At 38.4% G+C, this 288358-nt stretch overlaps 1 protein-coding gene and 1 pseudogene across 1 annotated transcript; both read left to right on the plus strand.

Moving 5' to 3' along the window:
* The first annotated feature begins 126291 nt into the window (after nucleotides 1-126291).
* CSNKA2IP (casein kinase 2 subunit alpha' interacting protein) lies at nucleotides 126292-235270 on the plus strand. Its single transcript, XM_012930192.3, has 2 exons — nucleotides 126292-126542; nucleotides 232808-235270. Exon 2 carries the CDS (start codon nucleotides 233160-233162, stop codon nucleotides 235236-235238), a length of 2079 nt encoding a protein of 692 aa, XP_012785646.2. The 5' UTR covers nucleotides 126292-126542; nucleotides 232808-233159; the 3' UTR covers nucleotides 235239-235270.
* Nucleotides 161111-161597, plus strand: LOC131479912 (large ribosomal subunit protein eL21-like; annotated as a pseudogene).
* Nucleotides 235271-288358: the final 53088 nt, after the last annotated feature.

Here is a 288358-nt window from a genome sequence, read left to right on the forward strand (position 1 = left end):
TTTGTCCTATCCCAGAGGAATGAAACAATAATTTCAAACACATGTTTGGGTAGCTGGAAAGTTAAGACAATATGAGGAATGCCATATTAGCTTGTTTAAGAAAAAAAACTCCTTTTTGAGATCCTACTCAGATAATAAAAGTCATACTGTCCTGTGAGGTGAAGTATTCGTCCATTAGCTCTTGAGACACATCTATCAGACTGCCCAGCAACACTGTGAGTGCATCAAAGAGCCTCAGAAGACAAAATTTGATTTTGCCTGATTCCTTGGAGTTGGGCTCTGGTCAGCCCTTTGGTTCTACCTTTAGTCCAGAGGTGGAAGGTTTCCTTCTTTCTCAAAGCTTTTGTGGGGAAGATCCTGGTGGTTTTGACATTCAAACCATACAACTGCTTTGGTAGAAAACAGCACAGCTTGTCACACTAATTGCAGGAAGATTAAAGGAAAATCCTCATCAATTCCAGCCCCTATCCTTCAAAATATCTTAATGATTTAGATGTAGAACAATACCAGTTGAAGATTTCAGATTCTTTCCTTTGTACAAAAAGACCTCTTTATTGGACTACAGGACAGAGAAGAGACTGTAAGCTTGAAGGCCGACTTAGAGAGTCAGTGTGGGAATCCAACTCTAACCCTTGGTTCTGTGTGCTTTCTTGGAGAATAGTTTAATGGCACTAATGGCATTATTAGCACATTGGCCTGATGGAATATGGACTGAGGAGAAAAGTAATAGGAGAATTTTTGTTTGTTTATTGAATGATATAATAGGGAACTCCTTAGTGTTTACAGCAAACTCATGTAATGATTGTGAGTATAAGTGGATGAATTACCTCAACTCTTATTGTAAGATTGGCATGAAGAGAAGGGAATATTTGTCCTTAGGGACCAGACAGGACTGACAGGGTTCCCAGTCCTGTCAGTTGGATCAGGAGGGGCAGCCATAAGGTGCCTTCTTTCTCCTGTGCTTCACCCCTTTCCATCCAGCTCACCCCTCTCTAACTTGCTGTGGCATTGCTGGATCACATTATGAGGAAAGGAATTTCCTCTTCCCTTCTCTACAGGGACTGCCTGGAAGTGAGATCTAGGGCTTGGCCCTCAATCCAATGGTCAGGTCCAAAGTTGGGCACCTTGGAGAGGCAGGGCTCTGAAAACTTCAGTTGAGCTCTGCTGAGATCCTCCACCTCCACTATACCCTTGTCTGTCTTCAAGGGGACAGTAGGCTGTGGAGGCATAGTTAGAGTAGGATCCTTCGCTAGTGGAGCTGAGAGCCCTCTCCAGTAGGTCCACTCAGGCCATCTAGGCCATCTTTGTTGGTCACTGTAGCACTGGACCTTCCAGTTGCCCTTCACTGTTCAGTCAATCTAGTCACAGAAGCCCTGGTTCACCTTTAGCTTGTTTATCTCTGCAAAAACAACAGAGACAAATTGGGAAGTGTGAGTCAACTTACTTAGGTGGGAAATCTTTATTATTATTATTTTTTTTCTAAAAATTCTTTTTTGCATTTTTAATTTTTATTTTCCATGAAACAGGTTTGTGGGTATAGGGATTGCCCCCTTTCCTCCCCTTCATCTCTAAAAAGCATTTACAAGAGACAAGGAGGGGCCCGGCGGCGTGGCCTAGCAGCTAAAGTCCTCACCTTGAAAGCCCCGGGATCCCATATGGGCGCCGGTTCTTATCCCGGCAGCTCCACTTCCCATCCCAGCTCCCTGCTTGTGGCCTGGGAAAGCAGTAAAGGATGGCCAAAACCCTTGGGATCCTGCACCTGCGTGGGAGACCCGGAAGAGGTTCCTGGTTCCCAGCTTCGGATCGGCACAGCACCGGCCGTTGCGGCTCACTTGGGGAGTGAATCATCGGATGGAAGATCTTCCTCTCTGTCTCTCCTCCTCTGTGTATATCCGGCTTTCCAATAATAATAAAAAATCTAAAAAAAAAAAAAAAAAAAGAGAGACGAGGAGTTATTTTCAGTGACCACTGAATTGTCTGAACTTCTCAGACATTTCTTTCTTTCATCTTGCAAATAAATATGGTGGTATCTCAGAAAGTTTAAGTTAAGTTTATTTTGGTGCCAAAATTTAAAAACCCATATAGTTGTTTTTTAATAATCATTTTCCATGAATCTTTGAAGGATGCTCTGTAAATTTCACATTGTGGCAGTTCTTTTTCCTACTGATTCAGCTGTCACAGTCTGTCACTTCCTCTAATCTCTCCTTCTTTGCTTCTCACACCTTTATTCTCATATACCTGCTCACCCAGGTAACCTCAGGTACACCCACCCAGAACAAAGGCTTTATGTGGGGTTGTGGAAGTCTTGGCTCAATGTTTCTTTAGTTGGGGGTGGGGGCAGGAACAATTCTAAGAACGTTTGTGTGCAAATTTTACATAGTCCACTGCTACATTAAGGTGTCCAAAATAAATTTTAGCAGATAAGGAGCTGCTGTATTGAATGACCCCTACCGATATTTTGCTTCCTGGTCACAGGAGCCAGAATACGTAATGAGATCCACCTCTGTTGAGGCAGAACAGATTTGTATCTAGTTCTGATACATCAGTTACTCAGGAGAGAAGTGCATTTATTTTTATGATTAAAATCAGGATGAGTAATGGGGGAGAGAGTTATTCCTGCTTATGATTGCTTAAAATTAAGTTCTATAATAATGTATAAATTGACAACTTTGAAAATTGTACTTTACTGAGAATCTGCCAGCCATCTTCACCTTAATTTTTCTTGTGCCCTTCCTGACACCTTTTCATCTGTCTGGTACTTTGAGGGAGGTCGGCAACTGCCTCAGACTTTGGATTTGCTCTTTTGAATGGACAAGTAACCACTTTTTTTCCCCCATGAAAGTTGCTTGATTGTGCTGTCTCAGAGAAAATACAACCTTAAAGTTTGCTACTTATATAAACAAAGAGAACATATTAAAGAAACTGTCACATCAGAGTGACTCTAACCTGTAAATCTGATAAGAGATGTAGGGGTGAATAAAAAATAGGAAGTTATAATTGAGTCTTGTTGCTTAGGAGACTGCCATTGGGGAAAAAGGACTTCTTAAACTCAAATGTAAAAACATTTGGGTTCAGTGTATCAGTTAGTAAACATACACTAAATATTTAATAAGCTACCATGTTAGTTTCCAGAATAGACAATTTATTAGCTCAGATGCCTGCAAGATCAGTTAGTGAACATGCTAGTGAAATTGACCAGGTATTATGCAAAAGAACATAGTGAGAATTTGGCCAGATTAAAAGCACATGTCCCATTAATCAGGCAGTCACTTTAATTGCCATTAAGTCTAGCATTTTCCAGGTCTTCTGGTATTTGAAAAGAATACGGAATTTGAAAATTCATATTGTGTGAAATTCCTTGATTTAAGATATTATCTCATTTGTGTCAGCATTAAGGTGGGATATCAGTGAGGACAAGAGAGCAAGAAAGAGAAATGAAAGCCATCTGGACTACACAAAAGGAAGTTAGGTTATGTGTGTATGGGTTGATCTCTTTGCATAGAAAATCCTAAAGAATCCACAGAAAATAAAGTGATTAGTACTGACAGATGAGTCCAGCCAAACTGCAGAATGCTTGGTCAGTCAACAAATATTAATTGCATTTGCATGTTTTTGTAATGACCAATCTGGAGTTGGAATTAATAAAATTCTGCTTCTAATAGTATCAAGAATATTAAATATTTAACAACTTAGAAATATATTTAGTAAAATGTCTTCTGTGAATTGAAACATATTTAAAATACATTGAAGAATAGTTAGGAAAGATGCCATATGTCGATGTGTTGGGACACTTGCTATTCTAAAGATGACAATAGTATACTAACAAACTCACAGATTCAACAAAGTTTCTTATTAAAACTCCATCCAACATTTTTTAAATTGACAAACTAATGCTAGAATTGTTATTTTTGGAAGACACCCAGACTGGCCTAAATAATCTTGATAAAGAAAAATGCATTTTAATACTCACATTTTTAATTTCAGAACTTGCAATTGAAGTACTATGGCTAGAATAATATTGTCATCAGAATCAATCTACAAATCAGTGGAATAGAACTTACACTGCAGAAATGAATCCACACATATTAGCAAATTGATTTTTGACAAGGCTGCCGTATTTCAATAGGGAAAGAGTTTCTTTAAACAAATGGTTGTAGAACAGAACTGATTTTTTAAATGACTTCTATCTCAAGTCACACATAAACATTTGCTAGAAAAAGATCATTGACCTAAATGAAGCAGTTAAAACTTAAAAGTTGTGAAAGCATCAAATGGATGATCATTGAGCCCTTGAGTTATGCAATGCTTTCTTATATATGAAAACAGCAGTATACAAGGCAAAAGAAAATTAGAAAGGTACAAGTTGTGTTACTTCAAAAAAGAGAAAGAAAATCCATAAAATGGGATAATTTGTTTGCAAATGTTTTATGTTATAATGGACTTGTATGTAGTATACACAAAGAACTGTTACAACTTAGTATTAAAAGAATCCAGTTAAGAATTGGACAAAAGACTATAAAAACTTAATGCTAAATGCATGGAGCCATCAACAGAAGAACCCTTATGATAGAATTCTAAATCTAGTTAGTATTTCAGATATAAAGTGATAGAAAATTGATTAGTGGTTACCTAGGAATGAAAAAGGGGTAGGCAATTTCTATTAATGGGTATGGGTTTCTTTTGGATGATGAAATTGCTCCAAAATTAGATTGTGGTGGTGGCTGTGTGATTCTGTAGGTATACTGCAAGAATCTCACTCCCACTAGCACATTTTGCTAACTAAACAAAATGTATTTTCAGACAGAATTTATTGTGCAGTTCAGTTTTATGATTCCTGTTAGTGATGGGTAAAAGACAGAAATAAATATCTTTTGTATAAAATAACCTTTAGATTAATAGGGACAGTGAGAACTATACATAAATATCACAGAAGAGAATTCTTTTCTTTAAAAAAAGATTTACTGGGCCCAGCACGGTAGCCTCGTGGCTAAAGTCCTCGCCTTGCACACTCTGGGATCCTATCTGGGTGCCAGTTCTAATCCCGGCAGCCCCACTTCCCATCCAGCTCCCTATACGTGGCCTGGGAAAGCAGTCAAGGATGGTTCAAAGCCTTGGGACCTTGCACCCGCATGGCAGATCTAGAAGAAGCTCCTGGCTTCTGGCTTTGGATTGGCACAGCACCGGTTGTTGTGTTCACTTGGGAAGTGAATCATCAGAACGAAGATCTTCCTCTCTGTCTCTCCTCCTCTCTGTATATCTGACTTTCCAATTAAAGTAAATAAATCTAAAAAATATCTAGAAGATATCTAGAAGAAGAAAAAAGAGAAGGAGGATAAAAAGGAAGAAAAGAGAGAAATTTTATCCATTGATTGAACACCTTAAGGGACACAGTGGAATAGGCCAAAGCCAGAAGTCTGGACTTCTCCAGGTCTCCTGCATAGGTGCCGGTCATCTCCTGCTACCTTCTCAGGTGTTTTTAGCAAGGGGCTGGCCTGTGGAAGCGGAGCAGCCAGCATTTCATCTGATGCTTGTAGCACCTTACGTGGTGGTTTAGCTTGCTGCACCACAACACTGGCCCCGGAAGGGGCAATTCTGAAATTTGAAAGCCCTGATGTTATGATCACAGGGAAAGTATTGCGAGTGTTGCGGCCTTGAAGAATGATTTTGTTTTGGGAATTAAAGGAATAGGACATTTATACCCACATGGGGCACTAAGAAAATATAGTTGGCTTACATTGATATGATTTTAGAGATGTTGCTTAAAATAACAGTCATAACAGTGATGTTTTCTCAACTCTAGTGTCAAATCCAAATAGTACCATATTAGAATGAATTCACAAAATAGAAGAAGTACTATAAAATCTTATTTTAAAATTACTTAAATTTGGGGAGAGTCAAATTTCAAAAGTTTGAGGTGGAATAATTGCTCCTACCTCTCACCTATTAAGAAAGTGCCTCATTGTCACTCTGGAGACATATTCCAAGTGTTCAAACTATGTTCACTTTCATCTGCATATTTAGCAATATCATTAATCTTTATATCCAACAGAATATAATTCAAGAAAATGACTTTCAATTACATACTTTATAAAATGAACTCAAGGAAAATATTTAAAAGCTTTTATCTTCATTATGGTAATCAATTATATTAGTTTTTGTTCAATTTTTAACCCTATAGACTCAATCTCCTTAAAGCACTTTTTCGAAATTTTTTTGAAGTTTGATTAGTTAGAGCATAATGTCATGTTTCCTGTTTGGAAGTTCACTTTTCTTAAATACATTTGCCTTTTCTTTATTATTGTTTTAAAATTTTTGTTTGTTTGAGAAAGAGTTCCCATTCTCTAGTTTTATTCCACAAATATGTGGGCTGGACCAGGCCAGGAGCAAAGCACTCAATCAGCTCTCTCCTGGAGCTAGCAGGGATTCAAATCCTGCAGGCATCACCAACACCTCCCTGGGTCTCACCAGCTAAGCAACCAGAGGCAGGGATTAAACCTAAAAACTTGGATTTCGGTAGTGGGCATCCCAATCAGGTTCCCAACAGCTAGGCCAAGAGCAGCCCCTCTTGTTTTGTTTATAGTTGAATTCTTAATTCTGTTTAGCTTACAAATCATCTATTATGAAGTTGTTTTATTAGGATGCCTCAATTTTCTTCTTCATGAGATGGTGATGTGGCAAAACTGACATTCTGATTTTAATTTATTTTCACAAACCATGAAAATTCCCGAGGAGAATCTTTTTCTTGCAAGTTCTAAGGCTTTGATGAGGTTATGTAACTGATAATTAAATATGATTTGTGAAGATTATTTGCTGTCTCATTTTAATTGCTTTTATAACAAACAGTTGTTTTTTGAATAGAGTTGTATGAGTGTGGCTTTTTAACTTGGCATCAAGATATCTTTCCTAACGCTGAGCACATTGCTTTTCAGAATCCCCTGTGCTGCTAAGTTCTGTTTAGACTTTCCTACTGAAACTAAGTTGCGTGATATTTGAGAAGCAATAGTGCATTGAAGGATGTGTTCTTAAGAATCCATGGTGGTCAGAGAAGGAGGTTCTGTGATGAAATTTGTTTCTCACTGTTGATTCTCTGCCTTCAGTGCTCCAGAGTGAAGTCATGAGTTAAACGTTTCCCAACCTCTGGCCTTTGTCCTTCTAGGCCTTTCCTCCTCAGCTCTGACTATAACCATGCAAGGCTCATCATGCTCTATTTCTTTTTTTATCCTAAGTCTTCTTTTAAGTGGTCTATGCTTTTTAAAAATTTACTCATATTCATTCATTTATTTGAAAGGCAGAGTAACAAAAAGGGTAGGGGGGAGAAAGAAGAGAGAGAGAAGAGGGAGAGATAGATCTTATAACATATGGTTCACTTCCCTAATTGACCTCAACAGCCAGTCTGGACAAAGCTCAGGACTAGGAACTCCATCCTGGTCTCCTACGTGCAGCGATTCAGGCACTTAGGTTGTCTTCTGCTGCTCTTCCAGGAGCAGTAGCAGGACACTGCATTGAAAGTAGAGTAGTTGGGACATGAAATGGCACTTGAATGTGGAGTTCTGGTGTTTCAAATGGCAGCTTAAGGTGCTGCACCACAATGACACTCTATAAATTTATAAAAATTCTAATTTAAAAAATTTATAATTTTAAAAATGCTTTTTGTATTTCATTTTATTTGAAATGCAGAGAGACAAATCAGATAGAGAGCTTCCATGTACTGGCTCACATCGGCAGCTGAATTTCAATGGTTAGGGCTGGACTGAGTCAAGCCCGAGCCAGGAGTCCAGAATTCAATCCAGGACTCACAAGTGAATGGAAGGGAGACAAGTATTTGAGTCATTACCTGCTGCCAAGCAAGGATCTGGAATTGGAAGCAAAATCTGGACTCGCGTGCAGGCACTGCATTATCAGATGCTGGCATCGTAACCTCTACATCAAATTCCTGCTCCCACAGGTCTTACAGTCTTTTCTTTTCATGACTTAAGTACAAGTGAGATAGATTTAATCTATTTGTAAGCTTCGCACTATTTATGCTTTATGGTATTTCTTTTTTTTAAGGGGATTTATTTATTTGAAAGTTAAAGTCATAGAGAAGGAGAGAGAGAGAGGGAGAGAGAGATCTTCCATCTGCTAGTTCACTACCCAGTAGATTGCAGTGTCCACTGCTCAGCCTGCATGAAGCCAGGAGCCAGGAGCCAAGAGGCATGAGCTTCTTAAAAGTCTGAAATGTAGTTGACTGAACCAAAGCACTAAGCCCATTTTTCATTGCTTTCCTGGCTATTAGTGGGGAGCTGGCTCAGAGTTGGGGAGCTAGCACATAGTTGGAGCAACTGGGTAGGAATCTGCACCCATATGGGATTCTGGCATTAGGGTTTAAGTGTTACTGCCTATGTTGGCCTCTATGTTACGTCCATTCCTTAGGTTCAAAATAATACGATTTTCCTGTAGTTATATAATTAATAGATTTTTCCAGATATTAACTTACCTAATTTACAATATATTTTCTTCTTAAGCACTGGCGAATTTCTTTACATCTTTTGACAAATTTGCCAGCTTTCACAAGCATTTTTTTTTCATGTAGTGAATATACTAATAGTAATGTTGGATTATATTTCTACTTCATGGGAAAATGTTAGCATACAAAGCCGAAGATATTTCTGCTCCAATTACATCTAGAATGATTTACCTACAGCTAAATATAAGCTTTTTGAGCTTATTAATAAATCTGAATGACACACCTTTTTATATTACATTGTTACACAGATTAGATATATTGGTGACTTACCAAACACTTTTCAGGATTATGCATAGCCTCAGAGCTGCTAACACTCCTTTAGTTATATGATGCTGCAAATTCAAAGCTGAGGCTCAAATCGAAAGAAAGATTTTGGCAGAATTCTGGTTAGAAACAATGCAATGCATCAAGGCTGTTCTTCATGATAATGTAAGTATAAACAATATAGACAATACCTACAGTGGGATGATACACTGAAATAGAATAATAGCCTTGTGATTGTCACTGAAGGACTATACTATTGTAATAAAATAGGCAAAAACAGTAGGATGGCAGGGAGAATGGGGAGGGTAGAAGGGAAAATCCCTGAGCCTATGAAACTGTATTATGAAAAATAAAAATAAAGAAATTAAAAGAATAAAACAACTATTATAAGGAAACTTCTTTTTCTTCTTCTACTACTACTACTACTAAAAAGCTGGCTCTTCGCAGAGAACTCAACAACTATGCATTCTCCAACTTACTGAGGACATAAAAAATGGATTACAGAAATAGGTGAAAACTTCAAGATCTAGAACATGTAAGAGCAAGTATAAAGGTTAAAAAGATGGCATGCATCTTTAACCCTGATCTGGTTTAGAGAAAAAAGTGTTTTATTTGGCCTCTGAAGTTCATTCAAAAGGGACAGCAAACTGGCCCAATTGGTTCTGCATTCTGTACTACATAAAATACTTAGGCATTTATTTTATGTAGAAAAGAAGAACATTTAGAAAAGCAAATGTCATCTCACAGTTTGAAAAGCTACTTTGCATTAATCAAACATATTTTCATTTATAAGATGCCAGAAGTGATTTATGCTTATTTCCAGTATCTGAGTCATTTCTATGAAACTATGATTCTATGTAACTATGCTATTTCTATGTAATTAAGATTGCAGTACTATCTTCTGGCAATGTAACTGTTGTCCTGAACTCCTTTGTCACTTTATAGAAAAGCCTGAGAATTGGTAAATTTGTCTGAATTAGAAGCATTCTACCATGCCTATATTAATATCTGAAAATTATAAAGGGCTTTACCATGGCCAAGAAAAAATCAGTCTGTTGTTTTCCAGGATGTATTGAAGATACCGAAAGTATTCTTTGACTTTAGTGTGCTGCTAATGGGCCTGCTGGATGACAACTGATGTGCTCCACAATAGAACAGAAAGTCAACACTTATGGAAATGTTCATCGTTTCCCTTTCCTGTCATTCTGGGCCAGCAGAGCCCCCTGCCAAGATTATTTTCTTGAACAACTTACATACTAATAAAAATTGGTGTAGACACATTAATCAAAAAGAAAAGTTTTAAGGACTTTGCTTTTGAAGCTTATTGTCACTGTTTTTAGCAAATTGATATTCTTAATTGGATATATTTGGAATTGATCCAAATTCTTATTTGGGAATTGAATTGTTTTAGTGATTAAGCAAAGTAACTGAGGTCATCACCCTATTCAATAAGGTATTTTTTTTGGCATGTAATTAATTATAATCTCAGTGTAAATCCTTTTGACTTAAAGACAAATGCTGATTATTTTTATTATGCTTTTTTAAAATTAAAATTAAGCAAGCAACAGAACATCATAGTACTTCTTCAAGATGCTGATATTTGTTTTAAAAGCCAATTTTTTTTTTTTTGGTTAAAAACAGTGAATTGGGCAAAACAATATTACACTGTTTCTTTGTGTATGGAAGATGCATAAAGATCACACATCCTTTCATTTGTAATTGTAATAATTTACTTTTTTAAAAAATTTTATTTATTTTTATTGGAAAGTCAGACATACAGAGAGGAGGAGAAACAGAGAGAAAGGTATTCCATCTGATGATTCACTCCCCAAGTGAATACAACAACCGGAGCTGTGCCGATCCAAAGCCAGGAGCCAGGAGCTCTTCCGGGTCTCCCAAGTGGGAGCAGGGTTCCAAGGCTTTGGGCTGTCCTCGACTGCTTACCCAGGCCATGTGCAGGGAGTTGGATGGGAAGTGGGTCTGCCAGGACTAGAACCAGCACCCATATGGGACCCCAACGCATTCAAGACGAGAAATTTAGCTGGTAGGCCACTGCGCCAGGCCCAATCATTTACTTTTTTTTTTAATTTTAATTTTAATTTTTATTACAAAGTCAGATATACAGAGAGGAGGAGAGACAGAGAGGAAGATCTTTCGTCCAATGATTCACTCCCCAAGTGACCACAATGGCCATTGCTGTGACGATCCGAAGCCGGGAACCTCTTCCAGGTCTCCCACGCAGGTGCAGGGTCCCAAAGCTTTGGGCCGTCCTCGACTGCTTTCCGAGGTCACAAGAAGGGAGCTGGATGGGAAGTGGAGCTTTCAGGATTAGAACCGGCATCCATATGGGATCCCAGCGCGTTCAAGGCGAGGACTTTAGCCACTAGGCCACTGTGCCGGGCCCAATCATTTACTTTTTAAAACAAAGTGAATTCCTTTGGATTTTTCTTCAATCACTTGTGATTCTTTTTTTCTTTGTCATGCTTTTTTTTTTACACACAATCATGCACATTCAAACACATACAATTGAAAGTGTCTATTTTAACAAGAATGATTGAGTTCATCATTACTTTGGCTCAGGTGAAGTGGTCATGACAAGCTTGCTCACGGTATTTTAAAACATGTGAAATGAATGACATTCTCATTTTCTCACTCAGAGTTACTATTGTATTTAGCAATTTATAATGCTTATTCTGTATAACTTTTGCCCCAAATATCATGAAAGATAAAGTTAGACAATGCAGTTATACATTCATAGTAAATTATTTTTTATATATGGGTATTATAAATTTTACTGTTTTATGTATTTGTTAAATATATAGAAATTTTATAAGTGAGACATACTACTAATTTGGCACTTTTATGTAATGAATGAATAAAATGTGGCCTTTAGGAACATCATCCATGAAAAAAATTATTTGCTTATTTGAAAGGCAGATTTACAGACAGGAGAGAGAGAGAGATCTTCTATCTGCTGGTTCACTTCCTACATTTCTGCACTGTTGGAGCTGAACCAATCTGAAGCAGGAGCCAGGAATAAGGAGCCAGGAGCTTTTTTTCCAGGTGTCCCACATAGGCACAGGAGCCCAAAGACTTGAGCCATCCTCCTTTGCCTTCCCAGACTGCAAGCAGGGAGCTGGATGGGAAGTGGAGCAGCTGGGACTAGAACCAGAACCTCTTTGCGATGCCAGCATTGCAAGGTAGAAGGTTAGCCTGTTAGGCCTCTGTGCTGGCTCTGAGAATTATCTATTCTTAGAAATAGAAGTCATATTTTAAAATGCAAATATATCTAGTTTTCTAAAGACTCTATAACATAATAATTAAGCCTAATAGTAATAATTTTGAAGATATTTTGATATAAGATAGCCAACCATAAGATTAGTTCCTTGGCTTGTCTCCTACAGAATAGATAGTTAACAAATAACATCGCTGATGATTTTCAAGCCATGAGTAGTTGATGGATCTTAAAAATCACTTGCCCTTTGCCATTTAAAATGGGTTGATTGATTTCCACTAATAAAGATTGAAGAGGAAGACTCTGAAATCAATGCCAGAGACAAAGTTAAACAAAGACACTGATGGGGAAGAAGTTCCAAGCCCTTGGCTAGGAAAAGTCATACTTGGAAATCATTGGAACATCGGAGTGAATAGCACTAACATTGAATTTTAGGCTGAGCCATGATCAGAATGGTAGAAATTGGAAACTCAGAAAGCAAGAGGAACTTCTAATCTCCACCATCCTGTTCTCAGCCAATACTGCCCCTGCCCTGAAGGCCAAAGCTAAAGTGAGAAAATTTCCTTTGCTTCCACCCCAAGGGAGAGCTCTGTGAGGTTTTCTGTTTCTCATAGGGATTCTAGCCACAAACTTAAAAAGTTAAACCATGCTAATGATATGGTAACCATATATTTTGATAGGTGAATCATGAAAATAAGTCTCAAGTATGAATGGATTTTCATTTTTGGAAGGCAGAATAATTGCAAGAGTTTTATAAGCTAGTTAGTTAACTCCCTTTCAGTATGAGGCCTGAGGATCTTTGGAAAATGTTACCCCTCCTCTGTAGTTTGTTTACCTTCAAGTTGTTGGGATTCTTTTTTTTTTTTTTGAAGATTTATTCAGTTTATTACAAAGTCAGATATACAGAGAGGAGGAGAGACAGGAAGATCTTCCATCCGATGATTCACTCCCCAAGTGAGCCGCAACGGCCGGTGCTGTGCTGATCCGAAGCCGGGAACCAGGAACCTCTTCCGGGTCTCCCACGCAGGTGCAGGGTCCCAATGCATTGGGCCGTCCTCTCCTGCTTTCCCAGGCCACAAGCAGGGAGCTGGATGGGAAGTGGAGCTGCCGGAATTAGAACCGGCGCCCATATGGGATCCTGGCGCGTTCAAGGCGAGGACTTTAGCTGCTAGGCCATGCTGCCGGGCCCAAGTTGTTGGGATTCTGACATTTCTATAAATGTGGATAATGAGAAACAAATGCATATTCTTTTTTTAAAGAATATGAACATATGTCAAGTTTTATTTGAGTCATCAGTTAATGCAAAACCTTCCACACGTTGACAGGCACAAAGACCATTTTAGAACACAGAGGCATTGATACAGGTAAACAATTCTATTCAAATGAGATACATGAGGGCCAAGTATGGTAGCCTATTGACTAAAGTCTTTACCTTCCATGCACTGGGATCCCAAATGGGTGCTGTTTCGTGTCCCAACTGTTCCACTTTCCTTCCTACTCCCTGCTTATGGCCTGGGAAAGCAGTGAAGAATGTCCCAAAACCTTGGGACCCTGCACCCACATAGGAGACTGGGAAGAAGCTCCTGGCTCCTGGCTTTGGATTGGTTTAGCTCTAGCTGTTGTGACCACTTGGGGATTGAATCGATCTTTGTCTCTCCTCTCTCTGTAAATCTGACTTTCTAAAAAAAAAAAAAAATAAAGAGTGAGTTACATGAGATTTCTAGGTATATAAAAACAACAGGTTGTTGTGTTAGAGTGGTGTAAATTGTAACCTTTGGGTTTATTCATCCCCCTGGACACAAGGCTCCAAGTTGGCTTCTGCCTTTGCAGTTGTAAAGTCATTCAGTCAATAGAAAAGCAAGCCGAGGACCATACTGAGCAAGTACCCAGTGCCAGAGGCTGAAGCTTAGTGGCTTCCCAGATTTCGCCTGTTGGAGACTAATACCCACTCTTTTTAAAAAATATACTTCTTTTTAAAATTATTACTATCATTTAATGATACAGTTCCATAGGCCCTGGGATTTCCCTTATTCATGCCCCAAGTCCCACCCCCATTGAGTTCTCCTAGACTATTTTTATAGTATAGTTCTTCATATAAAGTGTCATATGTCCATCACTGTGGGCATGGACAAAGGCAGAAGTCCAGCAGTCTATTGTCAAGATATAGTTAACCATTTCATTGGGTGTGAGAGCTGCAAAATAGTCTGTAAACAAAGTGTAAAAACCCATATTGACATCACAATGGCTATTCCTTCTGCCCTTACATGGAAAAAATTTTCAAAGCAGTGTCTATATCATAACTAGATTGCAAACATATGCATCATGTCAAAGAATAATACTATCCTTATAATTCATTTCCTCAGTCTTAATTCTTCTGTCTCTGTAATAAATCAGAAATAAAGTTAGGGGGCAAAAAGATTTACAAAATGAAAGGATTGTAATTTCAAAAGTATATGATTCCTCTAGAAAGTAAACATGCTTGTAATCAAAAGTGGTATTAAAAGAAATATTTACTATCTGTTTCACACTGGGCTAATTTCCTTAGCTGCCACTCTCCAGGCAAGATACTGAAAGATTAAGTAACATATTAAAACTAATAGCTTGTCACTTAAACCAATTATTTCCTTCTCTAATGCTGTGCCCTCTTCATTACACATGAGGGTTACCACAATGTTCTTGAGAGTCTGTTTTAATGGGAACTTAAAAAGAAAAGAGTGTCACGCTCACCACAAAGATGCTTTCTCTGGTTACCACAGTTCTGCGATGGTAATTGGGGTCCTGAATGTGGTCCAAAGAAATATGTTTTGCCAATTATCTAGTTATCTAACTAAAGTCTGGTCCCCTAATGAAAACTGAATGGCCTATTGCTACGCTGCAGTTTCATGACAATTGAAACCAACCAGAACACATCACTAATTTCCCATGAACACAGTCTTTTGATTTCCACAAATGCAGGATATTTTCAGCAAGCAATACTCAGCATGGAAATAATAAAATGGACCACTGGGTTTTCTAAGATATGGTTCATGCCTTTTGCTTAGTCAGACATTTGACTGATGATCAATTTGATTGATAACCAATCAATGAAGTATGATGTAAGTGCGATCAGAAACCCTGACCTCAGATAATGTTAAACTACATAAGCAGCTTATTTGCAACATCAAATCTAAATTGACTTGTGTCTAAATTTACTTATGGTAAACATATTTTAAAATAATTTCCTATTGATAGGGATTTCATTTAATTATAAATACAAAAATGGTTTAGCCACTGTTTTCTTCATCCTTCAGATTTTGGAAAGCAGTTTTTATAACCAAGTTGGAAATAATTACATAGTAGTAATAGTTATATATATATAGTAGTAATAATAACTTCATCATTTATCCATCCACACACTTACATATTTGAATAATTTAAAATTTCTTAGCTTATAGTGTTGCATACTCTGCATAAGGTTTGAGAATACAATATTAAGACAAGTACCTGATCTCGATATGTTTACCATCTGTCTTTAGACTCCTCTTTAAGATGTTTGGCGGAGCTGATGTTAAACTAAGCATTACACCCCATCTCTCTGGTTTAGTTGTAAGCAGGGACTCCAGTCAGTGTCATCAGTGTATATTCACAGAATTTTGCTAGGAATTAAATTTATCTTGTTATTGTTCCTATTATAATCCTGTACAAAAATATCATAATATGTAGAAAGAGGTGACACAGGTGACATTTAGATAAGAAATGGAACAGATGTCTTAATGTAGATGGTCAGAATATGTGGAAATCAACAATCTAATAAAATGCACATTAGATGATAAGGAATGTTATTTATTTTGTTAAAGCAAAGAATGTGGGGAGAATCATGATGGCAGAATAGGGTAACAACACAATTAAACAGATGGAGAATCATTAGCCAGGGTAAAGCAGGGAGGGCACATTCCAGGAAACAGGAGAGGACAGGCCAACAGCAGAGGGGCACCTGGAGACTGACAGTCATGCGAAAGCAACAGAGAATGGTGTGGTGTTACAGTGACCAGAACTCCAGTAGCAATCAGCAAACAGCAATCTGAACTCTACCAGTGGCCAGAGTTCCACCAGTAACCAAGTAGGTAGGAGAGTTTACTGGGAGCTCAGCAGGTAAATCCAGGCAAAAAACTGCCCACCAGGCAGATGGGTTTCATTAACAAAGAGCAGAGACAGAACAGCAGATCCCAAACAGACAGTGCGGACACAGGGTGGATTTCACAGCCCAGATCCCCAATAGAACTGCATCAAGCGCCATTTTGTGTAGGGAGACAAAGGTTGTGGAACAGGACTGCACATGCATTAAGATGGCAGTAAACTCATTTCTGGCTCAGTGCATTCCACTGACACAGGAAACTACAGATTCCACCCAAAGCAGGTGCAGGTAGTCTACAGACCTAACGGCCAGCAGATCAAGAACTCCACAAGTGGACATCAGGTGCCATTTTGTACAGTGTGGCAAAGGCTGAGATTGGAGGTACAACAGGAAAGCTTTGATGGGTACGTTATTTTGGGCCAATCATATTTTTGCTTTTAGAATCTGGAATATGTTCCTACATTCTCTTCTGGTCTGTAGAGTTTCCTGTGAGAGGACAGTTGTGAGTCTGATTGTCATTCTTCCACAGATTATTTGATTTTTTTTCTGCTACATATTTAAGAATTTTTTCCCTTTTGTTTGATTGAAGAGAGTTTGATTATCATGTGTCTTGGTGAAGATCGCTTTTGGTCAACCCTTTTGGGAGTCTTGTGTCCCTCTTTGATGTTGTTTCTCAATTCTTTCTCCCAATTGGGGAAGTTTTCCTGTATTATTTCATGAAATACAGTTTTAAACCCAGCTTCTCTCTGTGCTTTCTGGAACTCCCATAATGCTTATATTTGGCCTTTTAATAGTGTCTCTTGAATACTTATTTTAGCTTGACTCAACTCTGTTTCCATCTTTTTTATTGTTTCCCCAATTCTGAGATTCATTTTTCTGCTTCATTCGTTCTATTCTCGAGACTCCACACTGTACTTTTAATTTGCTCTACTGCATCCTTGGATTCCAATAGCTTGGCTTGATTTTGTTGCAGTGTTGCTATTTCCTGTGTGACATATTCCTTAAACTCCTGTATTATGTGCTTCTTGTTGTTTATAAGAAGCCTTATAACAAATTTCTGAAGTCTGTATCCCTCATTTTCTCAATGTATTCTTCATTTAACTCTGAAGTTTCAAAGGTTTTTGCTTCTTTGCAGGGGAGTCTTCAGAATATTCATTGTGGCTTTGTCTCTTTTTTGCTCTTGGTCATTGTACTTCTGGTTAGCAGATTCTTCTCCTTAGGGCAGGTTTCTAAGCTGTGTCTTCCACAGGCCTACAGTTTGATTTTACTTGTTGTGATTAGTACATGGCTCTTTGTTTGCAGTCACTTGTGCCACTCCCTCCAGCGAGTTTCAGGTTGGGTTCTTAGTATAGACTTCCACCTTGGTCTCTGTAGCCATAGCTCCTGGCTCACCACTCTCTATCTCCTGTGATACTGTGCTGAGCCTGCAGCATTGTCTGTACCTTTTTCTATTTCTGGTTTGAGCAGTTCCCAGGATTAGGGAGACACCAGATGTCCTATATGACTACGTTGTTCATGGTGGTGATCTTGCTGGAACCTGATGCCCATTACGTCTGAAGGCCCCATAGACCTATTTTGAACTGTTCAATGTCAAAATTGCTATTATTTTCCCTGAGGAATCAATGCAATGCCCTGGGCTGGAAGTGAGTTTGCTCCCAGCTTAGAACATGTGCAGTTCACTGTTGTGCCTCAGTCTTAAAGCTTTTGTTTGCCACACTGTACAAAATGGCACCTGATGTGCCAATACTAGAGTTCTTGATTGCTGGCTGTCAGATCTGCGGTCTACCCAATCTTATCTTGGGTGGAACCTCTAGGTTGCATTGTTGTTGCAGTAAACTGAGCCAGAAATGAATTCACTCCCAGCTCAGTGAATGCGCAATCCTGTTCCATAGCCTTTGCCTCCCTACACAAAATGGCACCCAATTCAGCTCTAGAGGGCAGACTGGGCTGTGTCCACACTGCCCGTTTGGGACTTTGCTCCTCTGTCTCTGCTTCTGGCCAAATCAATCAGACTAGCAGGATGGGCGGTTCTTTGTCTGACTTCACCTGCGGAGTTCCTGGTGAATTCCCCTTCCCACTTGGTAGTTGGTGGATTCCTGGCTGTTGATGCAATTCAGATACTGCTCACTGAATGCCGCTGGCATATTGGTCACTGTAACAGCACATTGTTGTTTTCCCTGCTTTGCCATGTCTGGCAGTCTCTAGGTACCCCTCTGCTGTTGTTCTGTCCTCTCCTATTTCCCAGAATGTGCCCTTTCTGCTTCACACTTGCTAATGCTTATCAATCTGTTTAATTGTGTCCTTACCCTATTCTGCCACCTTGATTTTAAGGATAGAAATTCTTAACATTAAGTATTTCCAGAGAGTTTGAATCAGATAGATAATTCACTTTAATTCAATTAAAACGCTTAACCACTTGGGAAGAAAGCCAGAGATAATAGAAGTAGAGCAACAAAAGCTCAAGAAGTGTTAGAATAGGTAGTTGAATGGAGAATTGAGTGGTATAATAAAACAAAAAGCCTTACAATAAGTAAGTACTACAATAAAACAATCATTTTGAATTAAAATCTTTTAACTGACTTTTTCCTTTAAAGATTACTAATCCTGCTATTTTTGTTGATGATTTTTGCTTTTCAGGGCTAGCATTATAACCTCATTTTAGTAAACTGTCCCTATTACTATAACATAAGACTTGAAATATAATATCATTCTTCTTGATTGAAACAGCCAATTTCCCACATGTTTGATAGAGCTTTACTGTGAGAGTAGTGGACAGCCCGGGCAGGACTGATCTCCAATGCTACGGTGTGCACATGAGACCAGCATTAGATTCTAATGCATTTGGACCGTATCTGCGGTAGACATGGCCATATGGGATGCCACTCACCTACTGATAATTGAATAAATTTACTGAACCAGACTCTGTTTGGTGTCTTGGCAGAATTAAAAATTATGTTCAAAGAAAGCTTTTTAAAACAACCGATGGGAATAGGGCAGGTCTTTGCTTTTTAAAAATTAGGTTCATATGTCTATTTTATTGCTTACTTATACTGTGTAAAATACGCTACAAAAGAATTACTAGAAGATTAAAATGCAAATCCTCATGTTAAAATTAGAGTGGATAACCTCACATATTTTGCCAAATTTCCACAGGAATTCTAGCAGAAGCCAGTACTAATTATGGGCTGGTAAATTTTGAAAAGAACTGGGGAAGAGATGATTTTGTCCTGTTTAAGTGTAAGTTAAATGTTTTTATTAACAACATGAAATTGTCCCAAGAAGTGCCACTATCTTGAGACAGCCTCAGATAAATTTATTTTGCACTCCTGTTTAAGGGAACTGAAACAATACCTGCTTGAAGAGACATTAATCCAATAACCTTTGGCAGACAACTACCTTAGGGAAGAATATCTCTGCTTTAAATTTACCACACGAGAAGATGATAATTTCACTTTTTGGCTTTTGAAATAAGCTAAGGAATGAATATTGCTATAAAAACAATCCAAGATAGCATTGATAGAAAACATAAATAATGCTAAAAACTATTGAAAAGAACTGGTGCTTGTTTGTAGGTCCAGTTAACATATTTTTGTCCCCAAGAAGTTTGTGTTTTGGGAGCTGGGTATTCAACATGACAGAATTAAGATAAGGTGGCATTTTTAGGAGATGGACCTAGGAAGAGATAATTGTGGCCTTGTGGGCTCTACCCTCAGAAGGGATTAACACATGTTTCAAGGAACAGGTAAGGCATTTGTTGTTTTTTGTTGTTGTTGCTTCTTTCTTATTTGTTTATTTGTTTTAGAATTTCAGAGAGAGAGGGACAGAGAGATCTTCCATTTGTTGGTTCCCTTCCCAAATGGCCACAATGGCCAGAACTGGGCTAGTATGAAGCCATGGATGCAATGGCTAAAGGGCTTGAAAATTATTCCACAGCTTTCCCAGCCACCATAGCTTATAAAACAAAGCCGTGACCCCTGAATCCCTCTGGCTTTTGATCTCCTCTCACACAGGCTCCCACCCTGATACCAATTATAATGCTATAGTACAACCAAGGGGAACCTCACTCCAAATTGGCAGGACCACTTGATCTCGAGCTTTTAACCTCTAACATAGTGAACTAAATAAATCTCTCTTTTTTAGAATTATTCAGTTTTAGCTATTTCCACAGAAACATAGTTGACAAAGTTTTAAAACTTTTTGCTAATAAATAAAATGGGGTCTTAGGGTACTCTCTGGCGTAAAAGTTAACATTTTAGTTGGGACATCTGTATTTGGTATCAAGGAACTGGGTTCAACTCCTGGCTCTGATTCTCATTCTAGCTTCTTGTTGACATGCATACTGAAAGGCAGCAGATGATCACTCAAATGCATCCCTGTGGAAGTGGAGGACCCCTCAGGAATTTAAAACAGAAATGCAAGATCTGGTTATACTTTTTATTTTTTGAATTTTTCAAAAAATTGCCTTGCTTATTATAGTATGCAAAATGAATTGGGGGAAAGGAGGGAGTGAATAACTGTTAGAGGTAAGAGGACCAAGTAGGTGTTGCTGAAATACTGGCAGATGATAACACATATTTGTACAAGACAGTAACATGAGATTGGAGTGAATAAATTTAGATTCTTTAAGTAGTGCAATGAGTACTTCCTGGTGAATGACTGAGTGGAATGGTTAGCAGTTTGTGAAATCCAGAGCACTTTGCAGTGTTCTTTCTTGGTCATGCATACATGATAGTGCCTTTCAGAGATGGGAACACAGGGAAAAGGAAAAGGAGTTGGTGAGGAGAAAAGGGATTGAGTTTGAGGTTATTGTGGATCCTGGAACTGATTATGCAAGATTGGCAAGGGGATGCTTCTTTTGACTTTTTGGGCATAGTAACTAGGAAAATCATAATTATATAAACAGTTTCTAATCAAACTCGCTCGAAGCATTTAGTCTATACAATTACAAAGATTCAAAACAGATTCAATGTTTTCCTGCAAAACTTCTGCATGTAATAAAGATGCTTCAAAATCAGAAGAAGTGGGAGACTGGCTGGAATACTGGTGTCAGGCTCCTCTGATGTCTGAAATGTAGAAGAAAGAAGCAAATCTATTAAATCTGTCCAACTTGTAGCTTTCTCTAGTTTCAATGTTGTAACTAAAGAATACATACAGTTAATATTTAATTATGAACTTTGTGAATTTCACTAATTTTAAATTTGCACTCTGCTCTTCACTTTGTGTAAAGTGAGCATTTCTAAATGCATAAGGAGAGTGAATATGAGGAAGCGGGGAAGGAATCTGTTCTGACATCTGAAGAAGTTAGTATCATCTGAAGTAAAATAAGGTAAAGGGAAAATTTTAGACTGAGCCTGAATTGACAAGTATTGGTTCAAGATTCTGATTATTTTAGCCTGGATTAAAATTCAAACATGGACACCAAACATTTTCAGTCATTATCACATGTTATAATCTGTGAATATCAAGATGAAAAAGGCATTTTGGGTTAGCTGTCGGTGGAGGCTGGCCTATTGTTGTTATATGGAAATATGATGAATGTGACCAGAGCAGTCAGTAATGAGATGTGGGAAGAGAGTCCAATTCTCTTAATGCAGGAAATGAGTTTGGAAATATTTTCTAGTCTAACCAGAAACAAAAAGTTAACACTGAGGACCATGTTTTGTTCTATAAAAACAATTAGGAAAGTATAGAGTAGACCGAGTACTAAATCTGCAGTGATATGTGACTTATTAATGAAGTCGTGTGATGATACGTTTTATGTGCCTACTTGATTAGTCCTCAAATATTTAGTCCAATATTATTCTGGATATGCCTTCGAGGGTGAAATAATGTTTTTATGCGTGGGCTGAGTAAAGCGGATGGCCCTTGTTAACGTAGTTAGATTTCAACGAACCAGTTGAAGGACAAAACAGAATAAAAAGACCAAAATCTTATTTCACCCCCAAGTAAGGCAAAAATTTTCCTGTTGGAGGATTTCCAAGTTGGCACATCAGGATTTTTCTTGCCTTCAGTCTTGAACTAAACATCTGCTCTTCTTGAGTGTTGAGTTCCCCAGCCTTTGCATTGGAACCACATCATTGACCTTCCTGGTTTTCAGGTTCTTGGACCCAAACTGGAATTGAACTCAGTTCTGAGTTTCCAGCTTTTTGACTCATGCTGCAGTTCTCAGAACTTGTCAGCCTCCAAAAATGTGTGAGCCGTTCCTTAAAACAAGTCTTCCCTCTCTGTGTCCCTCTTTCCACTCATGCAGGCATGCACATCCACTAACATCTAGGTTCTCTAAAAAATGCAAATACAGCTCAGTCAATGAAAATATTAGGTTTAGTCATAAAAAAATTGTGTTTAGGGGAAAAAATAAAAGACAAATTTGCAAATGAGACTCTGGAAAACGCATCTGGATTAAATAGGAGTTGACAATGTTTGAAATTTGAGATCAGTTTACCACTCTGAAAACAAATAGTTCTATTTCATTTGAACAAATGTAATGATTATTAAAGTTTATGTGATGCTATCATTGATATTTTTGGTGCTGTTGAAGCTAGCATAATTTTTTTTCATTTTTTATTATATTTTTCACAATCTTTATATAGTTAAATAGGGTAAAAAGGTTCAAGGGCTACAGGAAAGTGGGTAAGACTATTATTTCCATATTGTTTCCTTCATGTATCTGAGGTAAAGGGGGATATTGAGGGAGTAGTCCCACCCAGTTTTCCACCCACCCCAGGTCCCAGATGTAGGGCATGCTCTGAGATTTTTGTTCAAGTGGTTTTGATAGTTCACCACTTATGAATCACTGCCAATCTCTCCACTCCAAGCACAATGAGGTTTTTGAAGAATCCACTGATTGACATAGTCCATCATAGAGTTTCCACACGCCCAGTATTTCACTGCCAACATATAGCTGAGGTGATTGATTGACTTGTTCTGTCTTCTGTCTTATCTTGGTTAGGGTTCTGAGTCTGGCATTTCAATTGGGGAGATCCCCAAAGAAACTTTGAGGTATTTTCAGACCAGATTCTTGTATGTAGTAGCAAGTACAGGGTCCGGTACAATCCATTGCCCCGATCAGCTGGTGGTTGCAATTGCTGGGTTGGTTCTGTTTTCAGCCCTGACTTCCACTGGAAGCAGCGGGTGTTGCAGTCCATCCTGGTTCTGCCCAGCACATACTTGGCCCTCACATAAACCAGGGGTAGCTGCAGCCTAGTCAGAGCGACCCACAATAACCCCCATCAGGCCCTCCCCCTACCCTGGGTTGCCAGTATGTGTAGCAGTAGTCTAATCTGTCCCACATCCCATTTGGCTCTCATTCATGTCAATGGGTATTAAAGCTTAGTTCCATCTAACCAGCTCAGCTATCCAGCCCTCACGGATGTTGTTGAGAGCCTGTCTGTCTAGCCACCCCAGCCTCTGTCCTAGTTTTCATGTCCTCCCGTGGTAGTGGTAACCCAAGAGGGAGGAGCCCACTATTTCCCTCCCAGGTCTCTCTCACTCCCAGATTATGCACTCTCCAGGTGGTTCTGTGGTTTGACTTGACAGAATTGAAGCTAGCATAATTTTTCTGTTATTGCTAAAGTTTCACTATTTAAGAAAAAAATAGAGAGCCCAGTGATATGACTCAATGGCTAATCCTTTACTTTGCAAGCTCTGGAATCCTATATGGGTGCCAGTTTGTGTCCTGGCTGAACCACTTCCAATCCCACTCCCTGCTTGTAGCCTGGGAAAGCAGTAGAGGATGGCCTGAAGCCTTGGGACTTGCACCCACATTAGAGACCCAGAAGACGCTCCTGACTCCTGACTTTGGATTGGCTTAGCTCCAGCCATTGCGGTCATTTCAGGATCTTTTTTTCTGACTCTCCTTCTCTCTGTAAATCTGATTGGGCTTTCAAATAAAAATAAATCTTTTTACAAAAGATATTGAGCCATGTGAAAAATATAAATAAGCAATATTTCAATGGAAATACTTGTGGGCTGTAATCCTCATGCTTGTGCCCTAACTTCATAAATACTTCACCTGGCTTTGGGGTCCATAAGCAGATTTACATATGGAGAAAGGCAAAGAGGTGATTGGGTTATTTCATCTTGATGAGCAAAAGTCAAACTAGTCCATTATTTTTAGAAATAAAAATTTGTATCTACTTTCTGAACAATCTGAGTAAATCTGCCCAGTATTTGTGCAATGCTGCTAGTTAATATAAGAATAAATGGAAATCATTAGCTAGCTATAAAATGATTCACATTAATTCATGATGAATTAATAATGTGGACATTATGCCACCATTAAAAATGATGCTGCTCAGCTCTATGACATGTATCTCAGGATGCAATTAACAAGTAATCAGTTACACGATATTTCCTGTTTGAAAAGAAACTGCTCTTCAGTAAACACTAAGGCAGAATGTGAGAACCTTCTGGCATGACTTCAGAGAACTGGAAAATTAGGGTGATTCTTTCTACTTTATGACAACCTGAGAAAAGAGAAATGTGATGAGGTGGAGAAAGCGGAAAATCCAGTAGAAAGTCCAGTAGAATTTGTGAGAAATTCATTGCTTTACTTTCAGAGCTGGTGCTGTGGAGGCCTTACCAAAGGATTGCTGGGGAACTTGCAAGTGTGAAGTTGGATTTAAATGCTAGTGTTGCTGGAATACAAGTTTCTTTTCCTGTAATGCCACCAAATCTTTAGTAAGTTCCACTCTACTTCCACATGAATTGTGCCAAGTGAACCTTTTGACAGAAACTACAGAGGCTGAATTAGAGACCAAATGTGGAGGAAATGTTTAAAGCCTCCAGTGTGGTGACAGTAGAGCTCAGGAGAAAACTGGGAATCTGGTGTTGCATCTACAAGATGTGGATTTGGGATTAAGGTAATGGTGTTAACATCTAATGAGACAAAGAGACACAAACTGAAAATACCAGACCTATATGGGTTTTCTCAAGTTTGGGGCTACATTTAAGCATAGTCAGATTTACATGTATACATGTAAACTGTATTTGCTTCTGGGAAGTTGAATTTAATATTCTTTTCTACATTGTTCTGTGTCCCATGAATTTATTTTTATGGGAAGTACACTTGCTTTTTAAATCAGAGAACAAGAGTGTTTATCTTTTGAAAAATAAAGAATTCAACTTGTCTGTAGAAAAATTGTAATCATGCAGAGACTGAGTGTTGAGGACTTTTCCAAGAATGAAGGGATATCATGGAGCCAACTTCTGAGTTCTTTGTAATCTTTTTATGTTATTTGATACATTTTAGAAATGACATATACATTTTATGTTGCTTTTTTTTCCTCTTGCTACTCTGTTGTAGGTAAATTATAGTTTAGGAAGGTTTGGGGAAGTAGATTTGTTTCATATTCTCAAGCTTTGCTTTTACTCAGAGTTTCTGTGCCCTTTATTGGTTGTCTTTTTCTCCTTCCTCATCCTTTGAAAGACTCTTTGAATGTTATCTTCTTCACGCTAAAGTGATGTTCTGTTCCAGCAACTCTCAGTTGCTTTGTCTTTGGCATCAATGTGCTTCCCAGATGCCTGAAACTAGGTCCTGGTAGCCACGTTGTATGTGCTTGTAAGAATTCTGCATTTATTCCTATCTCAGACTGCTTTCTCTACAAGAAAATGGATTCCACAAATTTACATTTCATAATTTGCAAAAAGACTATTGATGTGGCCAAGATTTTTGCAAATTCTTGAGTTCATGTCTGGCCCCAATTTCCTGCCCATGGAAAATGTGATGCGAGATCAGCTTGTCCCCTTCCCTGCACTCTTCTGAATTACACAGGACATGGAGCCTTCGGTTGATTGTTTGGTTGCATGGATAATAAGCGCCAGAGTCAAGTGCACAGAATATGGAGCTTCCTCTTACATAATTTAGGAATAGCTCTAAGGCTTTTCCATTGCATGAATTCACAGACAGGTTTAGAATAAATTTTGAATATAAGCAGCATAAACACACCAACAAGAAATTTTAACCATAGATACATTATTGATCCTCCAAAAATTTTATCTTTATTAAGAATGAGTATGCAGTCATAATAACACAAGTGTTAGCACAAAAGTGTTCTCTCCCTAGTGTGAAATTTATTTTGCAATGCATTTAGTATTGTCCCATCTGTAGTAAGTTTAACTTCAAAAATAGTTGGGATCTGTTCTGTATCCAGCTCCAGGAGAAAGCTGCTCTGTCCTTCCACTATCATCTATTATTATTATGTTTTCTGTCTTGTGTTATTCCATGTGTAACTAATATTTTAGAATTACAGAGAAGCATCTGCTTCTGTTTTAATGTCTTGATAAAAGTGTTGTAAATAATGTAGCTGTATAAGATTCCTTTCTTAAAGGCACTGTTTCATTTCATGTGAAGACATTCTTAATTCTCGATTCCTTCACCCAGATGGTGAATCAAGTGAAATGCATGACTTTTAACCAAACTTTAAAATTGGCAATGGAATAGACTATGCATTTGAATATTTTCAAAAATTGATATTAAAATTCTATAAGTAAAGTCAATGATATGATTCCTATGCCTGCACCATGCAATTAACCATTTTGTCCATAGTCTTCATATGAACTTAATTACAGTGAAGAAAGTATACTTGAACTGCAGGAATAAGCTAGGGGCAGTAGAGGGTACTGCTGACATGGCTATGTGACTTTATTCTCAAGTCCATCTCCTGGAGAGCCACTAGCTGTGTGATTGTCTCTCGATGCCCTTTTTACTCAAGGATAATCATTTAAACATGATTAGAGGAGAAGATGGAAGCTTACCCTTTTCTGCCTTAAGACCTGTATCCCAGTGGGAACAGATAACAGTTAGGCATGTAATAATAAACTCAAATTGGGTTATATTTAGTTTGTGGCTTTCAGGTCAGGAGTGAAGAGCAGAGGTTAATTTCCTGTGCTCTTACCCTGCCCCTTGAAAACCTTGATTTTACATAATGTTAGAGGTGAATATGGATCTAGATATTATCTAGCTCATAATCGAGTTTAAGGGTAAACAAAATTACATAAATGTTAAACGTGTAACCTCAGGCCATTTAGTGTTAAGTTCTATATAAGATCATTGCAATCTTCCATTTAATTCTCTAGGCCGACCATGACTATGCTCAACATTTTTGTAATTGACCAACTTCATTTCTAGCCCCAAATTCCTGCTCATGTTGAATTAGATGAATGGTCACTTTGCCATCTTGTGTGCTGTTAAATCATACCTTATTCCACTACTTTACAAACTTCCCACAATAATATGCTTGCTCATAACTTTGGTCATGCAGTTCCCTTTGTCCCATATTTTGTATTTGGTTTTAAAACAGTATTTTTTCTTGTTGTGCTTGTATTCCTTCTCACATGACTTATTTTTTTGTATGAACAAAGTTTCCTGCTACACCAGGGTGTCAGCTGTATCTACCTGTCCATCTCTCCATCATCCACCTGTAACAGCTATCAATATGAACTGATGAGAGCCAATAAAAGACATAAATGAAAATGTAAGTTGTTTTGAGCAAATGTTTATTGCTAAGTCAATCCGAACACATGTAAAACTATCCCTTCTCATTTTGTTGGGGGACTTGTGTTATACATGAGGTATTTATTTCTCTCTCCAGAGGTGGTACTTATTTCAGGAAACTCAAGCTCTGCTTGTGTCACATTCTGCCCGTCTGCACTCATAACTGAATGGCAGAGTGTGGGTGGAGGATAACCACATTCACAAGTGAACTGTCATCAATTCGTGACCATGTGAACTCTTGGAGCAAAGCTTCATTTTCCCAGCATTTATTGTACCAGAGATGTGGCTGGTTCAGATTTTTCCCAATATTTTCTCTCCTTTTCTCCTCTCAAGGTGATAGTTGTGCCTCCTGTTTGCTAAGAAACTAGAGATAAGAATTTCCTCCCTCTGCACCTGCACCCAATGAACCAATGTGTACTGCTCCACAAATGCTGTCATTGCACTATGCTTACAGACAAGACTGGTGCTACTACTGTATACCATTGTGTTTTAGCATTTAGGGACATTATAGGACATTAAAGGGACACAGGACTCACATATGACTAACAAAACCACCTGTGTCTCTGTTGACATCTTTGTAGCCTCGGGGACCACCAAGTGTACAAATGGCTAAGTGCTGAGTGTGGCTTCTGCAACCTCTGTTTCAGTGCCTTGAGGCTTCTGTGCTTCATGTCTGGATTTAAGTGGAATGGGGCAACCACCATGTACCTGAATGTACTTCAGTTCTAACAGGAATCCAAGTGACATACTAGGCAAAACAGATAAAACAGGCAACAAAAGAGTAGCTTGTTGTTAAAAAATTGTGCATTCTGGTGAGGTGGAATACAATTTAAAAAATAAAATTAAATAAATATAGAAGAATGGTTTCCCACTCCACTTTTTGATTTCCTTTTCTTACAACTTATGTATTTGATATAATGAGCATTTTTTCCCCAATGTCTTTATTACCTGTATTCCAACTACTGTGGCTGCTTCCCCACTGTACTTTATGCTTTGAAGTGTAATTAAGCTGCCCATTATCTTGTAATTAAAAAGGTTAGAGAATTGATTATAATCATCACTCTCTGAGGGAAAGCAGCAGGGATAAAATTATGGATGATACGTTCCTTTAAACTAAACATGCTTAATATATGTTTATTTCAAGCTGATTTCAGGACTTAGGAAACAGAACATATTACTCATATCTCGGTTTTTGGGCACAGCACCAAATTGTTTCTGTAGTTTGTTAAACAGCCCTAAAAGACAGAAATCTGTTTCCTCTGTTTGGTTTCACTTTTATAAATTGACATCTTTTATCAATCTTACCTGGCTATTTTCTGTTCACATTTAAATTCAAATCTTCATAAAATGTAAGTTTACCATTAATTGTGTCATCTGTGTTTCTGTGTTTAGATGACTTGCTTTCTTGGGAACGTACCTGTCAGGGCTTTGTCCTACAGCATCATTTTTCTCTTCACTTTATTTTTGACATAATTATGAAATAGTAAAAATATTATACTCTATATACTACAACACAAAAGTCTCATTTGAGTCTGATACAGAAAGTTTTTTTTTTTTTGACAATCTTTACACAGGGTAAAAAGGTCAAGGGCTACAGGAAAGTGGGTAAGACTATTATTTCCATATTGTTTCCTTCATGTTTAAAGGGGGACATTAAGGGAGAAGTCCCACCCAGTTTTCCATCCACCCCAGGTCCCAGATGTAGGGCATGCTCTGAGGTTTTTGCTCAAGTGGTTTTGATAGTTCACCACTTATGAATCACTGCCAATCTCTCCACGCCAAGCACAATGAGGTCGTTGAAGAATCCACTGATTGACATAGTCCATCATAGAGTCTCCACACGCCCAGTATTTCACTGCCAACATATAGCTGAGGTGGTTGATTGACGTGTTCTGTCTTCTGTCTTTTCTTGGTTAGGGTTCTGGGTCTGGCATTTCAACTGCGGAGTCCCCAAAGAAACTTTGTCTGAGGTATTCCCAGACCAGATTCTTGTATGTACTAGCAAACACAGGACCAGGCACAGTCCATCGCCCCAATCAGCTGGTGGTTGCAATTGCTGGGTTAGTTCTGTTTTCAGCCCCGACTTCCACTGGAAGCAGCGGGTGTTGCAGTCCATCCTGGTTCTGCCCAGCACATACTTGGCCCTCACATAAACCAGGGGTAGCTGCAGCCTAGTCAGAGCGACCCACAATAACCCCCATCAGGCCCTCCCCCTACTCTGGGTTGCCAGTATGTGTAGCAGTAGTCCAATCTGTCCCACATCCCATTTGGCTCTCGTACATATAGATGGGTATTGAAGCTTAGTTCCATCTAACCAGATCCACTATCCAGCCCACACAGATGCTGTTGGGTCTGTCTAGCCACCCCAGCCCCTGTCCTTGTTTTCATGCCCTCCCATGGTAGTGGTAACCCAAGAGGGAGGAGCCCACTATTTCCCTCCCAGGTCTCTCTCATTCCCAGATTATGCACTCTCCAGGTGGTTCTGTGGTTTGACTTGACAGAATTAGCCCCCAGTGCCAGCTTTTGCCAGCTGATGTTGCGGCTAAGCCCAAACAACCCTCACCCACTCTAATTTTGTTTGTACCGGTAGGAATAATCAGCCCAGCCTGGATTTTCCCTGATCTAGTCCACATGAGGCCCACAGGTGTTGTAACACTGCTTAGTCTGGTCTGGCCACATCCCAGCTCACACTTTCCAGTGGGAGTAGCTGTCCAGCAAGGGAACCACCCCATATTCCCCTGCCGGCTCTGCCCCCTCCCTTTCTGGTTCTCACACGTGCTGTATGGGCACTGCAGTCATATCCTGTACAGGCAACCTCACCTTGACATTCTGTAATGTGCACTGGTTTTTGTTGCGACCGAACCTGGCTTGACCCACACTCTGTTCTGGTGCTCAGATTTGCCAGTGGATGGCATGAACTAATTCAGCTTGGTCTGCCCCTGACCCATGCCAAATGTATGCCAGTAGGTAACTTTCCATGGCCTGTTCTGGGCTGTTTCTTTTCATGTTTCTTGCACTTACCTGCCAGGGACTGTGTCCTGCCAGAGGAGTTGCCCAGGCTCCTCCATCGGAAACTCTCCCAATGCCAGATTTTGTGCATGCCAGTAGGTCCATGAGCCAGCCCTACTCAGTTCACCTCCTGTCCTAGCAGGAACAGTGGCTTTTCCTGACTGGCTTTCAACCCAAACTGGTCCTTGCTGTTGGAAGTTTCAGCCCAGCCATGGCTCGTCCATACCCACATACGGCTCATGCATGGCTCAGTAGGGGTTGAGACCTTGCCTAGTCCATCCCACATCTACCCTGGTCTTCTAGGACACCAGACGGTGTTGCAGTTTGGCCCGGCTTGGTGCATCCTGTCCCAGTCCACACTTATGCCAAGGGAGACTACAACTGTTTCCTGATCAGAATGCAGCCCCCATTCCAGCCCACGTGCTCCTTGGTGGGAAACTCAACCCGGCTAGGGTGTCCCCTTAGCTCCCCAACCAGGCCTGTTCCCAGCCATAAATCGAGCGCATGCCAGTGGTTCCTCTGACTCAGCTTGGCATAGCCCCTCACCTGTCCCGACCTCTGTCTTAGACACTGTGGCTTATTGTTCCTGGTTCACACAGACCAATAGGTGCAAGAGCCTAGCTCAGCATGACCTGTGCTCCATCCTGGTCTCTAGTTTCGCTTGTGGGCTAAGGTTTGCCCAGTCCTGCCCAGTCCATCCTGTTCCATTACCAATTGACACATTAGCCAGCTGTTGGAGCTACTTTGCCCAGTTTGTCCGACCCCCAGGTCTGGACAACATGGTCACCAGCGGGAGCTATGACTCACCAGGGGAGTTTCCCAAGTTCCTCCACTTAATCCACTCCCAGACCCAGTTCTGATACATGCCAGTGGGTTTTAGGCCAGGTTCCGGTGAAGTCTGGCCTTCCATCTGGCCTTGTATGAGCTGGTGAATGTTGCAGCCCGGCCCACCCCACATCCTATTTAGGATGCACATTTGGGTGCTGCTGCCTTGACCAATCCAGACTATTGCGGGTTCCTTTACCTGTGAGTGATGGCAGGCTCCTTGGTCACACCTAGCTTAGTTCATCACCACCGCAACTCTTGAGCTAACCAGTGGAGCTAGAATTTCCACAGGGTTTGGCCCACACATCACCCACAGAATCTACCCCCGGATTTGGTTCTCGGGTGCTAGTTAATGTAATGGCCCTGCATAATGTGACCCTTCTCCTGATCCATCATCATGTCAGGTAACAAGATATGATTCTGCTGGACAAGCCCTGAGCCATAGCTTCTACAAGGACTTGTGTTTGGTGGTCAGCATTGTTCAGTGATTACACGTTCTTTAAAGGAAGAGTTACTGTCATTGGGAATCTTTAGGATTGATTCACGTCCCAGAAGCACAGTGGGTTCAACCTGGAGCTACCTAAGCAGCGATTCAAAGAACCAAAACCCCAGATGTTCCGTCCGGGTGACCAGCAGGGGATAGCTCACCACGTGCACGTGGTGGCTGGCTTCTGGGATCCAGGCATGAGATGCACCATCCTGAGACCCACCAGCAGCCGGGAGGCTGCTGGAAGTTTAAACCTCCAGGCCCAAGGTCGCACCTCTCCCCAATCCCATTCACTGCCCAATGAGGGCAGTGGCTGGGCCCCGGACCTGCTCAGCCACGGAGACCTCGCCCCTTGGTATACTCACCCTGAAGGGAGCAGCCCCTGGAGCCCAGGCAGGCCTGGGGACAGCTCACCACGTGCATGTGGTGGCTGGCTTCTGGGATCCAGGCATGAGACTCGCCATCCTGAAACCCACCAAGTCTGATACAGAATGTAAATGGATCCTTCCATTTACTTAAATGACCTGTTGTAATGAATAGGACATTGTACCTATATTAAAATTCTTATAATTTTGTCAGAAAAATACATTAAAATATTTGTGTAATGAACAGAATTGTGCTTAATGATTTTCCTTTTAGAAGCTTCAATATTTGTGCTGATTATGTGTGATAGTGAAGGAGAAAAGATTGATTTGAGTTGGCGTATGTGGGACATTGATCTTGCCACCTGTATAAGTTTCTATCAGGAAGAGGGACTAGAATTTTCCTGGGAATAACAGAGGAAGAGAGTATGGCGAAAAAACACTCCCGGATGGCAATTAGGGGTTCTGACTTAAGTAAGCCCCAGGAACAGTTGAGGGATAAACCTGTGGAATTTTGGCTAATAGTGTCTGGGAATGGCCAGAATTGTTCTAAGGAAAAGATATGTTTAGATGATTTATGAAATATGTGATTTTTGTATTGGAAAAAAAGACTGGCTTTGCAGGAAACAAAAAACACTTGACGTATTCTTATACTTGCTTTGTTCTCTAGGGATTCTTTCTACCAATTTTCTACATCATGCCCTATAAAGATGAATCCTCTGGATTCAAAAATAATTATAACAAAAATAGTAGCAGGGACTGGCATGGGGCAGTGGCTCAAACCACTGAGATGTCAACAGCCTGTGTGAGCACTGTTTCAGGCCCTGTAAACTTTGCTTCTAATGCAGTTGCTGGTTAATGAGCCTGGGAAAGCAGCAGAAGATGGCTCACATACTTAGATCCCTGCCATCCATGTGGAAGGGCAAAATGGATGTCCAGGCTCCTGGCTTTGAGCTGACCCAACTCTCGCCATTCTAGCTATTTGTGGAGTGAACCAAGGGATAGGGAAGATCCTTCTCTCTGTATCTCTGTCTCTAATTCTGTTCATCTGCCTCTTAAATCTTAAAAACACAGTAGCAGCTACGGCTGGCATTGTGGAGTAGGAAGTACAGCTTGTGTCTGACATGTTGTCTTCCCATATGGGTGCTGGTTCTGGTCCTAGCTGCTCCACGTCCTGACCAGCTCCCTGCTGGCGTGCCTGAGAGGAGATTGACCCAAGTGCTTAGACCCTTGTGCCCCACATGGGTGACTCAGAGGAAGCGCTAGGATCCTGGCTTCAGTTTGGCCAGGACATGGCCATTGTGACCATTTGGGGACTGTCCTATCCTCCTCTGTCTCTCCTTTCCCTGAAACTCTGTCTTTAAAGTAAATGCGACATAAATCTTTTTATGAAAGTAAAAACTTACCATTTGTGAAGACCTTCTTAAATGCTTTATAGACTCTTCCTGCCAGTGGGCACTCTGAAAGTTAGTAGGTGATGGCTCAAGTGATTGGGCTCCTGTGGGACACCGGATTGCCTTTCTAGTTTTGCAGTCTGCTCTAATCCCAGTAGTTGCTGTGTTTGAGGGGTGAGTAACCAGATGGGAGCTCTATTTGGCAGTCTGATTTTTTTCCTCTGTGTCTTAAATGAAATACATAATTTTAAAAAAATGTGCATCAATTTATTTCAATAGATGGGGAACTATTGAAGGGTAAAGTCATATCTGATATTTGCATAGCTGTGGATTATGAGGCACTTAATAGATGTTCAGAAAAAGAGCCTAGATCATGAAGTTCAGAGCAGAGAGTCTGAATGAGAATTAACAGCATGGGTCCTGTACCAGATATTGACTTGCCAATTATGATTCTATTACAGTGAACCAATCTCTTACAGATCTTTGTCTTACTTGTCTCATGTGTAAAATGGGGATAAGAGAGGGAGCAATTGTTCTTCATTTTTTTTATATTTCTTTATTTTTATTGGAAAGTCAGAATTACAAAGAGAAGGACAGACAAAGAGAAAGACCTGCCTGCTGGTTCACTCCCCAAGTGGCCTCAACGACCAGAGCTGAGCTGATCCAAAGCCAGGAACCAGGAGCTTCCTTTAGCTCTCTCATGCACGTGCAGGGTCCCAAGACTTTGTGCTGTCCTGGGCTGTTTTCCCAGGCCACAAGCAGGCAGAGAGCAGAATGGGAAGTGGAGCAGCTGGGATATGAATTGGTGTCCATATGGGATCCTGGCACATGCAAGGTGAGGATTTATAGCCACTAGGCTACTATGCCAGGCCCAAGAGCAATTTTTTTAAAAGGTTTATTTATTTTTATTGCAAAGCAGATATACAGAGAGGAGAGACAGAGAGGAAGACCTTCCATCCGAAGATTCACTCCCCAGGTGGCTACAGTGGCTGGAGCTGAGCCAGTCCAAAGCCAGGAACCAGGAACTTTCTCAAGGTCTCCCACGCGGGTGCAGGGTCCCAAGGCTTTGGGCCGTCTTGGACTGCTTTCCTAGGCCACAAGCAGGGAGCTGGATGGGAAGTAGGACCACTGGGATTAGAACTGGTGCCCATATGGGATCCTGGTACATGCAAGTTGAGGACTTTAGCCGCTAGGCTACCACGCCAGGCCCCAAGAGCAATTCTTAATTGTGAAGTTCTTCCAGGAGATTTAATAAGTGAATTCTGTGAAACACTTAGATTATTTACTAGAAATGGCAAATAACTCTGGCTTAGATTCTATGATAGTCAGAGGAAAATATATGAAAATATAGCTTTTTAGACAGAATACAGATAGATACAAAGAAAGTAGCCACAGATAAACAACATAATGATTTAGTCAAATATTTCTCTGAAAATACTAACCTATTCCCCCAGCACTCCTAAAACTCAGAAGACATATGATTTTGGAGAAAGCATCTAAGCATTTCTTTTCCTATGAGTGATTCTGCATTTGCAGAACCTGAACTCTCCCTCTAATTTGGGATATGGACATTTTTGCTGGTGGCTTAATCACTAGGCCACATTTCCATGCCCTCATAAATTTTAGCCATCAGGAAGAGAGGTGGTTCATGACACTGGGAGGGATCCTTAAAGTATGCAGTGAAAGAAGGCAGATGATTCTTTTGAGATAGAAGATAACATTTAGATGGGCCAATGGGAGTGAGTAACCTGAGTTAGTGTGGTCCTCACTTAAGGCTTCTGTAATGAAATATCAAGTATAAAACACTACACTCGGTGGCTGAAAACAGGAGTATGCTCTCAGCTGTGAAGGCTCGAAGTCTATAATTGATGTATGCTCTTTCCAAGACCTCTGGGGAGGAATCCTTGCTTGCCTCTCCTGCCTTTTTGGTGGCCACAGTAGTCCACGATGGTCCATGGCTTGTGTTTGCATCACTCCAATCCCTCTCTCCGTCTTCCGGTGGCCTTCCTTCTTGTGCCTTTGTGTTCCCCCTTCTTCCAAGGACACTGGCCATTGGATCTGGAAGTTACCCTACTCAGGAGGTTTAACTAATTTCATTTGATATTTGTACCAAGGAGGAAAGACCTTGTTTCCAACCAGTGGACATGGATTTGGCCTCATCACAATTTAACTGATTACATGTCTTATAAGTAACAAATAAAGAAAACTCTGTTTCCAAGTCAGGTCACTCTCTGAGACAGTCATGGATTTGCGGGATGGGCACTATTCTACGCGTAACAAGCCTAAGAAATGCAGGGTTTGTGGGATGGGACAGGCACCATGCTCTGGGAAAAGGCAGTGAGTGTTTGGAAGAATGTGATCTGTGCTTTAAATTGCAGGAGTTTGAAATGGTATTTCAGTGACAATAGGAAACAGCTTTGTTTCTTTGGAAGTGTCATCCAGTTTCCAGCGACCTTAAGGCACATGTGATTGCTATACAAAAAATCAGATTGTTCATCTGCCGAATGTTTTTTTTCTTCTCATTCACACCCTGGAGCTGTTCTCTGTGCCATTCTGCATCTGCCTCCTCGTTCTTGGGGTTAGCTTTGTGATAGCACAGTGCAAACTTACCGAGTGCCTGCCCTATCATCGGCATTGTTCTGAGTCTCTACATTTCATGTCTCCACAAACTTGATGAACACTGACCTGAAGCCCTTCCATAGGTGAGAATGCTGAAGTAGTTTTCACTTCAACACATCTGAAGACAATTCAGTTCATAATCACTAATGCAACTTTTAGTTAAATTGTAAATATAATTACATGTGGCGTTATCAAGACAACAAGCAGACACACAGGTACCTCGTACATTGGACAAATCCTCAAATGCTCAGGAAATATTTACCTGGAAAAGAAAAACTTTCTTTGAAATGATCCCAAGACAAAATTCAATGTCGGAAAATGCTAGAGCTTAAAAAACATAGACTGTGTCAAGGCAATCTGAGTGACCTTGTTTTCCAGCTCATACATTTCTTTCCTGCTTACTGTTACACAAATACATTCAGAAAGTGTTGTTTTTCTTTCTTTTTTCCTGATGACTATGGAGTTTATTTATTTTTTCCATTAATTAATTATTTTTGATGATTTTTACCTTGTTGATTAGGTTGATAAGAGTCAAAGGCTGCAGGAAAGTGAGACCATTGTTTCCACATTCTTTTTTTTCCTTCCTGTATCTGGGGGAAGGGGCAAGACAAAGAGAGAAGCCACACCCAGCCTCCCAAACACCTCTGCACCCTGGGATGGAGGACAGCTACCTGACACCACCCCAGGGTCCCTGATGTGGGGTATACTCCCATGGTCCTACTTAAGAGGTTTTGATAGTTCAAGTTCTGAATTACAGTGGATCTTGCCACTCCAACCACAATGAAATCTCTCCAGAATCCACTGTCTGACACAGTCCACCTTAGAGTCTCCATTTGCCCAATATTCACCGACAATACTTGGTTGGGGTAGTTGTTCAATTTGTTTTGTCCTCCATGTTCTGGTGTGGTACCAGGTGTTTTCTGCAGAGTCCAGTATGCGGCCATGTGTTCCATGTACACCTGGATATGCTGTCCACTATTCCACCCTAGCCACCGAGGAGGTCCAGCTCTGACACGTGCATTCCATGATCAGACCATGGAATCTGCAATTCTCTGCATGGTTGGGGTTCTGATTCCAGCAGTTCAGTTGGTGGATTCCCATAGAAACTTCATCTGCTTCTTGTGTTTGCCTGCCAATACAGGGTCCAGCACAGTCCGTCGCCCCAATCAGCTTATGCACATAATAGTGGTTGCAGTTGCTGGGTCAGTTCTGCGTCCAGCCCTGTCTTGTGCACAAATCAATGTGTGTTGCAGCCCAGCCTGATCCTGTCCAATGCATACTTGTCCTTCATGTATGTCAGTGACAGTGGCCGCCTAATCAGAGTGACCTGCAATAACCCCCACCAGGACTGCCACCTGCCCTGGTTCCCAAAGTGTTGCTTTTCACACAGCCATTTAAAATTTCCGTTTGTCAAACTGTTATGTGAAGACTTCAGCAATCATGATTGAGACCACGAGCACTTCACATCCCTCCTTTGCTTGCTTCATAAATGTGGGAAAGTTGCCCACACTTTTAAATGTTCATAAGTGATGTTTATTTTTAATTTTAAGGTAGTAATGTAAGGTTCCATATAGGTAATGGAGTTGCTCCGAGTCCCCCTAGTTATGTGTCATTTTAGTACATAGTTTCACATTCATGAATCACACCTAGACTTCCCTGTTCTTTAAATCCATACTCCTCTTATTTTCTTCCACTCCTCTCAACCTCCAGCAGTGAACTCTCTGGGTACAGATTTTGGTGATTACAAAGTTTAGCTGCCACATTTGAGGGAGAACATACGCTATTTTCCTTTCTGTGTCTGGCTTATTTCATTCAACATCATATTTTTGCACAAATGGTATAATTTCATTCCTTTTATATCTGAGAAATATTCTATTACATATAGAATATAATATACATTTTGGAATATTATTTTCTTCGTTTGATGATGGATGACTGCATTGACTCCACATATTAGCTATTGTGAACAGTGCTGCTGTAACAGTGTAGCAGGGCCCGATGTTGGAATGCATTGGGTTAAGCTGTTGCTTGTGGCTCAGACATCCCATTATCAGAGTGCATGTTTGTACCTTGGCTGCTTGCTTTGAATTCAGATCCCTGCTAATGTGCCTGGGAAGGCAGCAGAAGATGGTCTAGATACTGGTGTCAATGACACCCATATGGGAGACAGTTCTGACAGAGTTCTGGTTGGCTTCAGTTTTTTGAAGCTCCAGGTCATGGAAGTACTTGAGGAGTGAAATACTGGATACATCTTGCTCTCTCTCCTTTTCTGTTATTCTTTCAAATAAATAAATAAATCTCTAAAATAAGGGATGAAGCAGGCCTCTTGAGTTTTTTGGATGTATATATCTGGTGGTGGGATTGCTTAATCACACAGCAGTTCCATTTTTACTTTCTAAAGAAATCTATACTGTTTGCTTAGTGACTGCATTAATCTAAACTCCCACCAAAAGTATGTGGGAGTCCTCTTTCCCACACCCTTACTCGCATTTCTTCTCTTTCTTTTTTTGTTATTTTTTAAAAAGATTTATTAACTGATTTCAAACTCAATATTGCACACAAAAGCAGAGAGAGAGAGAGAGAGAGAGAGATTTTAATTTGAGGATTCCCTCTCCATATGTTCAAAACAGTCAGGGCTGGACCAGTCAAATCCTGGATCCTGTAGAGAACCAAACATTTAAGCCATCTTCCACCACTTAAAAACATTTTTTAAAAATATTTATTTTTATTGGAAATTCAGATTTACAGAGAGAAGGAGAGGCAGAGAGAAAGATCTTCCATCTGCTGGTTCACTTCCTGAACTGCTGCAATAGCTGGAGCTGAGCCAATCTGAAACCAGGAGCCATGAGCTTACTCAAGGTCTCCCGTGTGGGTGCAGGGACCCAAGACATTGGGCCATCTCTGCTACTTTCCTAGGCCACAAGCAGGGAGCTGGATGGGAAGTAGAGCTGCTGGGATGTGAACTGGCATCCATATGGGATCCTAAAGCAGGCAAAGCAAAGATTTAAGCACTGAACCATTGTGCTGGGCCCTCCAACCACTTTTCTCATGAAAGGAACAAAATTCCCCAATGCCAGCTGCATTTGCCTATATTTATAAAAAAGTTTGCTTTGATACTAGCCATTCTGACATGGTGAGGTAATATTTGGTCTTGGTTTTGATTTGCATATTACTGATAGCTAGTGACAGTATTTTTTAAATGTTACTGTGGGCAGTTTGTAAAAATCTTGTGACTAATTAAGAAGAACAAGGCTGACTCTGTCTAGAATTTTGAATTCACTGATTAATGGTATAGGAGACTAAGGTAAAACTTTGTTGGGCAACAGTCCCGCCCCTGGGTATGGTTCAAGGGCACAGAACTGTGTGCATTAAGAATATCCTTGAGACAGTCAGTACAGTACTGACTTCTGTACTTGGGTCATGCTGTTGTTTCCTGATCATCCAGCATTGGGTAGTTAACATCAATATGGGACTATTTGTTGCTTAATACAGTATCGACAGTAGAAAATGTTCCATGTGTTTGTGAGAGGCAGTCATATTCAGTAGCTGTTGGGTGAAAAGTTTTGTAATTCTTTGTTATGTCCACTTTCTCAATATTGTGGCTCAAGTCTGATATATCTTTGTTATTTTCTGTCCAGATGATTGGTTTATTGATAACAATGGAATGTTGAAGTTCTGAATTCCTATTGTATTTTGATACAATAATATTTGCTTTACACATATGGATGTCCTTGTGTTGTAGACATACATATTTATGATCACTATATCGTGCTGAATTGATACTTTAGTAGTATATATTGCCATTTGTCTCTTTTCAAAGTTTTTTATTTTAAAAGTATAGCTACTCCCATTTATTTATGGTTTCTATCTCCATCCTGAGCCCTTCACTTTACTTGTGCAACTATACCTATGAAGTGAATTTTATGGGCATCATATAGTTGGGTCTTAGTATTTTTTATAAGCAGTTCAGTCAGTCTATATATTTTGATTGTGGAATTTAATTCATTTAAGAACTACCCCCTGGCATTTTGTTGGTTGTATCTGTTAGCATCTCCTGTGGTGGTCAATTTTGTATTGTGGTGTGTTTTCATGACTCTTATCTATAATGTGGGACTCTTCAGCATTTATTACAAGGTTGCTTTGGTGGTGATGCATTCTCTGTTTTCACATGTCTGGGAAATATTGTATTTTTCTTTACTACTAAAGGATAATTTGCTTGAGATAATGTTTTTGTTTGGCCCTTAGGTTTTCTGCTAAGGCTGCTGTTAGTATAATTGGTTTTCCTTTAAGATGGAACTTGATATTTTTCTCTTACTGCCCTGTTTTTCTCTTACTCTTCTTGAACTTAAGCTATGACAATTTGATTATAATATCCTTCTTAGAAGGTCTTTTTGAGTCTTTTGGGGGATCCATTGAGCTTTCCCTATCTGGGTGTCTATATCTATTTCAAGACTTGATAAATTTTCAGCAATCTCGGGGCAATGGACTGTACCAGACCCTGTGCTTGCTACTACATACAAGAAACTGGTCTGGGAATACCTCAGACAAAGTTTCTTTGGAGATCTCCCCAATCGAAATGCCAGACTCAGAACCCTAACCAAGAAAAGACAGAAGACAGAACAAGTCAATCAACCACCTCAGCTATTTCTTGGCAGCGAAATGCTGGGCAAACGGACTCTATGAGGGACTGTGTCAATCAGTGGATTCTTCAACTACCTCATTGTGCTTGGAGTGGAGAGATTGGCAGCAATTCACAAGTGGTGAACTATCAAAACCACTTGAGCAAGTATCTCAGAGCATGTCCTACATCCGGGACTTGGGGTGGGTGGGAAACTGGGTGGGGATTCTCACTCAATATCCCCCTTTACCTCAGATACATGAAGGAACCAATATGGAAATAATAGTCTTACCCACTTTCCTATAGCCCTTGAACCTTTTTACCCCAAATTAACTATGTAAAGCTTGTCAAAAATATAATTTAAAAAAAATAAAAATTTTTTTCAGCAATCATTTCATTCAATCAACTCTAATTGCCTTTTCCTCCTTTCCTTTTTAACTAACCATGTAGGATAATTTTTTTTCTTAACGTAATAGTATTTTTTTTCTTATGTATGTTTACTTCATTATTTTTAATGTGTGTGTGTGTGTGTGTGTGTGTGTGTGTGTGTGTGTGTGTGACTGGGTTATTTCAAAAGTCTTGTCCCAAATTCCCCAAGATCAGTTTTTTTCCTTCTTCTTCTGTGTCTAGCATTGTAGCAACTTAGATAGTCTTCTGTAGTGCAGGCATCCAATATGATGTCAGTTCAAGTCCTGGATGCTCTACTTCTAACAACTTCCTGCTAAGAAAGCAACGGAGGATGACTCATGTGCTTGAGCCCCTGCAACTCACATGGGAAACTCAGATGGAGTTTCAGGTTTCTGGATTTGACCAACTGAGAAGTGAGCCAGTGAATGGAAGATCTTTCTTTCTGTATCTCCTTCTGTCTCTGAAACTCTGCTCTTCAAATAAATAAATAAATAAATAAATAAATCTTAAAAAAAGGAATTATTTCTTCCACATGGTCTATTTTATCACTGAATTTCTCAGTTGTATTTTCTATTTCATTTATTATTTCCAGCTCTGAATTTTCTATTTGTCTTTTTTTAATGTGTTACATCTCTTTATTGAATTTCTCATTCACGTCATCTGGTATTTTCTTAATTTATTTGAGCTGCCTGATTGTATACTGTTGTATCTTATTGTGTTTCATTATTTTGAATTCTGTGTCTGACATTTTGAATTTCCTGCAGGTCAGGACCCATTTCTGCACAACCACTGTGTGCTGTTAGACGTGCCATGCCTCCTGCTTGCTTGATGTTCCCCAGGTCTCTACACTGACATATATTCTGGTGTCATAGTTCCTTTTTAATTGAGTCAGTTTCATTGCAAAATACTTTTTATTTCAGTGGAATATGGGATGTCACTGGGATTATTGATTTGGCTTCGTTATAGGTGAACTGAGAAATGTAATCATGGCTGATTTCTTCAGTGATAATCAGTGTCAACAGCTTCCACAAGTTCTACAGTTCTTTAGTTTCAGCAGTTTGCAGAGGCAGTAGTGTGCTATGAGCTAGATGTAAATTTCTAAGGGTATAAGTCTTTAAGGAGAGTAGGATGTCAATCACAGTGGGATTGTTGATGGCTTTTGTCCTGTTTCCATTGATGTGGGAAATAGAGAGGACTGTCTTCTTCTCACAGTAGGCAAGCCCGAGTGATGCTAGGACTTACAGCGCTTCAACTGTTTATGTGGCTAAAAACTTTCTCAGTTCCTGCTGCATGAATGTAACTAATACTTGAACTTCTCAAAAATCCAAGTCCCAATTCTCGAAGATGTTAAGAGGATCTTGCCCCACTTCCAGAAAGTGTCTATGGACTATGCCAAGGATTATGAAGTGGTAGGTGTGACCTGGAGCGTTTGAATGCAGTATGATTGATTCTCTTTTAGGTTCCAGAGGGTTAAGTTCTGGTGACCTGAGGAATGCAGTACTAATAGTCACAGTTTTGGAGCTTCAGTGTACAGTGGTCCATAATGAGTGCTCACAGAGTGAATACCAGTTATTAGGGACTGTGGACTGACTGTTGCCAGTTGAGAGCAGAGGAATGTAGACAGGCTGTCTGGATTGCACAGGTGAGAGCAAACTACTCCAGGGGTTATGACATCAACAGTTAACAGTCCTAGAATTGTAGAGAAGCAAGGGAATTGCTTCCAGTATCCACATAGGATGCATGGGTGATGCTGGAAGTCCAGCTGTAGTTCTGGTCCTCCATCACCCTGTGATAAAGTATGTAGAAGAGGTTATCTCAGGTCCTGTCCCTGGAGTTTTGTATGGGCTCATGCTGCAGTTGTAGCTCCAAGAAGCCAAGGGGAATATTGCTAAATTGCACAGAGAACGTTATTGTAGTCCCAGAACTTGTATCCAGAACTCTGAGGCCTGTGAGGTTCATGGGAGCTAGCTATATGCCCTAATACATGCCCTTGGCACCTCTGCTGCCTTCTGTCAGTGAATGGCTGTTTACTTCTTCCCAAGACAGTTTAGCAGCTTCTTGGCAGCAGCTCAGGTATGACACTTTGGCGCTGAGAGAGGCAGCGTGATTTCCTTCTTGGGAGTAAAATAACTTACCAGATCCAGTCAACCCTCCAGACTTTATTTAAATCAGTGAGGATTACAGAAGCTGGTCGCTTCTCTGTGACAGGTCCAGGGGTAATCGCTTACTTCTTCCCAGCAAGATGGCATCCCTTTGGTAGAATTGAGGCAGTGGAGGACAGTGGTGATGGGTGGCTGTGGTAATGGGTGGCATGTTTTGTTCCTCTCTCCTAGTCTTTAATAACTTCTGTGCTGTTTGCACATCTGTGTCACTTCCTCACTGATGCTTTTCCTTCAATTTTCTTAGTTTTAGTATTATATATATATATATATAGGTATGATTCTTTTCCCAGGAAGATGACATCCCTCAGTCGGGGAGTTGGTGTAGGAGCAGAGGCAGCGGCTGAGTGCTTTGGTTCTCTGCTGGTGTGCCGAGTTTCTGAGCTATTGGCAATTTTCATCATTTTAAACTTGAATTTTCACTTCAGACAATCCTCTGCAGATGAGGGTCTTCCCTCATTGTTGTGAAATCTTTTCCTGGCTGAGATAGATGCAGATCACATTTTTTCAGTTATGTTGATCCTCTCTTAGTTGTCTAAAGTTTCTAAAGCTGAATATCTTCATCTGTGAATGAAGATAAGAGCAACAGACATCTGGAACTGCTTTATGTGTTTAGTAAAGTCATATGTATTTGCTGGTAACCAAGTAAGTGTTAAAATTATTGGCTAAAATCTGGTAACTGAAAAGGAATACACACTTACTTCATTATTTATGAAATTATCATGTAATGGCTCTCTTAAGCCTTCATTTGTGGTTTCAATTTTGTTAGTTGGTAGACTCGTTTTAATTTATTTCAAATTATGAAATTAAATGTGAACCTCACGTTTCAAATGTAGTCACTTTAATGCAAGGAAACGTTAAGGATTTGACTCTTATGGTTGTTAAATTGCTTGAACTATATGAACACTTGTTCTAATGGTTAGCTAGCTAGGCTTTCAAAAAAGATAAGACATAATTTGGTGAAGGCGAATGATTGTGCTTCTCTAAAATTCTTTGAAAATTTGTCAATGTTGTTAGACTACTGGAATGCACTGTGTTTTAGATTATTCTTCAGACTTTTGCTAACCTATTAGCTGCTGATGATCCTGTGTGTTCCTAAATCCAGTTACATTTTGTCTTTTAGTATGTGTAATGTTTCTTCATAATTAAAAACAAGTTCAGCTATTTTTTAAAGTTATTATTGTATGTAATTAATGTTATCTGTTGCAGAATAGCAAATTTATTATATGTTCATGTATTTTTATACTTCGTTCCTCTCCAAATTTTCCTTCTGTTTACCACAGACACAAATATTAAAAAAAATTCTTACATCTTGTGTGTGTTTGTAGAGTGTAATTGTTTCTCCATTGGATGCCTACAGCTATTACAAAGAAGATGAGTTATTCCCCAGTTTAGCTTAGATAACTTAGTTCTCAGGATATTGGAAATCAGAGGAATAAAATTATGACATATTCCAGATTAAAAAGGGCAAGGCATTTACAGACAGAAGGTAGAAATCAATAGGGATAAGTGTTTGAATATTAATTTAGCTAATGATTGATAAATTCCTTCAGGGTTTGGACTTAAAGACATAATTATAGATGATCTTCTATGTGATAAAAGTAATAAACTTGATTTATTTTAGGAAGATGTGTCACATAGTTTTGATTTGGGGATGTTTTTGTATCTCCAACTACATATGTTATACGATGTTATTTAAATTTGAGACTTAGACCTAAAAAGACTCACAAAGTTGTTTTGTGAATCTTTCTACAAAAAAACACTTGCTTTATTCTACTTTTTATTTTTAAAATCTTTCATATTATATTCATTATAATTTATTCTTGTTTGTTTAAGTTTGTTATTAATTGATGAAAGATGAATTACATTTAAACCAATATGTACTATAAATGAATACAATCTCAATCTATTTAATATTTGATCTGCCTAAAACAGTAAAATTTAACTTTTAAGAATAAGTGAGCCTGTCAGGTTCTGCTTTCTTAAGGTCAATATTTTAAGTCATATTAATGAAGTATAAAAGTCACTGTCCTTTCTCTTTGTGACTATAAATGGTCATAGGATAAGGGAGTGAGCAAAATGCATTGATTAATATGCCTTTGGATATGTAGAAGGCATATCCTCTGAATTGGATCCAGAGGCTGGCAATATTACATTGCTCTTTATAAGAAGATAACTAAATTTTTCCTCTTCTGAAAGGATAAGCAGAGAGAGAGAGGAACAGATAGGGGAAGAGAAAAGCTGTAGATAGCAGAATGGAAGGCTAAGCCACATGATAGGACACATGAAGGATTCGTAGGAATAGACATCCAACATGGACTTTTAAAATGTTTTGTGGTTAAAAGGATAGCTTTCCCCTCTCCCCAGGGTTCCATAAAAGTTTGCAGCGTAAGTGTCCTGTGTGTGTGTTGTGTGTGTATATGTATAAATCAAGTAAAAGGCTAGAGGTGAGGTCATAGTGATTATTTGAATTTACCATTAGCTCCCTCATTCTCTGTGTCATTTCTCGTGACACAAGGGTCATTAAAAAATCTCCAAGGAATGTATGGCAACATTCATATTGTCATAGTTGGTCATGTGCATGGTTGTGTGTGTCAAAGCTCAGAGTGGTGTTAACAGCTTTGAGTGCACATTTACACAATGCCATAATGATGGCTAAGTATGATCCATTGGCAACTGGCAAATTCAGTTTATGTCACCCAGAAGTGATGTATAGTGACTGATTTATGGATTGCTTTATTATCCTCTGTGACAGAATATAGAAGGAAGGCATCCACTTGCATCAAGTGGCTGTGCATCCATTTGACATCCCATCAAGCACTTGAAAAGCAGGATTTCAAGTGATATTAATGGTATTAGTGATGATGCCAGGTTGTACTAACCATTCTTTTATTTGGTTTTTAATGTATTAGCTAACGATTGTAATATCTCTTGAAACTGGGGCTTAGTTGTTGTGAGGTCAATGTGAGTCCTTCATATAATATGCCATAGAGTTGATCTCGATTGCTACAGTGTAGTGAAGTAATAATGGGATTTCTATTGCTCATGCAGAATCCCTGGATTTCTATTCCGTTCAAAAGGCAAATCTCAGGAGATTTATATTGAAGACTATGCTATTGATCTAATTTCTGTGATGGTTTAAATTCATTCAGGTTTTTGTTCACAGAATTTTATGCTTGTAAGCTCACACTGCAATGTGCCCTGTTGTCATGACACTTCGGTCAGTCCCTCTAGATGACCTAGTGGGATGTTTGAATAATTAGGGAGTTTCTTAGGTGAAGGCCTGCACACATATCTAGAATTGAATAAGCATGAATGCCAAATTTAATTTATCGCTACTATTAAGCAAAATGTGTCATGCTATATCATGGTTTAAGATAATGGAGAATGTAAGATTTTTGTTTGTTAAAAACTAAGTATTTCAGAATTAAATGGGTACAATTATCATGACGTTGAGTATTATATAATTATAGAGTAGGATCCAAAATATATATAATAGAAATTATTGGATAATTCATTCTCAAATTTTGGTAATTAAATTCTATGACTGTGATGTTAAAGCTATATATTACTCATTATTTCTTCAGCTAAGGGTATGTTTTCCTTTCCATTTCTGTTTCCAAACTTTTTCTTACGCTTTCACTAGAAATTAGGAACTTCATTTTCCCAGACTCTCTCTAGAATACTGTGAGACATAGTTTGTAGGTGCATGTATGCTGGAAGATATTTCATAGGTGCTGGACCTCTCCATTTTTGTTTTTGATGTTGATGAAATGTTGAGTTGTTTGGTATCTGTTTTGTGAACTTGTTGCCAACATAATGGAAAAGCATAGAAGAAAACTTGGAATCCCATCCCATCTGCTACTTCCCATTGGCTGTGTGCTTCAATAAGGTAGTCTTTTCAGTACTTCTGGCAAATGATCCCTTGACAGGCAGCTTCTCTGAATTGAGATATGCTGTAAGAATAAAATACAAAAATTTTAAGTTATCATATAAAAAGGTAGTAAATTGCTTCATTAACATTTTTAATATGAATTTCAAGTTGTAATGCTATGTTGCAAATGTAAAGCTAAATAAGTTTATAATTATAGTTGAATCTTCCTGTTCCATTTTGTTTTTTAATGTGGCCATTAGAATATTTTCTATTACAGTTAAGGGCTATGCTTGTTTTCTCCTAAAATGTTTCTACTGGGCATCACTTTTGTAGATTTATTTTTGTGTGAAGAAGGGTATGTTTAGGTCAATAATAATTTGACTGATAGTTGTATATGGCTGAAAACTTTCCTAGTTAATGCCAAATGATGAATAAGAAGAACATGGAAAATATTGTTTGAGTCTTTCCTATAAAAACATGAATTTAGTTGAGTTCAAACTCCAGGACAGGCTTTAGCACTTCTGTGCTCACCCAATACACCTTCTACTTATTACTTTTAATTGAAACAGTATAATTAGACAAATCTAGGTACACATTATCTTCATCTCCTTATTACTTAGTGGCATTAGGCAAGATTTAACCTCTTTAAGCCAGTTTTAAAACAATTAACATTTTCCTTGCAAGATAGTTAACGATTAAGTAATAGAATTTTTATGAAATATTTAACACAATGCCTAAAAAAATGGTTGCTCCTTAACTAATAGTAATTCTTTTTTAAAATATTTATTTATTTTTAAAGATTTATTTATTTTTATTACAAAGTCAGATATACAGAGAGGATGAGAGACAGAGAGGAAGATCTTCCATCTGATGATTCACTCCCCAAGTGAGCACAATGGATGATGCTGTGCCGATCTGGAGCCAGGAACCAGGAGCCAGGAGCCAGGAGCTCTTCTGGATTTCCCATGTGGGTGCAGGGTCCCAAGGCCTTGGGCCGTCCTCGACTGCCTTCCCAAGCCACAAGCAGAGAGTTGGATGGGAAGCGGAGCTGCCAGGATCAGAACTGGCGTCCATATGGGATCCTGGTGTGTTCAAGGCGAGGACTTTAGCCATTAGGCCACCATGCCGGGCCCTATTTATTTATTTATCGGTATGTTAGAGTTCTGGGGTGGGAGAGAGAGAAAAATGATCTCCCATTTACTGGTTTACTCTCCAAGTAATGGTAATGGTTAGAACTGGGCCAGGCTAAAGCCTGGCTAAAACCAGAATTTCACCTGATCTCCCAAGGGGGTGTAAAAACTTGGGCCATTTTCTGTTAATCTCACAGGCACATTAGCAGGGAGTTGGGTCAGAAGTGGAGCAGCCAAGACTCAAACTGGCAAGCATATGGAATGCTGGCACTGCAGACAGTGGCATAACCTATAGTGTCACAGCACTGACCACAAGGGTAACTCCTATACTCATGAACAAGAGTCATTTTCAGGGAGTCTAGCAGCATTTGAGTTCATAAAGGAGAAGATAGAATGACAGTGTAGGTAAGAAAATGGGTGAGTTGAGTTAAACCCTAGTGTGAAGGCTCAGAAAAGCACTTTGGGCAGGGTTGATGGATCCTCCTAGAAACATTCTATCCACCTCATCTGTTACCTTTCATTATCTTTTTCTAGGACCAAGAAACTCTGGGACCAACGTCGAATAAAATTTAAGAACACTGGAAAGTTCTAGCTAGGAAGGGAAAAGCAGTGTGATTATGAGGTTACAGAAAGTAAGCTTCTTTGACTTAGGAAATCTGCAGTTTGCTTGTTTGTTTTTTCCATGGGAGAGTCATTAAATACCCTGAGTGTGTACCTGCAACTGAGAGTAGTATTGAACTCTATGTTCTATGTTTTTATCATACATCTGTAGCTATGATTAGGTCTAATTTATAAATTATGCAAAGTAATAGATTAGCAGAGTAACTAATAATAACAAAGCATAATAAAATAGTATACTATAGTAATATTTCCACATCATTACTGCTATGATTTGAGACCATGATTAAGTAGGAGTTGCTTGAACACAAGCCTATGATTGATACGATAACCAGATGAGTGCCTTGGGCAGGTAGCTTTTCCAGCATGAATACAGGGACAAAGGGATAATTCTCACTTCTGGTGGACACCTTGGGATGGTCTGAGATTTCACACACTACTCAGAATGGTGAGCACATGGGGCTGGAGTACTGGTATAGCAGATTTAACTGCTGCCCGTGATTAGTATCCCTGATGAGCATCGGATTGAGGCAAAGCTTCTTGATTTTTGATCTGGCTCCCGGGCAATGCACCCGGGAAGGCACTGGAGGTTGGCCTATGGGCTTAGGCACCTGTCACACTAAAGGACCCAGATGAAGTTCCTGGTTCCTGGCTTAGGCCTGGCCCAGCCCTGGACTCCTGTGGACACTGGGGATTGAACTAGCAGATGGAAGATCTCCCTCTCTCTGATTATACAACCCTCTTCACCACTCTGCCTTTCCAATAAAATTAAAATTATGAATATAATTTATAAACTATAAAAATTTATTTATGAAATTTCCTACTTAATATTTTTGAAACAACAGTTGGCTGTGAGTAAGTAAAACCAAGAAAAGTGATGGGGATCATTTTGTCTTAGCTATTTTGGAAGGAATAGGGAAAGGCAGGAGAAGTCGGAGTCCAGGGGTAGGTAGTGTGAATGTAGATTTGGGAGGGGAGGCCTATGTCTGGTGTCTTAGAAGCAAGGAGAAATTCACAGCAATGTGCCCATAATCAAAGAAATGCATTCTCCCCACCCCACTGCATGTTTTACATGTGGCCCCAAAATACCCTAATGGGTAGCAGTAACATCACTAAGATGCATGATTTAATAAGTGAGCCAGTGTTATTGCAGTCAATATTTCAAATGCAACATTCTAAAGAAAGCACAATAGGGAGAGAGAAAAGCTTAAAACAGATTAAAATTTAAACAATTCCCAATCAAATGGAAATGTTCTGGGAGTAATGCCAGAGAGTATTGTTGAATTGGTTTTAATATAAGCATTCTAAATTTAACCAGCTGGATTTATCTGTAATTTTTCTGAAATTATATATGTGGATATGTCGTATGGATATTTAAAATACAATACTTATTCTTTTAAAGAAATCAAACCCTGCTCTTGGTGCCTGAGGCATTAGAGTATATTCATTATGTTTAGAATATAAGATCAGTAAATTTTAAGGTGGGATGGCTTCTTAGAAGTCAGTGAGCACCCCTCTCTCTGCCAGGAATATGAGTTTGGGGAAACCGAGGAGTTGATACATTCAGAGCTCAGTTCTGCTCACACCAAGGAGGGTCCTTTTTCCCACATCTAGTTTGCTTCCTATCAACACTGGGACAGGCTGCCTGAGCTTGTTCTTTGCAAAGACAAAATCGTCTGTGAACCTCACTGTGTAACCAGTGTGTCTTCAGAATACTGCTAGTCCAGGGTGACAGAGAGGTGCAGACAGACAGAAATCTTCCATCTATTGGCTCACTCTCCAAATCAGCTGGTGGAAATGGGCAAAGGCAAAGCTAGACACCTGCAACTCAATCTGGGTCTAAGGCGTGGATGGTAATGACTCAGGTATTTAGGCCATAGCTAAGTAGTGCTCGCTCCCAGGGTGTGAAACCTGGATTGGGAAGTAGAATTGGAACTCGATTCTAAGTATTGCAGTATAGGATGCTCACATCGCAAGTGATGTCTTGACTGCTGTGTCAAATGTGTAAACTGAGATCTCCTTGTAATGAGGATCTGGGTGCCAAAAGCTTAATTTAAAGTAGTAACAAATGAGAAACACCCAAAGCACTGTGATAGGCTTGAGAGGATGCCTGGCATTGTCTATAACGTTGGGGCTTTCTCTGTGGAGACAGACTGAATGCTCCATCAAGTCCTCCGTGTCATGTGGTGGTGATAAACATCACATGTCCACTGCCCGGCACCGAGAGAGTTGTCTTCTCCTGTGCCTGCATTACTATCACGATCATGGCAGCGACAAGGCACTACCCTTTTGTTTAAAAAAGTGTTGGATCCTAAAATAAGAGACACAGCACAGCAAGAACATGATCTACAGATACATGAGCCCTAGGAGAAGCCTCCTTTCACAGTGACACCTCAGTGCTTCTTTCAGCCCATTTCGCTGACGCCTAGCATCAAATTCAGCTGTCTGCTGGGATCTTGGGGATTCCCTTCCTCTATTAAAGATGTGGATGGCTATGGGCACTGAGTTACTCTCACAGTCTTGAGTGGGATGGCAGAGGGAGGTTTGATGACAGTTCCTAGAGCAGGCCACAGGTGAGTCTGGGTGCCTCTGGTCGCTGGCAGAGAAAACAATGGGGAATAATTGTGAACTCTTTGAGGACAGTAAAGACACAGGGTATGAAACACATTTTCTCAGTTCAAAGAAAAATTATTTAAAGTTCAGTAAAATACAGAGGGAAATGGACACCAGGAGCCTAACTTATAGACAATTTTTTGTCTTAGGTGGCCAGAGCACTCTGGAAAATAAGAAATTAACCCTTCCGCCTTGATTAGTGAAATGAATTGTTTACTAGAGCTCGAGTTGTGTGTGTGGGTTTGAATGTGTACAAATATATGTGTAAATGCAACAGTATGTGTACATGTGTACAAGTGTGCACGAGCGTGTAGGGAGCCTGGTGCGACGGCTCAATTGGCTAATTCTCTTCCTTCAGGTGTTGGGATCCCATGTGAGCACTGATTCGGGTCCTAATTGCCTGTTTCTCATTCAGCGCCCTGCCTGTGTCCTGGGAAAGTAGTATAGGAAAGTTAGATGTTAGTTATCTCTGTAGATCTAACTTTCCAAAAATAAGTAAATAAATATTTAAAAAGAACATGTGTAGATATGAATGTGTGCATGTGAGTATATATGTGTACAAGTTTGTGTGCATGTGTTTGCGGTGTGAGAATGTGTGTATATGTTTTTGTGAACTCATGTCTATGGGTGTGGGTGTGTGAGTGATGTGTACATATTTGTGTGTTAACTTGAGTGTACAAGTAAATGTGTGTGCCAGTGAAGAGAATTCAGAAGAAAAAAGGATCTGTGTTTTTTGCCCAGTGCATGAGCTGACATGTCCCAAAGTGGTTCAGTCTAAAAATAGGAATTGTGATAAGAAAAAAAGGTTACTGGACATCTCCTGCGACTGCAATTGAAAACAATGAGATTTACACTTGCTTGTACTCTTGTAATTATTGCTATGACCATTATTTTCAGCTTGTGAGGATAGGCATGGTCTTCTGTTTGCTTTTGTATCTAATGGAAATAGCACAATGCCTCATGGTATAAACAATTGCTGAAATCATAAAATGCTCCTTTTCCACACTGTGCTCTCAGATCCCACAAATATAGAGCTAAACATCCCTTTGAAGGCCTTTTGTTTCACACATTGCTTGTATCTCTTAGGTCTGGTAAAAAATTTTAATCTGTGTTTTGAATTTGATTTTTTCTAAATTTTTGTGCACTTCTTTTGAAGCTCATTTTATCTCTCATATTGAGATTCTATTATTCCTACGTTTCCCACTTCTTTTTTTTCTTTTTAAGACAAGAAAAATTAAAAGATGGAGAAAACTAACATGTTCCTGGAGAGTTCTAAGAGAACTGAAAATTCACCTGCTGCAGGACCCCAGCTCTCCCAGTTCTGGAATATATCCAAAGGGAATGAAACTGTATTTGAGAAAGTGACCTGTAATCCTATATTTACAGCAGTACAATGTACAATAGCAAAGAAAGGGAGCAGCTCAAATGTCTGTACAAATGGAGTGGAGGAAGAGGCTGTGGTGCTTCTTCTCCATGGAATACTACTCAGCCATTAAAAAGAATGAAATGCTACCATTTACAACAAAATGCTCCTGTCTAGAGACCATTGTGCTCAATGAAACTAAGGACAAATATCATATGTTCTCTCTGCTATAAGGCAACCTTCATGCAATCTACGATATCAATAGCTCTTTCAATACTATTTTGGCTATATCTTTGGAGGTTTGATATTTTTGTTTTAATTTTCATTTATGCAAAAACATTTCTGTTTTTCTTATTAATTTCCTCGCTGACTCATAGGTCACACAATAGCATTATTTGCTTCAGGAAGGTCTTTGATTTTTTTTTTTCGTTCCTTCAATGACACATTGGTCATTCAGTAGCATGTTATTTAACTTCATGTTTTTGTAAATTTTGTATTTTTTCTCTCTGTTGTTGGTTTGGTTTATGGCTTTTCATTTAAGGGGATGTAGAGTAATTATGTAGTTTAGACTATCACATACAGGTGTGAAGATACAATGCAGTATGCATGTCTACTTCCAAATTAAAGATGGACTCCAATGTAATTGTTGAATCAATGTTGACATAGAGTGCTGGACTCTTTGCCATTGTCCATGCCTACAATGTCAGGATACACTTAAATAGCAGAATGATGAACTTATGACTAATTGTGAAGGACTATATTATTGTTATGATATGGGAAAATTAGTGTGTGGGAATTTGGTGAGGGGAAGGGAAATCTTGGAATAATAAAAATATGTAAATAATTCTTTTAAAAATATTTATTTATTTGAAAGGTAGAATTAGAGAGAGATAGAGATAGACATATATAGAGACATAGAAGAGAGAGATGAGAGAGAGAGCGAGAGAGAGTGTCTTTCTTGTGCTATTTTTTCTGCAAATGACCACAATGGCTAGGTTGAAGCTAGAAGCTTGGACCTTAATTTGTCTCCAATGTGGGTGGTAGGGTCTCAAGTAAGTAGGCATATTCTACTGCCTTCCCAGGAACATTAGCTGGGACTGGATCAGAAGCAGAGCAACTGAGTTTGAATCATTGTCCAGATAGGATACTGACATTGCAAGCTGTGGGTTAAATTTCTGAATCTCTATTCCTGTATTTCAATCATTTATTTTTTATCCACATATCTTCTTAGAAATTTTTTAAACTTTATGAATAGTTTTGTGTATCTCACCCTACTTTTCCATTGTGGAAGCTATAAAAGTTTTGCTTTTATTTAATTTTTAATTTTCCCTTGAGTTACAATTTTTTAATTTATTTTTTAAAAGATTTTATTATTATTGGAAAGCCGGATACACAGAGAGGAGGAGAGACAGAGAGGAAGATCTTCCATCTGATGTTTCACTCCCCAAGTGAGCCGCAACGGCCGGTGCTGCACCGATCTGAAGCCAGGAACCAGGAACCTCTTCCAGGTCTCCCACGCGGGTGCAGGGTCCCAAAGCTTTGGGCCGTCCTTGACTGCTTTCCCAGGCCACAAGCAGGGAGCTGGGTGGGAAGTGGAGCTGCCGGGATTAGAACCGGCGCCCATATGGGATCCCGGGGCGCTAGGCCACGCCGCCGGGCCCGAGTTACAATTTTTTAAAAAAATCTCAGGGATGTCTATTCTATGAGAAAATTAAGCATCATTTAGGTTTTTTTTTTTTTTCTTTCTGTTTTACCTCGATTGTCCTTTTATTTAATCTGTTAGAGACTTTTCTTTAATGTCAGGTTACTTTTGCGTATCTTCTCATATTTGAGAGTTAGGTAGTAAAAATCTAATTAGAAGTCAGTAATTGTGTGTGTGTGTTGTATGATGATAATTTATTGAATAATGACTTTCACTGTAGTGTGCTCAGCCTGAGCTGTTGCATTGAACTGCTTCATTATCAGTTTTTTTTTTTCTGGCAGTGTTTACTTTTTGTAATAATTTCCTCAGGGAGGAATCCTTCAATGTTCTCTCTGAGAGTCTGGTTTTTAGAGCTCTTCATACAAAGTGGAAGGGGGTGTGGGGCGTACCTTGCATTTGCAGATTCTCCCTTCAGCACCTGGTGGTTCTTCTGGTTGATCCCTTCCTCATCTCGGCCAGAGTGCCAGCATTTCTGCTTCCGCTTCTTCAGTAGAAACAGCTCTTGGCATTTGTGGAGGAAGATCGGGCATGGAACTGCCTCTCAAGGAAGAAGGAAGTCTGAGGGTTACAGTCCATCCTTCTCTGAGCTATCCTTAGTGTGTCCAAGCCTTAGGGTTCCCTGTGGTTTTGTAGAGTCAGTCAGCAAGCATTTAAGGCTATCTGTACTTGCACAATCTGATTTCTCCTTTTCTTTTTTAGGTGTGCTAAATCATTTGTCTCTACTCACAGATTTCAAAAAATTTACAGTATTCTTTTCACTAATTCATTTCGTTTTGGTGTTATCAGTACCCTGCCACACTGGTAAATTTTCATAAATGCTATCTTAGTAAAGTGTGATTAAGGAAAAAGTATGTAGGTCTTCAAAATATAAAGGCTAGGTCAAATGCAAGAATACATTGAAAACTGATGATTTATGTTGGCATTTTGAGTGTTCCAATATAGTTAACAACATTCTTCATTTATTAGTATTTGTTGAAGATGAACTCAGTGATGATTTTACACAGAAGTCAATTTATTTTTCACTTTAATTGAAAGAGAGAAATCTGTCCATTCATTGGTTTATCCTTCCTCCCTGTCTCTTTTATCTTTTTTTTTTTATTGGAGAGTCAGATTCACAGAGAGGAGGAGAGACAGAGAGGAAGACCTTCCATCCATTGATTCACTCCCCAAGTGACTGCATCGGCCAGAGCTTTGCCAATCTGAAGCCAGGTGCCAGGAGCCTCTTCCAGGTCTCCCATGTGGGTGCAGGGTCCGGAGGCTTATGGGTCGTCCTCGACTGCTTTCCTAGGCCACAAGTAGGGAACTGAATGGGAAGCGGGGCAGCTGGTATTAGAACCTGCACCCATATGGGATCCTGGCGCATGCAAGGAGTGGACTTTAACCACTAGGCTACCGTGCAGGGCTCACTGCCCCGTTTATCTTTTTTTGTAAATTATTAATTACGTTGCATTATGTGACACAGTTTCATAGGCTCTAGGATTCCGCCAACCTCTCCCCATGCCCTCCCCCCATGGTTGATTCCTCCACCTTGTTGCAGTATTACAGTTCAAATTAAGTCAAGATTCTTTTGTTGCAAACATATACCAAGCATAGAGTCTGGCATCTTATTGTCCAGATAAATTCAACAGTTTCTTGGGGAGACCATCTCTGGTCTGAAAGTATAGCTGGCAGAATATCATCCCGATCAATTAGAAAAAGGCCTTGTTAGATTTATATGCCCCCTTTATCTTAAAGAGCTGGAAGAAGTCCAGGCCAAACTGGGAGCTTGGAACTCAATTTGGGACTGCCACCTAGTGGAAAGGAGCAATCTATGAATCATCACTGGCTGCCTCCCAAGGGGTTTAACAGGAAGCTAGAATCAGAAACAAAGGTGCTTTAAACATCCTTCAAGTTTCTGCTGCTGTTCCTTAAGGCACAGTCCTTCTGCTGAAACAAAACTTTGTCCCCTGTCTCCTCTCCTGACCCTTAGGGCTGTTGTTTCTTTTTTTCTTCATTTCTTTACACATTCACTCGTTTTTGACAGCTTACTCTTCCTCTTCTTTTCCTTGCAACGGTGGCTCCTTGAGACACAGCTTTTTGTCAATAAATGCCACAAAACCAATCTTGGGTGTCCCATGTACCCTTGCCAAATGAACGTTTGTCACTCTCCATCATTTTACTAATTTTTAAGTGAAGATTTATTGCAAATCTCTCTCTTTCTGTGTCATTTAAAATATGTGGATAATTTGAAAGGTAAAGTTACACAGAGAGAGATAGAGAAAAAGAGAGGGGGAGACAGAGAGGGAGACGGAGAGGAGACACACAGAGATCTCCTGTCTGCTGGTTCTTTCTCCAAATAGCTGTAATGACTAGGACCGGACCAGGCGAAAATCAGGAGCTAGGCGCTCCTTCCATGTATCCTACATGGTGACGGGGCATCAAAGCTTTGGGTACTCTCTGCTCTTTGATTCAGACCACAAGCAGGGAGCTAGATAACAGATGGGGCAGCTGGGTACTTGAACTGGTGTCCTCAAGGGATGCTGGCACTGTACAGAGTGGCTTTGTAGGCTGTGGCATAACACAGGCCCCAGCATACTATCTTGACTTTGTCCCCTGCTTTACGTTTTCCAGGACTTAGACTGGAAACACCTCATTTTACTCTCAGAATAAGTTATAAGAGGCAGTTACTAGATATATTTTCAATGGGACAATGGGTCAGCAAATATTTGCTGCCACACTTTGTGCTACAACCAGAGATGTGGTAGTCACAAAACAATGTACTCTCTGCCAAGAAATGTATTTATTTATTTTAGTAAGATGTATTAAAAATGAGATGCGGAGACAGTGGCTTACTGAAGACCACACAGTTGTACAAGACAAACTCTAATTCTCTTACCCTCAGTGTCATGGTCTCTTTCTTATGCCACAGTATTTGAGAACATTAAATGTAAACATATAAAGACGTTACTAAAACTTAAGTACAGTATTAAAACAGGGTCATGTATATAACCCTCACTAAAAGCCACAGAACAGTGTTTACTCAGCTGATCTGAAGTTAGCCGACTCCATAGGTTCAATGAAAAGAAGTGATGCAGTACAGTGTAAATCTATCTGAGTGGGAGGAGAATTGCCCCATCAAAATGCATTCATTTGGGGAAATGAATGGTTATCAATTTCTCCATTTTAAAAAATGTTCTTCCTTAGATATCAAAAATTTAAATTTTAAATATTATTGGAAGATCTTCCTCTCTGTCTCTCCTCCTCTCTGTATATCTGACTTTGTAATAAAATAAATAAATCTTAAAAAAAAAAGAAAATGACTTGCCTTTAAAAAATAATAAATATTATTGGGAAATCTCTATGATGCTCCAGTGGGGTTTAAAAATATCAGACACAATATTTTTTACTAAAAACGTATTTATTGAGGCCAGAAACACTTGAGTGAAATTCTGTTAAATGCCAATGTGAGTGATATCCATGGTGACTCTGTGGAGCTACAGGGAGAGTCTGGTCTCCTCAGGCAGCATCTGAGGTTGCTGTCATTACTGGGGGTTGTTTGAGTTGATCACTACTGGGTAGGAGCCAGGAATGTTGCTAACCATCCTGCAATGACGGACCCGCAAATGAGCTGACCTACAATGTCTGTTGAGGCTGACAGACCCTGCTCTGAATATGTAAAGGGAAAAAAGCACTTGTGGGAATGAAAGGTTAGGAAAGTTTCACTGAGAAGCCGTGTTTTTGCATGAACATGGTTACATCTTGTGAACCACAGTATAAATAAGATTAGGGAGAAAGGAATCATCATGTTTATGTGGGGGAACAATGAGAAGTCCAGCGCAGCTAGAGTGGAGGGCTCACATGTCAGCTAGAGAGTTTGATTGTTTTGCCTTGTGGAGAACCTCAAATACCAGGATGCAGATTGATTACTTCATTAATTAGACAATGGGGAACCATTCAATGTGTGTACATTAGAGTAAAGGGTATTTAGTTGGATTAGTTGGGCAGTGGTCTGAGGATCCATTGTAGTGGGAGGCTGGAAGACAGTCAAGAGGGTGTAACAATCCACTTTTGAGTTATCAAGCATTAATTCAAGCAGAACTTCTCTTAACCATGATCCTGTATCAAATATCCTCTTTTAACTGCAATTACAGAGCAGAGCAAAACCATCCAGCAGCAGTAGCATCAAATCATGTCTTCACACAGTGTGTAAACAATGAGTTCTAGCTTATAAGTGACATGGGTTACTTAAGCCAGGCAATTTTGCTCATGTGTTTGCATCAAGTATATTTGATGCTTTCAAAAATTGTGACTATTATTTCACTATCTGATGTAATTAGAAGTCTTCCTTTGTAGACACCAGAGAAATTAAGAATCAAGATTTAACTTGCTTTACAAATTTCCTGCCATGTTTGTTTCTACCTGCTTAAGCAGAATAAACAACTACCAAACACTACCCTTTAGACTCTTTGTGGGAGGTAAGACAAAAATATTGGGAGTTTGCTTGGTTATACTGTCAACATTGGCTCTGTCTCAGTAAGGTTGGGCAAGCAACATTTTTTTTCTCCTTTTTCCAAAACTCCCATTTTCATCGCTGATTGAACAGCTAACACTAGTCGTATCAGTATAGTCAGTGTATTCAAAATTTTTTGGACCAGGAAATTGATCATTTGAGGTTTGGAAGAAACAGTCTTATGATCAACAGTACAAAAGTACATTGTTGGAGTCAGCATTGTGATATAATAGGCCAAAGCTTCTGCCTGTAGTGCTGGCATCCCATGTGGATGCTTGTTTGTGTCCTGGCTGCTCCACTTCCGATCTGTTTCCCTGTTTATGGCTTGTGAAAGCAGCAGGGGATGGGCCAAGTCTTTGGGACCCTGCACCAACATAGCAGACGCAGAGGAAGTTCCTGGCCCGTGATTTTAGATTGGCTCAGCTCTGGCCATTGCAGGCATTTGTGGGATGAATTAGCAGATAGAATATTCTCTCTCTCTCATCTTTTCAAATAAAAATAAGATAAATCTTTAAAAAGAGTGAATTTGTTTTACCCAGCCTTTTTTTTTTTTTTAAGATTTATTCATTTTATTACAGTCAGATATACAGAGAGGAGGAGAGACAGAGAGGAAGATCCCCCATCCAATGATTCACTCCCCAAGTGAGCCACAAACGGGCCGGTGCGCGTTCCGATCCGAAGCCAGGAACCAGGAACCTCCTCCGGATCTCCCACGCGGGTGCAGGGTCCCAATGCATTGGGCCGTCCTCTCCTGCTTTCCCAGGCCACAAGCAGGGAGCTGGATGGGAAGTGGAGCTGCCGGGATTAGAACCGGCGCCCATATGGGATCCCGGGGCTTTCAAGGCGAGGACTTCAGCCGCTAGGCCATGCCGCCGGTCCCTACCCAGCCTTTTTAATTGCTGTTTTATGCTCTGATTTGGAAAGTCATCAATAAATATCCAATGTGACCAGTGCTCATGTGGGATGCACCGCAGGGCAGAGATATAGTGTACTGTACCACCATGCTTGCCCTAGAACCACATTTCTCTCCCTCGTAGTGTTTCCTTTGACTTTTTTTGGCTTGAAATCCTTTTTTTTTTCCTTTTTTAAAAAGTTCAACCCTCTTTCTCTGGTCCAAGGTACATGAGAAGCGGATTGTTCTTGCTGGTACTTACAGCTCCACCATAAGAAAAAGTGGAGCGGAGGGGAGGACGGCAGGCTTTCTGTCAAATCCATGCGAGTCCCATTGCAGTCAGGTCGTAGTCCTGGTTGACTTGCTTTACAGCAAAACACAGGCAATGATAGCTAGCTCAAGGACATGTGGGGGAATTAAATGAGATGATGTGTGTAATGTATCTCTGGCACTGCGCTTATTTGCCCAGAGGAACCAAATAAAAGGCAGCCAATCACCAAAAAATAAATAAGTAAATAAATAAATAAATAAGTAAATAAATATCCAATGTGTGAATGAACAAATTTATGTATGAGAGATATATCCAACATATCATGATAAGGATGGTGGATTGGTTTCTGGATTTGTTAACCATTACCTTTTAGAAAAAGTAGATTTTTCATGAACATTTTTATTAATACAAAAGAACAGATTTAATGCATTTCACCAGCAAAAATTCTGTGATAACCACCCTTTTCTCCCTCAAATCCCCTGCTTCTTTCCTTTGTTTTTTATTTATGCAAAAATATAATTTCAGTCCTTTCTATTATCATAAGTTTAATACACCACTAGCTGTAACATTCAATAAGTAAGAAGTAGCAAGACTCTAATTCCACAGGAATATAAACAAGAGTTAAAAGCGACAATCAAATTATAAGTTGTCTGTTTCATTCCTATTGATTTTTAAAATTCTATTTCAATTATTACATAAAAGAAAAAAATACGATATTTGAAATTTTAGGACTGGCTTATTCCACTTAGCCTAGTGATTTCTAGGAGCATCCATTTTGTTGCCTCAAACAAGATCTTATTTCTTTTTATAGCTATTCTCTGATTTACTCCCCAAATGGCCACAGTGGCCAGAGCTGAGCTTATCACAAGGCAGGAGGCAGGAGGCAGGATCCCCTTCCAAGTATCCCACATGGATGCAGGGGCAAAAGGATGTAACCAATTATTCGCTGCTTTCCCAGGTCATACTGAAGCAGGGAGCTAGATCAGAAGTGGAGCAGGTGAGATACCAATCATTGCCCTTATGGCATGTAAATGTTGCAGGAGGAGAATAAACTGGTTAGGCAATCAGGCTATACATTACTGGTTAGGCCCTCATACATAAGTACCCTCCATCTGTTTTTCACACATAGCTTTTTATGTTACGCACTTTCCATGAAAATTTTTAAGTTCATTTCTATGTGTGAACTTCAAAACTTTTTGCATCAAAATAAAATTTTTTTCAATTCCATTTTCCATGAACTTTTTGAAACATGCTTGTATATTCACTGCAACATAATCAGTAAAGATAGCTGGTTTGATCATGCTCAAAATAGTCCCGTATAATTCTTTCATAGAAAGCTCCAAATTACTTTAGAGTATGACGATAAAATAGGTAAACTGAATGGGTAAATAATTTCCTTAGCAAAAATATAATGAAGGTGGAAACACTCAGGATGTGTAGGGGTTTGGCATTTGGATGTAGTGGATAAGCCATACTTTAGATGCCAACATCCCACATAGACCCAGGTTTAACTGCTGGCTGCTCCACTTCTGATCCAACTCCCTACTGAAGCACCTGGGAAAACAGCAGATGATGGCTGAGGCTCTCAGGACTCTGGATGCAGGTGGGAAACTCAAATACAGCTTCTGTCTCCTGGCTATTCCAGCCACTTGGGGAGAGAAGGAGCAGATGGAGGATCTCTCTCTCTGTTTCTAGAATTCTGTTTTTCAAATAACTAAAATTAATCTTTTTGTAAAAAATGCACTGGTCTGGGCCCGGCGGCGTGGCCTGGCGGCTAATGTCCTCGCCTTGAATACCCTGGGATCCCATATGGGCGCCGGTTCTAGTCCCGGCAGCTCCACTTCCCATCCAGCTCCCTGCTGTGGCCTGGGAGGGCGGTCGAGAACTGCCCAAGGCTTGGGGACCCTGCACCCGCGTGGGAGACCTGGAGGAGGTTCCTGGTTCCCAGCTTCGGATCGGCACAGCGCCGGCCTTTGCAGCTCGCTTGGGGAGTGAATCATTGGATGGGGGATCTTCCTCTCTGTCTCTCCTCCTCTCTGTATATCTGGCTTTCCAATAAAAATGAACAAATCTTTAAAAAAAATGCACTGGTCTGTGATCCCTTTGATCCCTTATGACAGCATTGAAGTTGTCTTGGATTTGGGTACCTGTAGCTGAGGCAAAGATTTCCTTACATTATTGCTTCAGATAACTAGGAGGTCTGGGCACTTTGGTCTGGTGGTGCTCTCTCCTTTGATCACATATTGTATTATTAAGAGCCATTTCTTTGTATAGATTTTTTTGCCTTTCATTCAGCAAAGTTCCTCCTGTCAATAGTGTACTTGTACTGCCTGGAGCAGTTTTTGGTGTTCATCTCTGCCACCGTACTCTTCAGTTTGCCATGATGTTACCTCATTTTAAAAGTTATTTTAAGGGTTTCAGATAAGCTATGTCAAAATGTATCAGGCAGCGGAAAGTTTTAGTTCAAGATATATATATTTTTAAGTTATCCAAGACATCTGTCTTATAGAATAGTCCTGATGATTGAAGACCTGAGTTTGCGGCACATTTGTTATTAAACCACAGTGGATACCAGTTAGGTTGGCTAGACTGTTGTTGGGCTAGAATACAAGCTTTAAAAGAAAGTATTTTCAGGTCCGGTGTGATAGCATAGTAGTTAAAGTCCTTGCCTTGCATGCCCGGCATCCCATGTAATCCCAGCAGCCCCACTTCCCACCCAGCTGCCTGCTTGTGGCCTAGGAAAGCAGTTGAGGACGGCCCAAAGTCTTGGGACCCTGCACCCACATTAGAGACCCAGAAGAATCTCCTGGCTCCTGGCTTTGGATTGGCTCAGCTCCAGCCATTGTGGCCGCTTGGGGAGTGAATCATCGGACTGAAGATCTTTTTCTCTGTCTCTCCTCCTCTCTGTATATCTGAATTTCCAATAAAAGTAAATAAATCTTAAAAAAAGAAAGTATTTTCACTTGTAAATAACCCTAGAATAATTTTGTTTCTTCTATACACACAGAAGCTCAAAGCTTTCACATTGCAAGAAAATAGTTATTATCATACAGAGAAAGGGGTGCTGAATCACAGAAATATGATGATTAATTTGGGGGACTTAGGGCTTTTTTGTTGAAGAAGTTTCATTAAGGGATTGGCATCGTGCTACCTGTGATGCCTGCATCCAATACCAGAGTCAGTTTGAATCCATGTTGCTCCACTTCAGATCCAGCCTCCCAGATGAGATTGGGATCAAGTTCTAAGCTTCTTCCTGGCCAGGAAGCAATGACTCTTACTGACTAGAAGAGTTGAGAACATTTGCACATATTAAGCATAAACCTAAGAAAATGATACAAGAAAATTAGAGAAGATGAGTTACAGGGCCCCAAACACAAACCCACTTGCATATTTTCTTTTATCCTCCTAAATAGTTTGTATGTGTTAAGCCAGGTATACCTTGAGGAGGAAATATAGTAGAAAAAAAGCAACAAATAAGCAGCCTCTATTTTGAGGAGAAAGGGATGCTGGGTAAGAGCAGGTGAGCCTGTGTGTGTACTCGGTCCCCACCGAAGCGTTTGTGTGTACAACTCAGGCTTTTATTTAGCATCATCTGGCAAAACTGCATTTTCTCATTCAAGGCGTGGGGCATTTCTCAATCTAACTTTACTGTGCCTTAGGGACATCTGTGAGTGGAATAGATCTAGGCCAACATGATGCGCTTGACATTCTTCTGAAAACAAAGGTGAAGAGACGATCAAGCAGGAATCCAGAGGGAGAGTCCATCCATGAGGGAGTGTGGACGCGCATCTGAGCCGATGGCCAGCTAAGCAGCATTAGTAGTGCAATGAGTCTCAGTCTGCCACCTGAAGCACATCAATCTGTCAAAGATAAAAGTCATTCTGGAAAGAAAGCCAAAGAAGAGCACTGGGAAAGATCTGGAAAATGTAACCTTTTGGACTTTTGTTATATTATCTGTGAAATAAAGAGGAAAATAAATGATTTTCTAAGCTTATGGTTGAAAGATTTTATGCAGAATTTATGAACAATTACTGCTAATTAAATGCTAGCCATATAAGGAGCATGTACCAGAGCTTTTTATTATTAAGTTCTGTGAAGTAGTTGGAAAAGCGGATCATAGGGATAAATTAGAAACTGTGAGTCCTATTCCACAAACTTTGCTCTTCAAAACCAAGGTAGATTTTTGTAGTGTGAAAAATCTGATCTTGTTACTTTGGGGAATTTTCTACAATTTCCCAGAGTTGTGCCACACTATGTTCTGGGTACTTGCAGAAGACCATGCTAGAATGGGCTCAGTGCACAGATAAAGGTCCATGGGTGTGGAACTCATCCTATCCCCATTCGCACAGCTTCCCTGAGTCCTGCTGCTTCCTTGCCCGGAGCTGGATCTGAGGAACTTCTTCCAGGCTGCCTGTGCCAGGCAACACTGCCATGCAGCAGACACTGGGTTTCTGAAGACTTGCTCTGTTTCTTCCGGGACTGTGTGCTCTGAAGAAAACCAGACACTGCCTCTTTCTCCTTGTTCAGGAGTTAGTCTCCAGTGAATCACTTCCCCTTTGGGTTTCTGCAAAGCTGCTGTGTTTACGTTTGTGAGATTTCCAAGTTCTCCTCTGGGAGTTGGTTTTTGAATTGCCAAATTGAGACAGGGTTTCAAGCTTCTTCTTGGTAAGCCTCCCCTGAAGCCATGAACCGCAGAGACTGCTGCCTTCCTTACATGAAAGGAAGAGAAAGAGGCAATATATTGAGAAACATGTGCTCTTGTGACTGGTTGAAAAGCAATAGGAAACATAGGAACTTTTCTTACTGGATGCGCATGATGAAAGATCGTAAGTATGTTGCAACGAATTGTAGTGTGGAATTTTGTAAGGCTTCTGAAGGAAGCTTCTTCAGGGGTCCAAGAGTCAGGAAGAATTTTTCTGATGAAGTTTTAGACAATATCACATTTCGCTTCTTTTCAAATTAACACAAAATCAGGAGAAATCTTTCCAGAGGCAAATTCTGTGAGAGTACCAAATGAGGGAGGGTGGCTTATGGTTTGGAAAGGGATAAATCTGTCTCTGTTGTCACATGAAGAACAGGGGAGACATGAGGAGCTGGGAGAGACTCACACTGGGGAGAGGATCTCTGGGAAGTAGTGTTCCCCTTCTGATGCAAGATCATTAAACTGTAAATTTTGAGTTCTGAACATGAACTTCAGGGGATGTGGTACCTGCTATATTGTTTGTGTGTTTAATTTCCCTTAGGTTCTGGTACGTACATAAGGTTGAAATTTGGATGAGGTCTGTAGGGAGTCTCCCAGAGTATGGTGATGTGCCAAAGGATACGCGAATTTTTCTTAATGTAAAGAAAGTTGGGACTTAGATTTTTTAAAAATATTTATTTACTGGGCCCGGCGGTATGGCCTAGTGGTTAAAGTCCTCGCCTTAAATGTGCCCCGGGATCCCATATGGGAGCCAATTCTAATTCCGGCAGCTCCACTTCCCATCCAGCTCCCTGTTTGTGGCCTGGGAAAACAGTCAAGGACTGCCCAAAGCTTTGGGACCCTGCACCCATGTGGGAGACCCGGAGGAGGCTCCTGGTTCCCAGCTTCGGATTGGCACAGCACTGGCCATTGTGGTCACTTGGGGAGTGAATCATCAGTCGGAATATCTTCCTCTCTGTCTCTCCTTGTCTCTGTATATCTGACTTTGTAATAAAAATAAATAAATCTTTGGGCCCGGAGGCGTGGCCTAGCGGCTAAAGTCCTCGCCTTGAAAGCCCCGGGATCCCATATGGGCGCCGGTTCTAATCCCGGCAGCTCCACTTCCCATTCAGCTCCCTGCTTGTGGCCTGGGAAAGCAGGAGAGGACGGCCCAAAGCTTTGGGACCCTGCACCCACGTGGGAGACCCGGAAGAGGTTCCTGGTCCCAGCATCGGATTGGCGCGTACCGGCCCGTTGCGGCTCACATGGGGAGTGAAACATTGGATGGAGGATCTTCCTGTCTGTCTCTCCTCCTCTCTGTATATCCGGCTTTCCAATAATAATAACAAATCTTTAAAAAAAATAAATAAATACATCTTTAAAAAGTATTTATTTACTTTTTATTTTAAAGTCAGATTTACAGAGAGAAAGAGAGACAGATCTTCCATCCACTGGTTCACTCCCCAAATGGTTGTAATGGGTGGAGCTGAGCCCATCCAAAGCCAAGATTCAGGAGCTTCTTCTGGGTCTCCCACGCGGGTGCAGGGTCCCAAGTCCTTGTGCCATACTTGATTACTTTCCTAGGCCACAGGCAGGTAGCTGGATGGGAAGTGGGGCTGTTGGGACACAATCCAGCATCCATTTGTGATCTTGGCACTTGCAAGGGTGAGGACTTTAGCCACTGGGCTACTATGCTCGGCCCTGTATTTTTTTTTTTTTTTTAATTTTTGATGTTTTTATCTTTAAGGCATAGTGACAGAGGGACAGATACAGAGACAGAGAACGTGGGAGAGAAGTATAATGTGTGTGCTGATTCATTCATCAAATGCCTTTAACAGCCTGGGTGAACCAAAGCAAAGCCAGGAGCTCAGAATTTCATCCTGTTCTCCACCCTGGGTGGAGTGCAGGGACTTGAGCTTTCACCTGCTGCTTTACAGGTATATTGGCAAGAAGCTGGATGGGCAGTGTGGAGTAGCCAGGTCTCAAACCAGGCATTTTGATATGGGAACAAGGATCCCAGTGATGGCTTAACCTACTGTGCCACAATGTCCAGTCCCAGAACTTGGGAAGGATGTGAAAATAAAGACAACCATGAAAATCAGAGGAAGCCTCAAGGTGACCCAGCAGTAGGCCAAGAGATGACCATAATTGATGCTCAATTGTGAACCTTCTCCAATTTAGGTGTGTGGCATCTGGGATAGACAGGGTTGGTAAGGACAAGACTTGATGGCCTGTGTGCCCAGAAATTAAACCAGTCCATCAAGTTTATGGTTAGACAAAGTTTATGCTGTGGTTAAAATATGTACAGTGTAAATATGATTGCTTCTATGATTTTGTTACTTTGCATGTGTGTTTTAATCTTTCTCCCGTTAGCAGAAAATCTTTTGAAGAGTCTTATATTAGGAGAGATTGCTCTGAAAATGTCAGGTAATCTCAGCTGGGCTATGTGGAAAAAGTTTTTCCTCTTTCAACTTTGTCCCTCCCCAGGTAACAGACCCCACACTTACACTTAGAGAACGAAAGAGAGCTGAGTGTTCTTAGGGACATCCTGAAGGCTTCAGCTGCCCAATGTACCAGTGATAGGAAGTAGTTGTATGACTAAGAGCTCACATCAGATGGTTGAGTTGATGACAACTACTCTAAGTGTTACAGGTGTTGTTCTTAAGGTGACTACTCTTAAAATGCCTCCATAGGGAGAAACCATAGTGGTTGGGTTTTTTTGGAAAAGATATTATAATAAAAATTTGATTTGAACTAGGTCTTAAAATATGGGCAAGGACTCAGAAATACACACAGGTGTGAGCATCCCATTCTCACACACACACAGTTTCAGCATTTAATTCACTAAACGTGGCACGTTCCAGGAACAGCCTGGGGAAAGCATGTTTTAACATTTTGGGTTGGGACCAGCACGGTGGCCTAGTAGCTAAAGACCTCACCTTGAATGTGCCAGAATCCCATATGGGCGCCAGTTCTAATCCCGGCAGCCCCACTTCCCATCTAGCTCCCTGTTTGTGGCCTGGGAAAGCAGTCGAGCACGGCCCAATGCCTTGGGATCCTGTGCCCATGTGGGAGACCGGGAAGTAGCTCCTGGCTTCTGGCTTTGGATTGGCGCAGCATTGGCTGTTGCGGTCACTTGGGGAGTAAATCAATGGACAGAAGATCTTCCTCTTTGTTTCTCCTCCTCTCTATGTATATCTGACTTAGCAATAAATAAATATATCTTAAAATAAATTCCAGGTTGTCAGGTTCGGCTGTGTGTGAATGAGAAAGGAGCAAAAGTTGGTTTCAAAGTTATTATCACAAAGTAAATTGATAGTTGATTAATTCAAGATATATGCAGTGTTCTACGGAAACTGATTTTTAGGAATTATGAAAACCTGGTTGAATCACAGTTTTAATATCTCCTTAGAACAATCATGAGATGGAAGATAAATATGAACAGGCAGTAAATTACTGTTTTAGCCTATGATTAAGACAACTCTGACCTTGTCTTCTTAAAGCTTTATGGATAGCCTGGCTGTAGGCAACTGCTTGCTTTATACTTAGGCAAGTATAACACTGCTTGGAGAAAAGCAGCCAATAGCTAGTTGGTGGGCATTCTGGGCTTAGTTAATGCCGAACTTTTATTTATTATACCAGTGTGCCAGTATAGTTCTCTATTCTATTATATCTATTATCGATGTCTATACATATACATATACATATACATATACATATACATATACATATACATATACATATGTATAGAGTTGACTTCCCCACATATCGATATCGATACAGCTATAGATACAGATATGTGGGGAAGTCGACTCTAGAGCTTATCTTGGGCAGGGACTGGGAAGTGGCTGGAGGTCCCACTGGTTGACAACCCCAGTGCCTGTGCTGGCATGGAGGCTGTGGATTACCTGAGGAAGGAGTTTAGAGTGTGTATGAAGGAAGGCTACCGCAGGAGTACTTTGCAGAGGTAGAATGATTTCTGGGAACTTCCAAGGACTGACTACTGCACTCACACTTATATGAGGGAGTGGAGACTGTATGGTTTAGAAAGGGGAAGCAGAGGGCATATATGGATTAGACGAATGCATCCATCCATGTGGAACACCTAGGCTGGGTTTGGTGGCATCACCCAACACCCACCAGCACACATGAAAGCTATAGCTGGTGGGCATGCCTGGAGCTAGGCCACAGTGGATATCCATTAGTGGATATCAGGGCAGGGAAGGGGCCACACAAGGCTGGGCCATGATACCAAAGGGCATGTGAGACAATCAGGACCAGGGGCAGATTCTGTAGGGGATATATGGATTCACTCATGCGGGTCTGCTGTACCCGCTAGTTTGTGAGAGAACTTGGAATAGTGACTGGTCAAGCTAAGCATGACCATGTCCATAGAACTCACCAACTTTTAAGGACCTGAGGTTGAATGGGGTGTGGGCCAAGTCAGGCTAGGTGACTTCATCTGCTGGTTCACATGAGAGCCAAGAATGTGGACAGGCTGGGTTAGGCTAGGCTGAAATACACACCAGTCAGAGCTGGGATTGGAGGTAGGCTGGGCCAGGTCAGGTTGCTGCATCTTCTGGCAAGTGCTGAGACTGAGGTTGGGGGAAGACCAGGCAGAACGTGACTGGATCACCCCTCGGCATGTGTGTGGCTGGGGCTGGCAGTGAGCCAGACAGGACTAGACCCAAGTACACTCACAAGAGCCACAGTGAGTGTGGGCTGGGCTGGGCTAGTTTTCAACACATGCCAATATATATATGAAAGCCAGCTCTGTAGGTGGGCCAGGCCAGGTTGACCTGTAGCACATACCCATGAAAGCCAGAATGGGTGCAGGCTGGTTGGGCAGGGCTACAGTATCTTCAGGTGAATGCTGGGTTTGGAGGTTGGCCATGTCAGGTTGGGCAAAGCACCCACTGATGTGCATGAGATATGGAGTTGGGAGCTGGTCTGGGGGGAAACTTGTGGAGCTCCCATGTTAGGCCACAGTTCCTGCTGTGAACTGAGCACCAGAACTGAGGATGGGTTCAGCCCAGGTCAGGTTGGCTACAGTACTTGTTGGCACACATGTGGGCCAGGTGTGGAGGTGGGCCAGGCTCGGCTGGCCTGCAGTACCTACTGGCAGGTATGAGAGCCAGGATATGTGGCAGTGTGGCGGCTGTGGGGGGGTGCCCCTGCCAGGTCGGACCCAATGCTGGGGACTCAAGCCAAAGACACTGCTGGAAGGCAGTGAACAAGTCCTTGACCTTGGGCGGCCAGTGCACCAAGTGGTGCCAGGTTCTGCCTGCTGGCCGTCCAACAGTGAACTCTGGGGTTTTTAAGATACGTAGTTGCTGCCTGGGGACACCCATGATTAAGGCCAGTTTTAGTATAGGTGAGAAGTGAATTTTGGGTGATTCCCAGTGACAGGGTCATGAAAGTTTCAGGCATGTGTGGGTATTGAGACCTGGTGGTATGGAGGGAAGTATTCATAAGATAATTTGGGTTAGACAGATTCACCAGCCCAATTAGGAATCCAGAGATGGGCTGTTATCATAGAACATCACTGATCGCCACACACCAGCCCACACCAAAGCTATGGATGGGGGCCTCTTTGGCAGTGTTAGGTACCATTACCCGACTGGGTGGTGGAGTGGTAAAGTGGTCACATTTGGCAGGGTCAAGACACTATCCAGCACATGAGAGAACTTGGTCTGGGGGTAGACTCTGTGGGGTTGTGTGAGCCCAAACCTGTGGAAATACAAGTCCCCCTGGTTAGCTCACAAGCTGGGGTTGTGATGGACTAAGCTAGGTGTGACCATGCCACCTGCCATCACTCACAGGTAAAGGAACCCACAATAGTCTGAGCAGGTCAAGGCAGCAGCAACACCTGAATGTGCATCCTAAAACAGGATGTGGGGTGGGCCAGGCTGCCACTGGAAGGGGGCAGAATGGGCAGGGCCGAACAAACCTTAACTTACAAGAAACAACAGAAATCAGGTTGGAGCACAGGTCATGCCAAGTAGGCCCTTGCACCTAGTGATCTTCATGAGACAGGGACGCTAAGCCACAGTATCTAAGGGACCAGGACAAGTGAAGGGCTCTGCCAAGCTGAGTCAGAGCAACCCCTGGCCTGCACGTGATCTAAGACTGGGAATAGGCCCGGTTGGGGAGCTAAGGGGACACCCTAGCTGGGTTGAGTTTCCCACCAAGGAACGCGTAGGCTGGAATGGGGGCTGCGTTCTGATCAGGATACGGTTGTATTCTCACTTAGCCCAAGTGTGGAAGCACCAAGCCAGGCCAGACTGCAACACCATCTGGTGCTCTGGAGGACCAGGTTAGATGTGTGACAGACTAGGCTAGGTCAGAGCCCTCACTGAACCATGTGTGAGCCTGTATGGGGGTATGGACGAGCCATGGCTGGGTTGAACCATCCAACTGTAAGAACCAGATTGGGTTGAACGCCAGTCAGGAAAAGCCACTGTTCCTGCTAGGACAGGAGGTGAACTGAGCAGGGCTGGCTCATGGACCCACTGGTATGCGTGAAATCTGGCAATGGGAGAGTTTCTGATGGTTGAGCCTAGGCAACTTCTCTGGCAGGACACAGTCCCTGCAGGTAAGCACAAGAAGCAAAATAGGAAACAGCCCAGAACAGGCCATGGAAATTATCCCACTGGCATACACATGGCATGGGTTGGGGGCAGACCTGGCTGAACCTGTTCACATCACCCGCTGGCGAATCCGATCACCAGAACAGAGTGTGGGTTGAGCCAGGTTCGGTTGCGGCACATACCAGTACACAACACGGAATGCCAAGGTGAAATGAGCCATACCAGATGTGGTTGCAGCGCCCATGTGATAATCAGGGGGAGGAGGCAAATCTGACAGGGGAATGTGGTCTCCCCTGCTGGGCAACTACTTCCACTGGAAAGCGTGAGTCGGGATCAGGGCAGATCAGACTAGGCAGGGCTATAACACCTGTGGGCCTCATGTGAGCTAGATAAGGGAAGGGCCATGGAGGGCTGACTATTTTGACTTGTGCAATCAAAAATTAGAGTGGGTGAGGGTTGTTTGGGCTTAGCCGCAGCTTCAGCTGGCAGAAGCTGGCACTGGGGCTAATTCTGTCAAGTCAAACCACAGAACCACCTGGAGAGTGCATAATCTGGGAGTGGGTGTGGCCTAGAAGGGAAATAGTGGGCACCTCCCTCGGGGTTAGTTACCACTCTCACTGGACAGCACGAAAACCAGAACAGGGGCAGGCATGGCTAGACAGAAAACCTGCCAGTAGGTGTATGGGCTGGATATTAGGTTGGTTGGGTTGAACTAGGCTTGAATGCACATTGACATGTGCGAGAGCTAAATGGGATGTGGGACAGACTGGACAATCCTGCAGTACATACTAGCAAGCATGGGAGCCAGGGTAGGGGTTACGCCTGGTGGGAGTCACGGGGAGTCGCCCCAACTAGGCTGCAGCTCCAACTGCTTTGTGTGAGGACCAGGTATGAAGTGGGTAGGATCGAGCTGGACTACAACACCCACTGGTTCACAAGGAAGACAAGGTTGGAAATAGAACGGACTCAGCAATAGCAATGACCAGCATGTGCATAAGCTGATTGGTGTGACAGACAGTGTTGGACTGTGTACTAGCAAACTCACGCAAGAACCAGGTCTGGGATCATCTCAGGTGAAGTTTCTTTGGAGATCCCTCCAACTGAACTGCTGATCTTAGAACCCCAACCATGAAGAGACTGTCAGCCAGTGGACTCTGAATAGGTTTCATTGCGATTGGAACTGCAAGATTGGCAGCAATCCAGAACTGATGAACTATCAAACCTGAGCAGGACCCTTGGAGCGCACCTCCCGTTGGGGATCTGGGATGGGTGGGAGATTGGGTGGGGCTTTTCCCTTTGTTTCTCACCTGACCCCAGATACAGGGAAAAATGATAATATTAGTATGGAAACAATGGTATTACCCACTTTCACCCTGTAGCCCTTGACCATTTTTACCCTAAGTAAGATTATTAAAAAATAATTTTAAAAAGGAAGCTTAAAAAAATGAATGAATTAGAAAAAGTAAAAAAAAAAAAAAAAAAAGAGAGAGCCAGGATGTGGTATTGGGTGGGCTAAGGTGGGCTGCAACACTTGCAGTTCACATGGAGGCTGGGACTGACGGCTGGCTATGCTGGGCTACGCTGCAGCACCTATAAACATAAGCTCAGACTGGTGGCAAGCCAGACAGAATCAGGCAGCAGCACCCACTGGCAAATGCATAGATGGGCCATGCCAGATTGGACTGAAGCACCCATCAACATGCATAGAAACTGGGGATGGGGGTGAGCTTGGCAGGGCAACATTAACATAAAATAAAATCAAAAGTTGAGAAGAAATAACCCTGTCAAGCACCAAAATCCTGAGTGTCAAAGTGCAATAGAGGCAACTTCTGCTATAGAGTGACTCATGGAGTATATAGACCTTGTCTGACTTCAAAAGTAGGTGTAGTCCGTGCTTTTCTAAGTGCTGACCACAGCACTTCCTCCTGTGAGCCCTCTGCTGTGCCCTTGGTTGGGATTCCTGAACAGCTGATGGCACAGACACTCCCAAGGAGAACACACCCCAGAGAGCTGACTTTAATGTTTAGCTAGTTCCTCTTTCCAACATTCCCATCACTGCTGACAACATCCTACAGTCCATTGATTCTTCTCTGCTTGCCTTCTGGGAATGTAGGAGAGGGGAGAAGTGAGAGTCATGGTGGTTGAGAGAAATTGGAGGAGTAGTCAGGACCCCAAATTTTATAGAACCACAGGGTTGGCATCAGGTTTAAGCAGTTACAGACCCAGTTTCTGGATCTTTCCACCTCCTGTGTATGAGTAATAGAAGATTGTATATAGAGTGCCTCCTTATTTTCTTCTTTTCTTCATGTTCAATTGCTGTTCTTGTCTAGACATTCTTTCACATTGTGGGGTTTCTATGTCTTTCCCTTAAAGCACCGTTGATTCTAAACTTAAAAGATTTGTCTTAAAGGCCTTATAATTATCCTGATATTTCTAGGGTTTTCAACAACACTTCAGCAGGTACCATGTAAAATAAAAATAGCTGTCCATTATCTACTTAATTCCACCAAAATTCAAATCTACTTTGGAATAACGATGGGTTCCAATTCTGTATGTTTTAAAGTTTCTCTTACTTTGGAGATGTTGTAGGATTATTTTAAAATGCAAATTAAATTCTAAAGGTAAAAAAGACCTTTATAAACAGTAGGGCAAATTGTGAAGATAATTTGATTATTATTATGCATGTTTAAAGTTTTACAGCATTTTTTAAAAAGATTTATTATTATTGGGAAGCCGGATATACAGAGAGGAGGAGAGACAGAGAGGAAGATCCCCCATCCAATGATTCACTCCCCAAGTGAGCCACAAACGGGCCGGTGCGCGCCGATCCGAAGCCGGGAGCCTGGAACCTCTTCCAGGTCTCCCACGCGGGTGCAGTGTCCCAAGGCATTGGGCCGTCCTCCACTGCTTTCCCAGGCCACAAGCAGGGAGCTGGATGGGAAGTGGAGCTGCCGGGACTAGAACCGGTGCCCATATGGGATCCCGGGGCATTCAAGGCGAGGACTTTAGCCACTAGGCCACGCCGCCAGGCCCTAGTTTTACAGCATTTTAATGAGAATATGGGTCACTGAACCATAGCTCTAGTAACTTTTAAATGGTTTCTATGGGTTGAGTGAGGCTTTTGCCTAGAGAAATTGGTTTCTAGATCTTGTTATGTTACTAATTAGCACTGTGACCTTGGGCCAGATACTTAAACTCTCTAGTATTTCCTCATGATCAGTCAGATTAAAGCAGATGTTCTGGATCTTTCTCTGAGATGGAGCTATTTCCTGGATTCCCCTTCCCCTAAAAGCTTATAAAAGCAGACACAAGCATTCCAAATGCTCCTTGGTTCTAAAGAAGTCTAACAAAGAGTTGGTACTGATTTGAATCCATAACTTTATGTAACTTGCTTTGTAAAATTCTAATCCTTCCATCTATTTGAAAATCTTCAGAGTTAGAAGAACATGAGAATAATACAACTGAGAGTGTGTAGAAGTTATTGCTATACATTAAATTCATGGAGAGGATTGACAAGGAGACTCACTCTTTTTGAGGACTCCTAGAAAAATCACAGGAAATGTATATTTACTGTCAAAAATCCCCATGGACTTTCAACCCTTTGCATTTACAATGCTTCCTTTATAAACTTGGAGTCTACTTGTTTTGGACAAGAGACTTCAGTTCACTGTTCCTCTTTCTTAGATTCTGTAACTGGCTCATAGTTGGAGATGAAAATTGGCTCTTACGTAGAAGTGGAAGAATTATAGCTCCCAATATCTCCATTTCCTGCTTTTCTGAAACTGAAACCTTTTTCCTTTTAATTTCTAAAAACAATCTCAAGGGGGAAAATGAAGCTAAAAATTTCTTAAATTACCAAAGACATGACTTGTGCTATCACTGGTCCATTCTGACTCCCATGTTCTGTATGTCCTCAGGAGTGCAGGGTATACACCAAGAAAACTTAGGCACACACTTATTTTTTTCTGTTATCTCTTCTCTTAATGTTGGTTACAGCCACAGGCTTCTGCTGGCCTATGTTAGTCAATGTCCAAAGTCTTTTCTAGCATTCAGATATTAAGATTCTATATGGAGGGTTAGAAATATAAATACCTTTAAAAAATAATTGTGGCCTAAATTTCTGAGCTGGAATGGGAATATAAAGAAGTCAAAGTGAGGAATAGCAAATAACTCCTCTCATAAGGAATGTTGAAGCTGTATCATTTTATATCTAAGAGATAGACACACAAAGAGAGACTGACAAGTCGAATCTTTCGGGTTCCTGACTGGCAGCTCCTCATGACCACGGAGGGGATGAGGTGACAGTGTTTCTCAACAAGAAGCACTGGAGACAGTCTGGTTGAGCATGTCCATTTATTGTAAAGCAAGCACAAACTTGTATAAAGAAAAGCAAAAGGCAGAAAGGCATCTCTTGACAATCCTTCTGCCCAACAGTTGCACTGTAATAGGATAGAAAGCACCTCTCTCTCTGGACCCTTCAGTCGTGCTGAATGTCATGTACAACATGCTGAAGGTCATGCACATCCTGTGTGGCTGGCAGGCAACTTGGGACCTCACCAACTTCTCAGAGTTGCTTATTGAGGAAGTTCCAGCACAACTTGTCCAAGAACAGAGAAGGCAAACTAGGGTGCAGCCCACTGCTCTCAGTGTGCCAAGACCATTGCCAGGGGGCTCTGCAGGGATACACTGTGCCTTGTGCTTCTGACAATCTGCATGGGCCAAGCAGGCAGAGATCCAGGGGCAATCTCCCACAGTCCTCACATCAACTTGACAAGGAATTTAAGCCAAATTTCCCATATGAGTGGCCAGAAGACAACTGGTTGAGCCATCAATACTGCATTCCAGGATACACATTAACAGGAATTTGGATAAGGTGCAAACATCTGGGATTCAAACCCACAACTTGGGAGTCTCAAATGATATCTGAACTGCTGCTCCAGTGCCGCACCCTGAAGCTTTCTTTGAGGTGAAGCATCAATAATTCATTGTTTCAGACATGGTTTTTCATATTAGCATAGAACTTTGCATGAGCATCAACATTTGCAAATAGATGCAGAGCTTCTTTTTGTTTTAATATTTATTCATTTATTTGAAAGAGTCACAGAAGGAGTAAGAGAGAGATAGAGAGAGATAGAGAAAGAGAGAGAAATCTCCCATTTGCTATCTCACTCCCAAAATGGGTGCATAGGCCAGGGCTGGGGAAAATTGAAGCCAGCAACCAGAAGCCAGGACCTCCATTCTTGAACTTCTGTGAGTGTGAGTTCCTAAGGACTTGGGCTGTCTTCTGCTGCTTTCTTAGGCACATTAACAGAAACTGAATTAGAAGTGGAACAGTCAGGAGTTGAACTGGTATCCATATGGAATTGTGAGGTCAGGCTTCTCATTCTCTCACTGTCATCTTTCTTCTTGAGGGATGCCACGTGCACACTTATATACAATACTGACTCTTCTCTGAGCATAGTACCTGCTAACATGAAATGCAGTACTTGCATTATGTGGAAGGAATGTTGTGGGCAAGTTTGGTATTTAATAATAGGGAAGTTCTGAGGTTTTTTTGTGAGGATAGGTTTTGGAGCCTTTTCTGTACTTTACACTTCAGGAACGATTTTTTTGTTCTCTAATAAAAACTTTTTGAAATACATAGAAACAATCTATTTTCTTCAAATGATTATAGTATTCCATCACATATAAATTTTTGTAACCTTGTTTTAAAACATGTGTGAGTTACCTACATAATAAAGGTGCACCAAAATCACTACCTTTATCCCACTTGACCTGAATCTCTGAAAAGCTTAATTCCTCAATGCAATGATGATTCATAATTTTAATTATATTTGCAAGCATTGAAGTTACATGGTCATTGCAGAATTATTGCCTATTTATGGTATGCAGATCACATGATATTTTTAGTCTCAATTTAATAGCAAACACGTAGTTTCCATGCTGCAAATGCCTAGTAAAATCATGGGAACTATGGAAATTAGATTTATTTGGGCTTCTGTGGCTGCCTGAATTCCACAAGATAAATGCCAGATTATTTTTTCATTGCCAGACCTCATACTTAAAGAAACCATGAAAAACTTGGAATTTCCTAAGTAGCTGTCACAAAGATACAATTCAATTTAGACTCTAAAAATGCATTATTATGCAATTTCTTCCGTCTTCCTCAAATACAGCCATACCTTCCTTCTTCTCTGACCTTCAGTACTCCTGCCACACTATTCATATTTTATCAGCTTCATGTGAGTTTTGTGTAAAATTCCAAAAATATGAACATTCTGAACATAGCTAGTTTTATTGGTATGCAAAGTTCTGGCAAAGTTTGGCCATTTTAACACCTTTATTATTTGGCTTAAATTCTTTAGGAGGAATTGCAAGTTCATTCTGTCCATAAGTATGTTCAACATTGTTCTTAGAACAGTGTGCATTTAAAATATTTTCTGGCATTGCCTCTTTCCTCACAGGCAATTACTATGATGATTATGATAAAACAATTTGAAGAATGAGTTTAAAAAACAACTTTTGGCAAATTATGGTCGATATACAAATGTTGGGTAACAACAATGCCTTCTGTAAGCTTATGGCATTTGTGAGAGAAACATTGACCAAAGAATCAGAGATTTTTACTGCTGGCTATTAGTGAGTTGTAACATTTGTGATAATAGAAGATGGCAATGATTGAGATTAAGAGTTCACAATAAAGTCATAAATTAATCTGATTAATGGCCCCAGGAGTAGAATTCATAATCTCATTGAACCTTTTGGGGGATATATCATTCTTAATAGAAGCTATCTGGGAAAGTGCAAGATGTATGTATGTGTGCCTATATGCATATAAATTCATATTTATCTGTTCTCAATGAATCATCTGTTTATCTAAACACATATTTAGGCAAAGCTACATTACACAGATATTTCATTAAGCAGTTAAACACCTTTATTGAAAGCTTAAATATATCTGGAGAGATTTCTGAAGAAGCATGCAGATAACTATTAACTTTCTTTCAGTTTTTAGATTACTGACCATCTGGCTGTGAGTGAATGCTGTTCCCTGAAGATTCCATTTTTTAATCCATGTTTGTTTCTCTGGAATATGCAAATGAGATTGGCTTTGATATTGATGTCTCATTAATAGGGAATGATAGTCCATATTAATTACCTTTTTTAAAAAAAATAAGCTGTAAACTTATGATTTATTTTTGGAATTTTTTGAGGCATTTCTTCAGAGGAGTTCAGATTTTGATTCATAAATATGTGGTAGAATCAAGTCTCTGCTTTTTCCCTTCTTGGATTTATAATGCCCAAACAATGGAGCTTTAGGCTACATAAACATTAATTTCTGGTTGACCACTTTCCCAAGGTCGTATTATTTTGCTTCAATTAATATTACATTCGAACATTTGCATATCCCATGTGTCTTTGGATTAAATAGAAAACATATGATTAATTCCATCGGTAGCCACATTACTGTTCTTGATACCTTATTAACATATAAATGATTCAGTTGGAAATGGAATGTATTCCCACTGCATTTAGGCAGAATGTAGTAAAAGCCACCTCGTTAGTAATATTTCCCATGTATCCCTCTTCTTTCTGCATCTAATAATCTTACTCTTTTTGCTTTTATCCATTCTTGCAAGAACTATTTTGTTTTGCACTCAAAATTATGTCTTTCACTTTTTTGCATTAAGTTTCATAATAAAATTATGTAACTGTTAGCCTGGCTTTTCCTTTATGGAAAAGTCTAGTTAATTAGTCACTTGCCATCAGTGTGTATTTGTGAAACGATCTTGATTTTGACTGATTGTACTGACTATGGATTGAAGGTAATGCAGAAAGTCAAGTAAGTTATGCAGTCTTGATGCTGTGTCTGCTGTGTGTGGTCTGGTTTAAACAGGTATGTTGGGTGGTAGTGGTGGGAAAGGGAAGATTTCCTAAAGAAATAACTTCTAAACTGCGATCTGAAGGAACAAAGTTAGCCAATGGAAATGGGAAGTAAGAGAAGGATAATAAATAAAAAAGAATAGACTTAAAGATCAATTAAGAGACCATAAATATGACAGGGTTGTGTGATTGAAGGGGACTCCAAGAGGCCAGAATGGGGGAAAGGGAAAATCTAGCCAGGATTGTAAGGGCAGTTTGGAAGGGCATTGACAATGAATTAATCAGGTTGAATTTTATGACAAAAACTACTAAGTGAAACAAGTGGTCAAAACCTATGTGTTTAGGTAAGAATTCTATTTTAGTTTTAATAATACAACTGCAGTGCTACATTGTTTAAATAAAAAACTGATTTTATCCTTAACAGCAAACTCAAATTATAAATTGAGCAACCAGTATCAATAGATGACATATGATCTTTTTAAACCAGAAGCTATCTCATAAAAGTGACCTTATTTTGATTCTTCTTAACATGTCAACCAGGGCTCAGCATCACGTTTCTGTTTTAAACATCAGACTTACTTCTAAAGCTGTGATGGCTGTTTTATATATTTCTGTGAATTGTAATGAGACTTCTGACTTCTTAGTGCCCCCCAAATATCTTAAAACAATACTTTGCCCCCCCACCCGGCTCAAGCGACACTGTCTGAGGCAAAAGAATTTTTATTAAATATTTTTGTATTTTGGTGTGAAATGAAGTATCAGTATGCAGGACACTTGTCATGAAAATTCCCCTCTCTCGAAAAAAAAAAATAAATAAGGGAAAGGCAGTTTTTCAGGGAATTAGGAATACCTTAAACCCCTTGGAGGGAAGTCGCATTTACATTTTTATAAAATGTGAGGAATTAGTCACTGCAGACAGAACCCCTCAGGTGTCTGGCATTTCAACTGTCTTAAATGATTAGAAACCAGAAATTATTCGAAAATAAGGCTAGTGAGCAAGAACATTAAGAAAAATTTCTCCAAAAGTTACCAATGTAAAAAATCTGAGGAAAATAACGAACATGCACAGGAAGTGGTGTAAGCTTTCCAAGTTAGTCTTTGTCAGTGAAAAGTGAAGACATGTGAGAATTTTAGGAAACGCTCAGGAAAATGAAAGAGAAGGGTAACACAGCAGAAGGGAAGAAACTGATGGCCAAGAGAACTGGCAGCCGAGATTAGAAGCAATGGGATCTAAAGGCAAAGATATCAAAGGCTGAGAAAAGCTACCTACATGTGAAAAAAGGAAGAAATGTTGATCTCAAAAGTATTGGATTTAAAAACAAGATAAAAGAAGAATCATACGTACTTTTTATAATTCTGAGCATGTTACTTTGGCACAGTTGAATGCTAGAGCAACATGGTATTTCATCATTGTAGGGATGTATTAAAAATTCTCTTAACACATATTAGTATCTATTAAATAATCCTAATCACTGAGGAGAAATCAGTATGCTGTTTAGTTAAATAAAGTAATAATGACGAGTGTATTTCAGAGATGGTTTTCATTACATGATGAAAATGAAAGCCCTAGAATTTGCATAAAATTTTCTCCTTTCTGAAATATAATTTGTCCCAATATCCCTTTTCTAAGCTCTAACCACTCTGCTACTGCATTTGCCTCAATATCAGTATATCAAAATCTATTTGAATTATCTCGCTAACTTTGTTATTTTGTTTCACTCATCTCCTCATTTCAGGAAACAGCCCGATTTTAGTTCTTACTACCAAATTACTTCTTTTCTATATAACTGATTCAATAGAAGGGCATTTTAAAAATTGTTCAGAGAAGGATATAATCACTTGCTCTCTCAACCATTAAAAATTAGAAACCAAGGTTTTAGTAATACATTATGTGTTCAACTGGAATCTAGAGCAGTCAATGTTAATGAAAATTATAATAGTAATCCCCTGTGTGTTAATATACTGCCTGGAGAATAAAATGAAGCAAAATGCAAATGTTGAGACTTTTCTACAGTCAAAGGCTTTGGAAATTTTCCATTTTTATCTGCTCAAACCACACTGCCAGGGGCTGCCTGAATTTTCTTATCTTTAGTTTCATACCTGAGTTGGATACAGTTAGTTGTTTTTTCCATTTGAAATGTGTGATTCAATTTTGAGAACTCCTTAAAAATAGTCTAGGGATTGTAAAAATCCTTGGAGTGGGGCCAGATGTTCCTGAATTAATATGCACTCTTCTTGGCTCTCAGTTACACATGGCTGCCACTGACATTTCTGTGTACCTTTCCATACCCATTACTAATACGCCGCATGATGCCATTGTACTTTTACAAACATGTCTCAAAATTAGCTCAAAGCAAGTAGAATCCTCATTCATTTAATATGTGATGATCTTAATAGGCATGTGTGATACAATCCAGCATAATAAATAGAAAATATGCAAAATCAGATTTTCAAAGGTCAGCAGCTTCTTCTGAAGTGCCACATGCATCTTTGCACTGGTATTGATTAAAATTTGCATTTGTGTTAGCCACAATTTTCAGCTTTTAAAAAAAAATCTCTCCATTTATATTTGTAATCCAAAAAAAAAAAAAATATCCACTATGGCGACTTAGTTTTATCTCCAGGGGCTTTCTGATGCTATAATGCACTAACAGTGAATAAAATAACAACATTTATGGATGAAAGAAAATTGCTGCATTTTTGTCTGTATGTGTGCAAGTGTATATAAATGTTACAAGGAGATTAATAAATATCTGTTCAACAATGAAGCTGATGATCTGTATATGCAAATGTTTAAATGCTTAGGATATGATGAAATACCATTTATTTAGTCCTAGGTGTCCAGGAAATATTATAAAGCTGCATTAACACTTAAGAGCTCTATAAGGCCTTCAGCACATCTGATGACCAATCATTATTTAATGGATAATGTGACATTCATGAGGCCCAAATCCTGAACAGAGCATATTGGATTCATCTACCTCAATAAAACAGTAGTTTATGGTAAACCTAAAAAATGAAAAAGAAATAAACACCTTTTAATCCCATGCCTGAGAACTGTTAAAATACATCTTCTTATTTGTTTAATCATCTATTTGAAAAAGGCAGAAACAGAAGACAATGATCTCCCATCTGCTAGGTCAGTCCTCAAATGCTTGCAACAGCTGGAGCTGAGGCAGAGTGAAGCCAGGAGCCGGGAACGCAATCCTGGGCTCCCCTATGCACAGCTGGGAATCCAAACACGTGACTATCACCTGCTGTCTCCTAGAGGGCACATTAGCAGCCAATTGGAATTGGAAGTCATGCCGGGCCATAAAACCAGGCACTGTGATGCGGGATGTGTTGTCCCAGGTGGCATATTAAACACTGTGTCAAATTCCTGTCCCCAAAAGCAAATATTTCTAACAAGCATCCTTAGTAGTGGTAAGAGATTTGCTGTCTCTTCAAATTATATTACCATATAGTTAGCACTAGATATTAAAACAGAGATTTCCTAACTGTGTTGCTGTTTAAGCTGCTTCAAATTTTCCATTGGAAGATCTTCTGCACCACTATTCCTATCTAACTTCACTTTAGTATGTTAAATTCTTAATGTGGGTATGTATAGTTAAGGGTTACATGAATATACTTTGTGTTGATAGTAAATAATGCCCAAACATACTAGGCTAAGAACTGGGCCAGCACTCTAGTATAGCATGCCAATCCTCTGCCTGTGATCCTGGCATCCCATATGGATACCAGTTCGAGGCCTGGATGCTCCACTTTTTATTCAGCTCCCTAATACTGGCCTGGAAAAGCAGCGGAGGATGGCTCAAGGCTTTGGGGTCCCTGTACCTATATGGGGGACCCAGAAGAAGCTCTTGAATCACAGGTTTGGATCAGCTGAGCTCTTGCCATTGCAACCAATTGGGCAATGAACCAGCAGATGGAAGACTCTCTTTCTCTAATTCTTTTCAGTAAAAAAAAAAAATAACAATAATAATAAATCTTTTCTTAGTGAGTTTTTTAAGAGTGTGTGTTCACATATGGATTCACAATAATATATTAAATTAAAAAATACACATAGCTTATATGAAATAGGAAAAATACCATGTTTAGGCAACCTATTTTTGAAAAGGAGATTGTGTTATTTGTAGTAGAAGCTGGTACTGTGCCACTTAGAGTCGTTCCAGGTATAGTGTGGGCTTAGAAACCCAGTTGCTTCTTTTTATAGAAAATTGCTCTTTCTAGGCTGGCCTTAGTTGCCAGCCTGGGAATGAATAGAAAGGATCGGTTTTGGACGGTTGCTCCCCTCCAATCCTCAGTTAAGTGCAAGCCAGGACTCACACAGAGGGCTAAAATCTGACCTTGGCTCCAAGTTATGGCTCTGGCATGTCATTAGTGCTCCAGGGCTCTGACTAGGTTAGGTTGGGATAGATATCTGTTAAAGCTTTACCTTTGCTTAACTTCTGTGTTTCACTTTCCTTGTGACCTTACAAGTTTCTTATAAAGGCTACAGCTCAATAAGTATGTTGTGCAGAAATTTAATTTTTAGGCTGTGATATTATGCAACTGAATCTAAAACAACATCACTTTCACTCTTGACCTGAGGATGTTTATTTGAAAGGTGTGTGTTGCAGACATTGCACAGTCACATACAAGCTCAAGTAAAAATCATTCCTGCTTTCTCATGAGCTCCTGGGCTGATGTATGGAGACATTTCACGCTAGAAGAACAAGCAGCAAACCATCTGACAAGAGATGGGAGCTGAAGACTTCAAAGGGGAGGACAATTAAGATGCATATTGATCAGGAACTGGTTGGGGAATAAAATGGGTGAGAAGAATTTTTTTTTTTTTTTTTTTTTAGTACACAGAACATGATGTCTTTGGGGACCCAATGTGAACTCAGTATGGTTAGAAAGTGCTTAGGAAAGATGAGCCTGACAGTAGGGGGTTGAGCAGACTACATGCATCTAGGGAACTCAGGAACACGTGCATTTTATCCTGTTATATGTGTATTTCTTTCTTTTTTTTTTTTTGCAATAGCAGAGTTTATTGTGCCAACATGCTGGGGCCAGACCGATCTTGGGGCACGCAGGCCAGCAAAGGAGGGGTCAGACCCTGAACTAGAAAAGGCCAGCGATTATATAGGCCTCCTTTGGCCATCACATACATCATTCAAACACAGCAATCAGCGTAAAGTCTAGGTGCAAACAGTCCACTCCGTTCCCACACACATTATCTTTATGGCTCATCCTGTTCCTGGGACCGGATGATCGTGCCACTGTCCTCAAACATGAGCGATATGTATATTTCTGAGGAAGGTTAGACATCAGAGTGTCATGATCTCTTCGAATTCATCAAAGATTAACAGTACATCATTTTTCGTAAGAGACTTTTGTGTTTCCTTTTTGTCACTCATGTGTTGGTTACTCATTGGCGTGTTTTTTTCATGGTAATGTAATTTGTTGTTGTTGTTTTTTGCTGTTCTAACTCATACCAGTTGTTGACCTTGTTTCGTGGCTTCTCAATTATGAAAATGTGTAGTGACGGAGTACTGGGGTCTACCATATCCAGGTGTGGGGTATAATCCAACATACATTCCTGCTTCCAGACGAAAGATGGATTCCCAATGAAACTGTTAGAAATGTGTAGACGATGGGATACTGGACTGTCTGACATTGTCTGTACCAGCAATATTGGGGTACACTTAAATAAGACTGATAGAACTATGATTGCTTATGAAAGATTGTACCATTGTGGTAAAATGGGGAAAATCTGTTGGGGGGTGGGAGTTTGGAGGGGGAATCCCAGCCTATACAAATTTGGTACTACATAATTAAAAAATCAAAATAAAAATATAAAAAAAGAAAAAATACAACTCTAGAGGGAGAGAGAGATAGACATGGAGAGGCAGTAACACTGAGAAGCCATCAGTAAGAAATACTGAGGGTGGGCCCGGCGGCGTGGCCTAGCGGCTAAAGTCCTCGCCTTGAATGCCCCGGGATCCCATATGGGCGCCAGTTCTAATCCCGGCAGCTCCACTTCCCATTCAGCTCCCTGCTTGTGGCCTGGGAAAGCAGTTGAGGACAGCCCAAAGCTTTGGGACCCTGCACCCGCGTGGGAGACCAGGAAGAGGTTCCTGGTCCCGGCATCGGATCGGCGCACACCGGCCCGTTTGTGGCTCACTTGGGGAGTGAATCATCAGATGGAAGATCTTCCTCTCTGTCTCTCCTCCTCTCTCTGTATATCTGACTTTGTAATAAAAATAAATCTTTAAAAAAAAAAAACAAGAAATACTGAGGGTGGAGAGAATGGAAGGTAGAGTTTTGAGGAAGTGGAAAATAAGAGATTCAATAAATTCGGCATATGGTGATTTATTGAATGTAAGGGATGAGGGATAGCAAGACTCTAGAATGAATTCTGTGTATCTGCCTTCAAAAACAAAATATCATAGTTTCAGGAAGAATACCACTGAAGATGCGTCAATTCTGGCATGACACTTTATTGCAAATATCTGTCAAATTCAGTATACAAATTCACAAATTTGCTGATGGGCTTGTAGACCCATGAGGACTTATATGTCAATTTCATCCTTAAGGATTTTTGGGGGGTGGGGGTTAATGTCTCCCTTTGAAGTTTTTAATGTAAATTTGTTGACAAGTATAACTTTTCTGCCCATCGCTGTCCAACTTAAATTCTTTCAGCCAGTTTTAAATATTTTTGTGTAGAAGACAGGGCTGGACGTAGAACTGATCCAGCAACTGCAACCACCGTTATATGCATGAGCGGATGGGTGCGATGGGCTGTGCCGGGCCCTGTACTGGCAAGCACAAAAGAAACAGGTTTGAGATCACCTCAGATAAAGTTTCTTTGGAGATACCCCCAACTGAACTGCTGGAATCAGAATCCCAACCATGGAGAGAATTGCAGGTTTCATGGTCTGATCATGAAGTGCATGTGTCAAAGCTGAGCCTCCACAGTGGCTCAGGTGTAGCACTGGGCAGCATATCCAAGTGCACATGGAGGATATGGCTGTCCATTGGAGTCTGCAGAGGATACCTGCTACCACAACAGAGGGCAGAACAAATTGGTCAACTACCTCATCTAAGAGCTGGCAGTGAAAATCTGGGCAAAAGAAGATTCTAAAGTAGACTATGTCAGCCAGTGGATTCTGGAGAGAATTCATTGTGCTTGAAATGGTGAGATTGGCAGTAACTCAGAACTGTTGAATTATCAAAACCACTTGAGCAGTGCCCTTGGAGCATGCCCCACATCAGGGACCCGGGGATGGCTGGGAGGCTGAATGTGGCTTCTCCCTTTATTTCCCGCCTTACCCCAGATACAGGAAGGAAAAAAAGAGAATATGGATGCAATGGTCTTACCCACTTTCTTGTAGTCCTTGACCCTTTGTGCCCTAATCAACTATGTAAGTATAATAATAATAAATTTTAAAACTTACTTAAAATTATTTAAAAGACAGAGAAATGGAAGCAGGGAAAAGAAGAGAGAGAGGACAAGTCCATTTCCTGGTTCCCTCTCCTAATGTCACAATGGCTAGGGCTGGACTGGGTTGATGCTGGGAGCAAGCCCGCCATATGAGAGTCAAGTACTGGAGTCATCACCAACTGACCCCTGGAATCTGTACAAATAGGAAGCTGGAATTGGGAATACAGGAGATATTAGAGCCCAGATTTTCTGGTAGGGGATGAGGGCATCTTAGTTGCTAGGCCAAATATTCACCCCTGGCAGATGTAAAATCTTTGCAAACCCCTTCATCTGGAAGTCTTGTCCCCCTTCAGTAGCTCTTAGACAACACATTATGTTTTTGTTTTCTTTGCTGTTGTTGCTTGGGTAGCAGTCTTTTTGCAATATATTGTTATTTCAAACGATTTTGAATGAAGATGCTAAAGCAGTGGTTTGTACTGGAATGTTCCTAGAGTTTCTTTATGTGCATGTAACAGAATGTTCATGTACATATTTCAACAAAATTTCCAAGATTCTTGTAATGTGCAACAGCAGCTGAAACCAAAGTCCAACAAGAATCTTCAGGGACTGGTCATAATGGAAGCCCTTGCCAAGACATCATAGAAGAAAATGACAAGCAGAGCCTCCTCTGGAAGAGCTGCAGGGAAATTGCTCTGAACTGGAGATATGAATTTTAGTTATTTTAATTTTCATTATTTTTCCTATTTTCCCCTCCTGCTATTTCGCCCCAAATTATCAAAATAATATAATCCCTTAGTAATAGCTATGCTTAACTTTCTGCTATTTAAATGTAGCATGGAGTGGCAAGAAAGTGCTTGAGCACAAGTTAGGTTTATGACATTGTGTATATTATTTTATCCTTGGAGGTATAGTTCACAATGATATATCTATGACTATATGTCTACGTGTATGTCTATATCTATATCTATAATTTAATCTTGGCATTTTAATGTTTTGATTACTGGATTTTTTACTCCTGTAAGCTAGATAAGATTCTCAGGCAAGTCTAAGTAGATTTAATATTTTGTTAATTTGTACAATAAAAATTCTCTAGTAACAAATTCCATTTCGATATTAATTTATGAGTATTATTAGAGTATGAGGGGTACTTCAAAAAATTGGAAGAAAACTAAATTAAATGATAAGTTCATTTGTGTGTGAAATTTTAAAAATCCACTCTTTTTTTCTTAACGCACATTTCCCGTGAACTTTTTGATCTAACCTTGTATGTCATGTTTAAATTTGGGAAGTATGCAAGAACTCAGTGAAGGCTTAGAAGAGAAACACAATGCAGGAAATAATGAAAGAATTCCACTATTTTTGATTTGGTGAATTTAGTATTGTATGATATTGATGTTTAGTGAGGAACTGGTTTACCATAGGAAATTATTGTTAAACCAAAATACAAAGGAAATGAACATTTTAACTTTTATGGTGTTTTACAAAGGGTATTTCTATTCACCACAATAAATTTTGCCAACTTGGTAATTCCTTTGACCTGATCTGAGGACCTTCTACTTGAACTTGGCCTCCCAAATAAGATCAACATGGTTGTGGTTCTCGTAGGGCAGAGGTACAGGCAGCCTGGGCTTACCCAACTGATACTAAGTGCAATATTACGGAGTAAATGAAGAAACATGCCAAGTCAAGATGAAAGAATTTCCTGTGCTTCTCTCCTCAAAGCAATCAAAATTACTGAGTTGGCCCCTGAGTACAGAAAAATATTCTAAACTGGAATGTAATTTGTTTGAAAGGAATTTCCCCCGTAGTGAAAGCCCATGAAAGTAACTCCTATGTATTACAATATGCACCATGAAAGTTGATATCCTATATCACTAAGTAATATTTTCCTTACATGAGGAAAGCCTCCAGAGTCTCAATAATTAAAACTACCCCATAACACCAGCAAAATGGATGAAGGCTGAGATTTTCCACCACAGAAGTATTGGCTAAGTTTTATTGCCTGCAAAAAAATGCACTTTTTCATTAGTGAGTTTTCCTACATAGTATGTGCCAGTCCTAACGTTTGTTTTTGTTTTATACAAGTTTTGATTTTTTCCTCATATAATTAAATTCAGATTTTTATTGGTTGGTGTTGGTTTCTTGGAAATTTTTAATCTTCGTGCTGATTCTTGCAAATAACCTCGTACTGGTCTTGCCTTTGCTTTGAAGGGAAGGTACCATTCAATGAAGTGGAAAGCTGAGAAATAAATACTGCTGACAACCGAGACCCCTCTTACCATGGTCAGTCCAACTCAGAACCTGATGTCTTTAAGCTCATCTCATTCATTTGCATAGGAATTCTTTCATCGAGAGACATGGCCCTTATTTGATTCTCTTTCTGCCAGTAAGCTGCTGTTCTATCCATCATTATCCATTTACTTGTTTCTTTTTTCCTCTCTTAATCTTTCCTTTCTCTTCTTTTCTGCTTTCCTCCCGTTCAGCTCTCATGTGTTCTTCAGGGCTGCGGTGCAGCACATCACCTCTGTGAAGCTTGCGTAAATGAATCCTGGACAGGAGGCTCAGTGTGAACCTCAATTTCTTTAATTGGTTTTAATGATACATTTTTTTCCTTGTTTCCTGACATTTCTGTTTTCCTCTCTTTTTTTTCTTTGAATATGTATTTACTTGAAAGATAGAGGAAAAGACAGACAGAGAGGGAGAAGGTGAGAGCGAGGTTTTCCATTGGTTGGTTCACTCCCCAAATGGCTAGGAGGAAGCCAAGAGGTAGGAGCTTTGCCTTGCTCCCATGTGGATAAGGAGGTCCAAGTACACAGGCCGTCACTTGCTACTTATTTTAGGCATAAATGTATTTGTCTTAGACAAGTTACTATTTCTATCTGTTTCAATATACTAATGTACAAGTCAAGAACAATGATAATATTTTTAGGTTAGGTTTACTATTGGAATTAAGTGAACTAATGGTTTTGAAGAAGATGACAGTAATAATCTAGATTTTAAATGTAATTTATGTTAAGATATTATTTATGGTCTTTCCTTAAAATTGCTTTTCATTAAAATGAAAAAGGTTAGTATGCTTCATAGAATTTATCGAGTATATAATTCATTTGGCATTATTAATATTTCCTACAATATATTCATTTTTTCTTTCAAATTTGCGAATTATAAAAATAGTTTATTGCTGATTATTGCTATAATACTGAAACAGTGTTGACACCCCAGAAAGTTAACTGACATCTGATTATAAGAGTGTAAAAATATTGCATGATTTTTTTACTGATACAGGATATTATCTAATAACTATTTCATTATAACAAATTGATTGGTCTGAAAGAATTTTCCAAAGTTTCTAATATGTACCTGGAAGAGAGATTTTTCTAACAGTGAGAAACAAAGATCTGACATTCACTCTTTGTATTATGTTTTATTTCTGCTTTCAATTACATTTTGTCTGAATAAAAAGGCGTCTATCTGAATTGTTGGTCACTGAATTTGTGGCAGTCAATGGACTTGCTCATGTATTAATTTTTTCCATTGTTCAATCACTTATTTGCTCATTCACTCCTGAGAGTTGTCTATATTAATGCCTGTAAAAGTAGTAAAAGCTTGAGGAGTTGTCTTGGGGAGAGTTGCAATGAACAGAACAACAGAAAAAAAAAAAAAGGCTGTGCGTGGAAATTTCATTCTGTTAGGGATGTCTGACTCTTGAATGAAGTTCCTGCCTTCAAGTCCTAACTCTGGTCTGGATTGTACCTTCCTGCTAATGTGCATGCTAGGAGGTAGCGGGGAGGCCTGGCAATTTGGGTTTCTGTGATTTATGTGGGAGATCTAGATTGAGTTCTGGGCTGCCAGCTTTTATCTGGCAGAGCCTAGAATGTTGCATGCATGTGGGGAAAGGCCTCAGGTGGGAGTGGAGTGTTGGTGGTAAACTGGTGGGTGGGAGAGCTGCCTCTTGGTCTGTTAGTCTTTCCACACATTAAATAAATAAGTTTCAGAAAAAGGAAAGAAGGCCATGAAATGGGTGTAAAATGTAGCAAGAGCAAATGCTTTGTGGTAATCAGGGAATGGAGGAAGGATTCTCAAATTCAAGGAGGAGAGAAATAGTATGCATTGGCCAAGAATCAACCAGATAATCAGATATTTAAGATAGGGTGTAGAAGTCATTTTTTGAAAGATTGTTTTATTTTTGCTTGAAAGAGTTATGGAGACATGGAGAGTGATAGAGAAAGAGAAACCTTTAATCCATTGATTCATTTGCCCAGGTGGCTCCAATGACCAGAGCCAATCTGAAGCCAGGAGCCTGGAGCTTCTTCCAGGTCTACCACGTGAGAGCAGGGGCCAAGTATTTGTCTAAGTCTCTGATGTTATACTGGGCCATTAGCAAGGAGCTGGATTGGAAGTGGAGCAACTGGGATGCCAACTGGCCCCCATACGGGTTGCTGGTGCCACAGGCAAAGCATTAGCTTGTTTTGCCACTGTGTTGTTCCCATAAATCTTTTTTATGTTCGATATTTATAATAAAGCTACCTTATGTTCTTTTTGAACAAAGCCTCCTTCTTTTACACTTGGAATTAAAGTGTAAAAAGCTGGAAAATCCTTGCTCTAAAGGTATTTTCTTTTTTTCATTATAAATAATACATATTTATTAAAATTCAAATACAGAAATAAAAGCACAATATCCCACCCAGTACACAGACAGCCACATAAATCCCCTTCCCTCTAATCCCATTCCCCAGAGGTTATCACTGTGAACAAGTTAAAATATATCCTTTGAAACATTTTCCTTTGTATATACAAGTATATATAAACACACATAAAGTATATATAAACACACTTTTGCCTTTTACAAAAATGAAATCATGTAAATGTACATATTAATCTTCAATTTCTATCTTCATTCATTCAATATACAGAAAATTCACAACAAATCTGATTATCAGTCCTCTTGGGTTCGTTTTCCATTATATAAAATTCATATTCAAGCATCAATTACAAAACTCTTGATAATATACTTCCTGCCATCTTTGAGTCTCATCTCTAACCACTCCAGTATGAAAAGACTGGAACATAAATTACCTTAAATTCTTCCTGAAACAAAGGCAGTACAAACAAACAAACAAACAAACTAGGAACACACTCTGTCATTCCTAGATTTTGGCCTTTTCACTTTGTGTTACATTCTGCCTGGACTTTTCCATCTGGCAAGTCCCTAATTCTTCCAACAATCAGCTTAAAAATGATCTCTAGAAGACAAGACTTCCCAACTTTTTTCGAGACATAATCACTTCTCTATTTACCCCTATACTTTATAGCTAGCTTCTTAATTGTACTTATCTCACAGTACTGCAGTAATTCATTTACATGTTTTGAGTTACCTTTCCATCCAAAGGATCTGATGGAGTGTTTATCTTGGAGCAGGTACTCAGTAATTTAACTGTTGAGGAACCAATGCTTTAGGAACATTTGCTGAGTACCTACTATGCACAGAACCATATCCCAAGCATGAAAAGAAACTTAACATTTTGTCCTAAGGAACTTACCATTTTCCTATTATTTCCCCTGGGTGGATGGGGGAGGGACAGAACACATTTATTATAAGACCACATATTGCTTCTGACATATAGTTGGTTTCAAAAATCTTTTTTTTAATTAATTATTTTGCAGTATATGACAGTTTCATAGGCTCTGGGAATCCCCCCACCCTTCCCCATGCCCCTCCCCCCCGGTGGATTCCTCCACCTTGTTGCAGTATTACAGTTCAAATTCAATCAAGATTCTTTCTTTGCAAACATGTACCAAGCATAGAGTTCAGCTACTTATGTCCAGATGGGTTGAACAGTTTCTTGGGGAGACTATTTCTGGTCTGAAGTTAGAGCTTGTAGAATATCATCCCAGTCAATTAAGAGTCCCAATATAACATCAACAGCAATTTGCAACATTATGGAATTGACATGGTTTTGAGTAACCAGTATGTTAAAAAAAAAAAAAAAAAAGAAGCAAGTTCTTAACTACAACCTATGATTAGCTCATTGACATTTCAATTTTAGTTTATATACAGGACCGGCTGCTATGTACCTTAAAATGGCTATAGGGTACTATTCAGCTGTCTCGTGTCTATTTCATTTTAGTATTTAGCCATTTGTTGTGTTGAAGTATAATTTTGCTGATCTTGGCAGTTTTTAGGATAATCTAGACTGGCTTGTAACTCTAACAAGACATTTATCGACAATTAAGGTGCAGAACATTTTTTTTTTGTTTGTTTGTTTTGGGGGTGTGTGCAGGAAAATCCTCAACACCATGGTGAGGAGTAACTAATCTTTGTGTCCCACCCAGCGAGGCATGAGCCAATCCACGCCAGCTCTTTCCTGTCAGATTCCAAGCTCTACTTTTTGTTGTTTGTCTATTTATTTTAGGTTTTTTTAGTTTGTATGATTGTTTGTTTGCTATGACGGGTTTTCGGAGCGATCCCGATGGTCATTGCGAGGGAGGGTGGGGGTCCAGAGCTGGAGCCAGGCTAAGACCAGGGAAAGCTCTCCTCCCTGTTCCCGGGGTAAGTTTATTGTTCTTCTGTTTCTGCGGACCGCTCAGGGCTTCTGGTTGTCTTTCTGATGACGTTGGTTTCTGCACGGTAGTGTTTGGACTTCTTCCATCCGCTGCGGGAGCTCCAGTTGGGGGTGGGTGACCTCAGAGTTCTCAGCCTCCGAAGGCATCCAATTCCCTGTGGCCTCCTTGGCAGTTGGGATATAGTTCTTGTTGCTCGTATTAATAGTTTGTGGTGAAGGTCTGGGAGTCTTCATAGTTGGGATCCAAGCTTCTTCCTTACCACCTGCTCCACTCTGGAGTGCCCCCCCCTGCTCCACGCACATGACCTACTGTTAAGAGGTTGTCAGGATCGCACCCGATTCCCCCCCTCATGCATTGGTATAGTAGTTTTACTATTGTCTAGCGCCGCTTTGAGTCTGTTGTCTATGAATTGCCAGATTTGATCTTGATAGGCTATATTGTACTTTTTCCTCACTCTTTTTATGGTTTTGAAAGACTTCCCTGCATTCCCTCCCCATTACGGATTAACATAGTGCATTGAGGTTGTATTAGGTTTTACAGTTTTTTGATGCAGATCCTAAGTATTCTGACATTAATTGTTGGTTCATAGATTATATCGCATTATCTTATTGCATTGGATACAGGTTGTTAGAGATTGCACTAATATTACAATATACAGGTACTATCTTCCAAGTTGTCATCTTTTCATCTCAGATTAAGGCAAACATGTGGTATTTAACCTTTTGGGATTGGTTCATTTCTCTTAGCATGATGGATTCCATTCGGGCCCATTTGGCCACAAAGAACTGCATTTCGTTTTTTTTTAATAGCTGAGTAGTATTCCATAGAGTAGATGAACCATAGCTTTCTTATCCAGTCTTCTATTGATGGGCATTTTGGTTGCTTCCAGGTTTTTGCGATTGTAGATTGTGCTGCTATGAACATAGGCGTGCATGTTGGTTTCTTGTGTAGGAGATGTTTTGGATATATCCCTAGGAGTGTTATTGCTGGATCATATGGTATGTTGATTTTCAGTTGTTTGAGTATTCGCCAAACTGATTCCCATAGAGGCTGTACCAGCCTGCAGTCCCACCAGCAGTGGAGAAGGGTTCCCTTTTCCCCACATCCTCACCAGCAAGTGTTGGTGGTATTATGTATGTGTGCCATCCTTACTGGAGTTAGGTGGTACCTCATTGTTGTCTTCATTTGGATTTCCCTTATTGCCAGGGAACTTGAGCATTTTTTCATATGCTTGTTTGCCATTTGGGTTTGTTCTTTTGTGAAATGTCTGCCCATTTCCTGTGGCCATTTCTTGAGTAGTTTGTTTGTTCTGGTGTTTTGCTTTCTCTGGAGATCTTTGTATATTCTGGAGATTAGCCCTCTATCTCCTAGGTAGTGTGCAAAGATCTTCTCCCATTCTGTAGGTTGCTTTTTTACTTTGTTGATTGTTTCCCTTGCTGTACAGAAGCTTCTTAGTTTGATGAGGTCCCAATTATTTATTTTGGTCTTGATTGCTAGTGCTTTTGGAGTCTAAAGGCATTTTTTTTTAAATTTTTTAAACTGGTGGCAAATTTTCTTTGTACACTCAGATTTGTAGTAGGTAGTTTTTGTTTCTTTGACTTTTTTTTTTTTAATCCTTACCAGTCGGATAATACGTCAAAACGAAAACACTTTTGTATACAAATTGAAAACCATGCTGGTTGCAATGGACAATTTTCCCCCAACCCATGTGGCCTTGAAAATGAGTGTACAAAGACAGAAACTGGTCCATGGAGTAGTTATCTCTGATTCTTGGGTGGCTTGTGGTTAGTGCTATTGTTTTTAAGAACTGAGTTTGGCTTCTGTGGCTCATTGACCTGTGTGTGGAATCAAAGGAAATGTTTTCTGCTCTGTGGGACACTGGGCCAAAGACAAGAGGTTTTGCTCCCTTTCCAGTAACAATCATTTTTTTCTGTGTATTTTCAGCATGATTGAAAGTCCTCTTTATTTAGGCAAATGTTCTTTCTTCAAGTAAGTACCCCACATTTGGGAAGATAACTTGAAAAGCCTAGAGTTCATTTCAAATCAAGGGAAAGCAACCCTCCATTTGGTATAATTTCACAGATGTGGGAGCTTACTTTCCTTATTCAAAAAGCTGCTCTTCTCAGCATTAGCCCATAAAATTCTGGTTAAGCTTTATTTCTCCAGAACTCCTCTACTTTCTTTCTGTCTGATTTCAACCTTTATCAGCTTGAACATAAAGTAGTTTACTAGAATAGTTAAAATGATGGGCAGGGAATGAACAGCGTGTTGTACATTTTATGGGGGAAAGGAGTGGGCAGGTTGTGAACATGGTGTGTTGTCCAGTTGGAGGGCAGAAAACAGTAAGGCATTATTTGTTCAAGGCATCTTAATGAAGAAGAAAATGAAAAATGAGGAGTATAAGAAATGAGGACTCTCCAATCAAACATCCCACATAACAACTTTGAGGTTTTAGCTGATTTGGAGAGACTGGGTTTTCCACACTTGAAGTCTGGCTAAGTGTGGCTCACTGAAATATTCAGCCTGTAAAAGAGCTACTCCAGGGATTCTGAAGGTTGAGACACTGGCTTTGGGCTGCATCATTCAAAATTGAAGTAAAACGAATGATTCAACAATTTAATACCAAATAAAAACGAAAGTCGCCCTGGAGTTTCGGAAAGGTTCAAGTTGTGGGCCTTTGAGATATAGCCTGAGTTTGTGGTAGATAAGACAGGGCAAGCCTGACATATTGCTTACCCTGACAGAAGATGCTAGCCAAGGGATCGCTGGGACTGTCCAGTTGCATTAGCCCTTTGCCTGTGAACCCAGCGTTTGGCCTTTTTCAACACTTATCCCATGTGCCTCCACCTGTGTTCCAATCTTTCATCAGCTCTTGCCCCCATTTCTCATTCTGGTCTCACTGCAGTTTCAGGGTAAGGTGAATTGTAGTGGCTTCACTTTCAGGTCGCAAGAACTTGAATGAAACTTTGTTCTTGTGCAGCCAGGATTATTGTGACATCTTACTCGGAAGGCTGATTTGATGCCACTAACTTGACCCAGATTTTTGTTAATCATGTGATCTCTCTCTCTTTTAAGATTTATTTATTTTTATTGGAAAATCAGATATATAAAGAGGAGGAGAGACAGAGAGGAAAATTTTCCATCCGATGATTCATTCCCCAAGTGACCACAATGGCTGGGGCTGGACTAATAAGAAGCTGGGAACCTGGAAACTCTTCCGGGTCTCCCTCGCATGTGCAGGGTCCCAAGGCTGTAGGCCATCCTTGATTGCATTCCCAAGCTACAAGCAGGGAGCTGGATGGGAAGCAGGGCCGTCTATAGGTGCCTATAAGTGATCCTGGTGCTTTCAAGGCAAAGACTTTTTCGCTAGACTACCGCACCTGCCCCCATGTGATCTCTTGATTCAGCTAAGTGTAAAGGCCAGGTAAGCATCACATTTCTTTTAAATTTATGCCTGATGGGCTTGGAAATTTGGATTTGTAGGTATTTCTCTCTAAATCAACTGCGAAACAGTACAATTTTCATGCTAAATGTAAAAAATTATTTTTGCTACCAGCTCAGTTTTGCTGCACACTTGGGAAGTTTAAAAGGCTGCTGGAAAATGAAATTAAACATGTTTAGGTAAATATTTAAATAACATTTAAATTTCATGCATCATTTTTTCATAATACACATGTCCATCAATTTTGGGGGGAGATTCTCATATTAATCAACTGATAGAATACCATGAATACAATTGATTTTATAGTTTTTCAAATAACTTATATAGAGCATAAACCTTTTGAGAATTGGTTCACAATATTGTTTTCCCAGACATGCACATCTTTCTGTTTTCTTACCACTTCTTTCAGTCAGCAATCTAGATGGGCTAACTGTGAAAAGTTCGCAGATGTAATGCGAATGAAGTCTCAAATGTGCTATTATTTTGAGGGAAAACCTACTATTTGACTGCAGTTATCAGCTCCGGAGTCTATTAGACCCAGTGGCCTTCAACTACATGTGTCTCAGCACTGTTGTAGGAAGGGCTTGACTGCCATTCAGGAGGTTTAAACTTTGCTCATTGTACATTCACTTTTCAGTGATATCAATTAGCTAATTTGTGAGATACCAATAAGCTATAATTAGCATGGTGCTTTGATATTTTATTTCTAACAACAGGAAGATGATTACCTTCAAAAATAATAAAAGATTTAAATCTGAGTGAGGATCTAAATTACAGTCCTTGGATTGTGAAGACAAGTGAATCAGTTAATCCCTATTTGCATGTGCCAATTAGTTAAGTATTAATCAATTTCCTATATAAATGGAAATGAGGTTACCAGGATTTCTTCATAAGATAATCTTCCTCATTAACACAAACACAACCTGACATTTAATGAAAAAGAAGATACTTTCTATTTTCTGTTCCTCTTGTTCAAAGTATCTGTTGATATTGATTTTCTTTTGCTATGGAATTTGTGCATTTCATACATTTGTGGAGATCTTTTTAGATTGCCTGTTAGAATTTAATGATACAAATGAATCCTGAGAAGCACTTTATTAAAAAAAATCCAAATGTCGGGTCTTTTTTCTCTTGGAGCCTCCCTCCCAATTCCGCACAGCAGGTTTCTTCTGTCTTTAGTATTTTACTAAATTTTGCTTTAAAAAATATTTGCAAATTTTAAAATTTAATTCTATACTTTAAGAAATAGATAATATACTAAGAATGAGCTGAAAAATGTCACATGAGCCATACCCCAGTAAAATGATCACTTCCTTCTCAATGTACTCTAGATAATGAATATGAATTTGTAATTAGGTTTAAACTACGCTTATTGCAAGTAGGTGTTGTCATTGATAAATCAATTAAGTTGATCATTTGTTTCGGTAACTGGAAAGGTATTTAGTATTTGAAAACTTGAAGGCACATACTTTTCAATGTGATTATGAGATAAATGAACTATTCGTTAAGAAATACTTTCATAGAACTTTTGAACTCGGAGCTCAATTTTGCACAATTCAGGGATGACATAGACGTGAAAATCATGGGCATGTCAATTGTCTTTCTCTTTTGGAGTTAGTCTTCTGGGATATATTTGCTGCATGGTAACCTGGCTCTGCACTTTCCTATTGACATATCCCAATAGTTCGGTTGATGTTATTAGGGTGAGAAGTGAGAAACAAAGCAGGATATGCCTTTGAAATACAGGTCACGAAGGAAATAGGGCGCAGAAGATGAACAGAGCAGTGTCTGGACTTCTACTTTAGTATCTACTTTAAGAAGAAGAAAGCTGGTAGGATCCCCAGTTATATTTTATTGATTTTTCCACTAGAGCTTTTATTCAATCCTTACAAAAAGCAGAATCAGTGTGGGGATTTAGTTATTATTTTTAGCAAGTCACAAGCATATAAAGGTAAGGATGCAGATTACAGAAATAGCTGATGTCTTCAATGTTCTCATTTCCCTTATTATTTTTATTTATTTAGTAAGCAAACAGAATTTCCTTTAACTGTAAAACTTAAAAATAAGGAAATAAATGAATAGTTCCCTGTTTCCATTCCTGTTTAAGTATCAATCTTTAATGGTAAGTTCAGTGAATGTTTTAGTGCTCATCTTTGAGACTCGTCTTAATTTTATTGAAAAATATCTACATACATGCATATATATAAATGTACATTTTCCATAAATACAACCATAAGTAAATAAATTTTATATATGTTATATCATAAAATTTTCAACCATTTGTTTGTTTTTGTTTTCCTCATTTCAAAGGGTGTTTCAGTGAGAATTCTGGTACAAGCATTGATTTCCTTGTGGGTTTCTTTCTTTTTGGGGAGTTTGTTTGCTAATTTTTTTCATATGGCTGCCTGAAAAAGTTGGGCTATATTCTGTGCAGTCTGTGAGAGGGCCTGTTTTTTTTGCATGTTCATCATTCAAGGATGATCATCCTTGAATGTCACTTTTTCCCCCTGTCTTTGGGTAGTGCTACCAGTCAGGCAAAACATCTTTCCAATGTTTGCATATTGTCCATTTGTGTGATGCTAAGTTTAAAAACTTCTCTTAATATATTGGTAATCCTCCTCTTTGACTTTTTAATTTTAATTTTAGTTTTAGTATTGTTTATATAATTGAGAGGGATGCGTGCCCATGTAAGCCCCTGATTATGATGGAGGGGACTGGGGAGCAAGGAGGAAGGTTCGTAGGACAATTATTTCAATTCCTTTTCTTTTGTTTCCTTTTCCTCCATTGTCTGCATTGGGGGAAGTGGAGGAGGTGTTTCTTGCCATCAAACTACATCAGCACCTCAGGATGTGGGGTGTTCATTTGGTGATGCCTTAGAGACCATGTTATTGGGTACTATGTCCTGAAGATGTTACCTGAGTGATTTTGGTGTTTCTGAGATGTTGTCAGCTTTTTCGCACCAGGGTTGAGAAAATGTTTCCCAGGTCTATCAACTGACCAAGTCCATCTTAGTGCATCACACACTCAGACACTCGTTGCAAAGCCTGGCCCAGAGAGTAGTCCAACCTTTTCTGCTTTCCATCCTCTGAGGAGGCACTCGATGTCCTCTGTTGACCTAGATGAGCTGGCTGTCATGCCTCCCATGTATATCTGTGTTTGCTGTCTATTGCATGGGCATCAGAACTCAGGAGCCCAGCCCTGATAAGCACATGCCAGGTGGGACCACATACCTTATGATTTTCCCTGTGGCTGGGATTTGGGTCCAGTGGTCTAAGTTGAGGAGACCCCCAAGGAACCTTATCTGGGGAGTCCTCAGATTTAATTCTTGTGTGCATCAGCTAGTGCAGGGCCAGATTTGGTTCACCACCTTATGTATGCCAGTATCTGCTACGGGCTAGTTGGGGGTGACCAATAACCCCCAGCATGTCAACCCTAGCCCTGGTTTTTGTGCATGCCAGATGACACTCATGCACATTCATGAATACTGCATCTGAGCTCTGCCCATCCTGCCTCCATGCCTAGCTCACACATATGCTAATAGACGCTGTCATCTTATTTAGCCTGGCCTGCCTCCAGGCCTGGCTCACGTGCTTATCAGTGGGAGCTGCAGCCGAGCAAAGGAGTTCCCACAGTTCCCTACCAGTCCCCTCTAAGCCTCAGATTCCATGTATGCCAGTGGGTGCCCTGGGTTTGTTTGGCATGGTCCACCCCAAGTCCTGGCCTTTGCATGTGTCAGGAGTGTTATAGCCTGGCCCAGCCTGGACTCCTCCCAGTCATGGCTCTTGCACAATAAGTGGGTGCTGCAGTCTCACAGGGGCAAACCTACAAAGCCCTTACAGAATCTTCCCTCACTTCCAGGTGAGTGCTGAGGCCCAGTGTGATGTGACATTACTTTTGCCCCAACACCCATGGGTGGCTACTCTGGCTTATTCCTGCCAGGCTTGCCTCCCCCTGGCCCTCAGCCCAGGTGGGCATTGCTACTTAGTTCAACCCAGTTCTCTCATATGGGTGGATGCCTTGGCCTGACCCAGACATGCCCTTTGATTTCTTCTTTTTAAACCATCTTGTTTCAGCTCCCTCATTTACCCGTGAGTGCAGTGACCTAGTATGTGGAATCCCTCAGAGGTCATGACGTACCTGTCAAAAATGTGGTTGGTAGCCTCAATTCCAATGTTTCCCCAGACCTCCTTCCCCAGGCAATCTACAGTGAGCCCCTGCCACTCAGCTGTGAGCAGTATGCCTGGGGCCAGGATGGCAGGTCCTGGTCCAATGTTCCCCACTTCCTGCTATTTGGCATTCCTAACATATCTTATAAAAAATAGAATAGACAATTGTGTTGGCAACAGGTCAATTAACACAGTGTTGGTATTAACCAAGCCCAGAGTGCTTGCCTTCTATCGGTTGTTGTTTCCCTGTGGTATAACATTCGCCTAGGTACAAGGCAACCTCAGTAGCTGCCTACAGCCGGGGTGCCTCTTTGATTTTAACATCTAAGCTTGTTCTTTATTTCCTGGAAAATGAATAAACTTGCAAAGCTGCCAAAGAAAGTATTTAAAAATATTCTGAATTGATGAGAAGGTGTATTTTGTAATGGTGCAAAGAGCTAAATTCCTTATGGCTTATTCAGTCAGTTCTAAAGTTACCAGTTCACTCAAGGTCAGAAGCTAGGACTATGTAACATTTGAGAAATTGTCAGTTATATCATTATTTAACCTTAGAAAAGTTTTAATTATAGCTGTCTAGGTGAGGATTAACACACACACACTCACAAACTGCATTTCTAATCTGAAATATGAAATTGAAAATGCCGCATGATCCAAGAACTGACATGATATCCAAAAAGGAAAATTTCACACCATGAACTCTGTTTTCTATACAAAGTTGCTTATTATACAATGGTCCGGCTATGTGTATAAGACATATATGAAGCCAATAAATTTTGTGTTTATACTTGAGTCCCATCCTCAAGCTATCTCATAAATGCAAATATTCTAAAGCCAGAAACAATGACAGATCCAAAGTATTTCCTGTCACAGAATTTTGGATAAAGCATCTATCTATCTATCTATGTATCTATCATCTTAATGTACTATATATGTGTATGAATATATATCTGTATAAACAGATGTTTGTATTTTTATCTATCTATAAGCAAATAAGATCTATTTTTTAAAAAGAATTTGATTTCAGGAGAGAAGTTTTTTTAGCAAGACGACTTGTTTTTAAGTTAATTTTATTTTTGTATAATATCAATAATTATTTTCAAACCACAAACAAAAACAATTTCTTAGAATCAATCTAGAAAAATGTGTGCCATACTTTTGCACAGAGAAGTACATTACTGAGAGAAGTTAGACAATATATAAATAAATGTAATTATGGATACAATGTGTTCACAAATAAGTTGAAACATTCGCTAAAACAGAGATTTCATTTCCTAAACCAATTTATACATTCATCATGATTTTAATAGATAGCCACAAGTTTTTGCTTCTTTAAAAAATATTCACATGCTAATTCTAAAAGCTCTATGAGAAGTTCAAGGGGCCAATAACTAACATGAAAAATCTTGAACTATAAAAGCAATGATAGGAAACTTACACCACCTTGTAAGCATACATTCTCTCTCTCTCTCACACACACACACACACACACACACACACACACAGATGAATGATAGATAGCTAGACAGACAGATAAACAGACACATCTGTCATCTGCTGGTTTGTTTTGTGAACGCCTGCAATGGCTGGGGCTAGCTCAGATTGAAACTGGGGATACGAACACAATGTGGGTCCCCCACTTGAGTGGCAAAGCCTAGTAACTTGGACACTATCCAGCTGCCTTTCAGGGTCTGCATTAACAGGAGGCTGGAGTCACAAACAATAGATAGCAGGTGCTCTGATGTGAAATGCAGATGCCCTAATTAGCAGGACAAATCGTCTCTCCCTAAGGAGTTTGTAGTTATGACAATGCTTCATTTTGAAAATGTGAAATACAAGACAAAATTAACTGCATTTCTTTGAGAACAGTGAAGTAAGTAATAAGGATGTTTAAATGGTTGGAACAATGGTTATAATTGTATTCCTATATAGTATTAACTTACATTGCTTTCTTGGTATCACACACAAAATCGAGTCACTGACCCACCCTTTTAGTTGGATCTTCCATGAGTTATTGATGTTTAAACTTTTTAAGATCTTCCACTGTCATAAGCCACTTTATTTAATTCTTTCATCTCAGAAATGGGAATCCAACCACTTTCGTGAATCACAGTAATATGATTATTAGTTAATATTTGTAGATTTCTAAATAAGTATTAAGCACAGTTAACTATCAAAATCAATCATCATAAGAACACATTGTATAGAGTCTCCTACTATTTCAAATTTAAATGACTGATTTAATTAATGGGAGAATTCTTATGAAATTAGAACTATCTGATAAAATTATCCAAAATTTTGTTTTCGAAAGATGTAGTAGTATTCAGATTCATATTGATTTATTTATTCAGTGTTTTGGTTTGCATCCATTATTAAGTTCTTTAATAGAGACAAGAAAAATTTTCATTTCAAGTTGCCACTTCAATGTTATAGATTATAAATGTTCATGCAATAATATCTGCTGGAGCTTATTTAGTTGTCTGTAATTCTGAGTACATACAATACTATTATTATGTTTCTAACAATGCCATTGCTCTTTCGTAAAGAATCTTTGGAGACTGGAACTGTAATTATTTTGTCCTTGTATTTTCATAAACTGAAATAAATGACTTTGAATTGATAAAAATTCCCATTTTTTCCTGTCTTGAATTTGAGATAATACAAGAAAATTTCTGTATCTAGAGGACATAGAGTAAGAGGGCTGATACAGTCCAGACACACTGACTCAAAGTCCAAATGCACAGAATAATGAAAAGGTAAGAAAAATAAATTCTTTCTTCATTTCTTTAAATCCCAGAGGGTTCTCATATTCTTTGTACAGGAGGGAAACATTAAATCAAATTTATTTATCCATGTATAATACAAAAATGAGCAAATGTTAACTAGGAAATAACACTATTATTAAAAATAGTTCCCTATCCGTGACTTTTCCTTTCAACTAAATAAAATGTATTTTTAAAAATAAAAATACTTAATAAGATATTCTTTAAAAATGCTTGGAGCAGATGGTGTAAGTACATGAATGTATCTTGCACTCTGTCTTAGCTCACGAGTTCACCTTTTGGAGCTAATATTTAATGCATGCAGTACACAGAATGAGTAAATAAAACAGTTTATCTATGGCTTTCCAGGGCCTTTGCAGACCTAACAAATTCTCCTCTCTTTCCATGACAGTGCTTGTGTGAGAATATCTCAGTACAGCAAGGGATTTAATTAAGACACCGATTGCAAAACCAAACCACACTTTAAAAAATATACAGATCCCAGAATCCTCAGTCATTCTGGGAAGTTATTTTCCTGGGTTCCTAGAGATCATCGCTGAGTGTAATCTTGTAGATGACAGCCCCAGGTTGCACAGATTCCAGGAACTGGCCTGGGAAGCAGGTCTGAGGGCATGCGGGCAGTGCTGGGACCTCTCAGTCATGTGCCCTTGCCTTGGTCACCTCCATGCCTTTGTGGGTGAGTGATGCAGTGCAGATTTTGAAATTAAGCATCCTAAGCCTGGGGCCAATTTCTGGCTTTTTCATTTTCTATTTATGTGACTTCGAGTGTATCACGTCTCAGCTATGTTTCTCACAATATTGAGAAATAATAATCTGCTTTTCAGGGTTGTTGTAAAGGTTAAAGATAATATGCTGCAAGTACCCAGTGGCTCAATAATTGAGGGTAAGCTAATATAATTAGCCCACAGTCCTTTCACACTCATTTATCTCAATTGGAAAACATACTAATGCTATATTATTATACTCATATACTAACCAGCTCTACATTTACTCATTTAGCTTCATGGTAACTGTTAGGTGTGTGTTTTATTTCTGTTTTACAAGTGGGAAAATTGATACTCAGAGAGACTTATGGACATGTGTAAATCAGTGGAGCCTCCTGGAAATTTACTAACCAAACCGAGTCCACAAAGCTTGTGTCCAGGGACCTGGACCTCGGTTGACATGACCAGTCTTTCCTTTTGCCCCTTTGCTAATGCCGTCTGCCTTAATGAGTGACTTAATGATGATCTAAACTCTAAACAGGAAATATCCTCTTAAAAGGGAAGAGTAGGAAAAACGAGAGCAGAAAAAGATTGATGAGAGTAGAAAAATCTTAAATGGGATAAACAATGTCATTGATATGGTCTGTTACATGAATTGCATATTTTTAACAAAAATCTCACTATATTTCTCCTCTTACCTAAAGTTCATTGCAAAAGAACTTTAATTTTTTTCTTGATCTTAGTGCATTATTAATTAAACAAGGTCCACTAATTTGCCACCAATTTTACCGACTAAACTCGATGTAGTATCTGTTAGTGACAAAGCCCTCATTTGTCACTTGTGAATGCACATTATGTCCTCTACTGTGACAGTAACTCTATCCACGGTTCCTTGGGGAACTAGAGTATATCACTTACAGTGCTTGGTGAGCTCATAATGCTATCTATAATGTGTAATGCAACCATTAATAGCTTAAATATTTATAACCATATTTAATAGCTATATATCACTGGTAGAACAACAAATAATACACAGGAAAGGATTATGATTTCTTTCTCAGAGGCAAAGCTAATTTCTTTGCCTTTAAATACATTTGGGAGAAAAACTAGATTAGTATTTGTATAAAACTCAAGCTAAGTGTGTCCTGGGAGTTCTGTAGCATTTCCTTACAGTATTATAATTTGCATATATTTCAGAGATTTCTTTTTTTTTTAACCACCCTGTATCTTTTTGTCTAGTTAATTGTACTGGGCTAGTTTATCTAATAAACAAATGAAAGTTAATTTACACAGAACTGACCACCTGATCCCTACCTTTCCAAACATGCACCTCTTGGAACCATCCTTTCCCAGCAGATGGTATGAGCCACTATTCTACTCAGGCCACTGACCTTGGAATCATTCTTACTCCTTCCTCTCATATTGCTCTGTAGACTCTTTTGTTAGAAACGTTTTCATCAGCATAAGAAATCATAGTTTCAGCATGTTCTCAGATGACCTTATGCCTCGAAATTTCTTAGCCTTTAAATTGAGGACACCCTTTTAATGCCCTTTCCAACTTTACAATCACATCATAATTTAAGGATCTTATTGTAAAATGATATAAAATAAAGTAATAATTCACCTTAAGATAGTAAATAACTTAATAGAAGGCTGTTTGAATGAAAAGAAGTTAGTACTGTAATTGGTTCTTACTTTCTGTTTTAGTTTTGGGAATAAGAAAACTCTTCTGCGGAAAATCAGTTATGAAGGAGCTTAAAGGGTCAATTTAGTAGACCTCAGGTCTGCCTTCACTGATCCCAAAGAACATGCACACTCACAATATAAACAAAAGACAGAGTTTCTAGAGTTCATTAGGCACTAAATGCAAGAAATTTGTCATTGCAAGTGTCCTCACCAAGTTTTACAAACAAAAATCACAAGATACTTCTTTAGTTTCTGAAAATTCACTAGCAATTCTATTCGTTGATAAACACATCAGGAAAAGTCAAGTAAATCTTTGTATATAATTAGAACTTTCCCTGTTATCACACAAATTTTGCTGGGTCTGGAAAAGCCTTGCCTAAGCGTGCAAGTTATGGTCATTGTCCATACATGGGGGTTACAGTGAGACATGTGCATGCAAACTGTAGTCATTAGTATGTGATCATTGGCATATCAATTAACTCTGAGATTTGTAAAATGTGTTAGGAAAATTAAAAATCATCTCTCCTATTTATGAATGTTTTGAAATAGTCAATCAATTATTGTTAGGAGTTATTCCTCCTATCCTACTGTAGCCTTCTATCTGTTAACCATGGTCTCTCCATCTTTTCCGCTGACCTTTTCAGGCTCTGGAAATAATGATTATATTCACCATTTATTTTAAAAGAAATTTTAAAACACATTTATTTTATTTATTTGAAAGAGTTAGGAGAGAGAGAGAAAGAAACGGGAGAGAGAGAGAGAGAAAGAAAGAGAAACGGGAGAGAGAAATTTTTCATCTGTTGATTCTCTCCCCAAAAGGCTGTAAAGGCCTGGGCTGGGACAGAATGAAGCTAGGAGTCAGGAAATTCTTCCAGGTCTTCCACATGGGTGGAGGGGCCTAAAGACATGAACTACCTCTGTTGCTTTCCCAGGCCCACTAACAGAGAGCTGGATCAGAAGTGGAACAGCTGAGACTTGAGCCAGCATCCATATGGGGTGATGACATTTCAGGTGGCAGCTTTACTTGCTACAATGCAGTTCCCTTATATTCTCTATTTCTTTGAAATAAGCTTTTCAACTTCACAAATGTGAGGGGATTTCAAAATGTTCAAGGAAAGTATGTAGTATGAATAAACTGTGAATGGGTCTCAGATTTTTTGCCTCTAAGTAAATTTTTATGAACTTGTTATATCATGCTTGAAGAGAATCAGGATAAGAGAAGATTTTTTTTAAAAGAGCAGTATGAATGTACTTAAAATTGAAGCTTACTTGTTCCTTTGAAAGAGTTTCAGAGAGCAAGCAAGACAGAGAGATATTTTACATAATTGAGCAACCTGGTATTCTGTTTTTTTATTTTTAAAAGGCAAATTATTTATGTATCTTTATTAATTTATCACAGTTTATTAAAAGGTTATTTTATTTTATTTTTTTAAAGATTTATTCATTTTATTACAGCCAGATATACACAGAGGAGGAGAGACAGAGAGGAAGATCTTCCGTCCGATGATTCACTCCCCAAGTGCGCCACAACGGGCCGGTGCTGTGCCGATCCGAAGCCGGGAACCTGGAACCTCTTCCTGGTCTCCCACGCGGGTGCAGGGTCCCAAAGCATTGGACCGTCCTCAACTGCTTTCCCAGGCCACAAGCAGGGAGCTGGATGGGAAGTGGAGCTGCCGGGATTAGAACCGGGCCCATATGGGATCCTGGGGCTTTCAAGGCGAGGACTTTAGCCGCTAGGCCATGCCGCCGGGCCCCTAAAAGGTTATTTTACTACAGTGAGATATATTAAGTTGTTTTACCAAGTTGTACAATGTTTTGTTCAATTTCAACAAAAATGACATTTAGATATACGTTTGGTACTCAGTATATCAGAGTGTAAAAACTTTATGGAGATCCATTTTTCTTCATTACTTCTAATATAAGTTAATGTTTTTTCTAAAGATCAATATGTAAAAAAATTCAGAGAGCAAACAGCATGCATATATTTAGTATATATTTAGTATAATATTCTTTAAGTTGAATCATAAAAGCCTTTCAGTAATTGATGTTAAATTCCTAAAATAGACTGCATTATCTTCAACCATATTATCTATTCCTATATGTCATGAAATGACAAAGTTTCAACCAGAATGCCAGGAAATATACAAAAGGAAACTGTAAGTGGTATTATTTTTTTAAAGCTTTCTAGTAGTGAAGCTATATTTGATTATAGGTTTTGAATGCAATGTAACAAAATAGATGAAAAATACATTTTAGATACTAAAAGCATCATGAATTTGTGTATACAAGATAAAATTTTCTCAGATTCGAAGCATTTTAGAAATGTGAAATGACAGAAATTGCATTCCCGCTACAATTAATTTATTCATTACACAGGTATTTTGAGTGCCTTCTAGATGCTAGCTGTTCTAGATTACAGCGATGGGCACAAATAAAGCAACCCTTCTACGGGAGGTAGCTTTGAACGGCTCCCAAGATCTCTGCCTCTTGATACACACATCCTTGTGTAGTACCCTCCTGTTTGCTGGACTTGAAATTCATTCCTAATAAATAAAACAAGCCAAAAGTATTCCTGAGCTACAGTTACAAAATGACAATTTCTGTTTTCTCTGGTCTCCTGCCTTTCTCCCCCTTCTCTCCAGGATCCATCAATTTAGTAGAAAACAACCTCTCTGTCCTGCTGTGATGGGTCTCAGTGGATGCCAATGAGCCACTGAGGACCTGGTGGACTTTGAGTCCCTCTTCTGAGGCTTCCCAGATGAACGTGTGGAAAAGCTCTGGACACAGGCCCTGCCTGAGAATCCTGCAGATTCTGCTTAAGACTGTTTGACTACAGTCCCTGCCACTATGCCAATGGCAAGACAGCCAGTGGCAGGGCACCCAGCTACATTGTGCCCAGATTCCTGACACAGAAGCTATAGATCATTTTTTTTTATTATTGTTTAAAGCTGCTGGGTTTTGGGAGTCATTGCTACATAGCCCTAGATAACTAACATACTTGTCCTCATTTATATGTACATCCACCCTAAGCAGAACACTTTCTGGACAGTGGTGGGTATAGAGCTAATCTGAGTGGTAGTAGTTCTTCAAAATACTAAGCAGAATTACAGGATGATCTAACAATTCCACTTCCGAGTATGTATTTTTCAGCTTCTCATTAATTCAGCCAAAGAACTTAAGAAGAGTTTCTTGGGAAGGAAAGGGCTTATGTTGTCTTAATGATTGGAGAATCCTGTTTCAAGATGAGGCAGCCTCATTAGACCGGCATCTGGTGAGGGTAGCAACAGTGGAATGTGTGAGGACCCATCACGTGATGAGCTGGGAAAGAGAGCAAGTGAGAGCCACCTCAATGGCTGCAAGATCTTCCAGCAGGTCTCAGTGCCAAATTTTACAACAGATCTTTTGGTTTCTTTACCATCTGAAAGTCTGCAGAGGCCTTAGTATCACCGAGAGGTTGTATTATGACTTATTTTCAGAATCTTTGAAGCTTGTTGTCTTACCCTTTACTGTGTACAGACAGAGAGTAAAGAAGAGCTTTATAAGCAGGTGTTCATTGGTAGCTCAGTGAAGGCTTAGAGATGCTTAGAAACAGGGTATTATGGCGTTCGGGGGCGGGGGCAAAGAATAAAGAGTAACGTGGGAGATCCTAGTGGATATAGAAATGTAAGGCAGAAGAAGTATGGGCATTTTCTGCATATGACTTGTCTCCTTTTGTCGTTTATATTTCACACCTGAGTATTATTTATATCACTGAATACTGACATTGCAATTATTAAAAAAAATCTTTGGTTTAGATCATATTGACATAATTGTGAAGTGTGGTGGATGATAAATTTACTGTCTTTATCTTCTAAGTAGGGTTACATAGAAGAACTCAGTTGTTTGCATGCGCCAACTGATGGTGTAGAGGAAATTATTTAACTTCAATAGCTTGAAATAAAAGGGAAGGAAATAAACATTTGTCCTGATACAACATCTGCAGGACAATAAGGATCTGTGCAGAGACCAGAGAGTAACTTGGAGTGCCAGAGAAGACTTCTTGGGAAAGGTGAATGTTTCACAGCCTCGAGTAGCTATAGCCTGTAAAGAATGGAAGAATGAAGTAACCAAGTGCATATCTTAATACTGAAATCACTCCAGCAAAGCATAAAAAAATAGCCTGAGCGAGGAGGTGCCATAGACCCTATGGGGCCTTGTGCTTGTCTGTGATTCCTGTAGATGATAGTAAACTGGTGAGAGACGTGAGATGTTCAAATGCACATGTTTTTGAAGACAATGAAAGTAAATTTATGCAAGTTGTAGATACGAATGACATTGATTCCATGAATTATGGATTGTCTGCCTCTGCATCCACATTTTAAAAAGGTCAGCTGTAATTATTCAGTTGGAAATAGTTCCCACCTTGCCTCATTCCCTACCCACAATACAGAGGACTGAAGTAGAAGTAGAAGGTCTTTTAAAAAAGTGGTTGATCTGTTTGCAAATATTCACGTAATATCACTATGAGATTAAAAATATTTTTGGAAATCTTTTCATTGAGGTGACAAAATTATCATTGAGGTTCCTGGGTTTGTATTTGTTTTGTAACTTTGATTTTTTTTTTTTTTTGGTAACTGAAATATATGAGAAGGAGAGAAAGAGAGAGAGAGAGAGAGAGAGAGAGATTGATGATGTTAGAATTAAGCAGAGGGTCTGGCAGAGTACTTAGTGGTTTTCCTTGCCTTGCAGGTGCTGGGATCCCATATGGGTGCTGATTTGTGCTCTGGCAACCCCATTTTTCACAGGCTTGTGGCCTGAGAAAGCAGTGGAGGTTGGCTCAAAGCCTTGGGACCCTGCACCGGCATGGGAAGCCTGGAAGTAGCTCCTGGCTCCTGGCCTCGGATCAGCTTAGCTCTGGCCATTTTCGCCACATGGGGGAGTGAATCAGTGGATGGAAGATCTTCCCTTCTGTCTCTACTTCTCTTTGTATAACTGACTTTCGTGTGTGTGTGTGTGTGTGTGTGTGTGTGTGTGTGTGTGTGTGTGTGTGTATGGCACAGTATTTCACAACATACTTAACTATGGAAGTTAACAAAGGAAACCTATGATGAGGTTAAGATTAAATACCATTTGGACTTAAAGTAAAGGATGAGTTGAGCATTGTTTTGGATTCTATTTGCAGTGAAGATAAATTGAGGTGGAGGGTAGGTAAGCCTTTCTCAGGACTGTGTTCCCCTCTGGTTTTGAAAGATGTCTCCATGTTTTGGAAGTGGGAAAAGGAACCTGGGGAGGAATCTCCGGTTCCTGAGATAAAATTAGTACCACCTGTTGTAGGAATTCATTAGCATAGCTAGAGAGACTGAAGGTTCTGAGGATAGAATGGTTTGTTTGGTGCTTGGCAAGAGGTTATCAAGACAAATTCAACAGTTTCCAGCAGCCCAGAAGCGTGGCTTTCAAGTGTAGAGCGAGTAGGTCTGCCTGGACTGTACTGCAGCTCAATAGAAATCTATGGTGACTGGAACCTGAATATTCCTCCAGTGTCTTGGTACTGAGATGTTTCAATCACTAACAGTTTTGTTCAGTGTCAATTTAAAGTTACAGCTGTGTAAACTATTCTCATTTCTGGAAAGCTTTGAAGCAAGACAAAGTCACACTCCAAGGGTACACATAGGAAACGAAAAGTGGAGAATAAAAACTGTGTGTACATTGCTGTTCCCAGAACTTGCATATCTTTATCCAACACATTTATAGTATGATATTCACTCTGGATTCACTCTAGCATGGATTGATAAAGATGATCATCCAGCACAGAAAGGAATTTCTGTTCTATGGACACATTTCTGCATTCTTGCTGCTAAATAAATGAGTCATACATTGTCTTTAAGGAGACGTTAAGAACTGAGAATGTCTGTGACAGTCACGTGCTGTGTGTCTTGAGTTCCTCTCTCTCTGTGTGCTCCATTCTCCTTGTTTCCTCTGCTGACTCTGCTGCTGTCCTTCCAAAACAGTATTTTTTTTCTGATAAAAATCCTGAACTTACAGATATAAGCCAGCATTAAGAATATTTATTGATTTATTTTAAAGGCAGAATAAGATAGAGGGGGAGAGAAAGAACATCAATCATTTCATGCTTCTCACATCTGGCCTAAAACAGACAATGAAGAGGTTATTGGAAATTACCATGAAATCTGATACTAGATAGTTAAGGTATCACGTGACAATTCTTAACAGATAAAAAGTCTGACAACTCCATTGGATTTGAAAATATTTCCTAAGCTGCATTGGATAATTAAAAATATTTGAGAGGTGAGTTCATAGCATTTCAGAACCGAAATGGAGCTTGCTTATACAGCTTGAAAATATTTTTAAGTGGTTGGAGGATAACAAGTAGATTATCACATTGGAAACAAAGTTACTCAAGAAAAACTTCACCTAAAATTTTCATTTTCTGTCTTTACGCATTCATGAAATATTTAACACCAAGGAGGGGATTTAATGTCCACAGCTAGAGTTAATGAAACAGTGAAGACAGATTTCTACTTAATCTCCCTGAACTAAAGAAAGCTATTTTTTAAGGCTTAATATAACAACGAATTTTTTTAAAACCTTAGTAATGCATGTTTCCTTAAATTTGTTTTGATTTTATTTAGGAAAATTGTGGTAAGATTGAAAAACTTTGGATTTTAATCATGATTCTTAACTTCTATTTTTATGTTCCATAAATATGTATTATATTGCTGTGCGGTTTGGTTAAGTATTTGTGTACTGCAACTGGTTTCTAATACATAATCACTTCATAATTTTGAGATTTCTTCATTATGGAATTTTAATTTTGAAATTAGACTTGTTACTGAGTTTACATTAAGAAAAAAGTTTCAAAGCCATAGAGTTGTTCTATTTTGTTAATGGGAAAACAAGTAGCATGTACGTTTATTTGCAGCAAACTAAGTAGCACTTATTCAATCTTTGTAGCAATAGTTTTTTATAGCTGTAATTTTAGTAATTGCTTCTGAAGCTAAAAACAATCTAGATTTAGCATTAAAAAACTATTTAAGAAGTTTTCTTAAAAATAATTAAAATCTTACCTTCTTTCTTAAATGGCAGGGCATCAGAGGGTAAGAAAGAGAGGTTTTTGGATTTTTCATTTGGTGGTTCACTTCTCAAATGGCCACCAAAGCCAGGAGCTAGGAACTTCCATCGAGGTCTCATTGTGGACGGTAGGGGCCCAAGTACTCCGCCCATTATCTGCTGCATTTGAAGTGGTATTTTGTTAAACGTGTTTAATTCCTATTACTGGAGCATACGCTTAATAACACTAAATGTTGTTTTTGATATCTGTAAAAAATTCTATGTTGTTATGGGAATAGTGCTACTTATTCTCAGGATAGAATATATTACAAGCAAAAATTATTTTGAATATAAATGTGAATTTAAAGATTAAGGTAATTGGGTTATGAAAGTCTCTAAATTAAAGGTATTATTGCCTGAAATATGAATATATTAAAATGGTTTTTTAAGTATTTTATCTTTTTTTTGCCTGGTGAAGAAAATATTCTTCAATAAAGGACTCTTTAAGTGTACCTTGACATGACACATGGGTTTTAGTTTTTAAAATCCTTTTCACTGAAAATTGTAAAACCAAAACCAAACAAAAAAACAAAACCAAAAAAAACCTTTTTGAAAATGCATTTATTATATTTTGTTGGTGGATTGTAATTTTTTAAAGGCAGGAAGTATCTCATTCATTCTAATGGTCCTATTACTTGGTTTATTTAGCTTCACCAGTGAATAGATGCATGATACATTTTTTCAACATGAAGCTGTTTAGCATATCTGCAGTTTCTTTTAATTATTTTATTTTTAGTGTCCGGTTAGAAATATATATATATATATATATGAACATAATATAGAAACATGCATGCAGCTCCAATGATCTAAAATAAATATATGGCCCCAGTGCAATGGCTCAATGATTAAATCCTCATCTTGAAATCTCCGTGATCCTATAAGGAAGCCAGTTCGTACCATAGCAGCTTTACTTCTCCTGCAGCTCCCTGCCTGTGACCTGGGAAACAGTAGAGGATTGCTCAAAGCCTTGGGACCCTGCACTTGATGGAAGAGCTAGCAAAAGCTCCTGGGTCCTGGCTTTGGATGGGCTCAACTCTGTTGTGGCCATTTTGGGGAGTGAACCAGTGGGAGGAAAGTATTTCTCTCTTTCTGTAAATCTAATCTGCATTTCCAACACAAATAAATAAATAAAATACATATACAACTATTGAAATTGAGATGTTAATTATCACCTATTCGCAGGAAAATAAAAATACATTTTGCTATGTCTAAGAACTTTATATACTTGAGAAGACATTGAATAAGAGTGCCTGATAAAGATAAAATGTGTTAAATTATGAAGCTATTGAAATTGAGGTTAAAAAATTAAGGTTTAGTAAGGTAAGCAATAAAATAAATTTTTGAAATCTTAAGCGTTTACACATGATAAACTCATGGTGTAGGGTAACTGCATCTCACAACAGTGTAAGAAACCTTTGATTGACAGGATGAAAGACGCGGAGAGCAGGTGGAAGACTGCCGCTGTAACTTAATGAGAGCCTTATAGCGGAAATGTGAAGAGAGGGCGATGTAAACAGAAGATGCTTGGCAAGTAATAGTGAGAAGACTGGATAAAAGCCAGTTTCCATTTGATCTGACTGCTGAACTGGTAGGGATGAGAGAATAGAGAAGGTTAAGTTTTATAGCTTGTTTTAGTACGTCTGAAATTTGGGAAGGAAATCAAAATATCTATATCAAAATATAAAAAGATCATGTATAAATATGAATTATAATACAGAGTTAAAAGAATATTTGTAAGCATAATCAGCTATGTAGTCACAGTGCTATTCCTCTAAGTCTATTCCTCTAAGTTCAAAAGGCAGACTGTCAAGTTTTCAAAAACTTTATAGAGAAGTTTTAAAATACACTTATTTAATCATTCTGAGAAGTTTACATAATTGTCCAAATAAGTAAAATGTTAAAACAAATAAATTTAATAAATATTTAAAAACTCATCACTTTCTAATTAATACCATTTTTACTCTTGCCCATGATATTAAGTTTATGTTCTCATGTGCTCTGTGTGATGTGGAAATACTAGCTAATGATGCTTTATTGCACATTTCTTTCCAGTTTAGCATGCAAAAAAGTCGTACTGACAGTTTAGAAGCAGCAGTAGCAGGAGTGTGTCCGTGATAAAAATGGCACATGCTAAAAATCAGAGCCAATCTGTATCTCTGCTAATTATCTAGGCAAAAAGATTGGCAAACTAGTTCCCTTGGGTCAAATCCAGCCTGTCACTTGCTTTTGTACATAAAACTTTATTGGAACATAGTCACATTTTTTGTTTACATTTTGTCTATGGCTTCTTTCACATTAAAATGGCAGAATGTGGGTAATTATAGCAGAAAAGACATGGAAAACCTAAAATATTTACTATTTGACCTCTTGTGGAAAAATTTGAACTACTTCTGGTCAAAACATGTGCAAGTGATGATGAACATATTAGTAGTGCTGTTTACACTTAAAATATTTTTTTTGTGTTTTACATTATGAAAAACACAAATAATTGAGAAATAATTCCATTACTTGAAAATCACATATAATCTCAATTAGCAAAAATGTTACACTTGTCATTAACATAGTCTCAACATTCTGATAAGTGTTTCTGTTTTTTCATGTTATTAAAAATTATTTTGAGGGAGAGAGATGAGAACAGAAAAAGAGCAACAGAGTGACCAATCAAGCTCTCATCCAGCGCTTCACTCCTTAAATGCCCACAAAAGCCTGATAGCCAGGGCAGAAATGGAGCTGAAACTGAAAGCAAGGGCTGAAATGGGACTGAGGCTGAACATGCAATTGGCATCTGCTATGTGGGTGACAGGAATTCTGTTACCCGACGTTACTCCTGCCTCCCAGAGTGTGTATTAGCAGGAAGCTGGAGTCAGGAACTGGAGCTGGGATTCAAACTCATGTACTCTGTTGTGGAATGTAGGCATATTAACTGCTAAGTTTAAATCTCTCTGATTGTTATTGCACACAATAGAAGTTCAACCTAGAGATACAGTGGAATTACATTCATTTATAAATTTAAAGTTTAGATTGAGTGTGTGTAAGAGTTCGGAGAGAATCAGCAAAACTGGTTATAAGAATTAGTCAGATACATGGGTTTTTCAAGGAAGAAAATTGAGCATTTTAGTAATTGTAAATTATATGCTGTGCATCCTTTATGTCAGTAAATTTTCAATAACATAAATATACATGCACACACTACATGCACCTTTTTTTAAAGATTTTATTTATTATTATTTTTATTACAAAGTCAGATATACAGAGAGTAGGAGAGACAGAGAGGAAGATCTTCCGTCCAATGATTCACTCCCCAAGTGAGCCGCAACGGCCGGTGCACGCCGATCCGAAGCCGGGAACCAGGAACTTCTTCCAGGTGTCAACATGCACCTATCTTATGCATATAATGATGTTTCATAAACTTCTTGGAAATTGAATTTCAAAAATAAATTTATTTTGATGCACAAATGTTCATAGTCCATGCATAGAAGGCTCTTCAAAAAGCTATTGGATTATGCATATTATAAAAGAATGAATAGATTACTAAACATTTTTCCATCATAACAAATCAAATCTTTTTTGTTTTCTGAATTTTTATTTATTTGAAAGGCAGAGAGCAATCAATCACACTTTCCAAACATCTGCAAAAGACGGAGCTGCTTGGTTAAAGCCAGTAAATGAGAATTCACTTTAGGGTCTCCTACATGGGTGACAGGGACCTAAATACTTGAGTCATTACCTGCTGCCCTCATTGGTATCAGTAGCAGGAAGCTGAATTTTAAGCGGAATTGGGAATATAAGTGTATATATTAAGAATATAAGTGTAAGTATAAGTAATATATATACTTATATTCCTAATTCCACTTAAAATTCAGCCACACATATACACACACACGTAGGCAGTTTATATATATTATATATAATAATATGTGTATATATATGTGTGTATATGTATATACACATATGTGTATATGTATATATGTATATATGTGTGTATATATATATATGTGTATATATATATACACACATATATATATATATACCGTTTTACACAAAAGAAGGAGGGACAGAGAGATCATCCTGGTGCTGGTTCACTCTCCAAATGGTCATAACAACTTGCCCAATCTGAAGCCAGGAGCTTCTTCTGACTGGGTGCATGGCCCAAGGACCTGGGCCATTCTGTGCTGCTTTCCCAAGCCATTGGCAGGGAGCTAGATTAGAAGTGGAGCAGCCAGGACGTGAATCTGTGCCCAAATGGAATGTTGGTGATGCAGGTGGAGGTTTAGCCTACTCTGCCACAGCTGGTCTGACAATTGGACTTTCAATCAAAGTATTCTGGCATGGGTTATGGGCAGCAAGTATTTCTTCCAAATTAATCTTGAGAGAGAGATAGAAAGATAGAGAGAGAGATCCTCCATTCTCTGGTTTATTCCTCAAATGGTTGCAATGGTCAGAGTTGAGCTAATCAGAAACCAGGAGCCAAGAATCAAGAGAGAGATATGGAGAGAGAAGGTTGTTAAACATTTATCATATTTATCGTTACATTACCATTTAATAAACAATTTCAGAAGTGTTGGACTTTTGCAAAAGAAAGGAAAGTTTTATTGTTAAATACATACACTTATTCAGAAAACTAACACTCAGCAAAAAAGTTTTCAGACAAATTAATTTCACATTTTTTTAAAATTTGAGGAATATTGGACTACTGGCTCTGTTCTCGGCATTGTACATAGACATGCTTTCAGGAGCTAAGCATAGAAACATATACACATAGCTTGTTTTGTGGAATTTGGAATCTGATATAAAATGCAGTTGAAAAAGGAGTATTTACATAATAGTATATTTACAAAATTATGTAACTGATATAGAGTAGGTGACTAATGGAGGTGTGGTGAACTTGACCTCCTTGGTCAGTGTGGCTGGGATTGCCTTTCTGAGAAAACAATGTTTCAGCTGAGGCAGTTTCCAGCTAGAAAGATTGGGCTTAGGGAAAAGAAAAGATTGTACAAATATCTTGAGGGGTTAACTATTTTCTTTCAAAAGTTATTCTCTTGTAATAAAAAAGGTAATCACTTTCAACTGCTTCATTAATTATGAAATAAACTAAATTTTAAATAATATTGCTTGAGATATAGGCAGTTACTTTCCTTTAAAGACCTCAAAGTTAATCATGTGTGGAAGTTAATTTCCCAAGTTTCCTTTTAAAACTAGTGTGGAATTCTTTCTATGTTTACATATGACCTGTATTAAAACTAAGAATTTCTTCATTTAACTTTTGGCTTTGCACGATGCTGATATGGGTTGTTTCTCAATAGTTATGTCATAGGAGGACAACCTTATTTTCTTTATTTATTTGTATGTTCCTGATTTTCTAAGTTACACTTGCACTGGGAGAGGAACACATTCACATGGTATCCAGTTTGGAGTTTCTTCTTAATCAATTAAGTTTTCAGAAACAAGATTTGGTGGTTTTAGTTTCTTGATGATACTAAGTTATGTGTTGCTGTGGAACTCTATGTTGTGAGAAAAGATCAATTGCATTTCCTCATTATCATCCATTCTTGACTTCTTTTTTTCTAGGATACAAAGAGAATACATTAGAATCCACACACTTCTGTCATTCACTTGATTTTTAAAAGATAATAAATTTATTTTATTTTTTATAATGGTTATGTAGTTGAGAGGCATGCGTGCCCATGTAGACCACCATATTAGGTTGGGGAGGGTAAAGGAATGGGAGAAAATGGATGAGACAACTGCCTCTAACCTTCTTTTTTCCTCTGGTATCTGGAGAAAGAGGAGAGAAAAGGGGGAGGACTGCTCCCAGCAACCCAACCACATTAGTACCTAGGGATGGGGGATGACTACTCAATGTCGTTCCAGGGTCCCCTATGTGGCGCATTTTCTGTGGATACTCCTTAAGTGATTTTGATAGTTCCAAGACGCTATTGATTTTGCTGCTTCAAGGCTGAGGAAATCCTTCCAAGGTCCATTGACTGACAGTTCACCTTAGAGTCTTGATTTGCCCAGAACCTTGTCCGGCAGAGCTGTCCAAGTTGTTCTGCCCTCCATGGTACTGGCTGTGCTCTGCAGGCCTAAATGAATGGGTTGTCATGTCTGCATAGGCATTTAGACATGCTGCCCTCTGCACAGCTCTCAGGCAATATGGAGGACCCAGTTCTGACACATGGACTCCACAGTCAGATCAGGGATATTGTTATTTTCACCAGAGTGATCTAGTTGGTGGGAGTCCCCAAAGATGCCTCACCAGAGGTGACCTCAGAACTTACTCCTATGTGTGCCAGCCAGTGCGGGGTTCTGCTTAGTCCAGCACCCACATCAGCCTACACACACACAGTGGTGGGTTTGTCAGTTATGACCCAGTCCCATCTCAAACACAAACCAATGGGTGCTGTGGTCCAGCCTAACCCTGCCTACCACACATTCAACCCTCATGTGCACCTATGAGAGCTGCAGCCTAGTTGAAGCAATTCCCAATACCCACCAGTAGGCCTGCCTCTAGTCCTGGTTCCTGTGCATGCCAATATGTGTCCATTCTATTCCACAATCCATTTAGCTCTCATAAAGATCAATGGGCCCTACTGGGCCTGCTCCCAGCCCCAAATTTGACACTTTCTAGGTGGTTCTACAGTCTATTCCAACAGGACTTGCCCCCAGTCCCAGCAATTGCCAGCTGATTCTATGGCAAAACCCAATCAGCTTGAACTTACTCTAGCTCATTCTTGCACCAGTGGATATGGTGGCTTAGCCCAGCCTGACTCTCCTCCTAACCCAGCTCACATGCAGGTCGATGAGTGTTGTAACCCTTCCCAGCCTGGAGTCCAAGTTCTCACACTCACCAGCAGGTGCACTGGTCCAGCAGGGAAGCCCACATTCCTGACTCACATGTATGCTAGCTGATACTGTAACGTGGCTTGGTCTGGGCTGCTCCTAACGTTGGTTCTTGTATTCGTTTGCAGGAACTGCCCCCTGATGGAGGAGTACCCCGATCTCCTCTATCAGGTCGCCTCCCAATGGCAGATCTTGCAGATACCAGTGGGTCTTTGCACATACCAGGTCCTACTCAGCCTGATTTGGCCTACCTCCTGTCCTGGCCAGAACAGTGACCTTGCCCAACTGGCCCACACCCATTCTGGTTCTTACTGTTGGGTTTTACGGCCCAGCCATGCGTGTTCCACCCCTAGACCCAGTTTTCTTGTGGTTCAGTGGATGAAGGGGGCTAACCTAACCTGTCCTACACCTACTCTGGCCCTTGTGAGCACTAATGGGTGCTGGAGTCTAACCCAGTCTGGCATACCCCAGATCCAGTCCGCATTCATACAGGGGGATGCTGCAGGCATGTCCAGCTCTGTTGGTCACCCACATTCCATCTGTCATTCTCAGTAATTGAAACTGCAGCCTAGTAGGAGTGTTCGCACAGCTCATCAATCAAACTCGCTCCCAAAAATGAATCTTTTGCATGTCGGTGTTTTCTCTGATGCAACCCAGCATAACCCATCACCCAGCTTGGCCTTTGCCTGCCCCCTAACATATATGTGTGTGTGTGTTTATATATTTAAATATATATGCTTGTATATTAATATAATTTATATATTTGATGTATATATTTTAATAGAATAGGCTACTGTGCTGGAAAACTGGTATGGTTAACACAATTTGGCATTATCCAGGTCCAGGATGGTCATCAGCTACTAGCTGCATTTCTCTCAGCAGTTCAACACTTGCCTAGGTACAGTGTAACCTACACCTCTGCCTACAGATGGGGAATGCTAACTTTTTAATGAAAGGATAGCCTAGTTACAATAACTTACTCATGTGATAAAGGTCAGAGCTAAACTTGGTGAATATTTGGAACAATTGAAAAGTGGGTACCATTTGCCTCTTGCTGTCCTCCCAACCTCACCTCTAAGTCTTTTTGGATTTCTTTTCTTGGGTCTTGAAACCCTAGACTGCATGTATCCCGAAATTTGTCACTGGATCACAGTATTCATAGAAACCTAGGGGGAAAAAGGTCAACAACACTTGGTTTTAAACTCCACAAGTCTCAGTTACACAGGAGGATATGTTTACAAGAATATTTGTTATTCCATTTTGAACTCTCTCCAACACTGACAAGAGCTGTTCTGCAGGACACAGGGTATTAGAAGAGGAAAGGAAGCAAGAGGGACTGGCTTGGGCTTGGCCTTCTCCTTTTTTATTTTTTAATTTATTTTTAGGTCTTATTTATTTCAATTGAAAAGTCAGATGTGCAGAGAGGAGGAGAGAGAGAAAGATCTTCTATCGGATGATTCACTCCCCAAGTAGCTGCAACAGCCATAGCTGAGCTGAGCTGCTTCTGTGTCTCTCACACGGGTGCAAGGTCCCAAGGCTTTGGGCTGTCCTCGACTGCTTTCCCAGGCCACAGGCAGGGAGTTGGATGGGAAGCAGGGCTGTCAGGATTAGAACTGGTGCCCATATGGGATCTCGGAGCTTACAAGGCGAGGACCTTAGCCACTAGGCTACCACACCGGGCCCTCCCTTCTATTCCCTACCCAGAATTGTTTCAGCACAGGTGGAGGATGTATTCATTAAATTTTAAGATAAGTCTGGGTGGCTGGAAGTAGAGGGGCCAAATTTTGAGAGTTTATGAGGCCCTGATTTAGTAAATATCTCTCATGATGACAAAGGTTTGAGTCCTGCTGGCCTTTGTGGTATGTAACACAATACAAACTACATGAATATTTTGGATTTCTGAGACACCAAGAAAGCTCAGGAAGATAGCTAAAACTTTGTACCGCCTTTAAAGTAGGCACACCATTAGCAGAAAGACAAAACCATCAGATTCCCTCAATTTCTAAGTGCTGGTTGTGTGATGCTATTACAGATACTGGGATGATGATTGATATGGTCAGACACAACCAGTGGGAGCAGACGTGGGAACAGGGCTCAGGAGAGGCAGAAACCATTTCAAGAGATGAAAATATGTTATCAAGGTTGGTCACAGAATGGATGTTCCCTCTGGCTTCCCTTACTTCTATATAAGTTCTAGGAAATTATGTACCAGGTTGAGGAGAAAAATAAAAATAATAAAAAAACTCTTCAAACCAAAAATAATCAGGGATAACAGGAAATAATTAAGGTTTTGCTTATTTGAAAAATTGCTATATGTTAGCTGCTGTTGCAGAAACTTGAGGTATACTGGAAATAAATATTTTTTTGCTGACATAATAACAGGTGACACAGAAAAATTATGACTGGGGAAATCATAATATAAATCAGGATGGTTAAGATGAGTCTCATTTTGACAACAGTATTGGGCAGAATCTTGACAGACCTATGAAGACAAGCCAACTTGGAGTTAGAAGGAGGAGTGTTTTGGGGTAAGAAACCACTAGAGCAAAAGTTGTAGAGTAATAGCACACCAGGATATTTGGTGAGGACTCAGCAGTAGTATGGAAACAAATCATTGGGGCTTGCTGCTCATTTTACAAAAGTTAGCTTTTACTTTGAGTCAAACAGGATTCTATTAGAGAATCCAGAAAAGGGAGAAAAAGATCTGAATTGCCTTTTCAAAGGATCCTTCTGCCTGCTGTGGTACATGTGGACCAAGGGAACAGTGGTAATTATAATGAATACATTTGGGGTAGTATTGCTGGGGTCCCTACAAGGGATGAGCGTAATCACCATGACAGTGAGCACAGTGCTCTGATTCTGAATGTATTCAAAAGTGGAAGCAATTGAATTTCTTACATGGATTGGATGATGACAACAGAGGCAGGAAGAGTTAGGAACGCTCTGAAGTTGTCTATTTTGAGTAACAGGAAGGATGCCGTTGCAATCCACTGAGATGGAGAAGCTGCTGAATGAAGAGGCTTGGGGTTAGGAGACTGATCTGGGGCATACTATGTCTAACACTGACAGCCTGTGTTGATGATGAGTATACAGGTAGATAGATGAGTCTGGATGGAGGCATTAAACAAGGAGTTCTCAGATATTAATCAAGGTATTAATTAGGAATTAAACTGATTTATGGTCAAAAGTCTGAAGTTTGGTTTCTGATTAAAATGTTTGTATAATCTTCTAATACAAGAATACTCTGTACAAAACAGCTGTAAATTTTAGACAGAATATCAAAAAGAACTATAAAGTTCTGAGGAGTTATTAAATGAGACAGATTATGGAGGAAAAGTGAGACATAAAAAGTAGCATGGCTTCCTATTTTAATTCTCACTTTCAGCTTCAATACAATCTTCAGGGGTTCCCGAAAGGACAATCTAAAACCCAGTAGACAATCTTAAGATTTTTCGGTTTGAAGAATTGAAGGCAGAGTTTGCAGTTCAAAGAAATAAAATTATATAATATGGCTTCTACAACATAGCATTTGCAATGTTTAATATATAAATTGAAAATCCTCAATATATAAGGAATCTGGAAAGTGTGAGAATTCTCAAGAGAGTAACAACAGTTAAAGTGGGTGGAACAACTCTGATGTTGGAATTACTCGAAAATAATTTTAAGGTAAATTTTAGCTATAGTTAATAAGAAAAAGTAAAGATGTTTATAGAGGATTAAAATATTGAAGATCCCAACAGAAAGAAAAGAAAAACATGAAAAATGATGCTGGAAGTTCAGTCCTTGTCAGTGGTGCCACATCAGAATAATGAGGACAAGTTTGGAGGAAAGAAGGAAAGAGTAATTTCAACCCATCATTGGCAGACAATGACAGAATCTGACTACACATTTCTTTTCTTATCATATTTTAATGAGTAAAAGCTAACTATGGAGTTTGTGACGAACTAGACTGTTCACAACGTTAAATAATGCTTGCTAATCCTAAACTGGCTTTGAAAATAGTCACCTAAGGTCCTGAATAATCTAGACTTCTCTTCTCAGCATGATGAAGGAATTGGATTTATTGTAACAGAAAGTAAAGGGGGTATAGTTTTAGCACGCAATAAATAAACAGGTTTTAGGCTGAGTGAATTTCAATGTGGTTAATAAGACACTGAAATCTCTTAACAGGTTCACCTCTTTCAGACCCCAATCAACTGGCCGCATTAGATGTGCAGAACACACCGCCATGCTTTTCTTGTGATGAAGTCAAGGCATCAGCAAGCTTCTCAAAGAGCTACATGACCATCTGGGAATGATAAAATCTGATATGAGGCCAGAAACTGGGTTCAGTGCCTGATTGTTTCTGGGTTGGCACTAGTTACTCCTGCCACACTCCACCCTCCCTTTGTACTTGAAGGAGACCCAGACATCTCTCAGGAGCAGGAGAGTAATTCTTGAGACCACTGGTCTGCTGACATCCTCTCTGCCAATGGATTAAACATTCTTTTTCACTTATCCTCACATTTTGTCTGCATTATCCTGGTTGATCACTGTTGATAAGGACTAGTACCGAAAGAACCAAATGAAAATTCTAGAACTGAAAGAAACAATGTATGAAACAAGGAATTCACTTGCTTGGCCTTAACACTTATGTGGTGATGATAAAGCAGAGTTATCGAAGAAAATTCGGTAGAGATCAATCTGAAACAGAAAGAAACGAATTCAAAAATTTGAACAGGGATTTTTGTGGACAATATCATAAGTTCTAACACAGACAATAATTGGAGTCCAGAAAACAGAAAAGAGAATGAGCCAGAGAAAACTGAAGAAAAAAGGAAGAAAATTTCTCTGATGATGAAAGATTCACGATTACAGATTCAAGAAACTAAGAAAATCCAGATCAAGGAAAATAAGCAACAAATGACTTCTGGTCACATTATAGTGAAACATTTGAAAGTAGCAAGAGAAAAATGACATGTTACCTACAGGACTAAGTGATTCATAAAGCCATTGATTTCTTAGAAACCTAGACAGCAGAAGATGCCAGAAGAATGTCTTTGAACTTTTAAGTTGTGGAACTAGATAAGATTACTAATAGGTAGAGAAGTGGGACTGAGGAATTAGGTAAAAGTGTTGAGAGACAAAGAATATCAAAAGTGAGAGGTGTACTTGAAAATTTATCAAAAAGAGGGAATGCCCAATTGCATCAAATGCTGCTGTTAAGTCAAGGGCAGGAGAACTGACAGTTGGATTGGGCAACTGGGGAAGTAAGCCTATATGACAGGATGGGTGGGCTTAGAGACTGAGTAGAGTGCATTTGGGAGAGAATGCAAAGATAGGATTTGAAAATAATAGGTAAAGCAACTCTCTGAAAAAGTTTTTACTTAACAGAAAGAAAGAAATGGTGGTTAATGCAGAGGCTGGGCAAGAGGTTTTTGCTTTGGTTTGCTAGCAGGTTATTAGTGCATTGATTAGCATTACCGAGTATAGAGTGAAACAGGAGTGAAAACACAGGTAAAAATGAAGAGACTGGTCCAAAGTCTTTAGGGTTCTTGATTTAAAAAGAAGATGAAACAGTCAGTTGTAGCAGAGCTAAAAGTTGTAGGTATAAATATGTGACTTGAATTCTCTTATCTTTTCCATATTATGCAAACTCTGTTTCTCAGACTTAATAATTTGGAATTTTCTTCCTCATAATAATTGAAAAGTAGATCCACAAAAATCACAGAAAATTTTATTATTTTATAGGGTGGTAACTTCCATTTTTCTGTTTATATTTTTAATTTTGTGACATTCCCAAATAATGAAGGATATGTTTCAAAAATTGGCTTTTAAGTTACATTAAAACTCAGAGTATACTTTTCTGTTGCTGCTTATGTTACATGAAGTAGTTTATCCTAAAACATGTCATTAGTTGTCTTGGGAGTCTCAGCCATACATGTTTTCATTTATATGTGTAAACTTATTCTAATTTCCAACTCAAGATTCTGGAACACACTTCCCATTATGAAGTGAACCTGAAGGTGGGGGTGGAAACACAGCCCCCTGTTCACACTCCACATCCTCATATTCCAGCAGTGAGGGTGGGATAGTAAGAATCTCACGGTATGGCAGGCTGAAGCAACGGGGTAATGGAGATCCTAGACAACTGTCTCTCACCAGTAAAGATCAAATGAAGATCCAGCAATCCCTACGGCCCTCACAGCGATGAGAAAGAGGTCTCAGCAGTCAGAGTGCGATGGTGAGTTCCTGGCTACATTTTTTGCACAACAGGGTGTTAAGGTCTCTTGTTTCATGCTTATGTGTATGTATGAGTGTATAAACAAGTACTGTTTCTTCTGCACATAATGAAATCTAGTTAACTACTGATTCAACATTAAAACATGTTACAGAATCAAATTTTGTTCAGAGATCTGCTCTCATGAAGACAAGTGTTGATAAATAAGCCACAAGTAGACATATTTCTACACATAAGTTGATTGTGACAGCCACATGTTGTGCCTCTGAAGGTTCAACCAACCGCAGACAAAATATTTGAGAAACATTGTACTAAACATGTATACAGGTTTCTTTTGCCGTTATATAGTAAACAATGTAGTATAATAAGTACTTACGTAGTTTTTGTTATAAGTAATGTAGAGATGTTTTTTAGGGACTGGGCATTCGTGGATTCAGATATCCATAGAAACCATACAGACAATCTGTCCTGGATTCTGTGGGCTGGCCATATTTTAAAGTCTATACAGCAAACATCTATTTCCTATTCATTCAGTATCTGCAAGATTGTGAGATGAGAGCTGATGCTTAGGATAGGGAATTCTCAATCAGCTGTAATTTGGTTATTTCCAACATCAGATTACTATTCGTTGTAAATCTCTAATCATTGACAAACAGTATAATTCTTGGAGTAAGATAATGTTAGAATAACACATAGTTTTGGGAGTGAAAACAGTTGCTTCCTTAAGCAGAAAAGATATTTTATTTAAATTTATTGAAGTAATTTTTCTTGATCTTCTGAGCCATTGTAACTGTCTTGTTTTATCATGTCCTACTTATCTTGAAATAGAAAGCTGATAAATTTGGATTCTCTTTAGGCTTTCAGAATTAAAGATACAAATGCCTATAGAGGACAAAGAAGAGCTTTAAACTTGCTGGATTGAATTAAATCTCAAATGCACAAGGGAAGTTCTTGGGTTCAAAAGACTTAGAGTAATTGTAATTACAACTCATTGAGAGCATGAATTACAACTAAGTAATTTTGTTTTGAGTACACAGATGTATACTGTGAATACGTGCAGAGTCTTAATTCCCTGACATGAGGTAGTTTTTAGGAGAATAAGCAAATTGATTAAGTCACATATGTGAAAGAAAACTTCTAAGAAGGCGCACGTACATGCTAGCACTGCTTCTGAGACTGAGTTTAAGACAGAGAGCATTCCCAAGCATTTTGTGAAAGTTTCGTGTTGTTTATACACACGTTGTAAGGAAACAACTGAGTTGTTCACAATAGAATTTAATTTATTGGCATTATTTCTCAAATAACAATTTTCAAAATTATTTTATTATTTTTCCATGATATATTTCTGCAGGTATGAGGATTATGCCTTCATTTTTCCCTTTCTCCCTCACTACTTTCTTCTCCCACAATTTCTGCCAAATTATTTCAGTAGAACAGCCCTTTAGCCAAAGTTGCGACTTTAATGTTCTGTTATTTAAGTGCTTGATAGGATTATAGGTATAGGCAAAGACAGAAAATCTAGTATTACATTATCTTTCAATTGTTAGAAAAAAGAAAAGAGCATAAGCTGTGGTTAATGGAAACAAAGCCATTCTTACATAGCTCTATTACCTCTATTAGACTATGAAATTGATAGATAATTTCATTATAATTTGTTATATTTTTGAGTTCAAGAAATGAGTTCGTAAATCATAATTATTTATGCAGAAGATTCACTATTTGAAATGATTCATGAGAAAATTTTTTATACGGTTACATATACGACTTGGATTGCTGCTGGCAATGCCCAGAACATGAGTGTGCCCCAGGGGGTACATCCTTGAATAAACTTCCTCATCTTATAGGAATTAGCCAGGAAGAAAATTACAATTCAACATAATTACAGAAATGAGACTTGACTTTCACTTTCATGTCCTGGTTTCAGTTCTCTGAATATAACTCTAAGTTCTAGTTTGGTAAAAATGTTGATGATGTTTGATAACTGTAATAATCAAGCTTTGTGTGTTTTTACCTGGTATGATGATAGGAATTGATAAAGAAGCAATGGAACCAGGGAACGCGCGTAGGACTAGTCTTTTTTCCTCCTTCAGTGACTTTAATATAAGTGGAATATGGATAATATTACGCTATTATTACCCATAAAATTGTTTAAAAATCATTAGTTGTGATTGAATTGTGAAGACACTAATTTGAGTAACATATCCTGCTTTATTATTCATCTGTGAGACAGACACAGTCCATAGAAAGATACCTAGACAAAGATGGAGCACTGCTATCCTGTTTTACTGCCCAGATGCGTTATCAGGACTGCCTGGTCTAGTGCAGATTTCAAAGCTGGAAATACAGTCCAGGTCTCTCCTGTGGGTGGCAGGAATCCGACCAGCTGAGCCATCACTGCTGCCTCCTGTGCTGCGCCTGAAGGAAGGAAGGGCAGGAGCTGAACCAGGAGCTGATCCGGGCACTCTGCTATGGGACTTTCCTCTACTAGGCCAAATACCCATTTCTGAATATCATGAATGACACTGATATGTAAATCAAGTTGGAATCCTTTTTAGAACTATTTTCTAGTGAAACAGACTGTTCAAATAACATTAAGCTCATTCCAATGAAGTGAACAGGATTGGAGTTTCAGGGATCAAGGGCCGTTGCAGTTGCTCACCTTAGTTTGAAAAACGTCACGCTGTTCTCGTGGGACACATGAAATAATTTCCATGGCCCAAACTTTTTCTTTGTGGGAAGGATGAATTCTTTGAGCTTTAAATGTCTGTATTTTGAACTTGCACTGAAGGCATGTGCTTTTTATTTCCTTGCTACAGCTTAAACTATACATCTTATTTTGTTTTGCTCCTCTAAGCTTCAGTAATAATTATAGGTTTGTGCTCATCAAGTCTTGGGCAGAAAACAACAGAAATACTAACAAGAGATAGTCTGAGGTTAGAAGAACTGAGCCTGAAACAGTTCAAAGTGAATCATTTTTTACTTGGGGTTTATATAACACAAATTGGATACCTACATGGATTTAACATGCCAATTCTTTTCTTGATGTACAGTTTGTTAAATAATCTTTGTAAATATGAGATTGTCACTCATTTAAATTTTCTCTTTCCCATTTGGCTGTAAAGAGACATTTAGAAGTACAGGAAATAAGGGCAAACATATACATTTCTTGTAATAAATTAATAATGGAAGGAAAGCTATCATTACCACATTGTAAATTATACAGTATGACTAGGAGATTTATTTAGTGTTTTAAATGCCCAGGAAATTTCAGTAGTTGGTGACAATTGGTAATGCATATGAATAGTATACTTCATTTCACATCTGAAACCAAAAGAACAATGTCAGAAATACAATAATTCTAGTTTCTTTTTGCATATCATATTTTCATATCTTTCATGTTTCTTCAATCTCTTCAGCAGTGCTTAAGGATTTGGAAGATGTTGATTAAAGCATTTCCTCTGATTAATTATATTTTGGCTTTCAACAGTTTTTATTTTATTTTAAAATCAAGTGAACACACATTGTCTGGATTATATGAGCATCTGCTCTTCCCAAACTCAGCAAATATTTATATAAGTCTAGCTGCCACCCTGTTCTCTTCAGGTTCTCACTGCTAGCTAACCTTGATTGCATCTCCTCATTAGGCCAGCTTCAGGATATGGAAACATAAATAAAACAGAGTAGAAGCCTGCATTTGTACGTAGCTTGCCATTCAACTCAAGTTACCAAAGTTCCAGAATTCGTTCTAAAATCATAGGGTCTCTTTTACCTCTGCTGTCTTTAGTTGTTCATCTGATTACTATTAACCGAAAAACTATTTGAATGTAGTGGGTAATTCCTATCAAGAAGACAGGGTACTGCTATGAACATAGGAGTGCATGTTGGTTTCTCATAAAACAAGTGTTCTGGATATATTCCTAGGAGTGCTATTGCTGGATCATACGGTATGTTGAATTTGAGTTGTTTGAATGTTCTCCATACTGATTTCCATAGAGGCTGTACCAGCCTGCAGCCCCACCAGCAGTGGAGTAGGGTTCCCTTATCCCCGCAACCTCGCCAGCAAGTGTTGTTGGTGCTTTTATTCATGTGTTTTATTCATGTGTTCATAGCAGCATAATCAGTAATTGCAAAAACATGGAAGCAGCCAAAATGCCCATCAGCAGAGGATTGGATAAGAAAGCTATGGTTCATCTATCTACTCCATGGAATACTACTCAGCTGTTAAAAAAAATAAAATGCAGTTCTTTGTGGCCAAATGGGCCAAACTGGAAACCATAGTGCTAAGGGAAATGAGCCAATCCCAAAAGGTTAAATACCACATGTTCGCCTTAATTTAAGATGATATGATGTTATGTATAACATGTTATGTTATGTTTGTTATATGTTGTGTATAAACTAAAATTGAAATGTCAATGAGGTGGTCACAGAAGGTGGTTAAGAACTAGCATTTATTTTTAACATATTGGCTACTCATTACTATGTCAATTAATTCCATAATGATGTAAATTTTTACTGATGGTATGTTGGAGCTTTTAATTGATCGGGATGATACTCTGCTGGCTCTGTCTTCAAACCAGAGAGGGTATACCTAAGAAGCCATTGAACTTGACTGGACAATAAGATGCTGGACTCTATGTTTGGTATATGCTTGCAATGAGGGGCTCTCAACTGAACTTGAGCTGTGGTTATGCAACAAGGTGGAGGAATCCACCATGGTGGGAGGATTTGGGGAGGGGTGGGGAGAATCCCAGTACTTATGAAACTGTTACACATAATACAATGTAATTAATGAATAATAAAAAAAAAAGAAACTAACACTAAAAAAAAAAAAAGAAGACAGGGTATTTTGTATGTCCTCTATAAAATTGATAAAACTGCAAATCCAGAATTTATTAGAAGTTTAAAGGTAATACACCAATATTGAATACCTTCTGCATTTATTTTCTTTTTATCCTTAATATTTGTTCCTTCCTTTTATATTTATCTATGGGCAAAGAGAATGTACAAACATAGTACTCAGGGGTGCTCAAAGATACACAGGGATGAAGGCTGTTCTTCACCTGGATTTCCTTAACTAAGCACAGCTTTCATATGGGGACAGTGCTTTAATCTGGGGCTTTTGTTTTATTTCATGCTTTGATACATGGCAAGAGAGACCTATTTGAATTTATTTTACAAATTGCCCTTTGACTATGTAGTTTCTGTAGACAGAATAATTTTTTTTGATAGTGAATTTCTAAGACTGAGAATTTTTGTTCTTGCAGCTTTATGCAATTATGTTCAAAGGGGTTTGAATTAAAATGGAACAGATGTGTCCATCTTTAATTATGGTGTAACAAATTGTGTTACTCTAAGGCTTTATTAAGTGAAGCACTCATCTTTATGTAATAATGGGTCAGGCAGTTTCAAAATGATATCTGGAAACGAAGTGTATTGCTTCTTCAGCCTGGACTTCAAAAGGACTGGTAAAACTCAGGAAACAATAGATATGTTATACATATATGTAATATATATATTATTTTAAGTTAAGTGAAAACAATCATTTAAAATGTATGATGAATCTTAATGTTCTGTAAATAAGAATTTAAAAAGTCAGATTTGACTTCACAGTCATAGCTAAGGGTTTGTGGGAATATTCAATTTATGGGAATGTTAAAAAAAATGCCAAATTTAAGGTTTTCTGAAAACTCTCCTATTCTTTTGCATAAACATTTAAAAAGTAGCCAGAAAGGACCTCCTCCCAAAACCCCACCAGTTTTACTGCTTCTAGGTCAGTGCCACAGAGTCCTTTAGGATCAGCTGACAGCTAATTAGGGGATCAGTTCATGGCAGAAAGAGTAGGCATCACAGTGTTTCCATTGGTGTCAGTTGTGCCACTGTTATTGTGCGATGCTGGACATTCTCAGCTTTTCTTTTTCACTTCTGTAACCCAATTGACACTATTATTTCTGAATCTGTCTTGACAAACTCTTTTATTTAAATTAAAATTTAAAAATTTTTATTGCAAAAGGGGGAGAGAGAATGAAAGAAAAAGGAAGAGATGTGGGAGAGAGAGATAGAAAGGGAAGCGGGGTAGAGAGTGCACCCCATCTTTTGGTTTGCTCCCCAGGTGCCTGTAACAGACAGTGCTAAACTAGCTTGAAGCAAGAAGCCTGGATCTCCAGCCAGGTGTCCCACATGAGTGGTAGAGACCCAAGTGTTGGAGTCTGTATATGCTGCCTCTCAGAGTGAACCTTAAGAGGAAGCTGGATGAAATGATGCCTGGGCATTCCAGTACGGGGTGGTGATGTGATCACTTCCCGAAATGCCTCCCTGCATTGTTATTCTTTGTGCTCCCATGTTATCACTTCCTTCATCCATGAACCATTACTTTATTTCCAGATTACTCTATTAGTCTGTTAACGAGGTTTTTGGGCTAATTTCTGTTGTGGGCTAAGGAGTTGATTAGCACTGGTTAAGCTGAGCAGTGATAGGAAATGGGCTTGTGGCTAAAAGCACCTGATCTAATCTGACTCATTGGCATCCTATTAGGTTAAAGGGCTTGGAGGAAAGAGTATAAAAGGAGTAATAAAGGGAGGCTTTGGAGAGATTTCTACCATCACTGCTCTCCTGTCGGTGCTTCATCCCCAGACCCTCACCGTGTCCACGTTACTGGCTCTGCTGGCTGGAGCAAATGGCACCTAACGTGGGGCATGGCATGAGGGACAATCTGAGGGACTCCTGAGACTTGAGAAGGTAAGTTTAAAATTTAAAAATTTTGCAGGGGCATAACTGATTTTGTCCCCAGTCTCTCTCTGTCCTAGGGCATGAGGGACAATCTGAGGGACACCGGAAATCTGGAGGCAAGTTAAAAAATTTTGCAGGGGTGTAAGTAAAATTTATCATGGGGCAAGAACTCGCTAAAATGCAGGTGATTAAGGGAATACGAGATCTGCTCCACTCACAAGGCCCCGACGCTAAGCTTTTAAGGCCTCGCAGAAGCTCATTGAAATGGTCTGAAACATATTCCCATGGTTTGCTCTCCTTGTAGCCACCTTTTCTCTCTGGCGCTTGGTAAATATTGCTTTGTCATCCTGTCAAGTGGTGCAACCCTTCCTTCCAAAATTATCTGTAAGAAGGGGGAGGGAGCTGCAAACCAGAGTGAGTAGACAGAAGGAACTCCAAACCAGGGTAACTAAGAAGGAGCTGTGACCCAGAATAAGAAGACAGAAGGAACCCTAAACTGTGACCCCAAAGCAGGGTAAAAGGGAAAAGGAACCCCAGACCAGACAAAGTCTGGAGAAATTGTGCGAAGTAGATTCATAGTCCTCTTCTGAGGAGGAGGAGGAAGGGGAAGAGGATGGAAGTGAGTCTTCCAAGGATCCCCTACCCATTGGAAGCTTGGCTGAATGCTTTGCTCTGATAGCAGTTCTTGGGATGCTGATTTTGTTAGTCAGGCCTTCTATTGCTGACAGCTGGCTGCTTTTTGATTCCTCCAGACCTCCATTACCTGACCTTAAGTGTTCTGTTGCCTGATTGTCCATCTTTTAAATATCTTTATAATATAATCAGGAAGAAAAGGTCAAGGAAAAACGATTTTACAGATCTTGTCCTCTAGACTTGCAAATTGTACTTTGGAAGGTGTAAGGAGTTATTCAAATATCCCACCCTGGACCCAGTGCCATTTCTTCTTCCTCACAGCTCATGAAATTTGTGCCAGTCTAGCCATCTACCAATCAGATGTAACCCAGCATTTCACCTAAGAATCCCACCCCAATCTTCCAGCCCCTTCCCCAACCCTGCCAACTCACCAATCATCCCTAGGCATTCACCTGCAGGCACCAATCCCCTGGGGCCTGCCCTCAATCCCTCCCAATCCCTGTCCTCCCCCCCACACCTTGCAGACAAAAAGGCCCCCAGGTGCGGCTCTCTCTCTCTTCTCTTTCCGGCTTCCCTCCCTCCCTCCTTTCCCCTTTTCCCCCGTTTTTCTCTCCACCACCTCCACCCCGTTCCTGCCCCACTGGAATAAACCTCCTAAGATATCTCGTTGCTTCTGGTGTTTTCAGCTCAAGGTAAAGAACCAGGTTGCGGGAATTAGCTGCATATAAAATATCATAATATTGTATGAACTAGAACTAGAACTCGCACTGTTTTAAATAACTAACAGAAGGTCTTTTGTTGTGATAAATGTTTAGCAAGCTAACTTCATCTGAATATCCATGGCAACTTTTGGGAATTTAGAATTCAGAGAAATACAAGTCTCTTTTCCTCTTTTGTTCCTGTGTTCAACTAAATGTCTTTCAAATGTAATAATATTAATCTTAGTTTGATGTGTAGCATCTAGAAAGTTTGTGATGAAATACAAACAAGACCATACCGTATTTTGGTCTTTGGGATCATTCACCAAAACACCTTATTCTTGCAACTCAGTGATGATATGATCTCTTTCACAAAATGCCTTCGTTTTAATAAGTAAACAAGCTTTCCACCAGGCAGGATTGCCCACTTCTCACCAACATATATTGCTTTATGGTGTCTCTATATTCCATCTACATATTTTTTCCCTTTCTCATGAAGCACTTCTTCCTTTGAAAGACCGAATTCTCCACGATACCTTTCATGTTTCATTTTTTCTTCACTGAGTTATCCAACACAATTTGGTTCACACACTCCTAACTTGATTCTGAATCCTCATAAAGATGGTAATTTTCTTGTGAAACAAAGACTTTTTCATCAAGTCATCCAACTACAAGTAGGAATTGATTAATTGACATTCTTTGAGCTTTGTTAAGACTGTCTTGTTTATTTTTCATGGAGAGGGGCAGAAAGATGAGTTGGGAAAAGCAAAAATTTGGAAAATGAATATTTGATTTCATTGCAACATCTGCAATGTTGTTGGTCTTGAGGGAACAAATGCACTAAATTCAAAGATGAGAAAAAATTTCAGACTTCACAGAACTGTAGTAAACAACAGATGTTGAAAGAGAAGCTTACCAGACTCCTTCAGCTTTCATCTTTAAGAGATGAATTATGGCAAAAAAGCAATGTAAACATAAAGAAACTATAGAGAACATAAAGTGAAAATGCAGAGCTATAGATTTCAAAACAGAAGACACATTCCTGGGAGCCACTGCCAGTGTTTCTTTGCTACCCAGGGATGTTGCTGTGAGTTCCTAGGCTCCTGTGTTCATCCACTGCGAGCTGGCCTTTGCTCACTTCTCTTCCCCACATGCCTTGCCCTAGCTTTATGATGGACAGATTCAAGGAGAGGGAAAAAGCCTGATTATCCTGATCAGGGAGGGCAGCAGGAGAGGAAATGTAATTTTTTTTTTTTTCTTTGCTAATGTTACTGCAGGACCCTGGATGCTTTCTGGGATTGAGAACACCTTTAATTCAAATGAGTGAGAGATAAAACAGAGAATAATACTGAGCTATTTGTCAAATACTAGAAAATGAATAAATGTTGACCATTGGGCTTGTGAAATGTGTTTTATGGTTTGAACAGACAAAACAAATATATGCATTTTTTCGTCCTTAATAACCAATTCTGGGCCCGTCGTGGTAGCCTAGGGGCTAAAATCTTTGCCTTGCATGTGCCAGGATCCCATATGGGCACCAGTTTGTGTCCCAGCTAATGCACTTCCCTTCCAGCTCCCGGCTTGTGGCCTGGGAAAGCAGTAGAGGATGACTCAGAGCCTTGGGATTTTGTTCCTGTATGGGAGATCAGAAGGAAGCTCCTGGCTTCAGATCAGTTCAGCTCTGGCTGTTGCTACCACTTGGGCAGTGATGCAGCAGATAGTATCTGTCTCTCCTTCTCTGTAAATCTTTCCAATAAAAATAAATAAATATTTGAAAATTCAAAAGAACAATGCATTATTCATGTTAAAAAGTATAGACTGAGGTGGAAATTCAAGTTAAGGGTATAAATTAAAGGTAAGCGTATAAATTAAAAGTAAGATATGAGAACCCGCAGTGCGGCATAATGGGTTAAAGTGTTTACCCTTTCTGGAAGCAAATCAACAGAAGGAAAATCTCTTTCCTTCTATGCCTTTTTCCTCTTTCTCTAAAATGTTTAACATACATACTGTTCAAATATATAACATAAATCTTTAGAAAAGTAACATGGTAAAGTAGGCTGCTTCAAGGGAATGGAATCTTATTAGAAACGTAGATTCACTTTTGTAGATCAAAAACCAAAGAACAAAGTAGACATGAATTCAAAGATACTGATTTTCTGTCTCCTTTTTGCCCCCGTCTTGAACCCATCATAATGTTTGCTACCGAGTTTTAGACACAGGAAAATTAAAGGAATCAGTCACTTTTAGTCCAACCCTTCCATTCATACATAACTATAGTGAATGTGAGGATGAATATAGTATCAAGATGTTACTGCTGGGGTAGACATTCAAAATTTTTATATTCACTTTAATTGGAAGGTAGAGACATGCTGTAGGTGGAGACTGAAGCAGAGACAGTCAAAGAAAGACAGATGGAGATCTTCTCAAAGCCTGCAAAAATGAGGGGATGAGTCAGGTAGAAGCAAAAGCCTGTGTCTCAGGCTGTTATCCCACATGGGTGACAGGGGCCTAAGTAAATGAGCCAGCCCCTATCACCTCCCAGGACATGCATTAGCTGGAAGTGGAAGTGGAGCCAGAACTCTCAGGCACTCCAATATGGCATGTGATGTTCCCAAGGTGCATCTTAACTGTGGTACCAAAAACTTTACCCTTAGCTAACTAAGCATTTTTATAAAATTATATCACATAATATACTCTTGAATAAATATTTCTGCTTTAATATAATTTTCCTATGCAAGTATTAGATTAGGCCTTTCATGTCCAATACAACACAACATTAAATATCTGACGGCTCCCATTTTCTTTATTAAGACTATTTATTTAATTATAAAATGCAATATTGCATGTCTTAGTAATTACTACATTTATTTATAAATGTTATTTTAAAATTTTATGAAACACCATTAATTTTTCAACAGAAGAGAACTTCTTTTGAGTCACCAAGTTTTCGTAGTCCATCATCCATACTTTTGTTACTGTTCAAGATGCTGTTCCTGGAAATTTTTCTCAAGCTATAAATACCCCCATTTCCATGACATTAAGATGCTTAGTACATTTTAAATTTCCATAATATAACCATTTATCAGGTTGCTTTTAAAGTGATTTTATTTGCCACAATATCCACCAATTGCTATTTTGTGACCAGACTCTTGGAATAACCTTTAAATATATGCTAATTTTCTATGCTTTCCATCTTCCATCTTCGTTTAAAAAAACTGTTTAATCATGTTAAATGTCTTTTTCTGCTTTTTTTCTTTATACATAAACACATAAAGCTAGCATCAGCGAAGACAATTTTTGTTTAATTCCTGCAACAAATCCTGAAATCTAAGACAAAAGAATTTGGAAAGCATGCCTTGAAACAATTGATTTTGAATGAATTCATATTTTTGAGGATTCCTATTTCCATCTTATAAATGAAATGGCAGATATTTTCAGAGGGATTTCAGCTGGGGGGACAGTTTATTGCCCTTTGCTCAAAATTATACCAAAATATAAACTTTTGCATAAAATTAATTCACCGTAAACTTGCTCCACAAATTTAGAGGTATGCAATTCTTGCAAACTCTACCAGCTTCAGAAACTAGAGTTGAATACCATATCCTGTCCATTGTTTGGAAAAGAAATCCCATACTACTTTTTTTCCTAAGACAATCAGGACAAACTTCTGTATTCCTTCTATTGAGAAATACTGCTTTTATTGTCTAGTGGGTGCTATTTTCTTTATTATGCTTCTTTATATACAGAAAGGATGACACAAACTTAGTTACCTTTTTTTGCCTCATGTATGTCTGTAATTCTGAAAATTCAGTCATTAATCCAATAAATTTGTTATGCCAACTGCTGCTTTGAACGAAACTTTACCAAAATGCACAGGGAAAAAAATCCATGAACAGATGAAATTTGTGACAGACACTATATGCTATTTTCATAATTGTATGGCATGAGCAAATTGATTTGTCTAGCTCCCTGAGATGAATTTGTTATGTGCGTGTTTAATAGTTACCTGGGCTTAAGTTTGCATGAGTTTCATTTCCATGCAGTGGAAGTGCATGTCAAGAGGAACCCTCCATCAGCCCAAATAGCAAAGTGGTCGTAGTAAACAGGGCTGTTCTGATCCATGTTGAATAAGCAGATGCAACACGAAAGTAGATATCTTATTTGTGTTTTTGTCTAGCATAGCCTGTGCTGACACAGGAAATTCTGCTTTTGAGTCTTTTAAAACATAGTCGATATAAAGACTCTTTCTAGCTTTACTCTAATCAGATCTATTATTAACATGTGATTATGAGTAATGGAAGGAAGAAGAGAATTTTGTGAAGTTAAGAAATTAAGCTTGAAAATCAGTTATCCCTGAGTTTAAATCTTGATTCTCTTTTGATTATAATTAAGTTATTAAACCTTCTCAGTCTAACTTTTTATGCTGCAGAGTATGGGTAGTGGTACTAACTTTCTCTTAGAGTCATAGTGATGAGTAAATTGTAAAAAGCAGATGCTACTTTAGTGTTTCTAAGATTTTTTTTTTATACCATGGAAAATGGATAAGGCTGTGTTCAACAAAGCCATATTTGTGTCGTGTTAAGCAGAATCCTGAAATTTGAGGAGTAGTGTTGGTAGTGAACTGTGAAGCATATAGTGCAGGCCAAGAAGAGGGTAAATAAGTTCACCTGTTATGGAGCATACCAGAGTGGTAAGAACTGAAGAATATGATCCACCTATTGCATCGAGGAAGTAATGATTACCCAAAGGATAATGCAATAACATATGATGTTTTAGATCAAATTTGTTGCTACTTTAGAAAGATAATTTGAGCAGCAGCCTGGAAGGGGTATTAGAAGAAAACATGAATTTGGAACGTCTGTAAGATATGATTGAGTCGACTGATAATAAATGTAGGCATACAATATCCTAGCCATAATTACAACCAAGGGTGTGCATGACTTCACAAGGAGAGTGTCTCTTGATGTCAGACCTGGGAAGGGAAGTGCAAGTGTTACTAACATTCAATGAGTTATAGGGAGCAAAGTGTTCTAGTGGAGGCGGGGGGGGGGTGAGGGGGACAAAAAGGAGAGGGAGAAGAAGAAAGATAGGAGCAAGAAACCTTGACTAACATGGATGCCAAGGTAGGGCATAATGTGAGCAGTGGATGAGCAACAGCATGAAACATGGCAAAACTCAGAGTAAGACACTACTACCAAGTCTATATGTCATTTAGGAATTCAGAAGCTGATTCATGATTGATTTAGGTGGAAGCCTACAAGGTTATTGGAGGCTAAAGTATACTGCATAAAATGAGGGATGGTGGTTATATGGAAATAGAGTGAGTGTTGCTTACAATTTCAAGCAGTTTGATTATAAATCGTGAGGAAAAGGGAAGTAGACAGACTAAAGAATTGTGATTTTTTTTTTTTGTTTTAAAATAGGAAAAGATTGAATATGTGCTCCAGTATGGATCTTTCTTAAACCCACACAAATGCAGCACCTGCCCACGATCTACTCTTTAAAAGCACCCCTTCCCAGCTGCTGGGCACACCTTTCTGTACCCCAAAAAAGGAGTCTATCTTTTTTTTTTAAAAAAGTTTGTGTTAATAATGATTACATTATTGATCAGGGTGGGAAGGATTGAGGTTTAGGCAAAATTGGGTGAACTCACTGCTTCCAAATTTTCTATTTTTTCTTGTTCCTTGGGGAAGGGGAGAGATAAAGGGGAAACCACTCATGACTTTCCACATGTCCCAGTACCCAGGGATGAGGAACTGCCACTTCATATCAACCCAGAGTCTCATATTTCGAGGTTGCTGTCCAAGTGATTTGGGCAGACCCGAAATGCTGCCGATTTCACCGATCCGAGGATGGTGTCACCCTCACAATATCCATTGGCCCCATTCTTTTGCTGTCATCATTTGTTTGGGGTAGTTGTCCAGTTTGTTCTGTTCTCCTTCTGCTATAGCACCAAATGAGCTGCCATATTCTCCTTTTACAACAGGACCTGTGTCCACTGCTCCACCTTTTTCATTAACTAGGACAAGTTCTTTCAGGCGAGTCCAAGTACCTGGGGTGAGGGCAAACATCACTGGATTCCCCACCCCTGGAGTTTGCAAACCTGGCCCCTACCTGGTAGCGAGCCCCGAGACCCGGGCCAGGTGGAATCTATCTTCTTAATGCGTACACCCTACTAAAGACTTGAGATTCTGGGTCCAAATGTCTTTGATCACACTTAAAAACCTACACAAAATTCCCTGGATTTTTCCATCAGCATTGCTCTATGATAAGTCAGGTATGTTTAAAAAATATTCAGTTAAACTAGTTTGTAATTTCCTTCCTTATTTCTTCTTTCGTCCATGGGTTTATTGCAAGTGTGTTATTTTTCAAATATTTCAGGACTTTCAAGAGATCCTCGTCTTACTAGTTACTTATTTAATTGTGGTCAGGAAACATATTTTTTTAAAGATTTATTCATTTTATTACAGTCAGATATATAGAGAGGAGGAGAGACAGGAAGATCTTCCATCCGATGTTTCACTCCCCAAGTGAGCCGCAACGGGCCAGTACATGCCGATCCGATCCGAAGCCGGGAACCAGGAACCTCTTCCTGGTCTCCCACGCGGGTGCAGGGTCCCAATGCATTGGGTCGTCCTCAACTGCTTTCCCAGGCCACAAGCAGGGAGCTGGATGGGAAGTGGAGCTGCTGGGATTAGAACCGGTGCCCATATGGGATCCCGGGGCTTTTCAAGGCGAGGACTTTAGCCGCTAGGCCACGCCGCCGGGCCCAGGAAACATATTTTTACAACTTGAATGCTTCTGAATTTTTGGAGACTAGTTGAATGGTTAGACTTGATTTTTGTCTTGGCAGATTGTGTGCTTTTGAAAACTTTGATGCTGATATTCAGTGTAGTGCTTTATACATATCCTGTTTTAAAAGAATTTTTTTGAAGATTTTTTCAAGGCGAGGACTTTAGCCGCTAGGCCATGCCGCCGGGCCCTTTAACAGATGTTTTTACCTGATGGGTTGATTGGGAGAGATGGAGTGAAAGAGAGAGAAATAGAGACAGAAACAGAAAAACAGAAACCTATCCTCTGGTTCACCTCCTAATTAAAAAAAATGTTGGCCTAGGCAAGCAAAGAACCTGGAGCAAATCATCCTGGTCTCTTGTATGGGTTACAGAGGCCCAAGTACTTGTGTCATCTACCACTGCCTTCTAACACACATGATCCCACAACTGGATCAGAAGTGGAGCAGTTAGGACTTGGATTGTTTCTCCTGTTTGGAATGCTGGCATCACAGCCACTGGATTAACTCACTGTGCCACAGGTCCCGCAAATATTCTTTCTCACATTTATACTTAACATTGCATGAAGTTATTGCATAGCTAATTCATATTCTTACTGTATTTTCTCATTTATTTGTCTTATTTTTTTAACATTCTATACATTCTCAAATTTGCAAATCTTTTATTCTGTAACATGCAGTTTATCAAATAATATTAGTGTACATTTCATCATGACCATTGTAGATTTTATCTGTGCAATTTAGATTTGTCTATTATTTCCTGTGCTGAAGGGTATTAATAAACCAACAGGGTTACATCCAGTGAAGAGGCTTACACATTACAAGGAACATTTTCAACAAAACAAAAAGAAAACCATGATGGGAGAAAATATTCTCAAATTATGTAGCTGATAAAGAATTACTATCAATAATTTATAAAAAGCTCAAAACTCAATAGCAACAAACCAAACAATCCAGTTAAGAAATGACCAAAGGGCAAGAAGAGACATTTTTCAAAGACTGAAATTCAAATGGCCAAAAGCCGCATGAAAAAAATGTTCTGAATCATTACTCATCAGAGAAATGCAAATAAATATGACAATGAGGTTTCACTTCACCCCAGTTAGAATGGCTACCATACAGAAATAAGCAACAGTAAATGTTGGCTAGGATGTGAAGGAAAAATGTGCCCCAGCCCAGTTAGTGCGAATTTGAACTATTATGACCATTATGGAAGATAATATGGAGATTATTCAAGTCTGAAAATGCATATGTCACATTATCTAGGAATCCCACTCCTGGGAATTTTCCCAAATGAAATGAAATCAGCATACGAAAGAGCTGTTCGTATCCCCATATTTATTATAGGTCCATTCACAATTTCTAAAATATGGAATCAACCAACAACTTATAACTAGATAAGGAAAATGTAGCATGTTTAAAAAAAAAGCAGAATGTGGTACATAAATATGTGGAATACTACCCAGCCATTAAAAACAATGAAACCTTGCATTTTGCAACAAAATGGATGCAACTGCAAACCATTACACTTAGTGAAATAAGTGGGTCTCTAAAAGACCAATATCATGTTTTATTGATATGTGGAAATTAATATAGAATGCAAGTAATATGTAAAAATAAAATGAGCACCTTGTGATATTACTGTCATTTTTAATCCTTGTTTATACTGTGGAACTGTTGTCTTCCTATGTTTAACTTATTAAATATTATGATTAATGGTGAATTAAGCCTGTGAACATAGAATGGTTTAAAATCATGTGTTTATAGAAATCAATGAAAGGAAAAGAGATGAGGGAAGGAAGTGTGACTGTTTCCTTGGAACAGTACCCATGGAATGCATGAAATCAGTTTTTCCCACCTGCTGGTTCATTCCAGAAATGTCCTCAATGGCTAGAGTTGGGCTGCTCCTAAACTTGGAGCCAGACACATAGGTCAAGCAATCCTTGTGAATACAAACACTCGATTGCCTGAGGTTTCACCATTGCCTCCATGGATCTGTCCTAGTAGGATTTTAGAGTAGGAATCAGAGCTAGAACTTGAAGCCAGGCATCTTCATGCGGTATGAGAGCCATCTAACTGGTGTTGTAAGTCCTAAGTCCAACAGTTGAACCCGGGCAATTTTAAATTTGAATGCTTTGTGATCGGACTGTGAATTTTCTGTTTTTGAGTGATGGATATGGTTTGTGCTCCTATAAATCTGAATGCCATTCTAAGGCTCATTTAATTTATTTTGGGGCAGCTTGATCCTTTCTGGCTGCCTAGTTCTTGACTTGTTTGCTGAAGCCAGTCTGGTTTTCAATATAGGGACAATTTCTTCTCACCAATGAGGCAAGACCTTTTTCTGAGCATTCAGGCAACTACCTGTGAATGAGAGATATTTTTGGTCTTTTGGTGAGAAAGGTCTTCTTTCGGATCATAGCATTAAAGCTGCACTTTGTTCCTGATGATTTTTTTCCCCTCTGACTTAGGGCAGTTTCCTTACTAAGCGAAGCTAGCAGCTTTGCGTAATATTTAAAAGAAGCCTTTGTGCAGTTTTCTCCTCTGTGTAGTTCTGTCCTCTCTGAGCTCTAACAGCTGTATTTTCTCTTGCGCTCTGCATTCAGCCGTCTCTTGCTGAAGGTGTCCCCTGGACCCCTCAGGGATTTTCTTTCTGTGGCAAGGTCTGAGTCAGAGAACTCTCTCAATGTAGCAAATTCATGAACTTCTTGGGATCATCTCACTTGCTTCTCATTTCTCGGGGATTGCTGTCGCATATTGGGTGGTATTTTGAAACACGTTTCTCTGTTCATTTTGATTGTGTTTGTTGGAGGGAGAGTTGCTTTAGAAGGGATAGCAGATCTGGTCACTGTTAAATTTTAGGTGGAATCAAAAAGTTAATTTGGTTTATGGCTTTTACACAGTTAAGAATATTGTGTGCAGGTCTGCATTTATTGTGCTGCTCTGATATCAGCAAATGACAGTGATTGAGAGAAATACAAATGTAAAAATATAAGGGAAAAGTAGACATACTTAGGTTATAATAACTTCTCAAAGAGGAGGGAATAGTTATCTATTAAAATTTTAATATAAAGGAGATGAAACAGTTGAGAAAAACGCTCGTGCAGGTTGTCAGCATTTACAGATAATGTTGATTTTTGAGAAATAAAAAGCTGACCGAACTGTAGTCATATTATAATTGCTTTTTAGAGTTTTAAGTTTGTGGTAGCATTAATTTCAAGGATTAAATTTTTTGCCATACATGTTTTGCATCTTCGTGTGGAGCAGAGCAGTTAGTAGACATGGAAAAACAGAAAATAATGCAGCACGTATTTTGGATATGGAATAAGTTCGAGGAAAATTAGCAATTTTAAAAATAAGTGAGTCAATGGTGGCTCATGGCAGTCGTTTGGCATAGCAGTTAAACCACCGAATGTGATTCCTGTGTCCAACCCGGGAGTGCCAGAATCTGATATTCATTTTTTGGTTCCTAAGTCCAGCTTCCCGTGACCCTGAAAAACACTGATTTTAACTTAAGTAGTTGTGTTGCTGTCATCCCTGTGGGAGACCTGAATTGAGCTCCCAGCCATTGTGGGCATTTGGGAGGTGAATCAAGCAGAGGAAAGATTTTTTTTCTCCCTCTCTCTTGGGCCTTCTCTTTTCTTTGTGTCCTTCAAATAATAATAATAAAAAATGTACCATTTATTTTTTTTACCTACCATGTGTTATATCTATTGTTCCAGGTTGTCTTACTTTAGGACAAATATACTGGGTAGTTACAAGTATCTGCTAAGTTAAAAATAATTCCTCTTTTTTCAGATAAGGGAATTAAGACCATTTCCAAGTTGATAGAGTAGGGAGTGAGTGTAGCAGGATGTGGAAGCAGGCAGCCTGATTTAAGAGCCCGCACACTCAACCACTGACTCTATTGCCAATGAGGTTAAAACAGAAATGGATTAAAATACACAAGAAAACTGGAAGGATTGGAGGTTGTGGTCAGAAGGCAGGATATTAATGTTAAAGATGTCAGAGACAAAGCAGTTTTGGGTGATGTTGAATCTATGTAAGTGGTTGAAGCAGAGCTGAAGTGAATGTAATTAGAGTTGAGGTAATTTTAGAGCCTCTAGGTGGGGTTTTTGATAATTCATATTCATGAATATTAAGCTCACCCACAATACTGGTTGATTTTTAGGTGAAGAATATATAATGAAGTTCTGTTTTTGAACTTTATTATACTGGTTGACTTCTTTTAGATCTTAAGGTATATTTAAGAAATTGGATAGCAGGAGCTAATTTCACTGGTAAGGAAATATTCTCAGACCATCATCCTGAGGTCAAGCAATTGAATGAAAGTCGAGTGACTTTTCTGGTGTGGATTATGTGTCCTGGCTCCTGCAGTGGTCTGGGTACCAATCACTATCTCTCTCTGAGGAAAGGCCTTGGTAGGACTGTCTGGGGAGCTAATGCTTATGCAGTGATCCTTCAGGCTTTTTTGGATCAAGAATTTCAGCAGTGTCCAAAAGGACTTCAAGGCTTCCTAGGAGCAGGGCTATTTGAAACTTCTTGTTGTAATTCAGAAGGGAAATTCAGAGTGAAAGTTCACTACAGGGGCAAAACCTGTAGAGTTCTGATGTTTGTGGCTTTAATATTTGGTAACCACGTGGAGTATCTGCTCGCATGGAGTATCTGCTTGCTCTCTGAGGTCATCTGAGCTCAGTAAATTCCATCATTATTTAACAGTGTGCTTTAAAAAAATTATATAAACTGTCTGAGGGAGATGAAAGGAAAAGTTGCTACCAATTTCAGGATAAGAAAGAACATTCTTTGTTCCTATGTCATACGTAGTGGGATTATAATGTGGATATCAATGCAAAGTTTAAAAGATTCTGAAGTATTTTCTTTCATTTGATTATGTTTAATGAACATTTTCCACTTTGCAGCATTTATTGTCAGTGGAGGGATTTAATCTTGATTTTAAACTGAGGATTTATGTCTTCAGTTTAATCTTTGCCAGGACACGGCTTTCTGTATGTGGCCAATTCCGTGGTAAAAACTCTTCAGCACATAGCAGTAGCCAGGCAGCACTAGAGGTACAGCTCTGTCAGTTGTGTCAGGGAATCATGTTGTCATTTTCTGGAGTGAGCTGACCGAAAACCAAACTGGCAATGCATAAAGTCAATCTATGAGGCATATGAGGAAAGATAAGACTGTTCTGCAAAAAGATATTTGAATTTTCTTTTTTCATTGTTTATTATTTTTGACAATCTTTACATAGTTAATTAGGGTAAAAAGGTTCAAGGGCTATAGGAAAGTGGGTAAGAGTATTTCCATATTGTTTCCTTCATGTATCTGAGGTAAAGCAGGATATTGAGGGAGAAGCCCCACCCAGTTTCCCACCCACCCCAGGTCCCAGATGTCGGGCATGCTCCGAGGTTTTTGCTCAAGTGGTTTTGATAGTTTACCAGTTATGAATCACTGCCAATCTCTCCACTCCAAGCACGATGAGGTCATTGAAGAATCCACTGATTGATACAGTTCATCACAGAGTCTCCATTTGCCTAGTATTTCACTGCCAACATATAGCTGAGGTGGTTGAGTGGCTTGTCCTGTCTTCTGTCTTTTCTTGGTTAGGGTTCTGAGTCTGGCATTTCGATTGGGGGATCCCAAAAAAAACTTTGTCTGAGGTGTTCCCAGACCAGATTCTTGTATGTACTATCAAGTACAGGGCCTGGCACAGTCCATTGTCCTGATCAGCTGGTGGTTGCAATTGCTGGGTTGGTTCTGTTTCCATCCCTGTCTTCCACTGGAACCAATGGGTGTTGCAGTCCAGCCTGTTTCTGCCCAGCACATACTTGGCCCTTGCATAAACCAGTGGGAGCTGCAGCCCGGTCAGAGCGACCCACAATAACCCCCACCAGGCCCAACCCCTACCCTGGTTTGCCAGTATGTGTAGCAGACTAGTCCAGTCTGTCCCACATCCCATTTGGCTCTCGTACATATAGATGGGTATTGAAGCTTAGTTCCATCTAACCAGCTCAGCTATCCAGCCCTCACGGGTGTTGTTAAGTGCCTCTCTGTCTAGCCACCCCAGTCCCTGTCCTAGTTTTTGTGCCCTCCCGTGGTAGTGGTAACCCAAGAAGGAGGAGCCCACTCTTTCCCTCCCAGGCCATTCCCATCTCGGATTATGTACTCTCCAGGTGGTTCTGTGGTCTGACTTGACAGAATTAGCCCCCAGTGCCAGCTTCTGCCAGCTGATGCTGTGGCTAAGCCCCGACAACCCTCACCCACTCTCATTGTAGATTGCACCAGTAGGAATAATCCACCCAGACTGGCTTTTCCCTGATCTAGTCCACATGAGGTACACAGGTATTGTAGCCCTGCCTAGTCTGGTCTGCCCCTATCGCAGCTCACACTCTCCAGTGGGAGTAGCTGTCCAGCAAGGGAACCACCCCTTATTCCCCTGCTGTCTCTGCCCTCTCCCTTCTGGCGCTGCGGTCACATCCTGTACAGGCAACCTCACCTGGTGTTCCATATTGTGCACTACTTTTTGTTGCAACCGAACCTGGCCCGACCACACTCTGTTCTGGTGCTTGAATTTGCCAGTGGATGACGTGAACAGGTTCAGCCTGATCTGCCCCCGACCCATGCCAAATGTATACCAGTGGGAAACTTTCCATTGCCTATTTTGAGCTGTTTCCTATCATGCTTCTTGCGCATACCTGCAGGGTCTGTGTACTGTCAGAGGAGTTGCCCAGGCTCCTCCATTAGAACCCCTCAAAATGCCAGATTTTGTGCATACCAGGAGGGTCATGAGCCAGCCCTACTCCATTCACCTCCTGTCCTAGCAGGAACAGTGGCTTTTCTTGACTGGCGTTCAACCCAAACTGGTCCTTGCTGTTGGGCGTTTCAGCCCAGCCATGGCTTGTCCATACCCACATACGGCTTACACATGGTTCAGTAAGGGTTGAGACCTAGCCTAGTCCATCCCACATCTACCCTGGTTCTCCAGGACACCAGACGGTGTTTGGGGTCTGGCTTGGCTTGGTGCGTCCAGTCCCATTCCACACTTGTGCCAAGGGAGACTACAACTGTTTCCTGATTAGAACGCAGCCCCCATTCCAGCCCACGTGCCCGTTGGTGGGAACCTCCACCCAGTTAGGGTGTCCCCTTAGCTCCCCAGCCGGGCCTGTTTCCAGCCATCGATCACGCGCATGCCAGTGGTTGCTCTGACTCAGCTTGGCTCAGCCCCTCACCTGTCCCGCCCTCTGGCTTAGACACTGTGGCTTAGTGTCCCTGGCTCACACAGACCGGCATGACCTGTGCTCCATCCTGGTTTCTAGTTTTGCTTGTAGGCTAAGGTTTGCTCAGTCCTTCCCAGTGCATCTTGTGAAAAAGATATTTGAATTTTCATGTCAGCAAAGATTCTTGTTAGATTTGCAAATGAGTCTTGAATTTGAAAACTTTTTTGGGGGGGCAAGGGAACATTCTATGTCCCCACTGTGTTTATGTTAGAGGATAGTTTCACCAGAGTGTGGAAGTATCATCAGTTTGGAAAAGTAAGAATGAGAAATATGTTGTAGTGATATTGGGGTGAAATAAAGATTGGAAAAACAGTGGTGAGATGTGTTACCAGAGTCAAAACAAAGAACAGGTATGTGTTTCTCAAATGTTTGCAGCATTAATGCTGTAAGTTGTAGTGTTGTTTTCAAAAACTGAATTTCTGCCTCACTCTAATGCCTGTTGTCTTTGAGAGGAACGTCTTAATTCACAAGAATAGAAAAAGAAATGAGCGCGAAAAAGAAGACTAATGGTTGCTTGTGACACTAAGGTTTACTTGTAATAGTTGACATTTTTTCCAGGAATTCTGGCTTAAAAATTTGTGAAATTTGGGCCCGGCGCAATAGCATAGTGGTTAGTTCTCACTTTGTATGTACTGGGATCCCATATGGGTGCCGGTTCTAATCCTGGTAGCCCCACTTCCCATCCAGCTCCCTGCTTGTGGCCTGGGAAACAGTTGAGGATGGCCCATGGGATTGAGACCCTGCACCCATGTGGGAGACCCAGAAGAGCTCCTGGCTCCTGGCTTCAGATTGGCTCAGCTCCAGCCATTGCGGCCACTTGGGGAGTGAATCAACGGATGGAAGATCTTCCTCTCTGTCTCTCCTCCTCTCTGTATATCTGCCTTTCCAATAAAAATCTTAAAAAAAAAATCTAATTCAAACCTAGTTTTAAACCAGTTGAAACTGTTCATTGTTAAAATGTATATAAAAATATGTGGCATACTATGAGGAAGTATGAAGAGGAACAATACATGAGCCAAGCAATATAGACTTAGGATGATAAATATTGCAGTATGGACAATCTGGAGGAATTCCATTACATGAAGGATGAGCTTCATTGTGAGAAAACTGTTTCCAGGATCCAGTGTGGTGGCACAGTACATAAAGGCATTGTCTGCAGTGCCAGAAGCCTAGCAGAGCACTGGTGAATGTCCTAGCTCGCCTGTTTCCCACCCAGCCTGCAGCTAATGGCCTAGGAAAAGCACAAGAAGATTGTCCAAGTGTTTAGGCCTCTTCCACACAGGAGGGAGACTTGAATGAAGCTTTGTGGCTCCTGACTTTGGCCGGGTTCAGCCCTGGTTATTGTAACCATCTGGAGAGTGTGTACCAAAAAATATAAAGTCTTTCTGTCTTTCTCTGTAACTCTAATTTTCAAAGAAATAAATAGATTAAAATGATAAATCTTAACAAAATAAGATAAAAAAACTGTTATAAATCTTAACAAAGCAAGACATAAACTGTTTCCAGGCAAGCTGAAATGTTTCTGCTGTTTTTCCTTAATTCATCACCGTTGAGGGCCTACTAAATGCCAGAGTCTCTTCTTAACATTGAACATAAAGTACTAACTGGGCAGTGTCAGTCTTCAACAGGTGCCTCTCTTATTGGTAAGAATAGAAAACAAAAGCAAAGTTGTGGCTAAATCCTTGTCTTGCATGTACCAGGATCCCATGGCGGGGGGCGGGGGTTGCTGATTTGTATTGCAGCTGCTCCACTTCCCCTCCAGCTCCTTGTTTGTGGACTGGCAAAGCAGTAGAGGATGGTCCAAAGCCTTGGGACCCTGCACACACATGGGAGACCAGGAAAAAACTCCCGGCTCCTGGCTTCAGATCGACTCAGCTCCGGCAGTTGTGATGACCTGGATATTGAACCAGTGGATGGAAGATCTTTCTGTCTCCTTCTCTCTGTATATCTGCCTTACTAATACAAAATGAACATTAAAATTTGTGAATCTTATTACATAGTGATGTGTTCAAAGGGAAAAATTGTAGGGGAAGTTGAAGTCTGAATGATTATGAGAGGTTCTAAGTGTGATCTTGGAGGAGCCTCCTCAGGAAGCGTAATGGTAAGAGAAGTGAAAATATTTAGGCAGAAATATCTTTGTATGGTACCACCCACATTCCATGCAGGAGTACCTGGCCCTCACTACTTCACTTCTTGTCCTGCATCCTGATATTAAACATTCCAGGAGGCAGCAGGTGATGGTTCAAGTATTTGGGTTCCTGCCACCAATATGGAAACAGGGATACCTATCTTGACTCCTGGCTTTTTCCTGGCCCAGCCCTGGTTCCAATACACATTTGGGGAATGAGCCAGCAGATGTAAGATACTTCTATGTTTATCTCTCTGCTTTTCAAAGAAAATAAAAATAAGTAAGTAATTATTAAAAGCTTTTAAATAAGGAATAGGCTTTTTGGGGGTGGTGGAGGATCAGGATCTAAAGAAGGCCAGATTGCTTTTCTTAAAAAGGAAGCAGAAAATAAATTCCTATATTTTTAAGTAAGTAGAACATTTTAAATTCTAATTTTATTTATTTGAGAGAAAGGATCAACAGGAGGAGGAAGAGGAAGAGGAAGGATCGACCGTTTTTAAATTCCCAATGCCAACAAAACCTGGGTCTACCACTAGCCCAAACAAAGCCAGGGGCCAACAGGTCAGTCTAGGTCTGCTACATGTGTGTCAGAAACTCAAATACTTGAGCCATTATCTACTTTATTGTGGGATAAACTTTATGGAATTGGAGCAGAAGTAGGATTCAGACCTAGGTGCTCTGAAACAGGATGTGGGCATCCCAAGTAGATTGGCCAAACACCTGTCCCTAACATACTTTTGGCCCATGTAACTAGAAGTGCAAATGTCAAGCTGCTTTTAAGAATTCTTGTTTCTGTCATCAAGACTTGGAATATATTTTTTTTGTTTCCCTTTTTGTTACCTAATGCTGTTTCATTAACGCTTCATCTGTACGTTTTGGCTCCTTCAGATTCAGTGGGCTCAAGTTAATTCTGAAAGTCCAACAGAAAAAGTAAGGAAGAACTTTCTCAGAATCTTTGTACATTTCTCTTCACATGCTATCAAAATCTTTCACATGATTAATCCTGAACTAATCTTTGAAGGGAATGGAATGATCTTTAGGCAAATCAGACTGCGGGGGAATCTGTGAGGAGAATCCCGAAGTCTCAGCATGCCAAACAAACACAAGTGTACAAGGCGGAAAGAAGAATGCAGAGGACAAATGGGGAAAGTGCTGACCAGGCAACCTGCTGATTGGTAGCTGCTGCTGCTGTGCTACAGCATAGTCAAGAAAAGGGATATAGGAAGGAAGTGAGGTCATATGTTTAGTCAGAGGTTGTGTTTTTCAGAATCTAATATTTAATTTGCTTTCTACTTTTATGAAGGGATTTACTTTTATTTTTATTTTTTTTTGTTGGAAAGTAAGACATACAGAGAGGAGGAAAAAGAGAGGAAGATCTTCCATTGTTGATTCAATCAGAAGCCAGGGTGCAGGGTCCCAAGGCATTGCGCCGTCCTTGACTGCTTTTCCAGGCCTCAGGAAGGGAGCTGGATGGGAAGCAGGACAGCCAGGATTAGAACTGGTACCCGTATGGGATCCCGGTGCATGCAAGGTGAGGACTTTAGCACCTAGGCTACTGTGCCAGGCCCCATCAAGGACTTTTTTTTTTTTTGAGATTGTGTGCATGTGTGCATATGCTATGATGTGAGAAGCTCAGGCAACTCTTCCTGCAAACAACAATTATAGATACTGTAACATGATCAAGAACTGTTATTTGATGGTAGTAGATACTAGTTAAGGCAGTCACAGACTTTGAGTAGAACACTGAAATATTATCAAGGCACCACATAGAACAATGTTTTGTCTGTTTCTGTGTAAAATATCAGCCTAAATGGCTCAATTTCAGAGCATAAGAATCACTGGATAGTTGAGGGAAAATATTAGAGACAGAAATATTACAAAAGACTGAACTCTGAAAATCTCAGTATAAATTTTGTTCACATGTTTGGATGACCAGTGTGTGTGTGTGTAACCCCAGAGAATTTAGTGAAAACACAGGGACACAGAATAGGTGGTTCTGTGCTTGCAAGGCAGAATTGCTCCTGGTGAGATCTTGGAGTTTGTTGTGTCATTGATTGAGTGCATTCCCTAGTTCACATACAGCTTGGGTGGCAGAAAACAGAGGTCTGTAAGATTGATTTGTCAGAAGGCAGAACTCTGGGACAGAAGAGAAACTGAATATTTACTAGGCAGGCCTAGAGGCAAGAAACCACCTAAAGCGCGAGCCTCAAAAACTGAGTGCAAACTCAGCTACATTCCTTGGCATACTCCTAAGCAAAATAGGCAAGGCTGAGACCACCAGGGGGCCAGGCTAAAACACAGCAACTGGAAGCCAAGAAAACTTGGCAGTGATATCAACTTCTCCACATCATGGGGGAGAGAAATTGTAGTTTGAGTCCAGATGAGTTAGTGGCTTACTAGAACCAAAACCCAACAATCTTAAGAGGAGAGGAGGCTTCAGGCATGACATATTATCTGTTGTGAATTGCATGTCTGTGTGACACACCTCACTTTCAAGTCTATATGTTGATACCCTAGCTACCAGTGTGGTTGCATTTGCAGATGGAATCAATTAGTTCTAAAGAGCAAAGAGAATTTAAAAAGTGATAAAAGTGGGGCTCCTATCCAATAGTCATTATCCTAAACAGAGACCTCAGAGAGCTTATTCCTCTTCTTTTTGCACATACTCAGAAAAAAATGTGCATAAGGACACAGTGAGAGGGCAACTATTGTGAAAAGCAGGAGAACCTTCACGAGATACTTAAATCAGCTAGTTATTTCATCTTTGACTTCCAGTCTTCAGAGGCTATTGAAGACACCCACAATATGTCATTTTGTTATGGCAGCAGGAAAAAGGTTATAACAAAGCCATTACTGTCGGAATAATCTGGAATGTTACAACACAAACTGATTGCAAGCAGGACAGCAAGTTCAATAACTTGAAGGAAAATGAGCTCAAAGGTAGACAGAAATACATTATTGAGTGAAGAGACATAGAATTTTAATGGAGAAAAGGAAACAACAAAAAAGGAAAATTTAAAAAGAAAAGTTATTTGGCAGAAAGAAGAAATAGGAAAGAAATAAGAATGGAAGCAAGAGCAAGAGATGTGTCTAGGCCAGGCTGATACCCAGAGCTGGGTACAGTCCAGGTCTCCCACAAGGAGGGCAGAGACCCACGTACTCAAACAACAACTTTCTGCCTGCTATCACCTAATGTCTGGGTTTGTATTTGGAAGGAAGCCAGTCAGAAGTTCAAACTGGGAATTGATCTGAAGTGTTCATGTATGAGACATGGGCATCTTAGCTGATAAGCTAGATATCCATCTCTTAATGGAAACTATAAAATGAGAATTAGAATAAGTAAAAATTCCCAAGATGAGCTCAACAGAGTATTGGAGATATCAGAGAAATGAATCAGTCAACTTGAAGTTAGTTCAATAGAGATTATCTCGCTATCCTGCTGAAAAAGTAGCTATCAAGGTTGTTCAAAGCCAAAACAAGCATGTACATTTTCCTTATTTCTCACGTTTTCTGGAGCTCTTCTACTTCTCACTCCTTTTGAGGTTAAACTCATTGACAGAGCCTCTGCGTTTTACTTGTATATCAAGCATGAGCACTGATTCTGATGTATACCAACTTTTACTTTGATTCTCAGAAATTCCCACTTACTCAGTAACTTTTCTTGGTTCTCATCCCTTTTGCCCTGCAGCACCTAATGTTATTGCTTATTTTTCCCTTTTGTAACGTTTCCATACTTTGTTTTCCAGGTAAGTATTCTGATTTTTCACCCACATCTCTGAATTCTGTGTATCAATCTCTGTTTTCGATCTACAAAGAGAAGCTGTCATTAGGAATCACTTTATCCCTTCTTGTTTCAATGGCCATTTTGTTCGGAATCATGGTTTTAATCATTAACAATGTGCTGGTGATTTATAAGCCTGGAGTTTGACTTCTCTGTAGAACTCCAGATCCTTAATTTCACTATTTTTTGGATACCTCAACCTGAAGTTTTTGCCATAACCTCAAAGTCAGTATTTCTGAAATGAACTCATCATCATTCTTCCCAAACATCTGCTTCTCACTATGTACTGATGCCCTATACCTAGACTTGGGAATTTTGGTATTTCCTTTGATCTTTGTCTCTTCATCTTTGTATTGAATTATTTGTTAAGTTGTATTTATTCTGTTGTGTCTGAACCACTTGTCTGCTTCTCTGTGTTCCTGTTTCACTGCTTTGCTCATGCACAGAGCTGTTGCATCTGAGTCTGTATTTCAGCTACTTTTTCATATCGCAGGATCTCCTCATTTCATCCTGTTGCTTGAATGACTTTTCTAAAACACAGTTTGCAATGTTGCAAATGTCACTAATAATTTTAATAATAACATTTTATTAAGTGCTTGCCACTTACTAGGTTTTTTTGAATGCTTCACACTCATGTCAATAGTATGACATAGATATGTATAGAATTTTCCTTTAGTTGAAGAGGAAACTGAAAAGAGAAAAAAATAATATTCCAGAGATCAGATTTTGCAAATATGAAATTTAGTATTTGATTTAGCCAATGTATTATATACCTCCTCATCCATAAATCTTGAAAAGACTCTTTATTATCTACCCAGTGACCATCTGTGAATTTATTGAATACATTATTTTTTAATTGAAAAGAATTTGGTCTTGTCATGAGTAGTAATATCAGTGATATAACAGATTTTATAGGATGATGATAAATTCTTTTCCATTTTTCACATACCCATAAAATACATTAGATGCTAAAATTAAAAATGTCATCATATTATATATCATATTTTAGGATGTACAAGCAAAGTTGTTACATTAGCTTGCAAAATATTTGTCACCTAAATTTATTAATGATGGGATCCCAACTTTAATATATAGCTTTTCTGCACTTTCCTCCTTTATTTTCCTATTAGTAAGAATAAATACATGAATAAAGATAAAATGATAATTACAATTTTCCCACTTTCTTGATAATCTGCCTCTCTAGCTTTTTGTTATCTTTTTACTGATATTTTCTTACCTTTTATGTGCTTTGTAACAATAAGTATCAATTTCATGCATTTGCTTCACTCATGAACACTCAGCTCTGTTTTTAATACAGTCCTGTTCAGATTAAATTTATACGCGCTCTTCAGTGCTTCTCAGTTGGACTCACAAAGAAGAAAATGAAATGCAAAACAGTTGCAATTAGTCATATGTGGTTAGTAAAATACTTAAAATAAAACTATTAAGAGTGAAACATTATTTTGTTTAACAGAGCTTTTAATTTAAATTTTAATATCCACATGTTGCTAATGGTTTCTCGTCTGAATAATGTAGCTCTAACCTGTCAGTTCAGTCTATTCATATTACTAAATGACAAATGTATGTTTAGAATTTATATCACAGTAATGCATATCTATCCTGTCTTGTTTGCTGTTAATAATATCCTCGAAAGGGAGCCGTGTTTTATAATTTTATGTGTGTCATGCATCTAACACATTGGTTTTATAACAGGATAGATAAATGTTAAATGTTTGATTATTAATGGTTTCAAAAAGTTTTCGTAATATAGTTTTTCAGTATGGCAAAGGTAAAATAACTCACCATCATCTTTGCAATTGACTATACTTTAAGGAAAAAGGTTTTCATTTAGTCAGTTAATTCAAATTTTGCCTGGCATGGCTAAAAATGAAAATCGTCTTTTTGCTTACAACCTAAAATCCAAAGTCAACATGACCACATTTTACTCCAGCTCAGCCCACCAATCCTGAATGTGTTAGCTTAGACTCACCATGCTTCTAATCAGCACGGTACACATGGCAGGCTCCCCATGTAGCTCAGGCCCTGTGACACTTGTCTCTTTTTAATGCAACTGCCTGTTCTTGCCTCTGCTGGTTTCTGAATAAATGCCTTGTCAAGAAAGAATTAGATTTTGACAGCTTTTTCCTATGGCTAATTGAGGTGATAGATATACTTGACATTTATATTTGTGCAGAATAGAAGATTAAGACATATTTTCCACACATATTCTCTGTTTTAGAGGAGGTCACTTTCAGGGGTCTTTTTAATATGCCTGTGCAATTAATAGCAGTGATAATTCTGCTTCATATCATAATGTCTTTAAAGTTCTTTCCAACTGATGGATAAACTTGTCATTTTGTATGGTTTGAACTATTTGAATCTTCTTCAAGTCTACCTTTTAATACTTGAGCCCTTTATATAACCGTTTAAGCTCTGTAAATTAGTGCTGGAGGAAAAATAAAAGAAAGATGGTGTGCAAATTTACCTAGTTCAGAGAAAACAGGTTAAATGGTCATTTTGAGATTATTATAATTTTTATTATTAATTACTTGGGAACATTCTTTAGCACTGTTAGGCAACAAGTAATGATATTTAAATGTGTGTCTGTGTGTACATATGTGTGTGTAAAAGTTTCTGAACACTTATTTGTGCTTATTGGCTTTTTTATAAGAATAATTTTGTATTCTTGAAGGAGACTCATTTTATTTAGTGTATTTTTATTTTATGGACAAATGTTTGCAACTTAAGAGATAAAGTGTGATCCAAAAATAATCTCGGAACATTGTACTAACAAATATTAGTGGCCTACTAAAAGGACCTGGTTGCAAAGGCTCATGGGACATACTGACATTCTCCTGGTACTGCGCTTGATTTTCTACTATTTATTAAGTTTCTTAAGGACAATTGTATTTTAGCAATTGCATTTATAAATTGGGTTGTTGAAAAAATTCTCAGCTATTTCTAAAGAGCAATATTTATAAATTAAGGTTGTAGAGTTGCATGTTCATTAGTTGGCAAAGTCTCGTGCAAAGAGGAATAAGGTAGGTTATCACATTTAAAGTATAAATCAGAGTTAAGAAGAAAATATAAAAAAGTAAAGAAGTAGAAGAAAATAAGTGACGAAATTGTTCCAGGAAACAAGAGTGAGTGGGTGGAATCACTGATTCATGACAAAGTCATTAGAAAGCAAAGGAGCCTTTGTTTTTGTTCTGTTTACATGTGGGATTGTTTTTAGATGGTTTTTACATGGTTTTAATGGTTTAAATGATTTTTAGAGATTCCACTAAGGAACTTAGTGTTAATCTTATTTTTTACATAACCTTTTGTTGATGTGTTATTTAGTTATCAGTTCATAGTTCATAGTTGAGTGAAGTGTTTGAATGGGCGGATAAAACTATATTATGCAACGTAGTTTCTAACATCATTTCTTTACTTACTACTATTCTGTCATTACATCACAGTTTACCTTTTAGTCCATTTTTTTTCAGTTTCTTCATCTTTCATCCACTCCCTTATCTTCAGTATCTCAGCAAATACTACTTCCACCTCTTCAATTTCTTCCTCTTCCTCTTCCCTTTATGTTTCATATCTGATGAAAGACAGAACTCCCATTTTTCTCTTGTGTGTGTTTATTCTTTCATTGTCAGATTTAAAGAGCACTAATTTAAGTGTCTTGACTTTAGAAAAGGGACAGGAGAGTATGTGGAAAGAACGTGGAAGCTGGGCAGGCATAATTAGTTGTTCATTATTTGTAAAATGTAAATCAAATTTTAACATTCTGGTTATTCTGGATCTCTGAAAGCTAATGTTGATAATGGATCAGAATGACACATATGAAATACCCTGCACGTTGTCACATACTCAAATCTTTTGGCTCCCCTTTTTCCTGGGCATTCACAAAAACACTTTATAATTTACTGTTTAGTTAGAAATTGTTAATCATTTGAAACTTCATGGAATCTGTTCTTCTCACTCTATGGGTCTGCTTTGTAATTGCAGCTTTTGTTCTGTAATATAGAAAATAACTTCTGATTTTTTTATGTGATAGTTCATTCATTCGTCATCATCATCATTATCAGAATGGCTTCTTTGCTTCAGTTTACAATTTTAACTGGGAATATCATGGCAAATGGGATAGATAGGTCCTTTTTCCAAAGAAAATCTCTTTATAGTAGCTTGAGATAGACACCGACTCCCCAAAGAAATGCATTATGCAAGATACAGATTATTAAAAAAGTACTATTTCCAATAGAGGTCGGGGCTCAGAAGAGAACCAACCCAGGGGTTAAAACCATCAGCTGATCGGAGTGATGGACGGTGGCGGGCACTGTGCTTACTAGTAGTACATGTAGGAGCCTGGACTGGGAATGCCTCAAATTTTTTTTTAGGGGGATTCCCCTGAACAAAATGGAGGAATCAAAGCATTAATCAAAAAAAGATGGAAAATGGAGTAGATGAATCAACCACCTCAGCTTTATGCTTGCAGCGGAAAACTGGACAAGGGGAAACCCTAAGACGGACTATGTCAATCAGTGGACTCTGCACCAGCCTCATCATACCTGGACTGTTGCTGATGATATGTTGGTGCTTCTAATTGATCGAGGTGACGCTCTGCTGGCTCTGCCTACAAACCTGAGAGGGCCTCCCTAAGAGGCGGTTGAACTTGAACTGGACAAGTGGGATGCTGGACTCTGTATGGTGTAAACTTTTAATTAGGGAATCTCAACGGAACTTGAGCTGTGGTTATGCATCAAGGTGAAGGAATTCATGATGGGGGAAGGGTTTGGGGTGAGGGGGGGAATCCCAGTACCTATGAAATTGTGTCATGTAATGCAATGTAATTAATGAATAAATGAATATTAAAAAAAAAGTACTATTAAAAAGCATATTCAACTTCTATTACACAGAAGTAGATAAAGGCTGTATCTGATTGACTGGACAGAGTTGATTTCCTCATTTTTCCATCCCTTATTTTTTTCCGCCCTTTCTGCCTGCCTGTCTGCCTGCCTTCCTTCCTTCCTTCCTTGCTTTCAATGGCACTTGGAGTTAAAGTACAACACAACACAACATAAAACAATCCATCATCCTTTTGAAGAGCTGGGGGAAGAGTTTTTCAAACCTGAGAATGACAAAAGAGAATCTCTGAGAAGAAGAGGTTCTGTAGGAGTGAGGAGAGAAAAGGAAGTCAGTATGGGATATTTGATAGACTCTTGATAAGGTGATGTTTTATGTGATGAAAACAAACAGCAAACACTTCTTACACTCCTTTAAAAAGAAATAGAAACACTTTGATCCACCTCATTCTAAATAGCAGATTCAATTTACGTCTTAAAATTGATTTTTTTTGCTTGTCACACTTTATCTGTAATGCACTAACTATGGAAGCATGGAGATTTGAAAGAAACATGGAGTTGACCAGGTGGAGATGCAGATAACTAGGATGGAGACTATAGAACTAGAAGCAGATGAATGAAGATGTATTTAGAAGACAATTAAAATGATACAGCAACAGGTTGAATAACAGGAGTGAGGAAAATGGAGGAACAGAACCTAGCTTACAGGTAATAAAAAAATAGGTTCAATTTCTGAAATTAAAATGACTAGATATAATAGGAAAGAGTAACTTTTTGAGATTTTGGGAGTATTAGCTAACACACTCAGCAGGGGATATACAATGGGCAGATAGATATAGGAGGGAGAAGTATTAGATGGAGATGCAGGTTTGGAAATAGCATAAAGCTTTTTCATATCATAAAATCACTTCATAGAAAGTGTAAGTAACAAAGGCAGCTTATGAAAATATTCCAATGTAATTCAATAATTTCATGTTGTTCTCAAAAGGAATACTTGGCAAAGGAAATTAAAGAGGAACTGTAGAGGCAGTGGATATGGAAGCCAAGAGAGCAGAGGGTTCCATTTTGCAGGCAGTGGAATCATCTCATATATGAGAGAGTGACTGAAATGAACTTGGGAAATGTATAAATCGGTGTTTATGAGAGGAGAAACTCAAGTCAACCTAGGAAATTGGAAAACAGATTAAAAGTTGGGTAACTGGAATGAAATAAAGATGGCTACAGTAAAAGTTACTACAATCTTTATTTTTTTTCTTTTAGTTGATAGGGAAATGAGATGGCATCTAGAAGAGAATATGGGTAAAAATTCTTCTTTAAAATGGAGGCTAGTAGAGCACATTTATAAGCAAGTTGGAAAAATATAAATAAATAAAAGGTGGAGAAATTGGTAAAACCATCAAGGAGAATGCAGGTGATGATGTAACATCCTTGAAGAGAATAGAAGGAACTATAGCTGAAGTTGACTTGACTTTGGATAGTCATGAAATGCCAATTTCATTCATTTTAATGGGAAAAATATGAAATTCCTTTATAGTAGATACATTAATAAGGCCTCCTTGAACAATTGGAGGTGAAGGGATGAGGGAACTATCATCCATGACTTTACGTCTTCAATATCGGATGAATAAGATTGTTACAAGTGGAATAAATGGTCCTTTTGGCCAGAGCCGCCATCTTCCATGGAGATGCAGAGCACAAAGGGAAAGTCGGGAGGAACCTGTTACATGTTCTCCAGGCCTTTTAGGAAACATGGAGTTGCTCCTTGGGCCTCATACATGAATATTTACATGAAAGATGACATCGTAAACATCAAGGGAATGGGTACTGTTCAAAAAAGAATTCCCCATAAATGTTACCATGGCAAAGCTGGAAGAGTCTACAATGTTACCCAGCACGCTATTGGAATTGTTGTAAACAATTTGTGTAGTTAAGGGCAAGATTTTTTCCAAGAGAATGAATGTGCCTGTTAAGCGTATTCAACACTCTAAGAGCCAAGATAGCTTCCTGAAAGAGATGAAGAAAAACAATTAGACAAAGAAAGAAGGCTAAGAGAAAGATACCAGGGTTCTGCTGAAGTGCCATCCTGCTCCACATGGAGAAGCCTGCTTTGTCAAAACCAGTGGGAAGGAGCCTAAGTTGTAGGAGTCTATTCCTTGTGAATCAATGGCATAATGAGTGAAAGAAAAATACAAGACCTCTGGGCTCTTAAAAAAAGTGGAATAATTAGAGGATGTAACTCTTCAGAGATCAGAAGAGGTGAGAGAGATAAAGAAGGTAGGTGTATTTAGACAATGTACAGCTGAGAATATGTAAAATTCAATTTGAAATTTATGAAAGTAAAATTAATTACTGGCATCATTTATGATTTTTGCAACAATATTCAAGTTTGTACAAATAGAACTTGAAAGAAAGCAGGCTATTTGGGTAAATCAGGTTTGAGGGCTGACGAGGCAAGTATGATAGGGAGATGAATAAAAAACTGAAGCTATTTTCAAGGAGAAATTATTATGAGCAGACATTATTGTTAACTATGAACACAGAAAATGGGTAGAATGTAATAATAGTTTTTTGAGGTTAATCAAAGCATGGAAATTGTGGGAGGTGGTATAATTCAAAATGAAATGACAGTGAATGTAATGCTAAAATAGACATCTTGATGTAGCCTAGTTATTAATTATGCTAAAATATACCGCTTGCCTTACTTGAGTTTTAGGTGACCACTCATATAGATGGTGATGTTCCCAACAATGAATGATGAGTAGAGCTGAGTGGGACACCTGGGATGTTAAAGAAGAGCAAAAGGAACTTAAATCTTCAATCAAAAAGGTAGTGGGTGACTAGTCCCATGGAGATGAAAGTGAGGGAAAATATCTACCTGCTGACTCAATTCTCAACGTAGTCATTTTGTAATTCTGTTTATTTCAACATGATAATATCCACTGTCTTTTAAAATAATTACTTTAGTTCATGTTATTACTGTATTATGTACCTTACATTCATGTGCTTGTATTCTTTATCCCACTGTACAATCTATATAGACCCTCTGTTTCTCATTATCTTTGCTTAAAAAAGGTTTATTTAGCTAATTCAAGGATATGGTGAGGCAGATGTGTTTGGGGGTACAGAGATGTTTCACGCATGCATGCATGCAGAAACACACACACACACACACACACACACACACACAGAGGTATGTTTATCTTTCATCCACTCACTCCAGAAATGGCCACAATAACCAGGTCTGGGTCATGACAAATATCAACTTGTTCTCCTACATGGACGATACTTGAATCAAGAATTGCTGTTCCCTGGTCATATTTGAAAAAAAAAAATGGAATTGAAAGTGAAGTAGCTAAGATTCAAACCAGCACTTCTGTATGGAATGCTGGCAATGGAAATGGAGATTTAACTTACCACAACAAAATGCTGGTCCCTTCCATCATTTTCAATTCACATATTTTGTGATATAATATTGAAATTTTGTGTGTAGTTCATTTAAAATTGGATAATTGATTTTTACTTATTTGATAGAGAGGGAAAGAAAGAGACAGACAAAAAGATCTTACCTCTGCCGCTTTTCTTCCTATATTTCTATGACAACCAGGGATTGGGTAGGGGAAAGCCAGTGGCTCAAACAATTATCAAGTCTCCGACATGGGTGGCAAAGAACCAAGCACTTGAGTTGTCATCTGCTGTCTTTAGGATGTGCATTAACAAAGTAGGTTTGAGATGGAGCCTGAACTTGGTCTCAGACGCTCCAATATGGAATGGTAGGCCAAATGCCTTTTTCAGTTATGCATTCATATTTTTGCTACATTGATCTATATGGTGATACTGCTACGTGAATTCTGTTTTTTTTTTTTTAATTTTTATTACAAAGTCAGATATACTGAGAGGAGGAGAGATAGAGAGGAAGTGGAGCTGCCGGGATTAGAACCAGCGGCCATATGGGATCAAGGCGAGGACCTTAGCCACTAGGCCACGCTGCAGAGCCCCAGTGAATTCTGTTTTTTTTTTAACCTAGCTCTGCCTGAAAATAATCTGTAAATATTGTGATAATCCTTCTTTCCCAAAGTAAATTTGGCTGCTTTGAAATTTCATTTTTGTTTTTGTCTGTGTATCAGTATTCACTCCTTTATTTTTTTCTGATAGCAGTCCTGCTAAGACATGCTGTTTTACCATTTGTATATTAGATCTGAAAATTTCCATGAATCTTTTACTGATAATTTTGTTCATAAAAATTTGAGTGAATCAACATGCAACTCCCCACTCCTCCCCCCAAATACACACAGAATATGAGTTTTTCTTAACAGGGAAGAATGGCCTAATAGCCACATTTTCAGATATGATTATTCTAGTCGTTTTTGGTTCTAGGCCAGTTATGTTAATTAGAGTATATTGAGCAAGGTACATATTTCCAGTCTTTGCACATATATTATTCAATTTGATCTAGCTTCAACATATAAAAGCTTTTTGCAAAATGTAGTGTCAAAATGTTAGAGTCTTTGGTCAGAATCTTGGCAGATGAAGTCAATTAAAAAGGTCAAAATGATGGTCCTTTATTTTACAGGAAGTGTAAATGTGCAGAATCTATTATCTAATTAAATGCAAGTCTGTAATTCAGTGTTATGACAGAGAATATAAATGCATCCAAGTCAGGAAGTGGAGAAAGTTGGTTTATTAGCAGTAATCAGACACAAGATTGGCTGTCCAGTTCATTGCCATCTTATTTATTCCTCTTTGCAGTTCTGTAAAAGCCTTCATGCCCTCATACATACACAAACATTTGCTAGTCAGGCTGATTGCATTACTTTCTGGTTAGTTGAACATTGGCTCAATAAAGGCAGTTGGTTTAGCCACAATGACGTCTTTCAAGGAGTGTATCCACAGTCTCTACATAAGATCGATTACTTTCTTTGCATAACTTAATACCAATATTGATTAATTTGAACATTCAATAGTTAGCTATTGTTTCGTTTGTGCTACTCTTGGATATAACAGTGAATCAAATGGACCACAACAAAAAAGCAAAAAACAAATCTAACAGCTAATATATCTTGTTCCCATTTGCTCAAACTGTAGTGGGAATAGACAGATATTAAAGAAAGTGATGTGGATATTTTAGATGAAACTTAATGTCCTGTGTAGCAGAATAATAGCATCAGATGGTCCCTTGAAAATTAGGGTTAGGCCTAACAAGAACTGCATTGATGTGAGAAAATGAGGACAGTATTTATCAGGAGGAGGGTTGTTTGTGGTCACAGAGGGGACAGCAAGCGTGAAGCCCTAAGGTTTGAGCTTGTATTAAGTAGGAATCAGAAAGCCAGTGTGGCTGGAACACACTGAGGTGGGCTGAAGAGATGGGCAGTGAGGTCAAAGACTCATCCAAGGATTTACAGGCCATGATGAGGATGTCAGTGACTTTCTGGTTGATATCAGAAACTAATGAGCAGAAAAGCAGAGTGTGACGTGTTTTTTTTTTTTTATTCATTGATTACATTGTATTATGTGTAACAGTTTCATAGGTACTGGGATTCTCCCCACCCCTCCCCAAACCCTCCCACCATGGTGGATTCCTCCACCTTGTTGCATAACCACAGTTCAAGTTCAGTTGAGATTCCCTCATTGCAAGCATATACCAAACATAGAGTGCAGCATCTTATTGTCCAGTCAAGTTCAATGGCTTCTTAGGTATACCCTCTTTGGTTTGAAGACAGAGCCAGCAGAGTATCATCCCCATCAATTAAAAGGGTGACATGGGTTTTTAAAAGAGTTGATGTGTGCTAAGAACAGCCTGCACAAAGAGTAAAAGTGAAAGCAGGGAGAGGAGTTAGTAGGCACTAAAATAATCCAGGATGGGGATTTTAGTGCCTTGTACTCAGGTCTTGGGGGAAAAGGAAAAGGAGAAGTTGTATCTGGATGTGTTTTATGGCAGAGATGACAGTAGCAATCTACTATAAAGTGTAAATTGGAGTGCTAGCAATAAAAAGTGAGAAGAAATTGTATACTTTTTTGCTTGAGAGTTTAGGAGTTATTTTCTAAGCAACAGATTTTTTTTTTTAAATAAACTTACTAGCTTCTTTCAGAAAAAATGTTGAAGCACATCTTTTCTTCTGACCAAAACCACCAATCTCAAGTCAAGCAAGTGCCCTTACTACGTTCAGGGAGAAGAGTTTAAAACCAACCAACTGACCAAAGAAAAAATCCAGTTTTTGAATCAGTTAATTTGCTCAGAACTGAAGGTAGCTAGGACTCTAGGGCCCTTCAAGGAAGGGAAAATATATAAGAAGCTTAAGTGTGTCTGTCTGTGTGTATGTGTGTAGGGTGATAAATTTGGAAAATTAGAAATTCTACAATAGGTTTGATGCATTTGCCTGGAGGTACCTGTAGAAGAGGATTTTAAAAAGAAATTTATTTTTTACTAGAGTTGGGGCATAAAAGTATTATTTTGCTCCCAACGAGGTGTTCTGGAATATTACTGGACACAAGAGACACTGACCTACCCTGTGAGAAAATGATGACATTAGAAAACGAATTATTTTGAAGCTTTGCTATGTTTTATTAAGTTGTTGACCCCATGTTACATTCAATAGATGGTCTCCTTAGAAAGATATTATAGTTACAAATATTTGATGCAGCAAAAATATCAAAAGCATCAGCAATTAAATCAAGCAGACACATCTTAATGGCATCTTAATTCTCACTAAAAGTTGCAAGTTCTTCCAGATCATAGAAGTTATATTTAATAAGTGATTAAGGAGTTCTTAAGCAGTATGAAATAATTAGTGCAAAAATATATTTCTAATTTTGTTATGGATTAGTTTAAGGTTGGGAAATCTAGATTTCCTAGATGATTTTTATTGATTATTTTAAGGTATAGGAAAATCTAGATGTTTTCATTACATATTTTGGTATGTTTGCATGAGTTTTGTGTGGAAATCTATAAATATATTTATCTAACATTAATAATGTTATTTTGTAGCTTCTTTCTACATTATAATAATTTAAAGCCAGTGTTTAAGAAGAAAGGCTTGCACAATGTTACTAACATTTGGACTGTATAGTCAAGCTTTTCTGTGCTCAGCTTCAGCTATACGTTTCTGATTGTGATTGGAGAAAATTATTTAACCTTTATATGCTCAGTTTCACATACCTGGAATGAAGGCAATAGTAGTAAACAGGCATGTTTTTTTAAGATTATATATTTTGTAATTAGTAGACATCTTAAAAACCAAACAAGTCTTTGTGTACTCACATGATCATCTAAACAGGTAGAAGGAGAGACATGCAGATGACCTGATATCATTGCCAAATTCATAAAAACTGAAAACTATTAGCTATTAACATTTTGGGGAAGAAATGTTCACATGATTTTTTGGACGGTTCAATGATGTTCACTTATTCATCCAGCAGTTGTTGAGAAGCTACTATGTGTTATGTCTTGCAGTAGGCACAGGAAAAAATACAGCTGTGACCCAAATGAAACCAAATAGTAATTTGACATAATGCTTCCACTCATAGATGTTGCAATATAGAGCAAAGCATAGTTCAAAGTTTGAGAACAATGCTAATTTGGAGACTGAAATAAATACTTTTTCTAATGGTCCTGGTAATCAGCCAAATGTCTGTTATAAGACATTTTCTTGCTCTTGAAATTGTATTTAAGATACGAAGGCATGCTTCTCTATTTAATAACCAGATAAAGAATGAAGCTAAAAGCATTCTTGTTAGAAGAAAAAACAGATTAAAAAGTCAGAAGTAAGAATGATTTTTAGAAATTAACAAAGCCATAATTATGTGGATAAACGTAGCAAAGGGGTACTGTAACTGAAGAGCTTACATAATTAGGAAAGGATCAGCTTGTGTATGATCTGGTAAGCCATGTTAGAGAAATGTAGCTTTAGTATAAGAGCCAGGGGATGTCAAGTAATTATCTGTGGCAAGGGTTGCCTGATTATATACACATTAATGAAAAAAGATTATTCTGGAATTAGATAAGGAGGGTGGGGACAGGCAGCTGAGACTATTTATGGAGTCAATAGTGAGGAGGGTCTAGCATCGGTTAATTAAGTAGTTTTGGAGACCTGGGAATCATTCGAATGGAGCAAAACAGATGGAACCAAAAACTCTTTAGGATGTATACTCGGATGAGTTTGTAGGCGACAGACAGCCTAAAGATGAAGACTTTGGCATCCCATATGGAGTTTCTGGGTTTCATTTGCATCTCTGGTTCCTGACTCCAGCTTCTTCCAATATAGAATCTGGGAGGCAGTGCTGATGGTTTATGTAGCTGAGTTCCTGCCACTCATGTGAAAACATGGGTTGTGTTCTTGCCTCCTGGCTTCAGCTCTGACCAGGCCTAATAGTTGTGGGTTTTGGGAGCAGTGATGCAGTGAATGGAAGTTCCTTCACTGTCTCTGTCTCCTCACCTTTCAGATGAATATAGTGCACATAAACAAGAAGATGAATCATGAGTCAGAAGATGACATCATGCCCTCTGGCATGGATATGGGAATATCAAGCAGTGTCCCAATCACTGCACCAAGTACCCTCTCCTGAACATTCATTTTTTAAAGATTTATTTTTAAATTTTTATTGTAAAGTCAGATATACAGAGAGGAGGAGAGACAAAGGAGGGAGATCTTCTGTCCGATGATTCACTTCGCAAGTGAGCGCAATGGTTGGTGCTGTGTTGATCTGAAGCCAGGAACCAGGAACTTCCTCCAGGTCTCACATGTGGGTGCAGGGTCCCACGGCTTTTGGCTGTCCTGGACTGCTTTCCCAGGCCACAAGCAGGAAGCTGGATGGGAAGTGGGGCCGCTGGGATTAGAACCGGCACCTATAAGGGATCCTGGCGCTTTCAGGGCTAGGACTTTAGCCGCCAGGCTAACACGCAGGGCCCCTCCTGAACATTGTTAAAAGCAAATGGGATGGGAGCTTCATATAGAATTGCATTAAATTCAGAGGTTCCCTAGTATCAACCAATATCAGAAAAAGTGAGGAAAATTAAAATCTTGGAGATAAATGGCAGGATTGGCCTTGGAAAGATAAGACACTTTTCCCATTATATCAGAAGAAGAGAGAGGTGATTATCACTGTATGTGGAATCATGATTTTGGTTTTGAAAATTGGAAAAAATTTTATGTATCTTCAGATGGTATGGGAATTTCGAAAGTTAAAGAAGGTGATGTAGTTATTAAGGAGAGTGAAAGAGAAAGCAGTTTACATAAATGTATTAAGAATCTTGGGAAACTTTGGAAGTCAGGGTGAACACTTACATTTTTGAATGACAATCTTTATAACAGTTATCCCTACTTAGATTATAAGCATACAAAAGTGAATTTGCCGAGAGTTAAGCATAAGATGGATATGATGATATATTGAATCTCAAACATAGATGAAGGTTATACATACATAAAATTATTATCAATTTTTTTAAGATGGGTAGGGAGGATGACGCGTATATGTACCTAAATGTATGTAATAGGTCAGCAAGCAACAGGGGCAATGGTTTAATGGGCTTAGCAATATATATTTTTAAAACAGAGTGAATTGCAGTAGCAGAACGACATAGCTAGAATTTCAGGAGATTGTGGTCAGACAGAAAAATTTCTGAAGCACTTTAATGTGATTGCTTGGTCCATTTTGTGGTTAAAGAAGTGTGTGGTTAAAATGAAATGAAGGAAAATGCCATTGAAGATGGAGAATTTGAGATGTAAAATGTAAAATCTACAATTGAAAGATAATAATTTAGCTTGGCCACAGGGGGAAAGTGTCATTTGGGTGCCAAAGTTGTTAGTGAAACAGGGAAAATGACCAAGAGATTGGTAGATTGCACATAGGTTTAGGAAGCTCCAAGAATTGAACTGACATGCACCACAAATGAACAAGGCTAATGCTCTGATAGCAGAATTAGGGAACGAGAAAGACACAGACCCAATTCCATATCATTAGATGTGGTGTGTGGGGCAATGTGTGGTCTTTACTTGAAAAAAAAAATTCCAGGAATATGATGAGCTCAAAAGAGAAGTTTACATTTTAGGTTAGGAAATGCAGAGAGCATTCAGTAAAATAAGAACAGTTTACTGGAGAGCGTTAATTAGGGAGTATATGTACTGAACCACACCTAAAATTTTGAAGAAGAGGGTGGTCAAAATATTTTTCAGTGGGGAAGATGCATAGAGTATCATCAAGAAAACAGTTTGTGAGAATATAGAACGTGGTAAGAGCTTGTTTTTGGTTTTAACCAAAGATAACATGGACATAAAATGATTACTGTAAATCTTTCCAATTCCTTGAAAAAGAAAAAGAACTAGTTAGTTTTGCAGTTGTGAAATAACATGTGGTATTAGTTGTGTGTGGTAGAGTCTTTCCCGTTTTACAATTTTTTTTTCTTTTTATCTACAGAGTTTTTAGTTTTCAGTATGTTCAGTTTTAAAATTGGGATAAAACAGACACACAAAATCCTTTCACTCTTGAGTGCACTGGGTCCAGAATTTATCCCCAGCCGTGAACAGACAACCTCCATACGCAACAATGCAAGAGCAAAGAGATTTTATTGCTAGCTGGAGCTAAGGTCCAAGTTTCATCCAAAGCAATGGAATCTTGACAAGGATCCCGCCCACATCTCTTACACAGTTTATACAGGGTTTTGTTATATAATACTAAATTCCATGAATAGGTGACAAATTCTAAGAACAGACGCAGGTAGGATTTATGATTAGTCAGTCTTTATCACCTGTGGCCACCTGTTAACTAGCCACCTTCCAGGTCACTTCTGATTGGTCGGCTCTGTGGGTGACAACGCACTTCGGGGAAGTGAGCGCGTCAGTTCTTGGAGACTGAAACTTACGCGTAGGCTGTCCCACAACATGTCATGGCTTTAACTTAGTTCTCTACAGAGCAAGTTGAGCACTTATTAGAGAAGCCAAAATCAGCCGTTAGATTAATAAACTCTACTTAAAATGGGTTAACAATGTTCTAGCCCCCACAAGTGCAGTGTGATAAACTAAAACAAAAAAAGCTCTTTTTTTTTAATTTCAAAGGGAAACACTGAGGAAGTAGAAGATGGGGAGAGGGAGAAGAGAGGTAGGAACAGGGAGAGAAAGAGGGAGATGGAGAAGAGAGAGAAAAGAGGGAGAAAGAAAAAGAGAGGCAGAGAGAAATAGAGAGGAGAGGATGCGAGATACTCTTCCAGCTGCTTGTTCACTAACCAGATGACCACAACAATGATAGCAACCATGCCTGGGTTAAGCTGAAGCCAGGAACTCCCACGTGGGTGGCAGAAATCCCAGTGCTCTAGCCGTGACTTTTCCACCTTCCTAGGAGATCCGAGTGGTGAAGACTTGAATCAACGTTCTATGGGTATCTCAAGTGGAGGCTTAACTCACTGCAGCATGATGTCTGCCCTGATTAATTTTGGCAAATCTAGCTATCACAACAATCAAATTATTTTTTAAACTACATTTATTTCATTTTATGATAGTTTCATAGGCTCTGGGATTCACCCAACCCCTCCCCATGCTATCCCCCCACATTGAATTTCTCCACATTGTTACAGTAGTACAGATCATAGCCAGTCATGATTCCTCCATTGCAGGCATGGACCATGCAGAGTCCAGCATGTTATTGTCCAGATAAATTCTACAGTTTCATTGGGAAACCATCCCTGGTTTGAAAGTAGGGTTGGCAGAATATCATTCCCTCCAATGAAAAGCCACCACACAAGTTCAATAACAGTTTACAACATCATGAAGTTAACTGAAATGGTATTGAGTGACCAATATGCTAGAAAATGCAAGTTCTTAACCACATCCTGTGACTATTTCATTGACATCTCAATTATAGTTTATACACAACTGGCTGCTATACACCTTAAAATAGTTATAGGGTACTATTCAGCTGTCTCATGTCTATTTTTATTTTTATATTTAGCAGCTTAAAGTATTCAAGCATGATTTTTACTGAACTGCATGAAATTTAGGATAGTCCAAACAGGCTTATACCTCAAAACAAGCCATATATTAACAATTGAGGAGCAGAACAGTTTTAGCAGGGATGTGCAGAGAAATCTTCAATACCTTAGTGAGGAGTAACTAATCTTTGTGTCCTACCTAGTAAGGCATATGGGAGTCCAAACTGACTGTTTCCTGTCTGTTTTAAGCTTTCCTTATTGGTCTTTGTCTACCTGATCTAATTTTGGGGGGGCAGGGCTCAGGAGTGACCCTGATGGTCATTTCCTACAAAGGGTAGGTTGTGGTTAAGAACTTGTTTTTTGTTTTTTTTTTTTAACATACTGGTTACGCAAAACCATGTCAATTCCATAATGTTACAAATTGCTGTTAATGTTATATTGGGACTCTTAATTGACTGGGATGATATTCTACCAGCTCTAACTTTGGACCAGAAATGGTCTCCCCAAGAAGCTGTTCAACCCATCTGGACAATAAGTAGCTGGACTCTATGTTTGGTATATGTTTGCAAGGAAAGAATCTTGATTGAATTTGAACTGTAATACTGCACCAAGGTGGATGAATCCACCAGGGGGAGGGGCGTGGGGAGGGGTGGGGGGATTCCCAGAGCCTATGAAACTGTCACATAATGCATAATAATTAATAAAAAAAAAGGGTAGAGAGCCAAACTTGGAACTAAGTAAGGACCAGAGAAAGCTCCTCTCCTGAGTCCCAAAGGAAGTTTACTGTTCTTCTGAGGACCGCTCAGGGCTCCTGGCTGTTCCAGTATCATTAGATTCTGTGAGGAAGGATCTGGGCTTCTTCCATGGTGAGGATCTGGGAGTCTCCAGGGTTGGGATACAAGCCTCCTGCTGTCCTCCTGCTCCACTCTGGGGTCCCTGCCTGCTCTGTGCATATGATCTCCTGTTAAGGAGCTATCAGTATCTCTCTTGGAACCACTGTATGCCTTTCTAGTTTTTGCTAATGTCTAATGCAGATTCGAGTCTGCTATCTGTAAGTTACCTGCTATAGTCTTGATAGGTTATACTTAACATTTTCCTCACACACTCTAAGAAGGTGGAAGATTGCTCTCCCGACCCATTACGGAATAACATAGGGTATTAAAAGCATATCAGGCTTTTCAGTTCGTTGATGTAGATTACAGGCAATCTGTTTCTCACTGATTGCTGCTTCATTGGTTACATCACAATATCTTATTTGCACATGATACAGGCTGTTTGAGTTTGTAATAATATTGCAATTTACAGGTACTATTATCCAGATTGACATCATTTCATCTTAAATTAAGGCACACATGTGGTATCTAACCTTTTGCAATTGGCTCATTTCCCTTAGAATAATGGTTTCCAATTGGGCACATTTGGCCACAAAGAAATGCATTTTGTTTTTTTAAATAGCTGAGTAGTATTCCATGGAGTAGATGAATCATAGTTTTTTTTATCCAATCTTCTGTTTGATGGGCATTATGGTTGCTTCCAAGTTTTTGCAGTTATTGATTGTGCTGCTATGGACATGGGGATGCATGTTGGTTTCTGGTGTAACAGGTATTTTGGATATATTCCTAGAAGTGCTATTGCTGAATCATATGCTATGCAGATTTTCAGTTGTTTGAGTGTTCTCCATACTGATTTCCATAGAGGCTGTACCAACCTGCAGCCCCACCAACAGTGGAGTAGGGTTCCCTTTTCCTCACATCCTCGCCAGCAAGTGTTGTTGGTGGTTTTTTGTATGTGAGTCATAATTACTGGTGTTAGGTGATACCTCATTGATGTCTTAATTTGGATTTCCCTGATTGCCAGAGCTTGAGCATTTTTTTATATGTTTGTTTACTATTTGGGTTTGTTCCTTTGTAAACTGTCTGCCCATTTCCCATGCCCATTTCTTGAGCAGTTTGTTTTGGTGTTTTGGTTGTTCTGGAGATCTTTGTATATTCTGGAGATTAGCCCCCTATCACCTATGTAGTGTGCAAAGATCTCCCATTCTGTGGGTTACTTTTTTACTTTGTTGATTATTTCCTTTGCTGTACAGAAGCTTCTTAGTTTGATGTAGTCCCATTTGTTCATTGTGGTTTTGATTGCTATAGCTTTTGGTTGGTTGGTTGGTTGTTTGCGTGTTTTGTTTTTTTAGAAATTCAGGGCCTACACCTAAATGTTGCGGGGTGTTTCCAACGTTTTCTTTCAAAAGTTTGAAGGTTTTTGGTTGTAGGTTTATGTCCTAAATGGGTAACATTTAGATTTGATCTTAGTGTATGGTGGAAGATGTGGGTCTAACTTCTTGTTTCTACAGGTTATCAACCATTTGTCCCAATAGCATTTATTGAAGAGACCTTCCAATTTCCCGGGATTGTCTGTTTTTTTTTGTCAAAGATTATTTGGCTGTATCTGTGTGGATTCCCTTCTTCTGCTTCTGTTCTACTCCATTGATCTCCTCTCTTTGTGCCAGTACCAGGCTGTTTTAAAACCACTGTCTTATAGTAGGTCCAGAGGTCTGGAATTGTTATCTCCCCTGTTAAATTTCTGTTCTTCAGGATGGTTCTAGCTATTCGCGGTTTTTGTGTTTCCAGATGAACACTTGTATCATTTTTTCCAGTTCTATGAAAAATGTTTTGGGTAATTTGAACAATCAAATTATTGAACATTACTTTCACCTAGAAAAGGGTTGTTTTTGCACCAATCACTGTAGCCCTAATCAACTATTCTCCATTTTCTATTGATCAATTACTTTTGCCTCTCCTAAAATTTCATATGGGTGGAATTCTAGATATGTAGTTTCTTTGTGTCTTGCTTCTTTTGCCTGGTGTAACATTTTGAGATTTATTTATAGTCTTGCATATACTACTTTGAAAGGATGAATAGTATTTCATTGCATTGATGTATCAAAATTTACTTCACTGATATAAATTTGTATTGTGCTCAGTTGGGGCAATTATAAATAAGTATGCTACAAAATTTATATGTAATTCCTTGAGTGGACACTTGTTTTATTTTGGAGGGGTGTATCTGGTACATACAATTTTTAACATAGGGTCCTGTGAGATAGTCTACTGGCTAAATCCTCACCTTGCATGCGCTGAGATCTGTATGGAGGCTGGTTTATGTCATGGCTCCTCCACATCCCATCCATCTCCCCAATTATAGCCTGGAAAAGCAGTAGATGATGGTCCAAAGCCTTGGTTGCTTGCACCTGTGTGACAGACTTGGTGGAGGCTCCTGGCTCCTGCCTTCAGATAGGCTCAGCTTCATCTGTTGTGGCTACTTGAGACTGAACCAGTGGATGGAAGATCATTCTTTCTTTCTCTTCTTCTCTGTGGAAACCTAACTTTCCAATAAAAACAGAATAAATCTTTAAAAAATTAGCATACATTTACTTTTGTAACTATTTGTAAGCTATTTCCAAAATGGATATTATATTTTTCAATAACCCAGAAATAAAAGAAAGTCCAAGTCTAGACAAATCATCACCTGTTTTTAAAATTTAGCCAGGGCCTGGAGTGGTAGCCTAGTGGCTAAAGTCTTCATTTTGCATGTGTCAGGATACCATGTGGGTGCTTGTTCATGTCCCAGCTTCTTGGTCTCCTTTCCAGCTCCCTGCTTGTGGCCTGGGAGGGTAGTGGAGGACAGCCCAGGGTTTTGGGACCCTGCACCTGCTTGGGAGACTGGAAATTCTGGCTCCTGGCTTTGGATCAGCTCAGTTGTGATCACTTACAGAGTGAAGCAGTGAATGCAGGATCTTTTCTTTCTGTAAATCTGACTTCCCAATAAAACATGTTTTAAAAAGTTTAGCTATTTTAGGGGAGTTTTTTCTCATAATCTTAGCTTTGGCTTATAATATTGATATTGGTTTCACTGCAAATACAGATTTTCAAAACTTTGTTTTATACCTTTGTCAAGCCAGTGGTCAAAAATGTTATACTTCTATCGATTTAAAGAACTGTGATTACCTCATTATGCAGTGCATATGGGTGAAATTATAATTTTTCTATTCAATTATTGTTTATAGTCATTATTTGGTTTATTTCTTTTCTGTCTGCAATTGTTCTAGAGACATTTTCAGGTAATCTATTTTTCTATTTTGCTTCTCAAAATTATTTTAGCTATTTTAAATCCTTTGCATTTCTATTTAAAATAAGCCTTAACTTCTATAAAGAAAAGCACACTGAAATTTTAACTAAGACTGAGTTGAATCTGCAAGTAAACCTTGGAAGAACTGACGTCTTAATATTGTGCTAGAAATTCATTAAAATAGTATACATTTTATATCATGTTTGCTGTAATATAAGAGAATATGATATCAAATCTAAGAATTTTACCTGTGAATTCTATCTTATTGCACCTCCTAGTTATTTGTACCCTTCATGATAAGACCTTGCACTGTTATGCATTAATCAATCATCCATAAGAGACTGATTGCTTGTAATCACTTGAAATTTTTAATGTCCCTTTTATCATTGTTATTGCTGCTGTCCATAAGTAACAAAGATCTAGTCTTCATTGTACCTTCATTAGTGCCTTGGGCCACACGTTGGCATTTATTTCTATGTGAAGATGCTGGACACTTTTTTACCACCCTAGCATCACATTGATACCTTTGTTATATGCTCATAAACTTCATGTGGATGAAGGTTCACCATTTCTTTTTTCTCCCTGTGGTGGACTGTACTCAAGGGGATGTATTATGGAAATGTAGCGGAAATTAATATGTTCATAGGTGGAAACAGAAGTAAGTCTTCATGCATGCACTACAAGGATGGACTCACAGTGAAGTGACTGATAATCTCCTACACTGTTGGGAGACACCTCAGTGGCAGCATGATGGACTTGTGAAATTTCACAAAGACACCCATTGTAAGACTGGAGGGGAGGTGGGGAGAGAGAAATTGGAGAGGGGGAAGGGAGACCCCAATGCCTGTTAAACTGTGTCGTAAAACAGTAAAAGTTAGTATGCTTTTTAATTTATTTCATTCTAATTTTGCCTCAAAATTTTTAATTTTTATTAGATGTCTTTCATATATTTTGCTAAATGCATTAAGTGTTGCACATTTTTTCTATAAAATAGTAGTAGTTGAAAATTTTTGTTGATCACTTAATTTAATTGTTGGTTTTGTTAGACTAATCTTTTCAGACTATTTACTGTACAAACTCATCTGCTTTATCCTGGAGTTACAATAACTCTCTCCTTTTAGAGTTTATACTGTGGTGGAGGAGAAAGACACTGATAAAAGTTGCACAATAAGTGTAATGGAAGTGGAATGATAAGCCATTTCCTTTTGTGATGATAGTATAGAAGGCTTTTTTTGTGAGATGATAAGGAGCCTGAAAGGTGGAAAGTGCACAGGAATTGATTAAATGAGAAAGGAAAGGCACATTCCAAATGGCACTAATATAATTTTACTTTAAAATCTAGATACAGTTGCCTTATGGAAAGTAGGTTGGGCGGAGACATCACAGAATTTGGAACAAGCAGTTAAGTACATGGTGCAATAGTCCAAGAGGGTAGCTTTTAATAGAATGGTGAGTTGGGGATGGAGAAAAGCCATGTGTGCAGAACATAACTCCGAAGATAATATGAAGAGTTAGTGATGTGTTGGATGTGGCATGGAAAGAAGAGGCGGGAATGGGGACAGGATCAATGTGTCAAATGTATGGCAGTGCCATTTTCAGAGGAGGTGTGAAATGTATAGGCAATCAAGGTTTTGGAAGTCAGAACGAGGTCTAAGTAGATTATGCACTTTTGTTGCCCGAGTGCCACTGCCAGAGGAAATATTAGGTGAAGATAAAATGATCTTAGAAGTTGAAGTAGGACAGGTCTACACTCAATTTTTTGTCTTTTTTTCCCCCTAAGTCACACATTTTAGTTATGCCAAGACTGTTCTGTTTTTCTTATTTTTTTCACATAGTGTTCAGTTTTTGCCAATTTTTCTACTATTTTTTTTACATTTTGCTATATTTATGATAATATACCTATGATGCTATGCTTGCAACATAAGTCATCCTGCATTTTATTGAGTTTTATTAAATTAATGGAAGAATAAGTGGACTGATTGCAACTGATTAATTAATGCTAATAATTCTTCACATGACACAACAAAATTGTCAAATCTCAGAGGTGTGTTGAACAAGTCTCTGGGTGGACACACTGCAGATCACTGGAAAGATAAAATATAAAAGACTACACTGTAATTCAATAGACTGGGAAAGAAAAATCAAAAATGAAGTAAGAGAGTTAGTATTTACAGTGAAAATTACTAAAAATCTCCACAATTATTATGGAAAATCAACTTTTATTATCATTATATTAGGATTTTAAATTATTTTCTATCTCTATTTTATGAAAGATACCATGCTCCGGGGTGTCTCAATCCCAAACAGTGAGAATGTCATTACTAAGAGGGAAAAGCAAGAAGTGGCCTGATAATGTATAAATTAGTCATTCCCCTTTCAGATACCATGTGTTATTTTATTTATTCATAAGGCAACCCTTAATCTGGGCACTGAGCCAGTAAATTGATTTCATTTTCATTACTTATAACAGCTTCTTGGATAAAATCCATTGTTATAACTTAGCAAAATTGGGTAGCTGTTTCCTGACAACCTACAGGAAAAAATATGATTTCCTATAATAAAATACTGAACTTCATCCAACTCAGAGAAATACGCTGAATTCATAAACACAAAATTAAATGCTCTAATGTAGAATGAATATGGATTTTATGGCTGCTAGAATTGTTCTCAAATTTGAACTGCTATTACTTATGCAAAATGTCCAAGCAAGATGAATAGCCTATTGTTGAACCCATCGAACAAAAAGCCTTGATTTCTAACAGCGATTTTAATCAGGATTCATTATATGACTTAGAATTAGATACTTAAAATTTTCAGGCTTCTGTTTCATCATCAGTGAAGTAGGAAGAAAAATACACTTTCCTTTTATCCTTGAACTTTTAAAGTTGCAAAGAATAATAATGCTACTGTACTCAGCTTGTGTAAATGCAAAAATTCCATTATTAAAAAATTAGTTAAATCTAAGCACTGATCAGGCAAACTGATCATAAAATGAACTAGGTTAAATTGATTTGAGCATTACCCAAAGTTGTATGGTAACATATTCTCTGCGGTTAGTAGTGTAATGCTACTCTACATGCTAGTATTATGATTAAGGACAAAGGGAAGCAGTGTCTTTCCGAGTTATGAAAAAAACATTAGTATCAGATCCCAAATTAAGAGTTTTAAATGAAGAAATTCATTTAAGCTATGTAATTAGTGCAAACTGAAAGCTGATTTGGTGATGGCATCTTGAGATACTAGAAAGAAATTCTGATTTATCTGTTTTGTAGTCTTGTGTATGGAGACACACTCTGTAGTTGGATTTCTTATTTTTACTTCACAATGATAGAGAATGTTGATATTTTGCTCAGTGCTAAACTCTGCAGTTTACACAGTCCCTTACACATACTAACGCTCAAGAGACAGCAGGAATACTGGCAAGCAAGATATCCCCTGTCAAATTAAGTTTTTTTTTTTTCAAAGAAATAACTATCTTAGGTAAAGGATACACATACTTTAGGTTCAGGATCTGTCCAAGATGAAACACAAAGAGAAATTGTAGAATTTTAACAAAACAGTAACTTGATAAGACATTGCATATATCCAGTGTTCATAAATGAGATGTATATTTTTTAATTCATGTGCTGTTTCAGCATGTGAGAGAGGCAGAGAGACAGAGACAGAGAGCACCCATCTTTGGGTTTATTGTCCTAGTACCTGCATTGGTTCTTACACAGGGCTGAAGCAAGGAGCCAAATCCAGGTTTCTCAGTGGGTGTGACGTATCTCCATCATCACTTCAGGTGCCACTGTTGTTTGGCAGGGTCTCTACTAACAGCAGGTGAGATACTGAACCCTGGTTCTCTGATAGGAGATTTATGAGGCCATATGACCACTCTGAATTAAGTCATTTTGAAGGATATTTTATCCACAAGTATTGTAAGTGTTGAACTTACTTTTGGAATTCTTTTGGAAATATTCTCTTGGGATGACTTCTGTCACAGATTTTTCTACTTTATTCATTGATAAAATGGTTGTCTTGAACTTATCACTGAGATTTTGAAGAAATTTGTTGACTTACTATTTGAAAAACTACATTTACACGTTAAAATAAGTTTACTGCTTCTATGAAGGGAATTCAGGAATGGGTATCCAGGGTCAGTTGAAAAATATAGAATAGACAAATTTTAATCACTCTATCCTTGCATTCAAAGCTCAGGCCTTTTTTGTCTCCCTGTTTCTGCCTTTTATGTCACTCTTTTTTCATGCATCCGTTTTGATAAAGGTTTAGTAAATACCGTGTGCAGGTAAGGAGATGATCAGTGGAAGGGCTGATTAGAACATTCTTCCAGGTAGCATCAGTACATCAGGAGATGTGGGGACCTTGAGCGAGTCCCCTGCTGCTTCCTCTGCAAACTAGACAGTGAGGCTCCTAGTATTAATTCAACTTATGCTTCCACAATAATACTGTCAGAAAAACTGGAATGGAAAAGATTGAAAAACTGGCAGATTCATGAGAGATCCTGCCCTAGTGTGTGTTCTTTTGGGAGCAACCATAAAGGCGGATGCAAAAAGGAAAATTAATTGGGGATTCTGGCTCTTGGAGCAAAAACTAAAGAGAACACAGAGTGGAATGAGTGATTGAGGAATGCAGTAATGGTTATTAAACAACAGAAACCACAAAATAAAACATGTAATGATTATAATATTTGAAAGGTAATGCTTGCCTTTGGATAAAACGAATAGTAGTTTACAGATTAGCGGCAAGTGGTAAATGCTGCAGAAAACTTGGATGAGAAATTACTGCTGGCACAATTGAGATTTGCAAACAATTACATTATTTGAACAAGGCCTAGAAGATCCAGCTATTTTGGTCAACATTTAATTAATAAGTATTCCTTAAAAACTATCTCGTTAGTAATGAGCGGGCTAAACTCGTTGCTAATATGCAAGGTTGAAGTGAATGATCATTCTTGGTTTGAATGCCCACTACATGTTGAAAAGAGCTAACCTTTGTCAGCAGAAACAGAAGGAAGTTGTGGCGGGCAGAACAATGGTCTCCAGAGGTGCTCACGTACTAATCTCCTGAAATCATGGATACACTGCGCTGTTGCACATAACAAAAGGGACTGAACAGATGATTACACGATGGGTCTTGAGATAAGGAGATTACCCTGGATTATCCCAGTAGACCAAATGAAACCATATGAGTTATTAGAATTGTAGAATTCCTTGTAGTACCGAAAGTGACGTGGAGGTGTGACCATGGGACAATGGTTGGAATGATGGAACGTTGCTGGCTTGGATACTGGCGGAAGGAGACCACAATCCTAAAACTGCATATGCCATCTAGAAGCTAGAAAAGGAACATGGTGCTCAAGACACACGGATTTTAGTCCAGTGAGACCTTTGTTGGACTTCTGATAGGACTGCAGGACAAATACATTTGTGTTATTTTAAGATATTAAATTTGCAAAAATTTGTTAAACCAAGATATTTGAAGTCTTTAAAACCATGGAAAAGTTGAATTTCAAGGTGCTTTATTTTTACATAAAGAATTTTTATCTATGCGGAGAATTAAAAAAAATTCACTTACCATAACATTTTGAGGACACCTCAAAGTTTTTTTTTTTTTTTTTGGCACCAAAATCAAGTTACCTTTTATTCCCATTTCTCTAAGTTTTGTTTGAAGATACCTCACAGGAAATTCATGTGTACTTGTAAATATTACCGTATGGCCTTGGAGGAAGATATGGAGTGTTTGAGTGAACAGAAGTTAAAGCATCGACAATAAATTTGACTGAGTAATGTAATGTGTATGGAAGACTCACAGATAATATATGAGAGCAAACAATTCTTACTTGGGTTATTTAGATTGTCGCAGTCCTTGAAACTTAGTCAAATGTTCTAATTTTGTAATATTAAAAGTTACTGAATAATGCATCAATGTGTTAAAGACAACAAAGAGGGCAATATAACCACTACAATGAATATTCACATTCTAATAAATTGTAAAATCACAAATTTTGAAGGCTAAATATAAACCTTATAAAATGAATAATATAGTGTCCTTAATTAAAGAACTAAATTGCAATTGTTTCACAAAAAGCTTAAATTTTCTGAATTTTTTTAAATTTTAAAAATTATTAACTCCAACTCCAGGAAACTCATTAAATAATACCAAACCATATTTTTTTAAAAAATTTATTTTTTATTGGAAAGGCAAATATACAGAGAGTAGGAGAGACAGAGAGGAAGATCTTCCATCCTGTGATTCACTCCCCAAGTGGCCGCAATGGCTGGAGCTGAGCCAATCCGTAGCCAGAAGCCAGGAGCTTTTCCGGGTCTCCCACATGGGTACAAGGTACCAAAGGTTTGGGCCATCCTTGACTGTTTCCCAGGCCACAGGCTGGGAGCTGGATGGGAAGCAGGGCTGCTGGGATTAGAACTGGTGCCCATATGGGATCTCGGCGCGTTCAAGGCGAGGACTTTAACCACTACGCTATCATGCCAGGCCCCAAACCAAATTCTTATATAATCTACATGATTATTTAAATAACAAATGCAAAACAGAAGTCTATTTGTTAACAGTCCTTAGTTTGTGAAGTTTTCACTGCTAATAAGAATCGCGTAAATTTTTTAATTTCGTTTAAATAAAAGTATTCCAGGGGCAACTTTAAGATCAAAGTTAATTTTTGTTTTTTGCAGTTAATTAGTATCAGGACAGGTTGTACTGCTACTAAGGTGGAACTAAGAATCATCTCATAAAGTCAGCCTTTGAGGAGAAAGATAGGCTTGTTAGGATTGCCAATCTCCAACAGAAGAAATTCTAATGCCTGCTGTTGTATTGATGAGAAAGGACTGCACGTTGAAGCCTCTATGGGAAGTTGTAATCTTAAGAAGTGACTAAGCAGTGCAATTTGACAACCACATATATCTAAATAGGCTTTTCTTAAGAAGGAAAAGGAACACAGGAAAATGAAAGCAGGTGGAGAAGGAATAGGGGAGAAAAAAGAAAACCAAAGACTGAACTGGGGAGCCACTGTTTTCAAAAGTGTGAGGAGAAGAAGAAGAAACTGAAAATCTGGGAGCAATGGTTTTACCCAGTTTTCCCTAATCCTCAATCCTTCCCATCCCAATATACTATTTAATCATCATCACATATAAAACAAAGTGCAAATGAATAAATTCCAAATTATTTCTTAAATGCCATGTTACTTTTTCTGTGAAGAAAATAGGATGGTATGAGTCATCTCTCTGCTTTGGATAAAAAGGCAAACTATTGTCATTCTTTGGGTTCCACTTACTGTCACATTTAACAACATTGAAATAAGGTTCCGGCAGGGAACCGGCACAGTGGCTCAACAGGCTCATCCTCCACCTCCAAGAGCAAGCATCCCAGATGCATGTCAGTTGTGTTCTGGGCTGTTTCAGTTCCCCACACTCTGCTTGAGGCCTCAGAAAGCAGTGGAGGATGGTCCAAGCCCTTGGGATCCTGCAAGTCCCTGGCTCCTGGCTTTGGATTGGCCCAGTTCTGGTGGTAGCATCCATTTGGGGAGTGAACCAACATATGGAAAATCCTTCTCCCCATCTCTTCTTTCTGTAAGTCTTCCTTAAAAAAAAAAAAGGTATAAAGTGAGCTAAAAGAACACTCCATTAGCCACTTCAAATAACCTAGTAATTGATTGCCTTATAAGTCAACTCATTCAAAATTAAAGAAAAATTCAAAATAAAAATCCTAACAATTTTATCTTAATATAAACCAGTACAATAAACATATAGAACATTTTGGCAGTGCTGTGCACTGGTAAGGATTTGAAATAAAGGAGACCTTTATATGTTGGCAGTGGTTGCATAAACATCATGATGGCAGTTTTGAGAGCAGTTTGTGAATATCTACATAAGTAAAGCAAAGTCTTGCCTCTGATGCTAAACACCTTTTGCTCTTGCATAGGGACACAGGAAAATATGTATGATAGCACTCAATGAAACTTTATTGTAAAGACAGAAAAACGTATCTATTAGTATTATTGCACAGTTTGGTATAAAACAGACATAATGAATAGAGAAAATAAATAGTAACATATCAAAAGGAAAAAAGCAGCCTTTTGAGAGTTTATATAATATAATTGCTATCCTAAATTTGACATATAGATACATAGGAATCTTTTCTATATTTATATATAAAAATGTAAAAATATGAATGTAAGGAGTGCATTTCAACCCCAGAAACTGTTCTGTTATTCCCAGAATGCCAGGAGGATGGTGCAAAGTAAAACAAAGCTGCAGAAAAATGATTTCTTACTAATTCTTTACTGATTTAAGTATTCCCACAATTATCCAAAAAGAATATAACAGGCCTATTAAGTATGAGAAATTAGAACAAGGTATTTATTAAATTACTTCTGTATATTTTAAAATAAAATCCAACTTAGTAGAGGGCATGTTTGTTTATTTTACTGAATTTCCTAATTATAATCATGCATAAATTAGTCATGGTTTAAACTTAGATTATTTTATGTAGTTCTGTTTATATTCATTCAGGCTCTGCATTGTATTTTTTACTTTAAACCTTTGATTTGATATTCTTGCCTAGATTGTGTGCTTATAGAACATCAGGTCTGTCCAAGTCCATAATGCTTTAGGTGAATTAATTGCAAACTTATTTTTTAATATCTAAGGAGAGTTAGTCTACAGTATTTCTGTTTCTCTTTTAAACTTAAATTCCATGCTCTTAATGTAATTTATAAAGTATAAGAACTTGAAAAAAATGAGGTCATCAACAAAATATGTAACTTTATTCCAGGATAGCCAATTTGACTTATGGAGGTAACATTGCTGAGAAAAAGAACAGCTTGTCATTAGAGATGATCTTACTCGTTGACACCAAGGGATTGTTGTGGGGCAGCATTGTGCGCTCAGCTTTCTTCTTGGTAGAGAAGCCTTGACCCTTCTTGCCTTGCTTCATTAACATCTTTCACAATAAATCATCAACCCATCACACAGTCACTTAGAGGGCAACAATAATAATATTTAACATTCAAATATATCATTATTTCCAGTACTGTGATCATCAATTTACATAAGTTATCTCATATACAATTTTAATAATTTGTGATGAGGAAGGCGTTGTCTTTGCTTTTTAGCTGTAAGAACTGAGGCTTAATGGGATCCAGGAAATCTCAAAGAATACAGGAATGTTAGACAATGGATATGATGCCTCCACATTGAATTATAAAACAAAAATATTATACTGAACTTTGTAAATGTTTTAGTTTACAAAGTCTCTATTTTTATTGCTCAAAAAATCTGCAAGCAAGTTGGAACTGATGCTTGCTTTTGGAAGCCCAGCTGTGGAGATATGGTAGTAGCTGAGAAACACATGGGGATCTCCAGTGAAGGGAAGCTGGTTGTATTGCTTCTCCACTTTCCTCACATACAAGTCTCATCTACTGGATGCGTTTCTCATGTTTAGTTTATGTGTTTTGAGGTTCTTGTGGAAGATACCAAATCCTAAGTAGCTAGACGTATGAGAGCAAAATGAGAGGACCAAGGGTGAGTGGGCCAGGGGTGGTTTAAGATGGATGTGATGAGTGTACCTTGCGGTTTAGGGGAAGATATCCATGGATGGCTATTCAGGAAGGATGTGGGGCTGGTAGAATTATTTTTAGTAGGTAGTCAGCACAGAGGTGGGGCACAATGTCAGGAAGTTTGAATATCCTAGCATGTATTTATTTCATCAGTTGTGGTGATTTGTAAATTCTCAGTATTTATGTATTCATGTTAGGTTAGATTTGTCTCATGCTCAATTGAAACAGGTTTACTTCAAAAGAAGGTTATTCTTTCTTTAAATCTTTTTTTATGCCTAGTACCCTTTGGATTTTTTTTCTCTGTCTTGAAAATCTTACCAACTTCTCTCCATTTGCTTTTCTCTCTTATGAAAAAAGATGGCTTTGTATTAGTTGTCCAGTTTCATTTTTTTCACTCTGTTATTTAGCATACTTTTTTGTTCATAGCTTTTACACTTATTTATATATGTAATTATATTAGTTCTTATGTTGCCATTTTTTCCTTTCCCTCACTTCACCATCTTTTTGTCTTTTTTGATAAAATTTATCATATCAAAATTTAGTCATATTGTTGACCTTCTATTAGGTCATTGTACAACCCCTTATAAAATTCAGTTTTAGCAAGCACCCCGTTAAATCAGTTTAGTAAAACCCCCAACTAAATTTCAATATTTAATAACTCCCTATATTTGATCCATTTTCACATCCTCCATCACATTCTTGATACTTATTGATTTCCCTACCCGGGTGTCAACAAGAATCCCATTAGTTTATCTAAGCAAGAACTTCCCAGGACATAATGTTGAGTGGCTTTTTCTTCTTTGATTCACCACATTTTAAAAAGTGATTTATTTATTTCTATTGGGAAGGAAGCTAAACAGAGAAAATGATGCACAGAGAGAAAGATCTTCCACCCTCTGGTTCACTCCCCAAGGAGCCACAATGGCTGGAGTGGAGCTGATCCAAAGTCAGGAGCAAGGGGTTTCTTCTGGGTCTCCCATGGGGGTGCAGGGTTTGGCCTGTCTTCGGCTGTTTTCCCAGGCCACATGCAGAAAGCTGGATGGGAAGTGGAGCTGCTAGGATTAGAACCAGCACCTAGATGGGATCCTAGCAGGTGCAAGATGAGAACTTTAGCCACCAACTAGCATGCTGATTCCCCACATTAAACGCTACAGATTCTATTTGCCAGTCCCATATTTGGAGTTCAGGTGGTCTGCATACCTTTTTCCATACCACCCCTGAAGAAAGCATGCCTCACCATGTTGAACAATCATTACGAATGCTTACTGTTCAGCAAGAGCTTCCATTTACCCTTCCTCATTTTTTTTTCTTCTCATGAGCTTGTGCAGAAACCCTGTCAAGAAAGGTCAGTGAAAGAAGAGAGGTCAGTGAGTTCACACCAGGGCTGGCACTTCCCTCCTTTATATTGACTTTGCTGCTTGGCCAAAAGTTCAAGCCCCTGTCTTGGTTGCTTTCTTCATTCCATTTTTTTTTTTAATCTGGATCTAGGAATCAGAAAAGTTCAACTATTTGTAGCCCAGGACTCCGGAGGTACCTCCTGTGATTTATTTATATTCTGCACCTACCTTGGTAAATAGCTCATTTATTATACCCCTTTGCAATGATTCCAACTTGAGGAAATCATCTACTTCCTTTTGGGAAACTGATGAAACCAACTATTTGTTTGTACTTTATTTAGTTTGTTCTAGGTAGACAACTACGTAATGATTTTTCATTTTAACCTTTATCTCATTAGGGAACTTGTAGAGTAAAAATACTCTATGACAGAAAGTCTAACTATTCTGCTATAAGCTGTGCCATGCACTCATTTTCTCAGAATCTAACATTTTAAAAAATAATTTTATTGCAAAGTCAGACATTCAGAGGACAGGAGAGACAGAGAGAACGATCTTCTGTCTGCTGATCCCCAGATGACCGCAATGACTGCAGCTGAGCCAGTCCAAATCCAGGAACCAGGAGCTTCTTTCTGGTCTCCCATGGGTGTGCAGTGTCCCAAGGCTTTGGGCCGTCCTGGACTGCTTTCCCAGGCCACAAGCAGGGAGCTGGATGGGAAGCGTGGCTGCTGGGATTAGAACCGACACCCATATGGATCTTGGTTTGTTTAAGGTGAGGATTTTAGCCACTAGGCTACCATGCCAGGCCGTCTCAAAGTTTAATTTTTTTAGGTCTAAACTGTGAGGGGAGTTATAGTCAGTCATTGTTGAGATCATTTGACTTCAGTATTCTATATTGTTATAAAATGAGGAATACATATGATCCTTAAACCTCATTGGCTATTGATATTTATTTATCTATATATTTGCATTACATGTGAATATTTTAAAAGGATGGAAAAAACTCGAATATTTTCAAAGTATAATTCCACTTTTATTTGGCAACATATAATAAATGGCTTTCCTGATGACAAAACTTTGATTTTGAATTTTAAACAATAAAATTCTATACCAAATCAGAAGCAAAATAAAAATGTCAAGTGAGATAGTTCCTTATTTAATGCATGATGGCTAATGGCACTTGGAATCTTTGTGATTCGTTGAATATGATTTACTTACATACTCAGTTGTGGCTATGGAAAGAGCAACTGATTTAAATGTTATCTCTAAATGGTTCAGCCAGCAATTGAACTTTCCTATTTCATTTTCCTCTTATCTTTTTAGAAATGTAGAGATAATTTTTTTTGAAATATGTCGCTTTCTAAGAGGAGGAAAGAAACACTCAGCATTTGATGTCGTATCTCAGAGATACTTGGTTCATATTTTAGCTAAAGAATATAATATTGGTTGATTTTAAGATAGCATTTTTGACCATTGTTCCATTGTATTTGATATTATAAAAGCAAACTCCAATATTATCCTATGATTTCCATATAGTACTGTGAATCTTTCTTTAGCTGGGATGTGTTTCCTATTAATGAAATCAAGTGCATACACCTATGTTATTAAAACTCTTTAGTTTTTTACAGGGAAAAAAAGTAGCCAACATTCAGTATTAACTTCCATATTTGAGGCAACCCCGTGCTGCCATGCAATTGGCCACAAAATTCAGCTTCTGTCACGGAATTTGCCCTATGGAGATGACTGTGCAGTGCCACTGTCATGTCGCTGACAGGGAGGTGAGGGTGGCATTGCGTTTACTGTGCTTTGTCTCTAGCTTAGGAAAATTGTTCAGTCAATTGCTTTTTGTAGCGTGAAATGATGTTAGTTCCTATCCAACTGCTAACAGCCTTCCACCCACAAATAGACCACAAGGCAGATGGAAGAAAGAAAAACTGCTTTTACTAATCATATTGGCCCAGGTATCAATAAGAATGGTAACATTTCAATCCTTCCTTCTTGTACTCTATGCAGCTTTAGAGAGCCAGAGTGCAATCATTTACTGAGTTTTGTACCGGATATTATCCAGCATTGTACAAACATAACTTTCTCTAATGATAATGTAAATGTCAAAAAAGAAGAAAAATTGAAAACTTCAGAAAATCATTTCTGGTTATATTTAGAACACTAGGTGTGTAATATACTTACCTGAAAAGTAGAGTGACAGAGAAAAGGGGACAGAAAGAGACATAGCTGCTTGTTCACTCCCCAAATGTTTGCAGTGGCTAGGCTAGGCTAGGCCAGATGAAGCTGGGACTCCATCTTGGTGTCTGGTAGGGGCTTAAGTACTTAGGTTATCTTCTGCTACCTTTCCAGAAAGCATGAGCAGAGAGTTGAATTAGAAGCAGAGAAATGTCAGGATGTGAACTAGTAGCTTTAGCCACTTCATGGCAATGCGACAGCCCCTCTCCCCATTTTGTATTTTTATGAATTCATGCAAAACAAATGCTGTCATTTGATTTAAACTAACAAACTGAGAAGCAGATACTAAAATGTAATCAGCTTCTTGGTCGTGTATAAAAGGTTGCAAGTCATTTTCCATTTTGAACTCATGGGCACTTGATTCCAGTAGAGACCAGAACATCATGTCCACCCTCTGAGCAGGTGGTGACATAGGTGGCCACGCAGGCTGTGTACATGCACTGGCTTTTTACTTTAAGATTTATTTATTTAATTTACAAGTTAGAGTAATGGAGAGAGAGGGAGAGAAAGAGAGAGAGGACGAACCATAAATCTTCCATTCAGTGGTTCACTCCCCAAATAGCTGCAATAAAAGTAGCTGAGTTGAGCTGAAGCTGGGAGCAGGAGCTTCTTCTGGATCTCCCATGTGGTGCAGAGACCCAAAAGGTTGAGCCATGTTCTTCTGCTTTCCCAGGCAATAACTAAGGAGCTGGATTGGAAGTGAAGCAGGTGATAGGATTGAACCCATGCCCATATGGGATGCTATCACTGCAGGAGGAGGGTTAGCTTGCTATGCCACAATGCTAGTGCCTATTTTTTTTTTTTTTTTGTAATGACTTAGATCTTCTTTGGCCATTAAGGTTTTGTTTAAAGATGATACTCTCTGGAAGATGTTTACAAAATACCATGTAATGGATGCACTCAGAAGCGCTTAATTCATTTCTAGGTAAACATTGAAGCAGTACCTTGAATAGAAGAGTACGGAACAAGATTTATTCACCAATACTCAGTTCACTTCTTAGTGGGCAAATGGTTAAGAGATAAGAAAATAAATGAGAAGAAACACTTAATACAAACATTTGATACAAAATTCAATAGGATGAAAAAGATGGTCTTCCTCAGGGAAACAGGACATGAGTGTAGAGTTGCTTACTTTTCTTCTTTTATTACAAGTGTGAGAGGTTTTGTTTAGTTACTAATGCTTTGTTCTTTGAACTCAAATATACAGTCCAACTTCCTTATCTGTTGGATGAGGCTTTTTTTTCCTGGTTGTCTATGGAAAAAATACTGATTTCTCAAGACTTTGTGGGGGCAGAACAACAACAAAAAAGAGTGGAGGCTTTCCCACCAAATTGGTTATCATTGTGTAATAATAAAAATGAAGCGATGTGAATTGGCCTTAACAATCCAGAATTAACTCAGTGCCTGAGCAGGTACTGAACCCTCATTCAAAGAGGTAAATGTCATACAATCAACCACTCAATGGCCATCCCACACAGGGCACCAGCTAAATATTCATCTCTCTATGTGTTTGCACTGTGAGCTGCTTCTGCCGCAAATCAGATACCTCTTTTCCATTATTAAACGGTACCAAATTATTCATCTCAAGACCTTGGAGTACCTATGTTCACTGTGGTGGACTCCTTTTTGTTTTAATGTTTTGGTGGTTTCATGATTAGAACCAATTTTCTTTAGCAAATACATAAATTTATTATAACGTTAGGCCTCTCTAAAGTGAATCAAAATAAGTCAAGCACGACCATTCCTTCCCCCTGAGACCACAGGAAAGGGATCCTGGAATGGAGTAATTAGTTGCCATTATGTGGCTGCAAGCCTGTGAATTTCTTCCTAGCTCTGACCTACTGCATTGCTTAAGTAAGTATTTGCACGGCAACTTGTGATAATTGATCTCCTTCTGTGTCAAGTGTCTTCATAACTTTAAAAATTAAAGATGCAGAGTGTCTCAAGTGGCCTGGGTAGGCAATCTGATTCCAATGCTATTATCACAATGGGTCGGCAATGTGCATGAGGTGTCCTTTCTGATCAGCCATGCCTCAGCAGTTCCCTACTCTATTTCTGTTTTTCCTTGTCTCTCCCTCCCCCTGTTCTATCTCTTTTGCTGATACAGGCTCCTCCTCATTTTCTGAAAAATGGAAGAGGCTGCTAACAGAAATTAGGTAGATTTTCAAATTAGTTGCCCTGCACCAGGGTAGATTGACAAGCTATCTTACTGCCACTTTCACGCACACACACACACACACACACACACACATATAATTGTTTAACTCAGTGTCTGAGCAGATACTGAACCCTCATTCAAAGAAGGTAAATTCCATGCAATCAACCACTCAATGGGTATCCCACACAGGACACCAGCTAAATTCTCATCTCTCTGTGTGTTTGCTCTGAGCTGCATTTGCCGCAAATCAGATGGCTCTTTCCATTATTAATGGAAATACATACATATATATATATATATATATATATATATATATATATGTATATGTTTATTTCTGTCACTTCAGAGAAAGGGAGCAAAATCTCCAAGTGGCCAGATACAAATGAAAATCTAGCTGTAATCCAAGTATTTTTTTTGCTAATTCTCTTAGTCCAAATTTTAAAGTTCAAAAATTAGTTTACTTAGCAGAACATGAAGTGCCAGAAAAGAAGAGACTAGCACGCAGACCCAGCATTATTCACATACTAGGTATAATTTAGTGGAACATTATCTAGACATGAGATCAATTTGTTGTGGCCTGGGAAAGCAGTTGAGGAAGATCCAAAGCCTTGGGACCCTGCACCCGTGTGGGAGACCTGGAAGAGGCTCCTGGCTCCCAGCTTCGGATTGGCTCAGCTTTAGCTGTTATGGCCCCTTGGGGAGTGAATCAGTGGACAGAAGACCTCCCTCTCTGTCTTCTCATCCTCCCTGTATATCTCACTTTCCAATGAAAATAAATAGATCTTTTTTTTTTAAAAAAGATCATTTTGTTTTCTTTTTTTCATATATGTATTCATTTCCTAGTACAGCTGATGGTTTTGTCTTTGTTGTTTATAAGATTATATATTAATTTAATTGCTCACTTGTAAGTTGAAACATAAATAGTCAAATTAGCCTGTACTACAGGAATGGTTATCATATGTCTTGTTAGAGTTATAAACCAGTCTAGACTACCTGAAAAAAAGCCAGGCTCAGCAAAATTATGCTTCAACGCTATAAAATGCTAAATACTATAATGAAAATAGACACGAGACAGCTGAATAGTAATCTACAGCCATTTTAAGGTACATAGAACCCGGTTGTATATAAACTAAAATTGAAATGTCAATGAAGAAGTCACAGGATGTGGTTAAGAACTTGCATTTTTTTAATGTATTGGTGACTCAATACTATGTCAATTAATTCCATAACATTATAAATTGTTGCTGATGTTATGTTCGGGCTTTTAATTGATCGGGATGATACTCTGCCAGCTCTACCTTCACACCAGAGAAGGTCTCCCCAACAAGTCGTTGAACTTATGTGAACAATAAGATGCTGGACTCTATGCCTGGTATATGCTTGCAATGAAAGAATCTCAACTGAACTTGAACTGTGGTAATGCAACAAGGTGGAGGAATCCACCATGGGGGAGGGTTTGGGGAGGGGTAGTGAGAATCCCAGTACCTATAAAGCTGTGTCACATAATGCAATGTAATTAATAATAATAGTAAAAATAATAAAGAGTGTAAAAAAAAGAGCGTCCACACACACACACAAAAAGGAATGGTTATAAAAGCAACCATGGCATCTACCTTCTCTAACAAATGAACCACAGTGACTTTTTTAGCTGTTGTAGGGGTGTTGTCTAAGCTGACTTAGGACCGTTGTTATCACAGGAGTTCTTTCCCCTGAGAGTAGCTAAGACTAAGTCAATAAAGGAGAAAATCCCAATGCTGTGCATAGATAAAAAAATGCGAATTTTGTTACCAGTGAATAAAAAAAATACTGGGGTTTCATTGTATCTTGCAGGGAACCATGGGCCTCACTGAGCTCAAAATGAAGCCTCTGTGTGTAAGTCACGACAACTGTAGTGGAGACATAAGCTTGTAAATGCAAAATAAATAGAAAGTATGTTACTACAAAAATGAAAGGAGAAAGGGTTAAATGAGGGCTAGGGAAGGTGGACATGACTGAGGGAGGGAGGGAACGCTGGAGATTTTCATCATGCTCTTAAACTATATGAAATATGTCAAAATCGTTTCCTATATATAAATAAAATGTAAAAATATGTAAAACCCTTCCATTCAATTCCAAAGCTGAAAATATACTGAAGATAACATACCCTCAGAATATTTCCAGAATTTGAAAGTTTCTTTTTTAAATTTTTTTGTCTGCATGTAACTTTAACATTTATAATGTTTTTATTTTACTTTTTGTATAGTTAGAGTTATAAACCTGTTTGGACTATCCTAAAATTCGCCAAGTTCAGTAAAAATCATGCTTCAATACTATAAACTGCTAAGTGTAAAAATGAAAATAGATATGAGACAGCTGAATAATATCCTATAGCCATTTTAAGGTGTATAGAAACCAGTTGTATATAAACTAAAATTAAAATGTCAGTGAAGTAGTCACAGGATGTGGTTAAGAACTTGCATTTTCTAACATATCGGTCACTCAATACCATGTGAATTAACTTTATGATGTAAATTGTTGTTGAACTTGTGTAGTGGCTTTGCATTGGAGGGGATGATATTCTGCCAACCCTACTTTCAGACCAGGGATGGTTTCCCAATGAAACTGTTGGATTTATATTGACAGTAAGACACTGGACTCTATGCACAGCACATACTTGCAATGAATGAGTCATGACTGGATATGAACTGTAATACTGCAACAATGTGGAGGAATCCACCATGGGGGGATAGCATGGGGAGGGGTTGGGGGAATTCCAGAGCTTACGAAACTACAAAATTAAAAAAAATATTCTAGAAAAAAAACAATTTCGCTTAATTAAGGTAAATCTTATTAATTTTGTTAACATTAATGTAGAAAATGTCAAAGATTGTAGAGAGATTAATGATCCACTTTAGTGCCAGCCATCAGGCATACTTGTAACACAGCTGTGCTCCACATCAGTATGCCTGGGTTCTCTCCACGACTTGCTCTGACTCAGCTTTTTGCTAATGCAGAACCTGGGAGGCAGGGGTGACAGCTCAGGTGAATGGGTCCCTTGCCACCATATGGAAATGTGCATTGAGTTTGTAGCTCCCTGAGCCTCGGTGTCAACTGTGTAAACCAGCTGATGGGACATTTCTGTCTCTCTGTTTCTCAGTGTCTCTCCCTTTCTTTTTCTTTCTCCTTATCTGTTTCTGTTCTCGGGTATTTTAGAATTTTTAAAGGGCATAGCTGTTTGTAGGGTCAAGAATAAACCTTAATTTTCTTCTAGTTTTGAAGCCAGAGTAGACCACTTTATTTCTTCCCATTTTACACATTCTATAAAAGGTACACCTGACATGTACTTACCATTTTGATTAGTTCATTTTATCTGTTTATCTGTCTATCTATCTATATCTATCTCTGATCTGCTTCCTAAATTACCATGAAGTTTTTATAAATTTGGACTATGAGTTGCAGTATGTTAGACATATAGCAGAAAACTCATACAGATACTTAATTAAATTATTGGAAAATTTTTCTTTAGAATAACATGAGTAGGTGAGTCGACCTTTTCAGTGGTAAATTTGTTCAATTTAAATACATGCTAAGAACTGCAGATGGTAATTTAGAGTTAGCGTTGAAGTTTTGTAAATATGAAACACATCCCAGTTTCAAAGACATCATGTAAGAAGCATGCAAAATATGTCATTAATAATTTATTTTATGTTATTAAATGTTGAAATAACAATGTTTTGGAAAGGCTGAGTGGAATAAAAATGTTATTAAAATTAGCGCAAATGTTTCTCTTTAGTTTTTTTAATGTGCTGACCGGCAAGTTTGAACTTACTTGTATGGCTTGCATTATAGTTTTACTTGACAACACCATTTTCAGAATACCCAAAGACAAAGGGTGATGTAATCTGATGTATATATGAAAACAAGTTTTAAATGAATTAAGAAAGTTTGGTGGGCAAAATAGGTCATAAGGAAATAGATGACAATAGTATTCATCTTATTTTTGGAAGAGAATGTTTTATCAGTATTAAGTGAAATTAAGAAATCGTAAATAATATATTGGGAAGTTTGAGTATACAAGATTAATAAGAGATAGGTTCATGTGTACCTATTTAAAAATACATCAGGGATAAGCTAATAATCATTAGCTCATTCTGCTGCTGAGCAGCTCGTCTACCTTCCACAGAGGGGAAGGTTTCACTCACTTCCCCGAAGCACAGAGTCCCCTTGACTCCGATTTCTGCACAAAAAGTGGCTCATCTTACTCCTGTGACAGCATCAAACCTAGTCTTTGTGGGACTGTACTGCCTTTCTTAGGTTTGGATTTTACAACGTTTCAGTTAGCAGAAATTATTTAAATATGTTTATAAAATTAATATTTTTCAGGAGGGAAGTAAGCAGGGAGGGAATCAGCGAACCTGAGAGAACACGTCCATCTGCTGGTCACTCACCAGAGGCTCTGTAACCCCTGGGACGGGGCTGTAGAAAGCTGAAACCTAGGGCCTAATTCTACACAGGTGACAGAAAGCAGATTCTTAAACCACCACCTGCTGTCTCCCATAATGTGCATCGGATCCTGAATTGGAAATACAGAAACAACTTGGACCCAGATACTCCTGTGTGGAATGCAGGAATCCCAAGGGAAGTCTTCATTTATTTATTTTTAAAATTTTATTTCTCGTGATGCAGTTCCTTAGGCTTAGGGATCTTCCCTTCTACAGCACTCCCTCCATTGAATACCCCAGCTTTTTTCCTGTAACAATAGTATAGTCCCCCAACAAAAATCACACGTCCATCATTCATATATTTAAGTATATCATGACATTGTAGATATAGACAATGGCAGAAAGTTCTGCATCCTATTTTCAACATATATTTAAGTCTTAACCTCTAGGACAAACGCCTGCACCCAGACTTAGACATTTGCCTATTTTTCAATTGTAAATTATATATATATATATATATATATATATATATATATATATATATATATATGGCTGTGATTGAGGATGGAAATACTTGGGATTGTCTTTTTTTAATCCATAGTAGGATAGGTGGGTTTACTTGGTATATTTTAAAGAATGTAATATAAATTATTATGTTTGCTTTGGGGGCAAGTTAAATTCTTTAATCTGTTTTTTTTTTTCTGGGGCAATTTATGCGTGGTGAAACAGCATTCCAGATAGCTATCTGTCTTCTGGGACTTTAATTTTCTATAATGTCACAATCACAGACTCATAATGTACTGCATTGAGAAGTATGTCAAATCACCTATGTTGTGCTCTTGTCTGGTATGTTTAACCTGAATCTATTGTTGAAAAACAGCTAACTCCATTTAAAAAGTGCCATATTTTATAGATTGACTAATGAACCAATCAAAAATTACATTTTGAAAGTCAAGGATGTAATATAATTCTTAAAGATTGAGGAAGCCAAACAATCAAACAATGTGCCATTGGATTCTGGAGTTACAATTGGATGCTAATTGGTAATAATCATGCATAAACTACTTACTGGTTAAAATTGTTGTTAATTTTTTTAGTTATGAAAACGTTGCTGTTGTTTAATAACATATTTTTTCCTCCCTGTAAGATGTGTGCTGGAGAGATATGTAACTCATTGTTGGGAAAGATTTAACAAAAGGCAACTCTGCGTGTGTGTGTTTACATGTGAGTGTACCCATGTAGTTAGGCAGCTGGTGTTGATGGGTATAAAGTGTTGTGACTCACAGGGATTTCTCTGCTGGGCTTTTAAACAACTTTTAAAACTGGAAATACATGCACACATGGCATACATACGTAAATACATATATACACACATCCATAGTTATTTTTATGTGATTAATAAAAATGTAAAACTCCAGCATGTAAGTGACGAATCCTTGTGGCATATATGAATCTTAAAAATTAAGAACACTGAAAAAAAAATCTCCTTAACAGAAAAATGGAAAAATAATGCAACTAGGTTATCAACAGTGTAAGACAAATGGCTCACTGCAATAATACAAGACAGGACCCTAAATGGATTGCTAAAAGAAGAAAGTTTATTTTTTTATGAAAATATTTAAAAGTTGTAAGTAATGTGACAATCTGGGAAATCATCTCTCCTAACCTAGTGGCAGATGTACACTATCTTGAATTAATGATTTATAAAATTTATTGAGTAGCATACCTTAAAAATGGAAAATACCAACAGAAATGCATCAGTACAGATATTTTGAAAAGATTGTAATTATTTGAAAGGCAGAGTTACAGAAAAAGGAGAGTGCACACACACACAAAGAAAAAGAGAGTGTGTGTGTGTGTGTGTAAGAGAGAGAGAGAGAGAGAGAGAGAGAGAGAGAGAATCTTTCATCTGCTGATTTCATCTCTTCGAATGCCAGATAGGCCAGGGATGTGCTAGGACAAAGCTGCTCCTTGGTCTCCCACATAGACCCAATGTGCAATCTTCCACTGCTTTCCAAGCTCATAAACAGGGAGCTGGATTAAAAGCGAAATAGCCACCATACTAACTAGTACCTATATAGAATGCAGGCACAACAAGTGTAGGATTAGTCTGATATGCCACTGTGCCAACCCCAAATCCAGACCCTTTTGTACAAGTTCCAAAGCAAGGAAGCCAGCTACATTTTCCTTTGCCTCTGTAGCCTGCGGTGACTTGCTTAGGCAGTGTGATTCCTGAGATTGAAACAATTTCCCATTAGACCTCAAGTTCCAGGGAGATGCCCTGAAGCAAATCTTGGCCAACATTCAAAACCAGGGAAGTCAAGGTTAGTCTCTCGGTTTTATAGAAGGCTTGAATGAGAGCGTGATGAAGGTCTTAGCTAGCCAGAGAAATGGAAATTAGGAGGATTCAGGAAAGTATCTCCTGACATCTGTCTCTTATTTGTAGTTTTTGTGTCTTCCTGGTGAATTAGGTTGTTCCCTGTAGATTTGCAGGCCTGAGTTCAGCACACAGTGCAAATAAATAGGGCCGATAGCATTTTTAAATCTCAGGCTAACAGATCAAGATGGTATTAAAACGAAGAGAGAGTGAAAGATAAGTGCCGCCCTAGTGTAGCTTTGAGGCTATGTGGAGATCATTATACTTCTGCAGTGTTTTTCTCCTGAGAGACTTGCTACCCCATATCACGAATCATCAGTATCACCCTTTACACATCCCATTGTCAAGAGCTTATGAGCATGGTAGGGATGATGTTCATTTTAAGGCAATATAATGATAAATCTTAACCCTTTAATTTACCTTTGTTAAAAGAAAGGTTCTTGTAATATGACCTGCTTGTGTGGAAAGCTGTTATTTTATTACTCAAAATAAAGGCAGTTTTTTTTTTTGCATTAAATATCCAAATTAAAGTAATCATTTTTTCTTTAATTGCTCATACTAACAGATTTCAGTATATGGGCTCATATTGAATCATTTGCATGACGGTATTTTAGGGTGCAGTGAGTGCATAATTCTGCCTGGTATTCTGCAGTGCTAAATATTACATAAATTATTCCCTGTCATTTATATAAACTATTTTTCTTGCAGACAGAATTATAAATAGTTGCTACTATATAGGGTTACCAGACATGTTGATAAAATAGGTCCTCCCCCCATTATTTTTTTAAGGAAAAGGTTTGCCTTAGTTTATGCATTGTGTGATTGACACACAGGGGGAAATGTGATGGGAGAAAAAATGGAATGGCGAAAGGCAGTTTAGGTTATTTACACAATAAATTGCCACATTCGTTTGTATTTAATGTTTACTGTTTATCCATTTCTACTGACTCTGTGCACGGAGATAAAGGTTTGAGCACACACTTTCTTTCTGGTTATCTGGCCTTGACAGAAGGTTGCCCGGGAGCTGGAAGGGGAGGCTTTTTAACACCCATAAATTTAATTACCTCTTGTAGCCTCACTGTGTCTGCAGCGTGTTCTTCCCAGAGACAACAGTTCTCGTGTGTGGAGTCTGCTTCACTGGGTCTGAGAGTGAGAGCAATGCTTTCTGCATGCAGGGTGGAGCACGAGCGATCTCGGTTTTGTACAACCTGTTCTTTGCAACTTTGCCACTGTCAAAAATAAGGTGTTTCTAGGTTGGATACTGGGCCCCAATGAGAACAGCCTTGTAAAAAAAAAAAAGAGCAACCCATTTTTAAAGGTGTTCATTTTATTAAATATTGATCCCACATTTGCTTCTGAGTAATCAGCAATTACTGGTCCTGGAACTTTTCCTGAAAGGAATCAAGCACTTCTGTCTTCTACACCATAGCTTCTCTCCATTTGACATTTTTTATGATTCACAGAGGAATGTGTTAAATTATATTATGCTTTGACTTGAATTTCGTGAGACAATTATTTATTTACACATTCTGGCGAGCTAAGCTTTGACTCCAGAAAATTGTTTGGTATAATCTTTTCAGATTTATGAAATTTAATCACAGCATCTGTAATACTGTAAATTAGTTGATATTTGGTATATATGTGATTATAAAAACATGAGTATCTGAAGGTACAGTAGATTTTGTAATTGTGGGAAAATCTCTTAGATAACTGAATAATAAAATATATCTTTGGGCATTGTATTACTTATGAACTCAGCACTTACTGGTAATTCCATTGGAATGTGTGAGAGGGTGTATGTCACTGGGGCGTTGAGAGGTGTTTTGATGAAGTCCAGAATATTTCTAAGGATTTCACTTTTTAAAAAAAAAATAAAAAGATCATAGTGCAGTTAACATACTGCATGCCTGTCGGCATCTTATTCTGAAGAACTCTCCACACAAGAGTAATTTTCATAATTAGGCCTGTCATTATGCTACCGCTGACAACTTCCAAATGTCTACAGGGAACTGAAGGTCAGTGTGTGTGTGCATGCGCACTTATTCTCATGCCTTCCTCTCTACTCTAGGGCAGCAGTTAGCTGGGCATAAAATTGTATGGTACAACTTAATAATTAGCATTATTCAATGAGGGCAGGTGACAGAAAAGAGGAATACAATTCTAAGAATAATGTTATATGAACCTAGACATTTGCTTCGTTATTACGAATACTTTAAGATTTTTCTTGAATGTAGAGAAAACTCACGAGCAAACAAAATGTTTGTAAATCCCAACACTCAAGAAAACCAACATTGTTTTAACTGTCAGCAGTCACTCCTTGGAAGTGTTCTTTGATTATACTTTTCTTAGTAATTGAACATTGAGGTCTGGAAGGCTGTGAGGAGTGAGGGAGAATCACAACCTAGGAAAAACCTGGTTTATTCCCCCTCCCAGAATCACATCAGAAGGTATTTTGAAATACTGATTGAGACTTGGGAATCTACCAGAGTAATTTTGAATTTGGAGTCTTATAGCAAGGTTAGACACTAATATTTTTTGGTATATTCTCCGATGATTTCGGTGTGTGGCATGATTTAGAACTTGGTCTCCTCTAGGACAGAATACATGTGAAACTTACACTTGGCAGTTTCAGCACTAAAGTTAAGTATTATGTAGATAGATCTCACTGTTTCCAGCTACTTGTGTTGCTCCTCTTAGTTGCAAAAAATATATGATGCTTGGTAGATAAATGGCTACCTTAATATTATAACCATTTGTCTTGCTGTCACTACTAATACTGAATGATAAAATGTCCTTGCTTATGCAAGGACTTCATCTTTGTTCCATCCAACTCGAGCATTTATGACAGTTATCTATTCCAAATTATGCCATGGAAAGCATCATGATCTTTCTTAATGTGGAATTTAAGGCACCCATGACAAATGGGTCAGAGTTGTCATATGAAATCAGATTTATAAAACATCTCTAAATGAAAGGCATCAGCCATTTCTTGAGAAAGACTTCTGAAACGAGATTTATAAAAATTTCATGTATTCTCTGATTGTAGTATATATATGCTGTATCATTATTATGTATGGTTGAACACATGAAGATATTCATGTAATTCCTTAGCATAAAATATTTCATTGTCAAATGTATTCTTTCATAAGGAAGACATAAGATGACTTGGAAGGGAAGGAAGATATAAATTCTGGAGATGCAAGCTTAATATTTAAATTACATTTAGCACTCAAGCTAATCACTATGTTCTTGGGGACATTGGTACTGGATTTATCATACATGAAAAAGCAAACAAAGAATTAAGAAAAACTAAATGTAACCTGTTAGGGGACAGCAAAGCAAATCTTTGACCAGCTCTAGAATGGCATCTTATTGATTTATATAGGATTGTATTCTTATAATGGAGTTAAGGAAACCACAAAAATCACGATAAAACTGAGATACAGATTTAAAAACTTTAATCTTGTGAAGTTGAATAATAACTTAAACACTCAGAGATATTCACACAGAGCAAGTTGGGGGATTTCTGCAAGATACATTTAGAATCTACTACATTATCATGTCTTATCCTTCCCAACTTTTTTCAAGAGGTCTGACTTCTCAGTTTTTACTTTCTTCCTTGGTATTCATTTAATTCACCTGCAGTTATTTAGAAAAACACATGCCATTACTTATTGTATGTTACTTTTAAAATTTATTTTTTATTGGCAAGGCAGTTTAAGAGACAAGGAGAGACAAGAGAAAGATCTGTCCACTAGTTTACTCTCCAAATTGCCGCAATGGCCAGAGCTGAGCAGATCTGATGCTAAGATTAAGGAGCCTTTTCCGAGTCCCACATATGGGTACGAGGTCCCAAGGCTTTGGGTCATCCTCTACCTCTTTCCCAAGTCATAATTAGGCAGCAGGAGGGAAGTGAAACTGTTGGGACATTCACCAACACCAATATAGGATGCCAGTGCTGGAAGGGGGAGGTTTATCCAGTTGAGCTATTGTAACGGGCTCAGCCTTAATTTTTTGTAAATTTAATTTAATTTTTGGTGTTCTTTAAAAAACTGATAAAAATGCAGGTCTGTGAGATCACTGAATAGGGTAGGGAGTGTCAAGGTGTGGGGGAAAGCAAGTGGCATAAATGTTTCCAATTTTCCTTTTATCTTTTAGAAATACATTTTTCATGGTTGCACCCAAAATCATCATGTCCATGTGCTGGTTCTTTCTTCAGACTTTGCAGGCATATATGCATGAAGATAAACTCTCTACTAAATTTTTGTGGTAGCACCTTAATTCAATAAGAAGCCGTTTCTCTCATATATAGCTGATGCAATTGGAAACCATTATGCTTAATGAAATATACCAGTCCCCAAAAGACAAATATCATATGTTCTAACTGATTTGTGATAAGTAGTACACGGAGTTTAAAGAAAGTATCCTATACATGTGACAGTGACATTCCAGGATTTGGTTATTTTGTACAGCCCTTGTTGATACTCCTGAGCAACAATAAACTGGTTGTGGGTTTTCGCTTGATTCTTTTTGAATTTTGTTGTTCCTTGCTATTATTTTTTCTTGTCATGTGTTGTTATCATTATCTAATGGAGTGTTAAACATGTGGAGAAAATAAACAAACATATATACATATATATAGATTTAATTGCTGTTTATTTTGAAGTATTCTTTATTTTACAGAAACACAGCCTCTCCCACCTTCTATCAAGAAACTGAAATTCCACCAACATAGGACTCTCAAAGACCATGCAGATTTCCTTTTAGCAGTGTTGTAGGCTTGCTCATAACGCAACTTTTTGTCAAAACTATTCTAGAAAAAATATTCTTCAAAGGGTCTGCATATTTTTCTCAGAAAATATGTAAATGTTATTTTATAGCATTTAAAATATAGATGAAGTACATAACTACTAAGAATCTATGTGCATTTAATTCATCACTTAGCAAAATGTCTCTACGTAAAACAGTGTATGTGCCTCTATGGATCTCTTTTATTTCTGAACTATGTTCCTTTCTTTCTTTTTTTTTTTTTTTAAAGATTATCTATTTTATTACAAAGCCAGATATACAGAGAGGAGGAGAGACAGAGAAGAAGATCTTCCGTCCAATGAGTCACTCCCCAAATGAGCCGCAACGGACCGATGCGTGCCGATCCGAAGCCGGGAACCTGGAACCTCTTCCAGGTCTCCCATGTGGGTGCAGTGTCCCAATGCATTGGGCTGTCCTTGACTGCTTTCCCAGGCCACAAGCAGGGAGCTGGCTGGGAAGTGGAGCTGCCGGGATTAGAACCGGCGCCCATATGGGATCCTGGGGCTTTCAAGGCAAGGACTTTAGCCGCTAGGCCACGCCGCTGGGCCCATTCTGAACTATGTTCCTTTCTAAGTCTGAACTTTGACATTTGTTTTTAAAGATTTATTTAGATTTTTTTTTGAAAGGCAGATATGCAGAGAGAAGGTGTGATGGTGACAAAGATCTTGCATCTGCTGGTTCATGTGCATCATGTCTAGATGTCCATGTTGTTTACATCATTCAACCAGTTATAACCTCACTGTTGGCTGATTGATAGGCTGATGAACACTTCCTGAATTGATTTCTCCATTCATTGTCCCTATATGGCAAATCCTGTAATGTTCACAGGGAATGTAAATGTAAAAATGTAACTGATGGTTGCACAGGCAAATAGAGAAAGTGACACTTTGCATTAAAGATCTGGACTAACAGATGGCTGGGTAAACGTTGGTCTTCTATTATTTTGGCTTCTTGAAGGTTATAATGATGGCAGCATTAACATTACAAGAAATAAGTCTTCTAATGAGTAACTTAAAAAACAATGTTAATCTCTTAACTGTTACTAAAAGACTGAACTACTGTAAAATATGGGGGGTCAAAGGTGAGAGGGGAACATGGGGACAGAGGAAGAGGAGGGAAAGGGAAGAATCCCTATACCTACAAAATGTATCATGGAAATAATAAAAACAATTAAAAATAGAAAGAAGTCTTTGTTTCATGTGGTAGGTCAGGGTGCTATGTCATGGAGTAGTTAATATGGACTCCAGTCACAGACCAGATTGGCCCACTTAATGGATAAGAAGTCTGACAGTAAGATACAGGGTAGCTGGCCATTTTCCATGCTTAGCAGAGTACAGAAAGAACAAGAGTCTAATCTTGAGGCCCTACCATTATTTTGCACTTGTTCCGTTTCTTTCATTTTTCGTTTGCTGGTTCACTCCTCAGTTGACACATAGACAGCAGGAGCCAGGAACTTCACGAGAGTCTCCCACACTGGTGGCAGGGGCCCAAGCACCTCCTCTTACTTTTCTCAGGCCTTAAACTGAGAGCTGTCCTGGCAACAGAGCAGCCAGGACATGGACTGGTGTGCGAATGGGATATTTGTATCATAGGCTATGACTTTACCCACCATGCCAAAATGGCAGCTTCTTTTCCATTTTTTCTAATACCTCAATTCCCTGTTTAAGTCAACATACCTGTTCTCTAGATAATTTTAAAATGTTCTTTCTATAATCTAATTAGCCATGGGGCTGTGTTTGTAGATCATCATGCGTAACTGGGTGCTGAGGATACATGTTTTGCCTTGGGAAATTAGAATGGATACAAACTGTGAAGTAGTTATATGTTAACTCTCGAGTTGGTTTCTTGGGTTTTGAGGCGTCGAATCTAGTACTACTTTAGGAATCTATTTTACCCATTAGCACTTTGATCCATGTTAGAGGGAGCAAGCTGAGCTGCAGCAAGAGGGAGAAGCAACTCCACCAGGCACGAGAGACCTTCTGACAAGAATTAAGAAAAGGAAAACACAGACGGAAAAATAGTCTATACATGTTTTCATTTTAACACTCTTTAGGAAATAGAGATGACATTCTTGATTTGGAGTTTAGTGAACTTAGAGATCAACTGGGAGGAGAAGCTCTCTTGCAGATAATGAATTGTTCAAACTTTGACAGTGGTGAAATGTGCCTTGACTTACTGCGAGTCTTAATTTCTTCCTCCAGTATTTTGTACTTATCAGTGTAAATCTTACACTCCGCTGGTTGAATTTATATCTACATGCCTTATTGTTTTTTGATGGTATTGTTAATGGATTTCTTATTATCATTTCTGATTGATTTTTAGAGTAGAAATACAGTTTTTATATCGATCTTATATCTTGTGTTCTTGCTAGACTCATTTATTAGTCATAGTCATTTATCATCCCTTCCTTGAGGTTCCTACAATATAGGAGTGTTTCTTTTGTGCATAAACAGTATTGCTTCTCCTCTTTTAATCTGTGTGCTTGCTTCCCTCCTTTTTTTCCTTCCTTCCCTCTTCCTTCCTTCTCTGTCTCTCATTTCCTTTCCATTCATTTCTTTCTTTTTCTTCCTTTTCCCGCCTTTTCTCCTCATTCTTCTTTTTGTATTTAAGCACTGTTAAGATTCCAATGTAGTAATGTACAAAATTTTATTTGATGGAATACCATTTTTTCAATTGAGTTGAAACTGAGTTAATTCTGGAAAAAATTCTATATTCCATAATATACCAGGTTTAAAAGCAGAATTTAGTTGCATAATCACAATACCTATATTCCACATAAAATTACTGGAAACTTTCATATTTCATAAATTTTCTGTGGGTTCTCTGTTACATGTCCACCTCTTGTTCTTATTTCCCACATATACTATATTCCTATTTTTTGCTACTATGGAAATTGTACTTATTTCTCCCAAATAACAGTTTCATACCTTTATTTGCTACATGGACATGTTTTGCACCAGAGCAGAGACTTCTTGCTATTCAGCATTGTGCCTTCTAAATAGTGTTAACTGGAGTGGGCAGCATAGTGATTAAACTACTGATTTGGACACCCTCATTTTCTATCAGAGTGCATGGCTTTGAATCCAGGATCCACTGTCCATTCTAGTTTCATGCTAATGCACATCATGGGAGGCGGCAAGTGTTGGCTCAAGTCCTTAGGTGCCTGCCACTTACATGGGAGGCCAGAATGAGATTCCAGGATCCCGATTTTGCCGCACCTTAAGAGGCTGCTGCAGGTATTTGGAGAGTGAACCATTGAGTTGGAAGGTCTTTTCTTCTGTCTCTATTTTTCTGGATTTCAAATATATTGCTAAAAGCAAGTAAACAAACATTGTCATATTGTACTATGGAATTTGAGAGGATATCACATCGCTAGCACAAGGAAAGTCCACTGTTTTATTATTTTGTGGATGTGATGTTTTCTGAAAACTACCTATATGCGTAAAGTGTATAGTACACAACTTTTTGGTATTAATCATGCTATATGAATTTGTTTACATACAGGTTGGACATCCTTAATTTAAAAATCTGAAATTCAAAATGCTGTGGGACCTATAACATCTTTGAGTGCTATCATGTCACAGATGGACATTCTGCAGCTGATACATGTTAAGTTGCAGTAAAAAATGCAGGCACACTAAGATACTGTATAAAATTGTCTTCTGCCTATTTGTACAAGATATACATTAAACATTCATGAACTTATTTTTATTGGAAAGGTAGATCAGATTCACAGGAGAAATACAAAGATCTCCCATCTGCTGGTTCACTTTCTGAATGGCTGCAATGGCTGGAGCTGAGCTAATCTGAAGCCAGGAGCCAGGAGCTTCTACCAGGTCTCCCAAGAGGGTGCAATGTCCCAAGGCCTTGGCCCATCATCTACTGCTTTCCCAGGCCATAAGGTGGTGGGGGGTGTGAATGAGAAGGGGAGAATCTGAGACATGAACCAGCAACCATATGGGATCCTGGTGCTTAAAAGGTGGGGATTTAGCCACTGAGCCATCATGGCTGGCCCAGTATAAATGAATTTTGTGTTTAGTTGTGGGTACCATCCCCAAGATATTGCTTTATGCTCATACACAAATATGTTTAGAAAATTCCCCAATCCAAAGCATTTCACATTGCAAGCATTTTAAATAAGGTATCTCAACTTATATATGCACACATTTATGTAAAAGTGTACATATTTTCATGATAAGATCAACCTCTCTTAATTAGAAAAGAAGCTAATGAATCATGTGCTATAGAAAGTTGAAAAAAATCTGATAGTAATCCAGACAGTAAGACGCTTAGTTTAAAGAAAAAAAGTTTACTCACATAGGAGACAAATAATCTGAAATGCTAGTAAGGTAAGAGTAAAAGTCAGACACAGAGGATCCATGGACCCCCATCCTTTGTCTAGTCACTGCTATGTAATACTGTCCTAATGGAAGTCCAAGGATTAAGATAAAATCCAAAAATTTCCAGAAGTGGAAATTTTATTCTCAATTAAAAACATACTTTGCCTTTTGCACTGGATGGTAGGAGATAATAAAGCTATGATTTTTAAATTTTGAAAAATTTGAATATGCACATGATCAAGGAAAACAATGGGGTGGCTTTTGATGGGACAGGTTAAGAGCCTGGTTGTGATGTTGGTATCCCATATAAGCATTTGTTCAAGTTCAGGCTTTAATCAATTGCCTGGGAAGCAGCAGAAGCTGGCACAAATTCTGAGGGCTCCTGTAGAATATTTGGGAGACCCAGATGCAATGTTTTGGTCCTGGCTGCTGCCTGGCCCAACCCTGACCTTGTGGCATTTGGAGAATAAATCTGCAGAATGAGGATATTTTCCACCCCTGCCAGTGTGTGTGTGTGTGTGTGTGTGTTGTGTAGTATATGTGTGTATGTGTGTTGTGTGTGTGTTGTGGATTTCTTGCTCTTCCTCTCCTTTTGTCTCTCACTTTGCTTTTCAAATACATTAAAAAAAAAAAAAGGAAAAGCAGATGTTTGGAATAACAGGAATCTGTAGAAGTTCAAAGCCATAGTAATAAGACATTCCAGGATTATAATAAATGTGGGAAGCCTAGAGGAGTTTCATCATTAGTATTAGTATATTAATCTATGTTTTATGGGAAAGGCAGAATTACAGGGAGAGAGAGAGAGATGTTCCATTCCCTGTTTCACTCCAAAATGATTGCTTAAGCCAGAGTTGGCCCAGTTCAAAGCCAGGAAATGGGAACTTCTGGGTCTCCCACCTGCACAGGGACCCTAGGACTAGGGCCACTCTCTGCTGCTTTCCCAGGCCGTGAGCATGGAGCTGGATTGGAAGTGGACCACTACCCTTATGGGAAGCCTGGTCACAAGCAGAACTTTGGTGTACAATGGCACAGCACAGATTCCTAGAAGTATTTGACAAATTTGGAGTTTTAAGGAGAAAGTTAGGGATCATTCCACGAATTACATGAACAAAAATTCTTGATGGGTTGCAGCATGTAACCCTGGTCAATAAAACATTTAAAACCAGTTTGAAATTCTGGAAAAGAGAAAGCTGTAAAGAGAAGTTACAAAAATGATGTAATAATGATTTATGCTTTCAGGAAAATAAAGAAGTTATGCATTGCTCCCATAACTTAGGAAAGAGAAGAGGACCTATTAATATTCTCAATTTATGTAAGAATCTCTTGTTTGTAATAGGTAAAGTTGTGGAGCAATTTCCTATGGTGACATATTGTGCTTGAGTGTGTATGTGTTGTGTGTAAAAGCACACCGTTTTTACAGAATTTTTTAGTTGATAGTAAAAACTGCCATTTCACTAAATATTTTGTGTTTTCTACTTACAGCTTATTTTTGTTTTAACATAGTTGAGATATCTTTTAATTTTTTGAGACTCCTAGGTTATTTACTCAGAAACATTAAAATATGTACATGTATTAATATATAACTTAAAAAAATCACATCTTGGTAACCCCAATCATTAAATATTTTCACAATTGTTTTATTTAAGATGAATGCTTTAGAAAATGATTTCTATTAGCAAGAAAAATATTTATCTAAGGTTTAGTAATTTATTTAATTTTATACTTCAGCTGATTTCTAGTTCACTCAATTAAATTATAAATATAATGCATACAAACAGAAATAAAAATTTAATCCCTGATATCTGTATAAAATTTATTGCATGAAAAATCTAGCACATAGCCTGAGCATTATAGTTAATATTATTATATAATGACATATACAAAGATTAAAAAAAACTTAAAAAAGTATATCTTACTGTTACGCACCAAGTAAGGTAACGTAACGGAGTGGTAATATCTCTTCATTTGCTTATAGTAATAATCATTTCATTATTATATATCTGTGTATATCAAGATAAGTTCAATATGTACATAAAGATAAGTATGATTTATATATCAAGATAGGTACAATAAGACATAGCTTAGAAGTAAAACTGCGAAAAATTTTCCAAAATACGCAAAACTAAACTGATAAAAAATAAAACAAATATTATTTTTGTTTCTTATCAAAAAGGTAATTATGATTTCAATTTTCATGAATTTTCTTTGCAGCTTAGTGTAGTCATATACCAAATGTCATTTGCATCTGGCTACTTCATTTAGTATTTATTGATGAGTATTGACCATGCTAGTAGTTATTATTGTGGAAATATCTTTTTAAAAAATAGTGTTTTAAAAATTCCAATTTGGTGATTCCTCTCCCTGATCCTGGCATATTCAAAAAAATTTAATGTTATTAAGAGTAAGCAGTTTTGCCTATAGTTCATGTATCTTTATCCTCATATCTTTGCACAATGCTAGTTTCTCGGGAGCAGAAGTAATTTTAAAGTATGAACAAATTTCAGTTTCAATATGCCATCTTGACAATACTTATAAGTGAATACTAACTTATTTATATTTGAAGTTATGAGGGTTTCATCCCTGAAGGTCTTGATGAGAATTGAGTGTTATTTTTGCAAGACCCATTTGTTGAATTAAAAATACTATATCATTGCTGCTTTAAATATAGGGGACACTTTTAAAGTTTATTATTCACTGACAACTGTTGGGTAAACATTTCCTTTTTAAAAATTGTATTTCTGGGGCCAAGTATTTAGGGTGATAGTTAAAATACCTGCATTCCATATCCGAGCACTGGAAGTCACTCCCTGACTCAGGAGTCTGGATTCAGTTTCCTGCCAGTGTTGAGGCTGTGAGAAAGCTGTGATGGCTCAAGCCATTTGGGCTCTGCCATGCTCCCGAAAGGCTCATGTTGTGATTCCAGCTCCTAGCTATGGGCATTTCGACAGTGAAATACAGAATGGTATAGCTCTCTCCGTATCTCAGAGACACATGTTTTCCATTTTATTGAAAAACACTCATACTGATCGTTCTTTACATCTTTGTTCAATTTTAAAATAGTCTACGGTAAATGTTTTTTTTTCTGATCTTCAAATCCTTTATACAGGGATGTGTTTGCAGATATTTTTCACTGCTATCTTGTTTTAAATAATATTAGCTTTATTGATGTGAAATAGCTTGATTTTTAAAATAATAATTTTCTTTTACTTCATCCATGCTTTCTACACCTCAGTCCGCCTAAGTGTCTGATTAATATTGGCTTTTCTGTTGAATTTTTCTATTTCTATAACTTATCTGTGAGAAAATTGCACTGAAATTGCCCAGTTTTATTTGGTATCTGGATTGTTGTATGCAAGTCAGTGGGTCATATTGATTTCAGTGGGAAAGGAATTTACTTGATTGCTGGGAAGACAAGAAAACCAGAATTGAACAATGATAAGGAATAAAGGATTCTCAGAAGTATCCAGCTCCACGGTTAAATCATCCTGTAACTTCTGTGTAGGGAACAATGAGCTGTCCTCCAGTCACAGTCTTTATGGGTCACTTCCATTCAGAACCCTAAGTTGTGAGCATGATTGCCCATTTGCTCATGCCTATGTTTTATACATCATGCTATTTAGGAAGATACATGCTCTTGTTTTTGCAGTAATTTCGGTTCTAAATTTCTATTGTTTCTAGTCTAATACATCTTAGCTGGAAAAAAATTGAACAAAAAACTGAGTATTCCAAATAACAAACCTCCAAAGTAGAGTTGGTGGCTAGGAGATTGAGAGCACTGCTTTCCCACCCATAATTATTGTTCTATTGCAACATGGAAGTTAATAATCACTGCTCACCAATCAGAAGTGTTTGAGCAGTTTCTTGTTGCACTTGATGATACAGACTATTTACCTAACAATTCTGAAAGAATGCTAGAAAGAACACATTTCTGCATTGACTAGTAAAGAGAATAACTCAAAAGTGACCAATTTAAATAAAGAAGATATTTGTCTTTTTGAGAGGATCTTTCTGTTTACAGCCTGTCTACATCTAAGCTAATAAGCTTTCCAATAGTCCGACAGATGGAAGAAAGCTGAATAATCAAGGTAAATTTACGGCAGGTGAAGGTAGAAAATTAGCTGTTAGAAAAACAATTAAGCTCCAAGTTCATCTAAAAGCATCTTCTCTTAACCATTCATTTCTTGAGTGGAAAAATTGAAGCTGTTAGGAAAAACCAGTAGTAGTGCAAGGGAAGCTACTTATGATTATTCCCATCCAAGGTACTTTCATAGTTCTTTGACTGCTGAGTGGGGATCATTTGATTTTGTCTGATAAAGTAAAAGCATCTAAGTATTCGCCATGATGATAGTCACTTGGTCATCAGTACTGGTTCTTGGATATGGAGAGTTCAAAGACCTGCTCAGCCATTCATGGGTTTCTGTATTAACAAAGAATCCCAAACTGGGTAATAACAGCCCAATCTCTGATTAGAATTCTTTGTCACCAATTGCCGTGCAGAAAAAGGCTGTAAAATCTCAGTTCCACCTGAGACATGGCCTAGAGGGGCAGAAGAAAACAGAGCTCATCCGAAAATTTAGGACCCAAGCATGCCTATTCTAGACTTCTCCATCTCTTGTTCTCTAATTGAATGTTGTTGAATATTTCCAGTGGTTTTAAGCATCTTTCCTCATCCATATACCTAAAAGTCTCATAGGATATTGATTTTCATTTATTAGGAATTAGAATTGAACTTTTTTTTATAATCCCAGCCTTCTCAGCAAAGATTCCCAAGAGAATCAATGCTGACAATATGATGATGTTCTCATTCATTTGTGAGTTTCTGAGAATTTAGCAATTTTTAAAGAAAGAGACATAAGGAAAAAATGGTTTTCTGCTATGTCAATGCTTCTATGAGTGTCCATATGACATGCTAAGAAATGATGCAGTTTCTTCCACCAACTCAGAAGGAGGCTAGGGCAGGGAGTCAGCTAATATTGATGTATGCAGAGATTTTGCTGCATGGCAATTGGTAATCTTAATTACCATGGCCTGAGCACATACTATGAGTGTCACACATTACAAATATCGGTAATTACTGCATGCCTACTAAAATATTTAAAAACTAAAAAATTATAGGTCTAACTTAGCATAATGTCTTTAAATCTGAAATCAATGGAAGACATTTTGACACATAACTTTAGTGTGCCACAAGGAATGGTTGAAGACAGAGAATGGGAGAAGCAAAAGGCATAGGGAAAAAAGGAAAGGAATGAAATAAGAAATTTTCAATCATGACATTATAATAAACCCCTTCAGTGTGATCTTAGGTTGTAAGCACGATACATGTTAGAAAATTACAAGATAGCATTTTTTCCAAGTCAAAATCATTTTCCAGTGTCAGTGTCAGAAATACTAATTCTTCAAGGGTTCGTGTCATAAAAACAAAATGAAGTTTAATTACTATTATCAAGGGTTGACTTATTTCTTCATTATTGCAGCACAATGTTTAAAATAAATGTTTTGTATAGATTCTTATATTCTAGCTTTGCAGTGTCTTTCACATTTACCAGCTATACTTTCCCATTCTTGCTGTTTCCACCACCATTTACGTATCTCATGATATCAATTTCAAAATACACTTAATAGGCAGTCATACTTAACTTGAATTGAATATGCCAAATTTCACTTAATACCAAGAAATTGTCATCCCTTATAATAAATCCTGTTACAAAGGAGGAGCTTCAAAGGGATCCACCAATTCTGCCAAAGTTGTTCCAAGCAGTAAAATAAGATGTTGTACTTAAACTCCAGATTACAGCATTCAAAGTACTGATATCACAATATCCCACATCATGTTCTATAGACCTTGTATAGTGTTTGCCTCTCTGCTTCATAGCTGAGGGCTGCCATCAACTTTCTGATATAGTTTCTGTTATTATTACAAAGGCGTTTATTGTCATGCTCTCTGATTCCTTGACTGATTTTCTGTTGTCTATTGGATTACTCAAAGTGATCATTTTTCCCATTCCTCTGTGATTGATTTTGAAACTTGTGTGTCTTATTACCATGCTCTGTTACTCAACTTGAGTCACCTTCACCAAACAGGCACATGTTTGTTGGCTCTGAATTCCCCTCTATTATTCTTGTTTTGAAATAGTGCTTGTCTTTCAAAACCTCTCCCAGGTAAGAAATCTTCTTCCAGTAAATCTTCTCTAATTTCTAATTTTGATTCTTCAACCTTGTCTCACGTGTATAATTTTATGCCCCTCTTTTCTTTGACTTCCCAGCCTTTGTCATGATATGTTAGTCTCATTACACTTCTTTTATTGGAGAAGTGTCAACAAGTTGGATACAAAAATACAAAAACTGTGCCCTTTTTGCTTGTATGGTGAGTTCATTTTTGCTAAAAAGTTAATTATTTTTGTTTTTTTGTAAGGCAAAGAGATGAACTGAGACAGTTAACAGAGTAATCTTTGGTTCACTTGTCAAATACCTGCAACAGTGAATGTTGGGCTGGGCTGAGAGTGGCAGGCCAGATATTTATTTATTTATTTATTTATTTTAAAATAATTTATTCATTAATTACATTGCATTATGTGACACAGTTTCATAGGTACTGGGATTCTCCCCCCCCCCTTACCCCAAACCTTCCCCCCATGGTGGATTCCTCCATCTTGATGCATAACCACAGCTTAAGATCCGTTGGGATTCCCTCATTGCAAGCATATACCATACATAGAATCCAGCATCCTATTGTCCAGTCAAGTTCAACGGCCTCTTAGGGAGGCCCTCTCTGGTTTGAAGGCAGAGCCAGCAGAGTGTCATACTGATCAATTAGAAGCTCCAGCATACCATCAGCAACAATCCAGGTACGATGAGGCTGGTGCAGAGTCCACTGATTGACATAATCCATCATAGAGCCTCCCCTTGTCGCTGCCATCATATAGCTAAGGTGGTTGATCGATCTACTCCATCTTCCATCTTTTCTTGGTTAATGTTCTGATTCTTCCATTTTGATTGAGGGAGTCCCCAAAGAAACTTTGAGGTGTTCCCAGACCAGGTTCCTACATGTACTAGCAAGCACAGTGCCCGCCACATTCCATCACCCCGATCAGCTGGTGGTTGCAACTGCTGGGTTGGTTCTATTCTCAGCTCCGACCTCCACTGGAACCAATGAGTATTGCAGTCCATCCTGGTTCTGCCCATATCACACTCGGCCCTCACCTAAACTAGTGGGAGGTGTGCTGGTTGGGTGCTGCGTTCTTAACCGACACAGGCAGCCTCGCCTTGGCATTTTGTGTTGTGTACTGTTTTTATCGCAACCAAACCTGGCCAGACCCCGACCCAGCTCCAGCGCTCGGACTTGCCAGTGGATGACGTGAACTGACTCAGCCTGGTCCGCCCCCAACCCGAGCCAAATGTATGCCAGTGGGTTACTTTCCATAGCCTCTTCTGGGTTGTTTACCTTCATGCTTCCTGCGTTTATTGGTAGGGTCAGTGTCCTGTCAGAGGAACTGTTCAGGTTCCTCCATCAGACCCCCTTCTGGTGTCAGGTTTCGCGCATACCAGCAGGTCCATGGGCCAGCACCACTCATTTCGTCTCTTGCCCCAGCAGGAGCAGCGGCCTTTCTTAACTGGTCTTCAACCCATTCTGGTTCCTGCTGTTGGAAGTTTCAGCCCAGCCACGGCTCGTCCATACCCACATATAGCTCATATATGGCTCAGTTGGGGTTGAAACCTAGCTGAGTCCGTTCCACACTACCCTGGTCCTCCGGAGCACCAAACTGTGCTGTGGTCTAACCTGGCATGGTGCGTCAAGTCCCAGTCCACACTTGTGCCGAGGGAGACTGCAACTGTGACCCAACCAGAGCTCAGCCCCCTTCCAGTTCCTGCGCCCCTTAGTGGGAAACTCCACCCAGCCAGGGCCTCCCCCTAGCTCCCCAACCAGGCCTGTTCCCAACCAGTGTTAAGTATACCAGTGGTTGCTCTGGGTCAGCTCAGCACATCCCATGGACTGCCTCCTGCATTGTCTCCACCGGCCCTCCTAAACCATCCAGTGGGGTCAGAATTCCCACGGGGTTTGGCCCACACATCCGCGACACATTCTGCCCCCGGTATGGTTCTCGAATGCCAGTCAATGTCATGGTCCTGCCTACTGTGACCACTCTGCTGATCCCTCATCCTATTAAGCGATGGGGACATCCTGCTGGACAAGCCCGGAATTTTGCCTTTTGAATGAACTGGTGTTTGGTAATCTGCATTATAAAGTGATTACAGGTTCTTCAGAGGAAGATTTACTGCCATTGAGAATCTTTAGGACTGACACACATCCCCAGAGCACTGTGGGTTCAGCATGGAGCTACTCAAGCAGTGTATCAAAGAACCAAAATTCCAGAACTCCCTGGCCGGGCGGCCAGCAGACGGAGCCTGGTGCCAAATGGCGAACTGGCTGCCTGGGAGCCGTTCACCACATGTACCTACGTACGTGGTGGCAGGCGTGGGTGTTCCAGGCTTGAGACGCGGCCATCCCGAGACCCCCCAGGCAGCCAAGCGGCTGCCTGGAGGTTGAATACCTTGGGCCCCAGTCCCGCCCCTCCTGGGTCCTCCCCTAGCTCCAACTGCATGGGGAGCAACGGGGAGGGCCAGACCTGCTACACAGAGCCCCGGGACTCAACCTCTCACCCCAAAAGAGGGTAGTCGACCGGGTTCCGGCAAGTCTGGCAGCTGCTCACCACATGTACGCATGTACTTGGTGGCAGGCGTGGGTGTTCCAGGCTTGAGATGGGGCCATCCCGAGGCCCCCCAGGCCAGATCTTAATCTGGGTGGAAGGTACACAAACACTTGTTCCTTGCCTTCCAGGATATGCCTTAATGGGAAGCTGGGCTTGGAAGCTAAATGGGGATTTGAAGCCAGGCTATGACATGGGATATGGGTGTCCCAAGCAGGTACCTCTCCATTGTGATTTCTTTCTGTAGAGTTTTTGTTAAAATCTCTATTATAAATTTATATGGAGTCTAATCAAACGAAAACTGAAAATTTTCAGTAATATTTTACAATTGTTACAGGTTGCTTTGGTGGTAGTTCAGCTACTTTTAAAGACCATATAGCCGTAACAGTGTATAATTCATGGGGACTAGGATTCAGTACTCTACTAGTAAATGTATTTATTTATTAAGGAAAATGTGGAGAAAAAGTTCTAAACTTGAAGTTGACATCCAGAGTTAACTTATACCATACTTACTGGGGTGACCTTAGAATTTATTTTTCTGTTGATGAAGTGTAGAAAGGGCGGAGCATGACTATAATTTCTCAGGTGTCATTAACCAACTTGGTGATCTCAGGCAAGTCTCATTTATTTAGCACTCAGTTATTGATTTACAGATGATAGGTTTCAACTAAATATTTGAGATTTATTCTTAAATTATTTTACATATTTACTGTGTTTCTAAATATATTATACTGTTGAAAAATTACTATATATTATGATTTGTATTTTTTCATGTAATTTTCATTTTGGATTCAGGGATTATGTGAATGTAGAAAAGGGATGTAATGAAGAACTCTTGAAAATGATCAACTTTAGCTAACTGCTACTTGAATTTAAGGAAGAGATTATTTGTGCATTAAGCGAAACAAAATTAAATAACAGTTTAGGTGATACACGGTAGTTTATTAGAGATTAGTAGTCACTGAGTATGTCCTTAAGCCTGAGAAAGAAATCATATGGAAAAAGTTTTGGAGATGCCAAGGATTGTGATTGATAAGAAAACAGGAGTTCATCCCACTGCGTCTGTAGAAATGGATATGAGAAAAAGACATAATTCAAAGAGGAAAATGTAATATTAATGTTATTAATGGGTACTGAGTTACAGATAGGAGTAAACAATCCTGGGCTTCCACTGCACAGAGAGATGACTCTAGATGTTAATATACTGTATGCTTGTCTGTTAAAAAATATCCTGAAAAGACAGCATTTCAGATTTTCACACTACAAGAGAAATGTAAAATGCTTCAGGAAATATATTTATCCTGATTAGACATTATATAATGTATACATGAATAAAGCATTACATGCTACTCCATAAATATGGACACATTTAATATATCTGTCTAATTTTTTAAATAAAACTTTAAAAAATTGTTCTGAATAATCAACTATAATGGTGACAAAATAATATTTTCTTTACTATATTTATATTGAAACATTACTATTGATATTTTGAATTTTTGTTTTGATCTAGAAAAAACATTTTTCTCATTTAAAGTAATTTTAAAGGTTTTGTATCCAGAAGTTTCCTTTCTGTAGATTATTTCAGCACCTTACGTGTAGAATTTTCATTACCTTATCCCAAATACCAGGAAATAGCCTGAGCAGATGCTGAAAAAATATTATACTGTTTTAATGTCATTATTTGAATTTCAAAAAAGAGGAAATGAACCTTAATTGTCGGCCAAATTGTTATTTGCAGGTGCAAAAGTAAGTTTTGGCTACCTCATATAATAATCTGTTCCAGCAGTTCAAAGGTGAATTAAAAGGATAGTACAATTTAATAAACGGATAATTTAGCTAGGTGTTGCCTGGAGAAGTTTATGTGTCCTTAAGGGGGAGAACAGTAAATTACATTAGCAAAAGGAGCTTTTGTTAGCTAATCACGTAACAACAGAAAAGTGTAAGCCGATTTTCTGTTTGAAAGTTAATATCTCCATATGTTTTAACTCTTACCAAGAAAATGATTAAAATTTGTTGCTATTCAGGGCATGAGTTTTGAAGACAAGTATGTCTGAAACTTCCCTACCCTTTTCCTCCAATAATGAAGCTTCTACAGAAGATATTTTGTTACTGTGGGAAGAAAAATAAAGAAACACAGGGGTTAAGTGGAATATATATCTTCGTTTTCTGTGCAAAGTGATTTTGAGGTTATTTCTTTCTTCAGCTGTTGTACCAGGAAAAAGAAAGCAATAAAAAAGTTACATAGTACATTTCCATGATTGATTATATGCTGGGTTAAATCCATAAATGTAGAGTTGTTTTCTTATCAGATTCTTCTGTTTCCGTTTTTGAGACAGACAATACTTTTATTTCCCTTTTGTTAGAGTAAGTGGCTTGGATTTATTGTGAAATTATCATGCCGTATTTGGATAAATTGATTTTGACTTTGAAGCAAAGCCTTCTTTTACCATTCATTCTGAGGTAATTATCTGTATCTATATTTTTTATTGTATCTAGATGCATTCTTCAAGAACAGAATCACAATACAACTATAGTACGTTTTATAGAAGTTTTTCTAGATAAAGTTTAGTTTCTTATCACCTAAGAATGTGATAGATAGCTCAGTAAAAATGATCCCTTTTACATAAAAATAGAATTAAGGTTTAGGAACCTGTTGTTTTTATGCAATATCTGAAAAGCCTTAAGTGTTTTGCAGTTTTTAAGAATATTGAAAAGTAAGTAGCTTTACACTGAAGCTGAGATCAGATTTGGAGAACCACAATCCATGACATCTTGTGCATAGTTGTTATGCTGTGTTAGATGTGTACCTTCTATAGGTGGGCATACTTACAAAGCTCATGGACAATGCATATTATGTTCATATGGTGCTCAGAGGGTTTCTGCGTAACAACCTTGGCAACAGGTGTTCTATGAGTCTTAGGGTAGCACATTTTATCTTTATTTTCAAATTAGTAAGCCGTTGTCTTTATACAGCAAAATAAACTTTCAAGTCTATTTTCCATGAGCCTCTTGAAGTTGCCTTGTAAAGGATACTCACAACACATGAATGAGTCCCTTTAATTTCTATTTGAATTCTGAAGCCTTTGCTGGCATAATCTCAAAGTTTTATCTCCATATATTTACATAGCTTATGGAAACTATCGTATATTTCCATAGACAAGTATATTCAAGCGCAAATCAACCTGAGTCAACTTATAGGAGAGGCACAGACATAATCAAAGTTACTACAACATATGAGGTAATGATATGTGTTTCATGATAAAAAGTAGCAGTTTGTTGTTTGTGTATGAATTACTAAGCATAACAAAAATGTGCATTTTCATAACTGCTCTTTAGAACAAGCACATGAGATCCTATCTTTACAGAGAAGTATCAAGAATTTTCATAATCTAAATAATATTCCCAAAGACATAGAATTAGAAAAATGGAAATTGATGTTCTAGTTTTAGTGTTCTTGGTTTTGTTTCTTAAAATAATACCTTATCAGAAACAACCTGAAACAATTATGAAAATAGCAAGGATATATTATTTTTCACATTTAATAACTTTAATACCCTTTAGTTTCATATATATATATATATATATATATATATATATATACATATATATATATATATAATGTATTCAATATCCTGGCTAGTTGTATGAATTAAAAAATATGCTTGCCAGTTTAGTAAAAGGGTGTGCATTTATATTATTTGTAATTATTATGTCTGTGCTTGGCACTGCTATTTGATATAAACATCTGGATTTTACTTCAAATACTTGAAGTTATTGACACAACAATTTTTGACAGTGTTAGAGGTGAGAAAGCATGTAAAAACAATGAACTTGATGTGGAGTAGAAAGGTTTAGGGGTAGGAGTGAGGCAAAAGGAGTACCAATTGAGAAAAGAGGTGCAGAGATCTGGGTCAGAGAGAAGAGGCCAGGGAGATGAAGGGAACGTCTTGGGAGCTATGCCAAGGATGACTGAAAACAGATGCTGGCGGCAGTCGCTGGAGAGCCCAGGGGCACAGCTGATGATTCCGAAGGTTGCTTACTCTTTAAAGATAGAGAAGCAGAAATTAAATGGCCTTCTGTGTCCAGATGGGAAGATGAAAAAGAATCCTTTTCTACCTATGAAGAGTCAGAACATGAAAGCTAGTGTGTGGATTGCAAGGCCAGGCCACTGTTTTTTTTACAAAAATGGTACTGCTGTTAATATTCAGGGCAAAGGGCTTTTGTAAAAGAGCAGAGTTAAGCCTCAGAATGTTGCTACCATGGTTTTTGTGGCAATTTATTAATTTGCTGTTCTCCAGTTTTCTGTGCATGTAAGTATTTGGGAGGTTGTTAAAAGAAAATTAACAAATGAGTAATGAAATCATTCTGACTTGAGATACCTGTGATATCAAGATGTAAATAAAACTTTAATTTTTTTCCCTTTATACTTACAATATAATGCTTAGGAAATATGTATAAAATACTTCTGCAGTACCACAAATTTTTTTAAAAACTAATATAGATATCTCATACAAAACAGCTTTTAAAATTTTGTGTATTTTAAGATAAAAGCTACTAAGTCAATGAAGAAGAGATCCAGATTTTAATAAACTTTTTTCATAATTATTATTTTTTGGAATGATATGAAGAAAGATTGTATAAAGAACAATGGGTCTTGGAAGAATGTTTTAAATTATAAAATCAAAAACCGAACATAATTACACGAATCTTATAAATGGAAGACATTTTAAAAAATCATCTACACTAGCAAAAACCGAAGTGCAGACATTAATAGTTACTTTATTCCAAAAGCCCTAAAACTTATTTTCCAATAGACAAAGGATTGTGTAATTATTTTACTTAGTAAGTTACAGGAAACTATATGTTACCTGTCCTTATGATAATATTTTGGTTAGTCATCATAGCAAGAAAATTAATGTTCTACATTTGGAAGAAGAATATTTCTAACACTTGCCAAAAGTGATATTTTGAGATCTCTGATTTCATTCTTATCTTAAAACGATTAGTATTTGGCTATTATCAAATAAGCTAAGGTACAGAAATGTTACATACATGCATTAACTAGTTTAATGCATTTGGAACGAAATCTGCATTACTGAAATCTTATCGTTTTAGGTTCAAATGGCTAAGAGTGTTTCATTAACTTAAAAATATGAATCAAAAAATATGAAGACAATGTGTAACCTACAAATTACCTATTGGAGGCTAGGTTCTTGATTTGGTATAAGCAAAATATCTGGAATTAGACATGCAATGTAATCAACAGATCTGTTAATGTCATGGTTTCCATGAGGTTCTTCCCTGTGTTTGCACAGCTGTTTTCTGGAGACATGTGTATCACATCTCCCTTAAGTTACTGTCACTGCTGTTCTAAGCCCTGTGATGACTTCTAGGGGGAAATTCCTCTGTACAAATGCATGCTTATATGAAACCTTGTTACACTTTCATTATCATTGATAATTTCCATTTTATAGTCAAGATACTTGGATTATTCTATATGCTGTTAACTGTGACCTCATTAAAAAGGAAGGGATGTTGTATAAACAAACCTAATCCCAGAGCTTATAGTATATCATATTCTAAAATGTGGCTTCCTTTAATGATTTTGTTAAAAATTTTATCATGGGGTATTGATTTAAAGATTGTTTTATTGGCTTTGAAGAAATACATCTTAATCTGAATACTATGTTGGTTCCAGCATAAAACTGATAGATAAAAAATTGTGTACATTTAATTCCAAATAGCATTATTGATTTAAACATTTTCATTTTTTAAAAGTTGGTTTGAAAGGCATAGGGAAAAAGAGGGAGGGAGAGAATAAAAGGGAAAGATGGAAATAGAGAAAGAGCAAAGAAGCAAGAGTCATGGCTGGGCCAGGCTGAAGCTGTGAACTTGGAACTCAGTCTGCAACTCCAGTAATGGTGGTAAGAACCATCACCTACCGCCTGCAAAAGTTAACAGAACACTGGAATCAGAGTGGAGCTGAGTCTCCAATTCGGGCGTTCCAATAGGTATGTGAGTGTCCCAAGAAGCATATTTACTGCTAAATCACACTCACCCCATGTTGTGGATTTCTATGCCTATGCATGTAGAAGCATGTGGAAATTAAACATATGGAAATCAATTAGCTTTATGTTAGCAATACCCAATTAGCAAGATACTGTGCTTCTTGGTTTTAATCCAAGGAATTCTACTCTGGAATATGGACTATATAAAGAAAAAAATATTTATCTGTTTGAAAGGAGAGTGACAAGGAGGAAAAACACTCTCTAGATGGCAACAGTGACCAGGTCCAGTCCAGGCTGAAGCTGGGATGTAGGAGCTGCATCCATGTCTCCCTTCTGGATGGCAGGGACTCAGGAGCCAGGAACTTAGCCTTGGAGCCAAGTGGCGGAACCATCATCTGCTGCATTTACAGGGCACATTTTAAAGGGAATTTAGAATAAGGAGCAGATCTGTGAGGACCATAAAGTGATACTGTGGCGTGTCCCAAGTAGTGTCTCACTGGGCTGTAGCAAAAGCCCTCCCCCAATGTTTTTTGATGTATACAATGCTTGGCATGTTTGTCTTCCAGGATAGCAGAAATTGAGTTACACGTATGAGTGCTATGATTCTGTTATTTTGTCAGATGGACATGTGATTTTATGTGCACTTCTGCCAAAGTGGCCACTCTGTTCCGCTGACTAGTGGGTAGAGCTTTGTCATCAAAAGCTGTGTTTTCCAAAGATTCACAGCAAGTAGAATTTATATCTGAAATTTCCCGTTCCTTCTCTCTGAACTCCTTCTTCTTTTTGTACATTTCCTTTTTTTTCTTTCAGATTTTTAATGTCTGTGATACAATCCTAAAAAAGGAAGTGTATTTGCTCTTATTTAATAACTTATTTTGTCTTAATCTCCTGAATATTTATCTATTTAAATATGAGCAGCAATAGATGCTCTTGTTTTACTTAAAAATGCAGGGTAAAAAATTTCTTTTCTTGATTAATTAAACTAGATACAAGCTCATGCTTTGTCACCTGTCAAATGTGCAAAATAATTGTTCACAGATTATCTAGCTTTCCACCTCTCAGAAAATAACCTTGCCTGTCTATCATCAGATGAAGAAGTAAAAAATAATGTGGTATTTATACACATTGAAATATTTGAATATAAAAAAGGAAATTCTATAATTTCCATCAAAATGGTCATAATTGGAGGACATCATGTTGAATTAAATCAGTTGGTCACAGAAATATAAATACCACATGTTCTCCCTACATGTGGGAAGTCAAATTTGAAAAGAATCAGAAAACAAAAACAAAAATGGAAAATGTCTGTATGTACCAGTGTTGTTGACAATATATTTATATTAAGCATGTTCTGTCTTTGTTTTTAAAAAAATTTTTAAATTTCATGATAGAGTTCCTTAGCTCAGGGGTTTCCCCATCCACCCATTCCCAGCACCCCCATAATACTGATTTCCCTTATATTATAACAATGGTATAGTTTTTCAACAACAGTAGATTGCATAGCTATAAATGCAGGATTCTGGTTCCCTTTCTTATATATTACAGTAGATCTATTTTCAGTTGTCTTGGCACTGTCCATATTGACATCTATGGTGGTTGTTTCAGACTATACTCTCACCAACAGTGAGTTATCTAACAATGTTGAATGTACTAAAAGTGATGCTAATTGACTTCTGGATGAATGTCTACCGTGCTGTTGAGTAGGTCCACTTTGCTAAAGGAGACTTATATTTGGATTACACTTTGTAAGTAGAAAATAAGTTTCCTTGACATTCCCTTATCTGGAACTGATAACTGTAGATCTAACTTATGAAAATCGGTAGTACAGGAATTACATACTGATTTGCATTATGACATGGGACTGGTTATTTCCAGCAAACAGGACAGGCATATAGTCTATGGGATCGCTTAGTACTAAATTATCTCAACTTCTTGTATCAATGTCCTATTAAGATTCTTCTTTTTTTTTCCAGATTTCATGCAGTTTACCTTGGTAATAGATGTGTACATTATTAGAAATACATGTAGATTACTGTATTTGTGTGCATGTAGAGAACAGTTGGATTTGAGTAGCTTGATGTAGAAATCTGACAAATTTTCTTGTGGGTTTATATGTGATAAAAATTGAAAGCTCTCTGCCTGAGCTGATAAGGCTGAGATGTGAGTTGTTTATGTCAGGTGCTCATGTCCTGCTGGAGACAAACCTTAGATAGGATAATTCTTCTGAGGTTGTCTGTGTACTGAGGCAGATAAGCTTATGAAACTGATTCTCAAGGATAATTATTCCCTTGGAATGATCAATCCTCACTGTGGATTTGGTGCACTAAAAATAAAATTAGAAAATCTGAATTAAATGAACTTGATTGCAAAAATAATTGTTATGACCTACTGGTATTTCAGATATTGAGAATTTAGCAAGTACTTTGGCCATATATTAAAACAAATCATTCCAGATTACTTTAAACTAAAATGAAAAGAGTAGATATTGTATATTCACCAACTCAAATAGAAATTGGCGGAAAATTAATCTATTCTTAAAACTGGAATATATAATATGTGTGTTAGCTATATTTATATTGATTTATCATATGTTTTTACCTTATTAATAGTGCAAGGAATTTTTGGAGAGCTGCATCTTAGATATCCAATGAATCCAGTACATGCACCTCTGTTTCAGTTATTATTTTAGTGGTTAATACAGAAAATAGACTACTTGCCTTATTGTATGCTATATTGCCTAGAAGATACTGCATTTGAAGTATTAAATGAGGTTGATTTGGGAGAACATATTTATTTTACATTGGCTCTATTTGCTATTGAGTGACACTCTTCTATAGATGATGTTACTGAGATGATTATTATCATTAATAGTAGCAGCAGTATCCTCATACATACCACAGATGCAATCTCTTGAAACCTTCTCTTACTGAGAGATAGTGCATGATTTCAACGTAGTAATAGTAAACAAATAAACAAAGAAAACAGGATGAAAATATTCCAGTAAGTCACACTATGGATGTATGCTGCTTTTCCTACTGGATAAGTCGTTGAATCATAATGTATGTGTACTTGTATGTTTGACTTTTTAAAAAATAGTGAGCTGTCTTCTAAATTTGTTATGGTATTTTATATTCTCACCAGTAATATTGACACCCCTTTCAATACTTAGCATGGTCACTTTTTTTAAATTTAGCTACTCTAACAGCCATTGATTGTGCTTTGGGTGTGGCATCTAAAAAAAAAATCTGTGCTTAACTCCATCAAAGTGAGTTTTACTGAAAGTGTGTAATTTCAAACTAGATTTATAATTTCCTTAAGAATCGATTTTTATGCTTCTTAAGTATGGATCACCTTTTTATTTATGTGTTCTTTTGCCAACACTACTGATATATACACATCTACCATGATATTTGGATATATGTATATATAAAGGACAGGCTTATGTTATCTGACATTCAGTGATTACTAATTCAGGCTGCCCATAGTCTTGGATCTGATGGAGGTTGTTTATCACAGGTGTGCAGTATAATCACAGTGAGACAGGTGAGAGAGAGAGAGAGAGAGAGAGAGAGAGAGAGAGAGAGAGAGAGAGAGAGATTAGGCTGAACTTGAACAAAAATTCTCAAATTCTTCCAAGAACCACTGTCTAAGGACACAATCCTGATGAACAAAAATCCTCACTGACCTTACTTTTCAAAAAACACCATTAAGTCAGGCCTCCAAGTTTAAAATTAAGTTACTGGAATTTAAACAGCTAAACAAGCCCTAGGAAGACAAAAATGCTACTAAACCTATGACAGATATCATTTGGTTGTATTTCAAGTAACATAATTTTTTTCAGATTCATTCACGTCTTACCTGTGCCAAGAATTTTTTTTTAAGACTAAGTAGTGTTCGGACAGGCCTGCTCATTGCAAGCTACACACACAAAATAATCCATTTCTTTGTTAATCAGCACCTAGATCATTTTTTTTAATTGTGACTGTTGTGAGAAATGCTGCCTATAAGAATTCGTATGTCCTTTAGTGACACTAACTTTTTTATATTTACCTAGAGGCATTGTAGTGGATCATATGCTGATACTATTTTTAAATTTTTGAGAACCTGTGCTCCACAGTGGCTCTACCAAGTTATGAATCTGAGCAGCACTAAACAAGAATTCTCTTGAGTTTCTGATGGTAGATGCTGTAACAGGCATGAGATGGTATAATTCATTTTTAAACCATCTGATATTTTAGTTTTTAATTATGCAAAACAAGCAGATTGAATATTTCACAGATATAACTCAAAGAATTTAACAATATTCCATTCCTTCCTCCCTCCTCCTTCTTTTCTTCCTTATCCACCCTGGCTCATTTCTCTCCTTTCATCCATTATTTCTCCCATTTTTCTTCCCTTCTTCCTCTTCCCTTTATTCCTTAATTTCCTCCCTTCCTTCTTCCCTCCTTTTCTTCCTTCCTTCCTTCCTTCCTTTTTTCCTACCCTCCCTTATTTCCTTCCTCCCTCCCTTCCTTCCTTCTTTCCTAATTTTTGCCCTCCTTCCTCCCTTCCTGTCTTCCCCCTGAGCTTAGTTTTTGAGACAAAATATTTTAAATTCACATTACAGTTGAGGGTTTACTTTTCCACCAAATAGAGTGTCCAGAAGTGAAAAAGTAAAAATGCTCTAGTTCAGTAGCAAGGGCTACAAGCAATAGGAAAATGTAAAGATAACAATTTTTCCCATACACAGAAAATATTAAGGTACTTAATAATTAAAACTATGCCTGTATAACATTCTTAACTACTGATTTGTCAAAGATCTAAAAAAATGTTTACTAAAAGTGTATCTGTAGCAATACTGATACATATAGTTATTTCCTGTTTTTGAGACACCACAATGCCTTTCTGTTAAGCTGTAGGAATTAAAGCAGCCTGGTGCTAGTGTGAACAGACACTCAGATCTGTGGAACAGAACAGAATGGAGACGTTAATCCACATGCATAGATCCAACTAAGTTTAGAGAGAAGTGCTCAGACCATACTTCACAGTGAGGATCATCTTTTCAGTAAATGATGCTAGCAAAACTGGATGCACAGATGCAGAAGAATGATAATAGATCCATATCTATCAGCATATACAAAAATTTAAAAATCAATGATGTAAGCCTAAGACATGAGACAATGAAGTTACTGGGAAAAAATACATAAAAAACACTCCAAGTCATGGTAAGTGGCATCTTCTTGGACAAAAGTACAGGTAACAAAAGTAAAACTGGACAGATGGGAATATATTGAAATTCAAAGTTTCTGTACAACCAAGCAAATAAAAATGAAAAGAGATTCAATAGAGTGGTAAGAAATATTTATGATCTACCTATACAAAATAGGAGAAATATCCAGAATGCATTAGCAACTTAAAAACTAAACAACAAAAAATAACCATTCCAGATAAGAAAGGGGCAAAGGACTGCATGAAAAATGTTCAACATCACTAGCCATCAAGAAATGCATATCAAAACCACAACGAGGTATTACCCTCACTCCATTAAAAGTGGCTAATATCCAAAAAATAAAGAATAACCAATGCTGGCAGGAATGTTCACAAAGGGAAACGCTTAACACACTGTTGATGGCAATGTAAATTGGTGCAACACTGGAATACAGTATGGAAATTTGTTATTAAAAATTAGAAATGGGCCTGGCATGATAGCCTAGCAGTTAAAGTCCTTACCTTGCACATACCTTTCCCATATGGGTATCAGTCCATGTCCTGCAGCCCCACATCCCATCCAGTTCCCTGCTTATGACCTGGGAAAGCAGTCAACGACAGTCCAAAGCCATGGGACCCTGCACCTGTGTGGCAGAGCTGAAAGAGTCTTCTGGCTCCTGGCTTCAGATTGGCTCAGCTCTGGCCATTTCAGCCACTTGTGAAGTGAATCCGTGGATGTAAGATCTTCCTCTCTGTATGTCAGACTTTGTAATAAAAATAAACAATAAAAAATTAAATATTAGAAATATATTTTTCATTACTATGTAGAAATTCCACTTCTGGTATGTCCCCAGAAGACATGAACTTTTGTAAAGCAGTGATACATACATTGCCATGTGTAGAGCAGCACTGTTCCCAATAGCCAAAATATAGAATCAACCAAGGTGTTCATTATCAGATGAATGGGGAAAGAATGGTATAGACAATGGAATATTAGCTATAAAATAAGAAAGTTCTACCACTTGCAGCAAGACAAACACAACTGTAGGACATCATGATGAGTGAAATAGCCTCGACATCAAAAGGCATAACTCCAGTTTTGATTTGCATTTTCCTAATGACTGAGTCATTGGACATCTTTCTTGTACTTGTTGGTCATTTGTACTTGGATGTTTTCTGGTTTTGGAGACATATCTATTCAGGTCAATTTACTCAAATTTCCCTGTTTTTTTTTTGGTAACTATTCTATGAATGTCTTATATACTCATTGTTAATTCCCGATGATAAACAAGATGCTCATACTGCTCATTCTGCAGGTTGTATTTTCAATTGGCTGATTCTGTACATGCTTGTGCAGAGACATGTTAGTACTATGTGGAATTGTTTGCTTGCTTTTGCTTCAGTTGATTGCTTTTGATGTCATATTTTAAAAAGTATTTCCAAAAACAATATCTTAGGTATCTTCTCCCAGAGATGTTATGATTTTGGGTCTCTCATTAACTCTACTTTATTTCTAATTGATTTTTTTTGAGTGTAAGTAAGTGACTACCCCTTTTTTGCATGTAGATTTCCAATTTGCCCTATATTGTTTGCTGCAAGTTATCCTTCCCCTAATACTTAGTTTTCAAAGTCACTTCATGACCTACATATGGATTCCTACATATTCTCTCTCAGTGGTTTATGTGTCTATTCATGCCAATACTACAGTTATGATTACTAAAGTTTTGCAATAATTCCTCCTATATTAAAATATAATAATATATTACATATTAATATTAAATTATTGGTGGTGATACTTGATATGTACTCATTTATCTTTTTTATAAGTGGACCAGCTCATATTTCCATACCAATGAAATAGTTGACATTTGCTTTCAGATTGATTGTTCGCATGAAACACCTAGTTTTATTTTACAGTGTATTCAGTTTTTTTCAAAGATTGATTTATTTTTTATTGAAAATGAGGATATACAGAGAGGACAGACAGAGAACCGTCCAATGGTTCACTCCCCAAGCAGCCTCAACAGCTGGAGCTGAGCCAAGCCGAAGCCAGGAGTCAGGAGCTCTTCTGGGTCTCCCACGCAGGTGCAGGGTCCCAAGGCTTTGGGCCGTCCTCCAATGCTGTCTCAGACCATAGGCAGGGAGCTGGATGGGAAGCAGGGCTGCCAGGATTAGAACTGGTGTCCATATGGGATCCAGGCGTGTGCAAGGCAAGGACTTTAATCACTACCTATCGTGCTGGGCCCACAGTGTATTGAGTTTTATAAGGAATGGAGATTGTATTTTATAAAGTAAGTTTTAAAACCATTAAAATTTGTGTTTTATGGATATGAAAAATTATTACACTTTCTGCTAATAAATCATCATTGTTCCCTTTGAATATGATCATCTTGGTTATAGTGTTCTGTACATTAAATTGCTGAATTTTTAAATAAAGAATGAGTGACAGTGAGAAGCAGAGCATGAAGAAAGAGCTCTTCAGTGCTCTGGTTTTTCCTCCATATAATTGCAAAAGTGGTGGTAGTTCAGGCCAAAGCCAAAAGCCCAAAGATAGAGCAGGGTTTCCAACATGCCTGGCAGATGCTCATCTAGTTGGCCCATCTCTGCTCCTCTCCAAGGTACATTAAAAGGAAGATGAGTCTCAAAAGTGGAACAACCAGGAATCAATCCCTGTGGTCCACTGTTGCAGGTGAAGCTTAGCCTACTGCACCACAATGCCAACCCCTAAATTGTTTGATTTGACTTTGCATTTCCATAATATAAAACGAATGACATTATTTTCTCTTAATTTTTTGTTTTTCAACTGATTTATGTACAGCAGCTTAGTAGAATTGCTACTTTTTATTTATTATCTTTTGACAAAGTTAACATAGTAATACAAATATCTGTTTATTGAAAATATTATGGACCTCAACTGTGAAAAGAATTTGTTTAATAAAAAATTATTTGAATTGCTTATTTCATAGTGGCATTCATTTTCTCTCAATTTCATATCTTCATTCCAACTTCTATCACTTCTTTAGTATCTGTAACAGTTACAGTCTTCTAACAAAACAATGAAATAAAAGTGTCAATATTTGTGTCTGATAATGGAAAACATTTTTCTTTTTTTCTTTTAAATAGGCCCTTTTAGCTAGTACCATTTGTTTTGAATTGATTCATTCCCTTCTGTTTGATAGGATTTCCATACTGCATTCTTCTCTCTCTCATTCTTTTTTTCCTTTACAATTTCATTGCATCTGTGTGCCAGATCTTGGTTCACCCTTTAATGTTTCACCTTACAGTGCAATTTTGGCTCAGGCATGTCATTTCAAATTAACTTCAAGCTATATACTTTTACCCATGTTATCGATGTAAAGAGCATGCACATAGTTGGAACATTACAGCTCTATTATCACAAAGTGAATTCATCCATGCAAGCATCGTCCAGGTCAGAAACAGAACAATCCCAGATATTCCTTTTGTTCACGTCTCCTCTACCTGGTCAAGTGTGTTGTTTTTCTGATTTTTAGCACTGTGTTTGGTATGATATAGTTTGGTGCTTTCACACATAAAATTATGAATTTTTGCATGTTTTATTCTTCTCAACTGAACTATGTGTGTGAATCAACCATTGATTTGCATAGTGGTACATCCCTTTTATTCATTCTCTATTATTTCTTACCATTATTTTGATATTCCATTGAGTGATGTGATAATAAACCATTTAGATACCCTGTTATTGGTTGGCAGTTGGTTCCACTTTGGAAATATCATGAATAACACCCCAATGAACAATCTATCACATGTTTGCTGATACATGTAATTAAATGCTGTATACAGGAAATGATAATTTATATGGATACAGTTAAGGTATTTTCCAAAAGTGTGGTGCTAATTCGTGTCTCTATCAGCAGTGTTAGTAAAGTTTAAATATGTACTTCCCTGATTTCTAATGTTATGCTTTTTAGTAACTATATATACAAACCTTTTTTGTATTTTCAATTATAAATTTGCTCATGTATTTCCCACTTTTTGTATTAATATGCAGATATGAATGCAAATATTTTGTCATATATATGTATTATGTATAGTGACATAACCTAAACATACACACAAACACATATATATGTATACACATACATATATGACAAAATATATGTGCCTTTATAAACCAGAGTCACAGATAGCAAGGTCATACAGCAAGGGCTAGATACAGAAATTTCTTCCATTCCCCAGATGGCTATGACGGATAGAGATGGTCAAAGCCAGGGACCTGGAACTCCATCTGAAAGTTAAGCGCCCAAGTCATTGCACCTTCTAGTGCTACTTTTCTTGAGCATTAACAAGGAGCTGGTTTGAAAGTGGAACAATGGAGTTTGGCCCAGCACTTGTATGTGATGCTGATATTACTGGCACAGAATTCACAAGCTCTACGACAATATAAATTTAAAATTATAAAAGAAACAATAGGAAATTGAAGCTCAAATAATGTGAGTGAAGAAAAAATAAATTGGGTTGTCAGTAATTAAAGCATAGAAAGAAGTAGGGTACACAATTCAGACAATTCTCTTTTTAAAAGAATTTTGATCCAAGGACTTAGTTGACAGTTCTCAGAATTGTGATTACCTTCAGTTTTTTTCTTAGAATATACTGTGTGTGATATTTAAAATCTGAAGAGGAATCTAAAAATTTGCCCATGAAAAGTAAGGTAATGTGTCATGTCACAGTAGTGTCTTAAAAGGTGATGTTTTCTTCAAGTGGTTGATGGTTTCACCATTTTTGGCCAATGGTAAGTTCTCTACCTTTTTGATATTTCTGTAGTTATTTTTAAATGCTACATACAACTGATAGAGGCTTAAGGAACAAAATGAAAAGAGAATTGAGAATAATTCTCAAAACTGTAAGTGGGTGAAGTCCTGGAGAGAAATGAGAATAAGTGTAGAGATTTAGGGTGAAAGTAAACAGGAAAAAAAAAATTATAAAAAGTAGCTTTAGAAATGTTTGGCCAGGAAGGGTTTTGTGGTGAAGTAGATCAAGTGCTGCTTGGTAATCCTGCATGCGTATCACAGCACCCAAGTTCAAATTTTACCTGTGCTTCTTGTCCAGTTTTCTTCTAATTCAAGACCATGTGGGAGACCCAGAGGAGCTCCTGACTTGGCTTTAGCATGGTCCAGCCATGGATGTTGAAGGTGCTTGGGGTAGAGCCAGTGTGGATAAAAAAAATTTGCTTCTTATATAGTCTTTTCCCTCTCTATCTCTCTTCCTCCCTTTCTTTCCCCTTTCTCACCCCAAGTTTCAAATAGATAAAACTTTTAAAGAATATGAGTAAGAGTGAAGCAGTAATTTCAAAGCTATAATTTTATAAGAAATGACTAAGAATGGGCAATGCTGTGTAATAGCAGGTTCAGCCACAGCCTGCAAAACCAGCATCCAATAGGGACAATGGTTCAAGTTCTGGTTACTCCATTTCTTGATGATGGGCTTGGGAAAGCAATACTAGATGGTCCAAAGCCATAGGGCCCTGCACCCACATGTGGGACCTGGAAGAAGCTCTGAACTTGTGGCTGGATCCTGGCATAGCCCTGGCTACTAAAGGAATTTGGGAAATGAAGCAGCAGATGGAAGCTCGCTCTCTCTCTCTCTCTCTCTCTCTCTCTCTCTCTCCTCTCCATATAACTCTGCCTTTGAGATAAATAAAAATAAATCTTGAAAAAATTAGTAAGAACAAGACAGAAAATATGCAAGTTGACCATCAGGCAGAATCACAAATCCTTGAAACTAAGCTAGAGATGGTACAAGGGGTAATTTGTGTTGAACACCAACATTTGTGTACTTCACCTTTCTCTAAAATTCTGTTGTTGGATGCAATTAACTTATCACAGATCATTTATACATAGTTGAGAATTGAAGGAGTACCCGTCATAGCTACTACAATTTATTCAGCATAATTGCTTGATATTTCATTATATATTATTTTGTTTAGTATTTGATTCAATAAATTAAATACTTTGTCTGTTTTATAGGTGACCAGGGGAGTTTAGAAAGTTTAATTCAAATTATTTGCATTACCATATACTAAGTGGCTGGGATATACCTAATTGCTTGAATTTGGAAAACAGTCTATATTCTAGCTATGATAATGAATTATTTAAGAAAATTAACATCCCTTTCTGGACCTCTTTTGAATCTTCTTTACTATTTTATTAACAGGCATTATTTCCTCAAGAGGGAACAACTCTTGGAAACTAAGAGAAGAAAGGACATTCTCCAACAGTGACTTTTTTCCCCCCGATCTTATCTACACCTTAATATTGTGATACAGTATTTGAAATTAACAGGAAAGTCACAATAGACATGAGAAACCACCAAATAGTATTTGTTTAAAATTGTCCATTGTCCATTAAACATAGCTAAAAGAATAATAATTACTAAACATCAAAAAAGTAAAAAGAACTCTGCCTTGCCTTTAGACTACTTTTCCCAACTGATCATAGTACGCTCATTAACATAGGAATGTACAGGTGAAAAACTAAATCAACTTACTAACCAACCTGTAACCAAAATGCAATCTCGTAGCAGGCACCTTGCAGTATCTTCATTAGACACCAGTAAGAAAGTTCACAACTATTCAATATTGTCTTCTTCCAAGCCTCAGGTCACAGTTTCAGAAGGCTTCTATAACAGGGCTATGAGATCTCCATTACCCCACTCTAAGTATCAACCCACACCTGCACTAGACCTCCTTTGGAGAAGTCCACTGCGGCCTACTTCTAGAGCCCTCAACTCACATTTATCCCACCTCAAATCTCAAACAAATCCATCAGACCTCAACGAGACTTCATCAGCACTGCAGCTCAGTCAAACAGCCCTAGACTTACAGTTACCTTCCTCCAAATTTCAAACTGCATCTTCAAATCTAGACCTTTGTTCAACATCACCTTCACTGAAGTCTAACCGGAGAGATTCTAGCTGTCTGTTATCTCACCTCAAAAATCAGGAATCATCCTCCTTGAATAATGCCTGGACATCACCTCTTTTGGGACTCAATCAAAGAGCATTTAGCTCAACATTACTAGAATCTAAATCTCATAAAACTTCATTAGAACGCCTTTGGACATCTTTACTGGAATGCAATCAAAGATCTTTGAGCTCACCAGTACTCAGCATCAAATCCCAATCAAACGAATATTTTCAAACTTCTCCTTCCTTGGTGACTAATCAAATGGCTATGAGTTCACTGTCACCTGACTCCAGACCTCCCAAAAAAACAGTATTGGTTTCTGCTCCCAATGATCTGAGTCTGCCATTGTCCAATCCAAATTTAAGAAAAACACTATTATCACATTCCATCCACCAATCTCAGAGTTTGCCATTGTTCCAGTCCAAATCCCAGTCAACAGCTACCCTAGATCGTTACTCCCGGACATACAGCTCACCGCATTTTCACTCAAAATTTCAGGATACTTCTGTACCAAGCGACAAATGCAGAGCCACAGATCAGCCTTCACCTCCTGTCAAGTCAAATGTCTCAGGCCATTTATCCTCAAGCTCCAAATATTGCATCAAGAACATAGCTGCTTCAGCACTGAGTTACAGACTCCAGAGTAAAAGCAGTTTTGATTTTGATGCAAATTCAGAATCAAAGAAAGAAATCCTGTGGACTATAGACTGTAGTCAGCCATGCATTGTTAAAGGTGGACCTGTCCCTGATGATGTTGTAAATAAAATTATCAATTCTATCTCCAAGTCCACAATCCAGAGGGATCTTTGTAGGCAGATTCTGTTTCGAAGGATGAGAGGAAAGCCAAATCCTCGTCCTGGCCCCCGCCTTTCAACGACTTACATGGTTTGTTTAGCTTGTGCTTCCTGCATAAAAACTCAGTGTGAACATCTTAGAGGAAAGAAAGATCCACATTGTGCAACACTCTTCGTCATACCAACACCAGAGACTACTTCTGAGGGGAAAATAGAGGTGAAACTCGTTTTTATTCTTTCTATACCAGAGACTCCCTTCTCCTCTAGTCTCTCATTCATTATGAAAGGAAGTCAGCCTGATGAAGTACCTGATGACAACCTAGAAGGAATGGAGAAAATACAACAGATTTTCCCCACGTCTGAATCTGATACCATCCAGGACCTTAATATGAAGAAAAAATGTTTGACGGTAGCCCTTGAAAACAAAGTTACAAACCAACAGTCTCAGGCTGTAGACTGGCTCTTTTATGTTAAGAAAAGTAGTTCTCAGCCACAATCCCAGCTCCCACGACCTTGTTCCTCCTCCTCCTCCTCCTCTTCCTCAGCTTCTTCCCCATCTTCTGTAGCCTCTTCTTCATCTTCTTCATCCTCTTCCTCTTCTGCCTTACCCCTATCAGCTGTTCCTTCCATGCATTCCATCAAACCTACTAGTTCAAGTTGTAAACTCACTAAAGTGCTTAGTTATCACCGGTTGCCTCCAGGGGTCTCTTGGCTTGAGTTTATACGTAGTAGAGATCACCAACCACACCTTGGAAAACGAAATCAAAATCAATCACCATTTCCCTCCAAAAAATCTGTGAGGCATAGCGCCAAGACCAAAAGGAAAAAGGAATCAAACATACTACTCAAATTTCTCCATACAAAGTTTCAAAATGAGAAATCCTGATTAAATTAACTTTTGTCTCTTTGCAAGCAATACTTCTTGATTCTTTGAAACTAATGTTTTACTTCTTTCCATGTTTATTAGTATTCTTAGAATCATTGAGTGAGATGCTGAATTTTAGTTAGTGACGTATCCATTAATGATGAACTGTTAGCCTCAAGTCTGTTTTCTGGTTGAACAGATTATGATCTTCTGGAAGTCAAAAGCTGAATTTCACATTTTTAACTGAATGGCTGGATTATGGTCACCATCATGCAATTATTAGTGAATGAATTCATAGTTGACCACAAACCAGAAATATCCACCTGTCTTGCCTTGAGCAGTATTCAGTTCATTGTCATTCTCCTTCCTTATAAAACAAGATGATAAAAGTATCATTTAGCCAATTTATGCTAGAAAATTTCCTTATTTCTAAAGAAAATTCAAGTGCTTTCACAATACAAAGGGGTATTTTCATTTAGGTTTTCCAAGGAAAATTCTTCTATTCAGTGATTTATTCAGGCTTAGTTGACAGATCTGAGGAAGGAATATTCAGCGGGTATAAACAACACAATTTCATGCTGATTATGCTCACATTTCAGTTATGAACTCCAAAGTCACTTGTTCATCATTCCTATCTATATAAGCAAATGGGATAATAAAAATATTTAAAAATAATGCTGTTGTTCCGCTTAGTCCAGTGGTAGTGGGAAGAGAATGAACTTGTCTTATTCATTGACTTCATGGAATCGTTTTTATCCACAAGGATAGAACTAGCATCTCCTACTTACACTAATGACTCACAGTCTTACTTCATCACCACACCTCTTTCTGGAAAATTTCAACCGGAACATAGCAAAGGGATCTCAAGCTCAGTATGACTGAGTCAGATTTAATCATTTTTACATTTACAGCTTACATCTTTCCATCATTGCCCTCTGCCCACTGTACTGCCTGTAGCAGTGGATAATTATCACCCATCACATGGTCATGTTTGACTGTTTTTCCTCATTGCTTTCTTGTTTCCAAACCAATGATTTCTATAGCCCTGCTATAAAGGATCACTTTTAATAATTTATTCATCTGCTATTGTCTTATGGGTAAAAATTAACTGCCATTTATGATTTAATTCTTATGACCTATTAAAAAAACAAAGTTCTTATCCTCCTCTACTCGTCTGCTGACTATTTTAACCACACTGCTTCTTTGCAATGGATAGAATGTGCAATGGTCTGTCTTATATTCAACACTTAAATAATCAATTTTATTGTCTACAAACATCATTCTAATTTTTCTATTTTGTCTTGATGATTTATGGGAAGCTTTTCCTTGATCCACACATAAAGTTATGGCCCTAAATCCTCATGTTTACTCATTGTATTCATCTGAACCACAGTTGTATTTTAGCCATTTCTTATCTGTGCTCATTCACTAGGTTGAAACTATTTGTTCAGCATTTTACCCCTGCTTTTCCACCCATATCTTGGAATACAATAAATGCCTTAAAACATGCTTCGATATTGAAGTACTGCTATTGAAGAGCTTTCTCTCCTACAATTCTCTGTAATAAGTGATGTTTTATTGTGCTGCATTTCCCTCAAGATTTTAAAAAAATAATATATTTTATATTTGATGATGCTTACATAGTTGAGAGGGATGCAGGCCCATGTGGACCACAAATTAGGGTTGGGGAATATCGAGGAATGGGAGAAAGTGGATGAGACAACTGCCTCCAACCTTTTTTGTTTTTTTTAACTCCCCAGTATCTGGAGAGGGTGGAGAGAGAAGAGCAGAGGACTGCTCCCAGACATCCAACTATATCAGTATCCAGGAATGGGGGAAAGCCACTAGATGTCTTGCCAGGATGCCCTGTGTGGAGCTTGTTCTGGGGATACTGCTTAAGTTATTTAGATAGTTCTGTGATGCTGTTGATTTCACTGTTCCAAGGTTGAGGAAAATATCCAAGGTCATTGGGCTATGTAGTCCACCCTAGATTCTTCACTTGCCCAGTACTTGTCTGGCAGAGCTGTCCAAGTAGTTCTGCCCTCCACGGTACTAGATGTCTTCTGCAGGTACCAATGAACTGGCTGTCAAGTCCCCCATAGACATCTAGACATGCTATCCTCTGCACAGGCCTCAGGAGACACGTTTCTGATACATGGACTCCATGGTCAGACTGCAGATCCTGATTTTCTCCATGATTGGAGTTCTGAGTCCAGTGGTCCAGTTGGTGGGGATCCCCAAGGAAAGCCCACCCGAGGTGACCTCAACCTACTGCTTGTTTGTGCCAGTCAGTATGGGGTCTGGCCCAGTCTATCACTTACATTAGCCTATGCACACACTGATGGTTACAGTCACCTGATCAGTTTAATCACCATTCTCATCTCATACACAAACCAATGGATGTTTCAGCACAGCATAACCCTGCCCACCACACACACTGGCCTCATGCACACCAGAGGTAAATGCAGCCTAGTTGAAACAATCCCCAACAACTTTCACTAGGCCTGCCCCAGCCCTGGTTTTGGTGCAGCGTACTGGTCCATTCTGTCCCACAATCCATTCAGCTCTTGCACACATTAGTGGGCATTGGAGCCTAGCTCAACCCAATCAACCTCACTATTCAGCTCACACTCATGCTAGTGGGTACTACCTCCTCCCTAGCCAGGCCTGCCCCCAGCCCTGGTACACCACAGCTCAGCAGTGGGAGTTGCAGTTCATCAGCGAGGTGCCCACCTTTTTCCCTAACAGGCCCACTCTAATCCCTGGATATTGAACTTTTGCGGTGATTCTATAGTCCAATCTGACAGGGCTTGCCCGTAGTCCCAACACTTGCTAGCTGATGCTGTGGCAAACCCAAATCATTGTGAACTTACTGTGGCTCATGCATGTACCAGTGGATGCAGTCACTTAGCCCAGCCTAGCTCTCCTCCTAACCCAGCTCTTATGCAGGCCAATGAGTGTTGTAGCCCTGCCCAGCATGCGATGCCCCCCGCCCAGTCCTGCTCTCATACTCCCAGCAGGAGCAGTGTCACACCAGGGGTGCCCCTACTGCTTACTCCCCATTACAGGTATTACATGTGCTGGTGGGAGCTGTGGCCCAGATTGGCATGGCTTGCCTCTCCTTGGCATTGATCAGTGGGATTCTTCAGCCTGGTTTGGCCCAACCTACCTCCAGGTTCAGTTTATGTTGGTAGGTGCTTAACAGCCTAGTCAGAACTGGCTGGCATTGTGGCCCAAGCAGGCTTATTCTGCAGCCCATCCTATTTCTTTCATCTGCCAGTGGGTGATGTGACCTGGCCCAGGCTGGCCCATCCCCAGACTTGACCCACATGTATGCCAGTGGGTACTGTAACCTGACTTGACCTGTGCTGCTCCCTGCCTTGGTTCCTGCACGCAGCTGCAAGAACTGCATCCTGACATGGGAATTCTTCAAGTTCATCTGTCGGGTCACCCCTCAGTCGCAGCCTGACAGCCCACCTCCTGTCCAGGCAGGAATAGCGGTCTGGCCCAACTGGTCGAACTTGATTTTCACTCTTACTGTTGGGTATTACAGCCTAACCACTCCCGTTCCACTTGCAGACTTAGCTCTCCTGTGGTTCAGCAGGTGCAGAGACTTAGCCTAGCCAGTCCTTCACCCACCCTGACTCCTATGAGAACCGACGGTTATTGGAGCCTAGCCAAGCCTGGTCCATTCCAGACCCAGTTCACACCCATGCTGAGGGATGCTGCAGCCATGTCCAGCCAAGTTGGCCACCACATTCTAGCTGCCATGCTCAGTATTAGGAACTGCAGCACAGCAGAGACTTCCTTAGCTCCCCAAACAAATTCACTCCAAGCCACAGATCTTGCACATGCCAATGGTTGCTCTGACTCAGCCCAGCATAACCCATCAACCAACTTGGCATTTGCCATCAGATGTTTTTGCCAGGTCTGTCCTGTCCCATCCCTAGTCATAACTCTCATTTGTGGGTGCTATAGACTAGCCCTGCCCAGTCAGCTCCCATCCCCGACTTTCATGCAAACCAGTAGGTGTGACAGCCTAGGCTAGCCCAGCATGAACCACCTACTGCACTGGCTCCTGCACACGCCAGTATGCTATGTTTGAGTCTGGCCATTCCATGTCTACCCACTACCGAGCCAACCCAAAAATCTTCCTACAAGTGAAGCAGCTTTGCCTGGCCTGACCAATAACTAGCCCTGATTCACAAGCTCACCAGCAGGAACAGTAGCCTAGCAGGGGAGTTCCCCAAGTTCCCTCCCCATACCCTCTCCCAGACCCAGATCTCACGTGTGCCTGTGGGTGCTAGGCCTTTACCAGGCAGTCTGACCCACCCAGTGTCAGTGATTTGTATGTGGGTGGATGTTGTGGCCCAGCGCACCCCACAACTATTTCTTGGGTGTGTCTGTGGGTGCTGCATTCTGGACCAACCCATCCATTTCCCAGTCCCAGTACCAATGAGCGTTGTTGAGTTCCATCATCGTGCCTAGCTTAGTCTATCACCACCCAAGCCCTCAAGCAAACCTATTGGTCCCACAAGGGTAAGCTCATGATCCCCCAATGATTCTGCTCTAAGACCCAGTTCTCTTGTGAGCTGGTTAGCATCATGCTCCAGCCTGACATGTTCCACCCTCTGCCCTAACACTCACTGATGGGTAGAGTGGTCAAACCTGTGATACAATCCCATCCCCCAGCCATGACTTTTGTGTGCATGAGTAGGTGGTGGTTGATAGTAATAATTCCAGTTCAGGTCTCCCACGTGTGCAAGTATTTTGGTTTGGCCCCAAAAGGTCCTCTGATTTTCCTTCTCTAAATCAACTAGACTCAGCCCCCTCATTAACTTGCAAGTGCATTAACCAGGTTGGTACAATTCCCCCAGAAGTCACTGCTCAGCTGTCACATTCTCCCTCAGCAGTCTTCCATCCTACAGATCTCCAAACCCACTTCCCTGAGCAACTCACAGACCCCCATGCCTGCAAATATGCATAACCCAATCCTCTGACGATGTGCTGTGCCATGTACCCTTGTATGCCACTCTCCAGACCCTGTCTGTCTCTTGGTGTGCTTCTGTCTAGCTTCTCCATTAAAAACTATATACAGAATATGGCCCAGCATTGTGGCCTAGTGGCTGAAGTCCTCGCCTTGAATGCACTAGGACCCCACATGGTCTCCGGTTCTAATCCCGGTGGCCCCTCTTCCCACCCAGCTTCCTGCTTGTGGCCTGGGAAAGCAGTCGAGGATGGCCCAAAGCCTCGGGACCCTGCACACGTGTGGGAGACCTGGAAGAGATTCCTGGTTCCTGGCTTCGGATTGGAGCAGCACCGGCCGTTGCGGTCACTTGGGGAGTGAATCATCAGACGGAAGATCTTTCTCTCTGTCTCTCCTTCTCTCTGCATATCTGACTTTGCAATAAAAATAAATAAATCTTAATATAGAATAAGAATAGTCACCTATCTTAATCTATATATATATATTAGAATAAAATAGGTGATTATGCTGGCATACTGGTATAGTTAACACAAGTTTTGCATTAATCAGGCCAAGGATGCTGGCCAGCTATTAGATGCTTTTCTCCCAGCAGTGTAACACTATCAGGGTACAATTCAACCTGGACTGTTGCCTACAGATGGGTTCCTGAGATTTAATAGTCAGTTGTACTCTTTCTTGAAAGTGAGTATAAAATTTTATGGGAGATAATTGTCTTTGTCTTATTTTTTTATGTTGAATGTATCCCTTTTGACATTTAAAAATTAAGTGTGGCATTGGCTGATGTGCAGCTGATAGTGATGTTGAAGAACAAGTGACATCCTTGATATTGCATTCACGGATTTCTACCTGTGATTTTCAAGTGTAGTGTTCATCTTCTGGTAATCTGTCTTGCCCACATTATGGCCTAGTATCTTCTGAACTAGACTAAATTTCATGAGCAGTGGTCCTTTGTCTACCTTGCCTACTAGAAATTACTGTCCACCTAATGATGTTGGTATTTGAAGGAATATATATGTGTTGATTTTATTTAAGCTGAAAAATTCAACCTATTTTTTTGCAACTTTCATGTATCAGTTTAATCTTTTTAATCTTGTTTTCTAAACTGTGTGTTTCATTGACGTTTCTTTTAATTTGTTTAGTTTGTTTTATATTTAGTTGAAAGGGAAATTTACGGAGAGAATGTAAGAAAAACATAAGATCTTCCATCTTTTGGTCCACTTGCTAAATGGCTTCCATGGTCAGGAAAGGTGGCAGCTGCTAGCTTCCTCAGGCCTGCCACATGGGTGCAGGGTCTGAAAGATTGAACTATGTTTCATCGTCCTACCAGCACATAAGAGGGAGCTGGATCAGAAGTGAAGCAGCCAGGACATGAACTGAAACACGTATGGGATGCCAGCATGACAGGTGGAGGCTTAACCAACAGACTATGACACTGCTGTCTAATTTCTCATTTTTTTGAACTACGACATGTTTGCTTTAACTTTCTCAGTTACTGGACATTATTTAGTTGGTTCCTGTTTGTAATAGTGTCTATTATTTTCTATATTTTTTAAAATTAATTATTTTCATCTATATTTCTCTAATATTTTAATTTGTAACTACAAATTTTACATGGAGTGAGTATTTAGCCTAACACTTAAGATGGTTTGGTCACATATTATCGTCCCTTGGTTTGAGTGTTTGGCTCAGGCTTATGACTCCAACTTCGTGAAAATACAGTTGGGAGGCAGGGATTATGACCCAAGCAGCTGAGTTCTGTGGCCAATGTGAGCTACTATGATTGCTTTGCTGGTCTCTGATCTCAGTTCTGGTCTGACATTGTGAGAATTTGGGGAGTTAATCAGTGAATGTGTACTCTTACTGTCTCCGTCTCTACCTCTTTTTCTCTCCTGCCTTTCCAATAAATTAAATATGTAAAGTCATCTAGCCATTTCACTTCTACCTTCTACCAGTAGATACCAGAATCCACAAATAGTTAACAAGTGCCATTTCCATAAAGTAAATGCTTTCTTACAGATATTGTATCTTACATGAAATAATATTTAAGGATGGATAGAAGAACTAGAAACTTACCACATTAGAAGAAAGAAATTATTTGAAATGTAAAAATAGAAATTAGTAATATCTCTTTGATGGTGAACAGTGACACTGTATAATGGAGGCAAGAATATTGTGAAGTAAAGATACATTGTAGTATGCAACAGTACTTCTGAATAAAACATGGAATCCCAGTAAAACTGTTAAATATATATTGACAATAGGATGCTGGACTTTATACCATTCTCTGAACCTACAATGTCAGGATATGCCTAAATAGCGGGGTGTTGGACTTGTGGCTGTTTTTGAAGGATTATGTTAGTGCTATAATATAGGAGAAAACAGTGTGGGGCAGGAGGGTGGGGGGTGGTGAGAAGATGAGGGAGAGGAAATCCCTGAGATCAAGGAACTGAAAAAAAAAAATTAAAAAGTGCCAACTAGAAAGTAGACATTATGATTAGATGCATTGGGCCCGGCGTGATGGCCTAGTGGCTGAAGTCCTCTCCTTGAATGCACTAGGATCCCAAATGGGAGCTGGTTCTAATCCCAGTAGCTTCACTTCCACCCAGCTCCTTGCTTGTGGCCTGGGAAAGCAATCGAGGATGGCCCAAAGCCTTGGGACCCTGCACACGTGTGGGAGACCCGGAGGAAGTTCCTGGCTCCTGGCTTCTGATCAGCGCAGTACCGGCTGTTGCAGTCACTTAGGGAGTGAATCATCGGACAAAAGATCTTCCTCTCTGTATATTTGACTTTGCAATAAAAATTAATAAATCTTTTTTAAAAAATCTAATGATTAATTGCATTATATCATACCAGTTAATGTGAAGTGATGTGACATATCTTGTTTGTGATATGTCAATATAATCAAACCCTTAAAAATATATGGTTATCCTAATTGGAATATATTTTAAAATTATTATGACTATATACAATTATGTAATTAATCATTCCTGCTTATAGTAAGAGGTTTTTAAATAATCTAGATGTTTCTTTATAGAATAGTATTCAATTATATGGGGTGGGTTTCCTAGTAAAGACATTATTTTAAATCAATACAAACTTCTATGTTAGGAATGGAATAGTATATACTAGGAAATATGTCATGAGCCTTGGTCATACACAGTGACTGAGCATTTTTGGGAAAACAAATTGAAACAAAAGATGCATAGCTGAGCTGTTGTTTCAGGATTCCAAAAGAAGAACTTTCAGAAGACAGGAGAGAAAGGCGTAGTGGGTGTTCAAAATGTAATTTATGATCCATTTTATGAGAAACCATCAGATTATGAGATAATGAGAGGGGGTAACTAATGTGTGGCTTATATTTTATTTTACCTTGTAAGAATTTCTAAATTACGCATGTGTATGTTCTTGTATAAAATCTTTCATGTACTTTCACTTATAAATAATTCCTTTGCTGTGTACAGTATTCTAGGTTGGATTTTTTTTTCCTTTTGGGAATTTTAACTTTCCATCAGAAATTTCTCTCTTGCATATTTAAGATATTTTCTGTATATTTTACTTGTAAAGTTTGTGTGGTGATGGAGATTTTTCTGATCATATCTACTTGGGAGTTCTGCGTGATTCTTTTGCTTGAATGTCGGCAGTTGTCTCTATATAAGGGAAATATTCTGTTACTATTTTACTTAAGCTGTTTGAACTATTCCTTTTCCATTCCTTTAGGAACTCCCAAGGTAGGTATATGTGGGCATTTGATAGTATCTTAGACTCTTAACACTTCTATTTTTTTAAACAACCTCTTTTTTTAACTTTTTCCATTTTTTAAAAATTTTTGACAACCTTTACATAGTTAATTAGAGTAAAAAGATTCAAGGGCTATAGGAAAGTGGGTAGGACTATTATTTCCACATTGTTTCCTTCATGTATCTGAGGTAAAGGGGGATATTAAGGGAGAAGCCCCACCCAGCCTCCCGCTCACCCCAGGTCCCTGATGTGGGGCATGCTCCGAGGGTCTTGTTCAAGTAGCACTTTGGTGTTGGGAGGGTGAAAATCTTCCCTCCACAGGAGATCATACACTGTATTTCAATTTGATTGCATGTAAAATATCTAGATCTATATACCATAAATCTATAACTCTGAGTAGAACATGGCACTATCTTAAATATGAAAGCAAAGCTAGAGCATTTTAAGAGATTGTTTGAAGAGGTGAAAATGTTATTGCGGTTATCATCTCCAATGTGATATCTACCTCAGAGCTGGACAATATTCTTAAGAAACTGGAAGCAAACTATAATACCAACTGTATCAAAGAAGAACTTAAAATCTAGAAAAGAGAAATACTATGCAGTTTACAAGATAATGAAATAAATTTTTAAATGTCAGACAACAGATTTTCTATATGGTAGCTATTAAACACCTGAAATGCAATTTGTACCATTTAAAATGTAGAATACCAAGCAAAAGAACATATTTTTTCCAGTAAATATAATATTATACTTTTTTGTAGGACTACATTTCCTCTAATGCACGATCACTTTAAGATCCTTGAGTGCAGTGTGACTATTGGTACATGTGAACTATTCCCAGTATCATGTATGAGTACATCATAAATAAAATTAACATGATGGATTCATTCTGTTACATATTCTATTCTACACAGAGATATAATGCTGTATTTATTTATTTGAGTATTTTACTTGGATAATATCAGTTACAATATCATCTATGTAACTTACAATTGGTAATTAAATTGAAGTACTTATGATAGTTTCAACTATACTGTTAACAGATATTTTATCTTAAAAATAAGTATAGATGTATTTTAAATCCAAAATGAACACATACTACTCAGAAGAGTGTAATGGAAATGTGGAAGCTTGCAATATGAATAAGAATATTTTTATGAAATATAGAATTTGTAAAAAAATTAATAAACTGCAAAGCCAATGTGCTACATCAGAATGACATCATTATGCTAAACTTAAATACATGTGTTAAAAATATTAGGAAACATTTTCAAATACACACTAAATTCAGTTTCACAACAAATCAATTATATTTGCTTAAAACCAGAGTTAAAGTGTAATGAAATTTTTTCAAATTTATATTTAAAGGATTTGAACTTGTAATTTGTTTTGAACTCTTATGCAGTAAGTAAAACTACTTTCACATGGATAAATGACATAAACTATCTCAATTATTGAAACACTGTTCCATAATTAGGAAGACTAAAAATGGCACGTTTCAAAACTTAACCATTCTTCTACTCTGAAGTTATGCTGTCAATGTTTGAGTTTATACAGTTTTTCCAGATATAAAAAATACATTGATTCAAAATTTGAGAATTTTAAAAAATATTTTAGCTTTATGAGTCACACATTACTTGACAGATGTTGTTTAATTCATATGTTGGGTGCAATTTCTTGTCAGAGGATCACTGAATATACAGGGAAAAGCGCATGTTTAACAGTGTAAAAATGGTTCGTGTAGATTAAAAATTTGGAAACTTTCTCACCTGCTGAAGATAAATTTCAGCTATAAAATATGGAAAAATTAGTTTCTAGCATGACTTGCAGAGCTGCAGCATTGCTAACTAAAAATTTCAAATACATTGTAATTAAAAATGATGTTTCCCTTTAGTATATAATATGCAGTATAACATATCCTTGCTTAACATTCTTAGGCAAGTCTATTAAAAGTTTGATATGCACAGTTAAAGTCACTCAAAACATGCTAGTGTCATGTGTAAATGATATTTATGGGACCTTTAGAAAAAAAGAGAAGATATTGAATTTTACAGTGTTGTGCTTTATCCTGTTCTTCTAGACTGACTTACAGAACAATGTTTTGCTACTATATCGCCAACTAAAATTCAATTTTCTTGAAGCTAAAGGCTGGCAAAACAGTCAATTTATAAAACTAAAATGTGATCTCCATTTTAGTGCTGGATGTGACACTGCTTGTTGATGAATGAAATTGTAGCACCACAAACAAGAAATGCTTCTGTAAGAGTTAGCAGGACTGGTTAAATTTAGGAGGAAATGGAAGCATTTCATAAATTAGCAATGACTATATTACAAATTTTCTTTCATGAATCTGTAAGAGATTTTAATGGTAACTGGAAACATTACATAAATTGAGCTCAAAAATTAGAAGAAAATATGAAGCAATGAATAATAATTTGATGTGAGGTGCTCCTTTTGTCATCACATACATTAAATTCATTTGTGTGTGAGTCAACAAATTATTTCACTTAAACAATCTTGTGTTAATTTCAAGTAAATACAGAAGCCAAATGATGTCTGATAACTGAGTCAGTTAATGTAGACCTTTGAAATATGCTTGCAAGAACTTGTGCATTTGAACATCCTTTTAAAATTTTATGCTTACCTATTCTATATATGAAACAACTATAATTTTTCCTTTAAATCCAGATGTATTTGAAGTCTAACATGTATATTAGATTTTAAAGACAATGAATCAGAATTTAAAAATATCTCCATAATGTTTGAATTTGTGATAGGTTAAAATGATATTATTTCCGACATACAAGGTTACAGCAAATTAATCAATGCTAATTTAATCAATTTAGTTTCACTTGTCTAGTATGAATATTAGAATATTTTAAATGACATTTGTGACTCGGACTTCCTTAAAGAATGCTGATCTAAAAAATCAGGTCACATAGCGCAGGGAAACTGAGGGTCTTGGATATTTTTTGCTTTTCCTAGTCTTGAGAGGAATATACCTCACATATAGTTGGTAGCTGATGTAGGCACTGGTGTCCCAAGGATTAACTCCACAGCTTAGCTTGTTTCTCAGAGGGTAACAGGATGAGCAATTTTGGCCTGATACATCTAGCCACTGGCTTAACCACAAGTTCCTGCTTCCTGTTTGTCAAGTTATCTGCCAAGGGATTGGATAAACACTGGGAGGAGCTAGGCAGAGTATAAAAGAAAGCTTGGAGTTTCAATAAAAATCAATCTATCAAGCTATCATCGATCGGCATTCGGTGTACTGCGTGTTGTCTTGTGTTGTCTCTCTGCGTTGTCTTTTTTGTAACCCTAGTCCCTTCTCTCAGCTCGGGGTACGTGGTGACGCGGGCGTTGCCAACAAGCTGAAAAATATGCTTGTCTGAAAAAAGCCCATAGTGGGTTTAACTCCTTAATTGAAATTTTACGGGATGGTTAAGTAGAAGGACTTTCTTTTTCTCTTCCTCTTGTCTCTGTCTCTTTTGGTGTTGCTTTTTGTGTTCTCACATCAATAAACTATTGTTAATAATGATGTTCAGCTGTAACCTTGTTAATTGACTCCTTTCCATGGCACTTTCAGAATGTGATATAATACTGATGGAAATGCTTTGGATTTGTTAAGGAACATTGGAGGGGCCTTGTACTGCTGAAATACGTTGCCTTCAAATGGACTGCTGCTGAGGCTCATGTCCCCAACTTTGCAGTAATAGGATCTGAATTAGACCCTAGAATGGAAAATGCACGCTAATGGTACAAAGGTTGGGGTACAAACAAATTCTAAGTATAATGCTCTTGCTTCAAGGCTAATCATGCACAGGAATTAAAGGAATAAGACATATGAAACACCGATATTTGTTGTAAAGTGGTCTAAAAGTACAGTTAAGCATTATGAAACAGTGTAGGAAAGAAGAAAGAATTATATGAATATGTATCAGCTTGGCAATTGAGAATGATACAAAAACAAATTTATTGTTACATACTAAGCACTTCAAATAATGTTACTGACTCCCACATGGAAAAAAAAATTGGGTTCTTGCCCTCATCATAAATACACAAAGTAGTTTAGGTATTATTTATTATAATATTATTAACATTATTAAATATTATATTTAGATATTATTTAGAAAGAACAAATTATAAAAGCTTGAAATTTAAATGTACCTTTCAAAAAATAGTTATCTACTATTTTATAACTTTGACATAGTGCAGCATTTATTGAACAGTTTTTCAAAAATGTCATCATGAAGTTTCAATACTATGGGGTGCTGTTTCATCAAATAGGAAAAAATCACTTTGAAAAAAATTAAATTTTAAAACTGGCAATTATTCCAGATTAAACCAAATTTAGGCAAGGATAATGAAAGTGATTCATACATCTGACTAATAAGTTCAAATGTTTGGACAATTTTAAATTAATAAAAATACTGTTTTCCACCTGGATGTCAGACTTGGCAGCAATGCAGAAAGAGATCCTGTATCCTTGTTTGTATACCATGTATTACAATACTCTTATTACCTCTAAGAAAAACCAATAGCAATGTGATCAACAGAAGCGAAGAAATTAGTTTAACCCTATATTATTGGTAGTTTACCTGCATGTTAAAGCTTCAAGCAACTAAAATAAAAAATGTATATTAGGTCTATAAGGATTCTAATAATTTTGTATAAGTGTTCTAATATTTTCATTACTTGACTAAGACCAGAAGTCTATTATTATTAGTCTTGTCATAGTGAATATTCTGAAAAGTTACTGGAAGGATGTTTGAAAACTGATAGCTCTGAATCAGATATACTGTAAATTAGCATGAACAGAAGTGTTCAACAGAGAAAGATTGATGTAACTGGCCATACTGAAAGTAAGCCCTATAGATATACAATAAATATAAGGAAGTTTCACTGAAACTTTAAGACTGTGATAAAAGTTTAAGAAGCATGTACATCTGTTTAACCCTGAGGAGTAAAAAGCTCCTTGTGCAAATAAATAATTCACTCAGATTTAAAAATTATAATGATAATAGCTATGCCTAAATCCATATATTTAAATATATGCAAATAACATGTAAAGATTTTCTTGAACATCACATTACTGTTTCTTTAGTGAAAACTTGGAAACAACGCAATGTTAGAGGTACTGAAACTGAAAAACATATGTCTTGCAATCATAGCACAGGGAACACTCAATAGAACAAAACAGAGAATCAGATATTGAACCCAATTGTCTAGTTCATGATGATGACATACTTCTACACTGGCAGAAAGAGAAATATTTTCCAATAAACAGAACTGGGATAAGGGCTAGCCATATGGAAAAAAAGTTTGCATAACGATTTCATTTCATACAAGGAGATAAATTTCAGATGGCTCAAAATTATTGTAAAACACTGAAGCCATAAAAATAAGTAATAGAAAACATGTGATACTTTTTTTATGATCTTGAAATGGGATAGCCTCTGTAAACACAAAAGTAAATTACATAGCCATAAAAAAAAAAAGAAATGATAGGTTTGAGTGTTCAAAAGTTAAAGTTGTGAATACAAAAATTAAATAGACTAGATTTTAGTAAAAAAAAAAAGAGATGGGTTATTTTATTCACTTTGCCACTTTAATATGTGTTGATAAAGCAATAAATTCCTGACAAATTATATGAAAAGAGCCAGCTATTCAAAAATCATAAACAGCAAAAATCATGATATTTAAGTGTCTAAAATATATTGATATTCAATCAGAATAAAATTTAAAAAATAGAACATGGTTTGTCCACACTATATTTTTTAGCTTCTTTGGAAACAGTCCTTCTCATATATTATGTAGACAATTTAAATTGGAATAGTCATTTGAAAGAAAAACTAAGATGTTTTTTAAAGATGCATATTTATTCTGATCAACAACTTTTTAAATGTTTATTTTATTTGAAATTCAGATTTGCAGGGAGGAGAGACAGAAAATCTTCCCTCCATTAGTTCATTCACTCCCCAAATGGCTCTAATGACCAAAGCTCAGCTGATCTGAAACCCGGAGCCAGTAACCTTCTCTGAGTTTCCTACCTGGGTGCAGAGTCCCAAGGCTTAGGGCCATTCTCCGTTGCTTTCCCAGGGAGCAGGATCAGAAGTGGAGCCTAGAGGACACAAATCAGTGCCCATATGGGGAGGATTAGCACATTGAGTCTTTGCATTGGGCCCTCAATAATTTTTCCTTAGAAATTTATGCAACAATTCATTTTTCATATGCAATATATTGCACATATATGCCAATGTTTATTGCACTATTATTTGTGTTAGGAAAGTAGTGGAAACAACCCAGCTCATTGTTAGGTAACTAATGAACTATGGTATATTTATACACTTAAATTTAATATAGTCAAATAAAAATATTCACTTTGAGACTGAACATGTGAGCACTTCAAAAAGTTCACAGTAAATAGAATAAAATGTTTATTTTGGTACAAAACAAATTACATGTCTGTGAAAGAATCTTTAAAAACTTCTTGAAAATGTGCATCATGAGAAAGTTATGCTTGGACTTCAAATCTTTGTACTGAATTTTCCATAAACTATATAAGATGTTTTGGTATATTCTTTTTATAAACAAAGATTTATTTATCTTTATTGCAAAGTCAGATATACACATAGAAGGAAAGACACAGAGGAAGATCTTGTTTTGAGCACCATGGGGTGAAACAGCAAAATGTATGGACTTGTTGCTATCAATTAGCTAGTATGTTAATGGTGGAAAACACACTTATAGATTAATTCATCAATCAATTATTGTTTTAAGACCTTCTCAAATAATGAAATAATAACTGTAGAAGAGAGAAATCAGTGTAATGAAGTGGGCATAGGTGTTTCACCAGTTTGGGCTGGGAATGAATTGGGCTGAATTGTGTTTAAGATTTTGGAAAAAGATTTGGGTAAGTACAACAAGAACTATTATATCCATATTTTTACAAATTGTTCCTGAAAGATTATCCTCTAGGAAATTTTAAAGAATGGCAAGAGGAAAGCAATATTTTCTCTTATTAGACTTAATTGGGAGTTCTCATGCTCTTCTGTGTCACTGGTGTTGAAATGTTTGAAATGGTTGAACATAATTTAGGGAGAATTATTAGTGTTGATTTTAACAAGGTAAAAATAGAAATATGTTTGCTTTTATGTAAGAGTAGAATGTATATGCAGACATCTTTTGGAAAACACACAGTTACAATAAAATATTTCTTCATATTGAAATATCTTGGGAGGAATCTTATTGGAAGCATTAAGTTATATTGTATATTTTATGAACCAAATTTACATCTTGTTTTAAAGTCACCAAGGGCAGAATCTTTACTGTGAGGGAGTACATTTATACACAAAAATGAGCATTGTCACCTTGCAATTTTCATTACTGTAACAAAACTCCCGAAGCAGATTAATTTTGTAAAGAAAATCACCTCATGGAGTTGGAGACTGAAAGTTGAAGACCAGGTGGCCCCACCAGTTTGGTCCAGGCAAAAACCCTAGTGTCATCATGGATCAAGCACAGGTGGAAACTGAAGAAGAGACCATGCTGTCAAAGAGAAAGTTGGAGAAAGACTGGGATCCCACGATCCTTACTGGGTGTGCACCCTCCGACTGAATGACCTCACCTTTTTTTTTTTATTAATTATTTTGCATTATGTGACAGTTTCATAGGCTCTGGGAATCCCCCCATCCCTCCCCCTCCCCTCCCCCCTGGTGGATTCCTCCACTTTGATGCAGTATTACAGTTCAAATTCAATCAAGATTCTTTCCTTGCAAACATATACCAAGCATAGAGTCCCGCTACTTATTGTCCAGATGGGTTGAACAGTTTCTTGGGCAGACCTTTTCTGGTCTGAAGTTAGAGCTGGTAGAATGTCATCCCAGTAAATTCAGAGTCCCAATATAACAACAACAGCAATTTGCAACGTTATGGAATTGACATGGTTTTGAGTAACCAGCATGGATTGGCTCATGCCTCGCTGGGTGGGACACAAAGATTAGTTACTCCTCACCATGGTGTTGAGGATTTTCCTGCACACCCCCCCAACAACAACAACAAAAAAGTTCTGCACCTTAAATGTCGACAAATGTCTTGTTAGAGTTACAAGCCAGTCTAGATTATCCTAAAATCTTCCAAGATCAGCAAAATTTTACTTTAACACAACAAATGGCTAAATACTAAAATGAAATAGACACGAAACAGCTGAATGGTACCTTATAGCCATTTTAAGGTATATAGCAGCCGGTCCTGTATATGAACTAAAATTGAAATGTCAATGAGCTAATCATAGGAAGAAAATGTACATAGGAAGAAAATGTACATTTGCACAGGTGCTGATCACGTACCACAGAGAGGCGTCCGATTTGCCCTGCAGCTCTTCCTGTCTGGCGGTGACCTGCCCTGTTCAGGGAAACCTGTGGTGATCTTATTCATGCATCTATTGTCATACAATTGACAAAATCAATGAGAAGAAGGAGAGTCTCTTTCCTTCAAACCTACTTTATACTTCAAAATTCTCATTCAGAATCTTTAATGATAAAAAGTTGTATTATTATTGATTTGAATGCTGATGATGCACCCATTGCAATCTCATTTTGTAGTGCTTACTTCTACATAATTTCAAGATATAAATATATTAGCTTAATTCTATAACAAGATTCCTTGTTTTCCTTCAGCTAAAGCTTTATATTTTCAAGGAGTCAGGTATAGAGATTAAAATTGTGTGAGTTTTTTTTTAGAAGTATGACTAGTTTTTGAAGGGAAATTGAGATAAATTCATTCTTTACAGAATTTTTCATGGTTGAAACTTTAGCACACTGGTGAAATGTCTATTAAAGAATTTACTGTCACATGAACAATTTGCCATAGAAATCTTCCTGAAATCATCCTTCTCAAATGCACCATGAAGTTCTCAGTTTCAATTTCAGACATTTCATTACTAAAAAATTCTCCTTGGGTAACTCCTATTTAAAACTTGGAAATGAAGTGACATTTTAAAGTGGGTCTGCTCATAAGGCTAAATATACAGAGTTATTAAAATATTCTGATGTAATTAGAAGTCATTAGGATGAGTTTATAAATTAAGGCTGTGCAGGTGCAAACTTACTTGATATTCTGTGACCCACACATGGACACTTAGGTGTCTTTAAACGTTAAGTTTATGTATTTCATTTGTGAGCTTTGAATGTACTTGGAAATTTAAATTACATAATTACAGATTCATAATATTTGAAAATGCCTTTCTCCTCCCCCCAATCTGTTTTCATTCCCTTTGTACTGTCATTCTACATCTAACATTTTCCCCTATATAACATATGTATGAACAAATTATTTATAGTGTAACCTATGCCAAAAATTTAACAGGACTTCATGTGGAAAGTAAGTAAAATATGTCTCAGTTTACTCTTAATGAAAAACAAAGGCAACCAGTTAAAAACTTGGCCATTTTAGCTCTTATACTTTCTCCGTTTACTAACCCAATCTCCATACATGGGGCACACTTATCTTTATACTCTCCTTTGCAAGACAGGTTTTTAATATGTGGCATACGGAATTGTTCCTAAATTTCTAATATTTTCTAATATCTGTTTCTATTATTTATTACATTCATAGTCTACAGCTACATTTAGGTTCCATTATGTCATCTCCATATTGAATACATGTGTTCAGCAAGGTTTCAGTGATTGGAAGGTTAGCTCTCTGTGTGTTGTTGATGTTAAAATGCTGCAGGACCTTTAACAGATGGGTCTCAAGAGATGGAGGTTGGCCTCCTCGCTCCTGTGTGTATGTCCTCTTTTTCTCATCTCTACATCCACATAATTTACACTGGATCTTCATTACCAACACTGAGATACACTTAAACACATTTCATCTGGAAACACAATTATTGTGGACAGTACAACAGGTTAGAAATCTTTCTGAATGCTTGAACTCCTGAGTGTCTATATCCCCTTTCTTTCCTCCTCCTTAAATTGATACTACTTCTTACAGTTGTTGAGAGGGTTAATTATCTTGCAGTTCTATTTGATCCCAACACATAGTGTGTGCTGTATCATAGGTAAGTGCTACTGGAAGCATTTACATCCACCAGTAGTAATCTAACCCACTCAGCATATGAATACGAATTCTGAATCCTACAATGAGCATGCTTGGACAAGGAATATATTGTCTCTTTTTGCAATCACATTAACCAAAAGAGACAGCAGCACTGAATTCTGGGATTAAAATCCTATTGCCTTTGAACATCTTTTCAGACAAAATTCAGTTCATGCTTGTTTCACATCTCTGGTTTCCTCTGTGAACAAACTTATGTAACTTGGCATTGGGTAATCTCTAAGACCCATCACTTCAGCTTCAATTTATTGCTGCCCTGTAAAAAGTCTTCCACTATGCCCTGAGAATTGTGCTTCATCATCGATAGACTTCCTTCAGTTTGGAAACTTTTCTAGGAGTGTTTTTTTACTTTTCTTGTTATCAAACTACCTCTTTCAAAATAAAATTTATCAGGAAGAGTATATTTTTTTAAAAAGTGATTGCTTCTTGTTCTGAATCTCCAGAATATGGGGAAAGAATTATATTACTCCTATCTTTTTAAAAATTTTATTTCTTATTTTTGATAATGTTTGCATAGTTGACCATAGTGGGAAGAGTTGAGGCTAGGGGAGCTCATTGTTTTTCTAATTCCCCCCACCCTTCCTCCTGTATCTGTGGGAAGAGAAGAAATTAGGAGAGAATCCACACCCAGCCTTCCTGCCACCACAGTACCTGGGGATGGGGAATGGCCACCTGATGGCATTCCAGGGTCCCCAATGTGGGGCCTGCTCCAAGGGTTCTGCTACGTCATTTTGACAGTTCTGAAATGCTGATGAACTAACTGATCCAAGGATGAGGAATTACCTCGAGGTCCATCTTCTGACACAGTTCACTCCAGAGCCTCCATTTCCCCAGATATTTGCCGCCAATGCTTGCCTAGGGCAGTTGAGCAATTTGTTCTATTCTCCTTCCTCTGCTGTGGTACCAGATGTCCTCTACAGGCCACAATAGACTGCATATTCTCCACATGTATCTGGGCATGCTGTCTACTGCGCTGTCTGAGCCACGATGGAGGACCAGTTCTGACACATGCATGCCACAGTCAGACCACAGATCCTATAATTCTCCCAGTGGTTGGAGTTCTTAGTTCAGCCCCAGAGTCAGTTGGGGAGATCCCCACAGAAACCTCTTCTTAGGTGATCCCAGACCTGACTCTTGTGTGTGTTTGCCATTGCTCAATCTGTCACCCATGTCAGCCTATGCACAAACACTGGTAGGCCTGCTCTCAGCTGTAGTTCTTGTGCTTGTCAATATGTGCAGCAGACTGGCCTAGTCTGTCCCACATCTCAATCATCTCTGATATACATCAATGGGTGTTGAAACCTAGCTCAAACCAACCTACCCCACTATCTAGCCCACACTCATGCCAACGGGGGTCTCCGCCTGCCTGGCCAGACATGCCCCCACCCCTGATTCTTCTGTTCACCAGTGGAAGTTGCAGCCCATCAGAGAAGTGCCCACTCCCAGCCCCAGATCTTGCAATAGTCATGTGGTTCTGTAATCTTGCCTGACATGACTTGCCCTCAGGCCCAGCATTTGCCAGTTGATGCTGTGTCAAAACCCAACCAGCCTGTATTTACTGTGGCTCATGCCTGCACCAGTGGATACATTTGGTGAGCCCAGCCTGTATCTCCCCTAACCTAGCACACATGCAGACCAACAAGTGTTTCAGCCCTGCCTGGCCTGGTCTGTGCCCAGTTTCAGTACTAATGCTCACAAATGAAAGCAGTGCCCCAGCAGGAGAGCCCCTTGCAGCTCCCCTACCAGGCTTGCACAGCCCCCTTTCTGTCTACCCCACCCCTCAAGTCTTATGTGTGCTGGTGGATGCTACGACCCAGTCTGGAATGACTCAATTTACCTTGGCATTATGCAGTGGATGTTGTAGCATGTTGCACTCCAGCCTGCCCCCAGTTCCAGATCATGCTGGTGGGTGCCACCACCCAACCCAGCCACCCCCCAGTTCAGCCCTAATGTGAACTGGCTGGTGTTCCTGCCCAATTTGGCCTATCATCTACACTGTCCTGGTTCTCAGATCTGCCCGTGTGTGTTACGAACTGGCCCAGCCTGGTCTGCCCCCACATCTGACCACCAAGTATACTGGCAGGTACTGTAACCTGGCTTGGTCTGGGCTGCTCCCAGCCTTTGCTCTTGCTGTCACCTGAAGGGACTTCATCCTGACAAAGGAGTTCCACAAGTTCTTCTATGAGGCTTCATTCCAATGTCAGATCTCAGGAGTTCCACAAGTTCTTCTATGAGGCTTCATTCCAATGTCAGATCTCATGCACACTAGTGGATCCTTGGCTCAGACTGACTTAGTCTACCCCCTGTCCTTGCAGAAACAATGATCTTGCCCAATTGACTCACACCCATTCTGTTTCTTACTGTTGTGTATTATAGCCCAGCCACATCTGGTACACACCCAGATACAGCTGTCATGTGGCTTAGCAGGTGCCAAGATGTAACCCAGCCTGTACTCCTTTGAGCACTGATGGGTGGTGAAATTTAGCCCAGTCTGGTGCACCTCGGACCCAGTCCACATCCATGCCAAGGGAGACTGCAGTTATGTTGAACCAAGAATGCTACCCCCGTTCCAGCTCTCATGCTCACCAGTGGGAATCACAACCTAGCCAACACGTCCTCTCAATTCATCAACCAGGCCTGCTCCCAGCCCAGGTCTCGTGTGCCAGTGGTTTATCTGACATAGCTTGCATAATTCACCCTCCCATCTTGACCTTTGCAATTGGATGCTACAGCCTGAACTGTTTCAGCACACCACCAGTCCCAATTGTTGTTGCTGGATCCTGCATCCTAGCCCTGACCAGATTGTTCCCATTTCCTGCTCTTGCAAAGTAGTAAATGTGGTAGCCTAGCCTGGCATGACCTGCACTCCAGCCTGGCTCCTGCACATGCTAGACAGTTAAGATTGGTCTGGCCCTGCCAGGCCTGTTCCCCTCCAGAACCAACCCACATTCTTGTCAACAAGAGATGCTATCTTGCACAAGCTGACCAACACCCAGGCCTGAATCACATGCTCATCAACGGGAGCTATGCCCCATTAGGGGAGCTTCACAATTTTCCCTGCCAGTCCCACCCCCAGACCCACAATTCACATGTGCCAGAGACATTTACCCGCATAATCTGCTCCTCTGTCTGGCCTTTGTATGAGCTAGTGGATATTGTAGCCTGATCTGCCACACATCCTATACTTGGCTGCACCTGCAGGTGCTGCTGCTTGGACCTGCCTGGCCTGTTCCCATACCCAGTACCCATGAGTGTTGGAGAGTTCAATGGTCATGTCTAGCTCCGCCTATCATCACCCCCAGCTTTTAAGCAAACCATTGGAAATTGTAGATCCTCAGGGGTGAACCCACATATTCCCACAGAATCTACCCCCAGACCTTGTTCTGTCATGTGCTGGTTAATGTCATTACCCAGCTTAAAATTACCTGTTCCCTATTCTGATTCTCACTGGTGGGTGCTGGGATCTAGCCCTGCCACGCAGGACCCCAACTCTGGCTTTTGTATGTGCCAGTGAGTGGTGGTCGGCTGTGATCCATGCTAACTAGCCCAGTTGAGACCTCTCACAAGGCTGGTGCGTTGATCTGACCCATAGATGCCCTATGGCTTCCACTGCTTAGTTGCAACCTCCTTGCTTACTTGCAAGTACAGCGGGCTTGTGGAATGGAGTCCTTTGGAAGTCATTGCTCATCTGAAACATATTCCCTCATTGGTCTTCCTTCCCACACATCTCCTTATCCCCTTCTCTGCTCAATCCAAGGATAATGCACATGTGGAAATTCCCAGGCTCTCTCTGCCTGTCTGGATGCGAGGCCCTAGGTCCTCCCATTCCCCTACTGGCAACATCTCCCATGCCCCCCACAAACATGTACTCTCAGGACCCTATGAGCATGGGGTCCAGTGCAAGCCCAGGCACAGTAGGGCCTGGTCGGGTCAGCCTGCCTTGTGGGAAGCCAGCCACATAGCAACTGCTCCCGACCTGGAATGTCCTTTTTTCCTTAAATCCAGATTATTATCAAGCAAGCTTTTGTAAAACTAAAACAAAAATCTGCCTAAGGCCTTTAGGTAGGAATGAGTTTTATGGTGCTGTGGGTTTATTCACCACATGGAATGCTCACATTGTGTGTCAGAGTGTCTGGGTTCATGTCTTGGCTCCTTTCCCACCAGCTTTCTGCTAACACAGCTAATGCAGCAACATATCACAGTTCAAATGTCTAGGCTCCTGTTGCTTATGTGAGAGAGCTCTTCATGCTTCTGGCTTTTAGCTGGCCCAGCCTCAGCTATGTAGTCATTTGTGGAGTGAACCCACAGATGGAAAGTCATTTACTTTCTTTAGTTCTTTCTGCTCTTTTAAGTAGAATAAGAAAGCAATAAAAATACTTTTTTGTGCATCTACTCTGCTCTTATCTTTGGATGACATCTGGTTAATTCTCCCTAAACTTTCAAAGATTTCAATGCGTTTTACAGCCTTTTTTTTTTTTTTTTAGAACAGAAGCACTGCCATTTTCCTAGGTCACTTCAGCACTCCAGTGGTTTATTTAATTTCTTTTCTTTTCTTTTTTTAAAGATTTTATTACAAAGTCAGATATACAGAGAGGAGGAGAGACAGAGAGAAAGATCTTCCGTCCAATGATTCACTCCCCAAGTGACAGCAATGGCCGGTGCTGTGCCGATCCGAAGCCGGGAAACAGGAACCTCCTCTAGGTCTCCAACGCGGGTGCAGGTTCCCAAAGCTTTGGGCCGTCCTCAACTGCTTTCCCAGGCCACAAGCAGGGAGCTGGATGGGAAGTAGAGCTGCTGAAATTAGAACTGGTGCCCATATGGGATCCTGGCACGTTCAAGGCGAGGACTTTAGCCACTAGGCCACGCCGCCAGGCCTGGTTTATTTAATTTCACATGTACTTCTCTTAGCCTTCGTATCTTAAGAGTCATCCACACTTAATTTGTTTCAACATCATTCTCTTATCTTCCCTACCATCTAAAGCATCCCAGTCTGGACATAAATTTCTCTCATAAGTTGTTGATTTTGCTATTTATTTATCTATGCATAGAGAACTAATTTCATGTGTTTCATATATACAATTATAACTACACAATTATACGTCACATCCCTTCTTTTCTTTCTACTTTCTTTTTAATATTTGCAAAAACATACTTTCCATTTACTTGGCAATTATAGATTTAATTCTCCACTAAAGGACTCATAAAATATAAAGACCAATTTTCCACAGGAATACAGAAAAGAGTTATAAACAATAATTAAATATCATGCTGTTAATTTCACTCATATACTGTTTTTGTTTTAAAATACTATCACTATGACCTTTATTTGCAAATAAACCGTAGTCAGTGAACATTTCTTTATCCTAATATATCGCTAATCTCCATTTAAAATTTTTTGTTATTCTGCATAATTTAGTTGGTTAAATATTCCTTACAATGTCACAGATTTACTTGACCCATTTTACACTTTTGACAAATTTTTTTATCTGTCTTTGAATCTGAACTGAAGTAATCAAGCAAACACTATGGTATGAAGTTACTTTTCTGAATTCATTACAAATTTCATGATAAATGATTGTTGCTTAGAATGTGCTCCTAACATGGCTGAGAATCTTTTCTATATGTCTTTCATATATTTGTAAAACTGTCTCAGTTTATATTATTTTTTTAAAATGTGAAGCTGTCTGTAATTCTATTTAAACAATACCTTTAATTTCCATCTTGCTTGATAAGTTTCAGTACTTATTCACCTCTGAGTGACAAAAGAAAAGAGAATCTCCTGAGTAACTCTCAACTTCATGGTATCAAATCTACAACTGGGTTACATCTGCCCATGTCCTTTACTTCTTCCTGCTAATAACAAGGTAATGCCCCATTTATTGTGGATAATTTCACTGTGTTTATGATGTCAACTTTGTTGTTGGAGATTCACATGAAAGATTTCACATGCATGTCTCCTGTGTATTAGATTCTCATACTAATGAGCTTTACTCATTTGGTTTTAGGACTTTCCTGTTAAAACAAATAAGCAAACAAGGACCATACATGTCCTTACTGAACTCTTCATTTGAGCTATTTCTTGTGACTATTTTAAATATTTAAACTTTGAGTGAGATTTCTTCTTTCATGGTTGACAGCACAGCTTCTACTTCCAACCTACTGCTTGACTGGTTGACTTATTCCATTCTGATGCAATCATTTTTTCTGGTCTCAGGATTTAGTGAAAAGTTATTAAATTAAAAATTGAATATCAGCTATGTAAAGATAACATGGCTTTTGGGAAAAGATGATAACTTTTTTATAAATTAGTTTTGATTTTTTGTTTTCTCTGATTCTAAAATGCTGGTTTTAAATCCTTTTCTTTGTGTGATGTCTTTGTTTTTTTTTTAATTTTCACATTTAATTTATTATTCTAAATGAAATAGAATATATCTATGTTACTGATACTGTATTGTGAACATTGGATAAATTATTCAAGGTGTTAGCAGATCTACAATGGTCCAAATTTTATTTTTATTTTACCAATCAGTTTTAGTCTCTCAGCTATAGAGCAAATAGCATAAAGGTTTCCCACATCAAATCAGGGTAGACTCAGAGTATATTGGTTAAAATTTTAAATTAGATAACTGATCCATCATTTCAAGATTATTCATTTATTTGTTTAAAGTAAAAATGACAGAGTGGGGAAAGATATGTAGAGAGATGTCCTGACCTGCAGGACATGATGCTCAAACCCTGAGGGTGGACTGGGAAACAGGGCTGCTAGCCCAAGAAACACATGGACACATGTACTTCGTGAAAAGCGTGCCAATGCCCTTTATTTTACTGCTCATATATATACCTTCTTCTCTACAGGAGGAAGAGAAAGGGAGGGGTTTCCTGGGACTAATTATCTTCATGGAAGCAGGGAAGGAACTAATTATCTATATTGAAACAGGGGGGCAACTAATTATTTATATTGAAACAGGAGAGGAACTAATTATTTGAGCAGAAAACAGGGTGGAGCTTCTGTTCCTTTTGCTTTGTGCGGGATGGACTGGCTGCAATATCCTGCTTGCTATGGTCCCTCTTGCCCAAGGTAGGTTTTGCAATGCAGCAGGTTGTCAGGCATGCCAAGTCTAAGGCCCATAAGTCTGTAGCTCCTACAGAGAGATATTTTCATTATTCTTTTATGTGATTTTCATTTCTTTTTTCATTTTTGATGATTTTTACATAGTTGATTCAATTGATAATGGTCAAGGGCTACAGAAAGGTGAATGAGATCACCATTTCCACATTCTCTCTCTCTCTCTCTCTCTCTCTCTCTCTTTTTTCTTTCTTTCACACCCAGTCTCCCAAATGCCTCTGCACGCTGTGATGGAGGACAACCACCTGACACCACTCCAGGATCCCCATTGTGGGGCATGCTTTGAGGGTCCTGCTCAAGAGGTTTTGAGAGTTCAACAGTTCTGAATTATGCCACTGCAATCATGATGAAATCTCTCCAGAATTCACTAATTGACACAGTCCACTTTGGAATCTCCATTTGCCCAGACTGCCAATTCTTGGATGGGGTAATTGATCAATTTGTTGTCTTTTCTGTTCTGTGTTGTGGTACCAGGTGTTCTCTACAGACTTCAATGTACTGCTATCTCCTCCAGGGGTACCTGGATATGTTGTCCACTGCTCTGTCTAAGCCACTGAGGAGGCCCAGTTCTGACACATGCACTCCACAGTCAGACCATGGAACCTGCAATTCTCCCAATGATTGGGGTTCTGAATCCAGCAATTTAGTCAGGGAGATCCCCAAAGAAGCCTCATCTGAGATTGTTCCAGACTCAATTCTTGTGTGGGCTTGCCAATACAGGGCCAGTATAGTCTGTTGCCCCAATAAGCTTATGCACATGTTGGTGGTTTCAATCGCTATGTCAGTTTTATCTTTAGCCCTGTCTTCTACACAAACCAATGGATGTTGGAGTCCAGCTCGATCCTGCCCACCACACACTCTGCCCTAACGCAAACCAGTGGGAGCTACAACCTACTCGGAGTGATGTACAACAACCCCACCATGCCTGCCTTGTTCACAAGTTCCCCCACTTGCCACTATGTACAGCAGACTAGTCCATTCTGTCTCATATCCCATTCAGCTCTCATATATATCAATAGGTGTTGAAGCCTAGTTCAACCCAACCAGCCCAACTATCCAGTTCACACTGGTGCTGGTAGGTGTGACTCCCTGTCTAGCCATGCCTGTCTCAGTCCTGGTTCTCATGCTCACCAGTTTGAGTGGTAACCCAAGAGGGAGGTGCCCACTGTTTCCTGACTGGGCCCATTCCTACTCCCGGATCCTGCACTCTCCAGATGGTTCTGCAGTTTAACTTGATAGAATTTTCCCCCTGTGTAAGCATCTGCCAGATGACGCTGTGGCAAAGCCCAACCAACCTACACCCACTCTGGCATGTGCATGCACTAGTAGGAACATTCAAACAAACCTGGCTTTTCCATGATCCAGCTCACATGAAGCCAACAGGCCTACCCGGCCTGGTACGCCCCAATCCCAACTCACATTCTCCAGTGGGAATGGTGGTCCAGCAAGGGACCACCCAACATCCCCTATACCAGCTTTGTCCCCTTCTCCCATAAGTCTCACATGTTCTGGGTGGGTGCTGCAGCCCGGTCTGGAATGGCATGGCTTACCTTGGTATTTGCCAATGTGTGCTATAGCGTGGCCTGGCCTGGTCCACACCCAATTCCAGCTTGTGCTGGTGGTGTCTACAGCGTAGCCCAGCCCAGCTGGCCCTGAGGCCCAGCCCTCACGTGAACTGGCTTGTGCTAAGGCCAACCTGGCCTGAACCACACTCCATTCTGGTGCTTGGATTCATGAGCAGGTGAAGGGAACTGGCCCAGCCTGATTCGCCCCCAACCTGTGTGCAAAATATGCTTGTGGGTACCATTACTTAGCCTGGTCTGGATTGCTCCCCTTCTTGGTTCTTGAGCTCACCTGCAGAGACTGTGTCCCAACAGAGGAGTTGCCAAACTCCTCTATCAGAACCTCTCCCATTGCCAGATCTCATGCACATCAGTGAGTCCATTGGTCAACCCTACTTAGTCCACCTCCTGTCCCAGCAAGACCAGTGGAGCTCCATCCACCAAGCCCTGAGGTTGAACATACCAGGGCCTGTCTCACCAAGAAGGCGGCTTTGGGCGGATACAGGGACCCGCGCTGCTGAAATCTCTTCACAGTAATTACACTTTAAAGGGTGACAACCTGGGCCAGGCAAGCCCAGCATTCACCCATTGACAGTGATGGCTGGTATTAGGGCCCCAAGCATTGAGTCTGCCTGGCTCAGTTTTCCCCAGCAACTGCCATGCTGCCTGGAGGTCCTTCCACCCAAACCCCAAGGTTGAACTCACCTGGGCTTTTCCCACTGTGTGATGTCTTTAAATTGTATTTGTCTCTCATAGCACTTGTAAATATGTAATAGTTTTGTCACTTTATCATGAATTTCTTAATGCATTTTGAGTTTCTTAAAGAGGCATGCTATGGTCATCTTGATCAATGTGATATTTCCAGCAAATAAGCATAGATTTTGGCACATACCAAGTTTTCATTTACACATAAACAGGTGAAAAAAGAAGAGAAAAGATATTCAAAAGGAATAAAAAAAGAATACATGCATAAAAGGTGTATCTGAAGCACTATCTTGAAAACTTTTTTCTATATTCAAATCCTTTCCTTCTGATAAACTTGAGTAAATATAGAAATTAATTGGGAAGCTAAGTTAGGGTGAATACATGTGACAGAAGGAAAGTTTGTGCCATAGGGATTTAAATAAAACCAGCAATAGCTTTTGGCATGATTATAGACTTGAGAACAGATGCACATGTTTGAACTCTGAGCTTCTCATATTCTTATTTAATGAATGCAGTTAAATCATCGTGCTTGTTTTAGTGAACATTCAATAAAAGCTGTAAGTATTGCTAATATTTTTCTAATAAAATAGGAAAGTTGACACTTTGTTCACTATCTTGAGACATTTGCAATATATCAAAAACATTTAAAATGTCAATATTTTATTTAAATGTAGACACTCTAAAAATGATCTTTTAAAATAGAAAGTAGAAAAGCAGTTAGAATTCTTATCCTAAAGACAGTAATAGGTTGTTACACTGAAAAGTATTTCACTTATTAACATCAGTTTTCTGTTAAATATTAACACTCCCAAAATGAACACAATAAATTTGAATTAGAAATTTAACTTTCTATTAAATGTGAGAAAACAAAGTATGTTTCTGCCTCCTGAAACTGAAAAATAAACCGAATAAAAGTACCAGAAAAAATATGGCTGTTAAAAAAGCAAAGTATATGTATATATTTTGTTCCTAAATTCTGAGGAATCTTTGCCAAATACATGGAAATGGAGCCAAATGGAGAAACAAAAATAACCCAAAGTAAAAATTTCCCCTCAGAACTTTAGTTAAATTTTGTTTTGTGTGATAATCCTGGAGGGTGTTTTTACACCATTTCTTCATTCTCTATGAATATGCCTTGAGGTGATTACCAGTTGGGTAAGAGAATTTTGCTAATCCAGTCAGTTACATTTCCCTTCTGTCTCTTATAAATGAGCATCTTGGTCCACTGCATCTGATTACTATTCTGATATTTAAATGCGCTGATTTTTCATGCAGCATGGTCTGTAAATGTAAGCCAACATTTCATGTGATACTCACAGAAAGAAAAATCTCTTCCAAAGCTGAAGTGTGTTGGATTTGCCAGGAAATGGCATACGGGGCTTCAAGTGAAAGATTTCCAAAGAATTTTTTTTTCTGAGTAATTTTCCCATCCAAGGTCTTTATCCCATGAAGTCATACATGGTAAGGTTCTCATGTAGAAAAATTTCTTCCCAATCTAATCAAAACAGCAGTCAAAATAATCACAAATCATAGTCTCAAGTGGGCAACTATTACAATAGAATTTGTCCAATTCTGCTAAAAGTTCTTAAAAATTCTGGGGAGTTGTTTTTGCAACAACAACATAAATGAACTCATAATGCATTGGCTTTCAGATTTGGTGTGAACAGAAGTCTCAAAGATCTTGAGGAGAGTTAATAGAGAAGCAGTTATTACTGGAAGTTTGAAAAACAGCTCATGGAATGAAGCTTTGAAAGGTTCAGCATTAGGATCATCCAATGTAATGTAAAAAAAAAATACACCCAGTTATGCATCATTCAAGGGTATATTCTGAGAAATGCATTCCTAGACATTTTTGATGTGGAGTGTACTTACATAACAATTTACTTACATAAAGCTCATGGTATAGCCTGTTGCACAGCAAGAGCACTAGTTTGAAACACAACCACACAGAAATATTTTCTTTCACTCCATTTTATTTTGTTTATTTAAAGATTTGTATTTTTTTTTTAACTTGAAGAACAAAGTTGCCAAGAGAAAGATTTTCTATCTGCTCGCATTCCCCAAATGGTCACAATGGCTAGATGGGCAACAGGAACTTTTCCCTGTCTTCCACATGGGTACAAGACTTAAGAACTTGAGCCATCCTCTGCTGCTTTCTCAGGCCATAGTTGGGAGCTGGATCTTAAATGAACCTGTACCCACAGGGGATGCCACCTAATCAGGCAGAAGCTTAGCACACTACTCTATGGTGCAGGTCCCTCAGAGAGATTTTATTTTTTTAAGTTTGATTGCATATATTTCTGGAAAAATTGTTACAAGCTAAAGAGATGTTTTTTGCCTTATTGTGATATGTTAACATTTCATAGGTGTATCTAGGTTTTCTTCTTAGAATTTTAACTATGGCTTATGTGGCATTTTTTCTCTTGATACTAATAAAAATAGTTAAAGAAGCTTTAGGCACTTATGTTTTTAAAGATTTAACCATCAATTACAAAGGAAGAATTATAGACATAGAGTGAGAGATAGAGACAGAGAGATCTTCCACCAGCTGGTTCATTCTTTATATGATTTCAAAGGCCAGAGCTAAGCCAGGCTGAAGCTAAGAGCCAATAGTTTCATCTGGGTCTCCCAGATGGCTGACAGGGTCACAAACACCTGGACTATTATCTGCTGCTTTCCAAGGTGCATTAGGTAAAGCTACATTTGAAATGGAGCAGCCAGGACATATACCAGCACTCATATGAGATACCAGCATCATAGATAGTGGCTTAACCCACCATGCCATATTGATGGCTGAACTATTTCTCAGTATAGATTTCCTTCACTTAAAATAGGAGACATGTTTTGGAAATCAAGTGTAAAAAGAAAGAAAATAGAAAAGTAATAAGATTAGGAAGTTTACAGATAAAATATGGGAAAACTAAGAAGATAGCATGATTCTCAGGATCACTTACAAGCAGAGAAGTCAAGAAAAAAGGAGACAGAGTGATATCTTCTATCTACTGGTTCGCACTCCCTAAATGCTAGCAATACCTGGAACAGGGCCAGGTGGAGGCCAGATATCCAAGAGTTAATCCAGGACTTCTGGGTTGTTAAAGGATCAACTGGTGCACCCACGGAGGTCAATATCAGGCAGCAGGGTAGAAAGCAGAGGTGGGACCTTATTCCACAGGCTCAGTTACAGATGTGGTGATCTGGCTCAACTGTCAGGCCATGTCACCTCCCCTCACCTTCTCATCCCAATTTCTCTTTTCAGCCAAATTGTTTTTCCTGACATTTTTTGAATGTAGTGTAAGGGTCAAAGTCAATAGCATGAATTTAGTTATCCATCTAAGAAAAACTTGAAATGGATGAAAATAATTAAAAGTGCAATTTGAATGATCAAGTGAAATTATACCTATTTTATTTTCTACTATAATATATTTTTGCTTAAATATATTGCTTATGTAAATATATAGATGTGATTTTAAATTATTTAAACATACATTCTTGTTTCCTAACATTTTTTATATGCTTCAAAGTACAACTTTCATGTGGAAATTAGTACTGTGAGTAAAACTACCACCTATGACTTTGGCCCCACACTCCATTTCAGAACTGGTTCACTGCTGAAGACGTGGGAGAATCCGCCAGAGATGGCCCAAGTGATTGGCCCCTGCCCCCACGTGGGAGGCTATGATGAAGCTTCTGGCTTCCACCTGGACCATCCTGACACTTGCAGCCATCTAGGGACTAATGCAACAAGTGGAAGATCTCTCTCCCTCTGCTCTCCTCTCTTTGTAATTTTTTCAAATAAATAAATTTTCAAAAGAAAGAATAACTTTAACATGCATATCATTGAGCCTTATTTACTCATTCAATGCATTTAGTTTCTCCCTACTTGTATATGAGAAACTAATTGAACTGGTAATATAATCCTGACATTTTAATTAAGTATGTGCATGTCAAAGTAAACCACATTGTTAAGCATCAAATAATCGTTGGGTTCATAGGATAAAAATGGTTCATTCACAGGAAGCAGTCTTTAGGCAGAGCTTGGGCATTGTAAGCAATGAAGATTTTGGTAGCAAGTGTGTTATTCTCTGAAAGACTTAGAGGGGCCTGGCGTGATGTCTCAATGGTTATTCTTCCTCTTTCAAGTATCGAAATCCCATATGGGCACAAGCTCAAATTCTGAAAGCTCCACTTTCCATTCAGCTGCCTGTTTATTGCTTAGGGAAACAGTGGAGGATGGCCCAAAGCCTTGGAACCTTGTGCCCATATGGGAGACCAGGAAGAAGCTCCTGGCTCTTGACTTCAGATTGGCTGAGCTCTGGCCACTGTAGCCATTTGGGAGATGAACTAAAGGATAGAAGATTGTTCTGTTTATTTCTCCTTCTCTATATAAATCTGCCTTCCTAATAAAAATAAAAATAAACATATTTTTTAAAAAAATGCTCACAAAGTCTTTGTAATGTAAGCTTTCTGGTAATTCTTATTTAAACAACACAATTATGACACATAGTTTTTGAGAGAATTGTCATTGCATATGAAGTAAATTCCATATTTCTCATTTTGAGATTCAGTGTGAAAGCTATGCAAATATAGCAATCAAATCATTGCATTAAAAAATAGTTGTTTGCAAATTATAATTGAGTTCCTGAATCCGTGTGGGAAACCTGGATAAAGCTCTGGGCTCCTGGCTCTGATCTGGCCCATCATCTTTGCTGTTGAGGCCATTTAGTGAGTACACAAGTGCACCAAAGATCTCTCTTATTTTTCTCTGTAATTCTGACTTTCAAATAAATCTTAAGAAGAAGAAAAGTTAGCATTTTATTAGAAAGGACAACTATTAAAATATCTTGCTATGCAAATTATATATATCAGCAAGACTTAAAAGACTTTTATGAGATAATCATTAGTATATGACATAAAATTACACAGGCCATTTTAAAAGGAAGCAAACATGATAAAATATATTAAAATGGTTGATTAGATTTTCTTTACTTTTTAAAAATGTTTATTTTTTTAAGGATTTGTTTATTTATATTTGAAAGGTAGATTTACAGAGAGGAGATACAGAGAGGGAATATCTGTCTATTGGTTTACTCCCCAAGTAGCCACAGTGGCTGGATCTGAAGCCAGGAGCCAGCAGGGTCTTCCTGGTCTCCCATATGGCTGTAGGAACCCAAGGCTTTGGGCCATCCTCAGCTGCTTTCCCAGGCTGCAAGCAGGGAGCTGGATGGGAAGTGCAGCAGGTGGGACACAAGCATGTGACTATATGAAATCCAGGTCTATGCAAGGTGAGGGTTTAGCTGTTGAGCTATTGTGCCCAGTGCGAATATTTTATCTTCTTAAAATTTTCCTAGGTGAACTTATTGGTAACAGAGCTTCCATGTTTTTTTTCTATCATGGAAACTATTACTAATAATTTTATACTGCATCCTAAATGGACAAATAATTATTTTAAAGTGTTTTTGGAGATCCCTTTTGCACCAGCCTGCTATAAAAATTTATTCACTTAACATCCTTTCTTTGATGAATATTCTTTTTAAAATCCATGTTGTTTTTATTCACAAATCTTACTGAACCATCCATAAGTCTTTCTGCATTATAATCTTTCAGAAATCTTAGTTTCCTCTAAAATTAAAAGAAGGATAACACCACTTTTCAGTAATAGTGCTGCTCTAAATAATATAGACGCACTTTATCCTTCCTTCAAATAATCATATACATTTTCCCCAGAACTCTAGTCTTCAAAAAACCTGAAACTATCATATCCAAATCTTTAAATAGAAGGGTAACAATTTTATTCAAGTGGTGAAACTCAGGATCATTACATGGAATAGAGATGTTTGTAAGTGTGATGAGGTTTAAAACACACCAGCCATTGACATAAATGCTAACATCATCAAAGTATGCTTTAACACTGATTTAATTTCTATAAATGCTTTCTTCCTACCCACTGGTAAATGTGGTATAAAATTGTGGCATGAACTAAGCCAGGAAAACATGTTGTAGCTACTGATAATGTTAAATATGGAGATATAATTCAGAACTAGTACTCTTTGACATTCTCACACAGGTAAATATTAATATAAATAATATATTCATAGATTGATGACATTTTGAATGTTTACGGCCTACTACACATTTAACTTTGCCGGGAAGAATCAGTTAAATAAGTGAACAAATGCCTGTATTTCCTCAAGGTTTTCAGGGGAGATTCCAAATGAACTATATTTTGACAATTTTTATACTGAAAAGTTTTATTCTTAATATCTTGTTAACAAAAGGCAGAGGAGAGAGAGAAACTTCACAAAAAGGAAAATGTGGGAGTTTTTATGTTGGCTGTTTGAGAATTTGCTGAGATGAACTGTATGAGCTTGTATCCACAGAGCAGGGTCACATTCTGCCCAGATATGCGGTCAAATATTATCCTGGATGTTTTTTGAGCAAGCGGTTTGGATAAGATGAACATTTAAACCAGTGACTTGGAGTAAAATAGATCATCCTCTGTTGTGTGGGTGGGCTAATCCTGTTAAAGACTTGAGCAGAACAAGCCTGGCTTTGTCTATGCAAAAAGAACTGCTGTTGGCAGTTGCTCTTTGGTCTTGAATCATGACTTTGACCCTTTTTGAGTCTCTCACATAAGGCCCACCCAGCACAATTTGGATTCAGCAATCTCAAAATAATGTGGCTCACTATCTTAAATTTCTTTCTATGTAAACATCCGCCTTGTTGGTTCTGTTTCTCTGCCGAGCTGTTGGGTGTTCATTCCCTTGTAAGAAGAAATTCCAAATTATCTATCTGGACTTTTTTTTTTCTTGTAGGGTCTGTGGCATATTTGATCACAGCTGATTTTATTAGAAAAAGAGATTTATTTATTTATTATTTAAAAAGAAGAATTAAAGAAAGAAGGAGAGATGAAGAGGATCTTTCATCTTTTGGTTCAATCCTCAAAATAGACAGAGCTGAGCTGAGCTGAAGCCAGGAGCCAGAAAACTCTTCCAGGATCTGTGTGAGTACTGCTATCCCATCCCGTAAGCGGAGAGCTAGGTCAGAAGTGGGGTAACTGAGACACTAGCCCATGCCTCTCTGTTAAGCCACCATACTGGCCCCTGTAGTTGACTTTGTAGTCAGAGTTTGGTCATGATGATGGTTTTAGGTACAATTTGATATGACAGAGTATATAAACCCAAGTATATGTATTTTCTTTTGTCTTCTGGACATCTCTTGCCCATATCTGTACACACCCACCTCATGACATTCTTTAGCTGTTCTTTTCCTTTGTCTAGAAATGCGTATATATAAGTTCAGATATTTATGGGGATAGGTAGGCAATTTAGAGAAGTGAAGATACTCAAGAGCATGTGTGTTACATAAAAAATATATGGAGTCTATCTTGCTTGAATTATGTAGTCCTACGCTTCTAGCTTTTGTTTTCTTTCTTTTGATACACATAAGTATAGAAAGCATTTCCTTATTTTGAAGGAAACAATAATATAAGAATTATGATGAAATAAAATGACCTTAGAACTCAAGTGTGTATGCGTGTGTGCATGTGTGTAAAATTCCCAACTCTTATGTAAATAAGACTAGATCCATACCATTCACTATGCAATGAGCAATTTTCATGCCTTATTTACTTATTATCTAGCATGATGACAAATGTATTCAACATTTCCTTAAACCACTAATCAATAGTTTTAGAAACATTCAAAGGAACTGATATCACAAGCTTTATGAAAGTACCCTTTTAATAGATTTAATGGTGAATGTCTAAAATATTTTTAGGCCATATAGAATTTTAAAACTAGTAGTCTGTGATAGCATATTATTTTGTCTATTTGCATAATTATATTTAAGAAATTTTGTTTTGACATCTGTTTACATTAAAAGATATCTTAATACTAAGTTATTCAAATGTTTTATTGCATTTTAAATCATACTTATTTAAAAAAAACAGTCTACGGAAAGGCAGAACGTAATTGGGTCACAAACACAAGGGGAGAGAAATAACATTAAAGAAAATCAATATATGAATATTGTCACTGTTAAAAATGAAGGCAAGTCTTATATTAACCCTATCAAAGACATTCAAATTTAAATGACATAAAAATACTGTTTCAGAAATCCAAGCCAATAAAAAATCATTTTGAGATACATTCAAACTGGGGATGAATTTGATAGTTTTCTAGCAATGTATGGGAAGTAGACATTTACAATAAATAAATACATAAGTAGATAAGTATATACTAATGTGAATTAATATTTTAATCTAATTTTTGATGAGTAGAAATAATCTTCAGTTATTATCAATATCTAATATCCAATTTACATAATCTGTCCCAAACATTCATACCACAACTATCTCCTTTTGTTTTTAGCAACATGTATCCAGAAATATTTTGTGTTTTCTCACAAATTTGTTTTTCCCCATCTTCTATATTATCAACTGTTACATTTTCCTTGCTCTTTGCTTTGTTTTAAATGCTACATCTCATTTCCACAAATACTTTCTGCTTTTCATTGAGACAGATTCAGAATCAACTCTATTTTCTATTATCTAGACCATTGAAATAGCATGCAACTGACCCTGCTGTCTAATTTATTTCTTATGACCTATTTTGCAGTAGTAACTAGCTGCAAGCAATGTAGTTGCTTCTCAAAATTTTGTTTTGTTTTCAAAAACAATTTTGAAACTATAAAATAGGTACTCTCTTCAAAACGTAGAAAACATGGAAAGGTTTTACAGTGAAACATTGATGTTGATCTGATTCCTACTACTCTCAGTCAAGCTATCATTCTTGTGTCCCTTCATATTATGCATAATTTACTCTTAAAATTTTGCTGGCTAATATAAATGAAAATTCTTGGTCTATTTGCATCAACTTTTTACACAATATCAAGTTAATTAGCAATGGTATTATGTAAAACAAACTTTCCTCTAAGTACATATTATGTATTTTCATTTTTTCACAACTCATATTCAGTTTTATGCTTGTAATTTATATGTCCATTTCCTTATTGATATGGTTAGTACGCAGCCACATATGCTACCACAAATAATGCTGCTATTCTGCAGTATTTATTACATAAAAATACTTGATTATGTTTCAAAAGTTATTCTCATCTAGAATCTCCATGGCCATGTTTAATTTGGTCTCCATGTGATTACATTTGTAATACATGCCTGCTCCTGTAACTCTGTGTATTCATCAATTGACTGTGTTGATTGCTGCTGTATGGTGACTCACAGAGTGTTTTACAGGTAATAAGTGCTCAATGCTTTTTAGATTACATGGCAGCTTTGCCTATTAAGATGAACTTCTAGGGGTTGGCACCTTGGCATGTTAGAACTCAGCCAGCAGTGCCAGCATCCCATCGGCACTGGTTCATCTCAGCTGCTCCACTTCCAATCTAGCTCCTTGCTAATGTGTTTGGGAAAGAAGCAAAAGATGGTCTAGGTTCTTCTGCATTTCCACCCCGTTGGTAAACCCAGAGGACACTCCAGAATCCTGTCTTCTGAGTAGTCTAGCTTCAATCATTGTGGCCAATCAGGGAATGAACTAGTGATTGGAAGATCTCTATCTCATGTGTGTGTGTGTGTGAGTATATATACATACATATATATATATATATATATACTTTCAAGTAAAAAAAATGAAATATTTAAAAAGTAAAATGAAAGATATGCTTCTAATGAATTGTCAACTCTAAGTCTGTTCTATATATTCCCGTGAGTGGAGAGAACACAGTGGGGGTAGAGATAACACCAACTGCACGAATCGATGAAGACGGCAGGCTTTTCCCTTTATACATGGTGCTGATAACAGGCTACCTTATCTAGTTCCAAGCTTAATTCTTTCATTATCTGAAGTTAACTACAGTAAAATTTAGTGTAATTTCACTCAATTTTATTCTGATCAATAGCATCAACAAAAAGATCAAGGATGTGGGAACAGAAAAAGTTGGCTTTGTTTCTAAGCAAACGGATTTTAAAAATAATAAATTATTGACATTTATAAATGTGTAAAAAGGTCCAAAGACGAAGAGGAGTTCTTTATATCATTGTTTGATGCTGGTTTTGCAACAGATATAAAAGACAGGGGATATAATTGAATCCATTCTACAGAGCTAGAAACTTCCCCGACTGTCTCATAGTTGTCCCAAACACTGCAGCTGCTCATGGCCATGATTTCCTTCCTCTTTCAGTAAAGCTAAAACTTTTTAAAAGATGTATTTACTTTTGTTAGAAACTCAAATTTACATAGAGAAGAAGAGACAGCAAAAAAGATCATGCATCTACTGTTTCACTCCCCAAATGGCTGCAAAGGCCAGAACTGAACTGATATGAAGCCAGGAGCCAGGACTGTCTTCAAGGTTTGCAGATGGATGCAGGATCCCAAGGACTTGGGCCATTACCTGCTGCTTTCCCAGACTTCAGGCATGGAGCCGGATCAAAACGGAGCAGCCTGGACAAAAACGGTGTCCAAATGGGATGCTAGTGCTTGAGGGTGGAGGATTAGCCTGTTGAGCCATCATGCCAGCCCCAGGAAAACTAAAACTTGTAAGATTCCATAATTCATTTCTCAATGATTATAATTGCTGAAATATGTTTTTATATTTATGATATCTGACACTTCAGAAGATTGAGCTCGAATGTCAACCTGATTTGATGGCATGCATGCTTCCAGCTGCCTTTTTTCCATTTGGTAAATCTGAAGGAGAGAGTAGTTATCACTACGCATCCACCATCATTCACGTTACTTCAACAAATAGAATAAATAGGGTGTTTCACATTTCCTGCTTTTCATATAAATGAAAAATGATCTGGCAGGTGGTCTAGATTTATATTTCTTTAGTGAATGTATGTGTTCACTGGGAGATAATTATATTTTCTGCTGATCCTTTTCAGTATTATCCTAAAAAGACTATGATTTTCTATTATACAGTTGGTGGTAATTTAATATAACTTATTACTATGTTTTACTCACATGTGACCAATTTTTTATACCCTTATTTTTCTCTATTTGAAAAACAAAATATTTGACCAAACTCAAGTTATCAAAACTATTCCCAGTCTATTTTCAAAGATATTTATGGTTATTTTCATTCTGAAAAAGATACTCTTTCATGATAATTTGTTACGTATACAGACGGCCTATAATTTAAATACATTGACATTTACTACTTAGATTGTGTCCTAGTATCTTTATTTTATAAGTTTAACATATAAGATGATAATTTGGAAAAAGGGGGTAAATTCTACTTGAATAGTTTAAATAATAGAAAATTAAAGTAGTAATGAGGGACTGGCATTGTGGCAAAGAGGCTATCTGCAGAAGAAATCTGAAAATGGATGATGTCTCAATCAGTCTTTCTTGCTTCTTTTTGTAAGTCAGGTTTTCAAATAAAATGAATACAACTTTTTAAAAAGAGAAAAGTAAAATAACTCTGAATAGAGCTGGACAACACAAAGAAAACTGCATTAAAGGTAAAAGTTTGATTTAGACTATTAATTTCCATGAATGTACTTAATTCTTTAAGCAAAATTTACTTCACACCTTTAAGAGAATAGAAGAGTTATTTGCTATTTTTATGACAATATGTCTATTTATAAAGTAATTTCCCAGGAGGGGTATGTTTCTGTGCAGATCACAGTCTTTCAATTATTGTTACAGTAGTAATATTACATTTCGTTTTTTATCTAGGTTTGGGCATGGGTTTTAGCCTGGAACTTCAGTTGCCTAATTCCCATATTGTAGTGTTTGGATGCAGTTCGTGGCTATGGCTCCTGAGTCTAGCGTCCTGCTAACGCAGACACTGGGGGATAATAGTGAAAGTTCTAGTAAACTGAGCCATGTGTCACATCAGGATGAGTGTCTGCTCCCACCTTTGGCCCGGCCTAGCCAAAGCTACTGCCAGCATTTGAAGAGTGTACGGGTGAGTAACAGCGTGCTCTCTCTCTCTCTCTCATTCCATCAAATGAATGTATTTTCAAAAAATAATAATAATTTTTAAAAAATGGCAGAGTGTTGTCTGCATCCCATTTGGGACTGCCTTATTTGCAGTCCTGGCTTTACTTTGCATTCTTGGTTTCTACCTATGTGCCACCTGGGAGGTAATTGGTCACTGCTCATGGAGTTGGTTCTCTGCCTAAACTGAATTCCCAGCCCATGGCTTTGGTTCAGCACATTCACAGCTATTGCAAGCATTTCAAGAGTGAACAAGTAGCTGGGATATCTCTTCGTGTCTCTCTAGCTTTCTGTACTTCTCAAATGAAAATGAAAAGTCAATACAATTTCTAAGGAAAAGAAAGAAAAAAGTTTACATGAAGCCAGTTAACATGTGAGGTTTGTATGAGAGACCCAAGGAAGATGGCTTTCTTCACCTTCTTTCCCCAAGGGATAGTTTTAATTGCTTATACTATTCCATGTTCACTTCACATTATCTGTTGGAAATAACAAGATGCCAGTGACACTTTGGTAAGACTGAGGAGACTTCTATGAATATTTTCAAGAGAATGAGACCAAATTTTTATGATATTGTGTGTCAAAGTTATCAAATCATTTTGCAGAAATTATTAATCACATGATATTGCCAGTTTTTTAGGTTATGCTGGCATTTTAAACAGCAAGATTGAGTTGTATTTCCATAATATTTATACATGCATCTTAAGATTAATGTTACTGTACCATAAGAAAGAGGTTGTGTAAATTAAAGAAAGCAATGTGAATGCAGAGTTAAGCTAAATAGAAGCAAAGCTACATTATAAGATCTGCGAAAGGGACTCCACTCCACATGCTGTTCAAATATTTACTAACATAATTTATGAAACAGTATCTACAATGAAGAATATTTCACTGAATATTTCTTCTTTTTTTCACATAATAATATATTTTAAATCATACTTGGTTATGTAGGGCCTAGGCTACATCATAAATGAAAGGCTTATTTATTTGAATAGCAGAGCTACTGAGAGAGCATCCATCTGCTCCATCTGCTGGTTCATTCCTCAAATATCTGTGACCCCTAGGACTGTGCCAGGTTGAAGCCAGAAGCCACGAGCTTCTTCCAGGTCTTTCATGCAGGTACCAAGATCCCAGATGGCTTGGGTCTTCATTCCAAGCTTTCTCAAATGCATTAGTTGGGAAGCCGGATTAGAAGCAGGGCAACTGGGCATGAGCCATATGGGATGCTGTTCACACAGGCAGTGCTGTTTAACCCACTACTCGACAACATGGTCCGGAGGTGGCTATTTTATAAAAGTGATTTTGTTTCTGAGTCTAGGCTCAAAACAACATTAAGGAAGTACAGAGATGCTCTTGCTTTATAAAATGCATAGCTTTTCTCTTTTATTAAAGTCCTTCCATCAAACTTGTCTATTGTTTTGAATTTTTAATTAGGTTGAGAAGCCTTACTTGACACACAATTAAGGAGGTAGGTATCTTTTTTTAAACAGATTTCTTTATTTTTTGTTGCAAAGGTAAATTTACAGAGAGGAGAGACAGAGAGATCTCCTGTCACCAAGTGGCCTTAGCAGTCAGTGCTGAGCCAATCGAAAGCTGGGAAACAGGTGTTGCTTCTGGGTCTCCCATGTGTGTGCAGAGTCTTAAGACTTTCCCAGGACATAAACAAGGAGCTGCATTAGAAGTAGAGCAACCTGGACTAAAGCCAGTGCTATAAGAGATGCCTGAACCACAGGTGGAGGGTTAGCATGTTTTCCTCCTGCACCAACCCCTCCCTTCTTTTTGATTAACATACTCATGTACCTTTTATTCACAAATTGCTACTTTAGTATTATACCTAAAAGAAGTTTCATTCTTTGTTAAACTGTGAAAATAAGCTCACATATTGCTATCATTTTTGTTATTTAAGAAAATGTTAATTTCCTTACCTGTAATTCCTTGTAACACAGAAATGTTACTTCATATGTTTCAAAATTTTACTGCATGATGAATTACGTGCAATTTGTTCATTTTTAATTTTGGATAATTTATTGTGTTATGTTAAAGATTTAGTACTTGAGACTTTTTGAATAATCTTATATATTTTATAAGGATATATCATTTGCAATTTTGTTGTTTAACTTTAGAAATATAACTAAAAATCTGGTGGTTATTTAACTGAATTTCCTTTAGCTTCCAATTAATCTTATTTATTTAGTAAGTAAGATTGCAATGTTGCATATTTCAGTAAAAATAAACTTACATGAATTGTTCTTTGGTTTCCAGCAACTCAACTCTCTTTTTGTGTAATTTACACTTGATGTTAACCAAAAGGCCAAGAAGCGATCTTTTTGTATAACTTAATGAAAAGTTTATTTGACATATTGTTCTTTCATAACATTTACATTTACATTTTTATGTAAAGATTATTTTCCTAAATTAATTTATGTGAATATATTTTATTTTTAATATGCTGATACACTTCCTTCTTATAACATGCAGTCATTTTAGAAATATCTACAAAATTAAATTAAATTAAATATATTTTATTTGAATTTAAGAATATCTGATTAATAAAGATCAAATCCACTCTCCCTATTGTATAAGATCATATTTTCAGGTTTTCTTTTATAACATTTCTTGGTATATACTTTTTATTGCTTTCCTTTAGGTTTTGCTCTATTTTCTTTTTACTTTATTTTCTTGTGATTTTTTTCTGTATAATGTGATTTATTGGAATATATATATGTATTGTATTTTAATTCTTTTACTGATTAGTTATTTGAAGGCATTTTAAAATATTTTATTTATTAGGTGCTTAGAGAGCTAGCTACTGTATTAAGCCTTTAATCTTTTCCATCACTCAAGGTCTAGTTATGAGACATAAACTGCAGTAATATTTTGAACAGGTAGAATTTAACATAAGGAGTTATTATGTGATAAAAAATGCTACAGAACGAAAGAGAACTTCAAAGAGATTCTCAGAGCAAAGGGAGTGCCCAAGGCAGCGAGCCATCTTCGCATGCCTGAGAATTCAGCCCACATTGCGAGAGGTGTGGCTGTGATGACTTGGATCACTGAGAAACTTTCTGGTTATCTCTGGACACAGCTGGCTCACAGTTGGTTCGCAGTTGATCCACAGTCTGAGACTAGCACAAAAACTTAGTGAGGCTGAGTGTCACTTTGTGTCTTGTCGTTTACTGCAATGATGGAAGTCTGCTCAAAAGCACAAAAAAGGAGTAAAAATTTGGAAAGAGATGTTTCTTCTGGAAGTGTCCCTTCAAGATCCTCTACTCATCAAGCATAATATTTTGCAAAGTGTTTACAAGCTTCAGCTCCAAGATCACAAAAGAGGGAAATAAAAATAATGTATTGAGAGTTGAGAGACAATCAGTTGGTTACCGGTACAGTTTATCTCTTTGGCTATTCAGCTTTCATGGTCTGGCTTTCCACACAACAATGAAACAATTTCATTATATGAAATTACATAAAGCTGTATTTTATTTTAGAAAATATAGAAAACATTTCATCCTTTTCTCAAATTCATTTCAAAATGAAGAGAGGCTCAATTCCAATGATTACTGTATCTATTGTTGACTGTGTTGAATTATTCTCAAATTCAATAACATATGAGCTAAATATACTGTTTACCTAAAGATTAAAATTTAAAGTTAACCTCCAACAACTGAATTGTTGTAGTCTTAGGCAGCTACTTCAGAGTCCTGAGCATGGAAGCCACATCTCCCCCACCTTCAAGATCCTTTCTGCCTACCTGTGACATTCACCTATCATATTTGAAAACTGAGAGTGGGGCAGTATTGAATTGTTGCATAACCACTCCCCTAGCAAGCCCCCACAAAGGCCCATGATAGGGACGGACCCTCTTTCTTAGTCATGTGCTTCTGTCCCTTCTGTACTCTGACTCTTGGCCTCTCCAGTACCTGCTTGCTCTCTGGCATCCTGAGGACAGATTCCAGGGACAGGTAGCTCCTGAGAATGGCCTGTCTGTATTCCTCACCCTCTGTTCACTGCTTGGGGGAGTCAGTGAAGATGCAAGCACTAAGATAATTTTTATTTCTAATTTGTATACTTTTAAGAGTTCCAAAAGCAGTGAGGCCTAGCAGTAATGGAATGTGGACAGAGAAGCCAGGAATAGGAGAGTGTCTGCAGTTTTGTAAGTGTGTCAAGTTTGTTCACTGTGCCTCTCTTAGGATATTTTATGTTACTGGGGAAACTGGAACATTAGATCTTCAGTTTAATAGATGAGGCTCACTGTAATAACCCTCTGCTCCTCTCAAGGTTTTGACTGAGACTGGATTGCCACAGTCACTTCTTCTGCTAATTTCTAGTGTGCACTGCCCTCGCCAAATTACACTAATAAAGACTCTTTAATACATCCTAGACTTATCTGGCGTGAACTCTCTCACACACCACAACAAATGTGAAATAAGGAAAGAAGAATGATATAGAGAGGGAAGGAGAGACAATATTAGATAGCTTCTCAAAATAAATGCCTATCTTCACAAACAAGAAATCAAGGAAGAAAATAACAAAGCTACTATTTCTGCAATAGATTATAGGACTATAGCTGATAACTATGACTTCCTTTTTTAATCTATAGTACACTGTTATATGCCCTGTTCTGGAATATGATTGTGTTAAGATGGTTTACCTGATGTCATGACCTACATCTTCATTTCTGAAGACTGTGCATCTTCCATACTAATTATTTATTTTTATTGATGGGCTCTTCCATTAGGGTTTGCCATTATGGAAGTAGCAAAAGAGAATCTCAGAGGATCTCTTGAGTTTCAGATATAGCCCTCCATACTACGATTGTATTACAATAATTTTACTTTCTCTTAGTAAGTGAAATTGAAATGAATTGCTCCCATCATGAGAATAGGCTGAGAAAGCATGTTGATTTACTGGCAAATAATCCAAAATCCAGTATCACCTTCTGACTCAATGAAAGCATTATTGCTTGTTTTTAGACAAGAGGCCTTCATTCTAACAGTGGCTGGCATTGTGGTACAGAATGTTATGCTATTGCCTTCAAGGTCTGAAACCCTTATAATTGCATGCTGGAGTCCTGCCTGCTCCCTGGGAAAGCAGGCGGCAGAGGATGGCCAGTGCTTGAGGCACTGTCATGGGAGTGGGAAACCAAGACCGCATTTCAGGCTCCTGGCTTTGGCCTCACCCAGTCCTGACTGTTCCAGTGAACCTCTATTTGGAGGAACACTCTCTCACTCCATGACGCTGAGGTTAGAGGAATGCTCCCTCTTATTCTGTAACTCTGCTTTTCAAGTTAGGAAATACATCTTTTTTTGAAAAATAAAAGCCTACAGAGTCAGAAATTGCCATGACACAACTTCAAAATTCTGCCAGTAGGTTATTTAGGCACAGCAGTTAGTGATGATTCTTACTTTTTGCCTTTAGTTACAGGCATGTTTATTGTGGCTGTGGGAATGTTAGTGCCAGATAATGGTCTCTGTTTCAATGTATAGAGTGCGTTCTGTAGTGCAGAACCACCTCCTTTCAGAGCTGTGTGCTGATTGCTGCCATCAGTGAGTCTTCCCTCAGTTACTCCATATTTCTTGATCAAGAGCGATCGTACATGATGGGTAATGTGGTACGACTACCACAGGAAGAGATTGGCAGCAGTTTTTTCTCTAATAAACTCCCTATGTGGGAAAGGCATAATGTGGAATGCCAGAAAACCAGATTATGTATTTGAAGTCTATAAAATGAGGTGATTCCAAAGACATTATTGACAGAAAAGGAAAACCTGTACCTAAAATTTATTCATTCCAGTGAAGATGAAACTGAACTGCCTAGGAGGGAACTGAACCATATTGTCAAGTTGTAAGCAGGTGACTTGCTGGGACTCCTAGAAAGTGATGACTCCTCTGCTGGCTTTGACATATGTAAAAAATGTCTTCAGTAGTAGGCATGTACATACAGACGTGGCAATTAAGAGTAAGCCAAAAAGAAAAGGATTGAGAAGGCCTTGGGTGATATTCAAGATCTGAGAAGTCCTGATGTCAGAGCTATGCTGGGTAAAGGAGACAACAGAGATTGGATAGCTGGGAGGCTGAGAACAAAGATGAACTGGATCTTGCTTTTTGCTGTTGTTTGTTTCTTTGCTTGCTTGTGTTTGCTAAATAAAAGGGAATATAAAAGCAATTTGAATCTGTGAGACCATTTATTGAAGACCTACCTAAAATCTGCATTAATGGCTACCATTCTTGTGATGTGATATTTTGCTTAAGAGTGCAGTACAATTCAAAAACAACCTCTGTATACTGAAGTGCAACCAAATAAAGAAGTTTATAGTTTTGATATAGAGAAAAATCAATTGCTCCAAAGTTCAAACAGAAACGTTGGAAAAATACACATTATTCATCTGTTTGAGGAAGCTGACATTTATCTGCTTTCTTGTCTGCTTCACTTGTTCTGACTCTGCACATTGGCCTAGAACTCTGGGCAAGGTCAAAGAGAGGGAAGAGAAAGAAAACGAATGAGTGATAGCGGTGGTCCAACATCTAAGTTGGGAAAAATATAATAGAAAAATTAAGAAAGAATTAAGTGAGAAAAATTAAGTCCAAGAATTAATTGTTTATAATGTCAATTGGAGACATTTATTTAAAAGTGTTGATTAACCACTGAAGTCAGGTGTCACTTCCAATACATAGCTGTGGCAGGCATTCCCTTATGAGGAGAGTACAGTCCTGATCATTTGCAAAGGGTGACTTTGAAGGTTACGTCTTTGAGTGGCAGGTGCAGATTGGTTTGTCTAGGTAATACAATCTCATAGTACGAGACATCGAGCAGCTGGACCTCCTTAATCTGGAAGTACCCCTGTGTCATTGGTTTCCCCAGGGTTTTGTCTTATCTTACTATCTCTGTTTATAGATACAATTTTACTTCTGTTACCTTTTTACAATGGAATACCTATCTTTTCTTTGGCTGTTTTTCCTTGTGTCACCTTTCCCTGAAATTTCTCAGAAAGCTTTGATTGCGAAATCAATAGTTAGTAATGCATTTATTTATTGCTGGTTTAATTAGCTGAATACCAACAGTGTGCAGCATAGTGTCTTATAAAAGAAAAAATCTGCTTGATTCCCCATGACCACATTTTTATCAAGTTTAAAGCTAGCTTAGGTACTGTAGTGTATGTTTTTAACTTCAAATAACTTATTTTTATGTATTTTTATATTTTACAATTATATTTTAAATAAGAAAATGAAATTTTTTAGGCATTTAATTTTGTACTAACTACTATAGAGAAAAAATACTAGGCTATTTAACTTGTATAAGATTCAAAATTTTAACACACATTACAAGTGTCTTAGAATTTCTATTTTCTTAGAAGAAATTCATGATATTGCATTTTAACATAATTTGATACAATTCTCACATATTCTTTATTGAGGAGGATGATATAACAGATATTTTCAAAAAGTCTGGAGTCCAGCATTGTGGGTACAGCAAGTTAAACAGCAGCCTGTGATGCCTGCATGCCATATTGGAATGCTTGCTCTAGTCCCAGCAGCTCTGCTTCCTTTAGTTCCACACTAACATACTTGGGAAAACAGCAGATGGTGACCGTCTGCTTGGATCCTTGCCACGCATGTGGGAGACTCAGATTTAATCTGCTTTCTTGGTTTTGACCTGGACCAGCCATGGCTATTGCATCCATTTCAAGATTATATTCAGGATGGATGACCTCTCTCCTTCTCTCTCTTTCTCTTCTCAAACTCCATCCCAGAGACACTCTGACTTTCATATAAGTAAATAAAATCCAAAAAATAGAAAAATTAAAATGAGGCTTGGTTGAATGTCATAAAAATTAATGTTGACACTGTGTATGACTTTAAAATTAAGTGATGTTATTAACTCAAATTGGTCTTTGCAGCATTATCTGAAAATTGGTGATAACAGCAAAGAGGACACTTTTCACAAACTCAAAAAATGAATTGAAATGAGTTTATTTTAAAGCAAAATTTTTTGAAATTTGCACATATGTTTGCAAATATTTCATGAAACATATTTATTATGAAAAAGCTTTGCATGGGTTACAAGTTTTGTTGCATGAAAATAAAGTTCTATTTTAATTCTATTTTCAATGAAATTTTGGAAGTTTTCCAGAGAATTAAGTGATGGTAGAAGAGGATATCCCTAATCCTAAGAAACTGTATCATGAAGAATAAATAAATAAAATTAAATACTCTAGATCAAAATTGTTGAAAACACCACAATAAAACAAAACAAAACCTATTCCTGTTCTAGATCCATATGAGGGTACCTCAAAAAGTTGGTGGAAAAATGAGATCCAAAGATAAGTTTATTGGTGAGAAAATGAGACTAAAAGTTCAGTTTATTTTGGCTTAATGGAACTTTAAGATCCACACATAACATTTTCATTGAAGACATTTTTCATGAACTTTATGAAGAGTTTTCATTTGGTGCTAAATAGTCATTCATGATTTTCTTGGTCAAATCTGCTAAATGATACAAGAAAACCTTCGTTTTACACAATTTCTAGCCTTATAAATAATGTAGAAATATTTTCGCCTCTAGGCTATTATAATTAATGAATTGTGTGATGTTAGATAAGCTGGTAGCTTCTCAATATCTCAGCTTTTTCACTAGTGAAGTGAGGAAAAGGGATACAGTCTTACTCAAAGGATTAATGTGAAGAACAAAGAAATGTTTAGTATGATAATATTTGAGACTACATAATGATGTTAAGATTATACAAGGATTATAAAAATTAAATTAGTTAATTTAGAATAGGAATGTCACTACTCAATAAATATCTTAAATGGAAGTGTTTCCCAGCATAAGCGTTGAAGTTATGTATTTCTAGATGAAGTATGGTATAAACCACTCATCGCCTTCACATATTTGTGATATAATGATATTCTTGACGTAAAGCGTCTCTGAATATCTGTGCTTTTGACTAGAGCTTTACTATTTAAAACAGATTCCTGAATGAAAGGCATCAATATGATGCATAATTTTAGGCTCCACTCTAGTTAATGGAATCTGAATCTACATTGCAACGGATTCTCCAGGTGCAACATATTGCTCTGAAATAGATCACACACTGGTACTTATCAAAAACAAAACAGAGGACTAGAAGATTGGAAATAAACTCATTATAGAGTGGCATTTGTTTATATTGGTTAAAATTTCCACTTAATAAATAAGACATCTGCACATTAAAGTCTTTTATTAATTTTATTTTGACTACAAATATGATTTTTCTTTTCTTTTTTTAGATTTTCTATTATAATGATGAAATAATTATCTTCAATTTTTCCTAATGAGTACTTCGACATTTTACAGGGTGATCTGTGTCCTATTTATGTAGTTGCAGAGACCCAAGGACTTCAGCTAACTTCTGCTGCCTCCAAGGCTATGAGCAGGAGCTGGACTGGAAGTGAAGTGGTCGGTACAACTGGTGTCCATATGGGATGCAGAGGTACCACAGGCAGAGGTATAGCCCTGTGTACCACAGAGCTAGCCTGAATGTCCTATGCCATTTTTTTTTTTTTTGGTTTGTTTTCAATGAAGAACTATAGAGAAAATATTTGGGACACACAAATGTACTTTTATATATATGGAACACTATACAATTGTAGAAAGTATAAGATTGAAGACCACTAGGAAAATTGGGCTGTCCAAAGGTGAAGGAATATTTTTTCCAACACAGCCTCTTGAAAGGTAAAACAATGGCAGTTTCTTAATAGGCTTGACAACACACTTGCTAGTTTTGACCCAGAGGTCATTGGTTTCTTGAGTGATGAAGTCTATTGCCTGAGATCTGAAGTGGAAAAAGGGTTTGTGTTATTTGTCAATAAGAATAACATTATCCTTTGGAGTGTTTGGACTCTGAACCTGTCACAGTTCAGCAGGTGAAGTCAGTCTAGGGCATGACTATTTCCAAGCAGTGCGCTCAGTAGTTTAGCAGATACCACCCATAGGCACATGGGAAATGTACTCATTCCTTTTTTTTTTTTTAAGATTTATTTATTTTTATTACAAAGTCAGATATACAAAGAGGAGGAGAGACAGAGAGGAAGATCTTCTATCATATGGTTCACTCCCCAAGTGAGTGCAACTGCCAGTGCTGTGCCGATCCAAAGCCAGGAGCCTGGAACCTCCTCCAGGCCTCCCACATGGGTGCAGGGTCCCAAAGCTTTGGGCCATCCTCGACTGCTTTCTCAGGCCACAAGCAGGGAGCAGGATGGGAAGTGGAGCTGCCGGGATTAGAACCGGCACCCTTATGGGATCCCGGGGCGTTCAAGGTGAGGACTTTAGCCACTAGGCCACGCCGCTGGGCCCTAAGCTTCATTTCAATCACTCCAGTCTGATTTGGCTATGTAGGAGTTCAAGTTAGTGTCTGAAAGTTTCTTTCATAAAATTTTTATTATCTTACAAGTTTCTGACATCAAAAACTCAGTTTTATAAAACAGTCCTACTCTAGACATTTAGTTATAACATGGCAGAAATTATCCTGAAATATATGAATTTTCCCTAAAGTCAATTTCATAAAAAAGAAAATAAACAGCACAAATGTCTGTCACTATCTCAAACCCAAAGGAGTAGTGAAGTTGTCATCAGTAGCTTTATAAGTCGTCAACTGAACCATTAGCAACACAACTCAAAATTGTACAGGACTTTTGACACCATGGTGCAGGTCAACTGCATTTCCATAACTACAAAGGAATGAGTACATTTTGGGCCCGGCAGCGTGGCCTAGCAGCTAAAGTCCTCGCCTTGAACGCCCCGGGATCCAATAAGGGCGCCAGTTCTAATCTCGGCAGCTCCACTTCCCATCCAGCTCCCTGCTTGTGGCCTGGGAAAGCAGTCGAGGACGGCCCAATGCACTGGGACCCTGCACCCGCATGGGAGACCCAGAAGAGGTTCCTGGTTCCCGGCTTCGGATCGGCGCAGCACCGACAGTAGCGGCTCACTTGGGGAGTGAATCATCGGACGGAAGATCTTCCTCTCTGTCGCTCCTCCTCTCTGTATATCTGACTTTGTAATAAAATAAATAAATCTTAAAAAAAAAGAGAGAAATGAAGCTTAACAGTGCATCATCCCCTCCTTTCCTGTGGTGTCAGCCGCAGTTCTTCTGGGACCCTCTCCTCTCTCTGATTCACTTTGCTGCTAAGGAGCGCACTCAACCCATGACAGAGACAAACCCACACACAATCCCAAATCCCACTTAGGGAAGGCAATCAATGGGTAATGGGCAAATTTGCAGCTTCCTATACTTTTTGGTATTGTAATAATGATCATCTATTATCTAAATCTATCAATATTATATTTGTCATGTGCAAATTTTTTGTAGCTATGTAATTTCTAACAGGAAAGATAAGCTGTTCGTTTCACACAGATTTGAGTTGGTATCTGAATCCTACACCATGTGACTGAAAATGACTTAGAATGTTCTAAGCTTCACTATCATTATGTTAAAATAGTGCCTGAATTGGGTATACTGAATGAATACTTATCAAAATAAAACTTAACATGTTGACACATCTGATATATTTGTGTAAGTGATACTTGTTGCTAATGTGCTCTTTAATAAAGTTGCTCATTCCTTTTTATTTTTTGAATAAAATGAATATATTATGAATAATAAAAACCTTCTTAATAGTAATAATAATCTCTAACCGCTATTGTACTGGAACGTGATGGTCATAAAACACACGATGACTTTTTCTCCTTACTCTTTAGTTAATAAAGTGCTTAAATACATATAATAGGGTTTAATGTTTTCCACAAGCACAAGTTAAATACTACATTCTACATTTTGTAGTTGAAACTCAGAATTATGGCTAGGAAACTAGAAAACAAATTAAAAGCAACAAAAAATCGAGTATTAATTTTAATTGTTCCACAGCAGAAACATGTGAAATAAATAATGTGTTAAAGATTTATTTACTGGGCCCTGTGCGGAAGCTTAGTACTTTGAACACCTGGGATTGCATATGGGTGCTGGTTCTAATCCCAGAAGCCCTGCTTCCCATCCACTTCCGTGCTTGTGGCCTGGGAAAGCAGTCCAGGATGGCACAAAGCCTTCGGATCCTGCACCCACATGGGAGATCTGGAGGAAGCTCCTGGTTCCTGGCTTTGGATTGGCTCAACTCCAGCCCTTGCAGCCACTTGGAGAGAGTGAACCATCTGATAGAAGATATTTCTCTATGTCTCTCCTGCTTTCTGCATATCTGACTTTCCAATAAAATTTCCAATAAATATTCTTTACTTTAAAGGTAGAGTTACAGAGAGAGAGAGGGAGGGAGAGACCAAACGATCTTCAATATACTGGTTCACTTGCTAAATGGCTATAACAGTCAGAGCTGGGTCAATCTGGGTCTTCTCAAAGTGTAGGAGTCCAAGCAATTGTTCTAGCTTCCACGGCTTTTCTAGGGACCTTACTAGGGATCTGGCTTGGAAATAGAACTGCTGGAACTTGAAACAGCACCCACATGGTATGCCAGCGCTACAGGTGGCAACTTTATTGTGTCATAACACTGGCCTTTATTAGTTCCTTTTCAAAATAATGAAGGCAAGAATTAAACCTAAATTTTTAAATGGGTGTATTTATTTTATTTTTAAATTATTATCATTTTATGATACAGTTATATAGGCATTGGGATTTCCCTTATCCCCTTCCCAGTCCCCCACCAAGTTGCCCTAAAGATGCATACTGCACTGTATCCTCACATCTGGATATGTTAGGCTCCATTTCGCAGTTACTGTACATCCCCTTAAGTGAAAAGCCACAATATCAAGAATAGGAAGAAAAAATAAAAATTTACAATGCCATACTTTAATATAAATTAATCTGCTTTTGAATTTTTGGATTTCTTTGAATGCTTACTTTTTTTTTTTTACTATCTGGAGAAGCACAGTGAGTGAAAGGAAAGAAAGACAATGAACTCTTCCATCTGT

This window comes from Ochotona princeps, chromosome 3 (genome assembly GCF_030435755.1).
Source record: "Ochotona princeps isolate mOchPri1 chromosome 3, mOchPri1.hap1, whole genome shotgun sequence".
NCBI lineage: Eukaryota > Metazoa > Chordata > Mammalia > Lagomorpha > Ochotonidae > Ochotona > Ochotona princeps.

Excerpts from the sequence above, each read along its gene's own strand:
- CSNKA2IP (XM_012930192.3), top strand. The coding sequence starts at position 233,160 with ATGCAATCTCGTAGCAGGCACCTTGCAGTATCTTCATTAGACACCAGT.